Here is a 256,500-nt window from a genome sequence, read left to right as displayed (position 1 = left end):
CAACAACAACAACATCTAAAAAGTTTAAAGCATGTGTGATTTTATGTCAGAAGAAAGCTACATAAGTTTAAAAACACAACTGAAACCAGAGGTATAATAACAAGCAGCTGGAGAGGCCTCAGGATGAGATTATGGTAAAAACAGCCAAAAAATGAATGGACCCTGGTGTAGCTTTGGAGCGTCCATGTGTAGAAGAAGAACTAGTTTCCATACATGTTATTAATAATGATACTGCAGCTCTGTTTCATCTGCTGTTCAGAACAACACGAGTTTAGTGACGTAGTAAATTTTAGTTTCTGAGTCACTTTTAAATCTCAGAAGGGACACGGCGACATTTTACCGCGAGACAAGGGTCCGGCTGTCCGGGCGTGAAGATAAGAAGAGCTCAGGGTGTCTCAGTTTGGACTTGGACCAGTAATGAGGCGAAGAGCTGCAGGCAGAGGACGTCAGTATCCACGGCAACTCATTTTAATTCAGTTTAACTAAAATCTATTGAAAATATACTTGGACACAATGAAATATAGTCTGGTTTTTCCAAAATAAAAGTGTAATTTACTAAAAACAGAGCTAACAGCAGCTTTATTAATAATCCTCTTTTCCGTTGGTCTTTATTTTCTTTATCTATCTATCTTTTTTTAATTCATTTCATATATATAATTTTAGATGTTTGATTGTATTTTAATAATTTTTAATTTATTTAATTTTTAGTTTTTAAAAAAATATATTTTTGCTTATTTTTATTGCACTTTTTAATTTTACTTTTTTCATGAATTTATCTTTTGTTTACTTTTGATTAACTTAATTTTTACTTCACTGTTTATGTTTTTTTGGTTTTTCTTTCTAACATTATTTTTTATTAATTTTATTATTGTTTCTTTACATTTTTTAATTATTATTTACTATTGTTATAGTATATATATATTATTTTATATTATTATGTTATTTACTTTTAGACATTTTAGAAAAACAAATAACGACCTTCTGAATAAATGAACAGCAGGTCAAAGCTTTCGACGGACAATTTGTTTCCTCTGAATAAGGACCAAACCTACCAAAATAAGAGCCCGGTATTTGTCTACTAAAGTGAAATGGTCCTTTAACACATCTGAACACGTGGAGACGGCTGCTGTCTGAAACCGTCTGCTGCTGCCGTTGATCTTAATGTCATGTCAGTCATCTGGTCCACAGGCGGCTCCATTAACGAGTCGCCCCCTAAAGACACAACACCAATTAACTGCTGGTCTCTCTCTTCACCTGTCGCTCAGTCAGCTGCTGCACACACGGCGGCCATTTTAGACACAAGTGCAATTAACTGTGTGTCTGTACAACAACACTTCATTCAATGACAGATTTACTGCAGAGTTCAGATCTTTCACTTAAAGTAAAAGTACCACGTTATATCGCTCTCTGCACACACACCAGACTACATTCACAAAAACAGGGATTTTACCTCAGAGGACGCAGGAGTTTGTGCTCTACTGCTTCCTCAGTCAGTTAGTTTGTCTGTGTTACTGTGTGTTCAACCAATATTTAGTTAGATCTGAACTAACCCTTTAAAACACCAAAGTCGCAGAATAACACAAACAAGCTAACTGATCAAAACCAGCAACTCTCCTCTAAAATCCCCATTTTAGTGAATGTAGTCTGGTGTGTGTGCAGAGAGCGATATAACGGCTGTTTGTGGTTAAACCAAAAGGATCTACCAGGTCTCTCTCTGTAGGGATCCTTTCCATGATGCTGTCACACACTTAGAATAACACTCTGAGCCTGTCAGTGGATCAAACAAGCTCTTTTAGTGGACCTACTGTGATCAGGTGCAGTTGTCCCAAAGGATCACGTTGCAGCCCGTTTCACAGCTACAGAAAAATTAAAATAGGGCCCAGGTTTAAAAATACCGAAGCTCCCCGTTAATGTTGTTTTCATTCTTAAAATTCAGAGCTTTGAGGGGGTGGAGCAGTAAAGGCCCTCTGTGTGAAGCGTGACTCCCCTCCCTCCCTTATTATTTATATATAAAAAGGTCACCGAGCTCATGAGTGAGGCAGCGTAACATCCATCCTGGTATTCAACCCCCTCCTCTCTCTCCTATTAGACATTAAAGGATTTCTGAATGAAGCGTGACTTGTCTCTCTCTCTCTCTCTCTCTCTCTCTTTTTCCGTCTCTACGCATCATCTCTGTAGCCGTCGCCATGGCGACTGAGCGGCATCGATGACGCGCCGTCTCTCCCCTCTATATTTACTCTGTTGCTGTAGCGACGACCCAGACGTGCTCTAAAGAAGAGGAAGGTGAGAGGAGGAAGATGTCCCACACACTGACCGTACTGGAGGCTTTTATTTTGTTTCCCAGCTCAGGACCCGCCCATCGCCTCCGCTCAGTGCCTCTCATGTGGGGTATTCCCTGCACTACATGGCCCAAAGTTTGTCCTGCATCCATGAAAACAAAGACCATGAAATCCCACCCAAACAGTCTGGGTTGATCAGTGTTCAGATGCACAAACACTGCACAGCGCTTTAGAGTGCAAGATAAACAATCCAAACACGGCGTGAATGTGAGTAAGATGCTACCAAGAGACTGTGAGCCTGCACATATGTGGCCCATGCAGCTTCGTGCCAGATGCATTGTGGGAATATTTGAGCCAGTTTGAACCGTTATGTTGGTGCAGCTGCAGGGCGACATGGTGGCCTCAGTGAGGTTCAAGGTTTAAAACTGGGAATTCTTGGATGTCTTTTTGTCTGCTTGTCAGGAAAAACACGTGTGAGATGCTGTCGAAGATTTTAAACTGTCATCACAGAAATGTAACAAGATAATTTTAATCTGCAGCAGTTCCTTCCTCTTACTTTTCATGCTAAAGGGGCTGTTTACAGTTCAGGTGTTTGACAAAGCCAAACCCTGATTCAAAGCCGTGAGGTTGATTTTATGGTGCATTCAGGCTGAGTTGGAATAATCTGAAAAACGATGTATGTCAGAACAACAAGCTGCGTTTCTTCTTCTGCTGCTTTATATGTGTTTCTAACGGGATCAAACGGGCCGCGTTTCTTCTTCTGCTGCTTTAAATGCGTTTCTAACGGGATCAAACGGGCCGCGTTTCTTCTTCTGCTGCTTTAAATGTGTTTCTTGGATGTACTTCCTGCTTTGTTGTGCTGCAGCTACAGACAGCAGCTAAAGTCACAGTCAGAGTGTTTCTCCATCCAGGATGAATCTCTAGTCGTCATGGTGTTAAAACCCCTCTGAGCGGCTGACGTCTGGCCTGGTGCCCCCCCATTAGAGAATAATACTGATGTGCTGCTGGAATATACCACTGACAGTCTGCATGGGGGCTTTTATTTTGAAAATGAGCAGATTCTCTTTGCTGTTTCTCTGCCTGACTTCCTGCCGCCTCCTCTGCTCCAAAACGCAATTGGAAATTTCCTTTCATTGGACCCAAGAAGCCAAAAACCAAACCAGAAAAAACAAAGTGTCCACGTACTTTTGGCCATCACTGACCACACACACACACACACACACACACACACACACACACACACACACACTCGGTATCAGCTGTTTGTTAATGGTGCTTTAAGTCCTTCATTCACACACTGAGTGTCTTAATGGCGTGTCGTGTCTCACTTGGTCTATTTCTGCTCAGCTCATGACTTCAGGCAGCTGCGATACAAAAACAAATCAGACTAAAACTCTCCCGACAGATTCACCTGATTTTACCGGCCCCATCCTTCAGGGGCACCTGGTGTTTCCGCCCCAGTCCGACCAGTTCAACACCGTGTTTATCTGTCATGTATCTCAAGTTCAACAGCTGGACAATAAAACGGAATAAATAAATTCAGTTTTGGCTAAAATGTAATCGCCTCAGATTATTGTGAGTGATTCTGAGGAAACTAATATAATAATATATTTATATAATAATAATAATAATAATATATATAAATAAATATATTTAAGTACAGTTGGTTTCCAACACTGGAGTTGGCTAATATTAGCCACAGCAGCTAGCTTAGCGAACACTTCATCAGCTCAACACATCACTCAAACTAAACTGCTTCTAGTAACTGTGAGTGAGAATGTATAATAAAGTAGATATATTAGTATTTACAAGCTAAAAAGAGATTTAGCTTTAATGTTTGAGTAAAATCTCAATATGGAACTCAAGATGTTATTAAAGAGCCAGATTTTGCCAATTCCACACCAAAGTAGACCACAGATATGGTAATAAAAGGAGCTTTGCTGTACCTTTGGGTTGAGGACCAGCTGCTGCTCATCAAAGTGCAGCAGGGCCACAGAGTTTGACTCCGAGTTGTTGACGAAGATCTGCAGACAGGGATAGAGCGACGTCCCTTTACAGTCCGTCCCGCAGGTGAACACGCACTCGAACATCTCCTCCGGACGCAACACCGACACCACCTGGAGGGAGGACAAATACGTCTTTAGCTACACATGATTCAGTTTTATCTTCAATAGATAAACACACGATTCAATCAGTTATGTACATATTTTTTAGGGAATTGATTAATAACTGAACCACTTTCCCGAAAAGCAACTATTCGGTATTAGCTTAGCAAGTGTTAGCGACGCACAGCAAGTGTAATGCTATTACAAAAACACAAGAGCAAACGTGTGAGGAAAAGGATTAAACTCTACTGTGTGCTGCTAACGTTAGCATGTCTGGCTAACTAGCTGACTACTCACACAGGTAACTGCAGCTGAGGCCTCTGAGCATTTCACTAGTTTGTGGGGTTACAGGTTAAGTTCAAAAGAGCAAAAACAGTTAGGAAAGTGTTAGCAGATCTGTCTTGTTCTTACACTCGAGCACTTCATGCGAGTATAACTGAAATAGCCAAATACATCAGCTGAACTTCATCCTAAAAGACTTTTCTGACGTTACAAATTAAGACTAAGATTGAGGAAAATGCAAACAAGCCTGTAAGATAAGCTAAGCAGCTAAATAGAGTCATTTTATTAGACCTATAATAAAACAACACCACTACTATTTCCATTGTTTTCTGGGGATGCTAACTGTTCACCTGGGACCTGTTAGCTTTAGCATCTATCTTTTATCTTGATATCATGTATGTAGCCATTGCAATAAGTAAAATAAGTTGGTTTAAAACAAACAGCTCATGTAGCTATCATTAGCTTAACTAGCTAGCTATAGAAAGCTGTCATAAGAAGCTGCTTTAGTCTCCTGAATACCAGATTATCATTGTTTACATTTAATACGAAGGGTTTTATAGATTAGCAACAGTAACTAGCAAGTTGATCATACATGTGACTGTATTTGTTCAAACATGTGACATTGTCAGATAAAAATAAAGAGCGATGGCTGCTTTTATTCCCCATGTTCATTACACAACAGCTGCAGGCATGAAAGTAAATATCAATAAATACACACTCAATCTATGAGGATTTAATAAAAGTCTGACTTTTCTCCGTCGCTCAAAGAGGTCAGCGAGCCGCAATAAAATCCAAGTATTGAGATTGATGATATATTAAGCCTTGGATTAGTGAATCACAGGGTGGACTCTCTCACTGGCACGTGAGTTTGTATTGTGCGATTTAAAAGCAAAAAGACAAAAGGCCTCCACTCTCTAAACATTATTCCAATAAGCTAACAGCCACATAAATCAAGCCGGCATGAATTCATCATCCACGGTAAACAGCTCGGAGTGCAGTCTGTGGCTGCCTGTAATTTATGTCATGAAAACTACCAAGAGATTCAAAGCGCTGCTCAATCAGCTTTAATAAACCCCAACATGAAGGAACCAAAGGACCTGACGCTGGACAGACCGCCTCTGCAATGACAACAGGAAATATTAAGATAAACGATGTGATGAAGGAAGAAAAAAAAAAAACGGCCTGTGGTTTTTAATGTTTTGCCAAAACTAAAAGGTTTATTTTTGGCCACGCAGGGAGAGGAAATGGCGGCTATGATCCAAAAAGATGGCATAACGTTGTGATATATTTCAAACGTACAAAATGCATTTAATTTAATTTAATTTAATTTAATTTAATCATGTGTTGTTAAGTAAGCTGTAAGTCATCGTACAACATGTGCACCTGCATCGATCTCATCCACACTTGCTGTAATTTCTCTGTTGGTATTTTTCTGGCTCGGGCTCAGGAGAATACTAATTGGCTTGGTTGTTTTCCAGCAGGGGAAAAAACCATAGATGCAAGGCAACAATTCAGAGGCTTATAGGAAACGTTCTGCAAATGAAGAATCCCCCATTTGGGACTCAACGCCCTCCAAAAGTAGCAGAGAAACCTGAGAGGTGATGGTGAGGCTGCACTTTTACACCAATTAGATGTAAATACCCTGCACACACGTCCCTGTCCTTCACAACATTACTACAACAAGAACATCAGTGGCTGCAGAAACAGTCTGCAGCAGCAGTCTGATATATCACCACTTAAGAGGAAACTTTAACCTGCTGCTGCTGCTAGTAGAAAGATCAGGAGACCATGTGGCGCCATTTGGTGTCTGAAGGTCCCATTGAAAAGCTCAGTGCTGCTCTTTGGACATTCATTCTGTGGTCTGAAGCAGCTGAGGACACATTTACTCACATTTGGTGTGTTTCTAGATCTGTTTGTGGTGCCTGTGGTCGTTATTCTGACTATTTTCAAAACAGTTTTACTCCTGTGAAGCCCTTTGTGACTTTGCTCTGTGAAAAGACTTGTTTTTTAGGAAGTTGGGGAGGATATTTAAACTAATTACTCTCTTTTAAAATAGAGAAACCGACTTGAAAAAACCTCCAGTAAAGCATAAATATCACCTTTGTGTTGCTTGGCTGTTTTGGAGCCAGGACTGGGGTGCGGCTGCAGGGGATAAAGCACCGGATGTTCTCGCCAACTATCAAGAACCAGACGCTGATTGTTGGCTTCAGGGGGCAGTAAAGAGGGGGCGGGGCTTTAGGGTGGGGCTAGCTGCTCGTTAACCAATCAGAGGAGGCCTTCGTGGAACGGGAAAAAAAACAAGATGGCGATGGCTGCGAAGCGAAACTCAAAACAACCAGTGTCCATGTAGGCAACCTCTAGTGGTGCAGTAATTGTGACGTTAGCAAAGAAGGAAGTCAGGTGATGTAGTATAAAGGGTGACGTAGGGAGGCGGGCCAGGGCCAAACACATGACTTTTACCCAGGAGGCCGCTGTTTGTGTCCTGTGTGACACCAAAAGTCAACGTTGAGTCACTTTAACCTGACTTATTTTAAGTGACGTAAGATCCAGGTGACATTACACATAATGTAACGTGTGTTTCCAGTCGCTGCTGTCTGGTCCTTATTTTAACTCAAACCATCATTTTTCCTAAACCTAACCAACCTGCGACAGCTTAGAGCGTTAAATTTAATTCATAAAAGGATTTGCTTGCTTATGGTTGGGCTCATGTGGTCCTTTAGAGGGCGCTGAAACTGCTGATATATAGTATGTTTTCTCCTGAGTCATTGGAAATCAACCAAATCAGTTTGTTGTTTTGGTTATGAGGATTCGTAACACCAGCAGACGATGGCGATCTGTTAGTCTACGAACTTCTGCCTCGATTTGTTGACGTTAAGTCACGGTTGGACACATCTGGTGTTGACATGAAGGAGTCACAGACTGTATAAAGAAAGTGGACGTAGCAGCCGTGACTGTTGTTTTGAAGCCTCAAGTTTGGCTTCAGGGGTGTCGCCATCTTGGTTTTTGGAGCCAGAGGTGACCCGCCCTAAAGCCTCAAGCCCCTCCCCTCCTCTTCCTGGTGTATCTTCCACTAAATGAACGTCCTGCTGTGCTGAAGAAGACAGTAAACTAGAGACTGAGAGCAGTAAACGTTCACTGAGCTGATAAATCAGGACGATAACGATGAAGTTGAGCCCACAGATGTTAACTTTGGGAATATCTGTGTCTCCTGTGTTCCTCGGCTGAAAAGCCAAACTGAAGATCGACCTTTTGTGTTCGCATTTGCATATTCATCTTTTCCTCTCGGCCCTGGAAGCTCTCCCTAACTCCACCTCTCTCATTCGGTTCATGTGGCTGCAGGCCGAAGATCGTCCTCAACACCTTCCGGCTCCTCCCGGGGGGTCGGAGACGTTCCCACACCAGAGATATAATCTCTCCAAGCGTGCTCGTGGGTCTCTGCTGCCAGAGAAGGTGGATCCCGATCAGATGACGGCAAACGTCCACAGAGCAGCTTCTGGCTGGGGACCACCAGAGTTAATAAGCTTCATCCTCAGGGGACCACGAATGCCTCCGTGAAATTATTATGACGGTCCATTCGATATGTATCAGAATACTTCAGTAGTGACACCACAGAGGCTGAGGACAGCAGTGACGCACAGGTTCTCTGACAGGATCACTGATGATTGACGACTCGGGGATTGATCCTGTCAGACCGGATCTGATCACCTCCACCGTCCATCACTGATACGACTGATCCGTGTTCTTTTTTATCCTGATTTATCTTCGACCTAATTCATACAAATTATGTAGAACTGCACCAAAACCTCAATATCTACAGTAAAATATACTTAAATACACTCATTGATAAGGATATTTTCCAGTATTGATCAGTATAGCAAGTGTAGAGCTTCCTATAGAAGTGATTAATATGGAAATAACATGAGATCATATCGTCACAATACGACATGTTTGACGTCTTAAAATGTCCAAAACAACAAAATATTCAGTTTAAAACTAAATACAACTAGAAGCTCTTTACTGATTGTAAATCAACAAATCATCTAGATTATTTGTGATTATTGGTTATTAGCTGATTGTCTGTCCACAAACAATAATCCTACTCAATTTTAACATTCAGTAGTAATGTTCAGTTTAGAGGTACTTGTACTTCACTACATTTATTTTGAAGCCTTGGTTGTTTTGGATTATTTACAGAAAATGATAAATGATAAATGTAACACAGCAGATTAAAGTCAACTTTACCAGCTGTAGCATTAAAGCCATAAACAGTTATCACATATATTCTGCACTTCTGGTGCTTTAACTTCAGTAAACATCTGAACAGTACTTCACTATTTTTTAAGTATTAATGTAAAAAAATCTCCTATAATGCTGCTGCACGACCACCAACATCCACACTAATGTTCCAGGAGCTCTTATTGATACTAGCAGTGAATCTACTTCTGTCAGTGCTGCAAACACAAAGACTTCACTGTCACAGTCTGAAATAACAGTAAAAGTGGAGGATTTGTCTTCTGTCTTCTCCATCCAGCCTCCAACCTCCACTACTTCTACTACATCTACCACAAATACCGCCACTGCAACACCCACAAGTACAAGTACTACTACGAATACTACTTCAAATACTACTTTAAATACTACTTCAAGTACTACAACTACCGCCGGGGTGCAGGCTGGAGGCTCCGGCAGCGGTCGGCGGGGCTGCGCGGAGCTCGCAGCCGGGCTCACCGTGCAGTTGGCCGGCTTGCTCTGCAGGCTCTGCAGGGTCGGGCTGAGCCAGCAGAAGCCCAGGATGAAGAGGCTGAGGATCCCGCAGGCGATCAGGAACAGCCCCAGCCTGATGCTCTTGTCCTCGGCCTCGGAGTACTCGTACGACACCCGCATCTTCGCCATGGCAGCCCCGCGGAGACCTCCGCCGGCATGGAGAGGAGGAAGAGGAGGAAGAGGAGGAGGAGGAGGAGGATGGACGGAGGAAGAAGAGGAGGAGGAGGCTGTTTGCCTGCTGCTGAGAAACTGTTGAGTTGAAACACCGGCTGCTTTCTGTCTCTAAATCTGTTTCATCTCCCTCCGGCTTCATCTATCCTCCCTCCTCCTCCTCCTCCTCCTCTTCCTCCTCCTCTCTCTCTCTCTCCTCTTCTGCCTCTATTCATCATCTACTCTTCCTCCCTCCTGCCACACATTAGTGCTTCATCTCTCACTCTGCTTTCATTATCTGTTGACAGAGATGGAGGAAGTCAAAGTAGTGACACCACAGAATAATCAAGTGAAGGAACATGCTGCTTTCAAAGTCTGTCACGTGATGCCTTTACTTTAATTATTAGAAATACAATCAACACATTGAGTAAAATGTATTATCTGCAATGAAATTTGACTTTAACAAGCTACTTAAATGAGTAGGATTCAGCCTCTGGTGACCACGAACCTGTTACTGTTTAAAAGCTTTTTAAATGTCTTAAATGCCTTGAGGCTGGTTTCTGGTCCTCAGCTCAGTGTCCTGACCTCAGAGTAACTCTGCTCTTTTTAACCCTGGGTCCTCTCTGTGTCCACATCCTGGTGTCTGAGTGACTGGTAGGTAGTAAAAGTGTTGGAACTGGTCCAGTAGATCACCTCAGCCAGCAGACACCAAACGGGCTGCAATGGCTGCAACGTGATCCTTTGGGACAACTGCACCTGATCACAGTAGGTCCACTAAAAGAGCTTGTTTGATCCACTGACAGGCTCAGAGTGTTATTCTAAGTGTGTGACAGCATCATGGAAAGGATCCCTACAGAGAGAGACCTGGAAGATCCTTTTGGTTTAACCACAAACAGCACACACACCAGACTACATTCACTAAAACAGGGATTTTAGAGGACAGGACACAGGAGCTGCTGCTCTGCTGCTGAATGGATCAGTTTGTTTGTTTTGTGTGATTGGTGACTTTGCTTTTTTTTTAAGGAGTTAGTTTGGAGCCAATACAATATTCATGTAGCACACAATGAGACAAACTAACTAACTAATCGAGGTAGAACTAGACCAGCAACTCCTGTATTCTGTGAGGTAAAATGACCAGTTTTGTCAATGGAGTCTGGTGGCCCAGGTTTAACAATACCAGAGCTACACTTTAACACAGTCAACACTGTGTCCATATCTTAGTGTAGTCATATCCACCCCCCAGTGATTTATATCACCTGTATACAGACTGCATGCACCTCTGGCTGGATGCTCAACTGCATTTCGTTGTCTCACTTGTCTGTGCAACAGCAATAAGTCTAATCTTGAATCTAATCTAATCACCCGGCACCAGAGTTGGACCTCCATAGAAAAATGACAACATCAGTCGTTTAAATGCCAAAATATGACTTACCTGACAGTGACCTTTAATGGCCGTGCAAATAAAAGCTCTTTTCTGTCAGGAACAAAGGAGCAGGAGACACAAACCCTCTCACGACGAAACAAAGAGCCCAGAAACAAACAGACGTCGTCCTGCTGCAGGATCAGAACATTTTAGACACCAAAAGTATAATTCTGGTATTAACTTTTACTTTATGGACAATTATAAAGAAGATTGTGGAGCAGAAATACTTTTATTGTATATGGAAATCAATGTGACTGAAGATGAAATCAGAGGACTGTGGTTGAAGGACAAGGGAGCAAATAGGTTGTTTAAAAGTTGCACGATGATAAAAACACATCATTTTTCATGTAATCTGTCGTTCATGTTCACTGTGGCTGCAGTGTTCAGGTGTCCACATACTTTTGGCCAGGTAGTGCAGCTTGTGGCTATCTGGGATGTTTCTATGGTTTCATCTCTCTCTCTCTCTCTCTGTGCAGGTTGAGTGATGCTCGCTCGCCCCGGTGGCCTGATGATTCAGTCCAGATTTGTGTTTTATTTCGCCGCCGGCTGCTTGTTGTTCTCTCGCCGTTACACGCTGGATGAGATAAGCCTCTTAGCCGAGGAGGGACAGCACATCACTCTCTCTCTCTCTCTCTCTCTCTCTCTCTCTCAGGAACATCCTCTGTTTCTCAGGACAGAAATATTAGAGTTCATGGCGGTTTTAGAGCTCCGGTCCGACCACCTCAGCGATCAGCGATCAATCAGTCAAATACTAAAGGTCAAGAGATAAATATCTGGAAATGTGACGACTTTAGTGGTTTAATTTGTCAAACGTGGCCGGTTTGAGTCTGTACTAATCTCTTCTCTCATCAGATATTTGCCTTCACGCATTTATTAAAATAAGAATCTCTGGAGCTTTCTATCAGGTCACATGATCTTCATCAGCAGATGGAGTTTGGAGAAGAACTTTTAGATGTTTTTTTAAGGACTTCTCGTAGATATTTAGTGATAAATGTGGATTCTGTTGTCAGAAGAGCCACTGAATGGAGATTATGTGAACTGTGAAAAAGGAACTTAACAAAATAAACTTTCACTTGAGGGACTTTTACCGGAGTATTTTCACGACGTGCTACTTCGTACTTCTACTCTTCAGAGGGAAATACTGTAGTTTTTAGTTATTTGTTACTTTGCAGGTTTCTATACACAAAACCAGTGATGGACTAAATCTCCTCAACGTGCTGCTGTCTTTATGTATTCTTGTTTACTATTATTTACTGTTGTCTTTAATGTACTTCATTACTTGCTGCTCTGACACAGTTTCTCTAAATGGATCAATAGTTTCATTTAATCGTGTGTGTGTGTGTGTGTGTGTGTGTGTGTGTGTGTGTGTGTGATCGCTGTTAAAGATGCAACCAGCCGTTCAAAATGGCCTCCATGGACGACTAAATGATCAATGAGCTGACTGAAATGTATTGATTTCTCTGCCTCTTAACCTGCAGTGAAGTGAGAGCGAAAAAAAAGAAAAAGAAAAAGAAAAAGGTATCTGTTGACAAGCCAAAGACCATATCGAACACACACACACACACACACACACACACACACACACACACACACACACACACAGCCGTTCTATCGCTCTCTGCACACACACCAGACTACATTCACTAAAACAGGGATTTTAGAGAACAGGACACAGGAGCTGCTGCTCTGCTGCTGCCTCCATCAGTTAGTTTGTTTGTGTTACTGTGTGTTACACAAATATTGTGTTGGATCTGAAATAACCCTTTAAAACACTGAAGCTACACAATAACACAAACAAAGTAACTGATGGAGGCAGCAGCAGACCAGCAGCTCCTGTGCTCTGCGAGGTAAAATGACTGTTTTTGTCAATGGAGTCTGGTGATTTTGAAGCAGGCGCTCTGATTCTAAATACAGCGTACACTGACACTGCCTGCTTCTGGGGGGGCGTGCATGTAGGTAACACACTTTAAATCATCTGAACTATCCCTTTAATCCCCTATTCCCTCTGGGAAAAGGGCATTTTCCAATATTTTCTGACATTTTGAAAACCAAACAAGCAGTCCATTAATTTAAAAAATAATCTGCAAACTAATCAATGAAATAAATAATCTTTGCAGCCCCTCAGGCTACAATTTAGAGCGTCATTTAACTGACCTTTAAAAAGTCCTCAAAGTTTTTTTAGTTTCACCATTTAAAAGCCAGAGAAGAAGAAGTACTGGCAGGTATTTTGGAATTAAAATAATGATATTCAGAGACGCAGGATATCAGCAGTAACATCAGCTGCATGTTGAGATCCATGTCGCCCTTTAAACAACGACATCCTTCAACCTCGAGCACCGACCGGCGTCTCTCTCTCTCTGAGTAAAGCCTCAGCATTATGCATTGGTAATCAGGGAGGCATGTGGCAGGATTATTATCATCTCTGCAGATCAAAAGATTACAAATAATAACGGACATCAGCGCGGAGGAACACGGAGGCCACGTGTCTCTGCAGAGCAAACACCAGCTCTAACTTCAGCAGTGTGAAGGCACAGGAATATAGAAAAGAAAAAAAGAATATTTATCAACATTTGTTCGCCTGAGATGTGATTTTCCTTCTGAAGATGAACAGAAAATATGAAAAACAGGAGGAATTTGACAGGCAGACTGCAGGGACAGTTGGTATCCCCTGTGGACGGGATTCAGGCTTTCAGGAAGTAAAACAAATAAAAAAAAAAAGGACTCAAATCTACATTCAGATGATGCGATTAGGCTGCGCCATGTTTGCTCCGGCTGTCCTGAAAACACAGAAGCAGTGCCGCTGCAGTGAGCTGCTGCTGAGGCAACATTTGGCTGAAAATCCCAGCGTCTACAGTGAAACCTCCTCCTGGTGATGTCCCTCATTATGGGCATGATGGCCGCCTCGCTGAGAGCAGCGTGCAGCCGTCCTGCAGCCCTGCTCGGCTCCAGGTCTGGATTCCAGCCTGCAGATTTGAGGCGACGCATCATTTTGAACGCAGTGTTTTGTCTCCAAACAGCCAAACACTGAACGACAGGCTGCTCCCTTATTGTCCAAATCCTGCAGTTTAAATGTGACACATGCAGAGATTTGTGTCTTTTACACAGATTCTGACTTAAAGTTCGTCTTACGGTTTCTAAATTAAGTTTCTTTTAATCTTCTGAGTCGACTGTCAACTACAACTTTCATTGTTTATTCAGTTTTCCTTCTCTTCGTCTCCTCTATCATCCATCCAGACCACGTTTTGGAGCGCTGCAGTCAAGTCTGAACCAAAATCCTACAACTATTTTACTAAATTTACAAAAAAACATCCACTAAGTCGACAGAACAAACACAACTACTGTTAAATCTGTGTTTAAATCCTCTCCTTGTTATTGTTATTCCAGCATTGAACACTGAACAATCAACGTACTGATGGAGAAAATAGATCTAATGATAGAAAATATAACTTTCACTGCTGCTTTAACTACATTTTCCTCATTAAACTCACAGACTTTTGCAGCAGGAACATTTTAAAACACAGGATTTTAATTGTAATGAGGTATTTTCTGACCGTGTGGTTTTAGGACGTCGTTACGCTAAATCATCGTCGCCAACAGGCCGAATAATTCAATAAGTAAATGTCGTGTTTGTCACATGAGTCACGACGTTGTGCTGAAGACAGCAGCACGATGAGCTAATTAACAAATAAAGTGAGGTTTCAGTTTAGTTTCACACCTTCGCCCACTCGCTCTCACACACTTCACTACAGTTTTAGATTAGTTCAGTAAGTTACATAACTCTTCTTAAAACAACAGCATTAAAAGACAACGGCTCACTAAGTGAATAAAAGAAAAAAAAAAAAATTCATCAATTCTAAACCATTTTCTAATCTTCTATGTAAGTTAAAACATTTGAAACAAAATACAGTTTTTCTGTATTTCTACTGAAGTGCAGGACTTGTAAGAGTGCAGTTTTACGTAGTGGTAGAACCAAACCTGCATTAGTTCCTGATGTTTTAACAGAGGTAACTTAAAAAAAACAAAAACAGAAACAGTACAGCCGTTATATTGCTCTCTTCAAAAGCCACCAGACTCCATTGACAAAATCAGTAATTCTACCTCACAGGACTTCATGACCAAAAACACACAAGAACACAAACACACTGACTGATGGAGGCAGCAGCAGAGCAGCAGCTCCTGTGTCCTGTTCTCTAAAATCCCTGTTTTAGTGAATGTAGTCTGGTGTGTGTGCTGTTTGTGGTTAAACCAAAAGGATCTTCCAGGTCTCTCTCTGTAGGGATCCTTTCCATGATGCTGTCACACACTTAGAATAACACTCTGAGCCTGTCAGTGGATCAAACAAGCTCTTTTAGTGGACCTACTGTGATCTACTGGACCAGTTCCAACACTTTTACTACCTCCCAGTCATTCAGACACCAGGATGTGGACACAGAGGACTAAAAACACCACAGTTCTCCTTGAAAGTTTCAGAACCTTTAAAAGAAGAGGCATCACATTTAATTCATACATTTTCTTGTATTACTTCTACGTGATTAGTTATTGAGTTGTTTATGTACTTTACATTTTGCTAAATCTGTTTTATTTTGTATGTGTGTACTCAGAAGAGCCAAACATCCAACTTTTCTCTTCATGTTTGTCTGTTTTGGTGTCTGAGCATCTTCCTCTGGACCCTCCACATGTAAATTAAACGTCTGATTCAGATTTGATGTTGTTTTTGTCCTCATATCTCTGTTTTCTCTCTCTCTCTTTGTTTCCTCTCCTAAATTTAACAGCTTTATTCTCCTGCGGTGGTAAATTCTGCTCCGCTGCTGCTTTTATCACCACATTAAGTCGTCACCGCTCTGAGTGTGTGTGTGTGTGTGTTTACCTGCAGACTATAAAACACTCCTCATCCCGACTCCATCACACTTCATTTAATTGATCCTCTTCAGTCGTCACACACTCGGCTGCTGTGGCTGAAACATCAAAACACTGATTTGTTGATAACAAGAACACTTTAAAGGTTTTAACACTTTGTTTTCTGCACGAATCCGTTTAATAGATGTGATTATCATTATTATCGATAACTTATAAAGCATCCACTTGATTGATTAATGGTTAAATTCAAATACAGACACAATACAAAGTCAAAGTCAAGCATTTTCAAGCTGCTGGTAAATTAAATATACTCGACTCAATTAGCTGCTCTTAAATGTCTTTATCTAAAAAGCACAAACTATATTTATTATTCATTATTTATATTATTGTTGTTAGAATTAAAGCACTTTTCAAACTTTACAACACATTAAAATTCAAGCATTTTCAAGGATTTCCAGGACCTGCAGGAGGCCTGAGGATCTCAGTCGACCTGATCTTCTTTTAGCGCACAGCGCCCCCACGTGGACCAGCTGCTGAAACACAGCTGAGAACACCACCTCATCTCCAGGTCCATTTAGTAGCTGCTCTGGAGCTCTCGACCTCACCTCGGACCTCGAGATGAGATTTATCTGTCAGCTGCTTTTTTTTAAAAAGGTATTGAATCAACTTTAAATCTCGAACTCTAAGCCGGCATGGACGAGAAGATGCTTGAGAGCTCTGGAACAGGTATTAAACGGACCTCCAGTTATTTCTTACCTTTATCCGTCTGGCTGAACGAGACGCTGACCGCTGAATCACCTCCTCTTCGCGTAAACACACATTTCTGTCAAGAAGAACATAAAGAGATGTTATATTTTTACTCGCCGTGTGGGAAGACAGTAATCTAAAGGGTAGCCCTGGGTCCTCTGTGTCCACATCCTGGTGTCTGAGTGACTGGTAGGTACAAAAAGTGTTGGAACTGGTCCAGTAGATCACCTCAGCTGTGAAAGAGGCTGCAAAATAATCCTTCAGAGCAAACCAGACTCCACTGAAAAAAACAGAACTTTTACCTCGCAGGACACAACAGTTAACATGAGTTAAAGGATTAGTAGAACTGACCCTTTAACCCTCTTCAAAACCCACCAGACTACATTCACAAAAACAGGGATTTTAGCTCACAGAACACAGGAGCTGCTGCTTCAATCAGTTAGTTTGTTTGTGTTTTTTTTCTGACTTTGGTGTTTTAAAGGTTTCGTTTGGATCCAACACAGTATATGTCGAACACACAGTAACACAAACACACTGACTGATGGAGGCAGCAGCTCCTGTGTCCTGTTCTCTAAAATCCCTGTTTTAGTGAATGTAGTCTGGTGTGTGTGCTGTTTGTGGTTAAACCAAAAGGATCTTCCAGGTCTCTCTCTGTAGGGATCCTTTCCATGATGCTGTCACACACTTAGAATAACACTCTGAGCCTGTCAGTGGATCAAACAAGCTCTTTAAGTGGACCTACTGTGATCAGGTGCTCCAGTTGTTTACATTGCAGCCTGTTTCACTGCGATCCCAATTTTTGGTACCAAACAGTCCAAAATACCACAAAAATATGTACGAATAGGACCCAGCTTTAAAAATACTGGAATTACCCTTTAAACTTCCACAAAGATTGCAAAAGCTCTCTCAATATACACACATATTATACATTATTATAAATTCCAGATTTGACCATAAAATCTTAACTAACTCAACATATTAGTATAATCTGATTTTATATCCCATGATGCATTGCTGAAGATTAAGTAATTAAAATCAGCTCAAACTTAAATCTTCACAGGATCTTCGACGGCAGTTTGGGCCTGAAAAACAAAAAAACTTCATTTTGGACAACAGCAGAAAAAAACAAAACACTCAGGACTTCACGTTTAGTTTCATTACCAGAATATTTATTTTATTCTTTTTCCTATTAAAACACTAGCTGCCATATTTAATAAAACAGCCAACGGCCAAGTGCCTCAGTCCTCATCCTCCAATCAAATCTCGCCGAGCAGGTCACACGGGTCTGTGGGGGCGTGTCCTTGGCTTTGATGCTGCTGTGTGAACGAGCTGGGCCCTGTAGTCATGGCAACCCATGTTGTTGCTAAAAGGTGTGTGGGTGTCGGCGGCGTTGGGCGTGGTCCCCTGTAAAACCGTCTCCGCGGCGGTTTCCGTGGTAACGGGAGGTCTCGTATTGCATCGTTTTTTCACCGGCGGCCAGCAGAGGGAGCGTCTCCTCGTCTCAGACACGGTTTCTCCTTTTTGTTTTTTTTCCCCTTTTTCTTAAAAATACTGCCTCGTCTGCATGTATATATATTTAAATATATATATACACAAGTCAACATTGGTGCCTCCTGGAGGAAGTTTAAAAAATAACGCAGGGAAAAGCAAATATTTTATGACATTTAGCCTAAAAATGGCGACTTCTGGGGTTGATTTTGTCTTTTGGTGGAGGGTCAGTGACCTAAGAAGGAAATGTTTTGATATTTTGGGAAGCAGTCGTCTTCTCTTCCTCACTGAGTCTTCAGAATAATAACACTCTCGTGTCCGTGTGATGAATATGAAGCTGCAGCCAGCAGCTGGCTAACTTAGCTTAGCATAAAGACTGGAAACAGAGGGAAACAGTTAGCCTAGCTCTGTCCAAAGGCACCTCTAAAGCTGATCAGCTCGTTATTGTATATATTGTTTGTTAAGCTCAAGTAAAAATGAATCGTTTTCATGCTAAGCTAAAGCTAACGCCTCCCGACTGTGGCTTCATATTCAGTGAGCAGACTTGTGTCTCAGCGAGCAAAGAGCACGAAGGAGATTTCTCAAAATGTCGAACTTCTTCCTGAACGATCCAGAGAGAGGCCACTGCAGCAGTCTGATTGGTTTGACTGTTGCTAGGCGGAAAATAGAGACCTTCAGTAAAAGGTGAGAGGTGAAAGTAGAAGAATTAAAAAAAAAAAAAAAGGGGGGGTGTTAAATATTAAAAGTGAGGGTCAGGCAGAGGGAGCTGTAGAGCTGGAATAAAAAAAGAAAACAAAGATGATAAAGAAAATGGAGAAAACTGGGAAAGAGCTGCGTCAGTGTGAGAGGGATGTGCCGGCATTTCTAATCTCTAACTTTACTCCAACGTAACGTGGAGGAAAATAAAACCCGTTTGTCAGCGTGTTGTTGTGTTCTGCTGCGCTGCTCGATTTACTTTATGAAGAATAAACGTGAGGCTAATTTGATTCGGACTCACGGAGAATCAGGAAGTGACGACGAAGTTACTGTAAAAATAAAAGTTTAAATTAAATAACAATTGGAAACGGAAAGTTCTGGAAATATTATAGTTATGTTTATTTATATTTAAGCTATCTGTTGCACTTTACTGCAAACTGTTGGTCGGTGGCTGCCGAGTCATGTGACTTTCCAAATGGAGCGATCCCATTGGCCAGATTCAAACTGGCTTTGTCTCGTCTCCTTCTGTCTGATTGTTATTTAAACTGTTTTTAACTGAGACATTTTACTAACTTCATGTTTGGTATGAACACACAGACTTTTCCTTCTCGTCATTAAAGCCCATGTGCAGAATTTCAACGACTAACAGGTACCATGAACACACTGTGGTTTATTTAGTCACAAACTTCTTACTGAAGTCTTATTTTCTTAAAACAAGTGACTGAGAGCATTTCTTCAGCTTTTCCCTCAAATATAAATTAATTTTATCTTAATTCTGGAGCAGAAAACGTCTTATTTTTTGTTGCTTTAAAACAAAGACACTGATTTCTAGAAAGAAATCCTTGAAATCTTCTTTGGAAACTGATTTTTCTCGCTTGTTTTACGAGATGAAATCTTCACCTGGATTCACCTGGATTCATAATTTCAGGCTCCTGTTTTTCCAGCTAAAATGCCAGAACATTAATTTGTTCCTACTTCTCTAATATGAGGATTTCTTTTGCTGCTTTTCTGCATTTCATGTATTTATTCACAGTGAGCTGAATATCTTTTTTAAAGCCGTCAACTTGAGCTTTAGGAAACATTTTAACACTATTATCTCACAAATTATGGCTTTTTTAATGTTGACCTGCAGATTAATCGCCAAGGAACTGAACCGTTACTTGACGCTCTTGTAAGGTTTAATTGTAGAAAGAAGTGACTTGGTAAGATGGAGGTTTTTATCTGTGATGATCAATGATTTTCACCTCGTCAGGCCTCTAAAAACCCTTTAAATGGAGCGTTTTGTCTGAATTACTTGGACTGTGTTGAGAGATCTGCACATGGGATTTGTTGACTGAGATGAAAATATAGAACATTTCCAGAATAAACGAGAGAAAAACTCAAAAGTCAATTAAAAATGCCGAACACATCCCACTCAGAGAGACTTTTCTGAGTGTTTTTCTGTCTGATTAAAGAGCTGGCATGTTTCTAAACTTCACCTCATTAAGTTAAAAACCAAAAAAAAATAAAATAAAGAGGATAAAACACTTCAGATCTCTCCACATGACATCAACAAACCGAAAAAGTAAATATTTTTTCTTCTTTTATTATGAAATAGTGCTACAATGTACATTGCATTTCCTCTCCTGACTCTCGCTGTCTGCTGATGTGTGTTCTGTGATCTGTGATGCTTGAAAAAGCCGGTAAAAATAAAGAGAGGCCATAAATATTTTCAGTTCCTGCCAAAAGGTCGGAGGTGGGACACAGTTTGTGAAATAATTATCCATCCTGAACAGGTGATTTAATTTTGTGTTCTGTGTTAAAATCTGGTTCTTCTTAAAAGCTTCTCTAGACAAAAATAGTCAATTCTTAAGACTGGATAGAAACATGAATCACTCGCTCAGATGGACAGTTATTTACAGTGTGTGTGTGTGTTGTACTGTGCTGTCTGTTGACATTAAGTCTGTGCTCCACATAACAGACCAACCAAACCAAACTCATGGAGGAGGGGTGGGAACGAAAATTTAAAAAAAAAAGAAAAGAAAAGAAAAGAAACGAAAAAACAGAGGAAAATGAGGTAAAGAACAAACAAAAAAAATCAGAAAAAGTTAAAATTATAAAGTCTATTCAGTAAAGTGGAGCCAGGACGTCCTCTCCCGTCCCGAGTCCTTATTGGCCAGATTCACTTTGAGTGTGTGGAGGTGGAAAAACCTAGAGGGGGGGTGACTGACGAGCCAGGAGGGCCAATGGCAGGCAGGCAGGAGGAGGTAGAGCCAATCAGAAGGCCTGCTGGGCAGGATTGTAGTTGAATGTGGAGGGAACGTGAGGTCGCTCTTCTAGCTTGTCATACTCCAGATGAAACTCCTGCAAACAGACAGACAGACGGACTTAAGATAAAAAACCCCCAAAAAGTCGGCACAGTGACGACCTGAAGCTTCAACTCGTCCTGCATTAGAAACAAACCTGGTTTAAAAAAAGCCCAAAAAAAAGGTAACTTAAAAACACGTGGTTTGGATTCGGCTCCCTTTATGATGTCATAACAGGATTCAAGGAACTTTATCGTCACACATTCACACTGAGATGGTACTAAATTTTACTCTCAGGTCCGAGTTTAAGCCACAATAAATAAATAAATAAATAAAATAAAAAAGAAGTACTTAAAAGAAGAGCAGTGTGAACATCTAGGGAAACTAACTATATCATTTAACTTAGCTAAATAAATGTGTGTGCAAGATGCAGAGTGAGGTAGTTCAGTGGGCCAGGAGGCCTCTGCTGCACCTAAATAAATGAATAGAAGATGAATAAATTCAACATTTGACAGTTCCACCTCCTCCAGTGTGACAATCTGCTGCTTCCTCTTCTCTTTACATGATAGTAAAGAGAAGTTCTGGGCTGTTGGTCGGCTCTTCGCTGTCTTTTGATGGTTTTTAGACCAAAATATTGAGAAGATGATCTGCAGAGTAACTGATTACTTGTATACGAAGCAGCTCTGTGTGTGTGTGTGTGTGTGTGTGTGTGTGTGTGTTTACCTTGGCCACCTTCCTCCAGTTGAGGCAGTCGAAGAAGTAGTAGGTCCCTCTCTCGTAGGCGTTGGTCTTCAGCGTGGGCTCCATACCCGGAGCCCGAGTGATCCACACCCGCTCCTCTTTGTGGTACCTCCAGTCCCTGTTGAACCTGGACACACGGTCAGTGTCGGTCTTAGTCGTGTCCTCATACCTCTGAATGCAGCGCAGGTACGAGCAGGTTATGTGTTGTGTTCACTGCCTCTGAGGAGGAGCGAGTCTTGTGCTAATGCTAATGCTAATGCTAATGTCCAGCCTTAGTTTTGAAGTTCTAATAATTTGCTTTCATGTAATTCTGTACATTTTATGTTATTTATCTACTTCCTGTTTATTAAATCTTGACATTTTACTGTTTTACTGTTTAATTGTGGAGCACTTTGGGCTGCGTGTTTGCCTGAAAGGTGATGAATAAATAAAGTTTTGTTACGGTTTCGGCTTGACAGGTGTGTTACTAGCAGGCTACCCTCACTAGTGAGGGTGAGATAGATATAAAAAACAAACAGCTACAGTAGAAGAGTACACGTGGGGGAGATTACAAGGTATTACACATTGTGAGTTGAGCTAAAGAGATGAATAAATATACTTTATTCTAGTCAGTTAAGCTGCAGCCTGACACTGTTTCTGTCCTTCTGACTAGTTGACTCAACTTTTAAATTCTCCTTTAATCCACCAGGACGTTAGTTGCTATGAAGATGGAAAAATTCCCTGTATTATCATCACATGCCAGTAAGAAGGTATGTGATTAACTCATTTAGTGTGGAGCTCCTCAGATTAAGTGATTTTAATTAAGTAAGAAAAGAGGAATTCATTTTTTTCCCCACTTCAAATCAATCAAATTTGAGTGTGTGTGTGTTTTCTTACAGTTCTACTGCAGCCAGGAGTTGTAGTAGATCCCCTCCGTTCATATAGTAGAGATAAAACAGTAGATCTTCACCATACCGAGACAACTTGATAGCTGCTAACTGGAGACGAGACAGAGACACAAACTTTTAGTTTTATTGAACTTAAGATGCCTGAAACTCAGAGTATGACATCATTTACATGCTGAATTATTTTCCACTATGAAACATATCTTTTTTTGAGGTACCTACCTTGTCCCTTATGTGGATGTTGGTTAAATACTCTGAGGGGACGTGGAAGTCTGCAGGAAAAGGAGGCAAAAAGCTTGAAAACACTGTAAAATCTGTGCTCTTCTTCTACCAAACTACTAAACAAGGTTGGTAAAAATGATCAAAAAGTTAAATTAGATCCTTCGAACGCCTGAAGCTGCACTGAACGGACGCTCTGATGTTTGTGTTCACTTGATGACTTTAAATCCAACATTTCCTCCATTAATGACCAGAATAAATCCTAAAAAAATAATCCCGTGTGGTGCAAAGAGTCTGAACTCACCGATGTCCTGCGGTCGACACGGAGCCGACGCCCAGGGAGACGCAAACTTAGGATACAGATTCCTGACGGACAGAAGAGACACATTCAGACTCAGACTGTCACTCAGAGACGAACCATTAAACCAGAATCGTGTCCTGACATGATTATGTGAGGAGACAATAACATGATTGAACTGAATCACGCTGCACTAAGTCAGCGTTCCTGATTCGTGATTCAGGCGGCAGCGACAGTAAGGGGTTACCATGGTAACCAGGGTAACCAGGGTACCTTTAGCTGTGCCGACGGAGCAGTTTGGTTATTAAACTGTTCTGACAGTAATTGTTTGGGTCACATTCTGTAAAATCACAGGATGAATACCGACTGCTACACCTCTGGGGAACAGATTACAAACTGGACTGATCTAATCAACTCCACCTTTAAAGAGAAGAAACAAAACTGTGTGTGTGTGTGTGTGTCGTACTCGGGTGAGTTGAGGTTGAGGCCGAGTGTGGTGAGGTCTGAGCCCAGCGCCAGGTGGACCATGCCGGGGTCCGTCTCCGCTGCCCGGATGAACGTCAGCAAGCCGATCATCCCAAACTGGTCCGTTACCATGCCGATCGGGATGTTGGTCACACGCCCTGACACACAGAAGAGACGACACACGAGGGCGGTTTAGACTGAGATCTGTGTGTATCTGAGTGTGTGTGTGTGTGTGTGTGTGTGTGTGTGTGTCTCACCATCAGGAAGCACCTGAATCCCTTTCTTCTGCTGGTTGTTGTTGCTCGGTGCAGAGCTCTTATCGCCGGGGAACTTTGGACCATCTGAGTTGGAGGTGGACTTTCCTGATGAGTTTAGATTCTGATTGGACAGAAAATGCGGGAAAGACAGGAGCCACGAAAGCCCGGCATAAAGAAAGGATGCCGTGATGCAAAAAGTAAATGAGGATTTAGACAGAGAGAAGTAAATAATAAAAAAGGAAAAGGACAGAGTGAGAAAGGAGAGTAGAGGACAGGCTTGACTGAAAAAAAGGGATCTCACCGTTTTGCTGTCTTCGTTGGTGCTGGTGGGGTCTTTTGTTTGGTAGTTTGGACCAGGGAGAGCTGGGAAGTCTTCGTTATGGATGGAGAAGTCCTGCGACTGCTCACTGGACGGCTTGGTTACCATGCCAACTGGAGAAACGCAGGGGAGAGACATTAGTGATCCTAAATAAACACCTTCAAATCAAAAATATAAGACCTTCAGGGCTGCAAAATAATGTTCATTCAATCATCTGACAGTTATTCTGTGTGGTTTTAAAGTGTCAGGAAAGGGTGAACATGGCAAGTCGATTATTTCAAACGTGAAGATAATCAATACAGTTAGACACAGGACTAAAACTAATTGAACTACAGCCAATCGGAACCAGAAACAACTTGAAGAAGTAGATTAATAGTGTTAGAAACAGAATAAATTTACATTAAATGCCCCTCACATCGCTCACTCCCTCTAATCAGTTATCAAGATTGTTGCAGACTCATTTTCTGTTGATCGACTGATGGACTAACTAACAAACTGAGTCTCCTTCTTCTCTTTACACCCTCAAAGTGCTCAGAAAAAAACTTTGAACATCTGCATTTACCCTGGAAAAACCCATCTGCTGAGGAGGATCACACTGTGTGACTGAAAGCTCCGGAACAACTACTGAGTGGACGAAGATGAGAGACTGTTCTGGCTTAAATAAAGAGGATCATTTATATATATATCTATATATATAATCAAACAGTGTCACATGAGTGCACCATTCCAGCTGGAGCTAAACATCTTGTTTCATCCTACCGTAGGGAGCCCGACCGGCCAGCGGGTTGAGCAGTGGGGTGGGATTTGACCCTCCATCCCTCCGACTCCTGTCCGCTAACGCCGGGAAATCTGACAGATCCAACCCCGTCACATTCTCGCTGCCGTCTGGACGAACACACACGCGGGAAAATTTATAAAACAACAGCCGACAAAACACTGCGACTACAAACGCTTTTAAAAAAGCATCTAAAGTTGAAATACGACATTTGAGTGAAAAACTATTACTGACAAGAACAGTAAGAACATTTGTTTGTACCTGTGCCGTTGAAGATGTTGTTGGATAGTGAGTTGTTCATGTTGAAGCCTGGATTCCTGTTCACCCCAAACCCTGACATACTGACACACAAACAGAGAAACAGCTGTGTTTTTAAAACCTGAGGGTTTTTTCTCTATTGCAGCAAAACTTAACTGTTTCAGTGATACTGACGGCTACTGCATGTTTACGTTCCTCCAAAATAAAAGACTAAAATGTTACTTTCTGTCTCTTGTTTTCCCTGAATACCAAAAACCCAATGAACCGTGACTCCAAATCTGAGGAACATCCCGAACTGTGACCTTTGAGTCCTGATAATACGGCGGCATCAAGACATTTTGCTAAATGGGATACTTGTGAGTATTAAACTGAGTATTAAAGAGAGGAACAAGCTTTAACTCCTGACTGACTAACCATCAAAACTTAGACTTAAACTTTTCTTTATTTGATCCCCCATAGGGGGAAATTTTCATGTTACAGCAGCAACAATTGAACAGGGAGAGTGAAAAGAAGCAATAGTAGAAGAAAAAATAGCAATAGCAAAATAAATATAAAACAAAACTAAAACAAAACTAACTACAGCTGATGAGATGCAGAGCACAGTTTAATGAGGGTGCCATGCAGACACGTGTGTGTGTGTGTGTGTGTGTGTGTGTGTGTGTGTGTGTGTGTTACCTGTTGATAGTGAAAGGCTGCCGTGCCTGCTGCTGTTTGGGCATGCCGATGATGCTGGGCGACGACCGGCTGGGACTCCCCATGCTGCTGCTCCTCCCTGCTCCTACGCCGCCGCCTCCCCTCTCTACTCCTACCCCTCCCACCATCCCGGCCGACTGCCCCGTCGGACCCCCCACCTGCTGGCTGTGGTTCAGCACGCTCCGGCTGCTCATTGGTAAAATACCCCTACGGAGAGGAGGAGGAGGAGGAGGAGGAGGAGGAGTACCATCATCTATTCAGACTTTCAACATACATGAATGAGTGTACGAATGTGTGTGTGTGTGTGTGTGTGTGTGTGTGTGTGTGCTGTACCTGCTCGGTGAGGGAGGCGTGTGCATGGTGCCAGTGTTGGCCGTACTGGCATGACTGGGGAGCTGGCTGGCAGACTGGTTCAGTCCACTCCGACTTAACTGAGGTGCTGCGCTGCTGTTCATCCCACGCATGGGGAACCCCAGGGCACCTGCAGCCGGAGAGAAACCGACGAGTTTATTCTTCAGTCGTCTTCTTTGTGTTCGAGCAACTGAAGTGTCTCTTTTACTACATTTGTATGTGCTTAGCAACAAATAAAAATACAATTACAAAAGCTCTTTTCAGACCCCGGAGAAGGCCGTGTGGTGGAAATCCGAACTATCGTTGAACTGAACAGTGCTCGTCAATACTAACACGAGCGTGAGCCGTGTAGTGATCAGAGACAGTAGAAAAGAGTGTCTTACTCTGCGGGCCATATAAACTGGCTCCCAGCTGTGACAGTTGACCCGTTGAGGAAGCAGAGGAAGACGCCAGCATCTGAAGACAGAGGACACACAAGCACATCCTTACATTTTACGGACATGACCTTTAATTAAACATAAATAAAAGACTCCATCTTCATAAAAAAAGTCTGACCCTACGGAGCGTTTTACCCCCCATTCAACAAAAGTTACATCTTGTCTAAACTATCAGGACACAAAGTGAAAAAAAATAAAGAAAAAAGCTCATAGAAACATGAGAAATGATTTTTTTAAATGTTAAAACTAAATGGCCAGAGGGTGACGCAGCGAGCAGTACAAGCTGCAAGCTTTATTTCAGTCCATATGATCACTGTAGATCATACAGCCGCACTGCGAAAGTCTGAGACAGAAATGTTTTATTGATCGCCAAAGGGGGGGATCGGATCACATTCCTGTTGCTCCTATTCTAGAGTAGAAATACATATAGAATAGAGGAATAACCAGGGAAAATATATGCATAGCTAATAATAATAATAATAATAAAACAGTAGTGTAATGAAAATATAGTGACAATAACAGGTGCAATGTGTTGAATTAAGTATCACATGGATCTATAACTGCTCTACACCTGAAATCAGACAACTTTAAGCCCTGCGCACTATATTACAATATAAAACAATACGTATGTAGCACAAATAGAAAAGAACGGTATAAAAGAAAGAAATATGTAGAATTTAGAAAAGAAAGAAACGCAAAAATATGTGCGTCACACTAACACATGTAATACTAAAGCTTATTCATGGATGCAGTCACATTTAAATAAACTATGTGAACACAATCTGCCGCTCGGTCTCGGTTTTGTTGCTGGATTTCAGTGTCGCAGGATTTGTCGGACATGAATTTAAAAGTCTTTCATTGTTATACGAGGTTTCCTGAGACACACAGAAAATCCCGATAAAGAAGAAATATGTAAACATAATGGGATCTATAAATGTGTAGTAATGCTAGAACAGCATCAAGTGTACTCTAAGAGTGAGCGGACAGTATAAATGCAGTAGTTTTAGCACAAAATCAATGTCATGTTAATAAGTGCACAGTTTCACTTTGCGACAAACAAACTAACTTGTTCTTTTCTTTAAATTCATGAAATCCCACTAGTTACTAGAATATTAACTAGTTCTAGTCCCATAAAAGAGAAAACTTGAAGCACGACCTCGAGTCGTGACTTTTCTCCTCACTGTAAAGGACTTAAACAGAGATCTTACGTCTTTGTCAGGGCGGTGTGGAGGGAACATGGACTGCTGGCTGTAGTAGAGACTGGAGTCGTCCGCGTAGTCGCTCTCTACCCCTCCCTCCATAAACTTCTTCCGGTTAGCACCAAACATGCCGCGTGTCACCTGGAAAAGCACAGGACGAAGCGCTCAGGTCGGCTGACGGACTGAACACTGCAGTGAGGTGAATCGGTTCCTTCCTCGAAAACCTGCAGCTGTGATTCACGACACGGCGTCTCCGGATCCATTTCAGATGCTGTGAATACAACTTTAATTAGGAGCAACGGCTAAACGCTGCCTGCACGTAACCTAATAAAGACTTTCACGTTTTGACGGCTCACACTCTGGACATATTTGGTCAACCATGAACATGAAACATCTGCAAACAAAAGCAGCCATTATGCTTAGAGTCTCACAAACAAAGCAAACAGGTTGAATTAAACAAACCAGAAGAAACAATCTCATAAAGTATGTCAGTGTTTCCTTCCTCCTTTTCTTTGATGTAAAGTATTTTATCAGTGTCTTTACTCACTTTCATCAGCTACAACTCTGTAGTTCCTTTTGCCAACAGACTCAGACACTCAGTCACACAGCAGTGACCACAGATTAACCTGCACCCCGGCTCATATGAGCAAGGAGGAAACGGGACAGATGCAGCCAGAACACGGATGTTTTTGATTGAACCCGTAAAGTGGATATTCTATGACTTGAGGTTTGACTACACAACTAAAGTGAAAGTCTGAGAACTTCTGATGAACAGTCACTTCCTTTTGTAGTTTTTTTTTTAAAACTGTGAGTCTAAATAATGATATCCAGCCTAACTTAAAATGAAAATAACCGTTAAAAGCAGCCGAACTTTGTCTTTATACTTATTCAGACCTGATCTTTACTAGGAGATTGTTCTTTTTAAATTGGTAAGGTGTGAAAGAGTGATTTAAAGGTGGGCTCCAACTCTCCAGACTGCTGTGGAGTATCTGAGAGGACTGAGCACCAGTCAGTCTGCACATTAGAAGACCTGGACGAAAACACCAGACTATCACACAGAGCCATTTCATAGAGGAGCTACCTCACTTTAATCATGCTTAAAACCTCCTGTTAACACCCACAGCTGTGATCTCTCAGGATTACTTTTGTTTACTACAGTGTGTTAGTCAGACAGCCACGATCCTTTATAGTAGCAGCTTTAGCCAATGAACAGCAGCTAATTCAGCGCTATGTTGTATGAAACGTCTATAATCGCTTGCAAACTGCTCCGTTTGGGGCCAGAAAAGCCACCTGGACCGTGTGTCACCTGTAAACACCCGCCAAGCAGCTTGAAAGCTTAACTGTTCTTGTTTAGAGGCATCGTTAAATGTGCAGCAGGGTTAGCTTGTGTTAGCTGTGCATGCTAAAGCTAACTCCGGTAATCTGTCTGACTAATGTTAATTCTAACAAAACACAACCTGCCGGTTTCTTCACCGCACAAATTAACCGACCTGTTCCGTTGTTTGTTCTAATTGTGAACCCCCGTGCAGATAATAGCTATTTGCTGGCATTAGCTTGTTAGCTTAGCTGCACAGTGTGCTAGGAGCTAGACGCTGTTAGCCGACTAGCGTGCGTGCGCTACTAGCCAGTTCCATAGGAATACATGGGGAAGTTAGCGTGAGAGCTAACGGCCACCACCAAACGAGCTAATCGGCTAACGGCAACGTAAGCACGGCACCGCAGGGACAGCTGTAGCTGTAAGAACACCGTCTAACAAGCAGATACCGCCGGTTTGAAGGCAGTGATGCAGACCGGCCACCGAGCAGCGGGGACCGGCGGGCAGGTGTGTTTTTGTTCGGGTTTGGGCCTGCTGCGCCTCCGTCGGTTAGTTCCCCAAAACAACAACAAAAAGAAACGAAAGCGGACTGCTGGGTCCGGTAGTCCCGTTTCTCAGCCTCCATTACCAGCCCGGTTCCGTGATGAACACCACACGACCGGAGTTTTATTTAAAGAAGGGTTCAGTGGGGAACTGTTGAGAAAAGAAATTAAACGAATTGAAAAAGGAGCTTACCGCATCAATCTTTCTTCCCCGCTACAATCCAAGATGGCCGACATCTCTTCGCCAGTCAGCGAGGATGCTGGGATGCCTTTCGCCCCTGACCCCTGGGCCTCCATCACTCTACTCTACTCTACTCTACTCTACTATAATATACTTTACTGTAATATACTTTACTCTACTGTAATATACTCTACTATAATATACTTTACTGTAATATACTCTACTCTACTGTAATATACTCTACTCTACTGTAATATACTCTACTATAATATACTTTACTGTAATATACTCTACTCTACTCTACTCTACTCTACTCTACTATACTATAATATACTATAATATACTTTACTGTAATATACTCTACTGTAATATACTGTAATATACTTTACTGTAATATACTTTACTGTAATATACTTTACTGTGATATACTTTACTGTAATATACTCTACTGTAATATACTTTACTGTGATATACTTTACTGTGATATACTTTACTGTAATATACTCTACTGTAATATACTTTACTGTAATATACTTTACTGTGATATACTTTACTGTAATATACTCTACTGTAATATACTTTACTGTGATATACTTTACTGTAATATACTTTACTGTAATATACTTTACTGTGATATACTTTACTCTACTCTACTCTATTCTACTCTACTATAATATACTATAATATACTTTACTGTAATATACTTTACTGTGATATACTCTACTCTACTCTACTCTACTGTAATATACTTTACTGTAATATACTCTACTCTACTGTAATATACTTTACTCTACTGTAATATACTCTACTCTACTGTAATATACTTTACTCTACTATAATATACTTTACTGTAATATACTGTTATATACTCTACTCTACTGTAATATACTTTACTGTAATATACTCTACTCTACTGTAATATACTTTACTCTACTGTAATATACTCTACTCTACTGTAATATACTCTACTCTACTGTAATATACTTTACTCTACTGTAATATACTCTACTCTACTGTAATATACTTTACTCTACTATAATATACTTTACTGTAATATACTCTACTCTACTGTAATATACTCTACTGTGATATACTTTACTCTACTATAATATACTCTACTGTAATATACTTTACTCTACTATAATATACTCTACTGTAATATACTTTACTGTAATATACTTTACTCTACTATAATATACTCTACTGTAATATACTTTACTGTAATATACTCTACTCTACTGTAATATACTCTACTGTGATATACTTTACTCTACTATAATATACTCTACTGTAATATACTTTACTCTACTATAATATACTCTACTATAATATACTCTACTGTAATATACTTTACTCTACTATAATATACTCTACTGTAATATACTTTACTCTACTATAATATACTCTACTGTTATATACTCTACTGTAATATACTCTACTCTACTGTAATATACTTTACTCTACTATAATATACTTTACTGTAATATACTCTAACCTGTGGTCTACTGTCCACTGTCTGCTACTCTGCTGTACTTTGCTTTGTACTGTAATGTACTATGATCTACTCTACTCTACTTCTCTATATCTGCACTCTACTCAACCTTTGATGACTTTATGTGTCTTTGGTGCTGTTATTCACATATTTAACCCTTAAACCAACACTCACTACTGAAAACTTTATTTATTAATACTTATTCAATGATTCAATAATACTTGATAGTCGATTTAACTCAGTTGAGCGTTTTCTTCTTGTTCCCAGTGGACTTCATGTGAAGTGATAGCAGGTAACGTTCCTGTTTGGCCTCATGGTGGCGCTGCTGCCTCACTGTTTCGAGGAATAAAGAAAGATGATGAAAACAGGCTGTTCAAAAGCAAACACAGACAGAAGAGGAAGACGTCACTTCACCTGTAGATGTTTCTCTTCATTTCAAACTGCAAACACGTGTCGAAAAGAAGAAAATCACATAAACAGATGAGACAAGAAGCAGCATCGACCAGAAAAGAGACCACAAAGATCCAACGAATCCAACTTCTAATAAATCAGTCAAATAGAAATAAAGATATTAAAGTGTGTTGTTTTATTTCCTTCATAAAGGCTTCGCCCTTCAAGAGCCGACCCTCCTGGGTTCATCTCCTCACGCGTGTGAAGTCCTGAAGGTTTTCTTTCGCGCCCTTGAGCCGAGCACCGGCCCCAACCAGGTCCACATGTGAGGTATATAACACCTGGTACACCGTGACCTTTGACCTCTGTGAGAGGAGAGAGATGAAGGCAGCGGGCGGGCTGAACCAGTTCACTTCAGGCAGACCTCAAGTACACAAGCCCCCCCACGATCTTCTGGCACCTGCTGCACACCTGCCCACCGGAGCTCTCTTCCACGACCTCCTGGGAACCATCAAGATGGCGGTGGATAGGAAGACAGGAGCAGGAACCAAAGCCCTCTTTTCCCAGAGCTTCAGCCCTTTTAGTCCAAAGCATCCAAAGAGCCTCCACCCAGGTGGAAGACCTCATGGGGCCCAGTCTGGTCTCCATCCTGCTGCCCAAAGGCTCCTGTTTTGGTGGTAGAAGACCGACTCCTGCCGCTTCACGAGACCAGGTCGTCACCCACCTCACAGGCTGCGCCCACCAGAGCAGCGCTCAGACAGCAGCGGCCACCCTGACCCTGAGTTCTGGCCCGGATGATAATGGGTTCAGATGTCCCAGCTGCCGAAGTCGATCCGCAAAGGCCCGATAGACGACCCGGCTGTTCACCTGCAGGACGCTCACAGCATCGACCCCAGGCTACCAGTCTACGTCTGGGGCCGCTGAGCCTCCTCGCTGCTTTGCCTCTAAGGGCTGGTGGATAGATAGATAGAAAATCAATCAATAGATAAATAGATAAATAAATAAATATATCTTTTTGCGAGTGACTTAAATTACTGAAGAAATTCTCAATAATGTCAATAATTGTGCCACATCCTAAATGTTGAGCCTTTGCTTTGTGAAATCACAAAGAAATATAATGTAATGAGATATTTCAATAGATATTGATGAAAAGTCACCTGAATCTCCATGGTTACCGTCCTACAGTTTCCTATTAATTTTCTTTTTTGTTTTTAATAATTCTGTGGTCTTTTATTTTGTAACTCTCACAAACTCCGGGGGGAAGCTGTGTAATCTCTGCGCGTGCTTTATATCTCGTTTCTGATTGGACGATAACTTTGACGCTCCAGCTGGCCAATGAACGATCAGCTGGGGGGGTCCCAGCAGCTATATAAACAAAGATTTGAACCGAGTGAAGCACTTCTGTTTGTGAAGACAACTAAAACTCGAATTTGAAGATGTCTGGAAGAGGAAAAGGAGGCGCCGGAAAGGTCAGAGCCAAGGCCAAGACCCGCTCATCCCGTGCCGGGCTCCAGTTCCCGGTGGGCCGTGTCCACAGGCTGCTGAGGAAGGGCAACTACGCCGAGCGTGTGGGAGCCGGAGCTCCGGTCTACCTGGCCGCCGTGCTGGAGTACCTGACCGCTGAGATCCTGGAGTTGGCCGGAAACGCCGCCCGCGACAACAAGAAGACTCGTATCATCCCCCGTCACCTGCAGCTGGCCGTCCGCAACGACGAGGAGCTCAACAAGCTGCTGGGCGGAGTCACCATCGCTCAGGGCGGCGTGCTGCCCAACATCCAGGCGGTCCTGCTGCCCAAGAAGACCGACAAGGCCGCCAAGTCCAAGTAAACACCCGGGACCAGCTCACACCAACACAAAGGCTCTTTTAAGAGCCACCCACTCCTACATCAAGAGCTCGTTCTATCTTACTTTATTAGAACTTATGCTTGACTCCTGCAGCCAGAGGACCTCCATCAGTAAAACAGCCTCCACTGATCCTTTAACTCTCTCACATCTACAACAACTTCCCACAAAGTGTCTCCATCCAAAACAATTCAGCAGCAAACTAGTAAACAATGGTTCAACTATTACACTTCACTTTTTACTACATTCATGTCAGCAGCATCTCACAGTCTTAGATGGAGGAATTGGGGACAATTAAAGCTCCTTTAATACATTTCTGCTGCTTTAATTGGGTACAATCTGTCAGACAAATGCAGTCAAGTAAAAGACTTCCTTCTCTTCACTGGTGGAGCTCAGCTAGAGAGCTGCATACATTTCTGGGCCTGTTGTACAAACCTCAGTGTGGTGGTCTTTTTTTTAGAAATAAAATAAAAACCCTTTAATGACACATTTAAATCAGCTGATCAGCTCCTGAGGAACAAACATTTGATGTTACAAACCATGAAAAGTGTTTTAGTGACTTTCACAAACACTTTTCACTGGTTTTACTGGAGACTTTAAGACTTGAACTGTAGCTTGATCAGAAAACTATTGATAGAAGCCAAATCTTTGAAAACACTTTAGTCTCAATAAACTGAGGACACTGAACACCAGAGTCACGTCCTTCTGAGGAATCAGCTCATGTTTTATATCTTATTATTCAAATATTAATCATTCACTGTTGACCAGAACTTCACTCCTGTTGTTTTACACATAGAATTCAGTTTAAACTTCTTTTAAACCTCAATTCACATCCATGAATCCTAATTAAGTCAATGTGTTTTAAACTGTGTTAGTAATTCATCATTCAGTTTTCTGGGTGAAACTCAAACTAAATGAATTAAAACACAAAGTACAGCTGTGAATTGTAGTAATGAGGGTTGGCGATGTGTTTGCTCTTATTTTGAAGGAATTTTTTGTCTTAACCGGAAGTTAGTCACTATTCATAGCTTGAAGGGAGGGGGGGGGGGGGGGGGCAGAGCGCTGTTCTTCAAACACGTCCGCAACCACGCTTTAAGTACTGACGCCTGTCTCTCGACCTCCATCATCTTTCACTGTAGAATCAGGCATCATGAGCGGAAGAGGCAAAGGAGGAAAGGGACTCGGTAAAGGAGGCGCCAAGCGCCACCGGAAAGTCCTCCGTGATAACATCCAGGGAATCACCAAGCCCGCCATCCGCCGTCTGGCTCGCCGCGGCGGAGTCAAGCGTATCTCGGGTCTGATCTACGAGGAGACCCGCGGTGTGCTCAAGGTCTTCCTGGAGAACGTCATCCGGGACGCCGTCACCTACACCGAGCACGCCAAGAGGAAGACGGTCACCGCCATGGACGTGGTGTATGCCCTCAAGAGGCAGGGCCGAACCCTGTACGGCTTCGGAGGTTAAACCAGACCCTCATCCAGTCCACACTCACTCTAACGGCTCTTTTAAGGGCCTCCAAACCACCTAAAGACTCTTTATTCCTCTTAGTTTGATCAAGTTCATATATTCTATAGCTCAGTTATAAACTCTTCAGGCAGCACCTGCTCTGGGACTGATCAACTGTTACAGCTGCAAAGTCTTCTTCCTCTGATTTAGTAGTTCATCTTATAGCTTCTATACAAGCTGCAGGATGAGACATCAAGCTGTTTGCTTTACAACAATAAGAGTCCTGTACAACCTGCTCTCCAGGTCAGCTGGGAAAGAGGCCTCAGGAGGGAGTGAAGGTGGAGGAGCTGCTCTTTAGAAGGTGGAGCACCAGGTGAGGCCCAGCAGCTCCGTCCAGCCTGTCACACTACCACATCTTCTGTCTCTTCAAAAACACACACGTTTAATCCTCATTTTTCATTCCTTTAAGATCTGACGGCTAAACTCACCTCAGAGATAAAAACCACTGCAGCTTTTTCAAACTTCAAGATGATCAATGTTTCTGTTTCACCTGGACATTCATGTTATTTTATGCTTAAATCAAATTCTGTGGATCAGCTGTATTTATTTTCTTTCTATTTATCAATTAAAATGGATCTAACACAAAGCACTCTTCTAAAAATAAGTGCTCATATTATCTTCAGCTCCTTCTGGTCCTGGACATCAGTATAGAAGATGATCTTTTAGACTTACTGCCTCATTTAAAGATCAGAGTTTTACCTGAACTGAACACCTGCAATAATCTAAAATAAAAACCTGATGGTGCTCATTTAGATAATCATTTAGTTAATTTGATGCTACAGGTGTTTTCACTTATATGTTCAGGAGCTGTTTGAGAAAACAATCCTACATCACATCACTAGTTCCCCTCATGTTAACACAGTGAAGAGGGCAGAGGAAGCAGCTCTTGAGCAGAGGGAGGTGGCTCTGAAAAGAGCCGTTGTGTTGTCAGAGTCAGAGGGAGTCAGTCTAAGCTCTCTCTCCGCGGATGCGGCGGGCCAGCTGGATGTCTTTGGGCATGATGGTGACCCTCTTGGCGTGGATGGCGCACAGGTTGGTGTCCTCGAAGAGACCGACCAGGTAAGCCTCGCTGGCCTCCTGCAGAGCCATGACGGCCGAGCTCTGGAAGCGCAGGTCGGTCTTAAAGTCCTGAGCGATCTCGCGGACCAGGCGCTGGAAGGGCAGCTTGCGGATGAGCAGCTCGGTGGACTTCTGGTAGCGGCGGATCTCCCTGAGGGCCACCGTGCCGGGCCTGTAGCGGTGAGGCTTCTTCACTCCGCCGGTGGCCGGGGCGCTCTTGCGGGCGGCCTTGGTGGCCAGCTGCTTCCTGGGAGCTTTTCCTCCGGTGGACTTACGGGCGGTCTGCTTGGTTCGGGCCATCGTTTGCGTTTATTTTCCTGTTAAACAAGAAATATAATGACGGTTCCGCTGCAGACGTCTCTTTTATAGGCAGCGCTGGAGCGCTGGCAACACTGATTGGTCCAACGTAAGCATGTGACCTAGCTGTGCTCCTATTGGACAAAACAAATTTTGAAATTCCCGCTTTCAGAGCAGCCGTTCAGCTCAATATAATATAATATAATATAATATAATATAATATAATAAGGATATGTGTAATATATAAAACTAAGTAATGATTTAAAAAACAAATTTGAATATTTAGTCTGTAAAAAGTAAAGGTGCATGCTGTGCTGTATTGTCACCTTAATGCTTCCAAAACAACAGCGCAGGTGTGTTTTGTCCAAAAAGTGTTTGTTCAGCAATATGATCAGGATCAAGATATCAATAAGATAAGTTTAAATTGATCCTGCAGAGGGGAAATTCACTGATCACAGCAGCTCAATAGTAAAAAGACAAATGTGAAAAGAGAATACAAAACAGACATGGAAACAGAAAAGACACAAATACACTATAAACACCCTCCATATATACAGATGTACCCATGGGTTGTTACATTGCACTAGATCAATGAATTCCACAGGATAGGAATGTGGATAACTGACGTGTGCATTAATTACACTGAGAACTGCCATAAATATGTAAATAAATATGTAAATAAATTGTCCCTAAATATACTTTGACATTGTAGATTATGTGGACTAAAGTGATTCTAGCCTCTTTACCTGTTTATTGTCCCTCTGTGAGCGTCCTGTGTTATAAAACGTCTTCCTGTTCCTGCACACTGCAAAGTCTCCTCAGCAGGTGAAGACGACTCTTGTTCTTCTTCTACAGGACGTCTGTGTTTTCTGTATATGATGTATAGATGTTATAAATATTATAGATGTTATAGGTGTTATAAATGTTATAGATGTTAAATGTTATAAATGTTATAAATGTTATAGATGTTAGATGTTTGGATGTTATAGATGTTATAGATGTTAGATGTTTGGATGTTATAGATGTTATAGATAGTTAAGATGTAAAGAGAAAGGCAGAGAGCATGGTCTCCACTGTTGCCTGAAACTAGAGGAGTTGGTCTTTTCATTGATAACAAACAGCTGGAGCCAAACGTGGAGCTGATCAGCAAAGAGCAAATTTGTACATACACTACTCACTAAAAGTTAGGGATATTCAACTTTCAGGTGAAATATATGGAAAATGTAAAAAGTGAATGCTACAGTGATTTTATATCATGAAAGTAGGGCATTTAAGTAGAAGCATGCACTGGTGATTTTATTCATCTTAAACAATTTATTGAAAGAAAATCTACCAACAGTGGTAGGTAAACCACAACAAAACATGTTCAGTGTCTCAATAAATTGGGACGTGGCCAAAGGACGTCCACTCCTCTCCTTCCTGTGACTCTTCCAGTCTCTGTATCACTGTTCCAACCTCCTGATGACACTCTGTGACCCTCTAAGCTCAGTGAACACCTCCGTCTGAGGACTTCCTGTTTGAAGCCTCCAGTGTTGAGGTGCTGCTGATCAACTGTTAGGTGTCGTCTTGGTCTCATGATGTCAGAATGTGAACAGCAGGATGAGGAGGACTGTTTAAATACCAATTCTAACTGAAGCAGGAAATGTATTGGTGGATTCAGGGATCAAACCTGTTGTGAATGTTGCTGTTAAGCTTCTTGTTAGAGAACAGCAGCTGGTGCAGAAAGTACTGAGACACTGAACAGTTGGACATGTGCATTCAAAGGTTTAGAGAAGGTCACATTAAGTTCACCTGGAAAGGTTAGAATGCATTTTAGGTTCATTCTGAGATTTCACCTGAAAGCCGAATATCCCTAACTTTTAGTGAGGAGTGTATGTGTTAATATTCCATCAAAACTGTCATGAAAAACATTAAAACAAACATAATTGTGTCCTTGACCACAGACTTAATTTCATACTTTCACACATGATGTTTTTCTGCCATCAACTGGACGTTTGTTGGTATTAAAGGCTACGTCTCCATTCAGAGATGTTTCTTTTATTGGGCTATACAAATTGAATTGAATTGAAATTGAATTGAATGTATTGATTTAATACTGTGAACACTGTGGTGGTGAGCAGGGTAAACGTGATGTCAGATGGTCAGCCTCCCTTTGAAGAGGTAAGAAAATCAATCTGGCAGACTTTAGAAAGTCTCTTCTAATTAAAACCTTTGCTGTATTGATGTGCTTTGCCTTTTTTTTTTTTTTTTAAATCTACAGTTGCAGCTAGTGAGTTACTGCGTGAATCCAGTCACATCTCTGTGCAGTCGATCATTGTTATCGTGGTTTAATCTAGAATTGACTTTAGGTGAGGATTAAATGTACATTTCTCTTATCACAGTTCAGGCTCAGTAAGTCACAATGTTACCGACCACTGAGCTCCAATTAATCACCAGGATCATGAATATTGACCTGATCTTTGCACGTCTGTCTGGAATTTGCAGTGAATCTGCACTGCAGAGAAAAGTGTCCTTTAACTTGAGTTAATTAGGTGCTATTAAAATTTTGATTGTATAGGAAGCCAGAAGTAGATGTTTAAGAAAAAAAAGATTTAGCAGTTTATTTATTTGCATTCCAGTATTTAGTCCAGTGGTTCCTCCAAACCCTCACAGGACAGAAAGCAGCCACAACTGTGTTTCAGACACAAATAGTGATGCTGCTGTGCTTTTATTTTCTCACCCCAGATTCTACTGTGATCAGTAAAAATTACCAATTAATAGAAGATTCAGCCCAGAAACACATCGTGGTGAAATAGTGGCACTGAGCCTTTATGTCAAGATGCCACTTAGTCTTCTAATCATTCACCCATGATACAGTAGATTGACAGATACATGGATCACTGCTCTCACAGGTGGAGTGTGTGGCTCTTAAAAGAGCCTTTGTTTTTAGATGTGGGGTCAGTTTACTTGGAGCTGGTGTACTTGGTGACCGCCTTGGTGCCCTCAGACACGGCGTGCTTGGCCAGCTCACCGGGCAGCAGCAGGCGGACGGCGGTCTGGATCTCCCTGGAGGTGATGGTGGAGCGCTTGTTGTAGTGAGCCAGACGGGAGGCCTCACCGGCGATGCGCTCGAAGATGTCGTTAACAAAGGAGTTCATGATGCCCATGGCCTTGGAGGAGATACCGGTGTCCGGGTGCACCTGCTTCATCACTTTGTAGACATAGATGGCGTAGCTCTCCTTCCTGGTCCTCCTCTTCTTCCGGTCTTTCTTGCCGGCCGTCTTGCTGGCCGCCTTCTTGGAGCCCTTCCTGGGCGCTGCCTTCTGCTGAGGTTCCGGCATTGTCACGACTTCGGTGCTTCCTGTGAATTACAAAACCCCAAACAACCACACTAGCTCTATTTAAATAAATGAGATGTAAATACCGCTGTGCTGCTCCCGCTCTGCCATTGGTCAGTTTTCAGTGCGTCAGCGAGTAACCATGCGGAAGTGTCACAACGCTGCAGGAGTGTGGCGTTTGTGTGTGTGTGTGTGTGTGTGTGTGTGTGTGTGTGTGTGTGTGTGTGTGTGTGTGTGTGTGTGTGTGTAGCTGCTCCTTTATTTCACTGTTTTGTGAAAGAAAACGCAGATGAAAATGTTAATGAGGCTCCAGTTAGTCTGTAAAACACGTTAGTGAAACATTAGGGGTTCCAAATAAACATCCACATGTTTGTTGTAAGATAAATGTTTTATTCTGGTCTTCTGATGAAGTAAAATGTGTTTGCATGTGCAGCTAATTGATATTAATTAATACAACTGATTGATTTAGTGGGAAAAGACCATTTAAGATACTGTGATATTTCACATGCTTTTCATGCATGTTTTTCTCCTTCAGTCTGTTTTCAGTGTGTTTTACATTTACATCTTTTATCGGCACAAGATGGACTTCAATCTGAGGTCAGATTTTATTATTTATTTTTTTTACAATATCTGTGTGTTTTTAAATGCACTGCAATATAAATAAAGCTAATTTCCTCTCATTTATTCTCTCATTAAATATCACCACACAAAATTAAAGAAACAGACATTCAGAAATTAATTTTATTTCTAATGCAGAAAGTAGCAGACAGCCACATTTTAAACAGCATAGAAAATAAACACGCTCTGATCTTATGTTCAGGCCACTGAGGGAAACACAGTGAAGATAAACTGAACGACCTGCAAACATCATTTGGATTAGCTTCTTCTTCTTTTATTCTATGACCTTTAAATTAAACCATAATGAGACACTGAGAGTTTTAGATTCGGTACATTAGTGTTTTTGTTGCTGCTCTATATGATCAGTGGTGTTAATGAGACCCAATCATCACTGCAGGGGATAACAATCAGTATACTTTAGCAACAATTGAAGAAAATGGTGTATTTCTAGTAGGATTTCAATAATATTACATTATAGTTTTTGTAAGATTTCATTCATGTGTTAGTCATGTGCACTTTTAGTTATGGCTTCATGCTTTAAGTCGCCCTCCAACACAATTTTATTTTAATTTCTGAGCTCTTTAGTGAACATTAACCTAATTAAAACAGCACAAACACCAACGGATAGAGCAGATTTTGTGTGTTTAATTACAGGCTGCATTATAGATGGGTGTACGTTTAACAATATTTATCCTCATCTCATAGTTTCTCAGACTTAGATCCCATATATGGCCGTCCATCCCTGCATCCAAGGCTGTTGGTTCATTCAAAAGAGATCAATATTGTACGGAAATGTGTTACTGTCAACACATACAGATCAAGATCACATACAGTTAGTGGTTTAATCCTTACTTATATGTTGGTTACCTGTTTGGTCATTAAGACATTTGAATCAAACAGGGAGGAAAAAGCTCTTGAAGAGATCAGCAGTGGTGCATATTTTATTTAGATACCTCAAGTTTTAATAACATGTCGATTACAGCCAGAACACAAATGTGTGGAGGATTAAAAAAGTCCACAATGACGATGTTTAAGTGAAATAAAATAAGATGAGATAATCCTTTATTGACCCCCATGTGGGGAATTCAGGTGTTGCACCAGCCAATGTACAGGTATACAACATTAAAAATACAAAATTAAAAGCGCAATAGAAAAAAGTAAGACATGTTAAAAAGATCTATTTATGACAGTGACTTCATTTATAAGTGGCAGCAGCAAGAGAAGAAAGAGCAACACAAATCAGAATTAGAGGATGAAGAGGAATCCAGATGTTACATGATAAACAATAAACACATCCAGTGAAAGGACAACTGGATTCTGACCGCTGAGTACAGTGTGAACAAGAAGTCTGAGCCTATTAAATTTAAAAACTTCACGTTTTAATAACATTTCTATAATTACATTGGTCAGTTAAAGCATCTTTTAGTTAAGACACAAGCGCTGTATGTTCTTTCACTTCATTATTATTATTATTGGTGGTAGTAGTATTATTAGTATTATATAATACATCTCACTCTGAATGTACATGTTGTTATATATTATTATTAGTAGTGGTATTGTTTGTATCATTATTATTATTATCATTATTATTACTTTCGTGTTTGAAGTTTATTCTTATTCTTTTGGAGCTGTGTGTAACAAAAAGCAATTTCCCCCTGAGGATTATTAAAGTAATTCTGATTCTGATTAACTTCATTATCTGGTCGTTTTGGGTCAAAAAACTGAAGAAATATGATCTTTAAATGAGGCAGTAAGTCTAAAAGATCATCTTCTATACTGATGTCCAGGACCAGAAGGAGCTGAAGATAATATGAGCACTTGTTTTTAGAAGAGTGCTTTGTGTTAGATCCATTTTAATTGATAAATAGAAAGAAAAGAAATACAGCTGATCCACAGAATTTGATTTAAGCATAAAATAACATGAATGTCCAGGTGAAACAGAAACATTGATCATCTTGAAGTTTGAAAAAGCTGCAGTGGTTTTTATCTCTGAGGTGAGTTTAGCCGTCAGATCTTAAAGGAATGAAAAATGAGGATTAAATGTGTGTGTTTTTGAAGAGACAGAAGATGTGGTAGTGTGACAGGCTGGACGGAGCTGCTGGGCCTCACCTGGTGCTCCACCTTCTAAAGAGCAGCTCCTCCACCTTCACTCCCTCCTGAGGCCTCTTTCCCAGCTGACCTGGAGAGCAGGTTGTACAGGACTGTTATTGTTGTAAAGCAAACAGCTTGATGTCTCATCCTGCAGCTTGTATAGAAGCTATAAGATGAACTACTAAATCAGAGGAAGAAGACTTTGCAGCTGTAACAGTTGATCAGTCCCAGAGCAGGTGCTGCCTGAAGAGTTTATAACTGAGCTATAGAATATATGAACTTGATCAAACTAAGAGGAATAAAGAGTCTTTAGGTGGTTTGGAGGCTCTGAAAAGAGCCGTTAGAGTGAGTGTGGACTGGATGAGGGTCTGGTTTAACCTCCGAAGCCGTACAGGGTTCGGCCCTGCCTCTTGAGGGCATACACCACGTCCATGGCGGTGACCGTCTTCCTCTTGGCGTGCTCGGTGTAGGTGACGGCGTCCCGGATGACGTTCTCCAGGAAGACCTTGAGCACACCGCGGGTCTCCTCGTAGATCAGACCCGAGATACGTTTGACTCCGCCGCGGCGAGCCAGACGGCGGATGGCGGGCTTGGTGATTCCCTGGATGTTATCACGGAGGACTTTCCGGTGGCGCTTGGCGCCTCCTTTACCGAGTCCCTTTCCTCCTTTGCCTCTTCCGCTCATGATGCCTGATTCTACAGTGAAAGATGATGGAGGTCGAGAGACAGGCGTCAGTACTTAAAGCGTGGTTGCGGACGTGTTTGAAGAACAGCGCTCTGCCCCCCCCCCCCCCCCCCCCCTCCCTTCAAGCTATGAATAGTGACTAACTTCCGGTTAAGACAAAAAATTCCTTCAAAATAAGAGCAAACACATCGCCAACCCCCATTACTACAATTCACAGCTGTACTTTGTGTTTTAATTCATTTAGTTTGAGTTTCACCCAGAAAACTGAATGATGAATTACTAACACAGTTTAAAGCACATTGACTTAATTAGGATTCATGGATGTGAATTGAGGTTTAAAAGAAGTTTAAACTGAATTCTATGTGTAAAACAACAGGAGTGAAGTTCTGGTCAACAGTGAATGATTAATATTTGAATAATAAGATATAAAACATGAGCTGATTCCTCAGAAGGACGTGACTCTGGTGTTCAGTGTCCTCAGTTTATTGAGACTAAAGTGTTTTCAAAGATTTGGCTTCTGTCAATAGTTTTCTGATCAAGCTACAGTTCAAGTCTTAAAGTCTCCAGTAAAACCAGTGAAAAGTGTTTGTGAAAGTCACTAAAACACTTTTCATGGTTTGTAACATGAAATGTTTGTTCCTCAGCAGCTGATCAGCTGATTTAAATGTGTCATTAAAGGGGTTTTTAATTTTATTTCTAAAAAAAGACCACCACACTGAGGTTTGTACAACAGGCCCAGAAATGTATGCAGCTCTCTATCTGAGCTCCACCAGTGAAGAGAAGGAAGTCTTTTACTTGACTGCATTTGTCTGACAGATTGTACCCAATTAAAGCAGCAGAAATGTATTAAAGGAGCTTTAATTGTCCCCAATTCCTCCATCTAAGACTGTGAGATGCTGCTGACATGAATGTAGTAAAAAGTGAAGTGTAATAGTTGAACCATTGTTTAATAGTTTGCTGCTGAATTGTTTTGGATGGAGACACTTTGTGGGAAGTTGTTGTAGATGTGAGAGAGTTAAAGGATCAGTGGAGGCTGTTTTACTGATGGAGGTCCTCTGGCTGCAGGAGACAAGCATAAGTTCTAATAAAGTAAGATAGAATGAGCTCTTGATGTAGGAGTGGGTGGCTCTTAAAAGAGCCTTTGTGTCGGTGTGATGTGGTCCCGGGTGTTTACTTGGACTTGGCGGCCTTGTCGGTCTTCTTGGGCAGCAGGACCGCCTGGATGTTGGGCAGCACGCCGCCCTGAGCGATGGTGACTCCGCCCAGCAGCTTGTTGAGCTCCTCGTCGTTGCGGACGGCCAGCTGCAGGTGACGGGGGATGATACGAGTCTTCTTGTTGTCGCGGGCGGCGTTTCCGGCCAGCTCCAGGATCTCAGCGGTCAGGTACTCCAGCACGGCCGCCAGGTAGACCGGAGCTCCGGCTCCCACACGCTGAGCGTAGTTGCCCTTCCTCAGCAGCCTGTGGACACGGCCCACCGGGAACTGGAGCCCGGCGCGGGATGAGCGGGTCTTGGCCTTGGCTCTGACTTTACCGGCTCCTTTACCGCCACGTCCAGACATCTTCAAATGGTTCTCTGGTGATTTCTCTAAGCAGAATACTGTAAAACCTGGAGGGTCCAGGAAATATATTTCAAACCATCCGGTCGTTCATTGGACAGAAACAGCTGCAAAATGATCGCCCAATCAGAAAAGCAGACGTCACTTTACTTCCGCAAACATGACACTTGCGTAGTAGGGTATCAGGACTTACCAAAATAAGACGCTCAACATCCCAAAAAAATCCAAATACACTTTATATAATTAATTTATGTACAAAATGTGGTGTAGTGAGATAAATAAAGTAATGAAATAAAGTGGAATTTGACAGATGGAAGTTGAAAGCACATAATAAAATAATTGTTTTATTGTCTTAATTGTGTCTACTTCCTATGGGCTTTTATCATTTGATTTTACTCTCATTTTAACTGTCTTTTAGTAAATAAATGTATATAAATACAGTATAATTCTAATTATTCTAAAATAATGATCTAATATTACTTTTTGATGAAGACGAAGGGCTGATCTCCTTCAGTAGGTCATTACTGTCTTCTGTCTTTTTACTTTCATACATGTTTTTGTCCTGATTAAATATTGTTGTCATTGCTAATGACTTTTAAACCTTAACTGACATTTAAGATGAAATAAGAAAACTCAACTTCTAATGTAATATTCTACAGTGAAGTGAATAAAAGGACCTCTTAATATCTATACACATCCATAACAGTCAAATAATGGTGAGCAGGTTTTTGTTATAAGTTGGAGGATATTGATCAGATCAGATACGTCTTATCTAGTGGTGTTTAGTTTAATTTAATCAACATTGGAATTTCTCCAAGTTTACTTAAGAGTGAACTTCCATTAGTCACACAGTGGCAGCACCTTTTCAACTGGTTCTTTACTTTGATTTCTGGCTCTTTGTGGCCTTTTTTTTGTCTCCCCAGCAGATTAGAAAGTAGAAACTACTATTATTACTACCACTAGCTTCACTTTCATTTGGCATTTCAGCATCTTGACTTCATTCAGCAGCAGCATTCACACACAACTTCTCCAGAAAGTGTAAATGTTCTAGTATAATAATGATCTGAAAACTGTATGTTAACTGTCAGTTATGGTCGGTTGTCTTGTAAACTGGATTTTGTGAAAATATTCCATTAAACCAAGACATCATATATTCAGTTAAGTTGAATGCGTATAAATATTTCTGTAGTGTTCACTTTACTGTCTTCAGAGGAGAATAGATTAGTTTAAAATACTAAATCTATGGTAGAAGGTCATTAAATGTATTTACTCAAGTACACAGTACTTACTGATTAATTCATATTTCCCACTTGATAAACATCAGACACCACAAAAGCAGGTAAACTGACTTAAAAACAAAGTAACATAAGAAAAACACATCTTAATATTTCAAACTTAATGAAACGAGCTCTTTTTCTGGGTGTGTGGCTCTGAAAAGAGCCGTTGTGGATTGAAAAGAGGAGGTCTGTTCATTTCTTGGCTGCCGCCTTCTTCACTTTGGGTTTAGCGGCCCTCTTGGCTGCTTTCTTCGGGGTGGCGGCCTTCTTAGGGGCCGCTGCTTTCTTGGGGGCCGCTGCCTTCTTCACAGCCTTCTTCGGGCTCTTGGTGGTCTTCTTGGTAGATTTCTTGGCGGCAACAGCGGGTTTCTTCGCCTTCTTGGGTGAAGCTTTGGCTGATTTGGGCTTCTTAGCAGCGGCTGGCTTCTTGGCTGCCGACTTCTTGGCTATCGGCTTCTTGGCTGCCGGCTTCTTGACCTCCTTCTTGGGCTTCTCGTCGGTCTTTCCCGCCTTGAAGGACCCGGAAGCTCCGGTCCCTTTGGTCTGCTGAAGGACTCCTTTGGCCAGCAGGTTCTTCACGGAGCGTTTCAGCGCGGAGCTGTTGCGCTCCACGTCGTATCCTCCAGCGGCCACCGCCTTCTTTATGGCGGCGTAGGACAGACCCTTCCGGTCCTTGGAGGCGGCCACGGCCTTCAGGACGAGCTCCTTGGCGCTGGGACCGGCCTTCGTAGCCGGTTTGGCTGCCTTCTTCTTCGGGGCTTTGGCCGGGGCCGGGGCCGGGGCGGCGGCGGGTGTTGGGGCGACTTCTGCCATGTCAGGTGCTGTGAGGTGCTGCTGAGTCCGCAGTGACGGATGAGGAACTCCCAGCTGAGGGAGGCCCTTAAACACAGCATGAGAACCGTGGAGACTCAGCCCAGCCTGCAGCTGTACAGAGCAGCAAGAACTCGGAGCCTCCTGTGTTTTCTCCTCACCGGGAAACGGAGCAAACTCCCTCCTGGAGGAGGCTCGGAGGTGCAGAAGGACTCCAGCTCACAGCGGAGCAGCGTCTCTCCACGCGTGGCTCACACGAAGCTTTCAACTGTTTGGTTTTTTGATGGAGGAGCCTTCAAACCCGCCTTCACTGCCGCCGTGTGAGGCACCGTTCCCGGACTTTTCCCTCTAATTTCAGCTCTAAAAGCTTAAAAACCCTCCAGAAGTCCAGTGAAAGCAGCCGGACGGTGACAGCAGGTGTTTGTTTAAAGGCTCAAAGTAAAAACAGCCACCTGATGAACTGAATTCTGCCTCAAACACTGTTCAGTTTGACGGCTGCAAACACAGTCCCAGGTCAGCAGGCTGACAGTCACTGTGTTCATCATGTGGTTTATTCTGAGTCTCTGAACACACTGGAGGTGTTTTATTGATCATCTGCTGTAATTACCAATAAATAAACACTTTACTGCAGCAGATTAGAGCTTCACAAAGATCTGCCAGAGCCTTAAGCTGCTCATGTGGCCTGTGTTCAGCAGGAGGGAAGTACTGAAGTTTGAAATTAATCTGATAGTGAAGGAGATTAACAGGTTTATGCTTTTGTTTGTTCATCTTTTAAATCTCTCCCATCTGCCGCTGTGTGTCTTCACTGTGATTTCTCTCTTTAATCCTCTAAAGTCCACTGGAAAGAGTCTGACAGTGAGATGTGACGATCATTCAGAGATCCAGTGTAAAATCATCAGTCATCTGCTGTTTCATTAAAAAAGGCTGAGATACTTTCTGAAACAATGTGAGTCCTTTATTTAACGTTTTTTTCTTCTAAATGTATGATACAACACTTAGATCAGTTATTACGATGTGAAATAAAGCATCTATCACACTTCCACAGGTGACCGATGTTTGGAGACCATTGTGGGGAATTTTAATACTACTTTTAATCACTACTTATAAAAAGGCCAATTATACAATACTGTGTGCCTTAAATTTGTACTAACAGCACTAAATGTAAAACTAATTACAGAACACAGGACTTGAATTAGCACTAATAACTGTATGACTAAACATTATAATAATAATAATAAACTGTATAACCTATATTTGAACTAACTAAGTGACCTGTGAGTGAACTAATAATAGTAAAACAAATGGCTCTAATGGTTGGTTATTTAATAACACTGGAAGCTCAGTTCACTGACAATGTATGTACTGTTTTAAATCAGCAGGGAGAGACTTATTAATGCAATGCACCGCCTCAGGGAAGAGCCATACCCCATAGCTGCTAAAGAGGGGAACCAGCACTGGCCCCAGGTTCTGAAGGACCAGACACATGATGGTCAGGTGGGACGTTTATGGCAAGAAAGCACAAGCACGCTTACATGCACTACAATACACCCCATAAACTACATCTCACACCATACTGGGAGCTCCAAGGACAGGGCTGGTGGAAGGCTGTCATTGTAACAGGAGGATGAGATAGCAGCAGGGGAGGATGTTCTCAGAAAGACTCCATTGTAAGAAGCTCCCACATGATAGGAAAAGGTCACCAGGGAGGATACTTTGTTTACAGGTGCAGCTGCTGGATGAAGGTGGTGATGCCCAGAGGCTGGGACCAGCCTGGGCACCAACGAAGGGAGGGCCAAGTCTAAACCACGGTTACTCCCCACCTAGACGACCAATCAGAAATAATTGTATTCTTGCTGGAATGTATATACTGTTACTACATAGTGTTTCAGGGTTCACTCTGGGACCTGTTGGCTGCAGACTAACAGCTTGCTGACTGTGGTTTTCAGAGCTCAGACTGAGTCCTTGATCAAGATCAATACTTATTCACACAGAAAATAAAACACCTTGAATGAGAGAAGTTGCCTGTCCTTCATCGAAAAAAACCAACACGCTGACACCATCAAAGGAAGAAAGAATCTACTAATGTTTTCTGTACTACAGAGGCGTCCTGACAGTACTGAGCTTTAGTTTGCCATATTTAAATGTAACACATACAACTATACAGCTGCAGTGGCTCCTATCTGAAGAACTTGTAGATTTAACTGTAAATACATTTTGTTCAGTTTGAAATTTGACTATTTACAACACAACAAAATAAGAATAAGAATAAGACCGACTTTATTTATCCCGGAGGAAATTGTTGTGCCAGAGTGCGGTACAGAGGTCGTCACAACAATACAAAATATTAAAATACAAAATTGAACAGAAACTTAGACACAATAAAATACAATTAAATTAAATAGCCTGTCCCTTTTTAAAACAAAAAGTACAGATTGAAAAGTACAAATCTGTGAGAAGTGTCACAGTGTGTGAGGTGAAGTGTGCAAAGTAAGTGAAACTATACAGAATAGACTTTAACAATTAAATAAGATATGTGCAAAGTGCAAACTGCAAAACGGGAGACAAAGTGAAAGGGAATGACCTTTACGGTTATTACACATGATTCTGCTGAATGAGTCCGTTAGGTGTCCCTCCTGCTGGTGGAGGAGGTGTTATACAGTCTAATAGCCACAGGTAGGAAAGACCTCCTGTGGCGTTCTGTGGTGCACCTTGGTGGTCTGAGTCGACGACTGAAGGTGCTCTGACAGGACGTCAGTGTGGCGTGCAGGGGGTGGGAGGTGTCGTCCATGATGCTGAGCAGCTTCTTCAGCATCCTCCTCTCTGACACCTCCACCACAGACTCCAACAAGACTCCCAGGACAGAACCAGCTCTCCTGATGAGCTTGTTGAGTCTGTTGGCGTCAGCTGTTTTCAGCCTGCTGCTCCAGCACACTACAGCGTAGAAGATGACGCCGGCTACCACAGAATGATAGAACATCTGCAGCATGGTCCTGCAGACGTTGAAAGATCTGAGCCTCCTGAGGAAGTACAGTCAGCTCTGACCTTTCTTGTAGACGGCGTGGGTGTTTCTAGACCAGTCCAGTTTATTGTCTATGTGGACACTGAGGTACTTGTAGTCCTCCACGATGTCCACCTCTGATCCGTTGATGAAAATTTCAGTCCTGCAGTTACAGTTAGGATACAAATACAATATTCAGCTGATCTGTCGACGCCTGACTCACCTGATCAGGTGCTTGATGATATTTGATAAGGTTTCTATCTCTTTCAAATTCACTCGTGTGTAAAAATCAATATTTCCTATGTTAAAGCATTAAAAGCCCCCAAAATGACTGGTGTTGTTCATAAGATGAGATATTTCTTTATTAGTCCCACGTTTGGGGAAATTCACAGTTACAGCAGCTCCAGTAAAACAATCAATCATAAAGTATAAAGTAGTGGACAGAGATTCAAAAGTTTTTATAATTTAAACAAGATGAAGTGTAAAATTAGGGACAATGTGCACATTAAGCGATACAGGCTTCGCCCTTTAAGAGCTGTCGCTGTTGGCTTTATCCCCTCGAAATGTAGGACTATTTTCTGCAACAGCTCCTGAGTGCATGAAATAACTGTGGAACACCTGTAGTGGTGAAAATGGTTCAGGTTAAATAACTCCAATAACTCCTCACGTGACCTGACTTTACTCTGTGAAACGACTCTAGGACATAATATCTAACCGTGTTTTTGTTAAACCTGATCACAGATTCACTCTCTGTTAGACAGAACATGTCATTAAGTGTATAAATATGTGCAGGAAACACTGAGAGTAAATATAAAACATAGAGATACAGATACAGATAGTATGTGTATACAACTATTTCATACCTGTAATAAATGAGTTCCAGGTGTTGCTGCAATATTGAGATTAATAACATCAGTTTATCATTATAAATTAAAACTAAAAAGGTCATAAGTCATACATGGAAATCTGACTACCAGCTTTCTCTGGCATTTCATCATTTATTATAGATTTTAAATGTGTTTGTTTATTCTTATAACATCACCGTCCATGTTGCTCTTCATGTCTTCACAGCCCGGCTCAGAAGCAGCAACAAGACAACAGGACGAGCAGCAGAGGCAATAAAGTTGTTTTATTTAGAATAAAAAGCGTCATGTGCAAGAACTTAAAAAAACATGCAGAAAACATGCAGTCACCAGATCAGCAGGGGAAGAGAGGCCTGAAGTAGGGAGTGAATCAGACAGCATGTAGTTAGGAAGTGCTTTTTAAAAAGGGAGATCAGGTCCAGCTCAGTACAGAGGAAGAAAAGACAGGGTCACTTTAGACAGTCTGACCAACATCTGAGAAGAGGTTTTATTCCTTATTGATGTTAAAGGATAGAAAGGACTGTGGTGTGGGAGGGGGAAAAAAAATATTTAATAAAAATTAATAATTCTTAAACTAAAGGTCTTAATTATTTTCAGTAGGTTTTACAGTAATAGTGTAGCTATAATAATAAGCTAAGACAATCTTTTGAGCACTTGACCTCAGTGGGTTAAGTCTATTATAGTATGGAGCATTAAAGGAAACAGCCTCTCCAGGTCGAGTGTGTGGCCCTTAAAAGGGCCGTTGGGTGTCAGATTGAGGGGATGAGGGTCTGGTTTAACCTCCGAAGCCGTACAGGGTTCGGCCCTGCCTCTTGAGGGCGTACACCACGTCCATGGCGGTGACCGTCTTCCTCTTGGCGTGCTCGGTGTAGGTGACGGCGTCCCGGATGACGTTCTCCAGGAAGACCTTGAGCACACCGCGGGTCTCCTCGTAGATCAGACCCGAGATACGCTTGACTCCGCCGCGACGAGCCAGACGGCGGATGGCGGGCTTGGTGATTCCCTGGATGTTATCACGGAGGACTTTCCGGTGGCGCTTGGCGCCTCCTTTACCGAGTCCCTTTCCTCCTTTGCCTCTTCCGCTCATCTTGTCTCAGTCTAGTTTGTCCTGTAGAAAAACTGATGACTGACGAGCGACCAGCGGGCTGATTTACACTCTGTCTGCGGACGTGTTTGAGGACCACCAGCTGGCTCTGCTGGGCGGAGACACGTTCTAACAATAGTGGTGTGACGTCACCTCCTCATGTATGTAAACTGAAAAGGGTTCAATAACATGAAATAACTTAAATTATATCAAACAGTAGTTGTATCAAACCACAGTATATGATATACTGTGGTTTAAATACTCATAATATATATAATTGATTGTCAACCAGCTCAATAACGGCACTATACACTAATACTTTTTAATATCTCCCCTTTATAGCTCACTTATGTATATAATATTTATTCTATTTTCATACTTCCTCTGTCTTAACTGTACATATACTATCTTCTCCTGTCTGCTGTAATGTTGTAAATGTCCCCATCATGAGATAATGAAGGGAAATCTTAAACAAATAGCACTACTTGTGTTAGGTTCTTATATTGGCAGCTCAAGAACTCAACGGAGGTTTTCAGTCTGGTCTCACAAGCAGTTTATTCTGGTCACAGGTAAAGTACTCGCAGCGCTGGACTCATGACGGACCCCGAGGGGCCGGTCAGAGGAGCCCCCTCTCGTGTGTGTGTCCCTCTGGTGTGTCCTGTCCTGTTTCTGTCCCGTCTCTGTTTCCAAACATCTCATGTTTAAATACTTGTTGGATATCATAAAGTACGTAACCATTTCTGGTGAACTGTTTAGGTTGGTGCGTCACAGACAGCAGCTTCCTGTAGTGATGTTATGGTAATCTAACAGTTGGATGTTGGTTGCAAGGCGTGTATCTATAATCAAACTTCAGAATATGTTTTGCACAACAAAAGCACTACAATCAAGGTGTGTCTGGTCCATTCTGTCTGTCTGCTTCACTAAACAACACAGGAGGAGCCACGTCTGTGGAGGTCAGACTGACATATTCTGTTCACTCTCATGAGGAGAGAGTAACTTTATTTGAGAAGGCCTGAAACCTTCTATGGTCATATTAGATTCTAATTCAACACTTGTATCAATCTAATCCTTGTGAGTTCAGATGTCAATACTTCAAATCTTTCAGCCCCCATTTCTAAGAGCTGTCTTATCCATCTTCCATGTTATGGGTCATAATGAGAACAGAACATCGTTTATTAAACAATCAACAGGACAATAATACAGAAATCCCACCTCAGCTGTCAAAGAGCAAACTTAGTCAGATATTTATCATAAACTCAAGGGCGCTAATTAAAAGAACAGCACAAATATCTAACCACCAAGAGGCTCCATCCTCAAATTACCCAGAGAAAAGATCAGCAGAACTTTAAAAGTTTGTTAGAAGAGCCTGATGGCACAAAATCTGTAGAAATCTACTATATTTGTATATTTTGTGCCATTTGAGTTGTTTTTTTTCTTCCTCTCTTCAATTACAATGAGGGATTTTCTCCCTGAGTGAGTGAGTGAGAGCTGGCTGCTGTTGTTTTTGCCCGTTTCACACATATTTACATCTAGAATTAGTTTTTAACTCTTATATTGTGCTTGATCTGGTCATAAAAACATTTGAGCATGAAATCACTGATGCCCCACTTCCATTGTTTTGTATAGTTTTATTCCAATTTAACCCACATTTCTAACAAATTAAGATTGAAAATGTGACCTCTGTGATATGTCCTCTACCTAATTAATCTCTGGGCTGCAGCAACAGCAGGTTTGCTGCACATCTGCACAGCAAAGGAGACAGAACACACTCCATCTAGTGTGAAATCCTCCTTTACTTTAGGATCAGTGACACTAAATCTACAGTCTGGCCTGTTCATCAAGACAAGTAAACATTTATACAGATTTTTAACTGGTACTTTATTTCAGCATTTTTTAATTTCATTATAGTTAACTGATGAATTGTTTATGTTTTACTGTCTTCTTGTACAGCGACTTACGTTTTACTTACAGCGAGTACCAGAAAGGCACCTCTAAATAAAAATTATTATAACTCAGTTACATTCCACTGAGAGCATACAAGCCATTAAAATATTAACAGTCCATACAACATATCAGCATTTATAGCGAAGGTGACAGTGAAAGATCATCTTGTGGACAGATGGCACCACATCAGTGCTTGTGCTTTACTCTTAAAATTGTTAACTTCTCAAAATGCATCTCAAACAATATCTGACCAAGCAAGTCCGTTTAAAAAGTGGATGATGCAGTAAGTTAGAGCTGATGCAGCTTAAGTCATTGATGTTTGTTATACAGTTACAGCCATGATGCCATTAGTTTGATGGGAAGCTGCTCATTAGGAGGAAGTGTGTGGCTCTTAGAAGAGCCGTTGGGTTTGTGTTGATCAGGATCAGGTCGGTTTACTTGGAGCTGGTGTACTTGGTGACAGCCTTGGTGCCCTCAGACACGGCGTGCTTGGCCAGCTCACCGGGCAGCAGCAGGCGGACGGCGGTCTGGATCTCCCTGGAGGTGATGGTGGAGCGCTTGTTGTAGTGAGCCAGACGGGAGGCCTCACCGGCGATGCGCTCAAAGATGTCGCTGACGAACGAGTTCATGATCAGCATGGCCTTGGAGGAAATACCGGTGTCGGGGTGGACCTGCTTCAGCACCTTGTACACGTAGATGGCGTAGCTCTCCTTCCTGGTCCTCCTCTTCTTCTTGCCGGTCTTAGTGGCCTTAGACACGGCCTTCTTGGAGCCTTTCTTCGGAGCTTTCACGGTCTCAGGCATGTTGATCACAGCTGATATTACCAGATACGAATGCCCTCCCATTGGACGGGACCCTTAATTTGTATGTGCTCTATGCAAATGAGTCTGTGCTGTTGCTCGCACAGGATTGGCTGAAGCACGGGTGTGGAGAGGATGAGCAGCACTGAGGTTTAGGTGGCGGAGAGTTAACGTGTGTTAACTACATTCATCCTAATTAACTTAAGAGCAATTACAATATGTGTCATTTTAACAAATTAACATGTTAATTTCTGCACTGTGGTGTAATAAAACAGAAACGTATAGATGGTCACATTAACAAAGATTTTATAAATGACTTACACATGTTTTTATGTATAAGATGACCACAGATCTGAAGGTTTATGTTAAAGTAAATGTAGCAACGCCACAGTGTAGAAATGCAATGTTATGGTCGTCTGTCTCTATTGACTGGCGACCATAACATTTCTAACAATTAGCCAAGTCACCATTAACCGGCATGTAGCTGGACTGTGGGAGGAAGCCAGTGGATTTAAATGGGAATTGTTAAGGACTTAAAAATAAATAGACTTAGACTTCTTTTATTGATCCCCCATGTTACAGCAGCAACAATAGACAAGAAAGAGTGAATAAAAGCAACATTGGAAAATTAAGCAATAGCAAAATAAATATGTGTTGTGATGATAAATAAATATTTACACTATGGAATATTTACATTACGGAATATTTACATTATGTATCATAAAATCAAATGTGAAATGTACAAGTATGGACAGGAATATCAAGGAGTGGAATGATATGAATGAAAAACAGTGTGTTAACATCAGCCAGTGATGCTGCTGTTGATGAGTCTGATGGCTGATGGGAGAAATGACCTGCGGTAGCGTTCCTTCTTGCAGGGTGGGTGCCTCAGCCTGCTGCTGAAGGAGCTGCTGAGGGCCCCCACAGTCCCGTGCAGGGGGTGAGAGGGGTCGTCCACGATGGACTTGAGTTTTGTTAATGTCCTCCTCTCACACACCTCCTCTATGGAGTCCAGGGAGCAGTCCAGGACAGAAGCGGCCCTCCTGACCAGCCTGTTCAGTCTCTTTCTGTCCCTCTCCGTGCTCCCTCCTCCCCAGCAGACCACTGCATAGAGGACTGCAGACGCCACCACAGAGTCATAAAAAGTCCGGAGCAGAGTCCTGCACACTCCAAAGGACCTCAGTCTGCTCAGCAGGTATGTAGATGGAAACAGCGTTCGCACTTAAACAAACCAGTTTAAATTAATAACAGTGTGGTGAAGAGATGCTGTATAGTTTGTTGCACTGGGATTAAATCCCACATCACTGATCTCTGATTTGTTCCCCCACCAGGTGCTGAAAAAGATCCTGATAGAAAAGTTTTATGGCCCCAAGCTACATGCTAACGCAACATGCTTGTGTGTTAGCTGCTGCTCATTCGCCAGTGAGTGAAATGAGTCACCTGTGTGTCTTGACCTTGCATTAGTTTATCTTATTTTAGGGGCTACACACCAAACCTAATCCTATCTATATATAATCTATATATATATATATATAATCCATGAATATCCCTATTCATGGATTTTATATCCATGTTATTTATGTTATTAGCAATTTATGTTAATAGAAAAGACGCTTGTCAGTGAGAGCATATACAGGGCAGGACAATGAGCCTGTGAGCGCTAATCCTCTTTGTAGAGTCTAACAAGCTAATATTATATAAAAGTTCATAGCCTCATGAAGGATATGTTGTAGTGGGTCTGGGTTCTTCAGAGGCTACTAAGTTACTGCAGACGACACTGACCAGGCTAACATAACATTAATTTATGGGCTATAATTAACTTGAGCTAGTCAGCTGTCAGAGCACAGTGCTGATGCTAGCTAGCATAGTGTTAGCAGAGGACTGTGGTAAAGTATTTCACTGGTAACCTGCTAACATGGAGACTAAAAAAAAGGTACAAACAAGGTTAGACCTCTGGCCACTGACATAAATAATATAAAAGTAATGTGTGAAAAAGATTGTAGAAATGACACAAACTAGAAATACTTACATAATCATCTATAATACTGTTTACATATATAATGAATGCAAAATTTCCCTGTTGTGTGACTAATAAAGGAATGTTATTACTAACTGCTTTAATGTGTTTCATGTAGTTCTGCCTAAAATAGATTGACAGGATTATCAATCCAATACTAGAATTCAGGCTCATGTCGCCTTAGCAAAGGACACATTATAAACAAAAACACTGTAAACTTGTAATAAATTATGGATTTAAAGCGGAGTGTTGTGAAGATGAATCCCACATTATAAAGACATTAAGGAGGATTTGCTCTGTAGAGGCTGTGGAGGCTCTTAAAAGAGCCGTTGTTGCAGCAGGTGGTGGATGAAGGAGCTGCTTTACTTCTTGGCCTTCTTGGCTGCAGGTTTCTTAGCCGGAGCTTTCTTGGCTGGCACCTTCTTGACGGGCTTCTTGGGGCTCTTCTTGGGAGCAGCAGCCTTCTTGGGGCTCTTCTTGGCTGCTGCCGGCTTCTTAGCGGCCGCTGCTTTCTTGGCCGGTGCCTTCTTCGGGGACTTCTTGGGGGCAGCTGCTTTCTTGGCTGCGGGCTTCTTTGCTGCCGGTTTCTTGGCCGCTACTTTCTTAGCCGCGGGCTTCTTGACCTTAGCCGGAGCTTTCTTAGCCGCCGCTTTCTTGACAGGCTTGGCGGCCTTGGGCTCCTTGGCCAGCTTGAAGGAGCCGGACGCCCCGGTCCCTTTGGTCTGGGTCAGGGTCCCTTTCCCCACCAGCTTGATGACGGCGCTGTTGATGCGCTTATTGCTTTTGGCCACATCCACTCCTTTGGCGGCCAGAGCCTTCTTCAGCGCCGCCACCGAGAGCCCCTTCCGCTCCTTGGACGCGGCCACGGCGGTGACGATCAGCTTTGGGAGGGTGGGTCCGTCCTTCTTGGGCCGGGGAGCGGCCTTCTTCTTGGCGGCCTTAGCCGGAGCCTTAGCCGGGGCTTTGGCCGGAGCGGCCGCTGCTGCTGGAGCTTCTTCTGCCATGTTTGTGTGTGTTCGCTCTGCTGTGTTTGTCTCAGCGTGTCCGAGCTCAGAGCAGGAGGCGGGACTTATAAAGGACGTGAGAACCGTGGAGACTCAACGCCCAAAGCCGCTCCGCTGCTCGCCTCAAATGTGGCGACACTTGTGTTTTCTCTTCCTCATTTTAGGGATAAAATACACTCAGGATCAACGTTTTGGACCCCAATTCTTACCGCTTTGCTTAGAAAACGCTCTTCGCTTCAGACTCCGCTCATGTTGGGCCACATGGACTCATGTGTTAAACTCCACGGGGCTTCAAACCTCCGGAATACACCGTCACTTTGGACAACTCGCGGAGAGTTTTCTTCACATTTCTCCTGTAAAAGTGCTCAAAAGTTACTTGTATTCAATGTGACAGCGCTGCTGCTGTTAGCAAACACATGTGGCGATGGAATAAAGGTGAAATCTCCGCAGTAATGTGCTTTATTTAGTCTGAACCAGACGGGTTTTCGCTGCAGGTAAACACAGGGACGCTGCCGGTGACTCCGGCCGTCAGACGGACTCCTGTCTCTGGTGGATCCGCTGGAAAACACTCGGATTCTTCGCTAAATGTCGGATTTGACATGAAGTGGATTTAAAACACAAGTTCACATGTCAGTAATTCTCTTATTTCCGGTCTAATTAAAGTACCATCTGTGTGCTGTGCTGCACAGAGACGTGGTTTGATCAGTCAGTCTGAGAGGAGATCTGCAGGGATCCTGTGATCCAGTTACTGTTGGCTGGGGATCATTTCTGTCTGCAGGTTTCCTGTGTTTAATGCAGCTTCTTCTAATAAAGATGTAATGATCCACTGTGTTTCTCAGCATCAGACTGAACTCAAATCAGAATTGATCCCCTAAAGACGTTCAGCTGTGATCCAGGAGGATCCCTCACTTTCCTCAGTGCTGCTTTCTCTCTGTTTTAAATCCAGAGAGAAACTGTGAGGTTAAACAGTTTGATCTGGGGAAAACTCTCTGTGACAGGAAGTGTTCAGAAACACTGAAGCTCACAATTACAGTGAAATAACGACTTGATCCTAAATCTACTGAATCCACAAAGTGACTCCAGAGGTGGGAAGTAACTGAGTACATTTACTGAAGTACTTCAGGGACTTTTACTTTACTGCAGTTTCTTTTTTTTTATTACTTAAACCTCCAGATGTGTAGTTTTCTCATCTGTTGTTCATTTGATCACAATAGATCTCTTTAGTTTCCTTCCACTGTCCCATGTGTGTCCAGCCTGAAGGATCCAGGTAATGACCTTAATCACCTTTAATCACTTTACAGATTATCACTGTCGTCCCTTCACGTCCACTCAAACGTTGGTAATGTGTCGTGACGACAGATTAAAGAGCGTCAACGGTCTGTTTGTCGGCAAAAAGCTTGATGTGGAAAGAAAAAGTAGATTCAGGCTGAGCTGAAGTCAGCCCACCTTAACTTTAACCTTAACTTTAACCTTAACCTTAACTTTAACCTTAACTTTAACTTTAACTTTAACCTTAACTTTAAGTTTCACCTTAACTTTAACTTCACTGAAAACATCTCCTCAGTTCTTCTCTTGGCTCTTAAATCGTTTCTCCTCTTGTGAGTTTCCACATCCATGGACAAGCTGTGGAAAGTGTGGAGAGTCTCAGGTTTCTTGGAGTCAGTGTCTCCACTCAGATGTCTCGGACTACCAACACCTCAAACCTGGTGAGGAAGAAGCTCAGCTCAGCAAAGACTCTTCTCCCTCAGAAAGCTGAGAAAGGCCAAACTCCCCCAAGGAGCTGAAGCTCAACTTCTACCGCAGCACCGTGGAGAGCGTCCTCACAAAGAGGGTGAAGCCCCGCAGAGAGGTGAAGGCAGCTCAGAGGATCATCGGCCGGAGCTCCCTCACCTCCACACGCTCTGTGCCAGCAGACGGAGGAAGAAGAAGGCCGGGAGCATCACACTGGACACCACACACCCTGGAAACTCACCACGAACAGGCTGAGGACCAGCTTCTACCCAGAGCTGTGGCCTCCATCACAGCCTCCCCCCTGTTTTCCTAAACTCCTCAGCAGGACGACCTCAGCAGCCTCTAAGCACAGAGTCTTTGTACAAACACTGGTACTCACTCTTTCATGCTGCACTGCTCTGTACATAGTGTTTATTTTTATTTTGTAACTGTTATTCTTGATAATTGTGTGTGTGTATTTATATATTTATATATATATATTTCCTTTTTGCCTATTTTTATATCTTTATTTATTGTCTTTATTGTCTTGTTTATAAATGTCATATGGGAGGTCAGATGGAATTTCATTATACTTTGCCGTATAATGACAATAAACCTGATTCTGATTCTTTGAATGTTTGTGATGAATCGCAGGTTGAAAAGCAGAAAACTCTTCTTTAGATAGACAGAAAGACTTTATTGATCCCCAGGAGGAAATTCTGCTGTTACAGCAGCAGAGAAAGTTAAAGTGAGCTCCACCATGAATACAAACACATGAATAGAAAATGTGACACACACTATTATATTCACTCTAATCCATAATACAAACATCAGCTCACTAATTTAAAAACCTATCTGTGACTCCACGGGGAGCAGAGTTACCACAAAACAATAAGAAAAGATTTATGATATAAAAAGGCTGAATTTACAAAAGGAAAGAAAAATCTAAGAAAAAGAACAAAGAAGGTTAGAAAGAGTTTTTGTTTGTAATCAGTCAAAGTCCTTCTGCTCCGATAGAGAAACACACATGGACAAGTGGACGTTTGGGCCAATAACAGATAATAAAGAGAATCTGGTCTAAAGTTTAGTGTCACAGACTGTGTGGAAGAAGTCTGAATGATATTAGTCATTAATATGAACATCAGGATATTGTTAGGATGAACCTGTTGTTAATGTACTGACTAATAGAAAGTGATGAATGTGAAACAAGATGACAGGTAAAGTTACTTTGGATGTAAACCAAATACGGTAGAAATAAAGTTCAGCGCTGCAGGACGCCGTCAGAGGCCCCCGACTCTTTTCACAGCATCAGAAATAAGTGAACGAGTCAGGAGTTCTTCCTGATGGAGGCTTCTTGTGATTTTAGACTGTTGATAAAAACTGAATGAATAAATTTGCTATTAACTTTAACACACATGACGTCATTATTGGTCTGATCAGATGAGTGAAATAATCTGTTTCTAAACTGATTTCTCTCAGTCTAGACGAGAAGAGGAACAAACATGTCGATCTAATATTTATTATATCACATCTATTTTCTCCCTCGTGTGGTTTTTAAATAAAAATAGATTCATCTTGTCACGTGAAGAACTTTATTATTTATTCGTGTGGAGATAAAAAGGTAAAGTTTCCCTCAGGACACCGAACAGTCACGTGGTTTTATCAGCATCGATTTCTGGCTGGACGGTTTGAGTTTAACAGGTTTAATAAGAGCTGAAACAGTCAGTTCCTCTGGATAACGATTCAACATCCAGATCAAACCGTCCAGAATCAGATGAAGTTATCAGCTCGGACTTTGTTCGACTCACTGATCAATCATTTATCCCCGTTTGATCAAAGGTTATCAAATCAAATCATTGCTAACAGTCCTGTTTAGTCTTCAGCTGAACTCAAAGCCTTTAATTCTTTTATTATATAACAAGAAACCTGTTTGAGCTGAAACAGAATCAGAGCTGTAGTTTATAATTGTCGTCATTCAGATTTTGCTGTAAATGAGCAGCTGAGCAGAAGAAGGTCTGTAGTTTCATTCCAGTTTGATTCCTCAGGTTTGTAGAAACATAAACACATGTGAATATATTGATTATAGATTATATATATTAGACGTTTGTTGGATTGTTAACTGAAGTGATGGAGCACTGAGAGCAAACTAGACTGAACATGTGTAAACTGAACGCTTTGGTTTTACAGCTTCAGTATTTTCAGGAATTAGACACTAACGCTGTCTGTATCAATAGGAAGTGATCAGACTCCAATAATATTGATTATCAGTAAAACACTGTGTCATTGGTCTGAACCCCTCATGAGCCTCATATAAACATCCTGTTTACAAAACTAAATATTATATTTTACTAAATTAACTGATTGATCAGAGATCTGTTGTCAATACTTTTACACTTCTCCCCTTCACTGCAGCTTTGTTTCTATCAGCAGGTTTTATACTGCTGCTTTATGTTTCATCTTTTATTGATCCCTGAACAGGAAGAGTTTCTCTAACAGTAACATCTGGTGAAGTTAAAAGCATCAGTCGATTGGAATTTATAACAATAACTTCCGGTTGACTCTGTCAGCTATTATTTTGAAATTCAAAATAACAGGAAGTGGAAACTTAGTCTTTAATAACGGAACTTGACAGCTGCTCTCTTCTGATTGGCCGATTGTAGATACGTAAATTTTGACCAATGAGCGAGCAGCTGCTTTTCTATATAAACTCGGTTTCACCGCTCAGCTGTATTTCTCAACGTTAACTCGTCGAAAACAATAATCCAAGATGTCTGGACGTGGCGGTAAAGGAGCAGGAAAGGCCAGAGCCAAGGCTAAGAGCCGCTCATCCCGTGCCGGGCTCCAGTTCCCGGTGGGCCGTGTCCACAGGCTGCTGAGGAAGGGAAACTACGCTCAGCGTGTGGGAGCCGGAGCTCCGGTCTACCTGGCGGCCGTGCTGGAGTACCTGACCGCTGAGATCCTGGAGTTGGCCGGAAACGCCGCCCGCGACAACAAGAAGACCCGGATCATCCCCCGTCACCTGCAGCTGGCCGTCCGCAACGACGAGGAGCTCAACAAGCTGCTGGGCGGAGTCACCATCGCTCAGGGCGGCGTGCTGCCCAACATCCAGGCGGTCCTGCTGCCCAAGAAGACCGACAAGGCCGCCAAGTCCAAGTAAACACCCGGGACCAGCTCACACCAACACAAAGGCTCTTTTAAGAGCCACCCACTCCTACATCAAGAGCTCATTCTATTAAAACACCGAGTCATTTTAATCCAGTTTATCATATCTGACTTGCTCACAATGAGATTTCAAAAATCAAGTCAAAGACATAAAATTATACCGAGACAAAGGAGTCCTTTAACAACTGAAGTATAAATAAACCATATATTGCAGGTTTGGGGTTTGAAGTCAGTGACCTCCAGGAGTGTAAATAAGAAACTAAATACATGTGAGCAGTAAAAGTGCTGCATTAAATTAGTTTCTAGTTATTTTACTCTGAATCCTCTCCAGAATCTTTGCTACCTCAGTTTGTGCTCCACTTAAAATGCTTTCACTCAATCTTGATAAATAAACAAACAATATTCAGTTCAAACAGATCACTTCTGTTTCTGCAGACAGAAATGATGATCTATAGTTTAAGCAGTTAAATAATTATTGAACTAATGTCAGATTATTGTCCTTCAGTGTGAAACTGATGTTCAGATTAATGTACAGTGAGCCATCGTCAGTGTTTAAAACACCTGATGGTGATTCTGGATCCTCTCTTGGTCCATGGACGTCATCTTACCCTCTTTTATAGCATCACATAAATAATTAAAACCAACAAAGAGCAACAAAACCTGCCTAAAATAATTTATCTTGTGAAGATTTAGGCCACAATATCATCATCCTGTTAATGTTTGTCTCCACAGATGCACTTTAAAAAATGTTCTGCAGAATCATTTCCTGAGGAGAAACGAGTGAATGTAGATAAACTACAGACATTAGATTTAGATTAGTTGTTTCCTGTCTGTTCTTCTCTGAATCAAATGATCTGTTTTAACAGTTTATTGTGTTTGTATCATGACGGGATTAAACCTTCAGCTTCACTGTGGAAAGATGACAAATGAACCTTGAACCCTTAAAGTCTGATCACAGATAAAAATACGAGTTACTTTAATCAGAAAGTTTGACTTTAGTTTGTTCCTTATTTAAGAAAAGTCTTTTTAAACCATAATAACTGAATGTAAAGTGACATTTGGCTCTATTTTCTTTTGCTACATGCCTATAAAGTTATCTTTCTTATTATTGATGTTACTTATTGGCAGTAAATAAAACACATTACAGGATGAATCGATCTGGTCTCTTGTGAATTCTTGTCATTAAAATGTTTATAAATCAAAATGTATCTTAAGACATTTGGAAATAAAAACAAAATATAATTTTCTCTGTAACTGTAGGAAGCTGAGTTTGGCTCCTCCCACTGAAACCAGCGTCATCTGTCTTCTAACACGTCCGCAGTCAAGCTTCAATAAGCGAAGCTCTGCTGACAAACCGAACATTGACTGAACAGTTCAGAGAACATCAGCATCATGAGCGGAAGAGGCAAAGGAGGAAAGGGACTCGGTAAAGGAGGCGCCAAGCGCCACCGGAAAGTCCTCCGTGATAACATCCAGGGAATCACCAAGCCCGCCATCCGCCGTCTGGCTCGCCGCGGCGGAGTCAAACGTATCTCGGGTCTGATCTACGAGGAGACCCGCGGTGTGCTCAAGGTCTTCCTGGAGAACGTCATCCGGGACGCCGTCACCTACACCGAGCACGCCAAGAGGAAGACGGTCACCGCCATGGACGTGGTGTACGCCCTCAAGAGGCAGGGCCGAACCCTGTACGGCTTCGGAGGTTAAACCAGACCCTCATCCCCTCAATCTGACACCCAAAGGCCCTTTTAAGGGCCACACACTCAACCTGGAGAGGCTGTTTCCTTATATGTGCCTTATTTTATTTTTGAATGTTGCTTTAATACACTTCATACTGATATATTGCGTATTTTATTTTTATTAAAATTGAATTATCATTACAATAATATGACTAACATATCATAATAATATCCTATACTACCGTTATTGATAGTAAAGAAAGTAAATAAAACTTTTACATGTGTTGACATTAACACCTTTCACTATAAATATATTTATATATAGTAAAGAATAAAACATCTTTCCCGATGTTGCTGTCTGTACTACTAACCGTTCTAGGAGGTTCATAGTCAAACCTGAGTTAATTTAAAGAGCAGCTGTCTCATTACAACAGAGAGATGATTTAAGGATGAAATGAGAATAAATCAACGTGTTTTAAATCTAAAGTCTATAATCAAAACAATGAAATGCCAGAAACGTTTGGTTTGGTAGTGATATTTCACTCTTGTTATTTATTACAGTTATTATTTACTCAATTATTTTGAGATTTGCTAATGTAAAGTGTAAAGTGCACCAATAAAATGCATTATTATTATTATTCAGTTTTAAAAACAAAATTGTATTAGTCTCAGTATTGCGCATGCTCAGTCTCCCTCAAAAGCCAACCAATCGGATGCGAGCAACAGTACAGTCTTATTTGCATCACGTTGATATAAATGTAGTGCTCGGTCACTTTTTCCACTCTATCCTAGTCGGTACAACAACGAAAGGGAAACATGCCTGAGACCGTGAAAGCCCCGAAGAAAGGCTCCAAGAAGGCCGTGTCCAAAGTGACCAAGACCGGCAAGAAGAAGAGGAGGACCAGGAAGGAGAGCTACGCCATCTACGTGTACAAGGTGCTGAAGCAGGTGCACCCGGACACCGGTATCTCCTCCAAGGCCATGCTGATCATGAACTCGTTCGTCAGCGACATCTTTGAGCGCATCGCCGGTGAGGCCTCCCGTCTGGCTCACTACAACAAGCGCTCCACCATCACCTCCAGGGAGATCCAGACCGCCGTCCGCCTGCTGCTGCCCGGTGAGCTGGCCAAGCACGCCGTGTCCGAGGGCACCAAGGCGGTCACCAAGTACACCAGCTCCAAGTAAAGCTGCTGACATCCAGCAACACAAAGGCCCTTTTCAGGGCCGCCCACTGCTGCAGGAAAGAGCTGCTGTCCTGTTTAATGTCCTGACTCCTGGTTTGATAATTGTCCTGTAACTAGACTGAACTGTTCTCAGTGTAGCTGGATTTAATTAGCTAAGGTGATATAAAACTAGTTTCACGTCAGTGAAGTACTAACTGATCCTGACATGCAGTGAACTGGAAGTCTGGATGCTGGCTTTTATTTTGGAGGATGAGCAGACTGTTATGACCTTATAAGGGAGTGAGCTGCTGCAAAAGTGACTACAGGTCCATTATTACTGATCCTTTCTACTCTACTTCAGTGTAGGAGGGATCAATGCTTCATAACTTATAAAGTGAATGCATCAGAAATATGCAAATTTGAATGAAATGGTCTTTATATTCTGCCATATTCATAGTTCAGGTTTGATCTATATATATTTAGATTTACTTCAATGACTTTTCTATGTCTGAATAGTCTATATTTGAATGCTGAAAGGGCGTACACCACGTCTTCCTCTTGGTGTGCTCGGTGTAGGTGAAGACCTCCTCGTGGATCAGACCCAAGATCTGCCTTGGTCACCCAGGTGATCTGTAAAGATCTGATTCAGGACGACTTTTAGGACAAATACAGAGCATTATTACAGCAGCAGTAAGAGCAGCTCTGCAGCCACATTTATACAGATCCATCTAGAAGTCTTTGTCAGCTTGTAGGTGTGGGGAATTTAATACTACTTTTAATCACTACTTATAAAGGGCTCAAACACATTACACTGTGTGCCTTAAATTTGTACTAACAATATTACATGTATAACTAACATTGTAAAACACTGGATTTGAATTAACATTAGCCATTGTATAACTACACCATATAAAATAACTACACTATATTAAACTGAATAACCTTTATTTGAACTAAGTGACCTGTGAGTGAACTAATAGTACTACATAATCAACCATTAGAGCCACCTTCTATGATACACTGGATGCTCAGTTCTTACTAACAATGTATGTGCTGTATTATATTTGCAGGGAGAGACATTAATGCAATGTATCGCTACAGGGAAGAGCCATACCCCATAGTTGTTATTGAGGGGAACCAGCACTGGCCCCAGGTTCTGAAGGGTCAGACACATGATGGTCAGGTGGGACGTTTATGGCTGGTAGACGACCTTATTGTAATGAAAGGATGAGATAGCTGCAGGAGAGGGACGCTCTCAGAATGTCTCTACTGTATGGAGCACTCACATGATAGGGAAAGGCCATCAGGGGGATACTTTCTTTGCAGGTGGATACTGACTGGAAGGTTGTGATGCCAAGAGGCTGGGACCAGCAAGGGAGGGCCAAGTCTAAACCACGGTTACTCCCCAACTAGACGACCAATCAGAAATAATTGTATTCATGCTGGAATGTATATACTGTTACTACATATGTGTTTCAGGGTTCACTCTGGGACCTGTTGGCTGCAGACTAACAGCTTGCTGACTGTGGTTTTCAGAGCTCAGACTGAGTCCTTGATCAAGATCAATACTTATTCACACAGAAAATAAAACACCTTAAATGAGAGAAGTTGCCTGTCCTTCATCGAAAAAAACCAACACGACGACATAGGCTAATAGCAAACAGGAGCTAACGTCAGCTTACAGTACATCACTGCAGACAGTAGCTAGCTAGCTATATTGATTAACATTACAGCACTCTGTGAGGTTTCTGTCCACTTTTTTCCATCATTGTAACAAAAGGACAACACGCCACCAGTTTCTCCTCCTCTTCCTCAGTCTGAGATGACTAAGACTTCTTCACATCCTTCATGTTTACTATCTACCTGGTTTGCTTCCTGTTGGCTGCTGACAACGTTCACGCTCATTATTCAGGATAAACGTATGTTAAAATATGTTATTCATGACCTAACACAAAACCATGGAGGTGATGGGAGCTCTATCAAAACTCTCATGGTTTTATTTTGACTTTGTCAGTGACAGCGAAGTCACTTGAAAGAATTAGTTTGGTGTCAGCGTAACAGACAAGAGGCACAACTCCTGCGGCCACTAGAGGGCGCTGTCACTTCAGTGTAAACCTAATTTCCATTTAGCGTTTATGAAATACATTAAAGGTGGCAAATTCATCAAGAGTCTAGTGGAGCAAGTAACAGAGACTGTTGCAGCCCAGTCGAACAGCTTCTATTGCCCGTTATCTTAACGTAAAGAACACATATCGAATATATATTATTTGTATTGCGGCTTTAACAGAAAAAATATGAGAAAAACCAATTAGTTCGCGACGACACCACTACCAGTTGCATTTTGGAACCTCGTCCCTGTTTGTGTTGTCTCTCTCTTTGTTTGGAAAGCGTCTTGATAACGCTGTTATGAATTGGTGCTATATAGATAAAGTTTTTTGATTTTTTTTTTTTTTCCGCAACTCTCCACCAGGTGGATTTGGCCTGTAGTGTGTCCTCTGCTGATTGGCTCCTCTCTCCCGCTCTTTCTCCTCTCTCTCTCAGTCTGACCAATCAGGGCTCAGCCCGCTCACTGCAGCTCATCCGAAAGAAACAGGAAGAACTGTGGCATCTTTGAACGATATTTTCACTGTTTTATTTCCCTTTTGGACATCTGGAAGTCATCTCTGTTCATCAAAGTGTAAGTCAAAGTTCTTCCTTTGTTGTTACGGGTTCTGATTTAGTTTCCACAGATGAAAAGAGAGATTAGAGTTGTAACCAACTTCCTGGAAAATAAACCACAGTCTACCTGTGATCAGCGAATCTGTTGAACACAGCGACAGTTGTTACAACCAGCATGTCTTGTTAACGTGTATAATTTATAGGGAAATTATGTCTCACTGTTGATTTCTCATCCCGTCAGTTTGAGCAGGACTTTGTTTGATTCATATTTATGTGTCCTATAACACCAGTGATGCAGTAGTAGATAGTAGATTGTGTTCACTGCATTTTCTGGAGTCTTGTAGATGATGTTATTTGCATTTAGTTTTAAAAATGAAAATATTGTTAGAACCTGTCAGACCTGTGCAACTAGTTGTACTGTAGTTTTAAAGAGCAGGTACAAGGACAGCAGAGCTAATCAGAGCGGCTGAGTCACTCTGTGAGGAGACTTTAATGTGTGATGAGCTGGTTTGAACTCAGCAACTATTTCCAGAGCTAAAACCTGCTCTGGTGTCGATCAGAGCTTCTGTTGCTGCTCTGATAGTTTGGTGTCACATTTTTCCTTCTGGTTTCAGCAGGGAGCCACGATGGGGCCAATGGTGCTTTTCAGTATTCTGCAGGATTTAACAGACAAGGAATTCAAGGCTTTCCTGTGGCATCTGAAGGAGCCTGAGGTCCTGGGCGGCTACAAGCCCATCAAACAGTGCCAGTTGGAGAAGGCAGAGAGGGGGGAAACGGTGGATCTGATGGTGAAGGCCTACACACTTGATGGAGCTCTGAAGGTGACCAAGAAGGTTTTAGAGAAGATAAACAGGAACGATCTGGTGCAGACGCTGCCAGGCACCAGTTCAGGACCAGCAGGTCAGTCACACAACTGATTTTATTTGTATTTTCAGTCAGAATTGAAAATATAACCATTGTAATATGTGATCTGTCTCAACAAACACAGCGGACAGCACTGAGGTGGAGATGAGAGACGAAGCTCCAGCAGCCACAACGTCCAGCAACCTTCAGGCTCCACTTTCCAGACAGGAAGCTCCCACCCTTGAGGAGCAGATCATCGCTGCTGTGGCTGAGTCCAGGGAGCGTAAGGGGCTCTCACAGCCGGCGCTCAAAAAGATTTTGGCCGCCAAAGGAGTGGATGTGGTCAAAAGCAACAAGGACATCAACAGGGTCACCTTAAACTTGGTGCGTGAAGGGACTCTGACCCAGACCAACAACAATGGCATCATCTTCTTCAAGCTGAAGGCGGGAGCAGCCAAGAGGGCAACTGCGGCGGCAAAAACAGCAGCCAAGAAGGCGGAAACTGCCAAGAAGGCGGCTGAAAAGGCGGCCGCAGTGAATAAACAAGCCACCAAGGAGGCAGAAACTGCCAAGGAGGCAGCTGCGGAAGCGAAAACAGCAGCCAAGAAGGCAGCTGCGGCACTGAAAACAGCAACCAAGGAGTCCACACTGAAGAAAGAAGACGCCAAGAAGGCGGCTGATAAGGCGGCAGCGGCTGAAAAGAATGCTGCAATGAAGAAAGTAGATGCAGAGGAAGCGGCTGTGGCTGAGATTTTGGCCATGGAAGAGAAGGAAGCAGCTGCCAGGAAGGTGGAAGTGATCAAGATGGCGGCAGCAGCGGCCAAGAAGCCGCAGTAGCCGCAGGGAGACGGCTCTCTCTACCTTTTTAACCCTTGAAAATTGATTTATTGTAAATTACTTCTTGCAGCCCACCTGCTGTACTTACACGACCCACCAGGGGGCCACAACCCACACTTTGGTAACCATTGTGTGGGGGCAACTTTTCCATGTGGGTTGCTGAAGGTTAGGTAGAGATTAGACGCACAGTACAACTATAAAGCACTTGCAGAGATCCTTTGAATCCGTTCCCCGTTGTATGTTTATTGAAAATTTTCTCTGTGGTTGACTTTTCCATCAAAATCAAATTGTCATGTTAAATACTCAAAAGAACAACTTATATTCTACGACCTGTGGTCATAAATCTGTTTGTCTTTCCTCTCACACAAAACAATCCCCCTGCTGTCTTCTATCACCAGATTATAATGCAGGAGGAGATGATATTGTATAATTGAATTGAATATGATATTGAATAATTGTAGCGACGTAATATTTCTCTAAATATATGTGTATATATAACTATATTTTGAACTGTTTTTTGGATCATTCATTGTTAAATACAAAATTTTCTTGGTTCATGCTTTTTGGCAACATCCAGCAACCTTCAGGCTCCACATCCCAGACAGGAAGCTCCCACCCTCCAGGAGCAGATCATCACTGCTGTGGCTGAGTCCAGGGAGCATAAGGGGCTCTCACAGCCGGCGCTCAAAAAGGTTTTGGCCGCCAAAGGAGTGGATGTGGCTAAAAGCTACAACCACAGCAACATCGTCACCTTAAACCTGGTGCGTGATGGGACCCTGACCCAGACCAAAGGTTTCGGGGCCACCGGCTCTTTCAAGCTGCCCAAGAGGCCAAAGCCGCCAAGCATGTCAAGAAAATGGCTAAAAACACACTAGCTGAAGTCAAAAAGCCCGTCGCTAAGAAAGCAGCGGCCAAGAAACTGCCAGCAAAGAAGCCAGCGGTGGCCAAGAAAGTAGCTGCCCCCAAGAAGTCCCAGAAGAAGGCACTGGTCAAGAAACCAGCAGCAAAGAAGTTCGCACAGTTCGCGAGAGAAGAACCGACTATTTTTTGGTTCCAGTTGAGAACCAACTTTTCAGGTTCCAAACCATTTTTTTCCCGTTTTGAACACGCCGGCTGGTTCAAAATCAGGTTTGGGAGCCCTGCCGGTGTGAAAGCCCTAATCTGAAGAGCAGCTCCTGAATCATGTGTTTGTAATGTTGGATTGATCAATCAGGATTTATTACAAGCTTGTAGTACTTTTAGTACTTGTAGTCCATGTTTTACTTTTGTGGCAACCATTCAGGCGGTTCTGCTCCTCCGGGTCTGATTTCTGCTTATTTTGGATTTGGAGGACAAGAAGAAAGATTCTGTAATTTTGTAAAGTGAACATCATATAAGTAAATGAAATGAAGGAGGCATTTGTCCACCATAGAATCTAAATTGGCCTCAAATTGGGCATAAAGTTAAATACACATTAGGCACCAAACAGATAAATGAACACGAACAATTTAATTTAAATAATTGAAGTAAATTGTACTGAGCAATGTCACAAACTGGCCTGAAGTCGGTGGTAAAAGAACGAATCACACATGAAGAAACATGTAAAAGAAAATGAAACGTGTTGTAAACTTAGGGTTAAAATAAAGCTGTCAATCAGGAAGGTGAGGATGAAACAAAAAACAATAAAAAAAAAAATCAGCTGTTTCTTAATCTTCACTGTGCCTGATGGGACAGAAGACTTCCTGTGATTTCTAGGAAAATAAAAGCTGTTTTGTTTCTTTGCAGATGCTTAAAAACACTGAATTACTGACCCTGGATGTCCAGACCAGATTCATGTGGTATCAAATGTTGAGACATCACTTGGTGTGAATATTACATAATGTATTGATTAAAATGTCCAACCTAATAATCTCGTTAACCTAAAATGTATTGATTAAGATATGACACTCAGCGACTAACACAATGTTTTTTACACTTTGTTTTAAAAGAGAAGAAACCACAATCTATTGGTGTAGACTGGAGTGACTACTGTTTTTATTTATAATTAAAAACCTAGTGCTGTCAGCAGGGTGTGCTGCAGGATAGAAAAGTTAGAAAAACAGTGACCCTGCATTTTGTGTTCAGGAAACTGGAACAGAACCTGAATCCTTTTTTCTTTTTTGAAAAACCAAGAAAGAAGAAGACAAACACTTCTCTGGAAAACTCACAGAGTTCATAGAAGAAAACTAAATGTTGTTTTTAATGCACATATTCACACATGATAGAACCAGTTTAAATCTAAAAGTGGGGGTGCAGCTCCAGCCATCCTGTGTGTTTGCTGCTGCCACAATAATGTGACTTTATAACAAACTGATCATCAGCAGGTGAGAGAGAAACGGTTCCGGTTCAGGCTCAGCACCGCCGCCATGTTTAGGCGGGCTTCAGTCTCCACGGCTCTCATGGGGAGTTTAAAAGCAGCCGTTGTTCCGGTCTCGCCGTCAGTCTCGCTGTGAGTCTCTCCGCCAGAAGAAGCTGCCATGGCAGAAGAAGCTCCCACCTCAGCAGCCGCCGCCGCTTCTCCAGGCCCGGCGACGGCGGCCCAGACTCAGGTGGTACAGCGGAAGCGAAAGGAACGCCCCCTCCTGAGTGAACTCATCATCAGGGCCGTGGAGGCAGCTAACGAGCGGGGCGGGGTGTCGGCCTACGCCATCAAGAAGGCTCTGATCGCCTTCGGGTGCGACATGGAGAAGAGGAACACCCGCTTCAACTCCTGCATCAAGCTGCTGGTGGAGAAGAGGATCCTGATCCGGACCAGAGGGACGGGAGCCGGCGGCTCCTACAAGGTGAACAAGAACAGGCCTGTGCCCAAACGCAAGAAGTCCGAAGCCGCGAAAAAGGAAGCCGCGAAGAAGAAAGCTGCCAGGAAGAAGAAATTAGCAGCAAGGAAAGCCGCGAGAAACAAGAAGTTAGCGGCAAAGAGAGCCGAGAAAAAGAAGGAATTAGCGGCCATGAAGGCAGAGGAAGCCGAGGAGGCCTGCTCCGGGAGTAAAGATGAAAAGATGACATTTAAGACTGAGATTAAGACTGAGATTAAGGAGGAGGCCATCTCATGAGAGAAGTCTGTAAACACCCACACCAAAGGCTCTTTACAGAGCCGCCCACACGCCCCTGAAAGAGCCTCTTCCCACTCTGCAATATTATTGTTGTTGTTTTCCAAACCGGAAACACTTGTTTATATTCAGACTGAATGAGGAGACTGTACTTCCGGGTCTGAACGGAGAGACATTGAGGCGATTTCTCTCCTGATTTATCAGCTCAGTGAACATTTTCTGCTCTCAGTCGCTAGTTTACGGTCTTCTTCAGCACCGCAGGAGGTTCATTTAGTAAGTTATGGTGTTACTTAGAGGGAGATGGACTGTAAAGCTGGATGTGCCTTAGGGCGGGACTAGGATGGGACTGACCAATCAGAGGTGGCCTATGTTGCACGCACGTCACTTCTGGTGGCAACGATCAAAGATGGCGGCGCCCATGAAGTGAAACTCAAAACCATGTGAGACCATGTGGTGTTTTGGCTCTTTTGTGTGATTGTTGCCGGAAGTAAGCCTCGACTTTGTTATCGGTCGGTAACCATCACATAAACATCACATTGTCTCTCATGCAGAATTCAAAACTGATTCAAATATTGTATGAAAGTCAAAATGAATGTGACTGCAATGCAGAAGTACATTCAAATCAGATTGATTATCAGCATTTCTAATTCTATTGTCAATTGTAACTTTGTAAATTTCAAATAAAGGAATATCTTTTTATTATGGCATCTAGTTTAAAAGTTTTATTCATCCGTGTGTGTGTGTGTGTGTGTGTAAATATAATGTCTGCATATAAAAGCAGTGATGCTTCAGGCTGGAAACTGGATGAAAGATAGAAATAAACCAGTAAAGCGCCACAGAGGCATTAAGTTTAGATACTTTGCATGAGTGTTTCCCACATTTTATTGAAGAGATCCATAAAATGTCCCTAAAATAACAGTGTCAATGTGCCTTTTTTCTTCCTGAAGTCGATCGTCGTGTCCTTGGTCTTGCCAGCGTTGATGTGAAGCTGGTTGAGTTCAGACCTGCCAGTTCGTCCACGTCCACTCACGGCTGCATCATCACTGAACTTGTGGATGTGACCGTCTACAGCTTTGTGTCTGAAGTGTGAGGTGAGGAGAGAACCGGCCCCTGTGCTGCACTCTGAAGTTTTCATTAGCAGGAAACAAGGATGACGTGGACCCGAAGAACAAGTTAATAATCTATTTTCATACATGTAACAAGCCGTAAAGCTGCAAATGTAAGAAATTAAGTGCAAAAAGTGGATCTTTAAGACTATTTAACTTTAAAAACAATGCAGCTTGCAGTATGTTTGTCTGCAGCTGTAAATTAAGTCTTAAGTCTTTTTTAGGACAAACACAGAGCATTATTACAACAGCAGTAAGAGAGGAGACACATTTAAACTCATCTCAAAATCTTTTGTAGCTTCTGGGCGAAAGTAAGAATTAGTTTGGCGTAACAGAGACAAGAGAATTTCATTCATCAAGAGTCCAGTGGAGCATTTAAAGTAACAGAGACTGTTGCAGCCCAGTCAAAGAGCTCCTACTGGCCCTGTGTTTTTTTCTGTGCACAGTTTTTTAGAGAAACTTTGTTTTTTCTGCAGCTTCCTGTGGGTTTGGAGGGATCCACTGCTGATTGGCTCCTCTCTCTCTCTCTCTTCTCCCTTGCTCTCTCTTTGTCTACTCAGTCGCTCACTGCAGTTCATTTTAAAGAAACAGGAAGAACCTTTGAACCACATTTTCTGTATGTGTGAATCAGAACTGCTGATGACTCGAAATTTCCCCATTGTGGGATAAATAAAGGAATATCTATCTATCTATCTATCTATCTATCCTTCATAAACAGGAAGAACCTTTGAAGGACTGTTTTATTTCCCTGTTTTCGGACTTCTGGAAGTCGTCTCTGTTGACCGAAGTGTAAGTCAAACTTCCTCCTTTGCTGTTTCGGCTTCTGATTTAGTTTCCACAGATGAAAAGAGAGATTAGAGTTGTAACCAACTTCCTGGAAAATAAACCACAGTCTACCTGTGATCAGCAAATCTGTTGAACACAGCCACAGTTGTTACAACCAGCATGCCTTGTTAATATGTGTATAATTTATGGGGAAATTGTGTAATTATGATGATGATCCACTGCTGATTGGCTCCTCTCTCTCTCAGTCTGACCAATCAGGGCTCAGCCCGCTCACTGCAGCTCATTTTAAAGAAACAGGAAGAACCTTTGAACCACATTTTCACTGTTTTATTTCCCTTTTTGTGGACTTCTGGCAGTCGTCTCTGTCGATCGAAGTGTAAGTGAAAGTTCTTCCTTTGCTGTTACGGCTTCTGATTTAGTTTCTACAGAAAAGAGAGATTAGAGTTGTAACCAACTTCCTGGAAAAGAAACCACAGTTTACCTGTTCAGACCTGTAAACTATGTGTGATCAGAATATCTGCACAGTTGTTACAACCAGCATGTCTTTTTAATACGTGTATAATTTATGGGGAAATTATGTCTCACAGCTGATTTCATATTTGATTCATCATGATTCATATTTATGTGGCCCATAAGAGGTTAACACCAGTGGTGCAGTAGTAGATAGTAGATTGTGTTCACTGTATTTTCTGGAGTCTTGTAGATGATGTTATTGGCATTTAGTTTTAAAAATGAAAATATTGTTAGAATACAGCCAAGTCAGACCTGAAAACAGCAGGTACAAGGACAGCAGAGCTAATCAGAGCGGCTGAGTCACTCTGTGAGGAGACTTTAATGTGTGATGAGCTGGTTTGAACTCAGCAACTATTTCCAGAGCTAAAACCTGCTCTGGTGTCGATCAGAGCTTCTGTTGCTGCTCTGATAGTTTGGTGTCACATTTTTCCTTCTGGTTTCAGCAGGGAGCCACGATGGGGCCAATGGTGCTTTTCAGTATTCTGCAGGATTTAACAGACAAGGAATTCAAGGATTTCCTGTGGCATCTGAAGGAGCCTGAGGTCCTGGGCGGCTACAAGCCCATCAAACAGTGCCAGTTGGAGAAGGCAGAGAGGGGGGAAACGGTGGATCTGATGGTGAAGGCCTACACACTTGATGGAGCTCTGAAGGTGACCAAGAAGGTTTTAGAGAAGATGAACAGGAACGATCTGGTGCAGAGGCTGCCAGGCACCAGTTCAGGACCAGAAGGTCAGTCACACTTCTGATTTTATTTGTATTTTCAGTCAGAATTGAAATTTCCCCATTGTGGGATAAATAAAGGAATATCTTATCTTAGAATTGAAAATATAATAAATGTAATATGTGATCTCTCTTGACAAACACAGCAGAATGCATTAAGGTGGAGATGACAGATGAAGCTCCAGTAGCCAAGCGGCCCAAGAAAGAGCCCGCTATAGTGAAGAAGCCTGCAGCCATGGAGGCAGCGAAGATAGCAACGGCTGAGATGATGCTAGCGGCCAAGATGGCTACAGAGGCAGTGAAGGCAGCTGCTACAGCGAAGAAAGCAGCGGCTGAGAAGGCGTCAGTGGCCAAGGTGGCGGTAGCAGTCGGGAAGGTGGCAGCGGCCGAGAAGGCGGCCGAAAAAGCAGCTGAAGCGAAGGAAGCAGCCGCCAAGAAGGCAGCAGTGGCCAAGACGGCGGCCATGGCAGCAAATAAAGCAATTGCTGAGATGGCAGCAGTGGCCAAGAAGGCGGAAGCAGCTGAGAAGGTGGCCGCAACGAAGAAAGCAGCGGCTGAGAAGGCGGCTGAGAAGGCAGCAGCGGCCGAGAGGGTGGCGGCAACAAAGAAAGCAGCAGCCGAGAAGGCAGCAGCAGCCGCAGGGAGACGGCTCTCTCTGCCTTCTACACCCTCCATGTCTTTGTTTGCTGATGAGAAACTTGATTTGTTGTAAATTACTTCTTGCAGCCCACCTGCATACTGCTGTTCCTGAATGAAGATTTTATACTGATGAATGAAGTTTTTTTGTTTTTCTTTCATTTACACAACAATTACAATTCTCAGGCTCTTCCAGCAGCAAACAGTACAGCATCACAAATGTGGTAAATGTATACACATATAAATGAACTGAGATGTAAACTGGCTGTAAAGAGTAAACATCACTATCTACAAAAAAAAAGAGATTTGAATTTACAGAAAAAAACATCAAAATTAATATCTTCATCAGATCAAATCACTGAATCACTTCACAAGACGTAAGTGGAAAAGAATAATTTCAAACATGAAGTAAACCCTGTTGTGTGTATATATATATATGTATACATTTAATATAAAAACTGTGCCGAGGCATCGGAGTGTGTCAAGAAGTCCAGGAAGTCTGTTATCTTGCTTCATTGGCCCGAAGCTTCGCTGGTAGGAAGTGGTTTGGGTGTTGGTGTGATTTAGAACACATACACTACTCACTAAAAGTTAGGGATATTCAACTTTCAGGTGAAATTTATGGAAAATATAAAAAGTGAATGCTACAGTGATATTATATCATGAAAGTAGGACATTTAAGTAGAAGCATGCACTGGTAGTTTCTTCATTTTAAACAATTTACTGAAAGAAACGCTGACTTCTCACCGTTCAAGGCCTTCTCGAACTCTTCTTTATCTCAAGAATGCAAGCACAGTCTGATACATCCTACGCCAACACACGTCTCTTTGGTCTGTGTAAAGGTCACAGCAACCATCACACAGTCCAGCATCAGGCTAAAACTTCATGATAATAAAGCATAAATGTACTAACATAAAAATGTATTAGCATAAGCGTGTCTGCACATTTTCTATTTCCTAACAGAGGGTAAACGTAAAATTGGGACGTGGCCAAAGGACGTCCACTCCTCTCCTTTCTGTGACTCTTCCAGTCTCTGTATCACTGTTCCAACCTCCTGATGACACTCTGTGACCCTCTAAGCTCAGTGAACACCTCCGTCTGAGGACTTCCTGTTTGAAGCCTCCAGTGTTGAGGTGCTGCTGATCAACTGTTAGGTGTCGTCTTGGTCTCATGATGTCAGAATGTGAACAGCAGGATGAGGAGGACTGTTTAAATACCAATTCTAACTGAAGCAGGAAATGTATTGGTGGTGGTTCATCCTGAAATTTCACCTGAAAGCCGAATATCCCAAACTTTTTGTGAGTAGTGCATGAAGCACATGTGCAAAATGTGCATGTTAGTGTTTGTGTTGGAGCTTTGCTAATTTCATGGAGTCCACTAAAAGGAGGAGGGTTTCCCCTGTATGCAGAGACGGCGCTGCTGCAAGCCTTAAGAAAAAACAATTAAAACAATAAATGAAATAAAATAAATAATAGTAATAATGTCTTGAAAATAAAAAATGAATAAATATTCCCCTCGTCAAGGGAACTCATATTTGTCATATTGATGAAGAGGTTGAAATGAAGCAAAGGTGCCCAATAATGCTGCTGTAGATACTGCAGCTACTGTGCAACTATATAATTCTAGTGCAGCCTCTTTTGTTTCAGCAGTGCAGAACCACTACTAGACAACTGATGTTATTGATGTTATGCTGAACACATCAGTCGCCGTCTTTCTGCTGCAGCTACATGTTCTGCTTGTTCTGTTCATTCTAGTTTGATGTTGTCTTGTTTGTTCATTCTGTTTCTATAAGGCTCATTGTTACCAAGGGTTCACTGACCATAGCACCATCTCCATTTGTTAGTGGGAAGAAAAAGGAAAAAAATACTATATATATGTAACAGGTGTGTTCAAACAATGTTTATTTCACCAAATATCCATCCCCTTGATCAAGTGATCATTTTGTTTTTATTGTTAGTGTGTACATAATTCCATGTATTTTTGTAATTTATTCTGGAAGACTTTTATTTTCTTAAATGACTTTTGGTCTTCCACTGACGTCACTACCTGTCAATTCGCCCCGCCTTCTCAGTCGGCTGGAGCCCCGCTGAGCACAGGTGAGTGTTGTTTCCGTCACTACAGGTTAAAATATGCTAAAAGCGTTAAATAGCGGGTTCTGTTAGACTCACAGACTGTTTAACGGCCTCAGGTCAGTTGGTACAGGAGTGTACAGTTGTTTTTGTAAAGTACAGCACTTTTATGTGCTAATATATGCTAATTTATGTGCTAATATGCAAATTTACGATGCTAAGCTAGGTTGCTGGAGCATTCATGCGGTTTCTCATGCGGTTCGCGCTTTTTGGACCTTTGTCTTTAAGGGTGTGAATGGAGGAGCCAGGTTAAGAAAAGCTGCTGTGAACAGGTATGTGAGGTTCCCCATTTGTATTGTGTATAATGATTTTCAGCACTATGGAGACAATTGTTTGTTAATGTTCATAAGGTAAAATATAAAATTTGCTACTGGTGGGAGGGAGAGTAATTCCTCTAGGCATTATATATGGTTTTCTTTAATATGAAATTGTAACTATACGATCACAATATGCTGTTTTCTTTTAATAATCCTATGATGAATGTTACTCAGTCGGCTGGAGGCCCCGCTGAGGAGGAGGTGTGCACGGAGGAGCCAGTTTATGAAAAGCTGCTGTACTGTCTTTTATTTTTGAACAGAACAGTGTTGCTAAAAAGTCTGCTAAAATTACACATGACCACCAGTTACACTTTGAAAAATAACTTAACTAATGCTGGAAATGACTAAATCTCTCTTTCACTTCTATAAATCAGCTACCTGGATATTCTTAATGATGCTGAAAGGCCTCTGTTTCAGTGCCAGATCCTCCTCCCTCTGTTTAGTTTGCTGCTCTGACTCCTCGTCCTCTCCGCCATCTTGCAGCCTGCTGTGTTTCCACATGAACCACTAATGATCTAACAGGAGTTAAGTTTCAGTTTCATTTCTCCACATTCACGACTTTACTATCAAGCTCATCACACAAGTATTGATCAATACCGATACCAATGATGGTATCGATCAATCGATATTTTTCATAGATCGGCTCACCACTAGTAACAAAACCATAACTTGTATATAATCTGTCCGGATCACTGGGATAAAGGAGTGTTTAGGATTTGGCCTGGAGGGATCCACTGCTGATTGGCTCCTCTCTCCCGCTCTTTCTCTCTCTTTGTTTACTCCGTCGTTCACTGCAGCTCATCCGAAAGAAACAGGAAGAACTGTGGCATCTTTGAACGATATTTTCACTGTTTTATTTCCCTTTTGGACATCTGGAAGTCGTCTCTGTTCATCGAAATGTAAGTCAAAGTTCTTCCTTTGTTGTTACGGGTTCTGATTTAGTTTCCACAGATGAAAAGAGAGATCAGAGTTGTAACCAACTTCCCAGAAAATAAACCACAGTCTACCTGTGATCAGCGAATCTGTTGAACACATTAGTCTTTAATAGTGTTTTTACAGTGACTGTTGACTGTCTTCTGCTTCCTTTTTAGTTTAATTTGAAGGATGTGTTGTAGTTAGTCCGCTCGGCCTGGCAGGCTCGTGGATGTAAAGACCTGAGGCTAATGTACCTGTTAGTGTTCGTGTGGAGTTTTGCCAGTTTGCCTGTGACACAGAGGAGCCACAGATGAAAAGAGAGATCAGAGTTGTAGCAAACTTCCTGGAGAACAAACCGTTTACCTGTTCAGACCTGTAAACTACCTGTGATCTGCACAGTTGTTACAACCAACATGTCTTGTTAACGTGTATAATTTATAGGGAAATTATGTCTCACTGTTGATTTCTCATCCCGTCAGTTTGAGCAGGACTTTGTTTGATTCATATTTATGTGGCCTATAACACCAGTGGTGCAGTAGTAGATAGTGTTCACTGTATTTTCTGGAGTCTTGTAGATGATGTTGTTTGCATTTAGTTGAAAAATGAAAATATTGTTAGAATACAGCCAAGTCAGACTTGAAAACAGCAGGTACAAGGACAGCAGAGCTAATCAGAGCGGCTGAGTCACTCTGTGAGGAGACTTTAATGTGTGATGAGCTGGTTTGAACTCAGCAACTATTTCCAGAGCTAAAACCTGCTCTGGTGTCGATCAGAGCTTCTGTTGCTGCTCTGATAGTTTGGTGTCACATTTTTCCTTCTGGTTTCAGCAGGGAGCCACGATGGGGCCAGAGGTGCTTTTGAGAGTTCTGCAGGGTTTAACAGACGATGAATTCAAGGTATTCCTGTGGCGTCTGAAGATGCCTGACGTCCTGTGCGGCTACCAGCCCATAAATGAGTGCCAGTTGGAGAAGGCACAGAGGTGGGACACAGTGGATCTGATGGTGAAGGCCTACACACCTGATGGAGCTCTGAAGGTGACCAAAAATATTTTAGGGAAGATGAACAGGAACGATCTGGTGCAGACGCTGCCTGGCACCAGTTCAGGACCAGCAGGTCAGTCACACAACTGATTTTATTTGTATTTTCAGATGAAAAAGTTAGAATTGAAAATATAACAAATATAATATGTGACCTCTCTTGACAAACACAGTGAACAGCACTGAGGTGCAGATGAGAGACGAAGCTCCAGCAGCCACAACGTCCAGAAACCTTCAGGCTCCACATCCCAGACAGGAAGCTCCCACCCTTGAGGAGCAGATCATCACTGCTGTGGCTGAGTCCAGTGAGCGTAAGGGGCTCTCACGGCCGGAGCTCAGAAAGGTTTTGGCTGCCAAAGGAGTGGATGTGGCTAAAAGCAACAAGGACATCAACAGGGTCACCTTAAACCTGGTGCGTGATGGGACTCTGACCCAGAACAATGGCATCTTCAAGCTGGCCAAGGAGCCCAAAACTGCCAAGAAAGGTCCCACTACAGTGAAGAAGCCTGCAGCTGCAGCGAAAGCTGCAGCCAATGAAGCGGCTGTGGCCGGGAAGGCGGCAGCAAAGAAGAGAGCAGCTGCCGACAAGGCGGCTGAAAAGGCGGCTGCAGTGAAAAAAAGTGCCACAGAGAAGGCCGAAGCAGCCAAGGAGGCCGAGGCGGCAGCGAAAATAGCAGCCAAGAAAGCAGCTGTGACAGAGAAGGCAGCTGCAGCGAAGAGAAAAGCCGCCAAGGAGGAGGCTGAGAAGGCAGCAGCGGCTGACGAGGACGCTGCAATGAAGGAAGCAGATGCCAAGAAAGCGGCTAAGGCTGCGAGGTTGGCCATAGTAGCGAAGGAAGCAGCCGCCAACGAGGCGGAAGCAGCCAAGAGAGCGGCAGCAACCAAGAAGGCTGACGCGGCCGAGAAGGTGTTAGCTACGAAGAAAGCAGCAGCCAAGAAAGCAGAAGCAGTGGCTGAGAAGGCGGCAATAGCTGCAGGGAGACGGCTCTCTGACTTCTTCACCCTTGAAAATTGAAAATTTGTAAATTACTTCTTGCAGCCCACCTGCTGTACCTACATGACCCATCAGGGGGCCACAACCCACACTTTGGGAACCACTGTTTTAAGACACCAGGTAGAAAACTTGAGTTCTCCTTTTTTGTTTTGGTTTGATTGTGGCAAAACCTTTTAACTTGGAAAAATACTGCAGTTTCTGAATGAAAATTGTACAGATTAAATTTGTATTTTTTAAAAGTTCTCTGTTTTCCTTTCATTTACACAAAAATTACAGTGCTCAGGCTCTTCAGGTGTTACTTAGAACATATATACAGCACATCTGCAGTGGAGACGTGTGGGTGAGGTGATATCAGCAGGATGGCTAGGGACATGTGACTCCTTGACACTTCCATCATTACTAAAATATGTGGCAGACATGTTGCTTTGTAACAGTCGTGGAAGGTTTCCACCATATTACCGCTCACTACATCCATACTGTAGATGTGCATGTTTCTCAAATCAACCTTATCAATATGCAGCACATTGTTTCCACAAAGAATGAAAGGTGTTTTATTTAAATCTAGTTTGCTACTATGACATTGACTGTCATCTAAGTAATAGATCTATCTAGATAGCTACCTATCTGCTCTATATCTATACACACCATTTTATTCTCCCATTAAAATAGAAAACCCTCTTCTACATGTGTTTTCTAGAGTTTAAATGAACTCAGCTCTTTAAAAGGATGTTTGTGGCTCTTAAAAGAGCCTTTGTTGTTGTGGTTGTGGTTCCTGTTGTGTTTCCGGGAGTCAGTCTAAGCTCTCTCTCCGCGGATGCGGCGGGCCAGCTGGATGTCTTTGGGCATGATGGTGACCCTCTTGGCGTGGATGGCGCACAGGTTGGTGTCCTCGAAGAGACCGACCAGGTAAGCCTCGCTGGCCTCCTGCAGAGCCATGACGGCCGAGCTCTGGAAGCGCAGGTCGGTCTTGAAGTCCTGAGCGATCTCGCGGACCAGGCGCTGGAAGGGTAGCTTGCGGATGAGCAGCTCGGTGGACTTCTGGTAGCGGCGGATCTCCCTGAGGGCCACCGTGCCGGGCCTGTAGCGGTGAGGCTTCTTCACTCCGCCGGTGGCCGGGGCGCTCTTGCGGGCGGCCTTGGTGGCCAGCTGCTTCCTGGGAGCTTTTCCTCCGGTGGACTTACGGGCGGTCTGCTTGGTTCGGGCCATTTTCCTGCTTCCTCTGTCTCCTCTCACTTCACAGATAAACGATGAATGAAGCTCCGCTCGCTGCTGCCGCTTTATAAAGGAGCCGCCGGAGCCACGGCAGCGCTGATTGGTCCAGACGGAGGAGCGCGCGCCCCAAAGCTGCCTGACTATTGGACGAGAAGGATTCAAACTGACGGAAGTTTAATGGTCAGAAACAAAGAAAGAAAGAAAGAAAGGTATTTAATCACTTTAATCACACAACAAATAATTTAGTTGTTTTTCCTGTTCTGATCCAGCGTGTGTCTAAATATGGTGGAGAGGATAAATTGGAAGTAAACTGTGGATTAAAACTGAGTTTCTTAAAATGTTGTTTCACTTTTCCTGCTGATCAGTGTTCCTGCTGGTTTGGTCATTAAACTGATGTTGAAGCTTCTAACAGGATCAAACAGGCCGCGTTTCTTCTTCTGCTGCTTTAAATGTGTCTAACGGGATCAAACAGGCAGCGTTTCTTCTTCTGCTGCTTTAAATGTGTCTAACGGGATCAAACAGGCAGCGTTTCTTCTTCTGCTGCTTTAAATGTGTCTCTAACGGGATCAAACAGGCAGCGTTTCTTCTTCTTCTGCTGCTTTAAATGTGTTTCTTGGATGTACTTCCTGCTTTATTGTGCTGCAGCTACAGACAGCAGCTAAAGTCACAGTCAGAGTGTTTCTCCATCCAGGATGAATCTCTGGTCGTCATGGTGTTAAAACCCCTCTGAGCGGCTGACATCTGGCCTGGTGCCCCCCCATTAGAGAACAATACTCATGTGCTGCTACACTTGAAAGCTTTTATTTTGAAACTCTGCTCTTCTTTTTTGTAAAGCCTCCTGTGTGGACTCTGCTGGTCACATCCTCTGAGGCCATCAGCTCCACGGTGAAGCTCCTGCCAAGTTTTAGCCATAAAACATCATGGAGCTGTTAAATAATCGGTGTGTTGAGGTGATTGCAGTTACCGTTTACTCTCAGTAAAATAAAACTTTATTGAAAGTATAGTAACTCATATTTAGTGGTGGGCAAGTGAAGCCTCATGAAGCACTGAGGCTTTCCTGACAATTGTGCCGATAAAGCTTCAAAGCTTCAAGACTTCAGTGACGGTGACATCTGGGGGACAACTGAAGTCATAGTAACCTCTGAAGAGCACGACTGAAGCACTGTTTCAATCCCATGACAGCAATAAAAGTTCAGAAAAGTCTGTGTGGTCATTCATACCAAATAATGATTATATCGTCATTACAATGAAATATACAGATGCTCTCCCCCATACTCTAAAACACAGTCCAGATTAACCCAAAGAATAAATTATATTTAATTATATTAAGGGTTAAATGTTTAAGGGTTTATTTAAAGCTTTGAGCTTTATTTAAAAACTGTACTAAAAGTCCCTAACAGGATTAGAGATCCTTCCTACTATCATGGTGTTTTTAAGGAAAACCTTTAAAGATAATGGTTTGTCATTTGGGGACTTGTATGGTTGACATGGAATGATTATTCACAGAAGCAGACAAGTTATTTGTCTTCACAGGTTTTTATTGAGAAATATAACTTTTTCTACTGTCGCAGGCTTCAGTCGGCAAAATATCCTTTCACAGGGAACAGATGGTGCTGGGATGCACAGATACTTGCATGCAGGTTTACTTCAGGGGATCCTCTGCTCTTGTCAGAATTTGTTCTTTCAAATATCTATGACACAGACAGTAAGACAATGAATGACTGAATAAAACAACGGAAACATTTTGAAGCAATGAAGCTCGAAGTGAAACACTGACACAGCGTTTCGGATCACTCCGCTTCAGGAAGAGTGACACAAGCTCCAAAGCCTCGGTATCATTTGCCCATCACTACTCACATTGTGACCTCCTGAAATGCTGACACACATTATTGATCTGTTATCATTCAGACACAAGAATCAAGAGTCCCAGAACATGAAAATAGTTGTTGAACTTGTGTCTCTTATTCTCTCCATTTGACCAGTTTGGTCACCAAAGATGTGGCTGGACTTCCCCACAGGCTCAAACCACCTCGTTCTCCCCAAATGGAAAGTAACCAAATTATGTTTCATTAATTATTAATATAAGTACGTACTTTATTTCAATAATCATGTTTCTGGGGAAAAGAGTTTGTTATTCTGAATAAATGTAATTGTCGTTGTCATCCAGGCCCCAAATCCACCTGCACAGGAAAAGAAAATAAGGATTTTAAGATCTGATGCTTTTGATTTAGACTAAATCCAACATCATGTTCATGTTGTTATAGAACATCTAAATATTTGATGCCAGGAAACAATGACATCAGGCTGAAAAGAGACAGAGGAAGGAAAACAGTGTTTTTCTAAATGAGGTCTGACAGGATTCAATCTTATAAAATAGATTGACAGGAATTCTTTATTGATCCCCAGGGGGGAAATTCTGATAAATAAATGAATAAATAAGACCAAAATAAACAGACTCTCAATCTAATAAACAGACTTTAAGCACGTGTCACTTTAAATATAAAAACTAGTATAAAGTTGTAATATCATTATAAAGACATTAAGGAGGATTTGCTCTGTAGAGGCTGTGGAGGCTCTTAAAAGAGCCGTTGTTGCAGCAGGTGGTGGATGAAGGAGCTGCTTTACTTCTTGGCCTTCTTGGCTGCAGGTTTCTTAGCCGGAGCTTTCTTGGCTGGTACCTTCTTGACGGGCTTCTTGGGGCTCTTCTTGGGAGCAGCAGCCTTCTTGGGGCTCTTCTTGGCTGCTGCCGGCTTCTTAGCGGCCGCTGCTTTCTTGGCCGGTGCCTTCTTCGGGGACTTCTTGGGGGCAGCTGCTTTCTTGGCTGCGGGCTTCTTTGCTGCCGGTTTCTTGGCCGCTACTTTCTTGGCCGCGGGCTTCTTGACCTTAGCCGGAGCTTTCTTGGCCGCCGCCGCTTTCTTGACGGGCTTGACGGCCTTGGGCTCCTTGGCCAGCTTGAAGGAGCCGGACGCCCCGGTCCCTTTGGTCTGGGTCAGGGTCCCTTTCCCCACCAGCTTGATGACGGCGCTGTTGATGCGCTTGTTGCTCTTGGCCACATCCACTCCTTTGGCGGCCAGAGCCTTCTTCAGCGCCGCCACCGAGAGCCCCTTCCGCTCCTTGGACGCGGCCACGGCGGTGACGATCAGTTTTGGGAGGGTGGGTCCGTCCTTCTTGGGCCGGGGAGCGGCCTTCTTCTTGGCGGCCTTAGCCGGAGCCTTAGCCGGGGCTTTGGCCGGAGCGGCCGCTGCTGCTGGAGCTTCTTCTGCCATGTTTGTGTGTGTTCGCTCTGCTGTGTTTGTCTCAGCGTGAGGCGGGACTTATAAAGGACGTGAGAACCGTGGAGACTCAACGCTCAAAGCCGCTCCGCTGCTCGCCTCAAATGTGGCGACACTTGTGTTTTCTCTTCCTCATTTTAGGGATAAAATACACTCAGGATCAACGTTTTGGACCCCAATTCTTACCGCTTTGCTTAGAAAACGCTCTTCGCTTCAGACTCCGCTCATGTTGGGCCACATGGACTCATGTGTTTAACTCCACGGGGCTTCAAACCTCCGGAATACACCGTCACTTTGGACAACTCGCGGAGAGTTTTCTTCACATTTCTCCTGTAAAAGTGCTCAAAAGTTACTTGTATTCAATGTGACAGCGCTGCTGCTGTTAGCAAACACATGTGGCGATGGAATAAAGGTGAAATCTCCGCACTAATGTGTTTTATTTAGTCTCAACCAGACGGGTTTTCGCTGCAGGTAAACACAGGGACTCCTGTCTCTGACGGAGCCGCTGGAAAACACTTCCCTTCTCCACTAAAAGTTGCTTCAACACCGCAAAACATTTGACTGACTGTGATTTCTGCCGAAAAGACTCCAGGATGTTTCCATCTTTGGCCCAAACTGCTGCACATGTTGACACAGCAGCTTTAAAACATCATCAGAGGCTCTGAGACCAAAAACATGGAGGAACCAAACAACAAGTGTTTTCAGTGGAATCCAAGATGGAGGAAACAAGAACATCTCAGTTCTTCTCTGGTGGATCAATGATGGAAACAACATCTTTATGGTTCAAACTTCAGCTCTGATCTTTGTTATGTGTTTCATGCAACGTCAAGTCGACTCAGATCAATTATCGTATTGATCTGCAGAAGTTTCCTTCAGTTTTGTTTTTGGAGAAAGATAAAATATTTCATCTGTTTGGTAACAGATCATTTTTCTGTACCACTTATATTTGAGTGTAAGTAAACAGATCCTGTGGATGTTTTGATCTGCATTATAATAGAAATCCTGTTCTGTTCATCAGGTTATAATATGACATATTATATATGACACTTAAAGGCCAAACAATATTATTAATAGTGCAAAAAACAATTGATATAAAGAAAATATCAATTATTAATTACTTTATTTCTCCTTCTATATAATAACCTGCTGCACGCTGTCTTACTGTATCTAACTTTAATGATTAGTTCAAGTTCAACCTGTAATGTTCACCTTTGATCCAGAATCAGAAAAAGGTTGTTTTTTTTTACATTTCTTTACTTTCTTTGCTTTGCTTTGGTCTAATTGTTGTGTAAAAAACATGGTGAAAAATAAAGAACCAGAGAAACAGAAATATATTTACAGTCTTTTCTGTCTTTGTGTCACTGTAATATCCACATTTCTTACTTGTAGGATCAATAAAAGAGAATAATATTAGAAAAACTACAGAACTAGTGAGACGAATGTTATAATTCAGCTCCTTCACTCTGAGCTCAAACTGCTAATTTACTGAAAGAAGTGAGTGTTAAGGTGCAAAAAGTTATGTTTAACAGTTTTATATTGTAATAGTTTAGAAAAAGATGTTATTGTTAAACTGAGTGAAGTCATCAAAGACGCTGGTCGTGAGATTTTTATCTGCAGTGGACGACAAAGTGCTGAGATCCTGAAGTAAAAGTACCAGAAGCTCAACATGTAAATACTGAATCTGAAACTGTGTGTAAATCAGAACAAACTGGAAAACAGGGATCATCAGTGACTTTGTCAGCTGGTCTGAGCTCAACCAGCTTCACATCAGTGTCAGCAAGAGTCGTCATCATGAACATCCAGGTCTGGACACTGAGGTGATGGAGAACCACAAAAACCAGGACGTTCACCTGAACAAGACGAGGCCAGAGCTTCGTCACTGCTGAGGAGGCTGATCAGGACTTTTTAACAGGCGCCACTGTCTGATCAGGACTTTTTAACAGGCGCCACTGTCTGATCAGGACTTTTTAACAGGCTCCACAGTCCGATCAGGACTTTTTAACAGGCTCCACAGTCCGATCAGGACTTTTTAAGAGGCTCCACTGTCCGATCAGGACTTTTTAACAGGATCCACTGTCTGATCAGGACTTTTTAACAGGATCCACTGTCCGATCAGGACTTTTTAACAGGATCCACTGTCTGATCAGGACTTTTTAAGAGGCTCCACTGTCCGATCAGGACTTTTTAACAGGATCCACTGTCCGATCAGGACTTTTTAACAGGATCCACTGTCCGATCAGGACTTTTTAACAGGCTCCACAGTCCGATCAGGACTTTTTAACAGGATCCACTGTCTGATCAGGACTTTTTAACAGGCTCCACAGTCTGATCAGGACTTTTTGACAGGAACCACTGTCCGATCAGGACTTTTTAACAGGCTCCACTGTCTGATCAGGACTTTTTGACAGGATCCACTGTCCGATCAGGACTTTTTAACAGGATCCACTGTCCGATCAGGACTTTTTAACAGGCTCCACAGTCTGATCAGGACTTTTTAACAGGATCCACAGTCTGATCAGGACTTTTTAACAGGCTCCACTGTCCGATCAGGACTTTTTGACAGGATCCACTGTCCGATCAGGACTTTTTAACAGGATCCACTGTCCGATCAGGACTTTTTAACAGGATCCACTGTCTGGTCAGGACTTTTTAACAGGATCCACTGTCTGATCAGGACTTTTTAACAGGCTCCACAGTCTGGTCAGGACTTTTTAACAGGCTCCACGGTCTGGTCAGGACTTTTTAACAGGCTCCACTGTCTGGTCAGGAGGGTCTCCTCCATCCTGGACTCTCCACTGTTTGCCGAGCTGAGATCCATCATGGACGCCACCTCCTCCAGCAGCAGACTGATCTTATCTTATTGTAGTGTAGTTTAGCTTAGTTTAGTTTAGTTTAGTTTAGCGTCACCATCTTGGTTTTTTGGAACCAGAAGAAGAAGGCCTCCTCTGATTGGTCTCTTCCTGGTGTATTTTCCTCTAAATGGACCATAATGTACTAAATGAACGTCCTGCTGTGCTGAAGAAGACTGTAAACTAGAGACTGAGAGCAGAAACTGTTCACTGAGCTGATAAATCAGGAGAGAAGTCGCCTCATTTCCTCATTGACTTCCATCCAATCAGACTTCTGTTTGGAGCCAGTGGAGTCGCCCCCTGCTGGACACTAGAGAGGAAGCAGCTTTAAGGCTTCACTGTTCAGACCTTGAAGTAAAGTTCACTTTCTACAGTCTGTGTGCAGAAGCTATGGAGGGATATTTAGAATGTAATATTCTGCCAAGTGTCCCATTGTTGAATTAGAATCTAATATGACCATAGAAGGTTTCAGGCCTTCTCAAATAAAGTTACTCTCTCCTCATGAGAGTGAACAGAATATGTCAGTCTGACCTCCACAGACGTGGCTCCTCCTGTGTTGTTTAGTGAAGCAGATAGACAGAATGTACAGACACACCTTGATTGTAGTGCTTTTGTTGTGCAAAACATATTCTGAAGTTAGATTATAGATACACGCCTTGCAACCAACATCCAACTGTTAGATTACCATAACATCACTACAGGAACGTGCTGTCTGTGACGCACCGACCTAAACAGTTAATCAGAAATGGTTACGTACTTTATGATATCCAACAAGCATTTAAACATGAGATGTTTGGAAACAGAGACGGGACAGAAACAGGACAGGACACACCAGAGGGGGCTCCTCTGACCGGCCCCTCGGTAGATTTTAAAGTAGATTTTGATGCAATACTTGTGTACTTTTACCTGAGTGAAGGATTGAAAGCAGGACTTTTACTTTTCCGTCAGTGTCGGATGTTATGATGACTTTTTATCTTTAAGGAAATTTTCTAATAAAACAGAACCATCTCACATTTTCCTTTGTTTTGACTGATACCTCATTAATTTTCTTGACTTCAGTGATATTGTGAGCATCTAAACGCCTTTTTATTCTTGTATCTTTATTTCAACTGTCACCACAAAACTCAGCTTCCATTCAGTCTCCTGATCAGTGTAATAAGATAAGATATTTATTTATTTATTGATCCCTCAGTGGGGAAACTTTGCTGTTACAGCAGCTCAAAGGGACAGATAGAAAAATAAAAGCACACAGTTAAGAATTAGAAAAATTGAATAGCAGAATATAATATAATATATACAGTGGTAAAAACCTATGTAGACAAAAAAATGTAATTACAGAGACAAACAACAACAACAACAACAACAGGGTGAAGTGAAGTGGGGTGAGAATTATTGTACAGTTTATGTTATAGTAAAGTGCACAGGTGGTGGTGGTGGTTGGTGCAGCAGACTATAATGCAGCATTGTACAGTCTGACTGCAGTCGGGATGAAGGACCTGCGGAAGCGCTCCTTCTTACACCTGGGGTGTATCAGTCTGTGACTGAAGGAGCTGCTTAAGGCCCCCACAGTCTGATGCAGAGGGTGGGAGGTGTTGTCCAAGATGGAGGACAGTTTGGACAAGGTCCTCCTCTCTCCCACCACCTCTATGGGGTCCAGGGGGCAGCCACAGACCGAGCCGGCTCTCTTAATTAGTCTGTTGAGCCTGTTCTTGTCCCGCTCAGAGCACCCCCCTCCCCAACACACCACTGCATAAAGGACCACAGATGCCACCACAGTCTCGAAGAAGGTCCTCAGGAGTGGTCTGCTCACTCCAAAGGATCCTAGCCTCCTCAGCAGGTATAGACGACTCTGACCCCTCTTGTAGAGAGAGTCAGTGTTGTCTGTCCAGTCCAGTTTATTATTAAGGTGAACACCCAGGTACTTGTATGTCCTCACTCTCTCGATGCCAAGTCCCTGGATGCTCACTGGTGCAGTGATGGAGGGTTTCTTGTGGAAGTCGACCACCATCTCTTTCGTCTTGCTGGCGTTGACTAGGAGGTTGTTTCGTCCACACCAGTCGACAAAGTCCGTGATGACCGTCCTGTATTCACAGTCGTTCCCCTCTGACACACACCCCACGATGGCAGTGTCATCAGAGAACTTCTGGAGGTGACAACTGTCTGTAGCGTACCTGAAGTCTGATGTGTACAGGGTGAAGAGGAAAGGAGACAGTACCGTTCCCTGGGAGGCCCCTGTGCTGCAAACCACCACATCAGACACACTGTCCTGCAGTCTCACATACTGGGGTCTGTCCGTGAGGTAGTCAGTGACCCATGCAGCCAGCTGGTCACTGACTCCCACTCTCTCCATCTTCACCCTGAGCAGTGGAGGTAGGATTGTGTTGAAGGCACTGGAGAAATCAAAGAAAGTGATCCTCACAGTGCTTCCACTGCCCTCCAGGTGAGACAGGGATCTCTGCAGCAGGTAGATGACAGCGTCATCCACCCCAATTCCAGGCTGATATGCAAACTGCAGGGGATCCATGTGTGGGCTCACCAGGGGGCGGAGATGGGTTAGGACGATCCTCTCAAGTGCCTTCATCAGGTGAGAGGTTAAGGCCACGGGTTTCCTGGCTTTAATCTTCTTCAGTTGACTTCTCACCTGATCAACAGTTGGTGTGAAGAGAGGAGGGGGGGTGGAGGTGAGAGGACCAGAGGTGGTTGTGGAAGTGAGGGGGAGGGTGAGAGCCCCGGAGATGGTGGTGGAGAGGAGCTGGGGGTAGGCTGGTCTGTGCTCAGGCTGGGGAGGGGGAGGGAGGGGGAGGGGGTGGGCCCATTATCAAATCTGTTGAAAAACAGATTTAGCTTGTTGGCCCAGTCTCTGTCTCCAGGTTCAGGGTCTCTCCTACTGCTTATCTCCTGCCTAATGTTTAAATAACTGTCAATGAAACGGTGCACAATCAATAATGAATAATAGATAATGATCACATGGTGATCAGCTCATACTTAATGTGTTTCACTTGATTTGATTATGAAACATCAGAAACATCTACACAGCAAATGATCAACTATTATTATTGATTACCTCCAAATTATTTAGTCTTATTTATCTTTGTGTAATTGTTTGAGTTCATAAATATTCCTATAATCTCCACATGAAAAGCAAAAGAGTGTGAAGTGTGTTTGTTCATAAATTCCGGAGCTGACAGGAGATCACTGTATTTACACTAAGTCATATAAGTGAGTGGAACTTTATTTACAGTGGACGGATGTGACGATTCACGTTTTATTTTGAAATCTCAAAGCAGCAAAAAGCGGAAATGTCGTTTACTATTTCCGGAACTAGATGAAAACTCTTCTGATTGGTCGATTGTAGATACGTGGAATTTGACCAATGAGCGAGCAGCTGCTTTTCTATATAAACTCGGTTTCACCGAAAAAAGATATTTCCCAACGTTGACTCCAAGAAAACAAAAAGAAATCCAAGATGTCTGGACGTGGCGGTAAAGGAGCCGGTAAAGTCAGAGCCAAGGCCAAGACCCGCTCATCCCGTGCCGGGCTCCAGTTCCCGGTGGGCCGTGTCCACAGGCTGCTGAGGAAGGGCAACTACGCTCAGCGTGTGGGAGCCGGAGCTCCGGTCTACCTGGCGGCCGTGCTGGAGTACCTGACCGCTGAGATCCTGGAGCTGGCCGGAAACGCCGCCCGCGACAACAAGAAGACCCGTATCATCCCCCGTCACCTGCAGCTGGCCGTCCGCAACGACGAGGAGCTCAACAAGCTGCTGGGCGGAGTCACCATCGCTCAGGGCGGCGTGCTGCCCAACATCCAGGCGGTCCTGCTGCCCAAGAAGACCGACAAGGCCGCCAAGTCCAAGTAAACACCCGGGACCAGATCACACCGACACAAAGGCTCTTTTAAGAGCCACCCACTCCTACATCAAGAGCTTGTTCTATAAAAACACATTTGAGGTTTATTATATTACACTAAATTCATGATTAATGTTAATAACCATGTTTCTACACTCCTAATACCAACAGTTACATCAACATTTAATAATTATAAAACTAAAAAGTGACAACTCAAATTCTTAAGTGTCCAGAAGTGACATGAAGCTGACGGTTTGATCCAACCTCAGTAGCTCAGTGACATCTAGAGGTTTAGAAAAGAAACAGCAGCTCTGAAACAATGAGCAGTGAAAGTGCTGCATTAAATTAGTTATGTATTGTTTTCTTTAACCAAACCAAACTGAAGGAGGATCCACATCTTACTGACTTCTGCTCACGAGGTGATAAATTATAGATTCAGATCTTCTCCAGTTCCTACATGGACCGAATATACTGAAGCTCCGGGACAGACAATAAAATAAGTTTGTGTTCAGTTCATGTTTCGACACCTGTTTTTAAATGACCACCAATCAATGGCTGTATGTCAGAGTCAGAAATATAATAACTTTATACTCCATGTCAATACATTTACCTGATGTGTGGGAAATATATGAAATATAAGATAATCTAAGAAAGATAGAGACTTACAGCAGCAGAGTCCAGAGGCAGAAAAAGTGCCGAAACAAAGTAAAGGAAGTGCAAAAGAAACACAAGGGATATAAAGAATATAAATATTATTACAAATATAAGAAAAATATACAATAAATAAAGTTGTGTGTTGCACAGGAGACTCCAACCTTTGATGGTTTTCTCTGGTATTCTGTGGGAGAGGAAAGTACCATTGTTTGTTTTCAACATCTTTCTGTGTTCTGCTCAGTTTCTGTAGGAGCTCACATCACAGTCTTTTACTCCCTTTTCTCAGGAACAAAGTAGATCACCTCCAGACATCCTGATCTGGGATCCAAAACACAACAGACATCACCGATAACATGATCACTTGCTGTTAACAGGTTTATCAAACAGGCTCTGATCTCCTTTTACACAACGATCAAACTGTAAAACAGAATCAGAATAATCCTCTGGATCTATTTTCTTCTATAAATCCAGATGAACTAAATGCTCCAAACTCTGTTATTACATCCAGCTGCATGAATGTGGGTGAATACTGAAATAAGAAAATCTACTTTATGTCAATCTGGTGCGATAATCTGAAATTATTACAACTGTGATGTTGAATGTTTGAGAATTAGACGATTCCAGTCCATGTTTCTGCTTTTATTTTGAAATCGGTATAACCGGAAACGCAGCTGCTTGCAGTCTGAATAGAGGAACCGGAAGAGCTCAAGCTGTCTTCAAACACGTCCGCAAAGGGGCTTTATAAAGGGCCGCTCGCTGCTGTTTCCTCATCAGTTTTTCTTCAGGACAAACTAGACTGAGACAAGATGAGCGGAAGAGGCAAAGGAGGAAAGGGACTCGGTAAAGGAGGCGCCAAGCGCCACCGGAAAGTCCTCCGTGATAACATCCAGGGAATCACCAAGCCCGCCATCCGCCGTCTGGCTCGCCGCGGCGGAGTCAAACGTATCTCGGGTCTGATCTACGAGGAGACCCGCGGTGTGCTCAAGGTCTTCCTGGAGAACGTCATCCGGGACGCCGTCACCTACACCGAGCACGCCAAGAGGAAGACGGTCACCGCCATGGACGTGGTGTACGCCCTCAAGAGGCAGGGCCGAACCCTGTACGGCTTCGGAGGTTAAACCAGACCCTCATTCCCTCAATCTGACACCCAAAGGCCCTTTTAAGGGCCACACACTCAACCTGGAGAGGCTGTTTCCTTTAGTACTGAATTATATCTGCTTATAGAAAAGATCCTTATGAGTCAGGTCAGCCCTGAACCTCATTAATTTAATTAGTAATGTCACTAACATACACTTTTTTTTTTTTTTTTTTTTTTTTTTTTTAAACTACTTTCATATTAAAAACATACCCTCAAGAACAATAGTACTTAAACTACTATTTTACCTGATCAGCTCAAAATTAGTTTAAAGGTCCAATGGCTCTTGTGAACTGTGACTCTTGTTTTGACTAAACTAGACTCAGTGGTTTCAGATATTAATGCACCAACTGCCTAAATCTTCATTCTACAAATACTGTAAAATGAGGAGCTGATTAAATGTGTTTAGCAACATTAAATATCTGTAAATGATGAAAATAGTAAAACTTTTCATGTCTGTGACAATTCTGTCTATCTCCTTTTTCTGCTGTTGTTCATGGTAGGAACAGTATCTATAGTGTAGAAAGATTATTGGAAATAAGCAGGTAAATGTACTAATGACTCACGACATTACATTATTAATTATTGACATTATTAATGTCATGTTTCAAACACATTTCCCCTCACTGTAACTAACTGTGTGCTGTGAATGACCAACTGATCTACTTCTAAATGTTTGTCACATCACTTATAATCCATACATGGGTGTAAATATGTATGACACAATGATGCTGAGCTATTTCTGTCAATTAAAATTCTAAATTTGGGTTTTCAGGGACTAATGACTAAAATAAAATCCACCTGATTAAATATCAACTGTCTGGAGCTTCCTTTATGCAACATATGTTCTGTTGATTGTAATACTTAAAAAAAAGATGCTGGTTAAAGCCTGTACATGCACAGTGTAACACAGTTTATAATTAAAACAATAAAATGCCAGTTTTTTACTTTTTTTTTTTTCTTATTTTCTAAACATGTTCCCTTTCTATATATTTCTGCTTGTGTTTTTTTTTTTTTTCCTAATTACATCATATCCTTTGGAGTGGGAGGTTTGCAAGCCACTAAAAACGTGCACTTTACTGTAAAAGCTTTATTATAATAAATGTCATTTAAATTGATGACATATTCACCATCATTCACAAAACGCACAGATGTTTTCATAATTAGTATTAGAGCCTCTTTCACTTCCTGTTTCCTGTACCGGCGGCTTGTGTGGCGCATGCTCAGTATCCCTCAGTAGACAACCATGACTTTATCTTTTTTTACTGATAATTTATAATCGTGTTTCCTTTTAAAAAACGATCAGATGTTGTTAATCTCAGTATCTCACCTTATAAATAATACATACGGTAATAAATACGGTTTAACACTTAACACTTAATTCACAACGTCCTCTTCCACTTCCTGTTTAATGGCTACTTATCAAGCGCATGCGCAGTCTCGTTTAAGAGACAAGACCAATCATGTGCGAGCAACAGCACAGTCTCATTTACATCACTTAGATATGAATTGAGGGCTCGGTTCAGTCAGTCTTTATTCCACTCGCTTCATCAACGAAAGGGAAACATGCCTGAGACCGTGAAAGCCCCGAAGAAAGGCTCCAAGAAGGCCGTGTCCAAGGTGACCAAGACCGGCAAGAAGAAGAGGAGGACCAGGAAGGAGAGCTACGCCATCTACGTGTACAAGGTGCTGAAGCAGGTGCACCCGGACACCGGTATCTCCTCCAAGGCCATGCTGATCATGAACTCGTTCGTTAGCGACATCTTCGAGCGCATCGCCGGTGAGGCCTCCCGTCTGGCTCACTACAACAAGCGCTCCACCATCACCTCCAGGGAGATCCAGACCGCCGTCCGCCTGCTGCTGCCCGGTGAGCTGGCCAAGCACGCTGTGTCTGAGGGCACCAAGGCTGTCACCAAGTACACCAGCTCCAAGTAAAGCTGCTGACATCCAGCAACACAAAGGCCCTTTTCAGGGCCGCCCACTGCTGCAGGAAAGAGCTGCTGTCCTGTTACATGTTCTGACTCCTGGTTTGATAATTATCTTGTAACTAGACTGAACTGTTCTCAGTGTAGCTGGATTTAAATTAGTTAAATTGATAACTACCTAAACATCTTAGTGAAGTACTAACTGATCCTGACATGCAGTGAACTGGATGCTGGGCTTTTATTTTGAAGGCTGAGCAGATGGCTACGACCTTATAAGGGAGTGAGCTGCTGCCAAAGTGACTACAGGTCCATTATTACTGATACTTTCTACTCTACTTCAGTGTAGGAGGGATCAATGCTTCATAATTTAAAGTGAATGCATCACCAATATGTACATTTGAATGAAATGCAAAAGATTATATTCAGCCACACACAGGTTTGAGGTTTGTATTGGTGGGGTTTTTGTTTTTTTTTCCCTGGACTCCAGAGAGGAGGTGGGAGAGAGGAGAGACAGTGGCAAGAAACTCTTTAACAGCAGCATCACTGGCTGATAACTAGTGGTGGGCTATTTTTAAGTCATGTGTTTTTAAAATCATTCCTTTGATTTTTTTTTTTTTTTTTTTTTTATCTGTGAAGCACTGTGGTCACCCTTTGGGCTGTTGGAAAGGGCTATATAAATACATTTTGATTAAATCAGCTCTTTTTAGAGAGCCGGCTCTTTCGGCTCCCAAGTGGCTCCTCAGATTTATTTATTTTTTTTGTTGCTTCAATAAACTTGTTGCCAAATTATGTGTAAAATGAATTACTAATGTATAAAACACATTATATAGAATATGTATTATTCATATTGCTTTATTAATTTTAAATTATTTAGTTTTACTGGGGTCATAGAGCTCTGGGCTGCAGGTCTTGGTGTCTGTGGTGTTGTCCTGGATGATGCTGTAGACACACTGGCTCCTTCATTAACAGCAGCTTCCCTTGCTTGACTTTCCTCCTCTAACTGAATTGATGGTGAACAGTACACACGTGTCTGTGCAGGTTGTTTGTGGAGCCTGTCTGATGTGAAATTTTAATTTTGCAAAGTCTGAACTCAAACTATCAATTATATTAAAATATGTCCAAATTGTTCCTGCTCAGTGTGGACACACAGACGCCACCACACATCTTGACCGTGCAGCTTTAACAGAAAGAAGACGAGAAAAACAAACAAATCGGCTCGTTCATGACCAACCACCAGTTACACTTTGAAAAATAACTTAACTAATGCTGGAAATCTAACTAAATCTCTCTTTCACTTCTATAAATCAGCTACCTGGATATTCTTAATGATGCTGAAAGGCCTCTGTTTAGTTTGCTGCTCTGACTCCTCGTCCTCTCCGCCATCTTGCAGCCTGCTGTGTTTCCACATGAACCACTATGATGTAACAGGAGTTAAGTTTCAGTTTCATTTCTCCACATTCACGACTTTACTATCAAGCTCATCACACAAGTATTGATCAATACTGATACCAATGATGGTATCAATCGATTGATATTTTTCATAGATCGGCTCACCACAAGTAATAAAACTATAACTTGTATATAATCTGTCCGGATCACTGGGATAAAGGAGTGTTTAGGGTTTGGCCTGGATGGATCCACTGCTGATTGGCTCCTCTCTCTCTCTCTCTTTGTTTGCTCAGTCACTCACTGCAGCTCAAAGAACCTTTGAACGACATTTTCACTGTTTTATTTCCCTTTTTGTGGACTTCTGGAAGTCGTCTCTGTCGATCGAAGTGTAAGTCAACGTTCTTCTGTTCCTGTTAGTTGTAGTTGTAGACTGTCTGTGATCGGCAGATCTGCACAGTTGTTACAACCAGCATGTCTTGTTAACGTGTATAATTTATGGGGAAATTATGCCTCACCGTTGATTTCTCATCCCGTCAGTGGGAGCAGGACTTTGATTCATATTTCTGTGGTGCAGTAGTAGATAGTAGATTGTGTTCACTGTATTTTCTGGAGTATTGTAGATGATGTTATTTGCATTTAGTTTTAAAAATGAGAGTATTGTTAGAATCCAGTGTTGAGATTTAAAAGTTATAATGATTATGAAGTGCCTTTTTATATTATGTAAATGTATTATTAATCAATAAGCAGTAAAGCTATGCTGAGATAAATTCACACACTCACACACACATACTCACAGTTAGGGTGTAGACTCTCAGGAATCTGCTCTGAGGTAGAAATAAGATAATTGTAACATATGATGAAATAAATTAAATTAATTGTGTATTTTACTTATAAACGTAAATATATATATATATATAAATATATATATATATATATATATATATATATATCTATATATATATATATATACACACACACACACACACATAAATAAATCATCAACAAAAGAACATAGTCATGGTACGGCTATGGAGCTGGAGGAAAACCAATGAAACAAACACAAATTCTGTATTGAAACAGAAAGCACAGCAAAAATAATAAATTGAACGAGAAAATGTACAAAACACAAAACCTTGCAAGGAATTAAATTACACAAATCAATAAGTTCCAACAGTTCAAATATAGAAATAACAAAATTCACACAGAAGAAAAAACAACAATGTCCCTTTAAAGTCTTTCTCAATCTCAATGAGAGGAAAAAAATGAAGAAGGGGGAAAAAGAAGTTTGTCGGCACAGTATGTTACCATTGCAGCAGTCTTAACACCACCAGGCTTGAGGCCTGCACCAGACCAGGGAGGTTTGTTCAGTGGTTCCTTTGTAGCTCGCCATCATGTCGATCTGTTCCACCAAAAAACCTGACCTGTTTAGGTAAACAGGTAAAGACATTAAACTTGGGTTTAATGTGTGTATCTGGCATTCAGATTTCCATCAGCAGTGTTTTTACTCATGTCTCACCATCCATTCAGCTGGAGAAGCCTTATCCTGAGCAGCACAGCGTATCACGCATCCTGAGCGGAAAGCTGCTCACTGTTGGATTGAATGAATGGGTTTTTTTTTTATAAAGTGAAATAAATCCGCAGGGTTTGGTTGGTGTATGAGATGACATGATTCACTCACCACTTTGGTTGGTATTTGTATATGGATCCAAGTTCAATGTGCCAAGTGTCAAGGTGCAATTGTTTGCTGAGGATGATAGTGTGTGTTCTTCCAGGGCTTTCATGACTGAGTGCATGCATGCTTGAATTCACCTGCTGCACAGGTGTAGGGCGGGTCCAAGGGGCGCCTCCATTGGCCCATGAATTCAGACTGACAGCCCAACTATCCAATCCAACACAAACTAGGCCTTCTGATGTATGGCCAACAAAAATCTTTACAAAGTGGCCTATTTTATCTGGGTTACATAATAATTTGCTGACACATGCTCACATTCAGATCACACAGAGAAACAACTCAAGGTTAAATACTGAATAAGGGAACAGAGGTAATTAGAGAGACGCCCTGAAGTTGAACCAAAGCATGTATAAAGACTCAAAGATGAGGGAGTGTAGGTTTTCCTCCCCTTTAGGACGCTGTCTCTGCTGACTGGATGATCTATGTGCCTGTGCACCAAACCAGGAGAGCTCAGTCTAAACCACTGCTCTCCTCCTTCTTTGACGAACCAATCAGATAGTTGCACATTTTGAGTATTTGACATTGTGTAATGCTAAGCTAAGCTAGCTCACTAATGGTTTACCAGCTGTGGTTTTCTGAACAGAAGAGATCCTTGTACGAGCCATTTTGATTCTCCAATATTTGCAGGTACCCTGTGAGGAGACTTTAATGTGTGATGTGATGGTTTGAACTCAGCAACTATTTCCAGAGCTAAAACCTGCTCTGGTGTCGATCAGAGCTTCTGTTGCTGCTCTGATAGTTTGGTGTCACATTTTTCCTCCTGGTTTCAGCAGGGAGCCACGATGGGGTCAGAGGTGCTTTTAACTTTTCTGCAGGATTTAAGAGACGATGAACTCAGGAAATTCCTGTGGTTTCTGACGATGTCTGATGCCCTGGATGAGTATGAGACCATCAACGAGCGCCAACTGTTGAGGGAAAATATGTGGGAAACGGTGGATCTGATGGTGAAGGCCTACACACCTGATGGAGCTCTGAAGGTGACCAAGAATATTTTAGAGAAGATGAACAGGAAGGATCTGGTGCAGAAGCTGCCAGGCACCAGTTCAGGACCAGCAGGTCAGTCACACAACTGATTTTATTTGTATTTTCAGTCAGAATTGAAAATATAACAATTGTAATATGTGATCTCTCGACAAACACAGTGGACAGCACTGAGGTGGAGATAATAGATGAAGCTCCAGCAGCCACAACGTCCAGCAACCTTCGGGCTCCACATCCCAGACAAGAAGCTCCCACCCTCCAGGAGCAGATCATCACTGCTGTGGCTGAGTCCAGGGAGCGTTGGGGGCTCTCACAGCCAGCGCTTGAACAGGTTTTGGCCGCCAAAGGAGTGGATGTGGCTAACATCAACATGGTCACCTCCAACCTGGTGCATGAAGGGACTCTGACTCAGACCAATGGCAACGGCATCGTCTTCTTCAAGCTGAATGCGGAAGCAGTTAAGAAGGCGACTGCGGCAGCAAAAACAGCGGCAAGGAAAGCGGCTGCAGCTGAGAAGGCGGCTGCGGCGAAGAGAGAAGCCGCCAAGGAGGCGGCTGAGAAGGTGGCAGAGGCTGAGGAGGATGCTGCAATGAAGAAAGCAGATGCAGAGGAAGCGGCTGAGGCTGAGACTGTGGCCATGGCAGCCAAGGAAGCAGCCGACAAGAAGGCGGAAGTGATCAAGAAGGCGGCAGCGATCAAGAGGGCGACAGCAGCGGTTGAGAAGGCGGAGACGGCGTTCAAGAGGGCGGCAGTAGCAACCCAGAAGGTGGGAGCAGCCGGAGGGCAATGGTTCTCTCCACCTTTTAACCCTTGAAAAGTGATTTGTTGTGAATTACTTCTTGCAGCCCACCTGCCGTACCTGTTTCAGTTAGTCCGCTCGACCTTGCAGGGCTCGTAAAGACCTATTGGTGCATCTTATGAGAGCGGACTAACTTCCTTTAATTTTGTTATAATCATCTGTGAAATGTGCAGTGGCATTTTCACTCCTAGTCTATCAGGTTCGTCTGCAATAGGTATTAATGGTAAATATAATTTGACTCTGTTTGGAAGAATAGGATTGTGATTTTATCATCTGCACTGTGGATAATAAATATTAACATTTATGCACCTTCATTCCTTGTACTCCAGTTTATTTAGTGCTTGGCCTGTGGGGTCAAGTCCAACAGAATCACTGAATCACTTGTGATAAGACTGAAGTGAGAAAGATTGATTTCAAACAGGTTATAAACTGTGTTTGGTGGTTCTAAATATATCAGGAAGGAAGTCTTTTATTGAGGTTTGCTTCTTTCTTTCCCTCTGCCAGCGAGGCTAACCTGTCCAGATCACTAGGATAAAGTAGTGATCGATGGTGTTTTCAGGTCGTCAGAGACACACCTGTTCCTCCTGATGACGGGGAATCACCTGAGCAGGTGATCTGTGAAGATCTGATTCAGGACTTTTTTAGGACAAACAGCATTATTACAACAGCAGTAAGAGAGGAGACACATTTAGACTGATCTAGAAATCTTTCTCAGCTTGAAGGAGGTGAATTCATCAAGAGTCCAGTGGAGAATTTAAAGTGCCAGAGTGTTTAGAGAAGATGAACAGGAAGGATCTGGTGCAGAAGCTTCCAGGCACCAGTTCAGGACCAGCAGGTCAGTCACACTAACTTTCAGTCAAAATTAAAACTATAACAAATGTAATATGTGATCTGTCTCGACAAACAGTGAACAGCACTGAGGTGGAGATGACAGGCTCATATGTAAAATGTGCCTGTTAGTGTTTGGCCAATTTGCCTGTGAGCTTGTTTTACCCTGAATGGTATGTTTCCCAGTGAGGTATCAAGATCTGACTGCCTCCTCAGTACCATGTGAAAGGGCTTTTGTATTTCTAAACAGAGAAACCAACAGAGTCCAAGCACTTGCTTCATGTGGGTGAGAAGCTTTCTTTTTGGTGCACACCTCACAGAAGACAAGCATGTTGTTATGGCACCATCTTGTGGAATGATTCCACTATTGCTTTTATGTTTGGTTTGAATTATTCTGAACCAAATCTTATTTTTGTAACTGCTACCAGTGATTGTTACCCCTGGTTGACTTTGAATAGATAAATAAAAAAAAAAACAAGGGGTGAGTGTTTTGAAAGGCTCCTCAAGATCCAGCTCCCTTCAAAGAGCCTTAAATCCCATCTGTATAAAATATGTGTCAGACATGTTGCTTTGTAGCAGCTGTGGTTGGTTTCCACCAGATTACTGCTCACTAAATGTCTCCATACTTCAGTGTGCTGCACATTGTTTCCTCAAAGAATCAAAATGTGTACATAATATAAGTATTATTTCAATCTAGCAATTTATTCCTACTTGCTGAAACAATTAATATTTGTAATCCATTTAAATGCTCCTTGTATCCCTATATTTTATACTCCCAAAGAATTGGGAGAAAATAGTTATCTACATGTTTTCTATGAGTTTAAATGAACTCAGCTCTTTAAAAGGATGTTTGTGGCTCTTAAAAGAGCCTTTGTTGTTGTGGTTGTGGTTCCTGTTGTGTTTCCGGGAGTCAGTCTAAGCTCTCTCTCCGCGGATGCGGCGGGCCAGCTGGATGTCTTTGGGCATGATGGTGACCCTCTTGGCGTGGATGGCGCACAGGTTGGTGTCCTCGAAGAGTCCGACCAGGTAAGCCTCGCTGGCCTCCTGCAGAGCCATGACGGCCGAGCTCTGGAAGCGCAGGTCGGTCTTGAAGTCCTGAGCGATCTCACGGACCAGGCGCTGGAAGGGCAGCTTGCGGATGAGCAGCTCGGTGGACTTCTGGTAGCGGCGGATCTCCCTGAGGGCCACCGTGCCGGGCCTGTAGCGGTGAGGCTTCTTCACTCCGCCGGTGGCCGGGGCGCTCTTGCGGGCGGCCTTGGTGGCCAGCTGCTTCCTGGGAGCTTTTCCTCCGGTGGACTTACGGGCGGTCTGCTTGGTTCGGGCCATTTTCCTGCTTCCTCTGTCTCCTCTCACTTCACAGATAAACGATGAATGAAGCTCCGCTCGCTGCTGCCGCTTTATAAAGGAGCCGCCGGAGCCACGGCAGCGCTGATTGGTCCAGACGGAGGAGCGCGCGCCCCAAAGCTGCCTGACTATTGGACGAGACGGATTCAAACTGACGGAAGTTTAACGGTCAGAGAGAAACAAAGAAAGAAAGATTAACGGCTCATATTACAATTAAAACATTGTTTACACTAAACATTTTCCTTAATGTGTTTTTCTCTGAACTGTGGCTTGAAGAACAATCACCTTACTTCCTTGTATTGATCAGCTACAAACCTTTCTGATGTGTGAACAAATATCAATGCTACAAACAAACATCCCATAGAGAACAGGAGGAAGCTGCTTGAACTACTTTAAGGCTCCAGTCTCCATCACAACCAGCCTCCTGTCATCAGAGGAGGGAGAGATGGACATACTTCAGTCCTTCAACATTAAACACAAAGCTGAATTATTATTTTATTGGTCCTCAACACTTATTCCAGGGGCGTCTCTCTGGGACAGGCTGAGCAGAATAGATGTTCAGTTTCCCCACAGGATCAAACCACCTGATCGATGGGCTCAGAAAGAGAAAACTATTTAAAGATCTGATGAGTCTGAGTTCTTCATTCACTCTCAATCTGTTCTATAGAAAACAGATGCTACTGATATGATCTACTGTCCAATAATCAGTTGATGAAAAGACCACCTGCTTTGTGCTTCTCATCACATTCTTTGCTGGGTTTATTGTCAGGGTCTCTAAATCCACTAGATCAAATTAATGAAACCAGTTCAAATAAAGATCACTTCAGATCATTTGTCTTACAGTGAAATGTTTGCAGCCGCAGTAGAAGAAGACACTTTAGCACAGATGTGTGTAAAAAAGTGTTTTTTTATACAAGTTTCATCCAAAGATCTGCTCTCAGTTGTCATAAATAAAGAGATTTAACAGTTGTAACGTACAATAAAAGATCAATTCAGCAGAGTAAAAGATACCAAAGATGTTCATACTCATAAAATACAAGCACCTTCAGATTATAGCAATTATTCCAAAAATGTAGAAAAACATTCCAGCTTTGACCATAAACTGGACCTTTGAAGGGAGAAATGTACCATTAAAGAACACAATTATTACTAAACACTCAACAGTATTTTACATCATGTCTTTTAGAGCTTCTACATTCATTTTGTCTTTGTTTTTATATGAATAAACAATAAACAAGACTTTAAGCACAGCTCACTTTAGCAAAAGTACTTTTATATAGTTGGAATAAGTCATGATGTAGTTGAGGCTGAGTGAATCCCACATCATCAATCTGAATAGAACAGATTGACAGGATCTTTATTGATCCCCAGGGGGGAAATTCTGATAAATAAGAACAAAATTAACAGATTATACACACATTTCACTTTAACCAAATACACTTGAAATATAAGAACTAGTATAAAGTTGTAATATCATTGTAGAGACATTGAGGAGGATTTGCTCTGAAGAGACTGTGGAGGCTCTTAAAAGAGCCGTTGTTGCAGCAGGTGGTGGATGAAGGAGCTGCTTTACTTCTTGGCCTTCTTGGCTGCAGGTTTCTTAGCCGGAGCTTTCTTGGCTGGTACCTTCTTGGCAGGCTTCTTGGGGCTCTTCTTGGGAGCAGCAGCCTTCTTGGGGCTCTTCTTGGCTGCTGCCGGCTTCTTAGCGGCCGCTGCTTTCTTGGCCGGTGCCTTCTTCGGGGACTTCTTGGGGGCAGCTGCTTTCTTGGCTGCGGGCTTCTTTGCTGCCGCTTTCTTGGCCGCTACTTTCTTGGCCGCGGGCTTCTTGACCTTAGCCGGAGCTTTCTTGGCCGCCGCCGCTTTCTTGACGGGCTTGGCGGCCTTGGGCTCCTTGGCCAGCTTGAAGGAGCCGGACGCCCCGGTCCCTTTGGTCTGGGTCAGGGTCCCTTTCCCCACCAGCTTGATGACGGCGCTGTTGATGCGCTTGTTGCTCTTGGCCACATCCACTCCTTTGGCGGCCAGAGCCTTCTTCAGCGCCGCCACCGAGAGCCCCTTCCGCTCCTTGGACGCGGCCACGGCGGTGACGATCAGCTTTGGGAGGGTGGGTCCGTCCTTCTTGGGCCGGGGAGCGGCCTTCTTCTTGGCGGCCTTAGCCGGAGCCTTAGCCGGGGCTTTGGCCGGAGCGGCCGCTGCTGCTGGAGCTTCTTCTGCCATGTTTGTGTGTGTTCGCTCTGCTGTGTTTGTCTCAGCGTGTCCGAGCTCAGAGCAGGAGGCGGGACTTATAAAGGACGTGAGAACCGTGGAGACTCAACGCCCAAAGCCGCTCCGCTGCTCGCCTCAAATGTGGCGACACTTGTGTTTTCTCTTCCTCATTTTAGGGATAAAATACACTCAGGATCAACGTTTTGGACCCCAATTCTTACCGCTTTGCTTAGAAAACGCTCTTCGCTTCAGACTCCGCTCACGTTGGGCCACATGGACTCATGTGTTTAACTCCACGGGGCTTCAAACCTCCGGAATACACCGTCACTTTGGACAACTCGCGGAGAGTTTTCTTCACATTTCTCCTGTAAAAGTGCTCAAAAGTTACTTGTATTCAATGTGACAGCGCTGCTGCTGTTAGCAAACACATGTGGCGATGGAATAAAGGTGAAATCTCCGCACTAATGTGCTTTATTTAGTCTCAACCAGACGGGTTTTCGCTGCAGGTAAACACAGGGACTCCTGTCTCTGACGGAGCCGCTGGAAAACACTTCCCTTCTCCACTAAAAGTTGCTTCAACACCGCAAAACATTTGACTGACTGTGATTTCTGCCGAAAAGACTCCAGGATGTTTCCATCTTTGGCCCAAACTGCTGCACATGTTGACACAGCAGCTTTAAAACATCATCAGAGGCTCTGAGACCAAAAACATGGAGGAACCAGACAACAAGTGTTTTCAGTGGAATCCAAGATGGAGGAAACAAGAACATCTCAGTTCTTCTCTGATGGATCAATGATGGTTCTGAAAATAACATTTCATGGTTTCAGTGTTGGTTTATGGTTCAAACTTGAGGTTTGATCTTTATTATGTGTTTCATGCAAGTCGACTTGGATCAATTATCTGATTGATCTGTAGAGATCTCACTGAACAAATTTCCTTCAGTTTTATTTTTGGAGAAAAAGAAAATCAGATTCAGTGAATCATCATATTAATGACCAAACTCAGACAGACTCATAATCAAATGTATTGATAATCCAAAACAATGAATCTGCTCCAGGTGGCTTTTTGTTCTCTGCAGCGAAACAACAGATTAAAGACAAACTAACTTCAACATGATCCAGTTTAAATGTCTTAAAATCTCAAACTATATGTATTAAAGGAGAATTTCAGTTTCATTTTGAAAACTGGTTGTTCATTTGCACTAAAGGAAAATAAAGAACTGTTATAGCCCTTATAGTTTAGGGCTGGATCAGGCCTTAGACCAGCCCCTAGTTATGCTGCTACAGGCTCAGACTGCCGGGGGACTCCCATGATGCACTGGGCTCCTCTATTCTCTATCCTCCTCTTCCTCTCCATCGTTATGTCTCATGTCAGTCAAATGTCTGCCTCTAACTTGCTATCTTCCCCGGAGCGTTTCTGTGCTTTCTCATCTCTCAGGTTCCTGTGGATCCTGGTCCTGGTCCTGCTGATGTGGTTCCCTGGTTCCTATGGATCCTGGTCCTGGTCCCGCTGATGTGGTTCTCCACCAGCCAATGGATGTGCGTCTGTCCAAGGCTACAGCCTGTCCGTCCTTGGGAGCTGGATCTCTCCTTCACTGTGGTGCTCCCGGAGGTTTCTCTTTTCCCACTGGGTTTTTTGAGTTTTTCCTTCCCGAAGAAGGAGGGTCATAAAGGGCAGGTGATGCCTCGGACTGATCCACCGGACTGAACCATTGGCCTCATCGACTGCTGGACTCTTTATTAGACTGTTTGTTCGCTTACACTTGTTTATTTCAGTGAATTCTGTAAAGCACTGTGAGACACTCTGTTGTGATATTGGGCTATACAAATAAAATTGAATTGAATTAATGCTGAATAAATGTCCAGTAAGCTAAGCAGCCGTTGTGGTGTTTTCATTCCTCTTCTCCTAGAAAAGATCCTAAAATGAGTGCTTCTGCACAAACATCACACACTTTGGTCTTTGTGCTGCTGTAATAACCACGTTTCTTGTTTGGGGGATCAGATTTATAAATACATAGATACTTTATTCATCACCTGGGGCAAACTCAGGTATCAAACAATGAAATGGAGACAGGAATAAATAGTTCAGGTCATAAAACAGTAAACTAGCCACCACTGGTAGAGCAGGAGTAACATTTCTCCACAAACACCAATAAGGATTATAACGTTAAAACAATACCTGGTTGACCTGTGACCTCTGCACAGATGTGAAGGTAGTTTTTTGGATATAAAATAAGTATTAATCTGAGTATTTTACCATTAAATTACCATCAAATGGTTAAACATTCTGCTAATTGTCAGAGTAGTGATGGTTTGGCAAATTATTTAGATTAAATACTTGTAGGACATGTTCACTGACATTCTGTAAAACTGAGTAACAGTGAAAACCCTTAACTAAACTATTACTTAAACCAGTAACACAAATAACAACAGCTGTTTCACCATTAAACAGTTTTGCTCCATCAGACTTCTTAATGAACAACAGGTCAGTGGCTGCTATCCCATATTAACTTATTCATAGTTATTGATTACTTGCTGCACTATTTTATAGCTGCTTCATTAGCTGGGTGGCTTTTAATTTAGAAGTATTACTATTTACTATCTTTTGAAGTGTAATGTGAAACAGTACCTACATAAAAATGACAAAAACAATTAGTGGATCTTGGCCTTGATCCTGATTGTATTTTATAATTACAGTTTTTAATGTATAACAGAAACTAGTCACAGGATAACTATCAAAGATGTTCAGGGTCCAAACACAACATGGTGTTGGTGCACAACAGTCAGCACAAGTTAGATATTCTCTAATAAGAGATAATAAAAACAGATTCACTTTATGAAGCAGCTTCGAGTAACAGATTCCAGGACTTTGTCCCATGCTCAGCAGGTACTGGCAGTGAAACTCTTGGGTCTCTGGTTCCCAGTAACATTGTTAACAAATAAACACCAGCAAGTAATATAAATGTGATATATAGAACTAAGAGATAAAATGTACAATTGTTGGATCTATTGTAGCTTTGTCATAATTGTACAAATCTTAAGAAAAAACATAATAAGTGTAATATTTAAGAGAGCAGCTCTGTAGTTAAAGTGGTGGCTCTGAAAAGAGCCGTTAGAGTGAGTGTGGACTGGATGAGGGTCTGGTTTAACCTCCGAAGCCGTACAGGGTTCGGCCCTGCCTCTTGAGGGCGTACACCACGTCCATGGCGGTGACCGTCTTCCTCTTGGCGTGCTCGGTGTAGGTGACGGCGTCCCGGATGACGTTCTCCAGGAAGACCTTGAGCACACCGCGGGTCTCCTCGTAGATCAGACCCGAGATACGTTTGACTCCGCCGCGGCGAGCCAGACGGCGGATGGCGGGCTTGGTGATTCCCTGGATGTTATCACGGAGGACTTTCCGGTGGCGCTTGGCGCCTCCTTTACCGAGTCCCTTTCCTCCTTTGCCTCTTCCGCTCATCTTGTCTCAGTCTAGTTTCTCCTGAAGAAAAACTGATGAGGAAACAGCAGCGAGCGGCCCTTTATAAAGCCCCTTTGCGGACGTGTTTGAAGACAGCTTGAGCTCTTCCGGTTCCTCTATTCAGACTGCAAGCAGCTGCGTTTCCGGTTATACCGATTTCAAAATAAAAGCAGAAACATGGACTGGAATCGTCTAATTCTCAAACATTCAACATCACAGTTGTAATAATTTCAGATTATCGCACCAGATTGACATAAAGTAGATTTTCTTATTTCAGTATTCACCCACATTCATGCAGCTGGATGTAATAACAGAGTTTGGAGCATTTAGTTCATCTGGATTTATAGAAGAAAATAGATCCAGAGGATTATTCTGATTCTGTTTTACAGTTTGATCGTTGTGTAAAAGGAGATCAGAGCCTGTTTGATAAACCTGTTAACAGCAAGTGATCATGTTATCGGTGATGTCTGCTGTGTTTTGGATCCCAGATCAGGATGTCTGGAGGTGATCTACTTTGTTCCTGAGAAAAGGGAGTAAAAATTAAAATCTCTGGTAAAAAATTGGTTTTAACGTGAGCTCCAACACAAACTTGTCATCACTCATTTGTTTTTCTCCCGTGCAACTTTATTTATTCATTAGTCTTAATTTCATTTTCTCTATATCCCTCTTTTACCGACACTCTGCTACTGTAAGAACTGAATTTCCTCAAAGTGGAATAAAAAAAATGCCTCTTATCTCAACAGTTTACATGGATTTATTTAAGCACTATATTGTTACTGTATTACTGACTGTCTCATAAAATCAGAATCAGTCAGAAAGTTTTATTGTGATTTATTGTGAACGAAATTTGTTGTGCTAAAAAACCTACAAATACATCAATAAAAAATAACAATAAAAAGGCATAAAAATAGTCAGATTAAAAACAGGTGACTAAACAAACTTCAGTCCACGTAGCAGCTGAAGAAAATCTTGTTTAAGAAGTTGATTTTAACCTTTTTCATAATTCATCACTTTCACCTGATGAGCAGAACTCGGTGTGATTTGTGGATACTCTTTATTTTTTGTTTGCACGATAATAATAATAATAATACATTTTATTTATAATGCACTTTACATTTGGAGGCACAAAAGTGCAAGACATTAATCTAATGCAGCACTTTCACTGCTCACATTGTTCCAGAGCTGCTGTTTCTTTTCTAAACCTCTGAGCCACAAACTAGAATCAGTAGAGTCACTGCTGGACACCTTAGGGACTCAGAACTGTGGTGCATTTATTCAAAACTTTTAAAGATAAAGAGCTTTGATATTAAATTGAGTTGATTTTATGCTGCTGTATCATAGTGCTTCGTGTTTTATAGTGCTGCTGAATATTATGTGGAATATAACAGATAACGTAAAGATCCCTCAGTGGGTAAAGTTTGTTACTGCAGCAAAAAGGGGACAGAAAGTGAATAGAAATTAAACAAAATATATACAGAAGAATTATGTAGATTATGGCAGTTGGTAGTAATAATAAAGTGCAAGTGATTGGTGCAGCAGCTATGAGGGGAAAAGTATAAAAATATAATAAACTTGTTTTTATAGAATGAGCTCTTGATGGTCCCGGGTGTTTACAACAGTCATTATGGGTCTTTAATATATCAAGATTGAGTGTGAAAGCATTTTAACATCAATTTGTAATTCGTCAAATAGACCTCATGTGCAGAACTCAGTAAGATCTGTGGATCCTCATTTTGGTTTGATTAAAGAAAACAGTAACTAAACTAATAGCACTGTTTTATTCAACCCCCTGGATATCACTGAGTTTAAGCCCCAAACCATCTTCACCCACCTGAAATAGGTTTACATTGAAATTATAAGACAAGTTCATCTTAACTCAGATGACTTAATGTAGTGAGTATGATCATTAACATTTCATGGAGGAGACTCATAAGGGAGTCGCTTCAAGATAAAATCTAAAATGACTTTATAGAAAAAGCTCTTTAAGTGTAGTTGGGTGGCTTCAGCGCTGCGAATACTTTACCTGTGACCAGAATGAAAACCTCCGTTGGGTTCTTGGGCTGCCAATATAAGAACTGGACGAAAAGTTTCTAACAACTGGAGGTCACTGACTCCAAACCCCAAACCACCATCACCACCTGCAATATATGGTTTATTTATACTTCAGTTATTAAAGGACTCCTTTGTCTCAGTATAATTTTATGTCTTTGACTTGATTTTTGAAATCTCATTGTGAGCAAGTCAGATATGATAAACTGGATTAAAGTGACTTTTTATTTTATAGAAAAAGCTCTTTAAGTGTAGTTGGGTGGCTCTTAAAAGAGCCTTTGTGTTGGTGTGATGTGGTCCCGGGTGTTTACTTGGACTTGGCAGCCTTGTCGGTCTTCTTGGGCAGCAGGACCGCCTGGATGTTGGGCAGCACGCCGCCCTGAGCGATGGTGACTCCGCCCAGCAGCTTGTTGAGCTCCTCGTCGTTGCGGACGGCCAGCTGCAGGTGACGGGGGATGATACGGGTCTTCTTGTTGTCGCGGGCGGCGTTTCCGGCCAGCTCCAGGATCTCAGCGGTCAGGTACTCCAGCACGGCCGCCAGGTAGACCGGAGCTCCGGCTCCCACACGCTGAGCGTAGTTGCCCTTCCTCAGCAGCCTGTGGACACGGCCCACCGGGAACTGGAGCCCGGCACGGGATGAGCGGCTCTTAGCCTTGGCTCTGGCCTTTCCTGCTCCTTTACCGCCACGTCCAGACATCTTGGATTATTGTTTTCGACGAGTCAACGTTGAGAAATACAGCTGAGCGGTGAAACCGAGTTTATATAGAAAAGCAGCTGCTCGCTCATTGGTCAAATTCCACGTATCTACAATCGGCCAATCAGAGGACTTTTCATCTAGTTCCGGTATTATTAAACGACATTTCCGCTTTTTGCTGCTTTGAGATTTCAAAATAAAACGTGAATCGTCACATCCGTCCACTGTAAATAAAGTTCCACTCACTTATATGACTTAGTGTAAATACAGTGATCTCCTGTCAGCTCCGGAATTTATGAACAAACACACTTCACACTCTTTTGCTTTTCATGTGGAGATTATAGGAATATTTATGAACTCAAACAATTACACAAAGATAAATAAGACTAAATAATTTGGAGGTAATCAATAATAATAGTTGATCATTTGCTGTGTAGATGTTTCTGATGTTTCATAATCAAATCAAGTGAAACACATTAAGTATGAGCTGATCACCATGTGATCATTATCTATTATTCATTATTGATTGTGCACCGTTTCATTGACAGTTATTTAAACATTACACTGATCAGGAGACTGAATGGCAGCTGAGTTTTGTGGTGACAGTTGAAATAAAGATATAAGAATAAAAAGGCGTTTAGATGCTCACAATATCACTGAAGTCAAGAAAATTAATGAGGTATCAGTCAAAACAAAGGAAAATGCGAGATGGTTCTGTTTTATTAGAAAATTTCATTAAAGATAAAAAGTCATCATAACATCCGACACTGACGGAAAAGTAAAAGTCCTGCTTTCAATCCTTCACTCAGGTAAAAATACACAAGTATTACATCAAAATCTACTTAAAAAAAGCACTTAATATGATTCTAAATGTTCTGTAATGGGACATTTGGCAGAATATTACATTATTTTATTTATTCTGCCTTATTTATGTATGTGCCTTGCCGGGAGTCTGCCAAATTTCGTTATGCCTGCATAATGACAATAAGGAAACTTGACTTGACTATAAATATCCCTCCATAGCTAATGCTAACAAGGCTTCCTCACACAGACTGTAGAAAGTGAACTTGTTTATCAGCTCAGTGAACATTTTCCTGCTGAGTTTCTGCTCTCAGTCTCTAGTTCACTGTCTTCTTCAGCACAGCAGGACATTCATTTAGTCAATTATGGTCCATTTAGAGGAAAATACACCAGGAAGAGACCAATCAGAGGAGGCCTTCTTCTTCTGGTTCCAAAAAACCAAGCTGAACTAAGCTAAACTAAACTAAGCTAAACTACACTACAATAAGATAAGATCAGTCTGCTGCTGGAGGAGCTGCTCAGGGCCTCCAGTCTCAGCAGGAGGAGGTGGCGTCCATCAGGGCCGGCTCTTTCAATAGGCAATATAGGCAAATGCTAAGGGCGCCGTGGCCTCCAGGGGGCGCCACAAAAGGGGGAAAAAATACCTTAAATATGATTATATTAAAACTAGTTATTACTATTAACTCTTAAGATGGAAAAGCTCACGTTGATTCAAATGTAAAGCCCCCCCCCCTCCGGCTGATCGTTACCTGCTCGCTCTCTGTGGGGGGAGGGGCGAATTTATTGATGTGACCCCAGAGAACATTGTAAACATGTCAAAAGAAGAAGAGGGAAAACGGGAGAAAGAAAGAGGTAAAGTAAAGATCCAGTCATGACATGAAGCAGCATCAGGTGTAGCAGTTATCACAGTGTAACATCAGGTGTAGCAGTTATCACAGTTATCACAGTTATCACAGTGTAACATCAGGTGTAGCAGTTATCACAGTTATCACAGTTATCACAGTTATCACAGGTGTAGCAGTTATCACAGTGAGCATCAGGTGTAGCAGTTATCACAGTGTAACAGCAGGTTGTTCACTTGCTTCTGAGCGATTAGCCTCAACATCGTATGCTAATCAGTAAATAAGCAGTGTTATATTTCTGTAGCTGAGCGGCATGGAGAGGTCTTTACTGTTAGGATCATCTGGATAGATTAAACCTACTCAGTAGGTGTCTACATTGGCCTAATCTGTGCTTGTTTTATTTCCATCTGGCTAGCTAACGGTTTTCCTGCTTTTAATAGTCAGTCAGAATGCTGTTCCATTTTCAACCCTTCATGGATCTGATTTTTAACGCTAGTTGTTGGTTGTGTTACAGTTCATATTATCTAAAGCATGTTCATTGTTTTAAACTTTACGTCAGTCTTAAAGTACACATCATTATTATTATTATTATTATTATTCTTTATTCACTTATTTACAGGCTTTTATTTTGTGGTAAGGGTATTTATATTGTATTTCAGATTTTGTGTTTTTGTATTAATTTGTGATTTGTTAAGTATGTAAATTTGGTGACATGTTACCTTACAAATTAAAGACAATGATAAAAGCAATGCTATTCGATTTCTTTTGTAAGTGCATGTAAATCGCCGATGGAGGGGGGCGCCATCTAAAATCTCACCTAGGGCGCCACATTGGGTAGAGCCGGCTCTGGCATCCATGATGGATCTCAGCTTGGCAAACATCCTCCTCCTCAGTGAAGAGTCCCGGATGGATGAGACCCTCCTGATCAGACAGTGGATCCTGTTAAAAAGTCCTGATCAGACAGTGGATCCTGTTAAAAAGTCCTGATCAGACAGTGGATCCTGTTAAAAAGTCCTGATCAGACTGTGGAGCCTGTTAAAAAGTCCTGATCAGACTGTGGAGCCTGTTAAAAAGTCCTGATCAGACTGTGGAGCCTGTTAAAAAGTCCTGATCAGACTGTGGAGCCTGTTAAAAAGTCCTGATCAGACTGTGGAGCCTGTTAAAAAGTCCTGATCAGACTGTGGAGCCTGTTAAAAAGTCCTGATCAGCCTCCTCAGCAGTGACGAAGCTCTGGCCTCGTCTTGTTCAGGTGAACATCCTGGTTTTTGTGGTTCTCCGTCACCTCAGTGTCCAGACCTGGATGTTCATGATGACGATGACTCCTTGGTCTTGCTGACACTGATGTGAAGCTGGTTGAGCTCAGACCAGCTGACAAAGTCACTGATGATCCCTGTTTTTGGACCTTAACACTTTGAGCTCAGAGTGAAGGAGCTGAATTATAACATTCATCTCACTAGTTCTGTAGTTTTTCTAATATTATTCTCTTTTATTGATCCTACAAGTAAGAAATGTGGATATTACAGTGACACAAAGACAGAAAAGACTGTAAATATATTTCTGTTTCTCTGGTTCTTTATTTTTCACCATGTTTTTTACACAACAATTAGACCAAAGCAAATTCCTGAAATGTAAAAAAAAACCCTTTTTCTGATTCTGGCTCAAAGGTGAAAATTACAGGTTGAACTTGAACTAATCATTAAAGTTAAATACAGTAAGACAGCGTGCAGCAGGTTATTATATAGAAGGAGAAATAAAGTAATTAATAATTGATATTTTCTTTATATCACTTGTTTTTTTGCACTATTAATAATATTGTTTGGCCTTTAAGTGTCATATATAATATGTCATATTATAACCTGATGAACAGAACAGGATTTCTATTATAATGCAGATCAAAACATCCACAGGATCTGTTTACTTACACTCAAATATAAGTGGTACAGAAAAATGATCTGTTACCAAACAGATGAAATATTTTATCTTTCTCCAAAAACAAAACTGAAGGAAACTTCTGCAGATCAATCAGATAATTGATCTGAGTCGACTTGATGTTGCATGAAACACATAACAAAGATCAGACCTGAAGTCTGAACCATAAAGATGTTGTTTCCATCATTGGTCCATCAGAGAAGAACTGAGATGTTCTTGTTTCCTCCATCTTGGATTCCACTGAAAACACTTGTTGTCTGGTTCCTCCATGTTTTTGGTCTCAGAGCCTCTGATGATGTTTTAAAGCTGCTGTGTCAACATGTGCAGCAGTTTGGGCCAAAGATGGAAACATCCTGGAGTCTTTTCGGCAGAAATCACAGTCAGTCAAATGTTTTGCGGTGTTGAAGCAACTTTTAGTGGAGAAGGGAAGTGTTTTCCAGCGGCTCCGTCACAGACAGGAGTCCCTGTGTTTACCTGCAGCGAAAACCCTCCTGGTTGAGACTAAATAAAGCACATTAGTGCGGAGATTTCACCTTTATTCCATCGCCACATGTGTTTGCTAACAGCAGCAGCGCTGTCACATTGAATACAAGTAACTTTTGAGCACTTTTACAGGAGAAATGTGAAGAAAACTCTCCGCGAGTTGTCCAAAGTGACGGTGTATTCCGGAGGTTTGAAGCCCCGTGGAGTTAAACACATGAGTCCATGTGGCCCAACATGAGCGGAGTCTGAAGCGAAGAGCGTTTTCTAAGCAAAGCGGTAAGAATTGGGGTCCAAAACGTTGATCCTGAGTGTATTTTATCCCTAAAATGAGGAAGAGAAAACACAAGTGTCGCCACATTTGAGGCGAGCAGCGGAGCGGCTTTGGGCGTTGAGTCTCCACGGTTCTCACGTCCTTTATAAGTCCCGCCTCCTGCTCTGAGCTCGGACACGCTGAGACAAACACAGCAGAGCGAACACACACAAACATGGCAGAAGAAGCTCCAGCAGCAGCGGCCGCTCCGGCCAAAGCCCCGGCTAAGGCTCCGGCTAAGGCCGCTAAGAAGAAGGCCGCTCCCCGGCCCAAGAAGGACGGACCCACTCTCCCAAAACTGATAGTCACCGCCGTGGCCGCGTCCAAGGAGCGGAAGGGGCTCTCGGTGGCGGCGCTGAAGAAGGCTCTGGCCGCCAAAGGAGTGGATGTGGCCAAGAGCAACAAGCGCATCAACAGCGCCGTCATCAAGCTCGTGGGGAAAGGGACCCTGACTCAGACCAAAGGGACCGGGGCGTCCGGCTCCTTCAAGCTGGCCAAGGAGCCCAAGGCCGTCAAGCCCGTCAAGAAAGCGGCGGCGGCCAAGAAAGCTCCGGCTAAGGTCAAGAAGCCCGCGGCCAAGAAAGTAGCGGCCAAGAAACCGGCAGCAAAGAAGCCCGCAGCCAAGAAAGCAGCTGCCCCCAAGAAGTCCCCGAAGAAGGCACCGGCCAAGAAAGCAGCGGCCGCTAAGAAGCCGGCAGCAGCCAAGAAGAGCCCCAAGAAGGCTGCTGCTCCCAAGAAGAGCCCCAAGAAGCCCGCCAAGAAGGTACCAGCCAAGAAAGCTCCGGCTAAGAAACCTGCAGCCAAGAAGGCCAAGAAGTAAAGCAGCTCCTTCATCCACCACCTGCTGCAACAACGGCTCTTTTAAGAGCCTCCACAGCCTCTACAGAGCAAATCCTCCTCAATGTCTTTACAATGATATTACAACTTTATACTAGTTTTTATATTTAAAGTGTATTTGGTTAAAGTGAAATGTGTGTATAGTCTGTTAATTTTGTTCTTATTTATCAGAATTTCCCCCCTGGGGATCAATAAAGATCCTGTCAATCTGTTCTATTCAGATTGATGATGTGGGATTCACTCAGCCTCAACTACATCATGACTTATTCCAACTATATAAAAGTACTTTTGCTAAAGTGAGCTGTGCTTAAAGTCTTGTTTATTGTTTATTCATATAAAAACAAAGACAAAATGAATGTAGAAGCTCTAAAAGACATGATGTAAAATACTGTTGAGTGTTTAGTAATAATTGTGTTCTTTAATGGTACATTTCTCCCTTCAAAGGTCCAGTTTATGGTCAAAGCTGGAATGTTTTTCTACATTTTTGGAATAATTGCTATAATCTGAAGGTGCTTGTATTTTATGAGTATGAACATCTTTGGTATCTTTTACTCTGCTGAATTGATCTTTTATTGTACGTTACAACTGTTAAATCTCTTTATTTATGACGACTGAGAGCAGATCTTTGGATGAAACTTGTATAAAAAAAACACTTTTTTACACACATCTGTGCTAAAGTGTCTTCTTCTACTGCGGCTGCAAACATTTCACTGTAAGACAAATGATCTGAAGTGATCTTTATTTGAACTGATTTCATTAATTTGATCTAGTGGATTTAGAGACCCTGACAATAAACCCAGCAAAGAATGTGATGAGAAGCACAAAGCAGGTGGTCTTTTCATCAACTGATTATTGGACAGTAGATCATATCAGTAGCATCTGTTTTCTATAGAACAGATTGAGAGTGAATGAAGAACTCAGACTCATCAGATCTTTAAATAGTTTTCTCTTTCTGAGCCCATCGATCAGGTGGTTTGATCCTGTGGGGAAACTGAACATCTATTCTGCTCAGCCTGTCCCAGAGAGACGCCCCTGGAATAAGTGTTGAGGACCAATAAAATAATAATTCAGCTTTGTGTTTAATGTTGAAGGACTGAAGTATGTCCATCTCTCCCCCCTCTGATGACAGGAGGCTGGTTGTGATGGAGACTGGAGCCTTAAAGTAGTTCAAGCAGCTTCCTCCTGTTCTCTATGGGATGTTTGTTTGTAGCATTGATATTTGTTCACACATCAGAAAGGTTTGTAGCTGATCAATACAAGGAAGTGAGGTGATTGTTCTTCAAGCCACAGTTCAGAGAAAAACACATTAAGGAAAATGTTTAGTGTAAACAATGTTTTAATTGTAATATGAGCCGTTAATCTTTCTTTCTTTCTTTCTCTCTGACCGTTAAACTTCTGTCAGTTTGAATCCGTCTCGTCCAATAGTCAGGCAGCTTTGGGGCGCGCGCTCCTCCGTCTGGACCAATCAGCGCTGCCGTGGCTCCGGCGGCTCCTTTATAAAGCGGCAGCAGCAAGCGGAGCTTCATTCATTGTTTATCTGTGAAGTGAGAGGAGACAGAGGAAGCAGGAAAATGGCCCGAACCAAGCAGACCGCCCGTAAGTCCACCGGAGGAAAAGCTCCCAGGAAGCAGCTGGCCACCAAGGCCGCCCGCAAGAGCGCCCCGGCCACCGGCGGAGTGAAGAAGCCTCACCGCTACAGGCCCGGCACGGTGGCCCTCAGGGAGATCCGCCGCTACCAGAAGTCCACCGAGCTGCTCATCCGCAAGCTGCCCTTCCAGCGCCTGGTCCGCGAGATCGCTCAGGACTTCAAGACCGACCTGCGCTTCCAGAGCTCGGCCGTCATGGCTCTGCAGGAGGCCAGCGAGGCTTACCTGGTCGGACTCTTCGAGGACACCAACCTGTGCGCCATCCACGCCAAGAGGGTCACCATCATGCCCAAAGACATCCAGCTGGCCCGCCGCATCCGCGGAGAGAGAGCTTAGACTGACTCCCGGAAACACAACAGGAACCACAACCACAACCACAAAGGCTCTTTTAAGAGCCACAAACATCCTTTTTAAAGAGCAGAGTTCATTTAAACTCATAGAAAACATGTAGATAACTATTTTCTCCCAATTCTTTGGGAGTATAAAATATAGGGATACAAGGAGCATTTAAATGGATTACAAATATTAAATGTTTCAGCAAGTAGGAATAAATTGCTAGATTGAAATAATACTTATACAATGTGCACCTTTTGATTCTTTGAGGAAACAATGTGCAGCACACTGAAGTATGGAGACATTTAGTGAGCAGTAATCTGGTGGAAACCAACCACAGCTGCTACAAAGCAACATGTCTGACACATATTTTATACAGATGGGATTTAAGGCTCTTTGAAGGGAGCTGGATCTTGAGGAGCCTTTCAAAACACTCACCCCCTTTTTTTTTATCTATTCAAAGTCAACCAGGGGTAACAATCACTGGTAGCAGTTACAAAAATAAGATTTGGTTCAGAATAATTCAAACCAAACATAAAAACAATAGTGGAATCATTCCACAAGATGGTGCCATAACAACATGCTTGTCTTCTGTGAGGTGTGCACCAAAAAGAAAGCTTCTCACCCACATGAAGCAAGTGCTTGGACTCTGTTGGTTTCTCTGTTTAGAAATACAAAAAGCCTTTCACATGATACTGAGGAGGCAGTCAGATCTTGATACCTCACTGGGAAACATACCATTCAGGGTAAAACAAGCTCACAGGCAAATTGGCCAAACACTAACAGTCACATTTTATATATGAGCCTGTCATCTCCACCTCAGTGCTGTTCACTGTTTGTCGAGACAGATCACATATTACATTTGTTATAGTTTTAATTTTGACTGAAAGTTAGTGTGACTGACCTGCTGGTCCTGAACTGGTGCCTGGAAGCTTCTGCACCAGATCCTTCCTGTTCATCTTCTCTAAACACTCTGGCACTTTAAATTCTCCACTGGACTCTTGATGAATTCACCTCCTTCAAGCTGAGAAAGATTTCTAGATCAGTCTAAATGTGTCTCCTCTCTTACTGCTGTTGTAATAATGCTGTTTGTCCTAAAAAAGTCCTGAATCAGATCTTCACAGATCACCTGCTCAGGTGATTCCCCGTCATCAGGAGGAACAGGTGTGTCTCTGACGACCTGAAAACACCATCGATCACTACTTTATCCTAGTGATCTGGACAGGTTAGCCTCGCTGGCAGAGGGAAAGAAAGAAGCAAACCTCAATAAAAGACTTCCTTCCTGATATATTTAGAACCACCAAACACAGTTTATAACCTGTTTGAAATCAATCTTTCTCACTTCAGTCTTATCACAAGTGATTCAGTGATTCTGTTGGACTTGATCCCACAGGCCAAGCACTAAATAAACTGGAGTACAAGGAATGAAGGTGCATAAATGTTAATATTTATTATCCACAGTGCAGATGATAAAATCACAATCCTATTCTTCCAAACAGAGTCAAATTATATTTACCATTAATACCTATTGCAGACGAACCTGATAGACTAGGAGTGAAAATGCCACTGCACATTTCACAGATGATTATAACAAAATGAAAGGAAGTTAGTCCGCTCTCATAAGATGCACCAATAGGTCTTTACGAGCCCTGCAAGGTCAAGCGGACTAACTGAAACAAATCCTACAAACCAAAAAGGAAGCAGGAGACAGTGAAGAGTCACTGTAAAAACACAATTAATGACTAAAAAACGGATTAAATACCCCCAAAGCAGAATAACGTAACATAATCTTTAATTCATGGAGTGTAAAACCTTCATTCAGAAACTGCAGTATTTTAAATGCATTGTCACAATCAAACCAAAACAAACAAGGAGAACTCAGAGGTTCCCAAAGTGTGGGCTGTTGCCCCCTGGTGGGCCGTGTAGGTACGGCAGGTGGGCTGCAAGAAGTAATTCACAACAAATCACTTTTCAAGGGTTAAAAGGTGGAGAGAACCATTGCCCTCCGGCTGCTCCCACCTTCTGGGTTGCTACTGCCGCCCTCTTGAACGCTGTCTCCGCCTTCTCAACCGCTGCTGTCGCCCTCTTGATCGCTGCCGCCTTCTTGATCACTTCCGCCTTCTTGTCGGCTGCTTCCTTGGCTGCCATGGCCACAGTCTCAGCCTCAGCCGCTTCTTCTGCATCTGCTTTCTTCATTGCAGCATCCTCCTCAGCCTCTGCCGCCTTCACAGCCGCCTCCTTGGCGGCTTCTCTCTTCGCGGCAGCCGCCTTCTCAGCTGCAGCCGCTTTCCTTGCCGCTGTTTTTGCTGCCGCAGTCGTCTTCTTAACTGCTTCCGCATTCAGCTTGAAGAAGACGATGCCGTTGCCACTGGTCTGAGTCAGAGTCCCTTCATGCACCAGGTTGGAGGTGACCGTGTTGATGTGGTTGTTGCTTGTAGCCACATCCACTCCTTTGGCGGCCAAAACCTGTTCAAGCGCTGGCTGTGAGAGCCCCCAACGCTCCCTGGACTCAGCCACAGCAGTGATGATCTGCTCCTGGAGGGTGGGAGCTTCTTGTCTGGGATGTGGAGCCCGAAGGTTGCTGGACGTTGTGGCTGCTGGAGCTTCATCTATTATCTCCACCTCAGTGCTGTCCACTGTGTTTGTCGAGACAGATCACATATTACAATTGTTATATTTTCAATTCTGACTGAAAATACAAATAAAATCAGTTGTGTGACTGACCTGCTGGTCCTGAACTGGTGCCTGGCAGCTTCTGCACCAGATCCTTCCTGTTCATCTTCTCTAAAATATTCTTGGTCACCTTCAGAGCTCCATCAGGTGTGTAGGCCTTCACCATCAGATCCACCGTTTCCCACATATTTTCCCTCAACAGTTGGCGCTCGTTGATGGTCTCATACTCATCCAGGGCATCAGACATCGTCAGAAACCACAGGAATTTCCTGAGTTCATCATCTCTTAAATCCTGCAGAAAACTGAAAAGCACCTCTGACCCCATCGTGGCTCCCTGCTGAAACCAGAAGGAAAAATGTGACACCAAACTATCAGAGAAAAGAACATCATCTACAAGACTCCAGAAAATACAGTGAACACAATCTACTATCTACTACTGCACCACTGGTGTTATAGGCCACATAAATATGAATCAAACAAAGTCCTGCTGCCACTGACGGGATGTGAAATCAACGGTGAGACATAATTTCCCCATAAATTATACACGTTAAAAAGACATGCTGGTTGTAACAACTGTGCAGATATTCTGATCACAGACAGTCTACAGGTCTGAACAGGTAAACTGTGGCTTCTTTTCCAGGAAGTTGGCTACAACTCTAATCTGTCTTTTCATCTGTGGAAACTAAATCAGAAGCCGTAACAACTTTGACTTACACTTCGGTCAACAGAGACGACTTCCAGAAGTCCACAAAAAGGGAAATAAAACAGTGAAAATGTCGTTCAAAGGTTCTTCCTGTTTATGAAGGACGAGCTGCAGTGAGCAACTGAGTAGAGAAAGAGAGGAGCCAATCAGCAGTGGATCCCTCCAGGCCAAACCCTAAACACTCCTTTATCCCAGTGATCTGGACAGATTATATAGAAGTTGGGCAGGCTGAATAGACAAAGAGAGATCAAGAGAGAGAGAGGAGCCAATCAGCAGTGGACACACCATCATCAGGAGGAACGGGTGTGGCTCTGACAACCTGAAATCACCACCGATTAGTCACTCCTTTATCCCAGTGATCTGGACAGGTTATATACAAGTTATGGTTTTGTTACTAGTGGTGAGCTGAAAAATATCGATCGATTGATACCATCATTGGTATCAGTATTGATCAATACTTGTGTGATGAGATTGATAGTGAAGTCGTGAATGTGGAGAAATGAAACTGAAACTTAACTCCTGTTAGATCATTAGTGGTTCATGTGGAAACACAGCAGGCTGCAAGATGGCGGAGAGGACGAGGAGTCAGAGCAGCAAACTAAACAGAGGGAGGAGGATCCGGCACTGAAACAGAGGCCTTTCAGCATCATTAAGAATATCCAGGTAGCTGATTTATAGAAGTGAAAGAGAGATTTAGTCATTTCCAGCATTAGTTAAGTTATTTTTCAAAGTGTAACTGGTGGTCATGTGTAATTTTAGCAGACTGATTAAATATAGACTATTCAGACATAGAAAAGTCATTGAAATAAGTCTAAATGAGTTTTACTGGAACTGAAAAAGATACCAAAATAAAGATGGGTCTGTTCGAGGACACCGACCTGTGATGGGTCACAGAACAGGAACCACAACAAACACAAAGGCTCTTTTAAGAGCCACAAACATCCTTTTAAAGAGCTGCGTTCATTTAAACTCCTGTACAAAACAGGGCCAGACTAAGAGTGGTTAAAAAAATCCTGTATGAAGCAGAACCCACAGAACAATGTTCCCTCGCCCGGGTTAGGGAATCCGGGGCCTCCTTCTGGAGCAAGACCTGGGAGGGGAGCCCACCGGCGAGCGTCTGGTGGCTGGGCCTGGATCCACAGGGCCCAGCGGGGCCAAGTCCGAAGGAATGACTTGGAACCGCAACCCTGTGCGCTCACCACCTGCAAGGGCCACTACAGGGGTTGGGTGCATGGAGAGCCGGGTGACAGGCCAAGGCGGGGTCCTGGGCATGTGGATCCCCGGCATCGTAGACTGGCTCTAGGAACATGGAACGTCACCTCTCTGGAGGGGAAGGAGCCGGAGCTGGTGCGGGAGGCTGAGCGCTACCAGCTAGATATAGTTGGGCTTTTCCTCCACGCACAGTGTCGGCTCTGGAACCAGACTCCCTCCTTTTCTGGAGATGCTCAGGGTGAGAGGCGGGTGTGGGGATACTCACAAGTCCCCGGCTGAGCACCGCTATGTTGGAGTTCTGCCCGGTGAACAAGAGGGTCGCCTTCATGCGACTACAGGTTGCTGGGGGGGAAGGCTCTGACTGTTGTATGCACTAAACGGCCATTCTGACAATCCGGCCTTCTTGGAGGATCTGGATGGGATCCTGGAAGGGGTTCCATCTTGGGACTCCATAGTTCTGCTGGGAGACTTCAGCACTCACGTGGGCAATGATGGAGAAACCTGGAGGGGAGTGATTGGGAGGAACGGCCTGCCTGATCTGAACCAGAGTGGTGCTTTGTTATTGGACTTCTATGCTAGGCATGGTTTGGCCACAACCAACACCATGTTCGAGCATAAGGTGGTTCACATAGTGTACATGGTACCAGACCACCTTAGGCCAAAGATCAATGATTGACCTTGTGGTCGTGTCACCAGATCTGTGGCCGTATGTCTTGGATACTTGGGTGAAGAGAGGTCAACTGATCACCACCTGGTGGTGAGTTGGATCAGATGGTGGGGGAGGCTGCTGGACATACCCGGTAGGCCCAAACGTGTCATGAGGATTTGCTGGGAACGTCTGGGGGAGGTCTTCAACTCCCACCTCTGGAAGAGCTTCTCGTACATCCTGGATGAAGTTGGGGACATGACATTCGAGTGGACCATGTTCAAAGCCTTCATTGCAGAGGTGACTGCTGAGAGCTGTGGCCAGAAGGTCGTCGGTGCAGCAACCCAAGAATGTCACAGGCAAATTAGCAAAACTCCAACACTAACAGGTACATTTTGGACATGTACTTCACATATGTTCTAAATCACTAATTCAGTGATTTTGTTGGACCTGACCCCACAGGCCAAGCATTAAATAAAATGGAGTCAAAGGAATGAAGGTGCATAAATGTTATTTATTATCCACAGTGTAGATCATAACATCACAATTCTATTCATCCAAACTGAGTCAAATTATATATACCATTAATACCTATTGCAGACGAACCTGATAGACTAGGAGTGAAAATGCCACTGCACATTTCACAGATGATTATAACAAAATGAAAGGAAGTTAGTCCGCTCTCATAAGATGCACCAACAGGTCTTTACGAGCCCTGCAAGGCCGAGCGGACTAACTGAAACAAATCCTACAAATTAAACCAAAAAGGAAGCAGGAGACAGTGAAGAGTCACTGTAAAAACACAATTAATGACTACATAACTGATTAAACACCCCCAAAGCAGAATGACATAATAAACATCCTTAAAAACCACATAGCTGCTACACTGGCACCTCCGCAGCAGGAAATCAATCCCCCCCATAAAAACTGTGAGGCCAAACACAAATCATAGCTGAGACCTCGTGTCTCTCTGGCCTCACACAATCATCGTCACCTGCCCACTTACCTGACTTGCTTTATTGCTTCCTGCCCCAATCAGAGGCAGCAGAGGACCAACAGGTGCTACTGGTTACAAGTAGATCTAATGAAGATATTAATATTCATGGATTTTTTCTGTAAATTCAAATCTTGTCTTTTTTGTGGATACTGATGTTTTAAAGATCTTTACTCTTTACAGCCAGTTTACATCTCAGTTCATTTATATATATTTACCACATTAATTATACTGCACTGCTTTGGATTCCCTCACCATGATTCTTCTTTGTATTTAATCTGCTGGAAGAGCCTGAGAATTTTACTTGTTGTGTAAAGGAAAGAAAAACAGAAAAACTTCAATCATCAGTATAAAATCCTTGTTCAGGAACAGCAGTATGCAGGTGGGGAAGTTTGAAATTATCAGCAAACAAAGACATGGAGGGTGTAGAAGGCAGAGAGAGCCGTCTCCCTGCGGCTGCTGCCGCCTTCTCGGCTGCTGCTTTCTTTGTTGCCGCCACCCTCTCGGCCGCTGCTGCCTTCTCAGCCGCCTTCTCAGCCGCTGCTTTCTTCGTTGCGGCCACCTTCTCAGCTGCTTCCGCCTTCTTGGCCACTGCTGCCATCTCAGCAATTGCTTTATTTGCTGCCATGGCCGCCGTCTTGGCCACTGCTGCCTTCTTGGCGGCTGCTTCCTTCGCTTCAGCTGCTTTTTCGGCCGCCTTCTCGGCCGCTGCCACCTTCCCGACTGCTACCGCCACCTTGGCCACTGACGCCTTCTCAGCCGCTGCTTTCTTCGCTGCAGCAGCTGCCTTCACTGCCTCTGCAGCCATCTTGGCCGCTAGCATCATCTCAGCCGTTGCTTTCTTCGCTGCCTCCATGGCTGCAGGCTTCTTCACTATAGCGGGATCTTTCTTGGCGGCTTTGGGCTCCTTCTTGGGCAGCTTGAAGGAGCCGGAGGCCCCGATACCTTTGGACTGAGTCAGAGTCCCATCACGCATGTGTTTTAAGATGACGATGTTGATGTGCTTGTTGCTTTTGGCCACATCCACTCCTTTGGTGGCCAAAACCTTTTTGAGCGCCGGCTGTGAGAGCCCCTTACGCTCCTTGGACTCAGCCACAGCAGCGATGATCTGCTCCTCAAGGGTGGGAGCTTCCTGTCTGGAAAGTGGAGCCTGAAGGTTTCTGGACGTTGTGGCTGCTGGAGCTTCATCTCTCATCTCCACCTCAGTGCTGTCCGCTGTGTTTGTTGAGACAGATTACATATTACAATTGTTATATTTTCAATTCTGACTGAAAATACAAATAAAATCAGAAGTGTGACTGACCTGCTGGTCCTGAACTGGTGCCTGGCAGCTTCTGCACCAGATCGTTCCTGTTTATCTTCTCTAAAACCTTCTTGGTCACCTTCAGAGCTCCATCAAGTGTGTAGGCCTTCACCATCAGATCCACCGTGTCCCACCTCTGTGCCCTCAACAGCTGGCACTCGTTGATGGGCTGGTAGTCATCCAGGGCATCAGGCATCTTCAGATACCACTGAAATTCCATGAGTTCATCGTCTCTTAAACCCTGGAGAACTCTTAAAAGCACCATTGGCCCCATCGTGGCTCCCTGCTGAAACCAGAAGGAAAAATGTGACACCAAACTATCAGAGCAGCAACAGAAGCTCTGATCGACACCAGAGCAGGTTTTAGCTCTGGAAATAGTTGCTGAGTTCAAACCAGCTCATCACACATTAAAGTCTCCTCACAGAGTGACTCAGCCGCTCTGATTAGCTCTGCTGTCCTTGTACCTGCTCTTTAAAACTACAGTACAACTAGTTGCACAGGTCTGACTTGGCTGTATTCTAACAATATTTTCATTTTTAAAACTCATCTAAAAATCATCTACAATACTCCAGAAAATACAGTGAACACAATCTACTATCTACTACTGCACCACTGGTGTTATAGGACACATAAATATGAATCAAACAAAGTCCTGCTGCCACTGACGGGATGAGAAATCAACAGTGAGACATAATTTCCCCATAAATTATACACGTTAACAAGACATGTTGGTTGTAACAACTGTGCAGATATTCTGATCACAGGTAGACTGTGGTTTCTTTTCCAGGAAGTTGGATACAACTCTAATCTCTCTTTTCATCTGTGGAAACTAAATCAGAAGCCGTAACAGGAACAGAAGAACTTTGACTTACACTTCGATCGACAGAGACAACTTCCAGAAGTCCGAAAGGGAAATAAAACAGTGAAAATATTAGGATGAGCTGCAGTGAGCGACTGGCTCCTCTCTCTCTCTCTCTCTCTTTCTACTCAATCAGCAGTGGATCCCTCCAGGTCAAACCCTAAACACTCCTGTATCCCAGTGATCTGGACAGATTATATAGCCGTAACAGGAACAGAAGAACTTTGACTTACACTTCGATCGACAGAGACAACTTCCAGAAGTCCAAAGGGGAAATAAAACAGTGAAAATGTCACGAAAGGTTCTTCCTGTTTATGAAGGATGAGCTGCAGTGAGCGACTGAGTAGAGAGAGAGAGAGAGAGAGCCAATCAGCAGTGGATCCCTCCAGGCCAAACCCTAAACACTCCTGTATCCCAGTGATCTGGACAGGTTATATACAAGTTATGGTTTTTTACTAGTGGTGAGCCGATCTATGAAAACTATCGATCCATTGATACCATCGCTGGTATCGGTATTGATGAATACTTGTGTGATGAGATTGATAGTTAAGTTGTGAATGTGGAGAAATGAAACTGAAACTTAACTCCTGTTGCATCATAGTGGTTCATGTGGAAACACAGCAGCTCCTCCTCCTCAGGGGAAATATGAATGTGGCTGAACATGACAACCTTTTAAATGTCATTCAAATTTACATATTGATGATGCATTCACTTTAAGTTATCAAGCATTGATCTCTCCTGCACTAAAGTAAACAGTATCAGTAATATTAGCATTTCATTTGTCAAATATCACTACTTTCCTTCAAAATAAAATGCTGACATTACAGACTGCATGGTTTTATACTGGACTGGCAGTGAGATTCAAAAATGTGGTTTTAATGGTTAAAAAAAAGAAAATATACTAATGCAGTCAAATCAATCTTTGACACATCCAAGACTCTGATCACCACCAAAGGCCCATCACCTACCATTTATTAGGTGGGAAATAGTTCTTTTTAAATAAATAATACAAATAATTAAACTGCCGTATAAAAGGGTAGTAGTAGTGGCCCTGCTGTGATCAGGTCACAGCCACTAGTCAAACCAGTTTATTGGACCAGATCCAAAACCTTGTGTACCTACCAGTTAATTCCAGGGTGAGCAGGTGAAGATCACAGGTGTGCTGCTCACTGGTACAGTCACAGGCTTCTGGAAACTATGAATAAAACAGCATGTTATATTCACACACACACACATTGATTCAATATACCATTAACAGGGTTTATCCAGGGACTGTTTCAGTAGAAGAGCAGCCATTTAAGATAAAATTCACAAATTCTCAATCATTAAATGATCAATAAAATTCACAAACTTTAACTCGACAATAAGTGCATTTTTAAAATTCCATTCCACTAAAAAACTAAGATTTTATGGTCAATACCATCTGCTCATCCTCCAAAATAAAAGCCCAGCCCAGCCCTGCAGTGGGAAGGCCGCTCATGATGCCATGAAACAGCAGGTGCTGCTCTTTACCAGCCGGAAGTTGGCTCTTAAAAGAGCCGTTGTTTCCGGAGCCCATGCACGCTGCTCCGCCCCGGGACCACCGAGGGTGTGATCCTCACTTTCTCTTTCTCCGCTTCCGCCTCGGCTGAGGCTGAAGCTGAGGCTGAAGCTGAGGCTCCCTGCTGAGCTGGGTGACGGCCTCCGGGAGGAGCGGTCCGAACAGTCCGTCGGGGCTGATGGGGCCGTTCATCAGGTGCTCCCGGACGGACTCGGGCAGCTGACTCGGGAGCCACATGTTGCGCTGGATCACCGTCGACCAGGCCATGATGCGGGACTGGGCAACCACCGCCGCCGTGGAGAGGGTCAAAATGGCCGACATGTCATTCCTGAACTCGCTGTCCACAGCGGGGGGAAGAGCTCCGGGCTGTGCGGCGGCAGCAGACCCGGAGGAAGCCAGCAGGGTGATGTTGTTCAGAGCCGCCACGGACTGAGCGGCGCACTGATGGATCCGGTCCGTCAGGCGGGCTGTGGTCTGGTCCCGCGGAGAGGGAGGAGTCGGCTTCCTGTTCCCGAAGAAACACGCCCTCGGCAGCAGGATGGAGGCCAGGCTCGGCTCCAGCGGCGGCGCGGAGGGGAAGCCGTGCTCCGTCAGGCCCTCCACCTTGGTGAAGGGGACGTAACGGGACACCGGTGCTTTCAGTTTCCCAGGCTCTTTAGTGGCTTCCTCCAGGAATGGCCGAAGCTCTGGGTAAAATGGCCACACCGGTGCCCGCCCGTTCCCCTGCGCCACCTGCTGGCAAATCCCCCCCATCACCGACAGGGGGATGGGGGCGGGAGGCTCCGCCGGCATGGGGATCCCCTTCCGCTCTGCCGCCCTCTCAATGATGGCCCGCAGGTCCCGAAGAGCTGCGGTGGTCTGGCGCTGAGGAGGCGGAGCCTGGAGATCGGCCTCACGCTTCAGGCCTCCCACTGGGGAGGAGGGAGCGCGAGTGAAGAAGTCCTGGATGGCGGGAGCGGAGTCAGGGGACACCTGCCCGGCACCACGGGTGTGTCCAGCGGCGGGGTACCCAGGAGCGGCCCGCCGCTGCCTCTCTCCTGCCGGCAGGAGGGCGCAGTGCAGGCAGGTGGCCTGGGGGGTGACGGCCAGCGCCGCGTGCTGGGGGCCGAGGCAGAGCTCACAGCGGGGGTGGCGGTCCGACGGCAGGATGTAGCTGGTCTGGCAGGACGGGCAGAGGCGGATCCCGCTGGACGGTTGAAGCGTGGAAGACATGTTGTTGCTCTTCAATACTGCTGAATACTGAAGAAACAGAGGGGCAGGTGTCAGCTCACACAGGTATTTATAGCTCTCATGCGGACCGGGAAGGGCACGTGCACGGTACAAGGGCGCGAAAGACATCTTCAAAACTGCGCATGCGCGAGGATTAAAGCCCAATTAAAGGGCAAAGCCTTAATGAAACAGGTGTGGTGTCACCTGAAGGTGCTGCTCTGATCTCCACCTCACTCTGACTGTTGCTCATCATTTATCCTCAGATGGAAAATGACTTTGTTTTAAAGATGATGGTGATTTATTCTTTTAACATGAGAAATAAAAAATTTACTGTCACATTATCATTAAATATTTTTAGCTTTTTATTAGGTGTAAAATGTAATCCAGAAACTATACAGAAAATTATATGAATTTATGGTCCAAAAACTAATCATTCTCCAGAATGATTTTACAGTTTCAGATTAAAAATGGTTTTATCATTAATGGTTTTATCCCAGCATCTACACGGATGGAGGAACGGTTCCCAGTGCGTCTCTCCAGAGGAACCACCACACTACTGGCTGACATCATGCCCAGCTGAGTGCCTCCAGCCTGGCCGGGGACAGCCAGACACTCTGTGAGGGGAGATCGGAGCTCTTTATGCCAGTTCATGGCGAAGCCCAGTAGAGACAGGTGCTCCTCGAGCTCCGCTGTGTGAAGCGCCACACTCTCTCTGGAGGACGTCACCACGATCAGGTCGTCCAGGTAAAACAGGACCCTGATAAGGCGGCTCCACAGCCGTTTCTACACACCTGGAAAACGTGTGTGCAGCCGGAGAGGCAACCGAATGTACTGAAACTGGGCGTTGCTCAGGGCACGTGAAACGGTCTCTTAATGATTTTGTTGAAGACCGTCTTCTTTGGTACCAGGAAGTAACAGGAGTAATACCCCTCGCTCTCTGGAGACGGCTCCCTTCTCCAGTAGTTCTGCCGTCAGAGCGGCTGTGACTGTCTCCAGCACCCCGTTGGATGTTGGAGGGCTGGTGAACTGCAGCGTGTAGCCGTTCCTTATTAACTTTGTCATCCACTCGTCCACTGATAACAAGGTTATCAAGGTAACAAGGCCCACAGCGGGCATGCACAGGCTCTGTGGACATCACAGACAGCCAGAGGAGAGCCGGTGGTCTGGCCGACAACCGTGGGAGGGTGGAGGCTGCATGTCAGTGAAACCCTCATCTCCTGACATGGAGTCGTGCCAGGGAGTGAAGCCCTCACTAACCTGCACCGCTGGGTGGGAAGAGGGGACGAGTGTGAGGGCGGCCAGGTGAGGTGAACTCTCATGAAGCCGCTCGTGACGCTATGAGACGGTGATTCTACCGCCAGCAGAGACACCCAGTATGGGGAACATGAGCCACATCAGCTGCAAACATCTCACTGGAGAAGGAGACAGACTGAGTGTGAGGGAGCTGCTCTCTATCAGCCGGTTGGTGGCTCAGCTTTTAAAAGCCACCAACCGGCTGAGTCCGGAGAAGAGCTCATGTTCCCTGCATCCCATCATTGGCCGACACGGCTGTTTGCGTGGGGGCTCTGAGGGCGGGTTGGCTGTGTGGCGTCTCTTCCGGTGTCAGGAGCGCCGAGGACGCTGAGACAGGCTCCAGGAGACCATCAGGCCCTCCTGGATGGACTCTGACAGCTGTGACATGTTGAGTCGGAGCGGCGCACTGGTGGGCTCGTTGGTGGTCATTCAGGCGGGCGGTGGCCTGGTCCTCTGCACCAGGAGGAGTGGGTTTCCTGCTGCCAAAGAAGGTGCTTTTGGGCAGCAAGATGGACACCAGACTGAGCTCCAGCAGCGAAGCCTCAACCTTAGTGAAGGGGACTTGGCGGGATACCGGGGCCTTTAATTTCCCAGGAAGAATGGCCACACCAGCACCCGTTTGGCTCCTGCTCCGGTTGGTCCATGTCTCGGTCCGGGAAGCTTTGCTGGCGCGGGGACTTTCTTTCCATCTGCCGCTGACCTGATGATAACTGGGAGGTTGCGGTGGAGAGCTCCGGTGGGCAGGTGCTCGGTGGTTACCAGAAGATCTGGAGGTGGAGCCCAGAACTCATCCTCGCACTCCGTGGCTCCCACTGGGGAGGAGGGATCAGGTCCCACAGGTCTTATAAACCTCTCATGTGGACCTGGTTGGGGCCCGTGCTCGGCACAAGGGCCGATACAACCAGTAGATACAACAGAAACACTAACAGAGCAACATGTCTGATAATGATTATGAAGTTTAAATAAACGTTTGTGTTTTTATATAAAGGTTTAAATATTTGTTTTCACTACATACAACAGCACAGTGTCTAGAGCGGACACATTCAAGTTTCTGGGCTCCACAGTCTCTCTGGACCTGAAGTGGACTCCCCACATAGACTCTGTCTGTGAAAAGGCCCAGCAGAGGTTGTACTTCCTGCTACAGCTCAGGAAGTTTAACCTGCCGCAGGAGCTGCTGATCACCTTCTACTCCGCCATCATCCAGTCTGTTCTCTGCACTTCTATCACGGTCTTCTATCCTCACACCCTGCACAGAAACTCTTTAAACTCCTCCCGTCCGGTAGGCGCTACAGAGCACCGTACACCAAAACCACCAGACACAGAGACAGTTTCTTCCTCCAGGTCGTCCCAAACTGCACATTTGCAATATATCTGCACCACACCTGCCTCCAATGTATAAACTGCTATTTATGTGTATTTACACTACTCACTAAAAGTTAGGGATGTTCGACTTTCAGGTGAAATATATGGAAAATGTAAAAAGTGAATGCTACAGTGATACACAACAAAACATGTTCAGTGTCTCAATAAATTGGGACGTGGCCAAAGGACGTCCACTCCTCTCCTTTCTGTGACTCTTCCAGTCTCTGTATCACTGTTCCAACCTCCTGATGACACTCTGTGACCCTCTAAGCTCAGTGAACACCTCCGTCTGAGGACTTCCTGTTTGAAGCCTCCAGTGTTGAGGTGCTGCTGATCAACTGTTAGGTGTCGTCTTGGTCTCATGATGTCAGAATGTGAACAGCAGGATGAGGAGGACTGTTTAAATACCAATTCTAACTGAAGCAGGAAATGTATTGGTGGATTCATGGATCAAACCTGTTGTGAATGTTGCTGTTAAGCTTCTTGTTAGAGAACAGCAGCTGGTGCAGAAAGTACTGAGACACTGAACAGTTGGACATGTGCATTCAAAGGTTTAGAGAAGGTCACATTAAGTTCACCTGGAAAGGTTAGAATGCATTTTAGGTTCATCCTGAAACTTCACCTGAAAGCTGAATATCCCTAACTTTTAGTGAGTAGTGTGTGTTTTTCATATTCTTATTCTACTTTGTTTCTTAAAGTTCAGTTCTTCACTTTCCTCCTCGTCACTCATCAGCTGACAGGAACAGTTTCATTTAAACCAATCAGAGCACTGCTTTCTCTCTGTTCACCTTTGATCCTGCAGTCGTGACACACACACACACACACACACACACACACCCTCTTCACCTCCACTCTTCATTCAGCTCATTCACTCTCATCCATTTAGTCTCATCATCATCATCTCACCCACATCTACTTTAAATGATCAGATATTGAAACCAAAATCTTCACTGATTGAAATTAGCTCATAACTAATTAAACATTAAACAGTTTAGTTCTAATCAAAGTTAATAAACAGGACAAAGGAGCTGAATGTGGACTTTTAAACATCCAAAGCTGTTTTAGTAAAATGATCTGGTATCAGACCATCATATAGATTTACTGTCTGACTGAACCCTGGCTGCTCCATGAAGGCCTCCATGTTGGCCTTAATGAAGCCCTGCAGCCATCTTTAACCATCTTGAGCCACAAACTTCATCACAATTAGCAAAATCATCAAAAACTCAGTTTTGTTTTATGCACAGCAGTCAGTTAGCAGGACCACCAGCAGCTCAAACACTAATCAATGTCAACACCCTAAAATAAGCACTGATGTCTGTATTCAGCCGCTCACACTAATAAATACAGAATGGAAATACTAGTTTAATGTGTCTACACACACTCATCTGAAGACTGCAGGTATTTAAATGGTCAATACCATCTGCTCATCCTCCAAAATAAAAGCCCAGCATCCCGTTCACTGCATGTCAGACACATATTGATCCACTAAACTGCCTGCAGCATCATCATATTTACAGTCCCAGCTTTTAACTGAGTAACTAAATTACAACTGACTCCGTTTAGTTCAGTTTCTACCACGGAACAAATAATTAGGACATTTAACAGGACAGCAGCTCTTTCCTGCAGCAGTGGGCGGCCCTGAAAAGGGCCTTTGTGTTGCTGGATGTCAGCAGCTTTACTTGGAGCTGGTGTACTTGGTGACAGCCTTGGTGCCCTCAGACACGGCGTGCTTGGCCAGCTCACCGGGCAGCAGCAGGCGGACGGCGGTCTGGATCTCCCTGGAGGTGATGGTGGAGCGCTTGTTGTAGTGAGCCAGACGGGAGGCCTCACCGGCGATGCGCTCGAAGATGTCGCTGACGAACGAGTTCATGATCAGCATGGCCTTGGAGGAGATACCGGTGTCCGGGTGCACCTGCTTCAGCACCTTGTACACGTAGATGGCGTAGCTCTCCTTCCTGGTCCTCCTCTTCTTCTTGCCGGTCTTGGTCACCTTGGACACGGCCTTCTTGGAGCCTTTCTTCGGGGCTTTCACGGTCTCAGGCATGTTTCCCTTTCGTTGTAGAAGCGAGTGGAATAAAGCGTAAATAAAATGAACCCTCAATATGTATCTACTCGATTTAAATGAGACTGTGCTGTTGCTCGCACAGGATTGGTTGTCTTCTAAACGAGACTGAGCATGCGCAACATATGCGGCCGTCAAACCGGAAGTGAAGGAGGCGCAAGTCCGGACTCTGGAGGACGCAGGGCGGCAGTGGACGTGATGACGTCACCACCTCAGTCCTTATTCTTATTCTGTATTGAAACATACATTTAATAATAATAATAAAACGAAATATAACAACTCTGCCTCTTTTGTTTCTATTTTAAAAACCACACTAATATTCAAAGATATTGATATGTGTGATAAAGATATTGCCAGAAGAAAAAAGAAAGATGAGGAGGAGGATGGAGAGGTTAGCGCGTCTCGCTAACTTTGTACGTTTGTCCAATTATTACACTGAACTGTTGGATCACATTGATCTGTTATGACAGGTGTTTCCATTATTTTGTCCAGCACATTCCCATCAATAAGAGGCCACATTACTGTACGTGGAAAATATTAATAATGCACGAATGAATCTGTCAGTTGCTTTTTCTTCCCATCAAGCAATGAAAGAAAGAAACACCTGATCATAATTTATACATCAAATACAGCAGAATAAATATGAACTAGTAGCTAGTAGATAAAGAATATATGTAAGACCTTATTGATTGTAAGATATATAAGGCATAAATAGAAAAAATAAGCAATAGTAGGAAAGCAGAACAAAAGTCTTATAAAATAAATAACATTAATAACAATTATTATTATTTACACTTTGTACTACAAAAAAGAAAAATACAGTAATATGACTATGGTGAACTGAAATTGAAATAAATAAATGATTATTACACATAATACAAATAATAATTAATGAACAATGTTCAGAAGCACAAACGTGTGTGTGGATCTGTTCAGATCTCTTTCTGCACCAGCAGGTCCTCCATCATCACCACCTGCTGTGTCTGCAGTGCTGACCAACCTTATTGATAAAGGCCCAATATTATGGGCTGTACTACTGAAATTAATAACATCTGATCATTGTTTAAAACAGGACACAATGATAAATGATCACTTAAGAGGTCACAGTGATTCTGACATACATGGAGGGCTCTGGTAATTCATTGTTTTCATTATAGGCTGATTTTAAATGATTTATTTCATCCTTAAATCATCACTAGGCTTTAAATTCACATGGATTTAATAATGAACCTCCAACAAACAATGTTTTGTCATCAACAGCTAAATTTGACTGAATGATCCTTTTCTAAGTATCATTTTATTCACTTTAACTGTGTAATCAGGTTAAGTACTGTTAATGCGAATCAATTGAAAATATCTATAGAATATAATTTATTATAGTTCGTTATGATGCTTTGATGACTGGATTGTTCAGAGTAGATTATTTTCTATAAACAGATATAATTCAGTACTAAAGGAAACAGCCTCTCCAGGTCGAGTGTGTGGCCCTTAAAAGGGCCGTTGGGTGTCAGATTGAGGGGATGAGGGTCTGGTTTAACCTCCGAAGCCGTACAGGGTTCGGCCCTGCCTCTTGAGGGCGTACACCACGTCCATGGCGGTGACCGTCTTCCTCTTGGCGTGCTCGGTGTAGGTGACGGCGTCCCGGATGACGTTCTCCAGGAAGACCTTGAGCACACCGCGGGTCTCCTCGTAGATCAGACCCGAGATACGTTTGACTCCGCCGCGGCGAGCCAGACGGCGGATGGCGGGCTTGGTGATTCCCTGGATGTTATCACGGAGGACTTTCCGGTGGCGCTTGGCGCCTCCTTTACCGAGTCCCTTTCCTCCTTTGCCTCTTCCGCTCATGATGCTGATGTTCTCTGAACTGTTCAGTCAATGTTCGGTTTGTCAGCAGAGCTTCGCTTATTGAAGCTTGACTGCGGACGTAGTAGAAGACAGATGACGCTGGTTTCAGTGGGAGGAGCCAAACTCAGCTTCCTACAGTTACAGAGAAAATTATATTTTGTTTTTATTTCCAAATGTCTTAAAATACATTTTGATTTATAAACATTTTAATGACAAGAATTCACAAGAGACCAGATCGATTCATCCTGTAATGTGTTTTATTTACTGCCAATAAGTAACATCAATAATAAGAAAGATAACTTTATAGGCATGTAGCAAAAGAAAATAGAGCCAAATGTCACTTTACATTCAGTTATTATGTTTAAAAAGACTTTTCTTAAATAAGAAACAAACTAAAGTCAAACTTTCTGATTAAAGTAACTCGTATTTTTATCTGTGATCAGACTTTAAGGGTTCAAGGTTCATTTGTCATCTTTCCACAGTGAAGCTGAAGGTTTAATCCCGTCATGATACAAACACAATAAACTGTTAAAACAGATCATTTGATTCAGAGAAGAACAGACAGGAAACAACTAATCTAAATCTAATGTCTGTAGTTTATCTACATTCACTCGTTTCTCCTCAGGAAATGTTTCTGCAGAACATTTTTTAAAGTGCATCTGTGGAGACAAACATTAACAGGATGATGATGTTGTGGCCTAAATCTTCACAAGATAAATTATTTTAGGCAGGTTTTGTTGCTCTTTGTTGGTTTTAATTATTTATGTGATGCTATAAAAGAGGGTAAGATGACGTCCATGGACCAAGAGAGGATCCAGAATCACCTCATCAGGTGTTTTAAACACTGACGATGGCTCACTGTACATTAATCTGAACATCAGTTTCACACTGAAGGACAATAATCTGACATTAATTCAATAATTATTTAACTGCTTAAACTATAGATCATCATTTCTGTCTGCAGAAACAGAAGTGATCTGTTTGAACTGAATATTGTTTATTTATCAAGATTGATTAGCATTTTAGAGTGAAAGCATTTTAAGTGGAGCACAAACTGAGGTAGCAAAGATTCCGGAGAGGATTCAGAGTAAAATAACTAGAAACTAATTTAATGCAGCACTTTTACTGCTCACATGTATTTAGTTTCTTATTTACACTCCTGGAGGTCACTGACTTCAAACCCCAAACCTGCAATATATAGTTTATTTATACTTCAGTTATTAAAGGACTCCTTTGTCTCAGTATAATTTTATGTCTTTGACTTGATTTTTGAAATCTCATTGTGAGCAAGTCAGATATGATAAAGTGGATTAAAGTGACTCAGTGTTTTTTATAGAACAGGCTCTTGATGTAGGAGTGGATGGCTCTTAAAAGAGCCTTTGTGTTGGTGTGAGCTGGTCCCGGGTGTTTACTTGGACTTGGCGGCCTTGTCGGTCTTCTTGGGCAGCAGGACCGCCTGGATGTTGGGCAGCACGCCGCCCTGAGCGATGGTCACTCCGCCCAGCAGCTTGTTGAGCTCCTCGTCGTTGCGGACGGCCAGCTGCAGGTGACGGGGGATGATACGAGTCTTCTTGTTGTCGCGGGCGGCGTTTCCGGCCAGCTCCAGGATCTCAGCGGTCAGGTACTCCAGCACGGCCGCCAGGTAGACCGGAGCTCCGGCTCCCACACGCTGAGCGTAGTTGCCCTTCCTCAGCAGCCTGTGGACACGGCCCACCGGGAACTGGAGCCCGGCACGGGATGAGCGGCTCTTAGCCTTGGCTCTGGCCTTTCCTGCTCCTTTACCGCCACGTCCAGACATCTTGGATTATTGTTTTCGACGAGTTAACGTTGAGAAATACAGCTGAGCGGTGAAACCGAGTTTATATAGAAAAGCAGCTGCTCGCTCATTGGTCAAAATTTACGTATCTACAATCGGCCAATCAGAAGAGAGCAGCTGTCAAGTTCCGTTATTAAAGACTAAGTTTCCACTTCCTGCTGTTTGTGGATTTCAAAATAAAAGCTGACCGAGTCAACCGGAAGTTATTGTCATAAATTCCAATCGACTGATGCTTTTAACTTCACCAGATGTTACTGTTAGAGAAACTCTTCCTGTTCAGGGATCAATAAAAGATGAAAACATAAAGCAGCAGTATAAAACCTGCTGATAGAAACAAAGCTGCAGTGAAGGGGAGAAGTGTAAAAGTATTGACAACAGATCTCTGATCAATCAGTTAATTTAGTAAAATATAATATTTAGTTTTGTAAACAGGATGTTTATATGAGGCTCATAAGGGGTTCAGACCAATGACACAGTGTTTTACTGATAATCAATATTATTGCAGTCTGATCACTTCCTATTGATACAGACAGCGTTAGTGTCTAATTCCTGAAAATACTGAAGCTGTAAAACCAAAGCGTTCAGTTTACACATGTTCAGTCTAGTTTGCTCTCAGTGCTCCATCACTTCAGTTAACAATCCAACAAACGTCTAATATATATAATCTATAATCAATATATTCACATGTGTTTATGTTTCTACAAACCTGAGGAATCAAACTGGAATGAAACTACAGACCTTCTTCTGCTCAGCTGCTCATTTACAGCAAAATCTGAATGACGACAATTATAAACTACAGCTCTGATTCTGTTTGAGCTCAAACAGGTTTCTTGTTATATAATAAAAGAATTAAAGGCTTTGAGTTCAGCTGAAGACTAAACAGGACTGTTAGCAATGATTTGATTTGATAACCTTTGATCAAACGGGGATAAATGATTGATCAGTGAGTCGAACAAAGTCCGAGCTGATAACTTCATCTGATTCTGGACGGTTTGATCTGGATGTTGAATCGTTATCCAGAGGAACTGACTGTTTCAGCTTCATCACTTATTAAACCTGTTAAACTCAAACCGTCCAGCCAGAAATCGATGCTGATAAAACCACGTGACTGTTCGGTGTCCTGAGGGAAACTTTACCTTTTTATCTCCACACGAATAAATAATAAAGTTCTTCACGTGACAAGATGAATCTATTTTTATTTAAAAACCACACGAGGGAGAAAATAGATGTGATATAATAAATATTAGATCGACATGTTTGTTCCTCTTCTCGTCTAGACTGAGAGAAATCAGTTTAGAAACAGATTATTTCACTCATCTGATCAGACCAATAATGACGTCATGTGACTCTGTGGTGGCGTCTGCAGTCCTCTATGCAGTGGTCTGCTGGGGAGGAGGGAGGAGGGAGCACAGAGAGGGACAGAAAGAGACTGAACAGGCTGGTCAGGAGGGCCGCTTCTGTCCTGGACTGCTCCCTGGACTCCATAGAGGAGGTGGGTGAGAGGAGGACACTAACAAAACTCAAGTCCATCATGGACAACCCCTCTCACCCCCTGCACGGGACTGTGGGGGCCCTCAGCAGCTCCTTCAGCAGCAGGCTGAGGCCCCCACCCTGCAAGAAGGAACGCTACCGCAGGTCATTTCTCCATCAGCCATCAGACTCATCAACAGCAGCATCACTGGCTGATGTTAACACACTGTTTTTCATTCATATCATTCCATTCCTGTCTAAAGTGTAAATATCCTATGGTGTAAATATTTATTTCATTTCATCACAATCCATATATTTATATTTATATTTATATTTATATTTATTTTTGCTATTTTTTGTCTTTTCTATTGCTTTGTTTCTTTCACTCTCCCTGTTTATATTGTTGCTGCTGTAACAAGAAAATTTCCCCCTATGGGGGATCAAATAAAGAAGTCTAAGTCTAATGTGTGTTAAAGTTAATAGCAAATTTTTTCATTCAGTTTTTATCAATAGTCTAAAATCACAAGAAGCCTCCATCAGGAAAAACTCCCCAAATAACCGTCATGAGGAGCAACAGAGGACAGACGGACAGGAAGTGACTGTCAGACATGAATATTATCATTATTAATAATAATAATAATTATTATTATTATTATTGTTGTTGTTGTTGTTATTATTATTATCATTATTATTATAAACAGTCTTGTGTGTCCACTGTGTTGATCAGTGTTGGATCTTCTCAGACCAGTAGGGGGCAGCAGCTGAGTGTTTGTAGCCCTCTGAGGCCTTTTGACCCCTTTAAGCAGCATTTTATTGTCTGGCTGTTTGTCCTGCAGCACAAAGGACAGACCTACAGACACTACAGGACCTACAGACACTACAGGACAGACCTACAGACACTACAGGACCTACAGACACTACAGGACAGACCTACAGACACTACAGGACCTACAGACACTACAGGACCTACAGACACTACAGGACCTACAGACACTACAGGACAGACCTACAGACACTACAGGACCTACAGACACTACAGGACCTACAGACACTACAGGACCTACAGACACTACAGGACAGACCTACAGACACTACAGGACCTACAGACACTACAGGACAGACAGATGATGATGATGATGATGATGATGACGATAATGATGATGATGATGATGATGATGGTGATGATGATGATGATGATGATGATGATGATGATGGTGATGATGATGATGATGATGATGATGATGATGATGATGATGATGATGATGATGATGGTCACACACATGTAGACTGAAGAAGAAGAAGAAGAAGTTGACGTGTCAGCAAACAGCTGCTGCTGCAGCAGAGCTCCGTCCTGATGGAGGAAGCTCTGCGGTGCGTTTATTGATTGCTGGTCAGTAACAGGATCAATAACCACATGATGGTCTTAAACGTCTCTAAATGTCGGTGGGCAGAGAAAATGTGGGTCACATGACTCGTTCACTTATTTCTGATGCTGTGAAAAGAGTCGGGGGCCTCTGACGGCGTCCTGCAGCGCTGAACTTTATTTCTACCGTATTTGGTTTACATCCAAAGTAACTTTACCTGTCATCTTGTTTCACATTCATCACTTTCTATTAGTCACTACATTAACAACAGGTTCATCCTAACAATATCCTGATGTTCATATTAATGACTAATATCATTCAGACTTCTTCCACACAGTCTGTGACACTAAACTTTAGACCAGATTCTCTTTATTATCTGTTATTGGCCCAAACGTCCACTTGTCCATGTGTGTTTCTCTATCGGAGCAGAAGGACTTTGACTGATTACAAACAAAAACTCTTTCTAACCTTCTTTGTTCTTTTTCTTAGATTTTTCTTTCCTTTTGTAAATTCAGCCTTTTTATATCATAAATCTTTTCTTATTGTTTTGTGGTAACTCTGCTCCCCGTGGAGTCACAGATAGGTTTTTAAATTAGTAAGATGATGTTTGTATTATGGATTAGAGTGAATATAATAGTGTGTGTCACATTTTCTATTCATGTGTTTGTATTCATGGTGGAGCTCACTTTAACTTTCTCTGCTGCTGTAACAGCAGAATTTCCTCCTGGGGATCAATAAAGTCTTTCTGTCTATCTAAAGAAGAATTTTCTGCTTTTCAACCTGCGATTCATCACAAACATTCAAAGAATCAGAATCAGGTTTATTGTCATTATACAGCAAAGTATAATGAAATTCCATCTGACATTTATAAACAAGACAATAAAGACAATAAATAAAGATATAAAAATAGGCAAAAAGGAAATATATATATATAAATATATAAATACACACACACAATTATCAAGAATAACAGTTACAAAATAAAAATAAACACTATGTACAGAGCAGTGCAGCATGAAAGAGTGAGTACCAGTGTTTGTACAAAGACTCTGTGCTTAGAGGCTGCTGAGGTCGTCCTGCTGAGGAGTTTAGGAAAACAGGGGGGAGGCTGTGATGGAGGCCACAGCTCTGGGTAGAAGCTGGTCCTCAGCCTGTTCGTGGTGAGTTTCCAGGGTGTGTGGTGTCCAGTGTGATGCTCCCGGCCTTCTTCTTCCTCCGTCTGCTGGCACAGAGCGTGTGGAGGTGAGGGAGCTCCGGCCGATGATCCTCTGAGCTGCCTTCACCTCTCTGCGGGGCTTCACCCTCTTTGTGAGGACGCTCTCCACGGTGCTGCGGTAGAAGTTGAGCTTCAACTCCTTGGGGGAGTTTGGCCTTTCTCAGCTTTCTGAGGAAGAAGAGTCTTTGCTGAGCTGAGCTTCTTCCTCACCAGGTTTGAGGTGTTGGTAGTCCGAGACATCTGAGTGGAGACACTGACTCCAAGAAACCTGAGACTCTCCACACTTTCCACAGCTTGTCCATGGATGTGGAAACTCACAAGAGGAGAAACGATTTAAGAGCCAAGAGAAGAACTGAGGAGATGTTTTCAGTGAAGTTAAAGTTAAAGTTAAGGTGAAACTTAAAGTTAAAGTTAAGGTTAAAGTTAAGGTTAAGGTTAAGGTTAAAGTTAAGGTTAAGGTTAAAGTTAAGGTTAAAGTTAAGGTGGGCTGACTTCAGCTCAGCCTGAATCTACTTTTTCTTTCCACATCAAGCTTTTTGCCGACAAACAGACCGTTGACGCTCTTTAATCTGTCGTCACGACACATTACCAACGTTTGAGTGGACGTGAAGGGACGACAGTGATAATCTGTAAAGTGATTAAAGGTGATTAAGGTCATTACCTGGATCCTTCAGGCTGGACACACATGGGACAGTGGAAGGAAACTAAAGAGATCTATTGTGATCAAATGAACAACAGATGAGAAAACTACACATCTGCAGGTTTAAGTAATAAAAAAAAGAAACTGCAGTAAAGTAAAAGTCCCTGAAGTACTTCAGTAAATGTACTCAGTTACTTCCCACCTCTGGAGTCACTTTGAGGATTCAGTAGATTTAGGATCAAGTCGTTATTTCACTGTAATTGTGAGCTTCAGTGTTTCTGAACACTTCCTGTCACAGAGAGTTTTCCCCAGATCAAACTGTTTAACCTCACAGTTTCTCTCTGGATTTAAAACAGAGAGAAAGCAGCACTGAGGAAAGTGAGGGATCCTCCTGGATCACAGCTGAACGTCTTTAGGGGATCAATTCTGATTTGAGTTCAGTCTGATGCTGAGAAACACAGTGGATCATTACATCTTTATTAGAAGAAGCTGCATTAAACACAGGAAACCTGCAGACAGAAATGATCCCCAGCCAACAGTAACTGGATCACAGGATCCCTGCAGATCTCCTCTCAGACTGACTGATCAAACCACGTCTCTGTGCAGCACAGCACACAGATGGTACTTTAATTACACCGGAAATAAGAGAATTACTGACATGTGAACTTGTGTTTTAAATCCACTTCATGTCAAATCCGACATTTAGCGAAGAATCCGAGTGTTTTCCAGCGGATCCACCAGAGACAGGAGTCCGTCTGACGGCCGGAGTCACCGGCAGCGTCCCTGTGTTTACCTGCAGCGAAAACCCGTCTGGTTCAGACTAAATAAAACACATTAGTGCGGAGATTTCACCTTTATTCCATCGCCACATGTGTTTGCTAACAGCAGCAGCGCTGTCACATTGAATACAAGTAACTTTTGAGCACTTTTACAGGAGAAATGTGAAGAAAACTCTCCGCGAGTTGTCCAAAGTGACGGTGTATTCCGGAGGTTTGAAGCCCCGTGGAGTTAAACACATGAGTCCATGTGGCCCAACATGAGCGGAGTCTGAAGCGAAGAGCGTTTTCTAAGCAACGCGGTAAGAATTGGGGTCCAAAACGTTGATCCTGAGTGTATTTTATCCCTAAAATGAGGAAGAGAAAACACAAGTGTCGCCACATTTGAGGCGAGCAGCGGAGCGGCTTTGAGCGTTGAGTCTCCACGGTTCTCACGTCCTTTATAAGTCCCGCCTCCTGCTCTGAGCTCGGACACGCTGAGACAAACACAGCAGAGCGAACACACACTAACATGGCAGAAGAAGCTCCAGCAGCAGCGGCCGCTCCGGCCAAAGCCCCGGCTAAGGCTCCGGCTAAGGCCGCCAAGAAGAAGGCCGCTCCCCGGCCCAAGAAGGACGGACCCACCCTCCCTAAGCTGATCGTCACCGCCGTGGCCGCGTCCAAGGAGCGGAAGGGGCTCTCGGTGGCGGCGCTGAAGAAGGCTCTGGCCGCCAAAGGAGTGGATGTGGCCAAGAGCAACAAGCGCATCAACAGCGCCGTCATCAAGCTGGTGGGGAAAGGGACCCTGACTCAGACCAAAGGGACCGGGGCGTCCGGCTCCTTCAAGCTGGCCAAGGAGCCCAAGGCCGCCAAGCCCGTCAAGAAAGCGGCGGCGGCCAAGAAAGCTCCGGCTAAGGTCAAGAAGCCCGCGGCCAAGAAAGTAGCGGCCAAGAAACCGGCAGCAAAGAAGCCCGCAGCCAAGAAAGCAGCTGCCCCCAAGAAGTCCCCGAAGAAGGCACCGGCCAAGAAAGCAGCGGCCGCTAAGAAGCCGGCAGCAGCCAAGAAGAGCCCCAAGAAGGCTGCTGCTCCCAAGAAGAGCCCCAAGAAGCCCGTCAAGAAGGTACCAGCCAAGAAAGCTCCGGCTAAGAAACCTGCAGCCAAGAAGGCCAAGAAGTAAAGTAGTTCCTTCATCCACCACCTGCTGCAACAACGGCTCTTTTAAGAGCCTCCACAGTCTCTACAGAGCAAATCCTCCTCTATGTCTTTATAATGTGGGATTCACCTTCACAACACTCAGCCTCAACTACATCACATTTATTACAACTTTATACTAGTTTTTATATATTTTTATGTTCTTTGATAAAGTGAAGTACATGTATATATTTTAAACATAGTAAAATGTTAAACTTATGACAAGTTTTTAAAATCCATCTATTAGACAGGAATTTCCTGTCAGTTTAATTATTCAGTGTCGCAATCAGTTCATTTCAGTCCCATGACAGGGATTACAGTGTAAATGTTTATTTTGCACATTATATTTATCCTTTTAAATTATATTATATCCATATATCCTTATTTTTGTATTTATAATTTATTTTTCTTTGTCTGGAGGGAAACGAGCAAAGTAAATTCAAAGAATTTCATTGCTCAGTGTTCTTATGGTGCACATGATAAACATCTTGAGTACATGTAACTTTTATTTCACTACTTATTGCTCTAAACATTTGAGTATGCATCAGTGTTGTGGTGGGACATGACAAAGGAAATAAAGATTCTTGATTCGTGAAACCAAGTTATTGTACAGTTACTACACTAGAACCCTTCTGATGACCTGACATACTATAATGTTGTAATGTGTACGAGCCTCAGTAACCACTGGTAATAGGATTTCTCTCTTTAAGTGTAGTTGGGTGGCTCTTAAAAGAGCCTTTGTGTTGGTGTGATCTGGTCCCGGGTGTTTACTTGGACTTGGCGGCCTTGTCGGTCTTCTTGGGCAGCAGGACCGCCTGGATGTTGGGCAGCACGCCGCCCTGAGCGATGGTCACTCCGCCCAGCAGCTTGTTGAGCTCCTCGTCGTTGCGGACGGCCAGCTGCAGGTGACGGGGGATGATACGGGTCTTCTTGTTGTCGCGGGCGGCGTTTCCGGCCAGCTCCAGGATCTCAGCGGTCAGGTACTCCAGCACGGCCGCCAGGTAGACCGGAGCTCCGGCTCCCACACGCTGAGCGTAGTTGCCCTTCCTCAGCAGCCTGTGGACACGGCCCACCGGGAACTGAAGCCCGGCACGGGATGAGCGGCTCTTAGCCTTGGCTCTGGCCTTTCCTGCTCCCTTTCCTCTTCCAGACATGTTGCTTTAGTTATTCTTGGTAAAGTCAAAGAATATGTTCTTCTAGCAGCAGAATCCGCGTTTATATGGAGCCCGGCTGCTCGTCATTGGACGGACTGATCGACCAATCAGAAAAGAGCTCGTTTCTGCTTCCTGAATTAATGAAGGCGCCTTTTTTTCTTTGTGTGGGATTTTCAAAATAAGACGACATTCAAATTGTATTGCAGCTACAGTGTGTTTAGACAGACTCCTCTTGGATGTCTGAGTTAAACAGAAAAAAAACCCCTCAGAAACACAAAATGTTAATTGTATAATATCTCCGCGGAGACAACAAATGGATGGATTAAATATGTTATTTACATTAAATTACATACATGAATTTAAAAAAGTGAAACAAAATGAAAAGCAGACATCATACACCTCTTCATCTGAAAAAGTCAAACAAGAACACAGAAAGAAAATCACATTATATATAAAGTAGTAAATGTTTACTACATTTAAGCACAAGTAATGTCACTTTGTACATAAAGATCAATAATGGACAAAATCAACGAATCGATTCTGATGTATTAATATAGATTAAATGAAGAAAGAGACTTTATTGAGTATTACTGTCCAGTGTGCACTGCTGATAAAAAACCTTTTAGAGAGACTAAATGACAACATAAGGCTGCTTCACATGGTAAAAGTTCAATATTTATCAAACATTGTTTAGCAAATTAGTCGATCTTTATTTATCAATCTTTATTTCTATAGCACCAATTCGTAACAGCATTATTTCAGGTCACTTTCCATAAAGAGCAGCTCAGAAGAAACGATGTAGGAATTCAGGATTATGGTTAATTAGTTAGTGGGTGTATCTGGATTAATACATAAGAGCATTGTAGCCTTTTTACTCTACTTTTATTTGTTCTATAAGCTAAAAGTCCCTTTTTCCATCATTCATTTATCCACTTCAAAGTTTTATCTGTGGTGTTAAAGCTGTTTTCTCTCCTGTATTTACACTACTCACTAAAAGTTAGGGATATTCAGCTTTCAGGTGAAGTTTCAGGATGAACCTAAAATGCATTCTAACCTTTCCAGGTGAACTTAATGTGACCTTCTCTAAACCTTTGAATGCACATGTCCAACTGTTCAGTGTCTCAGTACTTTCTGCACCAGCTGCTGTTCTCTAACAAGAAGCTTAACAGCAACATTCACAACAGGTTTGATCCATGAATCCACCAATACATTTCCTGCTTCAGTTAGAATTGGTATTTAAACAGTCCTCCTCATCCTGCTGTTCACATTCTGACATCATGAGACCAAGACGACACCTAACAGTTGATCAGCAGCACCTCAACACTGGAGGCTTCAAACAGGAAGTCCTCAGACGGAGGTGTTCACTGAGCTTAGAGGGTCACAGAGTGTCATCAGGAGGTTGGAACAGTGATACAGAGACTGGAAGAGTCACAGAAAGGAGAGGAGTGGACGTCCTTTGGCCACATCCCAATTTATTGAGACACTGAACATGTTTTGTTGTGGTTTACCTACCACTGTTGGTAGATTTTCTTTCAATAAATTGTTTAAGATGAATAAAATCACCATTGCATGCTTCTACTTAAATGCCCTACTTTCATGATATAATATCACTGTAGCATTCACTTTTTACATTTTCCATATATTTCACCTGAAAGTTGAATATCCCTAACTTTTAGTGAGTAGTGTAAATATATACACGTGTGTTATATAGATATTGAGGGCAGGGACGATAGTGACCTATCTCTAAGGTGGAGGCTGTGTGTGCGTAGCGTGTCCAGAGCTGACGGAGCTCTGCTGGTCATGAGTTAGAGAGGACTCAGACGTATTGCACTAATAAGATCAGATAAAAGGGCGCCGTGAGGCCCAGGATGCTGCTGTAGGTGTGTCCTCCACTGCCATGCCTCTGGACAGAGCTGTGGATGGTACAGTGGGCACAGGCTCTCCTCCTCCTCCTCCCCCTCCGCCTCCCCCTCCCGCAGCAACATAAGCCAGTGCACCTTCGTCCTCTGGGATATTATCCTCACCTGCACCACCGCATACTTCCCGAACTCGTCCACGGTCCCTGGAGAAAGTAAGTCAGGCTGAGCAGAGGCAGAGGACATGGAGGAGGCCAACAAGGAGATGGTGATGGCTGCTGCTGCTACCTGGTGCTGCACTGGATGCTGCACTCGGTCCATGAGGCAGGAGATGACCTGGTCTCGTGGGGCAGGAGGACTCAGTCTGATGGAGATGCTCCTGCTGGCCGGATGCAAACAGATTCCACTGACTGTACGTAGAGTAGAAGTCATCTTCGCTCTTTAGACTTAGACTGAAGAAAAAGATGGAGCAGATATCAGGCCACAAAACGTATTTTTTTTCCAGGTATCGCAGTCTATGAAATACAGAGATGAAGTCAGAAGCCTCAACCACCTCCTCGCTGTGATGTGTTTATGTCATTAACTCACACTGAAATAATCTGAGTACATAGATAAGATATTCCTAAAAAGTGTCTCTGTTACATGCGCTATTTTTTCTCCTCTGTGAAGTGTCTTCTCTCACCCATAATGCATTGCACTACCAGGTATCTAAGTTAGTACATTTAGATCAAAGACGAGGTCTAATTTTACACAGCTGGCCGCTGGTCTCAGTTTTGAAAATCATATCAGCATGTTCTCACTGAAATCACCTAATGGCTCCCAGTGCAGAATCACCTCCAAACTCCTGCTAAAAGTCTGTAAAACACCTGATGTTTGGGCTTTAACCCCGATCAGGCCCCTCAGGTCAGCTGGCCAGGTGACCTGATCCAGGTTACACCTGAGAACAAACTCTTTTCACTTTTCACAAACTTCTCAGTGATTACTGCTCGTGTGTGTGTGTGGTTGCCCTTTTTAATGTGTTTTGACGTTTATTAATGTTGGACGTATGCAGCATCTATATATCTATATCTGTATATATGCTGTATTTGTCTTTGTAGTCAAAATGAATGTGGTTAACAGCTGTTTCCACATTAAACTGTAACAGTATCAGTCCAGACTCTTTCTATCGGGGTCACGTGTTGTTTTATTAAAGAAAAGTGATGAAGCTCACATTAAAAGTTACAGATGTCTGACTATAATGAATACAGACTATGAAATATCTGCTCAGACACTTATTGTTGTGCCATTAAGAGGCGAGTTATGTGGGATAATCTCTGTATTTGGAGAGAAATGATCCACAAACCTGAAGAAACCAGGTGTGTTTTACTGTCTGATGTGAAAAAGGCTTCAGGACCCAAACTACACGGTGACAGAAGAGTTTAGAGTTTAGATCAGTTCAGAGAGTGAAAGAAGAAATTAAACTCCTCGGCTTCATAATCTGATGTGAAGTTAAAGAAGAAGTGAAGAAATAAGAAAGCACTGATATCAATTATCAATGATCAATTACTGTAACTTAATCATTTCTCACTTAGGAAACTGCTCTCACAGAAGGTAAATAAATTACACAACTTACACATACAATGTAGAATATAGTCTTTAAAATATATCAGCAATTACAAGTGCAGGTTTAATGTACTTTTTTGCATCTGATCTGATCTGGATGGAAACTGAAATGAAGAGTTAATGAGTCAAAATTAGCCTTTACATAAAGGATCAGAGGCCCAATCTATCTCTCTGATCAATGTCCCCTGTCTGTCTCTCCACCTGAATGTTGTCTGGTTTATTTTATTACACCACAGTGCAGAAATTAACATGTTAATGTGTTAAAATGACACATATTGTAATTGCTCTTAAATTAATTAGGATGAATGTAGTTAACACACGTTAACTCTCCGCCACCTAAACCTCAGTGCTGCTCATCCTCTCCACACCCGTGCTTCAGCCAATCCTGTGCGAGCAACAGCACAGACTCATTTGCATAGAGCACATACAAAATAAGGGTCCCGTCCGCAAGAGGGGTATTCGTATCTGATAACTTCAGTTGTGATCATCATGCCTGAGACCGTGAAAGCCCCGAAGAAAGGCTCCAAGAAGGCCGTGTCCAAGGTGACCAAGACCGGCAAGAAGAAGAGGAGGACCAGGAAGGAGAGTTACGCCATCTACGTGTACAAGGTGCTGAAGCAGGTGCACCCCGACACCGGTATCTCCTCCAAGGCCATGCTGATCATGAACTCGTTCGTCAGCGACATCTTCGAGCGCATCGCCGGTGAGGCCTCCCGTCTGGCTCACTACAACAAGCGCTCCACCATCACCTCCAGGGAGATCCAGACCGCCGTCCGCCTGCTGCTGCCCGGTGAGCTGGCCAAGCACGCCGTGTCTGAGGGCACCAAGGCTGTCACCAAGTACACCAGCTCCAAGTAAACTGACCTGATCCTGATCAACACAAACCCAACGGCTCTTCTAAGAGCCACACACTTCCTCCTAACGAGCAGCTTCCCAATATTATTTATTATTATAGTAATCAATCATTCAAATCATTAAAGCCAACATGTGGTTAACATTGAACCTATAGGGGCTATGAATCAGACTACTGAGCCCACAGGGAGCTCATGTCTGAACTGATTTTAGATCCTACACTGACTGTCCGACACCTGAAATACTAAACATCACATCAGTATTTCATATCAACTTTCCCTAAACTACAGCCAGGACAGGTGAATATAATCTGGGACTGGATTAGTAGTTTGAAACTCACCTTTAAATGACAAACACTTTAAAACCAGCCGGTTGTGTCTCAGGTGTTCATCAGACAAACCTCCATGTTGGAAAAGGTCACATGACTGCACCAGGAAGTTAAAGGATAAAAGCTGTAAAGGGACATTTCCAGAATAATTCAAAAGTGTGTGGGTTCTTCTGGGTTAAGGAGCAAACAGGTGGGAGGGAGCAGAGTCATTAATACTTTACAGGTTTATTATTTATTCTCACATTCACAACAATGGTGGGGAAGCAGCTGTGGGCAGTGCTGTACTTATTTTATACTGTGTAACGTCTTTGATTTGATTTATTTATTTAATCTGTTCAACAACTGCACTACAGTGTTTATATACATGTTTCTGTATGCATATATCATTTGTGTGTGTGTGTGTGTGTGTGTGTGTGTGTGTGTGTGTGTGTGTGTGTGTGTGTGTGTGTGTGTGATTGTAGTTATATTACTTCCTATATAATAATATATATTTTCATTTGTGGAGGATATATGTAAGGTCCTACAGTCATCAAATAATAAATAAAATATAATAATTACAATACAGGTAAGTAATGACATATATAAACTATATACATGTATATGGTTTATATTATTATTATATTTATATACCATAGTTTATATACATATAAACTAATATGGTATGCATAGATTTATATAATAGAAAAGTATACTGTGTAGAGACACACGTAGTAATACTCACATGTAAGTATATTATAATTATTTATACTGCAGTATATTATAATTAACAACATGTATTATATTATTATTAAAGTTTGATAGAATTTGAATTATTTAATGTTACATGAGGAAGTGACGTCACAGACACTATTGTTAGAACGTGTCTCCGCCCAGCAGAGCCAGCTGGTGGTCCTCAAACACGTCCGCAGACAGAGTATAAATCAGCCCGCCGGTCGCTCGTCAGTCATCAGTTTTTCTTCAGGACAAACTAGACTGAGACAAGATGAGCGGAAGAGGCAAAGGAGGAAAGGGACTCGGTAAAGGAGGCGCCAAGCGCCACCGGAAAGTCCTCCGTGATAACATCCAGGGAATCACCAAGCCCGCCATCCGCCGTCTGGCTCGCCGCGGCGGAGTCAAGCGTATCTCGGGTCTGATCTACGAGGAGACCCGCGGTGTGCTCAAGGTCTTCCTGGAGAACGTCATCCGGGACGCCGTCACCTACACCGAGCACGCCAAGAGGAAGACGGTCACCGCCATGGACGTGGTGTACGCCCTCAAGAGGCAGGGCCGAACCCTGTACGGCTTCGGAGGTTAAACCAGACCCTCATCCAGTCCACACTCACTCTAACGGCTCTTTTAAGGGCCACCAAACCACTTAAAGACTCTTTATTCCTCTTAGTTTATTGTATTAATGTTTATATAACTGAGCTTCATTAGAATCTCTGCACATATGGATGAAGTCCTCCTCTTTATTGATCCACTCATCACAGCCGTCCAGTCTAACTACGGACGACAAGGTGTTCTTTTTCTTACATTTATTCTAAATGACAGTGCTGTCAATGCCGTGAGAACTGAATAACTAAATATATATAAGTCAGAGCACAAATTCAAGAACTACATAATAAACACACACAGCACAAAGTAAAAGGCCCGTTTCACACCTCACTGGTCGGATAAAGGTGGAAACAGAAACATGGCTCCTCTTATGGACTCAGTATCAACAGGTGCGCTGCTCCACGTGCTTCTGCTTTAGTGCATCTAAAAAATATTACCTGACCCCAACAAGGTCACAACATTTGTTCCACATAAAGGTTCCTTTTTAAACAATATTCACCATTGTGTTTTAATCTTTTAAGCTTATTTCTATAAAACAACATAAAATGTGATTTTATTAACTAAATTATTTTTGTTTTTAGCTTAAAATAATTAAATGAAATGAACTTAACTACACACTTTATGCTGATATGATAGTTTTTCCTCTGTAGTGGACAAAAATGTGAATTAACTAGAAACAATGAGTGAATTTCTCACTTTAAAAAAAAAAGTATTAGTACTACTTAGTAGTATTTTCATGTAAAAAGAACATTTGTATAATTAATAATTAATTCATGTTAACTAGAATATTATAAATTCCTGTCTGTTCAAAGCCACAAGTTAATGTTAGTGTAATTATTTTATATTGTATTTCCATGTAAAAGGAACAGTGCTACATTCTGTAATTCATATAATTAATTCACGTTATTCCCACTTTAACTACCATAGAAACTGTCTGAGGTGAACTCAGTCTAACAGACTGTTGGAGCAGGAAGTTCACACTGGAATAAAATAATAATAAAAGTTATCACAGCTGTCCAGTGCTGCAGGTTTAAAATATTAGAATTCACATGTTTAGTTACATTATAGAAGAACCTACCTGGTAAACACAGTTTAATAAAAACATGGTGACATTAATAATCTAACAAGTGAGTTCACATCATGTTGTCCAGACACAGACCTGCTGTTACTAAGACTTTACCTGTAAGAATTCATTTAATAAAAATAAAACCTGATTAAAGTGCTCATTTATTAAGAGAGATCAGTGTGATGCTGCAGCTGTTCACACATCCTGAGTCATGTTGTCACATTAATAGAAGATTCTTGTGTTAAATTATAAAATATTTAGTATAAACAGCATGAAAACTGTATTAAGTGAACTCAGCTCTTTAAAAGGATGTTTGTGGCTCTTAAAAGAGCCTTTGTTGTTGTGGTTGTGGTTCCTGTTGTGTTTCCGGGAGTCAGTCTAAGCTCTCTCTCCGCGGATGCGGCGGGCCAGCTGGATGTCTTTGGGCATGATGGTGACCCTCTTGGCGTGGATGGCGCACAGGTTGGTGTCCTCGAAGAGTCCGACCAGGTAAGCCTCGCTGGCCTCCTGCAGAGCCATGACGGCCGAGCTCTGGAAGCGCAGGTCGGTCTTGAAGTCCTGAGCGATCTCGCGGACCAGGCGCTGGAAGGGCAGCTTGCGGATGAGCAGCTCGGTGGACTTCTGGTAGCGGCGGATCTCCCTGAGGGCCACCGTGCCGGGCCTGTAGCGGTGAGGCTTCTTCACTCCGCCGGTGGCCGGGGCGCTCTTGCGGGCGGCCTTGGTGGCCAGCTGCTTCCTGGGAGCTTTTCCTCCGGTGGACTTACGGGCGGTCTGCTTGGTTCGGGCCATCGTCTCTAACTTTCTGATGAGTCTCGACTCAACAACTTGTGTCTCCGCAGTCCGCCTCTGCTTTATATAGGCCGGGCGGAGCGGGGGCCGCTCTGATTGGTCCGATACAAACACGTGACACAGCAGCTCACCTTCCTGTCAACAGAATAATTAACCACAGAGGGGAATATTTCAGTATTAACAGCATCTAGCTGCTGACTATTTAACAGTAACTTTAGTTTTTAACTTAAAGATCTATCTAGTTATATTATATTATATTGTTTCTCCTCTGATCTCTAGTTTCTCCAGTTTAAAATTTATATGTTTACTTATTATATTATTTATATTGCAATACTTTTTAAAAACAAATCTATTTCTTACAAATAAAACAACACTTTATTTAGTTAAGATTGTTCCATGTGATTTATCTGTATCTATTATCATCATCATTAATTAATAAATACATTTGAAAATACTTATTTTATATCAAACTGTTTCAGGATATTTATGTTAAAACTAAACAACAAGCATAAAAGTTAAGAGCATTAATACATATAAGATAAAACGTGCAGGTCCTGATCCAGGTGTGCTGGAGCAGGTGAGCAGGCTGTGAAAGAAGAAGAAATGCATGTATTTATCTTTTTATCATATTTAAAGAAAGTTCCTGTGTTAATAGTTTTATTGAAAGACATTTTTACATTAACATTTATATACAAATGGATAAATTAGCTCATTATATTATATTATATTATATTATATTATATTATATTATATTTAATCTACACTCTTCCTCATAAAACTATATTTTCTTCCTCCTGCTCTCCATCCCCTGTAATCACTTTATGTCCTCCATTAACTCTCACTGTTTAAGGTGCTTCATCACTGACGGCCTCCAGAGCAGCTGAAATGTATTCAGGTGATTTTAGTTTGTTTAACGAGTCTCCACTGACTCCACCCTAATGCAGTGATGGAGGAATGTTGTTCTTGAGAGACCACTGTCCTTCAATAGGTGTCAATCTGCTACCTCGGCCAGGTCTCCCTTGTAAAACAGATTTCTGATCTCAGTGGGACTTCCTGGTTAAATAAAGGTAAAATATAAAATAAAACAGAGATAAACCGGAGCTGCAGCTAAAGGAAAAGTGACATAATTACAGTCCAAATGTTGGAGGCACCAGAGATAGTGTCTGTAATACTGTCATAATAATCTTAATGGAAACTTAACTGGTTTTAAAATGGACCCACACTCACATAACACTGAATCCAGAAAACAAGCTCTTGTTCTGGGAGTGTGGCTCTGAAAAGAGCCGTGGTGCATCAAGACCAGGTGGTCTGTTCACTTCTTGGGGCTCTTGGCGGTCTTCTGTCCTCATCGTGTGGTTTGTTCTGAGTCTCTTTTATTGGTCATTAAAGTGAAAATGAAGACTTTACTGGATCCCTTCAACTGATCTACTGCTGAAGCTGATCATGTATTCAGTGGGAGTCAATGACAACATGTGAAAAACCAAATGTGTAATATGAGAAGTTTAATTATTATTATTATTATTATTATTAGAGCAGCACTGAACATAAGAACGACGTCTGTCACACATGATTATTGAATAGATATATAAGATAAGATTAACTATTGATCCCACAGTTCACTGTTACAGCAGCTCAAGAGACATAAAGCAAACACTTAAAGAAAGAAAATAAATAAATAACATCTATATATCTGATCCTCACTGTCTGCCTCCTAAAGATCTTATCTTTGGACTCTTACCTTTGACATTTGGGACACTTTGTTTCCACCCCTGGAAAAAGAAAAGTACATTTATGTCTAAACAGTCTGGAGATTTATTCTGATTAAAGAAGAAAAGTCCTGATCAATACCATCATCATCATCATCACCTAGGATACGCACCTAGACTCCTGCACAATGAGATAAAGATAGAAGACTTTAAACCAGTTAAAGGTTTTATTCTGAGAGACTGAACACAACCAGATGTTAGTAATGTTTCTGAGCTCCATTATTATTATTATTATTATTATTATTATTAGTTATTATCTCCTCACTGTAGTGAAGCAGTTTGTAGAATATAAAGAGCTTCAGTTACTAAAGTGGTTTATACAGAATCTGAACTTCAGGACTGTGATGGAGTCTGTAAAGAGAAGGACTTGATCCATGTGTTCAGTTATATCAACGTTAATACAATAAACTAAGAGGAATAAAGAGTCTTTAGGTGGTTTGGTGGCTCTGAAAAGAGCCGTTAGAGTGAGTGTGGACTGGATGAGGGTCTGGTTTAACCTCCGAAGCCGTACAGGGTTCGGCCCTGCCTCTTGAGGGCGTACACCACGTCCATGGCGGTGACCGTCTTCCTCTTGGCGTGCTCGGTGTAGGTGACGGCGTCCCGGATGACGTTCTCCAGGAAGACCTTGAGCACACCGCGGGTCTCCTCGTAGATCAGACCCGAGATACGCTTGACTCCGCCGCGGCGAGCCAGACGGCGGATGGCGGGCTTGGTGATTCCCTGGATGTTATCACGGAGGACTTTCCGGTGGCGCTTGGCGCCTCCTTTACCGAGTCCCTTTCCTCCTTTGCCTCTTCCGCTCATCTTGTCTCAGTCTAGTTTGTCCTGAAGAAAAACTGATGACTGACGAGCGACCGGCGGGCTGATTTACACTCTGTCTGCGGACGTGTTTGAGGACCACCAGCTGGCTCTGCTGGGCGGAGACACGTTTTGTTTTTCCTCTCTCCGTGACGTCACTTCCTCATGTGTGACCATTCTGTAGTTAACTCTGCTTCTTTTGTAGTTTCCTGTAGTTTACTGTCCCACTAAAACAGCCTGATGGCACAAAACCTGTAAAAACACCTGAAAACAAACATTTAAACACAGAAACGTGTAGAAATATTAATTTATATAATTGATATAATATAATATATATATTTAGATTTACTGCCACTGTACTTCTCTATTCTGCTGCACTGCCTCAACCTGCTGATGTATTTAAATCTAATTTACCTAAATAATATTTATATATTTATATATATACAGTCCCTACATTAATGCACAGCCTGCTCACATCACTTTATATCTGTTATTATTACTTATCTATCTTATCCTACCTTTGTATTAGTTTATTGACTTTAAGTATTTATTAAATTTCTGTACTTGTTGCACATAAAGTGGATGTAACATATTGTGCACAGAACAGAAACAAACAGATTGTGTTCATACTGATGCTTCACATAATAGTTTTTCTAGTTTTAATCCTATTTTTTCTTTTACAGGCAAAACCTTTTTCTGTCCTAAAAATGGTCTTCATGTATTCAAACACATTCAAACATGTGAAATAAGTATTTAAGTTTCACTGAATTCAGTTTGTGATTAAATGATGTAGAAATTGTGATTTAATTGCACTGACAGTGAATTATTTTGCACCAACTCGATGAGCTTTATTCTCCTTCAGAAGAAGAAGAAGCTGTGGACGTGAAGATAAACATGTTTTTGAGCTTTGAGAGGAGCAAAGATGCACCAAGTCATCAACATCACAGTAATAATAATCATTTCTAGTGTCAATAAGCCACTGACTCCATCTAGTGGATCAAATCAGACACCAGCCATGAAGCAGCTGCTGTTCAGCTCTTTACTCCATTTAATGATCATCTTCATGTTAAAAAGACAGAAACTAGAATAATAATAACAGCCTGGACATGTACTTCATCATCATTATATTATATTTTATATTATATATTTATCTGTTGGCTCAGTGCTTCAAGATGCCTCCAGAAATTAAATGTAAAAGAATTTAAAATCTCTTTTTCTCCCTCGGCGTTGATTTAATCACCTCAATAGTGTAAATGTAATTTATCATTATTATTATTATTATTATTATTATTATTATTATTATTATTATCATTATAACAGTGTTTGCACATTTCCCTGACTGTGTCCAGCTTGATATGAACAATCTAATACATGTATGTAATAAATATGAGCCGGTTTAAAGGTCTGATTGATGAGGTTTTTATATTGATGCATATTTATTTTTTAAAAAATAAATCATCCAAAGAGCTGTTCCCTAAAAAAGAATCATTTTATTTGAATAAAACGTGTTTAGTTTTGTTGTAATCTGATCAAATTAGCCTCAGTCAGTAGATTAAACATGTTCTGCACACACTGACGTCACCAGGGACCAATAGATAATAAATAATAGGGATAGATCTCCTTTAAAGTGGATCTAGTTCTTGGTCTCATCACACAAAGACAAGCAGCCTTCAGCATCTGAGTTTGTTTCAGTTTATTTCATAACTCTTCTGCATATATTATTAACAATTTAACAAACAGGATTCTTTTTGTTAAAAACACAATGTAACATTAACGGGATGAGGTTTAACATGTGATACACTTAAACCACTTATACACAGAGAACGTCAGAAAAAAGTTTGGCTTCTTCAGACCAATTTGGCAGCGTTGTTTTGGGGGACGGAGTCGGTGAAGGTACTTGATGGACGGAGGCAGCTTCACGGGTGATTCACACTCACAGGCAGCAAAGTCCACACAGAAGGAAACTACCTCCACTACTGTTGGCAGGACACGACGTCCCCGCTGGGGGGACATGAGTGCGGGGCTGGGCTCGGTCAAAATCATGCATTTGGATTCAAAACAGAAATAAAAGTTCTGCACTTTGCAGGTTCGCCTACAAACGGTCACTCCTCGAGAAATGCTTAAAGACGTCAGAAAGGTGGAACAGAAACTACTTTGTGGACCTCGAGCTCCCGTTTGTGCCTCTGATGGGATCGTAGTTTTTCATTACGAGCGTGTTTTTCATCCGGAACAGTCAGAGTTTAAAAACCAGCAGGTTTCTGTGTCACCGGTTCACCGGTTCACCGGTTCACCGTGAGGTCCCATTATTCTGCACAATGCACTTTGGAACATGAACATGAATCCACCAAAATAAAGCTGCTCTGACACCTGAGCAGGAAGTGGGACTTTGGAAATACTCAACTAAAGTCTCTAACTTGTACTGGAGGACTTCCTTACATGTGCTTAATGCTGGTTTCTTTCCACAAAGCGGATCCAACAATAATAAATGTTAAGTATTAATAAAATATTCTGGACTGGTTTAGTTCCCATCTTTGTTTGGTTAAACTGATTCAGCCTCTTAAAAACAGGTCTTTTCTGGATGAAAACAGTCCCCAAATGCAAAAATTATGATTCCCTGAAAGGCACAAACTGTCTCAGCTGAGTTGGTGATGAAGTGTGTGTGTGTGTGTGTGTGTGTGTGTGTGTGTGTGGAGCTAATGGAGGATGTTTGGAGGACTTCAGGGATAAGGCTGGACATCTCCGGTCTACACAGTACAGGGATAGCAGCTTCAAGGATACACAGAACACATTTCACAACGGCAGAAAACAGGATTGAAACAATAAAACAGGAATTACTGTGAATTCTCAAATAGTGGCCTCGGTCTGCGCTCAAACAAATCCTCCCTTCACTTCCCTTAAAAAGACTTTTATTGTGAAACAGCTACAGAAATTTGAATGTCATAACTTGCAGCTTAGAGAAACACAACAGTTTTCCACTTTTAGATCAGATCAGAAGAATTAAAATCGCGTTTCTGTTGTTTTCTCACTAGTTTACTGATCAATAGCTACTAGCGAGCTAACATCAGCTAAAAAGGCACAAATTTGATAGAATTCATTAAAGGGACTGAAGATGAGAAGATTCCTGACCTGCAAACATCCACAGGTGATTTCAAATAAGTATAGAAGTATATATATAAGAGTTGGTGAGGTTTAAAGCAGTAAATCCAATAAATCTGGACTTGGTCACTCTAATCAATGTGGCTCAAAACATGGAGCAAATCAAGACTAAAATGGTTTAATGCTGCATTTTCATCTGAGTTTCCACCAAAAAACAAACAAATTAACACATTTTCTAGAAAATAATGAGAACATGAAGCATGAATATTAATTCTTGACCTTTGGAAAGAATCTCATGAGGTGTGGTTGAGAGCTCTTTTGTGGATTGATTTGTGAACAAATTAGTGGAAACTGAGAGACACTTTGGATGTTTGCAGCTCAAAAGTTTAAAAAAATATATCTATATATCTTATTTCTACTCGCTGTAGATCATGAAGTATGAAAACGACTTGCTGAAATCAGTTGAGAAACGTAAATGTTTTAGTTTCAGTTTATTTGTGTTTTTCCAGGTCGGTCCGTTCCAATATGCTCTTATTACTTTAACTCATTAGGTATCTTAAAAGGGTAATTCCACCATTTTTACACTTGGGCTCTATTTGTACACATCCTGGTGTCTAAATAACTGGTAGATAGAAAAAGTGTTGGAATTGGTCCAGTAGATCAGCTGGAGTTAGTTTGTTTGAGGTAAAATTACTGTGTTTGTGAATGGAGTCTGGTGTGTTTGAAGAGAGCAGTATGGGACTGAATAAAACATGATATAAGATAGGATAGAGCTGTGTGTTACATTTGGTATTTTAAAGGGTCTGTTTAGATCTGAACTAACCCTTTAAAACACCAAAGTCACACAATAACACAAACACACTGACTGATGGAGGCAGCAGCTCCTGTGTCCTGTTCTCTAAAATCACTGTTTTAGTGAATGTAGTCTGGTGTGTGTGCTGTTTGTGGTTAAACCAAAAGGATCTTCCAGGTCTCTCTCTGTAGGGATCCTTTCCATGATGCTGTCACACACTTAGAATAACACTCTGAGCCTGTCAGTGGCTGAAATACCACAAAAATATGTACGAATAGGGCCCAGTTTTAAGTTTGAACTTCCCCAAAAGTGCAAAAGCTTAGATTATATATACACTTTTAGCAGCTAGCAGTCATTCAGACCCCAGGATATGTAGAAACAGGGTTAAAAACAACAGAGTCACACTTTAAACTGCAGAATAAGATGATAAGATAAGATGCTTTGTACCACCGGACGCTGGTTTGGTGTTTCAGCTGCGACTTGTTCTCGTCAGACCTGGTTATCAGAGGTGAACTGGCCTTTCTCTGCTCGTATTTGAGACTTCACAGTATTCTCCCCCATTCTGGCAAACACACTCATTCATTGTTCTCAACGACACACGTACTCATGCCACTTATAGTTGCTTGATTGATATGTAGGAGGAAGTACAAAATAACAGCAAGAAGAACAGGCCACACAAAGGTAGAGAATACTAATTACTTCAGATTCAAGCCCCTGAACATACAGTAGAAACCAGAACACGGCTCCGAGAATCCAACAGCTAAGACGAGCTGACGAGAGGAGCCCGTGGTGTCGGCCTCAGACTGCGAGACCCTGAATGCATCGCGCTGTGAGGGACACCGGTGTGTTTAAAACGCCCGGTGCGCTGTTTTCTGAGATAGGCTATGGCTTCGGCCCTGCACGCTCAGAGCAGGACGGGATGCAGTTGAGGAAAACTAAACTCGGACAAATCTTCTTCAGCAACAACCGAAAAACGTCGTCTCTCCCTTAAAATGTGATTTTTTTGTTTTTTTTCCCCTCCCCTCATCCGTCTTTACAACATTATCAGTTTAGAAAAATAGAAATCAGGAAAACATCATTACAAAAATAAACCAAAAAGTTCATCCAAAGTCTACATCCACATGACAACTTCACATAAATATCGACTGATATTGCACAGCGAGGGATTTCTTCTGATACGAAGTAAATCACTGACACAATTTGTAGAAAAAAAGAACACAGTAGGACGTTGAACTGATCAAACTTTGCATGTCCTGGTGTTTTTTTTTTTATTTTTGTTTCTTTGTTTTTTTTCTCCAGAGAGACGAACGTGTGAGAGCAGCAGCAGCACGATCCCAGGCCCTCCTACATCAGGCGGGTAAATCCTCTGAGTCCTGCTCCAAAGACAGAAAAACAACAGAAAGCAAAACAAAAAAAGAAAAAGAAAAGCAATAGAAACGCTTTAGAAGTATCACTGGTGAAGTCTGGTTGAAGGCACAGAGTTCCAAAAAAGGGCGGCGGATGCTGTTTTTTAGTTTGTTTGTGCAGCAGCAGTTTTTTTTTGTGTTTGCGTCCTGATGGAGGAGATTCCTGCGGGCGGATCGACTCTCCTGATGATCGGAGGGCAGGGCTTCGACTCTCTGTGGAGACAGAAGACAAACAGTTTAGTGTTTATCGTCTCATTTCTGAGGCCAAAGTGCACAAATATGGAGGCACATGTATCCCACTGTGATCCTGGGAGCCAACAGAATGAGACACTTTCTCAGTTTCTCCAAATAATCAGAAAAATAATCACTTACAGCATCTTTTTTTTTATCACATTGGCAAAAATCTTGAAAAGCAACGTGCCAACCTTCTCAGTTGGACTGCAAGTAAAACCCCCAGTTTTAAAAGATAACTCTGGTATACACATTTTGGGTTTAAAAGTACTGGTAGGTAGTAAAAGTGTTGGAACCGGTCCAGTAGATCACAGTAGGTCCACTAAAAGAGCTTGTTTGATCCACTGACAGGCTCAGAGTGTTATTCTAAGTGTGTGACAGCATCATGGAAAGGATCCCTACAGAGAGAGACCTGGAAGATCCTTTTGGTTTAACCACAAACAGCACACACACCAGACTACATTCACTAAAACAAGGATTTTAGAGAACAAGACACAGGAGCTGCTGCCTCCATCAGTCAGTGTGTGTGTGTTGTTGTGTGTTACAGAAATATTGTTTTGGATCTGAAGTGACCCTTTAAAACACCACAGTCACATATCGACACAAACAAGCTACCTGACTGAGACAGCGGTAAACCAGCAACCCCCGTGTAAAATTATTGTTTTTGTCAATAGAGTCTGGTGGTTTGAAGAGAGAGTGAGCAGCTGGTTTTCATTAGCTGCCATCCTTTAAAAACCCTGAGTGGGATGTTTGGTGAAACGTTCCTTAGAGTCCGTGGTCGACAGCTCAGGGTCTGCACGTCCCTCCGCTCCTCCCACCCCCACCTTTCCCCATCTTCCTCGAAGTTAATCCCCCCCACAGCGGCAGATGGTGCCGGCAGCATCCACGGCTGTGCCCTCAGCAGCTCCTGTAGTTATGAATGATTGCATGGTCTTAGGCATTAAGTTGGATCAGTGTAATCCACCACAGCATATGCAGCATCCTGCACGGCCAAATCCAGCACACAGGAGAACTTTCCTCCTTCACTTTCCCTCGTCAAAAGCCCCTCCAAGGAGGCCGGGAGGTGTTAGCGTGGCCCCCAGCTTCCCCCCCGCCGCCGCCACACGGACACATTAACTCAAAACTACCAGCTTCTATTAGAATACAAACTAAACTGAGATATAAAAAGAGTTTAAGCTCATCTCGATAACCCGAAATTCACACGAGAGGCGACACATGGGCGCTGCAGGAGGAGCTTAACACTGAACACTGTGGTCACTGTAAGAGCATCACTTCCTGCCGTCATGTCATGGATCCACCGACAAACACGCTTCACCGTTTCTGGTTTCTGTTACATTCATTCGTTCATTAACTCCCGGCTGGTGAGTGTTTAGTGCCGCGGTAATCCCCGGCCTCGTCTCACCTCACTTAAAAAATAATTCACAAAAAGACAGAGAACAAAGGGAGCGCTGGTTTTGGGACAAAGTGTCTTCAGCGGGCTGATAGAGGACAGATGTGTGTGAGGAGGGAGGGGAAACAGAAACAGCAGCATTTCTACTCACACGTTCACTTATTTCAGCCTCCCAGACCACCAGAGGAACCAGAGGAACACGTCATTATCAGTCTGGAGTTTTTATTCTTACTTCCAGAGGGGGTTCATTTCATAGACTGTGTTTAAGTGTAGTGAACCGCCACTTTGAAGCCTCACGTTTGGCTTTTCGGTCGTCGCCATCTTGGTTTTTTGGAGCCACAAGTGATGGTAATGCCTCAACGCCCTCCTCTGATTGGTTAGTGAGCAGGAAGCCCCTCCCTAAAGCCCCTCCCTCCTCTTCCTGGTGTATCTTCCTTTAAATGGACCATAATTTACTACATGAACGTCCTGCTGTGCTGAAGAAGACAGTAAACTAGAGACTGAAAGCAGAAACTGTTCACTGAGCTGATAAATCAGGAGAGAAGTCGCCTCATTTCCTCACTGACTTCCATGCTCCACCTCAGAGTCACTTCCTGTACCTGTGTCAGGTGGTGTGTCCTCGGCCCCGCCCCCTTTAGGAGAGCCCCAAAGTGAATATTGCAGGCAGTTTAACAGGACACACTGACATGGACTTTAGAGACTGAAATACATCATTGATTTGTTGATGATCAATGTAGTAATAATCTGAATCTGCTACAAACCACCAGGTTCATTCCAGCATTTTCACACCAGACTCCATTGACAAAAACAGTCATTTTAGCTCGCTGTCTCAATAGTTAACTGATCGCTCCTATCTCACTGTACATTGTATAATGACAATAAAGGCGTTCTATTCTATTCTATTCTATAATGACCCTAATTACTGTGTGACACTGGTGTTTTAAAGGGCTAGTTCGCAAAAAGTCGCATGTCCCGTGAGGTAAAAATCACTGTTTTTGTCAATGGAGTCTGGGGGCTTTGAGGAGAGTTTCGTGGCTGCGTAGTTGAAGAAATCCCAAAACGTTTTGTACGAACTAATCAAATAAAATACTGGCTTTAAAACTTTAAGTGCAGTACTTAATCATTGATTATCGTCTGATCGCTGTGATGACGAACGTTTATACTGGACATATTACCTCCACTCATCACTTCAGTTCACAGGATCACTGTAGGAGGAGAATAGAGTTTATGAGCAAAAACAGAAAAAGGAAGCTACATACAAATATACAAATGAGAGTAAAATAAAATAAATTAGAAAACACTTCCTGTTTTGGTTTGGAGATAAAAAAAAAAAAACCTTTTCATTCTTCAATCCAATGACAAAAGAACCAAAACACTGATTTTGGTTTTTCAGTTTTGGTTTCGAAACAAATAACAGATGAATTATGGATTATTAATGATGCCCATAACCTTATATCCTGATTACAAGTCTTACAATGACTTCATTTTAAATGTTCAACTAACTATAACTAAATGATCTTAAATTCAGTCTCAGGTTTTTATGAATTAATACTTTTGTCCAGTTAATCTTTGCAGCGATCAAATCAAATAATATGATTATTATATGTCCCACTGAAGTGATAAATGTTGAATATGACGAGCTGAATGGACATTTTGCAAATAAAACGGGAGTAAAAATCAGTTTCAGTGTTTTATTTCAAGCTTGAGACGAAGAAAAGCTAAAAAAATCACTTAATATTTTGTCTCCACAGCTTTTAGGAGACCTGTTCCTTTATTAGTTTACATAGATTCACCTTGGGTCTGTTAAAATGGACAAACAAGGTGTCTTTGAGTAAATATAATAAGGATATATCATAATAATGCCCTTCGTCATGCTGTAGTTCAGGTATTCAGGGAGAAAACTGGCCTCGTGCTCCTGTCAGGTTTTAGTAAATCTACCCGGTGACAGGAGGCTTCGTCCAATCACAGCTCCCCTCAGAGAGAGCGAGCGTCCCTATTGGCTGCTCTACAAAACGTCTGATTCAGTGGAGGAAAGTCCTGCAGGAGAAGTTTGTGTTCCAGCGTCCAGTGTGTTCAGTGCAGAGCGACCTGACCAGAGGAGGAGGAGGAGGAGGAGGAACTCCTCAGACAGTCTGACAGAGAGGAGGCAGTGAGACAGAGTCAGAGTCCAGCAGGAGGCTCAGAGAGGAAGAGGAGTTCACCATGAAGCTGCTGCCTTCACCTTCCTGCAACACCTGGATGAGCCGACGGCTTCGTTGGCTTCTGTCATGGAGGGAACGTTATTATCAGGAGAGCAGGAGACAGGCGGCCATGTTGGATGGTGCTAATAGATGCTAAGTGCGGCTAAAGGCTGCAGCTAATTCAGCTTCATGTTAAAGTAACGTTACTGACTTCCTGTTCCTGTAACGTCAGGTCGAACTCCTTGTACGCACACATGGACGTACTACTGATAAATGAGATGAATGGTTTAGTTTTGGTAACTCATCTAGTTCACGTCTGTGTTCATTTAAACACAAAATCATCATTTTGTGTTTGATTTCTTTGTGTTTGGCCTTTAAAACACTATGAATTGCATCTTTAGTGGTGCGCTCAGCCGGCCTGTCAGGCTCCTGATCGTCCACTCGGTGGTGCTGCAGTATTTCAGACGGCCGTCCCGTCCCGTGTGGGAGGTTTAGGTCTTCTTCTGGCCTCGGAGCCTCGGAGACGATGCTCCGCTGCTCGCTGGTGTACGTTTAAGACTTCCTTTGTTTTTCTCTCCAGGAAGTTCATCATTTAAAGGCCGAGGACGAGACAGGAGGTCTGCAGGAAGCTTCAGATCGAGGGAGTGATGGTGGTGTTTTCTCCTCACACACACACACACACACACACACACACACACACACACACACACACACACACACACACACACACACACACACACACACACACACACACACAGCCTGACCTCTGCAGGAGAAATTTTACATGAAGATGAAAACAGTGACATTTGGACGCTCTCTCTCGCTCCAGCAGTCTTATTCCCCTCTGGACTGTTTCTGGGCACGACTGTGTCGGTCGATGCAAAGCAGATTAAATAGTCACTGTGTGTGTGTGTGTGTGTGTGTGTGTGTGCGTGTGTGTGTGTGTGTGTGTGTGTGTGTGTTTGCTGTGATGCTGATTCACTGCTGTGAAACATCACACTAACCTGGAGGACGCTTTTTTTTTTTTTTTTATTTTATTTTATTCTATTGTATTTTATTTTATTTTCCTGCTGTCAGTTTAGAAAGTGAGTTTTTTTTTTCCACCACTCATGGTTTGATTTATTTGTGGTTGCCATGGTTACCATTTGAGTTTGCAATAAGCTGTCCTGACCTTGAGGATATCTTTCAATCTGCACATGTATTGTCATAATAATGCTAATAATAATAATAATAATAATAATCATAATACTAATACTAATACTTATAATAATAATAATAATAATAATAAGTACGGTGTCCATGTGGTGACAAATGTCAGAGTAAACATATAAATTGATTTAAAAAGCACATGATGTGAGATAAAGTCTAGTAAATTATAAAATGATAACCAACCATGTCGTTTTCCTTTTTTTTTTTTTTGCAAATAAAATATTTTAAATTAATAACTCTCTTTCTTGTAAATTAAAATGTAAGATGTTTTCCTGTCATTAAATTTAAATTTGGGACTATTTAGATGGTGTGTGTCGCTTTCATGTTGAAAAAGAAAAAAAAAAAACATTCTTCAGTATTTTTAGAGCTTAAAACTGGTCTTTTCTTGCTAAAAGTGTAGAGATGTACTAAAATAGGACAAAAAGTAAAATTTAAAAGCCTAAGTGTCGTTATTATTTCATCATTTTTAACATTTTTAATGCAGTATTTTTAAACACTCAAACCTTTTTAATGCTCAAACCAATAAACTAGAAAATAAATAAAATAAATTATATTACATGTGAACTTCATATGGAGTACCAGAGGTGACTTAGAAAATATATATATATTATTATTATTATTATTATTACTGGACTCCTGGTTTAAAGGCAGTACTTTGTCTCAGGGCCATAAAGAACATTTAAGATAATGACTATTCTGCATCTACCAGCAGCTTTAGTACAAAGGTTTCAGCGTTGGCATTAAAAATACGTGTCCTAAAATAGACGGTGATGAGTGGAGAGGTGAGGCTGCTGGATCTGGTTTTCACCGCAGACCCTCCCTGACCTCCGGCTGTGAAGATGGCCGGCGGATCACGCAGCGCTCGGCATTATGTACTTAATAACAGACGCTGCAAATCCCGGCAGGACGGGTCCCAGCATCAGTCAGCGCGGCGCTGCTGCAGCCTGCACGACTTAACTCCAGCCAAAGTGTTTTTGCAACCATTACACAAACACGAGTGCAGTTTTAAAAGGATCTGCAAACATTTCAGACCTCAGCAGGGGAAAAACACACACACACACCGACACACACATCTCAAATCTGGACTCATAAATTGACCGTATCCAAATCTGTTTTCACACCCAACCCACATAATCCGGGGACGGCCTGGCTGTATCCTGCATGGACGGGAATTATGGGAAATCTGACAGTGACGGGCGCCCAAGAAGACGAAAATATTGTCCTCATATCGGCATAAAGAGGCTGCAGGGATGCACGTCGGCGGAGACGCTAAACTGGATTTAGAGCTAAAAAGGCTGAATTTGTCCCTTAAAATCATAGAAGTTAACTGAAAACATAATAATTCAACTTTACCTTTAACTACCAGCAGTACCAGCCTACCAGTACTACCAGTACCACCAGTACTACCAGTACTACCAGTAGTACCAGTACCACCAGTACCACCAGTACTACCAGTACTACCAGTACCACCAGTACCACCAGTACCACCAGTACCACCAGTACCACCAGTACCACCAGTACTATCAATACTATCAGTACTACTGCGGTGGATGTGGTAGATGTGGTGGATGTGGTGGATGTGTCGGTGGATGTGGTGGATGTGGTAGATGTGGTAGATGTGTCGGTGGATGTGGTGGATGTGGTGGATGTGGTAGATGTGGTGGATGTGGTGGATGTGGTGGATGTGGTGGATGTGTCGGTGGATGTGGTGGATGTGGTAGATGTGGTAGATGTGGTGGATGTGGTGGATGTGGTGGATGTGGTAGATGTGGTAGATGTGGTGGATGTGGTGGATGTGGTGGATGTGGTGGATGTGGTGGATGTGGTGGATGTGGTAGATGTGGTAGATGTGGTGGATGTGTCGGTGGATGTGGTGGATGTGTCGGTAGATGTGGTGGATGCGGTGGATGTGTCGGTGGATGTGGTGGATGTGGTGGATGTGTCGGTGGATGTGGTGGATGTGGTAGATGTGGTAGATGTGGTGGATGTGTCGGTGGATGTGGTGGATGTGGTGGATGTGGTGGATGTGGTAGATGTGGTAGATGTGGTGGATGTGTCGGTGGATGTGGTGGATGTGGTGGATGTGGTGGATGTGGTAGATGTGGTAGATGTGGTGGATGTGTCGGTGGATGTGGTGGATGTGGTGGATGTGGTAGATGTGGTGGATGTGGTGGATGTGGTGGATGTGGTGGATGTGTCGGTGGATGTGGTGGATGTGGTAGATGTGGTAGATGTGGTGGATGTGGTGGATGTGGTGGATGTGGTAGATGTGGTAGATGTGGTGGATGTGGTGGATGTGGTGGATGTGGTGGATGTGGTGGATGTGGTAGATGTGGTAGATGTGGTGGATGTGTCGGTGGATGTGGTGGATGTGTCGGTAGATGTGGTGGATGCGGTGGATGTGTCGGTGGATGTGGTGGATGTGGTGGATGTGTCGGTGGATGTGGTGGATGTGGTAGATGTGGTAGATGTGGTGGATGTGTCGGTGGATGTGGTGGATGTGGTGGATGTGGTGGATGTGGTAGATGTGGTAGATGTGGTGGATGTGTCGGTGGATGTGGTGGATGTGGTGGATGTGGTGGATGTGGTAGATGTGGTAGATGTGGTGGATGTGTCGGTGGATGTGGTGGATGTGGTGGATGTGGTGGATGTGGTAGATGTGGTAGATGTGGTGGATGTGTCGGTGGATGTGGTGGATGTGGTGGATGCGGTAGATGTGTCGGTAGATGTGGTGGATGTGGTGGATGTGTCGGTAGATGTGGTGGATGTGGTGGATGCGGTAGATGTGTCGGTAGATGTGGTGGATGTGGTGGATGTGGTGGATGTGTCGGTAGATGTGGTGGATGTGGTGGATGCGGTAGATGTGTCGGTAGATGTGGTGGATGTGTCGGTAGATATGGTGGATGTGTCGGTGGATGTGTCGGTAGATGTGGTGGATGTGGTGGAGGTTTGTAAAACATCCCTGCGATGGTTCACCAGTGAGCAGAATTCTTCTCCTCTCGCTCTCACAGGATTTTCTAACCCGTCTCAGATGAATGAAGGAACATTCGGCGCCGCTCGGCGTCGTCGGCTCGGCCCACGGCTTCACACCCTCGCCGCCGCCGAGCGGGAGGTGTGATGGAGAGGAGGTGCGGTGAGACTGTCTGCTGCTGCAGAGACGCTCAGCAGAGAGACATGACCGACATGACCGAGTCAGAGAGACGGCGCTTAGCAACAGACAGCATCCACACAAATCAATAACCAGGACTGAGATACTCCACTGAAGTAAAAGTACCACAGGATCATCAGCAAAATACACGTTAAGTGTCAGTAAAAGTGACGCAGTACTCTCAATAGTACTGCAGTATCAGTAGTATTAACGCTGTCTGTGCTGCAGTATAGTCTGTAGCTGGTCTCAGTCAGGTAGCTCGTTTGTGTCGATATGTGACTGTGGTGTTTTAAAGGGTCACTTCAGATCCAAAACAATATTTCTGTAACACACAACAACACAGACACACTGACTGATGGAGGCAGCAGCTCCTGTGTCCTGTTCTCTAAAATCCCTGTTTTAGTGAATGTAGTCTGGTGTGTGTGCTGTTTGTGGTTAAACCAAAAGGATCTTCCAGGTCTCTCTCTGTAGGGATCCTTTCCATGATGCTGTCACACACTTAGAATAACACTCTGAGCCTGTCAGTGGATCAAACAAGCTCTTTTAGTGGACCTACTGTGATCAGGTGCAGTTGTCACTAAGGATCACATTGCAGCCCGTTTGGTGTCTGCTGGCTGAGGTGATCTACTGGACCAGTTCCAACACTTTTACTACCTACCAGTCACTCACACACCAGGATGTGGACACAGAGGACTCAGGTTTCAGAAAACTTGAACCACCCTTTAACGGTCTCTGTCCCAGCTGCCTCCAGTGGTGCAGATACACCTCAGACTTGTGCTCCAGTACAGTACTGGTGTTGCTCCCCTATAAAAGGGGCCTCATGTCTGCATCAGAGCCGACACACATCTGCGACCAGCATCACAGCAGCATGCCGGAGGGTTTATTGGAGGCCGCGTCGTTAACGGTGGCCCAACGATGAAATTCAATCAAGCGAGGCCTCGCTATGATTGGCCGGCTGGAGGCACGTGACCCCCGCCCCCCACCCCCCACCCCCCACGCCTCCTGCGTCTGTTGTTGATGTGTGAGCTCGCTGTGCTGTGACACCAACAGCAGCTCCGCTCTGATTACTACAAACACACACACTCACATATTGTCTATTTATATCTGGGGTTAGGCATAGTGAATATTATTACTGAGCAATCAAATCTGTGTGTTCATGCATGACTGATGTGGCACATGGAGCCGAACGTGCCGCCGCAGCCAGTCAGCTGAAAAAACATTTTTAAAAAAAGTTACATGACGCAGTTGTGCCACCTCATCTGTGGATAATGAAACAGGATTTTCCCCCTTTAAGCTGCTAAAAATAGCTCCCAAATTCAGGGGAGGGGGGTCCAATGCCGTCCACCCTGTCAGCCGAACGGAGGCTTCAGACCCGCAGCTATCGAACCAGGACGTCACATCATCACATTATATCACAGACACAGATATATGTTCAGATATGAAAAATGGAATGACCTGATACTTAGACCTAATAAAGGTTGTGTGATATGATAATACAGATCGACTTAAGAGTGACTTCCTGTATCTGTGTCAGCAGACCAGCAGCTCCTGTGAGCTAAAATCCCTGTTTTTTTGAATGGAGTCTGGTGTGTGTGCAGAGAGCGATAGAACGGCTGTTTGTGGTTAAACCAAAAGGATCTTCCAGGTCTCTCTCTGTAGGGATCCTTTCCATGATGCTGTCACACACTTAGAATAACAAGGGGAGGATTGATGTAGATTAAGTAGACCTTATATAGAGTCTACTGTTTTCACAGATTGTGAGAAAGTGAATATTAGAGGCAGTTTAACAGGACTCAGATCTTCTGAACACTGAGACACTGACATGGATTTTAGAGATGGACACATGAGGAGAAGCTCTACACCTGCTCCACCAGCTTATTTTATCAACCCACTATGGTCCAAAGCTTGTTAGCATGGAAGCTAACAACAACAGGTTAACAGCTGTTTCTAGCATAGACTTGTGGACCACCATTTTGAAGCCTCAAGTTTGGCTTCATGGGCGTCGCCATCTTGGTTTTTTTGGAGCCAGAAGTGACGTTCATTCCACAAAGACCTCTGATTGGTTAGTCACAGCATAGTCCCGTTCTGAGATGTGGTGGAGTGGAAAATACTCAAGTAAAGTACAAGTACCTCAAATTTAGTAAATGTACTTCACAACTGCTGCTTTATAAAAATGGACCTTTTCCTTTGCAGACATTTAACATGTCGGAGCAGGAAGAGCACACGTGTAATCAATAACATGTAGGATGGCTGCATTCCATTTAGGTGAGCCTGTCCCAGGGTCTGGTATTGTACATGCTGGCCTCCTGGAGGAGCTTCATGGAACGCGGCCATGGTGGATGTCGGCAGTCACACCAGTGCTCTCCTGTGACGTCCTATCAGCTGTGAAAAAGGCCCAAATAGTTAAAATCAAATAAAAGGTCTCACTTCTGGGTGCTGGTGTTTCATCGAAGGAGCGCGGAGGAGCTGTGACTTGTAGAGCGGCAGCAGCTACTCTTCTATCAATTAACTCGGAGACGTGATGTTACACAAGACGACAAAGACGAGGCCCTTCGTGTCCGATCTGAGACGTTTGACGCTCATCGGGACGGACTGTGAGCTGGAAAAGATCCGCCTCAGTTTGACCTTTTGGTCAAAGTGAATTCATTACGCAGCCCTGCTGCTGAACGCTGCACGCCCAGTCCTCCAGAAACTACAAATTAGGGTGGACGGCGAGGCCTCCCGGGGGCCTCACACGGGCCTCCAGGCCAGCTCCATGTGTCCTGTCATCTCTGCAGCACATCTGAGAGAAGATCCAGCCTCACATCCCAGCCACTCCAGTGCTGCACTTAGAACTATTTGTACACATCCTGGTGTCTAAATGACTGGTAGGTAGTAAAAGTGTTGGAACTGGTCCAGTAGATCACAGTAGGTCCACTAAAAGAGCTTGTTTGATCCACTGACAGGCTCAGAGTGTTATTCTAAGTGTGTGACAGCATCATGGAAAGGATCCCTACAGAGAGAGACCTGGAAGATCCTTTTGGTTTAACCACAAACAGCACACACACCAGACTACATTCACTAAAACAGGGATTTTAGAGAACAGGACACAGGAGCTGCTGCCTCCATCAGTCAGTGTGTTTGTGTTATTGTGTGACTTTGGTGTTTTAAAGGGTTAGTTCAGATCTAAACAGACCCTTTAAAATACCAAATTTAACACACAGCCCTATCCTATCTTATATCATGTTTTATTAAGTCCCATACCGCTCTCTTCAAACACACCAGACTCCATTCACAAACACAGTCATTTTACCTCACGGCACATAGACTACAGGAGTTACTGGTTTAAAACACTAACATCACACAAAGTCCCGTGTTCCCGTGAGAAGTGAAATGATATTATATCACTCTCTTCAAACACACCAGACTCCATTCACAAAAACAGTGTTTTTACTACACAGAACACAGGAGCTGCTGGTCGACTGCAAAAAGCAAAGAAAGGTGCACACAGTGGGCAGGAAGAGCCTGGAAACCCAGTAAATCAGTGTAAAACAATATTAATATAAGGTCTATCTCTGTGGGGATCTAATTCCATAAAAATACACCACAGTTCTCCTTTGTGCTTTACTTTATTCACAGTTTTACTGCTCTCCCCTTCTCCTCCTCGGCTCCCAGCTGGCTGCTACACTTAAAAACACCTCATAAATATATATATTCATTATTCAAGAGGAAAGATGGTGCAGGTGGTTTAACACCGAAAAAGTTTTCAGGTTATTGCAGGAAAACAAATTAAATATGTTGGCATTTTGCAAATATGTTTAATATAAATGTTTCATGACTCATTACAGTTCTTACAAAACACATTTGCAAATATAAACTGTCTGTATGTGAACACATTTTGTAGGTGACGGTGTTACTGAAAGTCTGATGCATGTGGGCTGTTGGGCATGAAATAAGTGTCCCAGTGTAAAGTCAGTAATAATAAGAGTGAAGCAGCGAAGCAGCAACAGCCTATCACCCAAAGTGGTGCCAAAAAACACTCTCGTGGATTCTGACCTTAATAAACATGAAAGAAATGATTCCCTTATTAAAACATTTTGTTAGAATCACAATTATTTTACAACCTCGGATCCAATCAGTCATCTTTTCATATGATTAATCAGCTTTAAAATGATCATAACTGGGTTTACATATACAGTTTGACCTAATTTGCAATCAAGCAGACATTCCCATGTCTTATTTACAGTTCAAGTTGCTTTTTCTAATGTATAATTAGCTTATTTAGTTTAAAATGCACCCTTTTTTGACTGTTTATTTTGCACTCTTTCAGTTGAATTAGGATATACTACAGGCCAAACTGACCTCTGACCTGTCAGACAGACGTGTTTCTGCAGAGTGATGCTGACGGTCAATCAGGTCCTTAAAGACACCAGACTCCATTGACAAAAACAGTCATTTTACCTCTCAGAACACTTTGTGTGACGTTAGTCTTTTAAACCAGTAACTCCTGTGTCCTGTGTTGTTGTCAATCAATCTGATAAAACACTTTAATCCACCAAAGTCACACAGACAACACAAAGTAACACAAACAAAGTGATCAAGGCAACAATAGACAGCAGCTCCTGTATTCTCTGAGCTAAAATCCCTGTTTTAGTGAATGTAGTCTGGTGTGTGTGCTGTTTGTGGTTAAACCAAAAGGATCTTCCAGGTCTCTCTCTGTAGGGATCCTTTCCATGATGCTGTCACACACTTAGAATAACAAGGAGAGGATCCATATAGATTAAATAGACCTCACACCGCATCCATTGCTTCATATTACGCCAGTTTAGAAGAGAGGGAGTCACTTCCTGTACCTGTCAGGTGTTCTGACCACATAATTATTATAAAAATAGCACTATAGCACTTCAGAGCACGACCGTGGACAATCAAAGGTCTAAACCAAATCTAATCTTATTGTCTCTTCTTCAACAGACTTATTTCTCCTCAGTGATTTGACAGACATCACACGCAGCATTTTCTCCGGAGAGATCAGTTTGTATCACAGATAAATGTCCTTAAGATGTCACTGAGACCACAGAAGAAGAGTTCAGATCAGGTCTGTTATCATCAAAGACAAAGAGTTAAAGGAGCAGTCTGTAGGATTCACATTCAATAACTCTGATTTCTTCCTCGTCTTTCTGCTTCTTCGTCACTTCAACGTAAAGACAAGAGCCTGTTTGTCCCTTCTGGGCTACTGTAGAAACAGTACACACCACTTAAAACATACTTGTGAATTTTCTGTTTAATTTCTAACCCTCTAAACCTCACAGAATGCTCCTTTAAGCAGCCAGAAAACGTGAAACCTTCCATGAACACAGCTCACGCAGGTTGTAATTACACACATCGTTTGTGTGCTGTGCAGCTGGGACTGTAGCTGGCTGTACGCAGCAGCAGCAGCAGCACCCGGAGGTGTCAGCGCCCTCATCATCCTCCTCTTCCTCATCAGTGTAGGTGCTGTGGTGCCCTGTGGCAGACAGTTACGGTGCTGCACTTAGAGCAGATGATGCAGAAGTGATGGCAGCAGCAGCAGCAGCAGCAGCCGCTCATGTGGAAACGCTGCATTCAGTCAGTCTGGTTAGATAACGTTCGACTGAAGCCTTTCTGTTCGCCTGCTTTCTGCTTTTTTGATTTCTGCTTTCAGATGCAGCACAGTCAGCGGTGATCCTCGAATGTGACGCTGAAATAATCAATCGATAATCTGCACTGAAGACATTAAAGGTGCTTTTCCACGCTCTGTAATTCATCATCAACCTTTCCGTTCCCCGTTTCGATTCTTCTGGAAACACTGGGTCTAAAAAGAAACTGCTCTCTAACATTAAAAATAAAGATTATCATCGTTCTGTCTTTTTCCCCCAAACGAGAGGAAATGAAGCGAGTTGATTATTTAATGCTTTCATGTTTAAATGATGGCGCCCTTTAGTTTCACATGAAGATGGAGATCGTCTCTCAAATCGTCAGAGCAGCCACACGCTCTGAGCGACGCCCCAAAAAAAAGCCCCCCGGGGACGTAAAGCCCGGCCGACACACACTCCCCAATCTCTACAAACTAATCCAGGATCTGTGGACGAGGAGCAAGTAACGCTAATCCCTTTTTTTATTAATTGACCTGCATTAACGTGAGTTGAGACTTCACTCCAACGTTTCTATTTTAATTCATTTTATATGCAGCATCGTGCAGGCTGAAGGTACCTGCACGTGTCCTGTGTCTCTTCTATTACAGGAAGAATTACAGTCAAGTATTTGTTGCTTAAAGTTTGACATTTTCTGAATGAATGACAAAGGAGCTGCACAACATTCTCTCGCATCGTCTCCTGATTTTAATAAAGCCATTAAATCCTCTAAATCGTTATCTGCCGTTTTCCTTTTCTATTCCAGAAAACACAGCTGAACCCGTTCACTCTCTCCGTCGTCCTCGGAGCATAATTAGGAATCTGTTTATTAGCATTTCAAACATGCAGCGTTTATTAATCACAGAGGCGTTTTGCTCGTCAGGATGAGTCAGTGTGGCATCGGCGTGGAGGTGATGCTAACGTGAGGAGCACAATTAGAAGTCGACCCTCCCCTCTGGTCGATCACAGGAAACAGGACTCATCCAGGAAGGGCGGGAACACCGAGAGGGACTAATTAGCATCCTCAGCAGAGTTTACATATATTTGATTAATTCAGGCCCTCACAATGCTCTCCGCTTTAAAGATAACCGCTCTTCTCCGAGGCTAAACAATTAGGTTACATAAGCTGATCTGACTCTTACGTTCCCATGTCACAGACCTCGAGCCAGCTGAGCAGCTCGGCTGAAAACCCTTAATTATCACACGCCAATGAGGCAATCATTTCCTATTTACTCCACACGCTGCTCTCTGCACACGCAGCTCCAGCTAATGACCCGGTGCAGCCCTGCTTTAAAATAACCAACGTGAGGATATAATGAACTTCACGTTGCCGTTTTCATCTGTCTTCTGCTGATAATTGTGGGTGAGCTGTGTGTCGCAGAGCTCAGGAGCCAGTTTAGGAGCTGGTACCAGTTTAAAATGTTCAGCAGTGACGTACACTTTCACCTTTAGACATTTTCACCTGGAAATGTGAGCATTTGTTTGGATTATGCAATAATAAATAAAAGTCTGGTCACTACCGTCGCCTGTAAAGAGAAATAAGGTATAAATATCCTGATTTTAGGAATAAATTCACCATGTAAGTTGCAAACTGATGGAGCCGAGCAGGAAAAATGGAATAAACACAAACAGAAAAAATAACTTTGTTTAATGTCTCTTTAGTGGCAAATTTCTGAATTTATCTTCGTTTATTTATTTGTTTGTTTCATTTAAATTATACTGAGACGCCTTTCTGTTTATTTTAAGCCATAATCTGGTGATTTTCTAATGAAATCTGGTTCATAATCAGCAGTTTATTTGTCATTTTTGGCCATTTTTTCCCTTCACTTCCTTGGATGTGGAAAACAACCGTTAAACACGCTTCAACTTCCAGCGCTTAAACTGACAGTTCAGCTGCTTTCATGTTGGAGAGGGAAGAACCAGCAGAGCCATTTTCAAAGGGGTCCATAGACCTCTGACCTCCAGATCCTCAGTGTGTAGAGTAAAAAAGTTAGTGGAGGTCTATAGTGTGTGTGTGTGCTAGTTAGTCAGTGTGTTAGTGTGTAGTGGAGGTCTATAGTGTGTGTGTGCTAGTTAGTCAGTGTGTCAGTGTGTAGTGGAGGTCTATAGTGTGTGTGTGCTAGTTAGTCAGTGTGTTAGTGTGTAGTGGAGGTCTATAGTGTGTGTGTGCTAGTTAGTCAGTGTGTTAGTGTGTAGTGGAGGTCTATAGTGTGTGTGTGCTAGTTAGTCAGTGTGTCAGTGTGTAGTGGAGGTCTATAGTGTGTGTGTGTGCTAGTTAGTCAGTGTGTCAGTGTGTAGTGGAGGTCTATAGGGACGTGAAGAAGAAGAAGGTCCTCCAAGAAACGACGTCACCAGAAGAAGAAGCAGCAATGAGGACGCAGACGCAGCGTTTAGAGCTCACAGCTCAGTGCTTCTTCCTGAATCTCTGTGTTTGCCCGGTGGTTGATTTAACGTTTTCGTACCACGTGACGATTCTGATGGAGGAAAAAATTACCTCCAGTCAAAAACCCACTTTGCTGCTCATGAGTCACAGGAGATGAGGAGGGTTTCGGCGGCAGGTGGGTTCGATGACTACCTGAGCTCCTCGGCCTACGACCGCACCTCCACACAGAAGATTGGCTCTTATGCAACCGAGGGCTTAAATCCTGCCCATCGGCGGCACAGATTACAGTCAGCAAATGAGGGTGGGGGAGCACTGATGGACTGAAGAGCCCAGATGAGAGGGAGGGAGAAGAAGTGTGCTTCACTCACATTTCGGCTGCAGCGGCTCCACAACAACATACGTGAGCTCAGATACGTGAGGTTGTTTTTGCTCTCAGTTCTCCGGCGAAGCTTCATGACGACTCAGCTGTTGTTGATAAGAGCGATCGTGGCCCCCAGAGGATCACCTGAACGCAACCTTGAGTTCGCCTCAGGCCCGCTGATGGTTTCTGTGTTTGTTTCAACATGACAAACCAGATCAGACGTCCAATGAGGAGTCAGATAAAGAAGACGAACGAGTTAAAGGTCGTTTTTGCATTTTAAACTGCTGCCAGTGACGATTTAGTGTTGACGTGTGGGAGTTTGGAGGTGACTCTGATTTTTAAGCAGTAATATTACATAATTGGGTGTTTGGAGACAGAAAACCAACAATCGATCGGATCAATTGGGTGTCCACCTTGTTTTTAGAGCCAGGCGGAAGACCCAGGGCATGATGGGAAACGCCTGATACAACAGCTGATTGGCTCTTAGTTGTGACCACAAAGAAATCCTAATTTTCCGTGTTATTTATAAAACAGTTGTTATCAGTGACAAGCTGTGATTAATCTGACAGCATGTTGAGGTTTCTGTGACTTCTGAAGGTCATGTTATGTTCTGAAGGCTGCTGGAAAACTGTCCAACATGACTTTTGGTGCGTATCAAAACCTTTGCATGTGTTTTTAAAAAATCTACTGCAGGTAATAAAGTCCAAAAATGTCCTTTTATCCAACTAACCCCAAAAATCCGTACCGCACTTTGTTGTGCTGCAGCTACAGACAGCAGCTAAAGTCAAAGTCAGAGTGTTTCTCCATCCAGGATGAACCTCTGGTCGTCCACGGTGTTAAAACCCCTCCGACCAGTCTGGCCTGGTGCCCCCCCCCATTGGAAAATAATACTGATGTGCTGACTGACAGTCTGCACAGGGGCTTTTATTTTGAAAAATGAGTGGATTCTGTTTGCCTTCAACCAACTGAAGTAAAACTCATGATTTTATTCCAACACTGGACATTTTAATTTTTTAAAATGTTGCTTGGTGTGAGGCTGTTAACGTCAGCACCGACAGTCACTTCATTAGCAGCAGATTTGGGGATTTTTGGAGTGACGGATGCTTGTTTTCAGGATGATGCACATTTGACTGCTGAGGTTTCAGAATAACGGCCCAAAACAACCCTGCAGCACAAACAAAGTCCACGATTTGTGTCTCAAACTTTCCTCTGAACCCTGACCGGAGCAGGTCCCTGTTCCTGAGTGTGGGGAACCAGTCGGCTGCAGCACATGCAAAGTGAAGCCCACATTTGGGTGCGTGTTACGGTCCAGCCTGCTGCTTTAACCCTGTTAGCGCTCGCACGCTAATCTGCCAGTCGGCCCAGTTGCTCACCCCTGTCCTCAGAGGAATCTCATGAGGAAACGATCAGATGGGTCGTTTGTCTCTGAGCTCGGAGGACTCGCTGCCAGCCAAATTACAAGCCTCAGAAAGCACATGATGCTTTAGCTGTGAACACCATCTCTCTCTGATTAAGGTCAGAGAAAATCAACTTGATTTTTTCGGCTTCATTTTCATTTAAAATCTAGTTTTAAAAGTGTCTTCCCTCTGGAGCCGCCGCCTGTCGCTCACAGAGGAAGCCAGGACGGGCTCAGCCCCATCTTTGCTCTCTCAAAGCTTTCCCACTTTTTTTGAGCAGCAGTGGAGGTTACAGCTGAGGACTGCCACTCTGTGTGTGTGTGTGCGTGTGTGTTATATAACTTCCTCATTGCATTGTCTCTCCTGCTTCCAGCGCTTTCCCAGCCTGTGCAGAGCAGAGCAGAGCATGGGTTATAGGAGTCAGGGGGGCTGCAGAAACAAGCTCAGGCTAATCACCTCTCCCGCTGAAATCACAGAAAAACGCTGGGCGGCCTCGTCGATGGCCTGCTGCAGCCGGCATCGGTGCCAAAAGCTTCCGTCGTCTGTCTCCAGCTGAGCTACAGAGTCACATATTTACTTCTGACTGTCGTGTGCTAACAGCACTAATCACGGCTGATGGTCTGTGTGGTAACAGCGGCCTAATTAGCCACAGCGGCTCCTCCTAATATTTCTTGTGCTGCTCTCCTGTCACGCAAAGCATTCGTCACTGCCGGATTAAATGCATTTATGAGGGTAAAAATAGAAACATGATAATGCACCACATGTAAATACTGTACTTCTTATGAGTGTGTATTTATATGAATGGTGGCCTGAGATTACAGAGCAGCTGGGATTAGTCAGGGATCCATTTTTACCATCACTCAGCTCTCAGTGAAATGAGACGTCAATCAATCTGACAGCTAGGGCTGCACGTATTTGCTGGCATGCAAAGTTTTTTAATCTCTTCCAAGTTTTTGAGGACACGGTTTAAAGTTTCGGCTCAAACCCTGACGCCATGCCAACACGAGGCGTTCAGGGACGAACAAAAGATAGTGGAAAACACAGCTAAGGCAGTTACACTGGAGCCAGAACTCTGAATCTGCGTCTCAGATTTGTTTTAGTACCTCAAACAGCTCAGTTAGAGCTTTGTCGCTTTGTATTAAGTACGAGAACGTTGTCTTCCTGCACCACAGACAGAATATATTATATTAATATATAATATATGTTCTGTTTTAGCATTTTAGCAGCACAGGCACAATTTGCTGGTACCTTTGACATCTCATTACCAGAGCTAGCGTTAACAATGGCGACAGGAAGATGGACTCGACATGTCAGCAGCACTTAAACTGCTCCTAACAATGGGACATAACATGGCGATTAAATCTGATTATCAGGCTACAATCCTGCAACAAATTTGAGACAACAGATTAAACCAGATGATTTTTAATGGCGTGCATCAGATCTAAAACTATGTCGAGGTCTGACAGCTTGGAGCTGCACCTTTCTGAAACACTCTGAATCACTGATTCTGGTTTGATGCTAACTTTAAAACTGAGATATGATGCTGTGAAAATGCACAAATGAGCCCAAAGCTGCATCCCCACAGCCAAACTCACATCTGAAAACTGACACCAAACTAAATAAGACAACTTTGGAGCTGTTGGAAAGTGTGTTTTTATCTCTTTTGGTGGAGCTAAGCTAGCAGGTTCCCCCGGCTACTAGCCTTTGTGCTAAGCTAGCTAGGCTAAGCACATCCTGGTCTCGCCTCTGTACCGGACTGGATCTGTGGTGATTTTAAGGCCACTGCTATTGGCAGAAGTAAAAGTACTTAATAATACTCCACCACAAGGAGTTCAAACACTCACTGAAGTAGAAATATGTGAGTATTATCCAAAGTATCACAGTAAAAGTACTCATTGTAGCCCGTTCTTGGATTTCCACCTATTGAAATGTTTACTTTAGTTTGGCGTCCCAACATGAACTTTGATTACCACTCAATAATGTATTAATACAAACTATGAATCAAATATACTTTACCTTGGATTGCTGCTATAATAAACCTTTTGAAACGCACTGGTATTCACCTTTAAACCTCTTACACGCTTTAGTAAATGAATAATCACTCATATGACATGAATCAGTTTAGAAATAATGAATTTCCTTGGTTTACTTAGAAAACTTAGAAAAACAAACAATGAGAATTAATTCAAACCAGCCCAGGTACTACCTGGTACCAGGTACAACTCCGAGCGAGCTGAGTCAACTGAAAATGTGATGTCAACATACTGCAGGCCACTGATTGGCCAGGGAGTGACGTCACCGGATGAGTCATGAGTGCGACTCGTTCACGAAAAAAAAAAAAAATCAAGCCCGCCATTTTTAAAACCCTGGAAACAGACCGGGCGTTTTTATCATTAAGAGAAAAGTGAAAGGTGGAAAATGGCTGCAGGTAAACCAACATGGTGGCCCAACGAGTTCTTAGTTGTGTTGTGTGTTGTGTCGCATACAAATGACGTCAGAGGAGTTTCGGCCCGCGTTGCTATGACGACGTCGAGTCAAGCCGAGTAGGTACTAGTGGAAAAGCGCCAATACACACACTACCAGCCGGCAGATCTTCTTTTAAAGCCGCTGCAGGCCTGGTACGATGCTTGTGAGCGGAGTGACCCAAAACTAAAGGCACCTTATGGAATAGTTCTGAGTTAAATCCGTTTTCCGGTGCAGATGCAGATGGACGGTTCCCTGACCTGGAGTAGTCCCGCTCCATCACGCTTTCCCCGCGATAGAAGGTCCTAAGAAGCCTTTTTTTTTTGTTTTAAGAAAGCTGAATTCGCTATACTGTGGCTAAAAGTCCATTCACTTTGCTAATGAATGCTAACAATTTACAGCTAACATTACAGGCTACACACACACACACACACGGCGCTCACCCGAACACTTGAACAACTGTCCGACACATCACGTCGAAAAGTCTCCAGCTGCTCCCAGGAAACATGTAGGAAAAGTCCTCTCACAGTCCTTCTAGTCGCGACTTGTTCAATCAAGCGACATAAAAACCGTCAAGCCACTTCAGATCACCTGTACACTTCCTTCTTCCGGTACACAACCTGTCAATCATCCCACTCAACCAATTAAGAAGCAGTATTACTGTCGAGCTCAGATACCACTTCCTCTTAGTGCCATCAGTTCTTCAAAATAAAACACAATATATTTATAGAATAAACAGTATCTATAAGCAAACGTCTGTACTTTTTAGCACTTGTTTATTGCATTGAATGTTTTAAACCCTTTATGAAATGACTTTTTAACTAAAACACATACTATAGTTTTTAACCTGGCTGCATCATGTTGCAGTAAAATGTTCCCTGTTACATCAGGTGTTGCTGGGTTCAGACTGCTGCTGAATTTATGTGTTCATGTTACATTTCACTGCTGTAGATGATTAAGGTTGAGCTCATTTTCACTCCTTTATATCCTGTTGGGTAGTTTAATCCACAGCAATGCATCATGGGACACAAGATCACCATATGTTAGTGTTGCTGCTGCCCTCTGAGAACCGTGCATCTCTGAGGACTCTTAAAACTGTTCATGAGCTCAGGCAAACAGCTCGTTTTCAGCTTTTTGTCGCTGCACTTTCAGTTGTCAATCTTTAGAAGCAGAAGAACGGTCTCCGCTAACAAAGCGCTGCTGGTCCCGGCTGTCGTGATTCACCTGGTCGACTGTCACAAAGAGAGGCCAAACTGACAGTCAGTGCCAATTATTTTAGTTATTGTTGTGCCGTGGAGTCCCTCGGGTTAATCTGACGTTAATCACATCACGTCTTTTCATCCGAGTCTGGATGAGATGGTTAACTGGAGTTTCCCAAAACGTTGGATTGTTGCTTTACGACCTCTGTAACAGTGAGAGAGTCTCTCAAGATCATCTCAACAACAAAGTTTTTGCCTTCTGTCTTATTTATAGCTTAGAATATCGTTTTTTTTACCATTTCCCTTTTAAAAATCTACATTTTTATATGGATCGCCCCAATACATTTACAGAAACTCTTTATTTAAGATTTATATCTGCACCTTTAAGCCATGAGAGGGAGCCTGTTGGTATTTCTACTAGTCAGTGTCACATTCTGCAAACGAGCGCCTCTTAACTTCACCTAAACCTGCTTATTGTACTCATTTCTAAAGTCTTTAAAATGTGCATATTGATATTGATGGGAGGAGAAAAACTCCACCCAAACACATTTATTTGGTCTGTCTTCTAAAGTATTAAACTATGTGCTCATGTTGGACACGCGTCCCTTTAAAGTGTCTCTTCTACCTGTTCACAATAACTATATGAATAATTAAAGCTAACAGACATTGTTAAGAAACATGTAGATTCATATTTACATGAAACTGATAATCTTTCATCCCCAAGACAGTCACAGACTCTCACTGAAGGTAAATCAGTCACAGCAGACTTTCCAGGTCGTCGTAACGAATCCGTGGACGATCCTGAGTCGCCTCCTTGGCAGCAGCAGCGGCCGCCGCCAGCAGACGGCTTCCCCTAATTGGGATCGGCTGGAGCGGCCGCCAGTTCACCAGATTACACAGCAGCTGCGGCTCTGCCAGAATTTATGAGTGCTGGACGGCGTCCCGGGGCTCACGGAGAGTCCCGTTAGATCTGGCTAATTGATGCGTCCGGCAGATAACCGGGGCTGAAGAGCAGTTTAGTCTGATAACAGCAGGCAGCAGGGGGCAGGTGGGGGGGTGACAGTCACCACATGACCTGGACAGACATCACATACGCTGCTATAACCTACAACCACCTCCACAGCGAACTGGGAAACAGGAAATGGACAAAAACACTAGTACGCTGTGGCTTTAAGAAACAAACAGGTAGAAGAGCACAAACAGATGTGGACAGGGGTGTACTAAGTAAAGTCTGCAGAGGTTCAAACCTCCAGACCTCGAACAAAATACACCTGAGAAAAAAAGCATCAAACAGTAGTGGGTGTTCTGGAGCTTTTAGCCACCTCACATGAGCTTCATCGGGAGGAATTCTTGCCCACGATGGCGTAAAGCCTGTTTCTTGGAGACAGGTGCATAGGAGAAGAAGTCCAACAGCAAGAGAAGCGAAACTTTACTGGAAATATAAAAAGTAAAAAATAAAAATAACTTTTCCATTCATTTTTCTTTCTTTAAGCTAATAAATGGGGCTTGTTGTGACTCTTCTGCCTCCGGTGCCACCACAAGGTTGAAATTCAAGGTTTTCAGTGAAATATCTAAAAAATTATGGGATGGTGTCATGAAATTTGGTTCAGACATTCACGCCAAAAAACAATGTCGTTGTATCTTTGTTCTCTTTAGCGCCTCCTGTGGCCAAAAGCTGACAGTTTGTTTGACATCACGAAAATGTCGAATTTGTTTCCTTTTCTTCGGATTCACATTTGTTTTATCACCTGTAGTCATTGAAAACTGCGCCCAGCTTCCTCCGACCCTCGCTAACGGACCGACCAGTGCCCGGTGACGGTCACCGCCTGGTATTTGTGCCACAGCGCTCTGTTAACTCACTCTGCGATTGATCAAATTGATTTATTTGACTGAAAATTGACATTGTGACCATTCTAAGGATAAGATTTTATTAAGTGCATTTGTTCTTAAGGACGAGTCAAATGTCTCAGATTCAGTGTTTAAAAAGTAAATACTAAGAAACATATTCACCTCAGTGGCTGAGCGGTTTGCACCATTAGGAGAAGTTATTATGTCGTCCCAATGCACATGAGCCTTTCTTTCATTTCATATTCGTGGGTTGTAACTGTGAACATTTGGCTTTGTTGACTCTCATTTTGCCTTCAGCCACTATTAACATACATACACTTTCACATCTGCTACTCTTTCAGATTCTATTCAGGAATGAAAACCAGAAGAGAGAATGCACAAAAACCATCACTAGTGTTTACAGATATCACAGCCTCCACTCGGATCTCTGAGACTATGTGATTTTTTTCGGCAGGCGAACAAACAGAAGTCTGGCCTCGACAAACAACCAGGAGCACGCACGCACGCCGCTGCCACACAAACAGGACGAGATGTTGATGGAGGCTGTAATTACCGAGTGAAATCAGATGAGAGTAATAAAAGATGCAGGCTAACATGTACATTGGCGCTCGGTCGACTGCGTCCAGATGCTGCACTGCTGGCGGTGTGTCAGCGTAGGTGAGGCCACGTGGACGTGCAGGACAGATTTCAGATTTCCTGCAGCCCTCCGCCGGCTGACACAAGCTCAGCCCAGCAGAGGAGATGCTAAACGTCTGTTTCCTTCATGCAAAGAGCAACTGTTGTCATGGTTATAAAGTGCACATACTGTAGAGAGCAGAAAGAAGAAGAAGAGAAAAAGAGTAAACAAAAACGTTACGTAATCTAACTGGATTCGGGCAGCGAGGAGACCTGGATCGTACAACAGAGGAGGTCAGCTGATGGATGATGAGGTCAGCAAAAGCCAAGATGATTTAGCACAGAAGAAAAATAGATTTCTGCCTGAAATGTTGAACAGGAGAGCAGGGAAGTCACAGAATTGGCTGATTTCTCTCAGTCAGACTGAAAAACAGTGAAGAGGAGAAAATATCTCCATAGAAAAGGTCAACTGAGTCAGAGCGCTGCGTGGCCAAAAGTATATGGACGTCTACATACAGCGTACATCTGCAGGGGCTCTTTCAATGGTTCGGCCTCATGTGTTCTCAGCACGTGTGCCTGCTTGTATCTTTGCTGAACACTTTTCTTTCCCTCATGATCCTCTATAAAAAGTTTAACTGCACAGATTTAACTTGAGTCTCTGGAAAATATCCTCAATAACAAGATTTAATGAGATTTATTCCCACGTGCAGTTTAGAGGCTTTAAGGGACTCCTAATGTTTGGTGTCCAACAGGACTAAGAGTCTACAGCCATGCTAACATGCTAACAATGGTAGCGTTAATATTACCTGTGTTCAGCAGGTGAAATGTTTAGTTTCAGTCTAATAGTTGTCTTCCAAGGTCTTAATTTAAGATTCATATCTGCAATTTCAAGCCGAACAAGAGAGCTCGTTAGCATATCTGCTAATTAAGGTCACACAACTCTGCAGATGAGCTACAGGCACTTTGTTAACTCATTTATACATTCTTTAAAGTGTGCATGTTGTTATTGATTAGTGCCGTTAACTCTGCCTAAATGCATGTGTTGGTCTCATGTTCACCATGTCCGCCATCTTAGTTTAGCGTGTTCGCGCGCTAACAGTTGCTAATTAGCACAAAACACAAAGTGCAGCTGGGGCTGATGGGAATGTCATTAGTTCTGTATTAGGATTGGACACATTAAATGTTGACCTGATGATGGAGCTGGATTAAAGAAACTAGAAGCCAAATTTCATGATTATCCATTTAAGAGTTGTCGGGAAATGTCACTCAAAGCCAACCTCATGTCAACCTCATTGAGGAAAAGTCATTAGGATTCCTAATCTGGGGATCACGAATGTCTGCACAACATTTCATGCCAATCCATCTAATAGTTGTTGGGTTATTTCGGTCGGGGCCAAAGTGGCGGGCCGACGATCACCGACCATGCAGCTAGCGTGACTAAAGATATGGTTCAACTTGTGTTCACACAGAGCTGTTCTTTTGTCTGAACGCCGCTAAACGCTCTGGTGTCTGAACGGGATTAAATCCTGCCAGCATGTTCAACAGCTGGCAGAGAGACTTAAACCAGAGGAGAGGAGGCAGGTTAGCGAACACGTCACACCGTCACACACTATCAGTTCACATACAGTTCCTGCTTTTACACAGTTTTCACACAAAAAGTTGTCACTGAAGTTCGTTTCCGTCTGTGGGTTTTTGTCCCCCAGGTGCTCGTCTTCAGGCTCTGCCTTCAACTCTGCTGACGGGTCTTCAGTCAATTACAGACATGTCTACTGATGGACAAGTATTTATATCACAGTAGGTCCACTAAAAGAGCTTGTTAGATCCACTGACAGGCTCAGAGTGTTATTCTAAGTGTGTGACAGCATCATGGAAAGGATCCCTACAGAGAGAGACCTGGAAGATCCTTTTGGTTTAACCACAAACAGCACACACACCAGACTACATTCACTAAAACAGGGATTTTAGAGAACAGGACACAGGAGCTGCTGCTCTGCTTGTGCTTCTGCTTGTGTTCACATCCAACATAACATTTATCTAACTTTTGTACAATCCAGGGGGGAGAGAGAGCAGTGAACAGGTAACAGCAGCAGCTAACAGCAGCAGCTAAAGTCAACAGCTAACAGCAGCAGCTAAAGTCAACAGCTAACAGCAGCAGCTAACAGGAGCAGCTAACAGTAGCAGCTAAAGTCAACAGCTAACAGTAGCAGCTAACAGCAGCAGCTAAAGTCAACAGCTAACAGCAGCAGCTAACAGGAGCAGCTAACAGTAGCAGCTAATGTCAACAGCTAACAGTAGCAGCTAACAGCAGCAGCTAAAGTCAACAGGTAACAGCAGCAGCTAACAGCAGCAGCTAAAGTCAACAGGTAACAGCAGCAGCTAACAGCAGCAGCTAAAGTCAACAGGTAACAGCAGCAGCTAAAGTCAACAGCTAACAGTAGCAGCTAACAGCAGCAGCTAACAGCAGCAGCTAATGGGCCTTTTCAAATACCACATTTGGCTTTGCCACAGAAGGTAAAGCGCAGGTGTAGATAATCAAATGAATGATGGCTGAATTCCATTTAGCTGCTTTAGATTCAGGGTGCTGGCCTTGTGCAGGCTGGCTCACTGTCACAGCTGACTGGGACGGAGCCTTTGTCAGTGTTGTTAGCATTGTGCTTTTCTTTCTGGGACAAGCAGCTAACCTGCTAACCAGTGATCGTGTTCGTCACCAGCCTTTCTCCAGAACCGCGGACTGCACCTTTAAGACGCCCCGTCCCACCTCTGAGCTGTTCAGGGTCTCTCTGGACAAAAGTGCAGGAGGCCTCCAGCTGCTGCTGCAGGGGGGTGGGGGGGCAACACCCAGCCAAACAGCTGAGAGGCTCCACGCCTGCAGGCTCCATCTGTCGACTGCAGTTTTTAACCAAACTGGAAATAAAAATAAATTCTCACATTCACCTCCGTCAGTCTGAGGTGTGAGTCCTGAACAAACCCTCACATGTTCATATCCACTGAATTATTTACACCGACGATGAGGTTATGTATATTTCAAGTGGTGATTTACATGAGGACTCTGCTAAAGTTACATTTATGTTTGGTGGTTTTCCTCTCTTGTGCATTGACGCCCATCTTTATGATTCATGAGAGCGTACGGACGACGTGATGCTAGTTAAGTGTTTGGTGACGCGTCTGTAAACCTGATCTACATTTCAAATAAACCCTTGACAGGCTAATCACTGCTTATCTATTTATCTCCTTTCTCTTTCTATTTGTCTATTTATCTTCTTTTCCATTTTATCTGGATGTAACTCACTTCACGTCGTTTGGTGCCTAAACTTAACCAAACTGTGACATTTCACACATTTACTATTGTTGCCACGACAACGGACGCCTGTCAGTGGTACTCTTCATCCATCTCGCCCACTGGTGGACACGTCTGTCCGATAACGGATCAATCAATGGGCTGATATCAGTTAAAGTGGGTGTTGTTTTAGGAGCACAGGTGTGTTTCTGTCATCAGGACAATGTGGGGCTGATCAGATGCAGAAAAGAGATCAAACACTAAATAGTAATAATCAATTGGAAATTTGAGGAGGGCCCCCCCTCCCTGTCACTTCAACCAATAAATCAATCAATACATACACACCCCTTGTTAGCTAAACCTGCAGCTCTGTCCGTGGTGCTGAAGCAGCCTCGTCTCCGATCTATCATCAACTGTCCACTACACGGATCAATCAGGGGGGTTCGTAGCGACAGACTTTATAATATTATAGGAGGATGGTGGGGGGGGGGCTCCTATTGGTGCACCCCAGATATAATAATAATAATAATAATGTCATGTTTTCCTGCTTCCTGGATGTGTGAGATTTCAAAATAAAATACAAACTGAGGAGCTTTGCAGACTAAGTGGCTACAGGAGCATAAAACAGTCTTAAAGTCTTATAATTAACTGATTGAATCATTTCCTGTTTCATAGTTTTGCTTTGATTGCACATGACTGTTCATGACTGTTCTTGACTGTTCATGACTGTTCATGACTGTTCTTGACTGTTCATGACTGTTCGTGTATGTTTCTCTTTTCCTGGTGAAAGTTTCCTTTTCCAGCCAAAGCTGCTCTGACATGTTCTGTGTTTTCATTAAAAACATTATTGTAGCTCTGCTGTTTGGAGAAAAAACACCAGATTCAGTTTCCTCTATTCTCTGCACACACACACACACACACACACACACACACACACACTCATACACACACACACACACACACACACACACACACACACTCATACACACACACACACACACACACACACACACACACACACACACACACACTCATACACACACTCACACACACACACACTCATATCTCCGTAATGGTACGCATTAAAGCCCATTGTAATCTGCTTTGAAAGATTTCCAACTTGTCCTCCAGTCAAACAGGTCAAACACAAACTCAGCGTTCATTTTGTTCTGCTGCGGCGGCTGACGTGTGTGAGGGGGGACACGCTAAGGTCACGGGACGGCGTGTGCACCCGCCCAGAGGAGGGCGTGCGTGTCCTCCATCAGTCACCTCAGACTGTGGGCTGCAGGGAAACCCACGTGAATCACAAATCTCCCCCAGTGGGACGGCGTCCAGAAACAATCACACTAACCAGAAGATTTCACCGTACGTGACTTCATAACCTGCACTGTCTCTGTTTTAAGCACTTTTTATTCTTCTTCTGGGGTTTTGAATGCAGGACTTTTACTTGTTACTTTACAGTTGATTTCTGTCAACACTTAAAATCCACCTCAGCCAAAACCACCTTAACAAAGTGGTAAAAAGCCTGAACATGAGCGTTAATAAAACTTTAGTCGCTATATACTACGGAGGGATAATTGACAGCGAACATTTTTCAGACACATAACAAATAAAAGAAGTATTATTATTCCTTTGCTGTTGAAAATTAGTTGTATATGATTCTAACTTATTTATTTATTATGTATTTCTTCACAGTTCTGGTTTTAAAACTGATTTAAGGGATTTTTATCAATAAAAAGTGTTATTTATGTAGAGTACATGTGTGTACTCAGTATTGGTATTAATAATCCAATATCAATCAATGGAGGCGAAGTCCCGCCCCTTCCTGTGGACCAACAAGGTCAGAAATAATCTGTACCATCGTCAACGGTGAGAGACAAATAAAGTTCTGATAGTTTAAAAGATGACGACGTGGCGTCCAGCTAGCCAGCAGCGTTACATTAGCACGGGGAAGGTAGCGTAGTTAGCTAGCTAGCTAGCTATCAGGTGACATATGTCGTTAAGAAGAAGAAAGTCTCCGTTTGTGGTGAAGATGATAAAGAACCATTTAGTTTGGCGTGAAACCGCTCAGTGAGCTTCATCCTCTGATCTCCAACCACATACGTTACCTGCTAGCTAGCTAACACATGATCTTGTATCAGAATGTTTTTAATTTAGAGCGTGGAACACAGCGTAGCTAGCTAGCAGGTGATTAGACGATGAAGGTCACTTCAGCGGTTCGACACCAAACTAAATGGCTCTTTACCATCTTTACCACAAACTGAGACTTTGAACTTATCTTTTAAACTGACAAACACGATAACTTTACATTAGCATGAGCAATGTAGCGTGGTTAGCTAGCTAGCTAACAGGTGACTTATACTATAGATAATGAGTGTGACTGATGGAACAACAGGATCAAAACTTTATTTGTCTTTCACCACTGACGACCAGACAGAAGGGCTCGACTTCACCTTTTCATCCTCATCCTCATCTTCATCAGATCACCTCTCTCACGCCAGATTAGGGGCGGAGCTGTGAGTGACATCACACCCACTTCTTGCTGTGATTGGTCCCTTTTTTCAGTCTTTACTATCTCTGCCTCTCGTCCTGACCTCCACATTCAAACAGTCCTCTTCACCTCCAGTGTGGACGTTCACATCAGGTCACACAGCAGGTTGTCAGACCTCGTTAGAATAAAGACTGAGGGCTGAACTTTGGCCCTAACGTCCCTCCGTACATGAGGAGCTGTTCTTCACCACATGGAGGAACATTAGCGCCAAAACTCAGCTCTCACCTGCAGGAAGCAAACAAAAGGCACATTTTAAAGCCCAAAGGTGCCGACAGAGAAGCGACACTGACCTGGTGTCTGTGTTGCTTGGTCTCTCCAGATGGTCTCTGCGCTGTCCTCTTTTCCTGGGTGTCATTCCCTCACTTTACATACTTCCATATTCAAAGTCCTTCTTCTTCTTAAAAAGTGTTCTTTAGTTTGAAATAATCACAAACAAGGCTGTGGTTGAACGTGTGCAGCGCCAGGAGAGAGTGTCACTGCTGGGACAGAACCTGAGTGGAGGAGGACAGGTGTCTGCGGCTCAAAAATACACTGGTTTTATTTGACTTTTCTTCTCACCAAGTCTACAATAACACCGTGATCCAGATCAGACAGAGGCCTGTGGGACATATGTACACATCTGCTGCCACTTCTCAGCGTAAACATAATGACTAACTGTAGGGGAGGTACGAAAAATAAAATCTTCTCTTGTGTCACTACTGAATGTGGACTGTTCCTGCCTTATGTACAAGAGGGTGCTCGGTCCTGTTAATCCTCTGGCGATGTCAAGTAATTATTCCAAGTCCTGCTCGTCCTTGATGCTCTGCAGCAGCAGCAGAGGGTCCTACTGTCCTGTCTCTAATTCACCCATGAGTCTCATGTCATGTTGTGGAGGTGTTCCCACTGTAAAGGGGGTGAACTGTGTTGCATCACATGCACCGTGCTCCGTCCACGGCTCCTCGGTGTGTCCACTAACGGATGTGCTCACCAGATGAGGGGGATTAAAATGTGCTTTTTATAAATCAGCCCCGCCGCTCTTAAAACTTTTCAGGATTGCAGTGTGTTGATCCTCCGCCGCTGTGCGCAAAGACTTAAGAGCCCATTAACGGGGTTTATTCTACACAACTATGGGCTCTAATAGTTTTGGAGAGAGACTACAGGTCGGTCTCCCGCGTGTCCAAGCAGAAAGCGTAAAGGGACCTCTTGAAGTCCATGCTGCTGTTCGCCTTGATGTTCGCCTTCTCCACCGAAGCGGCCGCGTCGTTGTTCTCCACGTCCTGAGACTTGGTGGACGACTTGCTGCCCTTGCGCTTCAGCTCGGGGCTCGCGCGGCCGCTGTTGGGCTCGTCCTTCAGGGAGGACTGGTCCTGGTCCGTCTCCCGGTGGTAGAAGTAGTTGAAGTTGGACACGATGACCGGCACCGGCAGCGCGATGGTCAGCACTCCGGCGATGGCGCACAGCGAGCCCACGATCTTCCCTCCCACGGTCACCGGCCTCATGTCGCCGTAGCCCACGGTCGTCATGGTGACCACGGCCCACCAGAAGGCGTCCGGGATGCTGGAGAAGTGAGACTCGGGCTCGTCCGCCTCCGCGAAGTACACGGCGCTGGAGAAGAGGATGACTCCGATGAAGAGGAAGAAGATGAGGAGGCCCAGCTCCCGCATGCTGGCTTTCAGGGTCTGCCCCAGGATCTGGAGCCCCTTGGAGTGTCTGGAGAGCTTGAAGATGCGGAAGACCCGGACCAGGCGGATGACCCTGAGGATGGCCAGAGACATGGCCTGCTGCCCGTTCTGGTGCTCCTGGCCCTGCTGCTCCGCCAGCTCCGTGCCCACTGTGATGAAGTAAGGCATGATGGACATGATGTCGATGATGTTCATGATGGTCTTGGAGAACTCCGACTTGCTGGGGCACGCGAAGAAGCGCACGAACAGCTCGAAAGTGAACCAGATGACGCACGTGGTCTCTATGATGAAGAAGGGGTCCGTGAAGGTGAGGGAGGGCCGGGGCGCGGTGCTGTTGTCCATCCGGCTGGTGACCGGCAGCTCCCTCTCATCCCTGAACTCTGGCAGCGTCTCCAGGCAGAAGGTGATGATGGATATGGTGATGACAATCACAGACACGATGGCGATGCCCCGAGCCGGACTGGAGCTCTCCGGGTACTCAAAGATGAGCCAGACCTGCTTCTGGAACTCATTCTGAGGCAGCGGCTTCTCCTCCTCCTTTATAAAGCCCTCATCCTCACGGAACCTCTCCATGGCCTCCTCCCCCAGCTGATAAAACCTAATCTCATCCGCGAACACATCGATGGACACGTTGACAGGTCTCCGGATCTTCCCCCCCGACTGATAGAAATACAAAATCCCGTCAAAACTCGGCCTGTTGCGGTCGAAAAAGTACTCGTTCCGGAGCGGGTCGAAGTATTTTATCCTCTTGGCGGGGTCCCCCAGCAAAGTGTCGGGGAACTGGTTGAGGGTGCCCAGCTGGGTCTCGTACCTGAGCCCGGCTATGTTGATGAGCACCCTCTCGTTGCTCTCCGTGTCCATGTCCATGTCCAGCAGGTCCTCGTCGAACAGATGCGGGCTGTGGTCCGCGCGTAAAAGCGCATCCATGGCGTTCTCGCTGCAGCTGAAAGTGTTGTTCATGTCGTTGATTTTCCAGGGGCTCTGCTGCTGCTGCTGCTGATGATGATGATGATGAAGGTGCTGCTGCTGGTGGGGGCTGCCCCGGGTGTTCAGCTCCTTACCGTAGTCCTCCCCGAGTCCACTTTGAACGAAGCCAGGCTGAGGGACATCCAGCGCGTTCCGGCAGCTCTCCTCGGCATTGTTGCCCCCTCCTCCCCCACCTCCACCTCCACCTCCACCACCACCACCACCGCTCCCTTTGGCGCCGCCGTTCTCAAAACTCACCAAGGCTATCTCCATCCCGCAGCCATCCACGGTTAATGCGCGAAAACCAAAAGAGACTTGTTGATCTGGAACGCAAACATCCTCTCCGACGCTTCCAGGGAGGAGAAAGTTCAGGAATAATCCGCAGCAGATGGAGGCGACCGGAGCTCCTGCAGCCGCGGCTCCGCTTCACATGTGCGCATATGTGTCGGTGGGTGCTGTGGGTGCTGTGGGTGCTGTGGGTAAGGCTGAAAGCTGCTGCTGCTGCTGCTGCTGCTGCTGCTGAGGATGGAGTGAACACTGAAGCCAGCAGAGGAGGACCAGAGGACCCGGATGAGAGAGTAGGCTGTGATGATCGCTCCTGACGTCAAAAGTGCTGTTCAGACCGTTTAGCTGCCTCAGAAAATGTCTGTGGATGTGAGACAAGCTGTCATCCTCCCCCCTCCCATGCTCTCTCTCTCTCTCTCTCTGTCCCTCCCTCTGCCTCTCTCTCCTCCCCCTCCCTCCCCCCTCCCTCTCTGTTCTGGGTTTATAACAACAAAGTGGCTTCTGAATTTGACTTTTCATCTTTTTAGAAGAAGAACAGATGTGACTAAAGGGTTGTTTCTACTTTTTAAGGGTCATGTGAGCACAGTGTCTCCATCACCTGCTTTTCTGTTTCCTGTTGCTACGGTTACGACAGGATGTGGTTTTAACCTTACTGTCATCCTGAGAAAACACTTTGGATGAACTCATTTTAAACTGCTCCACTTGTTGTTGATGGTGTGTCCTGTCCTCTGATTGGTTACTGATGAGCAGGTGTTTTACCTGGTCAAGCTCTGGGGATTCTGCAGGTAAGAGGACGCACACATCACATCATGAGAAAAGGATTGAGTTAAAGGGCCACAGGTGCATCATGGGTATGTAGGCAACAGAAGTCCATTCAAAATGTCAGTGTTTTTATTTTATTTTTTTTTAAAAACACAAGCAAACTGGTCAGAAAAAACACACACAGGCCGACCCAGGTGCATGCTGGTCCCATACCTGCCTACCTACCTGTGTGACATCATGTGTGACCTCACACAGACAGGAAACAAAAACGCAACAACAACATAAAAAAAAAACCAAATATGCGAAACAAGAAAGCAATTCAAGTAGAGAAATAACTAGAAATGTGTCTCTAACACGACTTCTGGCAGAAATACACACAAAGATTTTCATGTTTTAGCTGCAAACTGAGTGTTAACAGAACAATAAGAGCGTGTTTGGATGTCTTCACGTCTGACTTCACCGTCAGCGCCACGTTTGCACTCTTTCACTTCACGTCTTGTGTAACACGGGACCGTCGGTGTGAGTCCAGGCGGCAGCACATGTGTGCACGCGGCCTTAATGCACACAAATCCATTTCCTTACAGCCGAGCACAAAGACCAGCTTCCGCTCGACCAGCTCCGCGGACGCCTCGCTTTCATTTTCTGACCCCGTTTTTTTGTGTTGCCTTTGTGTCCGAGGCGAGGCGAGGGCCCCGGGGCCACACTCTGCGCTCTCGCTGCTGTTTGTCCGGATGCTTCCTCGTCCTGCCGGCTTTGAAGGAGATGGACGGGGCCTTTCTTTACCTCCTCACACACACACACACACACACACTTTCATTCATGATGCTCAGAAAGACTCCAGTCATCCTCCTGTTCAACAACACTTTAACTCTCTGAAATCACTGATTTTTGTAGAGTTTATCCAACAAGAACACCTCAGTGCTGATTCTGATCCCAGAGGTGGAGCTGTTTATTATTAAGAGCTCCTTTAAGATAGATAGATAGATAAACCTTTATTGTCTGAAATTCATCTTTGACCATCTCCAAAAATGGATAAAAACGCACAAAACACAGTACAAAGACAGACAAACGGGCCTAAAACACACTAAAGATGGAGCCTGTCTGGACTCATAGCGTAGTAGAGCCCCCCTTAACGTGCAAAGTCCAAAAAACAAGAGACAAGACTGATGAGTCTGTCTTTCTAAATGGTAAATAAACTCGAGCGGTGAAACAGCAAGTGATCAAAACTGTCTTTACGGTATAAACTATGTCCAGTCCGTACGGTTACAGAATGTGACAAATACAGCGTGGTTAGCCTAGCTTAGCATAAAGACTGACAGCAGAGGGAAACTGCTAGCCTGGCTCTTCAAATCCTCATGCATTGTGGGTATGTAGGCAACAGAAGTCCATGTTTTTATTTTTTTTTAAAAAACAAGCAAACTGGTCAGAAAAACACACACAGGCCGACCCAGGTGCATGCTGGTCCCATACCTGCCTACCATTTTACGGATTATTCTCCGGGATTAAAGTCGTAAATTTATGAGAAAAGAAACCGTCAGATTATAAAGTTGTAAATTTGTGAGATTTAAGTCGGAGCTTAACGAGAAACAAACTTTTCTGCGATAAAGAATTACGTCACTTCAGTTTACGTCGTCGGATCGACTTCATCGTCGCCGACCTCGTCAGATTATACTTTAAGATATTTAGCGACGAGGAAACACTCAGAATATTATTATCTTACATATATTATCATAAACAGCTGAATTTTCAGAATTTCCGACTTTCTTTCTTCCCTTTAGTCTCTTTTCTCTGAATATTACCTGAATATCTTACTACTGCTGCGACAAAGACTGAAGACCACATGATCGTTTGTTAGCATGCTAGTTTTCACAAAGGTTATGATGCATTTTTATTCACCAGCTGAGATCAGACGTGACAAAAGTAGATCCCAAATTACAGTAATCACTAAAAATAACTGATTTGAATTTTATATTTTAGTTTTTTTTCTGTTATTTGAGCAAACTGACCCTTTAACTGAGGATCCGCTAAAACTGCAGTCGCTCTGAACATCCAAAACCCTAACTGGCTCATACAAAGGACAACACACACACACACTCAGAGCCAGTGGACACAGAGAGCCTGAGTGCGTTGGTTTCTAAAAGCAGAGAAGGTGACCTATTTAAAAGGTTAGTTTCTTAGCCCCGTGGGTGGATTAGGAAAACAAAGCACGAGCACTATATTTATCCTTTTCCTTATCTAATGCTCCCGCCTCATCATGATAAGAACTATGTGCATCTCCCCGCCCCTGGATTAGTGCTCTGTCCTCAGACCGCAGCCATGAATAATAACTCACCAACATCCATCTCACTGTGTGACTGGCCACTGGCAACGCTGCGATTTCACGCACTGGATACAGCCATTAGGGTGTTTTTACAATAAACTTTATAATATTTGTCATGCGGGCGACGACGACGGCTCTAGAAAATGAAACTGTAGCTTCCTGCCGAGGGAGGAGGAGACGGGAAGAGTGAACAACGGGGGAGATTACCGCTCTTGTACTATTATATGTAAATGCGTGTGCACATTATGTTTGTGTTTAAATCCCCTTTCTGCAGACATGTGAGAGGACGAGACCGAGGAGGCACTGGTGCAAATGTACGAGCTGATTTTATGGTGTGTTCACGTGCAGCTCTGCATCCTGTGAATTATACTTCCCTAAACGACAAAACATTGGGACGCTCCTAAACTAAAGCGTGATAAAACATTTCTATGATTGTGTTTGTTAAGAAAACACAATACACTGCCACAGCATTAGCATTAGCATTAGCATTAGCACGTGTGCAGCACGTTGTGGTGTCTTGGAAGCTAGTAAGGAAATAACACACCTGATTTGTGGTGAACAGGTGTCACAGGATTACAGTCAAGTGTTCTTCATTGTGATCCTCCTCATGTGTGTGTTTATGTGTATATTTCTGTCCATTAGTGTATTATTTATTTATTGTTTTACTGAAGGTTTATTTCTGCTGTTCTTTTATTTTTGCTAATTCACTGCTGTGACACTGTGAATTTCTTCTTATCTTATCTTAATCAAGAACTGTTATCAGCAGCTCCTGAGTCCTGTTCTCTAAAATCCCTGTTTTAGTGAATGTAGTCTGGTGTGTGTGCTGTTTGTGGTTAAACCAAAAGGATCTTCCAGGTCTCTCTCTGTAGGGATCCTTTCCATGATGCTGTCACACACTTAGAATAACACTCTGAGCCTGTCAGTGGATCAAACAAGCTCTTTTAGTGGACCTACTGTGATCAGGTGCAGTTGTCCCAAAGGATCACGTTGCAGCCATTGCAGCCCGTTTGGTGTCTGCTGGCTGAGGTGATCTACTGGACCAGTTCCAACACTTTTACTACCTACCAGTCACTCACACACCAGGATGTGGACAGTTTTGAAATGTCAGAATTACCCTTTAATTAACTGCACATAACGTCCTTCAGTCTAAACCATCCTAGTGTACCTGTGTGTGTGTGTGTGTGTGTGTGTGTGTGTGTGTGTGTGTGTGTGTGTGTGGGAGACCGGGAGCCGAGCTGAGTCCCTCTCTGTGGTACTTGAGGTCTTGTTGCCAGTTACAGAGGGAGACGGTAACCATAACAACAGGTAACCACTAACAACCGGCATCCATAACGACTGCAGCTCACAAATTAGCTCCTCTAATTACAGAGGCACCGTTCAGAGCTGCTGCTGCTGATAACAACAAGCTTTTCTGAAGTGTTTTCCAGCCTGAAAGAACAACAGACATAAATCAGTGGTGCGGTTCAGTCGGACTGAAGGTCGGATCACTCAGAGAGAAACAGTCCAACAGAAATTACATTTACAGCCGTCAAGTGGAAATCCTCTAATCTGTCTTGCTTTGTTTCTTCACTTCAGTGTCTGTAGAACTTGGTCTGTCCCACTAAATGTTTTCAGGAGAGTAAACAAACATTTAAACATAGTTAGTAATGTTGATAATGGTGCATGCAACAAAATAAGAAATAAGAACTGGTGTAAAGATCATTATGCAAAGCAGCAATACAATACATCAACACTAAAATACAATCAAAGCACCAAAAATACAGTTTTATCTTAACAACACATCTTCATTTATTTGTTGATCATATTTTTTATTATTAAGTTGAATCAGCAAAGTAACTCAGGTTTCATAATAAATGTAACACAGCCAAAAGTTTACTTGCCTGTGTACTTAAAGAAGGTTTCGGGTTCAGGTTTGGATTTCAAGCACGAGTGATTCAACCAGTTTTGCTCCAGGATATAGCCAGGTCCCAAAAAACAAGGAAAAATAAAATAAATAAAATGAAGAGAGAAAGAAAAAGTGGGCGTAGCCACAGTGAAGTCACCTGTTGGTTTGTGGACCAGCGTCTCGAAGCCTTGTGTGTAGCTTTATAGCCATCTTCGTTTTTTGGAGCCAGAGGTGACGGATGTGTTTTTTTGTGACCTGCCTCTGTTTGGTTAGGTTTAGGCAGCCTTTCTCCTGCTCTTCCTGGTGTATCTTCCTCTAATTTACTAACGGCGCTTTTCCATCACACAGTTTTAGCTCCACCCGCCTCGACTTGACTCCACTCAGTTTCGGTGGTTTTCCATTACAGCTGCGTACCACGTCAAAGTGGGGGGTCGTCGTAGCAAGGCGGCACGAAACTCCGGTGGCGTTCACCTCGTTCACAGAAATAACAAAAACTGTTTTAAAAATGGAGGATTTGATTCTTGTGAACGAGTCGCTTTCATGACTCATCCAGTGACGTCACTCCCTGATTGGCCAATCAGTGGCCTGCAGTCTGGTGACGTCACATTTTTGGCTCGACTCAGCTCGCTTGGAGTCGAGTCGGTACTAGTGGAAAAGCACCATAAATGAACGTCCTGCTGTGCTGAAGAAGACTGTAAACTAGAGACTGAGAGCAGAAACTGTTCACTGAGCTGATAAATCAGGAGAGAAGTCGCCTCATTGTCTCATTGACTTCCATCCAATCAGACTTCCTGTTTGGAGCCGGTGGAGTCGCCCCCTGCTGGACACTAGAGAGGAAGCAGCTTTAAGGTTTCACTGTTCAGACACCAGAGGACACGTCCACTTTCATACAGTAGCTAGCTGTTAGCTGTTAGCCGTGACCAGGTAGGAAAACAGAAGTGAGGTATAAAAGGTGAAGAAAACATTCATGTGGATGAGCGCTTCTCGAGAACGCCGCCAGCGATCGGCGCGTTTTGAACAAGCGCTGCACTCGTGCACCCAACGGAGGAGGCTGAGATCTGCTCCTGCTGTTATTTGTGTTGGTACAGTAGCAGTAAAACGTCAGATTTGGTGCATGTGAGGAGACGAGCGGCGCCGCGGGGCTGACAGTAGGCCTGAGTCAGACCCCCCAACACCTGAGGGAGCTTCACCAACCTCCCATCATCGTGTGTGTGTGTGTGTGTGTGTGTGTGTGTGCACGCTTCACACTGTGCGTCCTGCACTCGTCTGTGTGTTAAATATGTGTGTGTGTGTGTGTTCATGAGCTCAGGGCGGCGGCGTGGAGAGAATGGCGTGGAGGGGAGAGCGGGAGGAACGCTGCGATGAGTTTAAGAAGTCTTGACAGCAGATGCCTGCATAATAACACACAGAGAGGACATGTGCAAGCAGGAAAATCAAGGACACCACGTCATGCGTGCCAGTCATTTAAAGTAACAGTTTCCTCCCGCAGCTTAAAACATGCACTCAGATTATGAGCAGAAAAGGCTGCAGATGCTGCTAAATGGATTTGTAAATCAGCGCTGAGAAATGTGGCCGAGCGCGGATTTAAAACGCTATCTATGTATTTTGATGAGGAGTTGCTAGGGAGAGGACCTTCTTCCTTTAAAGCAGTAAAGTGTGATTGGTGATTGGTGGCTGCAGTGAGCTTCTGCCGATGTGTAGGAGGAGGAGGAGGAGGAGGAGGAGGAGGAGGAGGAGGCCAAGTTCAGCTTCAGCCCAAACAGGCGAAGCACCGACACAGACCGACGGTGCAGCTCGTTAAAGAGTCACACTCAGAGCCGCAAGTGGAAACGCAGACCTTTTGGCGCGTCGTGTCCTCGCCGTCCTGGCCGTCAGCGTCAAGATGGCGGCGGTTTAAAATGGGCTCCGATCCATCAGCCTCCTCCTCCACACCGTGTCTCTGTGTTTGGACTGTCCTCACCTATTTAAAGCACCGTCTGAGGGTTAAAGGGTCGATTCACCCAAACTACAAAGGGATGCATCGCAAAGTGGGACGTGGTGGTTGGCTGCCATAAGTGCGACACACATCAACCGTGTTGGCTTCTGGTTGTTTGCTGCACACTGAACACATCCGCTGCTTCTTTAAAGGTGCTGAATGCACTTTTTAATGTCTCTGTGTCTCTGGTGTTCCTGCAGAGCGCCTGACTACGACAGAGACCGTCCTCGCTCTGGTCCTGCTGCTCCATCTTTCAGTAAATCTGAGTGAAAACGCTCCGTTTAGGTTGGGCTCTCTTTATGACGTCACAAGGGGATCTGTTGATCACGTGACCTCCTCGGGCCCTTCAGCAGGCCGCCCACTGAAAACCACCTCGCTGTCCGCCAACCGTTGTTCTTTCCTCACCAACACCAGCTCCTCGTCAGTGTGAGAAAAATAATGTGTTTTATGAACGTTAAACCTGTAAACCTGAAAGGATCCCTACAGAGAGAGACCTGGAAGATCCTTTTGGTTTAACCACAAACAGCACACACACCAGACTACATTCACTAAAACAGGGATTTTAGAGAACAGGACTCAGGAGCTGCTGCTCTGCTGCTGCCTCCATCAGTCAGTGTGTCTGTGTTATTGTGTGTTTTTGGTGGTTTAAAGGGTCAGTTCGGATAAAAAACAATATTTGTTTAACACACAGGGCCCAGGTGAAGTCATTCAGACTCATACAGCCCAAATCACAGATTCTTCTTTACAGTCTGAACAGCAGCCTCATCTTTAGACCTTTAGCATTCTGCAACACAACTATCTGCATGAATGCACTGCAATTTATTTATTGTATGAGGACTGACTGACTGACTGACTGACTGACTGACTGACTGACTGACTGACTGATGGCAGGAAACATGAGTGAACCGACCCTTTAAGGTTTAGGTGAGAAAGAAGGACGTATTATGCAAATTAGGTTCCTCACAAGTGTAGCTGTGTGTGTGTGTGTGTGTGTGTGTGTGTGTGTGTGTGTGTGTGTGTGTGTGTGTGTGTGTGTGTGCAGTGAATGAGCACCGAACTGGAAAATAACTGCGAGTGGAGGAACTGTGGGCCAATCATCGGCCTCCACTGGTCACGAATCACACCTCCAGCTTCAACATGCAGCCTGGGTACCCCCCACCCCCCCACCCCGACACACACACACACACACACACACACACACACACACACACACTGAGGTGGGTAGGATGGAGGAGGGGAAGCCCTACCCAGGCCTCAGTGTGTGTGTGTGTGTGTGTGTGTTGAAACCCAGATCACCAGATACAAAAAGAAAATCTCCGCTTGTTCACAGCAGCCTACAGAGGATATTAACAACACACACACACACACACACACACACACAATAACTCAACAGAGACTGTGGGGAGGTGGGGGTGAGGAGGGGGGAGGAGGGGGGAGGAGGGGGAGGTGGATTACAGCCTGGGAGAAATAATAACAACAGCCTGGCCAGCCCGCTCTCAACACACACACACACACACACACACACACACACACACATGAACATAGAAACACACACATGCTCGTCAGATTCGGGAGGGAGGTGTAGGAGGGTGAGGAGGGTGAGGGGGGTGAGGGGGAAGCCATCAGCAGTGATGTATGAGTGTGCTGCAGGAGTGCCGCTGAGCAGAGGGATGTGACGGAGGGAGGAAGAGGAGGAGGAGGAGGAGGAGGAGGAGAGGTGGATTGTGTCGAGGGATTTTAATTGACAGCTGTCCAAATCCCCAGACAGATCCTCTCCCTCTCTCTCCCCCTCTCTCTCTCTCTCCCCCCTCTCTCTCTCTCTATCTCTCTCTCTGAGAGTGTATGTCGAACGCCCTCCTCTCTCTCTCTCTTAGACGATGGTATTAAGAGTGAAAAGCATTAGGAAGAGCGAGGTATTAAGAGTCTTCTGCTCTCTCTCTCTCTCTCTCTCTCTCTCTCTCTCTCTCTCTCTCTCTCTCTCTCTCTCTCTCTCACACACACACACACACACACACACACACACACACACTGTCTATATATGTCTCAATGTACATCTTGTACTCTAGCCTTTATATGTGAACCCACATATTCAGTCTAAATACAGATAAACTCTTTAAGGCAGATAACAACCTCATGTGGTCACTTTCAATCTAGTACATGACACAAAAAGGTGCACAAACCGACCAGCTGGTGGCGCTACATTAAAGGATTACTCTGTTTTTTTAAAATGTCTGTGCATGTTTGTACAATGACTGGTAGGTAGTGAAAGTGTTGGAACTGGTCCAGTAGATCACCTCAGCCAGCAGACACCAAACGGGCTGCAATGGCTGCAACGTGATCCTTTGGGACAACTGCACCTGATCACAGTAGGTCCACTAAAAGAGCTTGTTTGATCCACTGACAGGCTCAGAGTGTGATTCTAAGTGTGTGACAGCATCATGGAAAGGATCCCTACAGAGAGAGACCTGGAAGATCCTTTTGGTTTAACCACAAACAGCACACACACCAGACTACATTCACTAAAACAGGGATTTTAGAGAACAGGACACAGGAGCTGCTGCTCTGCTGCTGCCTCCATCAGTCAGTGTGTTGGTGTTACTGTGTGACTTTGGTGGTTTAAAGGGTCAGTTCAGATCAAAAACAATATTTGTTTAACACAAAAATATGTTAAAAAAGGGCCCAGGTTTAAAATGATCAGACTGAAAGTCATTCAGATTTATTATATCGCTCTCTGCACACACACCAGACTCCATTCACAAAAACAGGGATTTTAACTCACAGAACACAGGAGCTGCTGCCTTGATTGATTACAGGCCACATTTAAAAAATATATATTATCATAGTTAAATATATCTTTATATTAGTGGTCGTATGTTTTGTTGTTGTCTGTTAATTTATTTTTGAGATGTATGGTGGGCGTCATGCATTGTCATGCACTGCAATGCTAGAAGAGTGTGGATTTGTCAACACAAGCGACCTCTTTAACCTTCCACAAACCCATAAATATTAAGAGTTATTTGAGATGTAATGTATAGTGAGCGTCAGTGTCAAAGTGTTATTTGAAAAATCTAAATAAAATACAAAAAAAAAAAAAAAAAAAGACCACCAGGCTCCATTGAGAAAAACAGTCATTTTACAGTAAAGTTACCTTCTGATTGTGTTTTTTTAAAGACCAAAGTCGACTAAATCCTTTAGTCCTGCGAGGTAAAACTAAGCAGACGGGAAAAGAAATGAAACACAAGCGACCCCTTTAACCTTCTCGTTATTTCAGACGTGAGGTTCAGGAGAGACACGACGCTCCTGATGTGTGAATAATAAACACGTAAAGATCTGAAGACACGAACACGAGACGGCAGCGTCTGTTTAGACTGAAGCAGATGCCTTCAGAGCCCACAGAGAGCTGCAGCACACACACACACACACACACACACACACACACACACACACACACACACACACACGCACACACACACACACACACACACACACGTACACACACACACACACAAATGTGTAAACACACACACCCCAGGAGAGGAACAAGAAAAGGAAGGACAGATTTTTTCAGCATGAGGGAACATCGTCCTGCACACACACACACATTACACACACACACACACACACTCTCACACACACATTAAACACACTCTCACACACACATTACACACACACACACACACACACACACACTCTCACACACACACACACACATTAAACACACTCTCACACACACATTACACACACACACACACACACACACACACACACAGGTTTGCCCTACTATGCTTCTTACTGTGCCAGGAGCCTTCGGTCTGCATTCAGAGGTCATTATATAATTCCTGAGCCCTTTTCCACATCAGACAGCATCTGTGAGACCTCCAGGGACTCTGACCATCGCTTCCCTTTAAGCCGCCGCCATGTTGGCGCCGCTCTCTCCACCCATCATGCATCACTTCCACCCTCTGCTCTTATTTTCACCTGTTTGGTCACCTGCTCTCCGTCAGGTTTGTTTTCTTTCATCTGTAAAGTCCTCCACTCATACCTTCACCTCACACCCAGGTGGCAGCCGTCCAGCTGCATTGTGGGTAACGTAGGCGCCAGGAAGAAGAACGAGTGGAATTTAAAAAACAAGAGAGAGAGACAGAGAGGGAGAGACAGGGAGAGAGAGAGAGACAGACAGACAGAGAGAGAGAGAGACAGAGAGAGAGAGAGACAGGGAGAGAGAGACAGACACAGACAGACAGACAGACAGACAGACTGTTACAGGAGAGAACTGATTCATCAGTTTAGTTTTGATCCACCTTTTAATCTAGAAGAGGATCAAAGTGATCAGGTATTGATTCACTGTCAGTTTGAACTGAACCAGGTCTGAATAATACAGTCAGATCAAACTAAACCAGGCCAGACCAGACTAAACTAAACTAAACTAAACCAGACTAAACTAAACTAAACCAGACCAGACTAAACTAAACCAGACCAGACTAAACTAAACCAAACCAGACCAGACTAAACTAAACCAGACCAGACCAGACTAAACTAAACTAAACTAAACTAAGCTAAACCAGACTAAACTAAACTAAACCAGACCAGACTAAACTAAACCAGACCAGACTAAACTAAACCAAACCAGACCAGACTAAACTAAACCAGGCCAGACCAGACTAAACTAAACTAAACTAAACTAAGCTAAACCAGACTAAACTAAACTAAACCAGACCACACTAAACTAAACCAAACCAGACCAGACTAAACTAAACTAAACCAGACCAGACTAAACTAAAGCAGACCAGACTAAACCAGACTAAACTAAACTAAACCAGACTAAACTAAACCAGACCAGACTAAACCAGACTAAACTAAACTAAACCAGACTAAACTAAACCAGACCAAGCTCGTTTCCCTCCAGTCACCTGTCCTCCAGGTATCTAAACCTTCTCTCTCCTCTGAACTCTGAATCTCAAACCTGCTGCAGAGTTCAAAGATTTAAAAAGCTTGAATCACTGAATCAGACGTCAAGTCGTATTTAAGGTTGCAGCCTCTCGTCAGTCGGTCTGTCGGCCTGCTGCTCACCGGCCTGGTGGAGGAGGAGGTGGTGGAGGAGGTGGTGGAGGAGGTGGTGGTGGTGGAGGAGGTGGTGGTGGAGGTGGTTGTGGTGGTGGGGGGGTGTCGGAGAGGCCCCCGGCAGGAAGAGGCTGTCCTACTTTATCTCTCATTAAAGACTCAGTTTAAAAATACAGCCATTTAAGGGAAACAGTAGTAGCACCGGACGTGTCCTGGAGGCTCTCTTGGCCTTATTTCTGAAGACAGGCCGGCTCGGGTTCTTTTTTTTTTTTTTTTTTTTTTTTTGGGTGGGGGGGGGTTGTATTTTATTTCATCATCACATCATCATGTATCAATAAACAGAAATCCTGAGGGGGGGGTCCTCTCTCACATCATGTCATAATATCTAATTTGTTATTTAGCATCTCCTCTCCCTCCTGTTTCAACATTCATTCTCCTCCCTCGGCTTTATTTATTTATTTATTTAGATTTATTTTTTTATTTTTCTGTGTGTGTGTGTGTGTGTGTGACATCTCCTCCTCTCTTCCCTCTCACCAGTTCACAGGTTGCCATGGCGACACACAGTAGTATTTGCCTGTTGCCAGGGCTCGTCTCCATGCGAGCGCAGCATCCCTCCCACGGCGATGTGATGGATTGTGTATTGGATATGGGGAGGTGTATTCCATAACGTGTGTGTGTGTGTGTGTGTGTGTGTGTGTGTGTGTGTGTGTGTGTGTGTGTGTGTGTGTGTGTGAGCTGTAGTGCTGATGTGGAGCCACAAGGTGGAGCTAAAGGCCTTTTGGATGACACCAGGGTTGTTTTGGCAGAAGAAAGGTGTGTGTGTGTGTGTGTGTGTGTGTGTGTGTGTGTGTGTGTGTGTGTGTGTGTGTGTGTGTGTGTGTGTGTCATGTGCAGTGAAGGTATGTCTCATAAATGCCGATCATGTCCACGACAGCCACAGTGTGCCGTCATGAAGGAGGCTTGTTAGCGAAGGCTGGACCTGGTTCCTCTGCTGCAGCCTCCAGTTAACATGGAGTCGCTTCGGTCGCATAAATATAACCTTTATTTTTATTTTTTTTATATTAAAGGAGCAGTTCAACATTCTGGGGGATGTCCTGCTGTGTGTCATCTTCTCTTGAGTCATGCAAAAAAGAAGTTTTGTGCACTCAGATGTGGTTGAACGCTGCATTTACGAATTTAAATGAACACTTTAATACAAAAATGAATAGAACATGTACAATATAATGGTAGTGTAACGTTCATATAACATACATTTTTCCTTTATATCATAGTGTGTGTGTGTGTGTGTGTTCTTGTCTTGCTTACCTAAAGGGACCTGCACATTACCCTATGGCGTGGGGACCACAGTGTCTTATGGGGACGTTTTTGTTGGGCCCCACTAGGAGAACAAGATTTTTCTAAACTATGTTGTTGTTATTGATGAAAACAGAAACTGTCCAAACATTTTAGAGATGATGGTTAAAGTTTAGGTCAGAGTTAAGACCTAAAACCTCCCTAAAAACAAAAACATCTTTAAATCAATGCTAAGATTTGTATAGAATATTATAAATCTAAAATGTGAAATAGAATTAATATGTATAAGGAAGTATTTAATGTAAATATGTGACTATTTTGAGAGGTCAGAGAATAGAAAGGTGCCTTTTACTGGGTGTAAATAGCAGTAATGTGCTTTAACAAAGCTACTATACAGAAAAACTAATTTTCTATAAGAGGAGTTAGATGTTAGATTAAAGGAACAATCAACTAAAACGTCCCATATACTGTTCAGGAGCTTCCCTATCGGCGGATTCAGTCCCTCCTCTGGGCCTCTCCGTCCCGTCGCTCTGTAGTTAAAATCCTTCAGTCCCTGCTCAGGGGTTTGGTGAGTTTTAGGTTACGACCTGCCATTAGGGAGCTCCAGCCTGGGAGTTAGCGGCGACCCAGAAAAGTCGATCACAAAACTCCCACAAGCAGCGAAAGAAGCTTCTGGCAGCAGGAAGCACCGGGAGAGACTCAAGTTTGGAAAGAGACTCTGGAGAGGGAAGTGGGTTTGATTATGTTTGTCTACGAAGCTGCTACGTGCGTTAAAGAGGTCAAATCAGTTTAACGTGACATCCTGAAAACCTCACGCCTCCTTGTGTTCGATCTAACAGTCCAAAGCTAAAGATTTTCAGTTTGCTGTGATGTGAAACAGAGGAAAGTCCCTGTGACCACAGCAGCAGTTTCTGTTTGAAGCAATTAATCAGTTATCAAAGCTGCAGCTGGTCGATTCTCTGCTGTTTCAGCTCGACTCTGCACTGAGTGAACAGTTTCTCAGGCGTCCTGAGAACTTTAAAACCTTTAAACCCCTCGTGTTGCATGCAAGAAATTCAAAACATCGTCACTGCGTCCGTTCCTTGTGGCACACCTGTTTGCCAAACACACCGCAGGTCATGTAGGAATCAAGAATGAACAAATCACCCTCAGCTTTCTGTCTGAGGACGTCACAACACACGTCTGCATGCTGATTGAAAGTCGTGCAGGAGCTCAGCGACAGGTCAGGGTCTGACTAGAAACATCTGGAGAAACAGTTTTAATGGTAAACCTTTGTGTTCTAATCACAGACTGTATAAAGGAGGTGGACGAAGCCTCCAGTTTGGCTTCATGGGCGTCGCCATCTTGGTTTCAGAGCCTCAGCAGAACCAGTCCAGACAGAGCTGACTTATTATCAGGTGGTTCTCAGCTTCAGGGGGAGATCACTGCACAGAACATCCTGTGAAGAGCATCAACTAAATGATCCTTATAACTTACCTGCCGTACCTTACAAACACTCATCTACCTGTCTGCATTTACAGTCATCACAGCAGAGAGCAGCTCATCCTACGTCACCTCCAAAGACACCAGGTGGCACAGCAGGGTCCGAGAAGTAAATATCGGTGCCTCTGATACCAGATATTTATCTTCTAGAAGCAATTCTCATATTGAATTATCCATATTTTGGTAATTTGGAGTAAACGTGTGGTTCATCGTTAACAGGAACACGGTGGAAAGTAACTCTACTATCGGGACCTCGTATAAATGATCCAGCTGGTAGGAACTACTTTCTCTTCCGCCTGTCACAGTCATATGTGAAATACGGCTGTGGAGATCTGCTCAAAGGCTTAAAGGGAAAAACTGTAAATATGCTGATGTTCCTAAAGAGAAAACTGTGAAAGTTTGTGTTAAAATGTTCCGACAAGTGTTTTAAGATCTTCATGTTCAGATGCCGACAATTAACAGGCAACTTTTTCAGTATTTTGTTTTTCTTGTATCATAATTCTTCATAATCAAACAATCAGAACGAGCAGTGTGACGTCTTACATTCATTATGAAGCTTTGATTTGAAACACATTTTACTTTATACTTTGATTTTCCAAAGTATCGGATCAGTATCGTCGACACCAGCCTGACTTTTACTTGATATCAGATCAGAAAGGAGAGGAAAGTCTTCAGGGCTTCAGCCAATCAGCAGACCTTTATTTGTCACACACACAGTATAATGTGCAGTGAATGAGTTTTGAGTGCAATAAAATAAATATAAAATAACACAGTGAAACAATAAGAGTAGAAACACAAGATAAATAAATAAATCAAAGTCTGCAGTCAGAACAGAGCAAAAACACTTTATGACTTTATTTCTAACACCCCAGCAAGTAGTAACAGTAACACAATGACTGACTGTATGAATATTTCATAAATATTCTTTACTAAAACAGCAAAATCATCCAATCAGCTGTGGGACGCTGCAGCCAGATGATATCAAGTCAGAGGTCAGAGGTCTGCTGTGGGTCCGTTTAGGGTTCAGTCTGTTCTTCAGCTCATCGGTGCTCTTAGAGGACGGGGTGCCGCTCGCATGTGTCGACGTAAGCGACGCCAATAAAGGCCGCTGTGATTAAATAAAGTGAGCGAAGCACACGGTGACCTTCCTCCGCCGTCCTCCGGTCCCTCCTCGCTGACTGACGCCGATCTGACACCAGTCCGTTCGGCTCGTCCGTCCTCCAGAGACGATTCTCCAAACTGTCCCTTTGTCCTGAAGACTCTTGTTTTGACGTATTATTCACAGCTCCTATTTTTAGAGTCCTGTCTCCGGCCTTAAAAGGCAGCCCAATCCTTACAGTATGTGCACTTGCACAAGCAGAAAGCCAGTATCTGCTGTCAGTGCGTATTAGCGCCACGTCGCCCCGTCCCGTGGAAGGCCTCGCCGCGGGGCAGTGAGCCTGTGTGTGACGAAAGCAATGACAACAAACCAGAGACGGAGGAAAAAACACAGCAAAACAAAGGGCAAGGGGCAGGGTTATGTAAATGATGCGAAGGCAGGCAGCCCAGAGGAAGAGGAGGTGCACGCTCATGCATCTGAGCGCGGCCTCCATCATAACATGGTCTTTAGAAGAGAGCCACAGCTCCGGGCAGCATCACTCCGCTCCACAGTCACCGTCGCTTCACCTTTTATTCCTGCTGGTTTTGGCAGAAATAACGTGCATCAGCTGCACGTCGTGATCCGGAGCGACACCAGCAGCTTTTTAAAATCGGCCTCCGTGTTCAGGATTGACGTCCATCTGCATTTTTAATTTGTTGGAACTAGTTTTGAGTTTTTGGTGCTTGAGGGGAGAGTTCAGTTCATCTTGTGCACAAGTGGGAAATTTATCTAAATACTGGTGCCAATGGAGAGGTTAAAGGATTATTTAACTGTAAAGTTGAAGTTGTATCGGTCTCTTCAAAGGCACCAGACTCCATGGACAAAAGCCGTAGTTTTACCTTGCGCAGCACAGAAGTTGCAGGTCAGTTAGTTCTGAATCATCCTTTTAAAACAGTGGAGACACACAAAGGTCTGTGTTCTGTGAGGTAAAATTACTGTTTTTGTGAATGGAGTCTGGTGGTTTTGAAGAGAGCAGTATAACGGCTGGTTGTGGTTAAACCAATCTTAAATACCACACACTGACAATACGAAAATAAAAACCAGAACAAAAACTACTACTATAATAATAATACACTGTTATTATTGTTATTATTACTTTAAATTGTGGCTTAACAATTCAGAACAAAAGCAACAAAACAATACCAAATGAGCCAGAGGAGGCAGCAGCTCCTGTGTCCTGTTCTCTAAAATCCCTGTTTTAGTGAATGTAGTCTGGTGTGTGTGCTGTTTGTGGTTAAACCAAAAGGATCTTCCAGGTCTCTCTCTGTAGGGATCCTTTCCATGATGCTGTCACACACTTAGAATAACACTCTGAGCCTGTCAGTGGATCAAACAAGCTCTTTTAGTGGACCTACTGTGATCAGGTGCAGTTGTTCCAAAGGATCACGTTGCAGCCTCATTATTGTTTGCTGATATTCTTGCTGACGGTCCAGTTTTGTGTGCTGTGTTGTTGTCTCTCTCCTGCAGGAAGACTTCAGCATTGAGGGCCAAATAATCTTGTGCGGGGGCCAGTTTCCCGCCCCCAGTAAACACAGTGTAACCTGTACTTCTTGTTTGTAGTGAATGCAGCTACCAGAGCCTCCATCTGAGCCCGTCTGAACTGCTGCCCGGCCCGGTAAGTGGCTCTTGGGTTTGTTTTCCTGCTTGCTTTAACACACACAGACACACACACACCGTCTCCGATGACAAAATCAGCTGTCGGGTTTTGCACTTTGCACCTTGTAACTCAAGAGTTTGAGCGGCTGTGTGTCGACTGCAGCTCTGCATCATCCATCATTTACAGGCCTGCTTTAGAGAGCTTTGTTTGGTATCAATCATTTATTCCTGTTGTCCACATGCCAGCGGCCAGCGGGCGGCCGACAGAGTCGCTCCCCGCTGGGGTGTAAAACCGGACCGATGCACCGAGATGAGGCCGGTGGCTGCGGGACGCTGAGCTGCTGGGAAAACGGTTTTTATTTTATTTACACCAACAGCGTGCAGCCTTCAGTGGAGCTTACAGCATCAAGTACAACACTAGCTCCCCCCCCGCAGCTCTTATAGTTCTGATTTATTGTTCTTTATTTTTGACACAGCATCAGAGGCTCCATTCATTCCTATGAAAGTTACTCAGAAGCCAAAAGAAACTTCCCTGCGTATAAAAGTACCCTCATCTTTCTCCCTGTTGGGCCCATAGAGCCTGGAGGAGCTGGCTAACTTCCTGTTAGCCCCTCGCTAACCTGAATGGGGATGAAATGATTTAATCATGTGAGTTTAAAAATGTTATCGGACTGAATGGATCAAATCCTGACTCACTCCTGTGACTCTGATTAGCAGACGTCTCTTTCACACATTGACATCAAACCAGCAAGATTACAACTTCACAGCACCTTCACATCTGTAGATATGTGGAAAAAATAAACATATTTTTAAACAGAGCATCTCTGCAGACAGGATCCCTCCATTTAATGTTATTATTATCTCTTTATGTGACGTTTCTAATGAAGTGAGGAGAAATATCTGACTATTTATGACCGTTATCAGAGGTGAGCTCAGCGTGGACAGACCTGTGTGTTCCCAGCTGAATACCAGACAACAGTGGCGTCACATGATGGACGCCACTGTTGTACCTTCACGGTTTGGCCACAACACGCAGCCACCACCTTCACAGACAACAACAACAACAACCATCTCATTAAAGTTTCTGCAGAATAAAAAGCTCCTGGTCGTGAAAATCCCAAACATGAAGTCCGTGTTTGGACCCGTCTGGATGCAGAGGCTGACGGGACTACATATCCCAGCAGGCACTGGAGCTCCATCCATGTAGGTGGTGTGTCTGGACCTCAGCGGGTGGCCTCCCCCCCTCCTCTCACATCAGATTAGTGCAGCTGAGAGGGGATTTGGGAAGCTACATTTGGTGAAGGCGACCCATTGACAGCCCGTCAGGCTCACCAGCTCAAATGTGTCATTTACTAATTCTATTTTAAGACTGGGAGGAAAAACAGGAGCGAAGAGGGAGCAGCACGTTTTTTAACATGTAGCATGTAAGCTAACCTGAACATGCAGTGACCTCCAGTCGGCTCCAGTGACCTCCAGTGAGCTCCGGTGAGCTCCAGTGAGCTCTAGTGAGCTCCACTGACCTCCGGTGAGCTCCACTGACCTCCGGTGAGCTCCAGTGACCTCCAGTGACCTCCACTGACCTCCAGTGAGCTCCACTGACCTCCACTGACCTCCAGTGAGCTCCTGAGGCCCAGATCTGATCTGATGACGTGATGATGTCACTGTTTTCTGCAGCAGCTGAATGTTAAAGAGCTTTAAAGTTTAAACTGAAACATGAAGCAGCTTCTGTTTCCAGTCTGAGATCATCAACAACACTTTTACTGAAGCACAGTCAATGGAGGAGGAGGAGGAGGAGGAGGAGGAGGAGGAGGAGGAGGAGGAGGAGGGCCCGGTCCTCCCTAATGGCCGACAGGTGCAGGAGAGACGCTCATAAAGATCAGAGCAGTGGAAAAAGTGAGCAGGTCACATGATCACATGGTGATGACAAGCTGCTGGCTCTGACAGACAGACAGACAGAGAGAGAGAGAGACAGACAGACAGACAGACAGAGAGAGAGACAGACAGACAGAGAGAGAGAGAGACAGACAGAGAGACAGACAGACAGACAGAGAGAGAGAGAGACAGACAGACAGACAGACAGACAGACAGACAGAAAGAGAGACAGACAGAGAGACAGACAGACAGACAGAGAGAGAGAGAGACAGACAGACAGACAGACAGACAGAAAGAGAGACAGACAGAGAGACAGACAGACAGAGAGAGAGAGAGAGACAGACAGACAGACAGACAGACAGACACATGACCAACAATCCATGAATCTTGACTCTTGCATCACATTTGATTCCTCTGGTATTTATGCTGATTTATTATAATAATAATAATGATTGTTCTTTGGCTGTTGGATCGTTCCAGTGGAGGTCTGTTTCCTGTCGTAGTTTTATTGGTTCCTTTGTGATCAAACACGTTATAAGTTTGTTTCATTGGTTGTTATCTTGTTACTCAGTAAAACCAGCTAACATTTATCTTATTTGCTTATTATCTATATCGTTTATATCATTTATGTCTTGTTCACTTTACACCTCTCTAAGCTTCCACTCTTTAAAAAGACATTTAAATCTTCAATAAATTCATAATCCAGATTAACCATGAAATATAAAGATATATCATCTTATTGATCTGCTACTGAAACACACATTTTACCATAAAATAAAGTGAAATATTAAATAATTATAAGTTGCTTCAACACATTAAATATTAATAATCTCTGACAGAAGACGTGTTCGATGACACACAACAGGATGTTTCATAAAAGTATTGATCACTTTAATGACTTCTTGGTGTCAGAAAGACTAACGTGTCCTTAAATGAGGAACCTGTGCAGCACATTGATCAGTGATCAGCTGTTCTCAGGATGGTTTCAATCAGAAGAATCAGGTTTATTACCAATTAAGTTTACACATTAGACACAGTTCGTCTGGGTGTAAAGGTGCACGAGCAAAAACATGAATATAAAACATAAAAATACAAAATAGAGATGTTTACAACAGTAAATCTGATCTGACATCAGTCCAGGTTTGGAAATGTGCACCTCCCTGATCAATAACATTAATTCAACACATTAACACATCTGTCAAATGATTAGGAGCTCATAACTAACATGAAAAGCTTCCTACTTCCACAGGATCATCTCATTGTAGCTTGTGTCACCTGATGGATGTTTGGTTGGATATTCTCCCTCTTTTAGCTCTGTTTTTGGTCTCCACCACCTCCAGAGTGGAACACCTGCGTCTTTAGCTGCTCGACGCTCCACTAAAAGAGCTTTAGGAGGCCGAGAGGCTCTCTGGACGTCCCGATATGAGCACCAAACGCATTCAGAGGTGGATCTTTTGATACCGCGGCCCCTTCTCCTCTTACCGACGGCCCCTCGCGCTCAAGAAAGTGCAGATGTGAATATTTTATAACCTAATATGATACATGAAGGGAACAGGACACCGGGCTGAGAGGAGCTCCCTCTCCTCCTCCAAGGGTCCTCCTCGTTAAGTGCAGACATTCAAACTGGGTTTTGTTGCTGGATTCGGACAAACTCGGCTGCTTTTAATGTCTATTTGGAAGCTTTTAGCGACTCAAACGCACACTTGTCCTCCTGTAAATGATGAAAAAGCACAAACATAAATCAAATGATCGTTCGCCTTGTCGCTCTTGTTCCTAAAACGTTAGCTAGCTGCAATATGCCACATAAAAAATGGCACATTCATAAGACACGTGGAGAAATTTCCCCATTAATGAAAGTCTTATATTCCGAGCTGCCTTTGTTTAACCCCTTGTTGACTGTTGTCCCTCAAACCCTTCTATGTGTACATTATACATACACACATACGTAAATATATATATATATATTCTATGTGTACATACATATATATTATATCATACTGTTATTATATTGTACTATTCTATGCTGTGCTATATTCAAATTAACAATCTCTACTTAATGTAGCATCTGCTTGAATGCAAAAACACAAATCATATATTTTTTTTATATAACTGTAAATAAAGTCAGGCAGTGAGGGGTTAAGACTCAAACATTTGTATTAATGCATTTGAATAAACGCCTGATGCTTGTTGTTATTTTTCAGTCTGAGCGTGAGGAATGTATTGAGGAGATCAATAAAGTGATAGAGTGTGTACTGAGGCAGGTTGTGGTCTCTTCACACTGTCTGTGCTTCACGCTGTGAGCCCATATGGACGCTCAGAGCTCCGTGTCAGCAGACGGAGGAAGAGATGAAACCCAGTGAGCCAACTGTTTGTTCTCTGCTCGGCCCGGCCTAGCTCGGCTCGGCTCGGCCCGGCTCGGCTCGGCCCGGCTCGGCCCGGCTCTCCTCCTCTCTGCCTGAATAGACAGATGCCGGCTCAGGTAAGAGCTGGAACGCTCCAGTGGAAAATGAAACTCGAGGAGACAGCCGGGCTATTAGGTTAGCCATGTCTGTATGTCTGCATAAGAGAGAGAGAGAGAGAGAGACGAGGCATGTGGGAGGATGTGAGTGGGCGTCTGCAGCTTGTGCCAAAAGTGCACCCACATTATACATCAGCTCTCCAAGGTCAGTGATTTTCAGTGGACTCCACTGGGTGCTCGAGCTGTGATGACGCTCCACAGAGGAGTCGTCGTTTTCCGGTCCAAAGATCAGAACAGGATAAGTCTGGTGATGTTCTCTGGTTTTCTTCTTCCTGTCCGTGAATCTCATTTTCATACAACAATAAATGCATCCTCTGTGTGTCACAGCCTGATTCATCTCCTTCCTCTGAGCCTCAGAGCTCCAGAAACTATTAAAAACTGTCACTGCTGCTCTGGTTGGAAGTGTTCCTTCGTCACCATGAACACACACACTGTAGTTTATTTTCACACACACACACACACACACACCATCCTGCTGCCCCAAATACTCACCAGAGCACCAAATGTAGATTCATCCACCGCTGAAAGTAGTCCCAAACAAACACACTCTTATCTCCTGTTTATTTGATAAAGACGACAGCGAGCTGCTGTTTCAGGAAATGAGCCTTTTTAAAACATGAAGCTGTATATTTGGGAGAGGTTTTAAAAATACTCATGAGTATTAAAACACAATAACTGGATCACATATCTCTTGTGTAAAGTTTTAGTTTAGCTCCCAAATTTTCCAAAAATGGCTCATCTTTATGGCAGGAGGCCCAGCTGCAGTCGAGGCTGATAATGATCGGATAACTTCAGTATTTAAGGGTCCTATCTGAACTTATTCTGGTGTGTGAGTGACTGGTAGGTAGTAAAAGTGTTGGAACTGGTCCAGTAGATCACCTCAGCCAGCAGACACCAAACGGGCTGCAATGGCTGCAACGTGATCCTTTGGGACAACTGCACCTGATCACAGTAGGTCCACTAAAAGAGCTTGTTTGATCCACTGACAGGCTCAGAGTGTTATTCTCAGTGTGTGACAGCATCATGGAAAGGATCCCTACAGAGAGAGACCTGGAAGATCCTTTTGGTTTAACCACAAACAGCACACACACCAGACTACATTCACTAAAACAGGGATTTTAGCTCAGAGTAAGCAGGACTTTGTGTGACTCAGTGTCACAAACAAACTAACTGGTCAAGGCAGTGGTGGATCTGAAACTCATGTGTTCTGCAGTGACGCAATCTACTGGTTTTGTAGCTAAGAGTCATTTAGACACCAAAATATATAAAGATAAGGCCGAGGTTTGGAGCAGGAGCCTCTGTGGAATGAGAGCGTTTTGTTCATAATGACACAGCAGACCCACCTCTCTGCTGTTCACCCTAATTTGTGTACAAATCAATTTAAGAAACTGCAACGCAGAGACCATGAATCCACTGAGTGTTATCTGCCGGTGTTATATCGCTCTCTGCAAACACACCAGACTCCATTGACAAAAACAGTGATTTTACCTCAAAGAACACAGGAGCTGCTGTTCTACTGCTGCCTTGATTAGCAACTCTATTTGTGTTAAAGCTTTTTGTATTTGTTAGTTATTAAACCCCAAAATAACTATAAACGGGGCCCAAGTTTTGTCTGCCAGTGGAATAACTAAAGCAACCCAAACCTCTCGCAGGCTTGTCATTAGTCCTCTTCTCCTCTGATTGCTCCAAAATAAAAATGGATGATTCAGACGGTTCTTCCAGACTAAAACTGAAACACAACCAGGTTTTTCACTGGTTATATTAAAACACCCTGCTCTCCCACCTGACCAGGACACTTTGTCTTGTTCTTTAAATAACCGTTTTCCCAAATAGAGGCCGGAGTGGAGAAACTCTGCATATTTACAGCGGCTCAGGTTTCAGAGAGATCGGCCCGCTGGCAGATTTCCACTCCAACAATAGAGAGACTGAGCGCCTCTCAATAATTGAGCAGAGCTCGACCCTGAAGCTCAGCACTCTGCTCCGGTGGACGTTATACAACCAGAGTGGGACTGCATCCATCCACCCATCCATCTATTCATCCTTCTGTTCAATCAGCCAGTCGTCCATCCATCCATCTAGTGAACATTTCATGCAGCAGTGCTATACGCTAAATGTGTTCACACGGCCATGATCAGGCTTCCAGCGCATCCCAGTGAACATCACATCCCGACCTGAGCTTCAGTGCAGGCTAACCTCGCCTGCCGCTAACGCTAATGTCAGTTTAGCCTCGTTAGCTCACGACTTTCACACGAGAGGCCGCGGTTCATTTCTCGTGTCAAACCAAAAGTCAACGTTGAGTTATTTTAACTGACATTCACTATGTGCTACTAACGCACTTATTTTATCCCAAACCATCATCTTTTCCTCCACCTAACCGTGTAGTTTTGGGTGTCTAAACCTAACCAAACAGCAGCCACTTCACAACATGTTTGACACAGTTTTAGCATTAAAACGCTGCTTAATAATGCTATAAAAAATAACCCGCAAATAAATGCCACTTATTGTTCACAGAAACACAGAATAGATTTAAAAACACTATTTTCTTGGTGGAGTTTTACAGCGTATGAAGCTGCATTTCAACATTAATCACCAGAGAGCTGTAAAAACCGTCAGGGTCTATGGTTTATGTCTTTTTAACGTTACCATGACGACAAAAATCTGGTACGCCTGTCGCACGGTCACATCAGATATATCGCACATAACAGTTTCCACATAATGCGTTTTTTAATGGTGGTTTTTTTTTGTACTTTTCTGTAAAGCAGGTTAGCGTACTAGCGCACTAGCTCCAGTTAGCACAAGCAGCACGAGCGTTAGCTTCCTGCTTTCCTGTCGTTGTGTTTTACTTGTGCGAGTAATGCGAATAGATCAAAATAATCTGAGGCGAATATTTGGTGGAAAAAACACCTTTAGCCTTCAGCTGTTTCCTCTGTTGGTTTGTTCGCTAGTTAGCCACACATGCTAGTTAGCCACACATGCTAACGACTGCAGTATGCCAGAGCAGACCAATCATACTGAAGATTTGACTTTTTCCCATCCCTGCATCTCCATCTCTCCGTCTTCCTCAAATAGCAAGCTCTCCAGTATTTGGTAGTCTACCTCCTCCTCCTCCTCTCCCCTGTCTCCGTCTGTTTTTCTTTGTTTCTGTTGTCTTTCTCCCTCCTCTGGATCTCCCTCTGCGTCCACCCACACTAACCTAACATGCACTCTGCCCCAGGCTCCCTCTCTCCGTCTCCACGTATACAGAAGCAGCACACACACCAACATTTACTGTATGCCGCAGTGGTCTCCAGCCTCACTGTGATTCATGCAGCAACACAGAAAACAGCTTCTTATAAAAACAGTGGAGGGTTTAGTGTCAGGATTTACATCCAGTGGAGACGGCGAGCGGATGAGTAACTGTTGTCCCTCTGCAGAGAAACTAATGTGCCACGGCCTGTTAAAGGAGCAGGCCGGCATTTATGGGGAACGTTTGTTTGTGTCCGTGGGATGAGAAGATGTCAGTTTCATCACATCCAGTGCGCATTCAGCCTAGCTTAGCCTAGCCTAGCCTAGCTTAGCCTAGCTTAGCGCCCTTTAACATTATACGCTGGTGAAAACTGCATTCCGACAATTTAAACGCAGATTTTCTTAGCTTATTTTGACCAATTAGAGCATGAAAAGTGACGATGTTCGGCACTTTTCGCTTGCCAAACGAAAGCCGGACCACAGCTGCTCAATAAAGGACATGTCTCAGAGTGAGATGCACACTAATGCTGCATCCTGTGTTTTAATTAGCAGCTTTTTTTTTTTTTGCATTTTCATCCTCTGTTTGCTCAAAAACAAAAGATGCTGTTAAATGCAACATTCAATCTGCCATTTTATACCATAACACACCAAGTGATTGTTTCCACAAACTTCTGGCTGCACAAAACAGAAACAGAAAGGTCTCATCACTCTATAAAAACAGGTTTTTACAGCATCTATAGCAGCATTTTACCATAAATCACTAGAGGCCTCAGGTTTTACAGCTTTTTACGACGTCAAAAGCGACACTAAACACAACACGCTGTAGAAAACTGACAGTTTAAACACCAACTTTTGTTTGTCAAAAGGAAAAAGTGGGAAGCTGCAAATGTCGCACCTGATCTTTTTTTTTTTCTTTTGCATCTGCATCCTAAACTCGCAGGTATCTTTAGCCCTGAGAGCTGCACATGCAGAGCCTATAGGATCACTTCATTAGTCACAGTGTTACATCAGCGGCTGCACAGATGGCTGAGTACACACTAGCTCGTATGGAAGTGTTTTGGACGACACCTCTGAGGTTACAGTGCAGCTGCCGGTGCAGTTATAATCCAGAACGAGGGCTCTCTGCGTGCGGCACAGTGTCGGTGTCGGTGCTGTCGTGGCGGTGCAGCGGGACACAGTGTGTTACAGACGCTGCTGAGAGTCGTATTCTTAGCTGGGTAAGAATAGCTCCGCTCTGACTCAGACTGCTCACTGCAGCCCACAGAGCGGCTGCACATGAGCAGATATAGAGCCCGTACTGCAGCACAGGGCGGGCTGCGTTCAAAACACACGCCAAGACGCCCGCTGTGCTTCAGCTTTGAGGTCGCCAGAGCTGAACCAGGACGCACCGTGTCCTCAGTACCGAGCATATCACGCCTGTCCTCCTGCTTCATGTCCTGAACATTTATTTCCTCCCTGTCTCCATCTCATCATCATCTTATCTTCCTTTCTTTTTATTCATTTAGGTCATTTCCCTTGTTTTTCCATTTTTTCTCTTTCCCTTCCTCTCTTTCTTCCCCCCCTCATTTCCTTTCCTCTTCCTTTTTGTTTCTCCTTCTCTTTCTCTGCACTCCTCTCCCTTCCTGTCCTCTTGTTTTTATTCCCTTTACCTCCTTCTTGTCTTCCTACTTAAAGGAGAGCTCCAGTATCATAGCCACCAGACTCCATTGACAAAAACACTGATTTTACTTCACAGAACACAGGGGCTGCTGGTCTGCTGCTGCCTCCATCAGTTAGTGTGTTTGTGTTATTGTGTGACTTTGGTGTTTTAAAGGGTTAATTCAGATCCCAAACAATATATTGTGTAATACTCAATAACACAAAAAAAGCTAAGTGATCGACGCAGCGCTAAACCAGGAAGTCCCATGTTCTGTTCTCTAAAATCCCTGTTTTAGTGAATGTAGTCTGGTGTGTGTGCTGGTTAAACCAAAAGGATCTTCCAGGTCTCTCTCTGTAGGGATCCTTTCCATGATGCTGTCACACACTTAGAATAACACTCTGAGCCTGTCAGTGGATCCAACAAGCTCTTTTAGTGGACCTACTGTGATCAGGTGCAGTTTTGTATCTCAGCCCTTGTTTCTGTCAGTCAGGCTGGCGTGATGTTAATGTTGTCGCTGTCCTCTGACACTCTGAGCTGCCTCACATGCCGGACTATTTTAGAGAGGTCACATCTGAACGTGCTTCTGCGGTGGTTTGTTGTTCAGTTTGACTTTGCTGCTGTTGTTCTGGTCTTGTTTTTATCCTGAGCTGAAGAGCGAAGCAGAGAAACGAGGGAGAGCGATTCTCTAAATCTCTGATCCTCCGAAAAATAAATCACACACTCAAAACACATTGTAATATTTGATTATTAATTGTATTTTTACTTTTATTGTAATTTTCCCCCTCAGGGTTAAATTATTATTATTAAATAATCCCACTTATTAAACGTCTTTGTACTAAAAATAAATCAACTTTTGACACCAAACACTGACTTTAAAAACATTTTATTGATTTAAAAAATGATTTTATTACTTCTGCTGTCAGACTGGTGTCCATAGCGACGGTCCAGACCAATCAGAATCAAGTATTCAACAGAGCAGTGTGATAAATATCTTTATTTTATCCGTTCAGGAACAGCATCCTTTGTCCTTACTGACTGTACATCTTTTATTGCTTCTACTGTGTGAATCTTATTTTTATACTTTTATATTTATCTTCTATTTATATATATTTCATTTGACATGTTACCCCGTAGTCTTGTGCATATCTTTACAAGCATCTTTTTCTAAATCTGCAGTGTGATGTGATTTAATGATACTGACTAGAGGTCAGAGGTCGGCCAGCTTAAGTCATTAATAACACCATTAAGGACCAAACAGCACATTTGGTATCTTTCAAAATTTATTGAAACTGTTGTAATATGATGAAATCAGAATGGACGTAAGTTGTCGACTAACCTTGCATAGGTTACAGACTATGCCTCACCAACAAATGACAAACGTTGCATACTGCAGCAGGAACCCATGTGAGAAATAACCTAAAAACAAAAAAAAAACAGAAGTGACATCCTGCAGTCACGGCGACCGCAGGGTTCAGGGAGCGTCTCAGCAGCCCAGTGCCGGCTGAACATGACATTTAGCATCTTATTCTGTTTTTTAAACGTTAAAAATGTCTCCAGCACTGGGACCTTCAGCCGTCGTGGTCGGGACGAGACTTTGGCTTCTGACTGACAGTTCGGACGAGAGGGAACACGCGACCTACTGCTAAAGGACAGACTGGACCTGATGAGGAACCCGTCCTCCGGCTGGAAACAGAGCCTTTGAACGCCTCGTCGTGAGGACAGAAACAGTGGAGAAATAATACGAGTAAAAATATGTAACCAGCTTTCATCTATCTGGATGTTACGGTCATGAGCCTCTGCAGGTAGATTCATCTTCGTCAAAAATATTTTCACACATCAAACATCATCATCGTCATCATCTTCATCACTTGACTCATGGCTTTTTAAATCAGACATTCCTATGAACACTTGTGAAACATCAGCGACTGCAGAGCTTCTCAACCCGCCGCTTTATTTTTAGCTGCTTTTGAACACCAGCTTCCTTTTGGGGTCTTTGAAGAGTAAAAATAGTTTCAAGGCATCAAACTGGACTTTGGGAGCTGAAGACGTTCGGCTGTCTTCGTTTTTTATTTAAATGTTTAAAAGACAAACTGATTCCGTTTTGGAATAAATATCAAGTCTTGTTTTTCAGTCCTGCTCACATTTAGGATGAGAAAGTCATGATACCCTCATTCCTGATCTTCACTCAAGGTCCACTTACTGTCTTTTTTCTAGACTTTGCACAGTGAATGTTCTTTAAATGTCAAGAATGAAGCTCGATTGTTTATTTAGGCCCAAAATCTCAGTAAGAGGATCATTAACGAGACTTTTTATCACTGGTTGGACTCTGATCTTCTTTATTAACTCTTTGAATCTTCTTTTTATTCTTCATAAGGTTCAAATTTATGTAAAACACTTATGACGTGAGCATTACAAATCAATTTGGCTAAAAACTATATATATACTTATATTACAAAATGGATCAGTTAGCCTTTACATGATAAAAAATAAGGAAAATTATGTCGAAAAGCCCAATTTCATGTTTTGAAGCAGCTCAAATAATAAAAAACCAGAATTAGCATTTAGTTCGCTAAACCAGCAGAACGGCTGATGGAGCAGATCTCTGAAGTCAGATCATGCTTTGACTCTCCGGTGATCCGTTAAAGGACGCGGCGTCCGTTTAAAGCTGCAGGTGTGAATGAATGATGACAGAAATCACGCGACCCGTGCAGGAGAACCAGATCAGAGACGGGTTGCTATGGTAACGACGTAGCGTACGATGTGCGTACGTCATCGTCGAGATGCGAGTTTCGCAAAAGCCGACAAAAATCTGAATTTAGAGCGTCGAGAAATCAGACTTTAGCAAAAAAATCACATTTCATGCTTTTGTTTCCTTGTTGTCTTGTTGACTTTTCACCAACGCTGCAGCTTTAAGTTTCACAACAATCAGACGAGCGTTAAGACGTCACGTCCGGGCTGAGAAGCTCTGCGTGGAGGCTTCTGTCGGAGAATCAAGATCCTGCTTATGTGGAGCAAAGACAACAGAAACAGCTGAGTCGATGTGCAGCTGAAGATCGTTGACTGACTGTTTGTGGCAGTTGGAAGCTTGTAAACTGGAAATTAAACTGGAGTCACAAAAACTGGACTTTTAATTTGTAGGGAGGAGAGTTTGTCCTCGTCGCAAAGATCATAAATAACAAACGAACTGTCAGATTTGTCTTTTTCTGTTTCCCGTCCGTCTGTCGAGCTGCTCTGATGATGTGAAAAACTATAAAACTTGATTTGGTCCCTTCTTCGGTGGCGTCTGGTGCAGATATGTCTCAAACTTTGGCCTAAAACACTACGAGTATGAACAAAACAGAATTTAAAACCACAAGACTACCAACTACCCTGATGTTTAATCACTAACTTCAAATAGCTGTCAAGAAAATATACAACTTCTTTTTTTGTGTGTGATTTCTATTCTTTAAAAAACAAAAGTTGTGAACTTTGTAATTTTCGCTCCCTCGGACCGACTGCATGTTTAACACGTAGCACCTTCGTAGCATTTAGTAGTTGTTGTTGTTGTTGTTGTTGTTGTTGTTTTAACGTTAATTAAAGGGATTCGTTTTCATGCACGTTCAACTGCAGGTTTTAAACTAAGCGGTCGATGACACACAGCTGAGCACAGAAATAATAACCTTCCATGTACAAATTAGTGTCTTGATGGCAACTTGTGTTTTTCAGACAAGACATGAAGAGAAATTAAACAATTCAAGGCTTCATACAGCTCAGATTTAACCGTTAGTTCCAGTGTTTTTGGACATGAGCTCTGTTTGTGCAAATGACTGGTCGGTACAAAAAGTGTTGGAACTGGTCCAGTACATCTCCTCAGCCAGATGAGCAGCAACGTCTAAGTGTGTGACAGCGTCATGGAAAGGATCTTTGGTTTAACCACAAACAGCCGTTATGTCGCTCTCTGCACACACACCAGACTCCATTGGAAAAACGACTAATTTTAGCTGCTGCCTCGATCAGTTTGTTCGATCGAGGTCGTCTGCGGCTGCCGGCTGAAGCGACTAACCGGACCAATGCCAAACCAAAATATGTACAAGCAGGGATCACGTTTCAAGTAGCAGAGTTCCCCTTTAACCTGCTCACAACAACAGCTAAGAACCAGGATGTGCATCGTGGTGAGAGGCATTTCTGAGAATACATTTCTATCACTGCCCCGTGTTGACGATACACAATAAGACATGACAACTGAAGTAATAAAGACTTTGAGGTGAGATGAGAATTAATTAAGTTAAAGGCAGTGGAAACACTCTTCTGTGATTGGCTGGCAGGTGCAGGTGAAGCTACAGAGAATTGAAGCAACAGTACTGATGGTTATATGTTTTTAGAAACACATTCAGCTGACCTGCTGCACATTATAATTAGAGTATTCGATCAGATGAATACCGGCCGAACAACCTGGCGGCTGATTGGACGGCCGTTCGGGTCTCTACAGGCGAGTTTTACACCTACAGCAGCTGATTTTACTCGAGTCGCTGTCGTGTTTGGTTGGAATAAACAACCTGCAGACTCTTACGCAACACGAGCTACTGACTCAGAAGCTCTGCTGCTCGACAGGAGTTGTATTTTCTCTTTTTTTTTTTCTGGAAGGTTCCCCAAACTCTGATCTGTTAACACAAAAACAGGCTTTTACATGAAGGAAAGCGACAGCGCTGGTGATGACGAGGACTCGCTTCTTACCGCACCTGATTCAGGAAGTAAAACCCACTGTTAAAGCCGCTTCCTGAGGGTTTCTTTAAGGTGCCTGTGATCTCATGTTTGGCCTTTTCACAATAAGCTCATGTTAAAGGAGAACTGGTATTTAAAGAAACCTGGGCCCTGTTCTATCGCTCTCTTCAAACACACCAGACTCCATTCAAAAAAACAGTCATTTTACCTCACAGAGTCCATCGGTTGATCTACTGGACCACTTTGAAGACATTTTTACCATTTAAATACCAAAATATACCAAACAAAAGTAGGTCCCAGGTCTGAAAAGACTGAAGTTCTCCTAAGACAAACTAATCCAACAGTACTGGAGGATACTGTGTGACTGAATAAAGACGATGTAACAGGAGCTTTCTCTCACTCTCAAGTCTTTTTGGTGGATTAGGTGACGCCTGCATTAACGAGGTCACATAAAGTGAATTTGCGTTCAGTGACCATCAGCTCCTGAGCTCAGGTGATGCTCCTCAGCTGTGACTTACTGTCCCGACTAAATTACATCAAGAGAAATATGAAATTCTTTGTTACAGCAAAGCTTTACGTCTCTAGATGTTCGTATCTGTACTAAAACACGTCTCAGTTTAATGTTTTAGTGTATTTTCTTGCATAACACTTAAAAGATCGTTGTTTCTAAGTGTCGCCAGATTCCACAAATCTTGTCCCAGTTTCTCTTCACGGTCGAGTATTAATGTGTCATCAGTGAGAAATCTGGACATGAGTGGGCGACATCAAACATTTATCACTGAGGATTAACACTTTATGGTGCAGCTGTTACTGTGACCACATCCTGCAGAGTGAAATTTAAGCAAATAAGTGCATATTTTTGGGTCAGATCAGACTGAGTCAACGCTCCTTTTCTCTTTGGATGCTTTTAACACAACCCAGATTCAATTCATCAGCCCTCGTGTCATCCTTCAGCGCCACGTCCTCCAGAAAATACCACCGAAAAACACAGTGTTTTCCAGCAGCAGCAGCAGCAGCAGCAGCAGCAGGAGCGCCATTTTGCTGGCCTGCAGAGTGACTAATGCCTGTGGTAATGTTCAGACGAGTTGCTGGCTGCTCTGCAGAGGAAACACTGACTGCTTCCACTGTGGCCACACTCATCATTATCTCTCCACAGCAGAATCCACCACTCGGCCCTGCCAAGCGTCACAGAAACACTAATTCCTCGCTAATTTCTTCAGCCGATATCGATTGTTCCAACATGTGCGATAACGTGAGCCTCAATCAAGCAGAAGGAAACACACGCAGCAGGTCAGGAGGTTTTTTTAAAGCCTCATTGTTCTCACTCTTTCCAGGCTTCTCTGAGCAGATGTGATTATCAGCAGCTCTTTTTCTGTTCGTTTGGTCCCAGGAATCAGAGAGCGGCAGTGTTTTAGTGCAGCCAGAGGGCGCTGTTCAGCTGACTTTACCCTGACAGTGGCAGTTGATAAAAGGTCGTACAGAAAAGAGCTGCTGCAGATCTGCTCGAGGCCTCATGTTGGGATATTTGGTGCTGCAGACAGGACCGTAGCTTTAAACGCTGACGTCAGCAATTCAGTATTTTGGGGGCTTTTTTTTTCGTCAAACAAACAAAATTCTGTAGTTTTCTTCTTGTCAACAGACGACAGCCTTTCTCCTCCGTGCCATAGAGCTCCACCGCGCCAAATGTGGATTAATCCGCCGCTGAAAATAGTCCTCAACAAATGTGCTATTTCCTTCTGTTTGTTTGACAAAAACAAACGTACGGGGAGATGTTCAGAGGCGGACCAGCACACACACTGAACAAAACAACAGGACCTTCAGGAATGATATGAGGATTAAAGGCCCACTGATTTATCAAACATTTATAAAATCCTGGCTACGGTTCTGCCTGCGAGCACATTTTCATGATCCAATTAAATCCATATTTTTGTAAAAAACAGGAAATAATGAGCCTCATGACACACCATGATGATACCTACAGTATCCTGTAGATGCTTCTTATTGGTATCAGTTGTCTCTCTGGTTTGCTCCTAAAGGGACATTCTGGTATTTTTCAACCCCAGTCAGAAGACTAATTGGTCAGGCTAACTGTTGTAGAGATTTGGGAAACAACAGCAGCACAAGTCTTCTTAAACTTAAACTGTAGGCAAGTCATCGCTAAATGCTAAATGCTAAATGCTAATCTCCAAATCCAAAATATAGTCCCTGGATTAACTACTGTTCACACACGGTTGGTCTCTACATGCTTGCTGCAGCTGCCCTGATAAATCCTGTCCTGTTTCATGCAGTATGCCTTCAGTTTGGAAATGTTAGCATCCTGCCCTCCCTCCCTCCTGTGCTGTCTCCCTCAGAGGTTACTCCAGGTCACTCCGCCCACACACCTGCAACTCACACACACCTGACACTGATCTCCAATCAGGCCCCCCCCCTCCTTCCCTGCCTACATCAGCCCAGATCACCGCTCACTTCAGGCTCCGTTCTCCAAGACTACTTGTGTTTTTGCTCGTGTTTGCTCTCCGTCCCGGTCCTGCCTCCCACTAGCCCCTTTTCCCCGTCCTTGCTTCCATCCATTGGTGTTAATAAACCCATCAGTCTCCCAACCACCCAGTTGTTGTGTGTCTGCATTGTGGCTCCAGCCGGTCTAGTTGTGCACAACAGGAAAGACCACTTCATGTTGCTCACACGAGCTCTCAGCTCTCAGCTCAGCTGATGTGACGGCTGCACGCTATAAAATGCAACCAGACGCTGGAAAACATCAACTGTTATTTCTTCAGGCATACTGCATTTGAGATAAAACGGAGTGGGACACACTAAATCTGATGGTTTGGGTGCAGCAGTGCAGTCTTGTTGGTCATAGTAGCCTCATGAGTACAAACCCTTTGGAGTTAGCTGCCGTAGCTCATCCCAGTGCTAACATCTGTTTCCTTTCTTTGGATTTAGATGCTGCCTTCAAATGAGGTCGTGTTTCCCATGTTCACTTGAACGTCCCCCCTATTGTGGTATTATCTGAAAGCTTAGTGGGTGCTGAGTCAATAATTATTAATTCTGTCAGAGGATGTTGTCGTTAGCTAGCTAGATTATTAGCCACGGTCGTCTCGATAGCAAGAAATCTGTTGGCATCTATGTTGCCTGGCAGTGTTGCCATGAAGCCTATTGTGTGCAGGACCTCCCAAACCACAACCACAAGCACACGGGCTCCATTTGACGGCAGCAAGTTTACTGGTTGGCTAAACAAACAGCTACTGTGTTAGCCGACAGATTGACCCCTCAGTAGACTCCAGTGTAGTTAGCTAACAACAGCTAATCCAGGGGGATAATTTGTGTATTTATGTTTGTTAGCTAAGCAGACAGTTAGCTTGGTTAGCTGTCTAGTTGCAGATCCTCGTACACCCATGTTGAAAAATACTGGAATGTCCCTTTATGGATGCCAAACCCAACAACCTGTAGACAAACAGCACGCACAAGCGAAAACACTGTAGTTCAAGTTGTATTTCAACGCTAACAACCCATTTTTTAGCATGTGTGTGCTGCTAGCTGTGCACCGCAGCCGTGTGTCATCGACCAGGACAAATGTGAGTTAATCCAGGCCCAAACCTCTGGAATATATTCGTATCTTTATCGAAACGTGTTTGTCTAGAACCTCTTCTTTTCCAGATGTGGAGAGAGTAGTGCATCTTTATGGCAGGAGAAGATAAGCTGCACATAGTAAGCTCTTTGCTGTCTGTTGTAACGGGAGGCACTTTAGTCAATTCTATAATGAGACGGGGTTCAAGGCACTAGAAACTAATTTTAGATATATCTATGAAATTTGTTAAATATCACTGCTTTCCTTCTTGTAACTTGTTGAAAAGTCAAATGCAAGAAAAAAAAAAAAATGGGGTCACAAATCACATAAAATGATCCCATGCACTCCATCATCAAAGATCGAAGCTTTAAATAAATAAAAAAAAAAAAAAAGGAGGATGTAATTTCTGAAATGTCATTTTTTAAAGAGATCATCAGATATGTCTCTTCTGATATTTTTTTTTCTTGTTTTTTTTTGTTGGTTTTTTTTTTGTTTTTTTTCAGCAGATTTTGTCCCTTTCGGCAGTTTGCTCCGTCATGCATCGTATCCTGTCGTTAGCTTGACAATAATGAGGAGAATCATCATCATCATCATCATCATCATCATCCCCCAGCTCCCGAGGTCCCTCCACAACTGCAAGCAATTTAATACTGTAGTCATGCATTGAGTATACATAGCTATACCATAGCTAATTAGGCCATAATGCTTTAGTATTTTGACATGCCATGATCTTCGAAAAAGAAGTGTTCCTGTTCCCTTAATGCTTTAACATTCAACACTTAAATGCTCTGAAATAACTTAAACCATAATAAATAGCCAGTGCACTTTTGGTGAAAACAAATGAGAGAAAAAACTGCGATTCCAGGAGAAGATGAGGGTCAGAGAAGAAGAAGAAGAATGTAAAAATCAGAATGAGGTAACGTCTTGTGCATGCCGATATAAGAGAGAAGAGAGTCTCCACATGCTTTTATATAAAGGAGCGTTGCATGGCATCATACAGGGAACCTCCAGCCGACCTGTAGCAGCAGCAGCAGCAGCAGCAGCGGTGCAGATAATCCCCCACAAGGCTCGGCACACTTCCTCTTTTGTTTCTGATAAGGTGCCTGAAAATCGTCGATCAACATCTGGCGTCGAGTTTTCCAAAGTGTCCCTGGATGTGCTGCGGAAAAACACGCCTGAACTTCAACTGTAATCCACTTAAAATGTGTTTCTTCTGGGAGCGAGTCGCCCCCCCGACGTCTTCCTCAAATCTCAGTTGGGCTTCGTTGTTGTTGTTGTTGTTGTTTTTTTTTACTTTTTTCTTTTATCCTGGAAGTTGAGTCTATTGCACAAAGCCTGGTAGGTGTCGGGGAGATTTTTTTTTAATAATTCCTTGCGTTGAATTAGTAATTTTTTTGTCCTAAAATCAACATATCAAGTCTGTTATCTCACTTCCTGTTTGCCGCTCAATTTTATCAGAACCAATTTGGGATTATTTGATCATATCCTTCACTGCACTGTAGTTTTTATTCTCCTGTTTAATCAGATTTATTCACTTTTAGCTCCAGAACAAGACTTATGACTCTGATTATTATCTAAGTTCATCTAAAACAAGCTGTAATTCTATAAATTACATTTAAGAGACAAAGTCAAAGACAACAGCCTAAACCTGAAGTAGACCTAAAGATCTAAAGTCGACATCCAAGCAAAGTGAAGACGGTAACACTATTAAAGGGACACTCCATCAATTTAGTATTGCACTTCTAGAAAGTTTGACAAATTGCGAGAGATTCAAATAAAAAATTTATGCAACAGAGCCCAAAATATCCAGCCCGTAGTTTGGAGCATACTCCAACACCAGTGGCTCCTACATTTCCCATGATGCAACAACACCGTAATAACTTCCACAGCGCCTGTCGTTACACCCTGACTGTGTGGTGAACACCAGGACACTCTGGGGCGGTTTAAATGGAAGCAGCAGCTCACTGGTGTGTCTTCTTCTTATTAGGAGCCTCCAAACCTCCCGTTTGTGACTCAGACTCTTCTGTGGAATATAAAAGAAACGTGCCAAACTTTGATAACCCTGATGAAGTCACACTCGAGTTATTTATTTTTCAGACAGATCAGCATAAAACTTCACATATGAACGACCCAATTGGTGGAGTTCCCCTTCAATTTGAGAGAATAAGTTCAGTGATGCAGATTTCTAAAATTAGAGAATAATTTATCAAAAATGTTCCCACGACACCTGCTGATCTTTGAACTATTGCCGAGCGACTCCGTCACCGTGTCTTCATGAAAAAACCCTGCGCCTCAACCTCCTCCTAAAGTTGTGCCTTAAACTCGTTAATTCTTCACACACGTTTGGATGAATCAATGTTAAAGAAGAGAAGAATGCACCAATGGAGATAAAGCATCCAGATATTTCTACAATATGTACACTGGTGCGTCGGACGCCGCCTCACACGTCGGTGAGCAGCTTCCCCTTGTTCACACAGTTCTGGCTGGGGGCCGTGCAGTTGGCAGTCCTAAGGTTCGCCTCCCGAAAGTTGTCGATGCTGTTGTTCATGTCCTCGTCGATCTCCATGTACTCCGACTTGCTGACCACCGACGAGCTGCGGCGGCTGGAGTTGGTGTCCGACGCCAAGTTCTGGTTGCTGACGTTGAGCAGCTGGGCCTGCTCCTCGCCCTCCGTCTCCCGGTGGTAGAAGTAGTTGAAGTTGGACACGATGACCGGCACCGGCAGCGCGATGGTCAGCACTCCGGCGATGGCGCACAGCGAGCCCACGATCTTCCCTCCGATGGTCACGGGGTACATGTCCCCGTAGCCGACGGTCGTCATGGACACCACGGCCCACCAGAAAGCATCCGGGATGCTGGTGAAGAACGACTCCTTCTCCTCGGCCTCGGCGAAGTAGACGGCGCTGGAGAACAAAATCACACCGATGAAGAGGAAGAAAATGAGCAAGCCGAGCTCCCGCATGCTCGCCTTTAGAGTTTGCCCCAAAATCTGGAGCCCCTTCGAATGTCGGGACAGTTTAAAGATCCTGAACACCCTCACCAGGCGGATTACCCTGAGAATAGCCAGAGATGTGGCCTGCTCCCCTCCTCCTTTGCCCTCCTTGTTGTCTTGGTCGTCAGCCAGCTCTGTTCCGAGCGTGATGAAGTACGGGATTATAGCCACAATATCAATGGAGTTCATCATGTTTTTAAAGAAAGCCGCCTTGCTGGGACAAGCAAAAAACCGGACTATCAACTCAAAGGAAAACCAGATGATGCAGAGCGTCTCCACCACGAAGAAAGGGTCTGTGAGGACGTTGGGTTTGTAAAAGACCGTGATGTTCCCGATGATCTGCATCCGCTGGCTGGGATCCTCCTTCAGCTCTGGTAATGTCTCCAAACAAAATATGACTATCGAAATGAGAATAACCATCACTGAGACGATGGCGATCCCCCGGGCGGGCCCCGAGCTCTCCGGGTGCTCGAAGAGGAGCCAGATCTGCCGCTGGAACTCCTTCTCCGGCAGGGGCCGCTCCTCCTCCCGGATAAATCCCTCATCCTCCCGAAACTTCTCCATGGCCTCCACGCCGAGTTCGTAAAACTTTATCTCCTCTGAGAACATATCCAGCGGCACGTTGACCGGTCTTCTTAGCCGCCCCCCGGACTGGTAATAATACAAGATGGCGTCGAAACTCGGGCGATTCCGGTCAAAGAAGTACTCGTTTCGTAAGGGGTCGAAGTAGCGCATCCTCTTCTTGGGGTTCCCCAGGAGGGTCTCCGGGAACTGGGCCAGAGTCTTCAGCTGGGTCTCGAAGCGCAGCCCCGAGATGTTGATGACCACCCGCTCGCAGCAGTCGTGGTCGTCGTGGTCTTCGTCGGGCGGGTAGGGGTCCTGCGGGTGCCCCGGCAGGGTGGAGGTCTCGTCCATGTTCTCTGTGGACACCACGGTCATCCTTCCTGGCGGGTGGAGAACAGGAGGAGGAAGCGGTGTGAAGGTTGGGAAAAGCAGGTCGGAGTCGAAGGAGCCTCTACTGAGGCCGGGAGCCGTGCAGAGCCTCCCTCTCCATCATCTTCATCTTCATCGTCGTCGTCGTCGTCTCCGAGCTGAACATCTCTCTCGTGGCCGTCACCTGCAGGAGGGTCAAACAAACCACATCTGGTCTCACACATCTGCCGTCACACCAGCCGGCGGAGCATCGACCGCTACAGCAGCCTGTGCTGCATCTGCTGGATTTTTACCGCATACATCAGTATTCAAGTTTGCAGTCCCGCTGCGCTTCCTCTCTGCGCACATCAGCCCTCTCATCTCACACATCAGCTGCCGTCCGCTCACATCAGGACCCCACACGGCCACACAGACAAACACACGCTCCTGCAGATCTGAGATATTCTCCAAAAGATGGAAGTGATGAAGGAAAACGTACCTGTGCTGAGTGGGAGAGCAGCAGATGGAGGGAGACGTCCCCACAGTGCGCACCTTCCCCAACTTAGCTTTATCCTGATATCGTTTTACAGTATCTCTGAAAAATTAATAGACTATGTTGTCTTGGTTAACATCCGTATCCTCTTGGTGTTGGTTTTCAGCGACGATCGGAGCAGCCCGCAGGAGGAAGAGGAGGAGGAGGAGGAGGAGGAGGAGGAGGGAGGAGAGGAAAAGGAGGCTTCAGACGGCTTTGAACCGAGGCTCAGCAGCAAAAATCCTGACTGACAATTTGTTAAAATCATGCTGGACATGAAGGGAGGCGCGGGGGGGAGACTGGAGGAGGGGGGACGGTAGAAAAGAGGTCCCGGTCTGCTGCGGAGGACTGGGAGGACTGGACACTGCAGCATCAGCAGAAAGAGCCTCCTCTGTTTTTCTGCTGCAGTGAAGAAGAAGAAGAAGAAGGAGGGAAAAAAAAACCCAGAAAAGACAGAAGAGAAGAGGAAGAAAGCACCGCGGAGGGTTCGGGAGGAAAACCCGGGTTAAGATCCGCGCTAAGGGCGCACGAGGGTCCGGTAATTTGGAAGCATATTGCAGGATTTCATGTGGAGGAGAGAGAAGTGAGAGAAGGAGGGAGGGAGGGAGGGAGGGAGGGGTTAGGAGAGAGAGAGAGAGAGAGAGAGAGCGAGAGAGAGAGGAGTGAGAAAGAGGAGAGAAGAGGAGGAAGAGGAGGAGGAGAGGGGGGGGGGTTCGACGCAATGCAGACAGACTGTAAAACACAGTTGGCTCTACAGTACGTGTGTATGTGCAACACACACACACACACACACACACACACACACACACACACACACACACACACACGGAGCTGCACGATTTTTACCGGAGAAGTTATCCGGTTAAAACTAACAGCACGAGGACGCTGCACAGAATAACGGTGAGGGTGCAGCGCGTGGTGTTATGTAACACACACACACACACACACACACACACACACACACACACACACACACACACACACACACACACCGTGCTGGTTTCTCCATCAGCTCCCAGTTTGACCGGAGGAATCTGCAGGAAGTCGGGCCCGCGTGCTGGTGTAAATATCCCGGTGTTGCCATGGCAACAGGGAGAAACCAGCAGTGTGTTTGTTTTATTTATTTATATTTTATATTATATTTATATGTATTTTATTTATTATTCATCCTGCTGTGAGATATATATATATATATATATATATCCAGCCAGACTGTGTGTGACAGAAGCTGATCAATAGGTAATCGATCACCAGCAGATCCTGTATGGAAGACTATTAGTGCCAAACAGGTTAAATGAATGAATGAATAGAAATTTAAATAAATAAGGGCAAAGAACAGGGTTTGGGGCTGAAACTGTGCACAAAACTCAGTTTTCATCATAACTACAGCAGGAAAAACAAATAATCAATAAGACTTAATTATCATTTTACATGTAATATGCTTCTTTTATCCATTTCATTAATGGGAGTGTTTAATTATTTATTATTATCTGTTTTCAGTGGCAGGCTGGTTAGGTTTAGGAAGAGATGAAGTCAAATACAAAAATAAAAACCAGAGCTATTTACACCCCATGAGCAAATAGAATTATTCAATTTTAATTAATTTATGCTTTTATATAATCTTTATTGTTTATTAATATTAAGGCTGTTTACTTACTTGGTTTACCAGTAATGTAAATGAGGTTTTATTATCACTCTTATTTATTTATTTATGACGTACTTTATTTTTACTGACTGAGGGAGATTGAAGCTGTTTTTACACTCTGACATTCTGAAAATACATGAATTATATTATATTAATTGATATACAATTAATATAATATTCTTTCTACTCGTGTATTTTAATATTGTTTCTGTTCTTGTTTGTGCTTTTGTCTGTAAATTAGCATTCGTGCTAACTCCCACATGTTTACATCTGGTATTTTTATACTGATGTTCATTAACAAATCACATCAAATAGACAAACAAATAAAAGTCTGTTTGTTTTTTTTTAATTGGAAAGAAAGAAAATGGTAAAAATATTCAGTGTTCGTGTAAAAACAGCTTCAATCGATGTGGTTAAAGACGACTGATTTCTAAAAGAAGTTACCTCCTCAGTCATTAAGCTACGCGGCAGATGGCTCCGATAACAACGAGAGGATTTAGCTCATTTGGCATAAATCATAAAAACTCAAACCTCGAGTCTGGAATTACTTTGAGGCTTAATTTGACTTTATCGGAGCGTCGTCTTGAATTCCCCAGAGCCTGGAAGTTATCTCACCTCTGTTGTTCGGAGGGTCGGATGAGCGGGTCGAGGATAAGCCGGCCGATACGACGGCACATTTAGAGCCCGAGGAGGATGAAACTTAATTCAGTCAAACCTGAGATATGAGAGCGCACGAGAGAAATCTGCAGGTTTTACAGCAGGTTGGTTGTTCTTAAAGGAGAAGGCTGCTGTTTTATAGTTTTCTAATGGTCAACGAACCCCATCAGGACATAAACCTGCAAAACCACCTCACAAATATGAAGCTTCCTGTTTTAAAAAAGACTCAGAGATTCCTTAAGACAGCTGCTCACTGCAGTTTTTATCAAACAGACAAACAAACAGGAGGAAAAGTGCATTTGTTTGGGACTATTTTCAGCAGCGGATGAATCTGCATTCGGCGCTGGTGAGTCAGAATAAACCACAGTGTGTGTGTGTGTTTCAAGCTTTTATCTTAGTAAAAGTATTATTGTGATTATTTCATTTTATAATAAAGATAATAACAACTTCTCATCTTGTTGTTTTTTCATTTCAACACCTTATTTTATGTTTTTAGTCGTGTGTTATACCTCCTGTATGGTTTAATCTGGTACGTCAGATGTTTTCTAATCTATTTATTTTGAGTCTAATAATTAAACTTGACTTCACAATGAATAGAAGTTTTATTAGTTTTTGGTCAGAATCAGTTCATCTGTTAGCGTGAGGCGTTCAGGACCACGGACAGCTCCTCTTCTTCAAACTAACCCCAAGCGTTCTTCTTCTTTGGTTTGTTTGTCACTGATGTGACCGCCGTCGTGTGCAGTTTCTCCAGCAGATTGGCGGCGGTGGCGTCTGTTGGAGGCAGCAGGCGTGAGCGGCCGGCAGACGGGCTCAGCGGTGGGCAGGAAGGTGGAGGATCAGCTGGCTGCAGCGCTGGAAGGAGGCCAAGGTCCGCTGGAGAGACGGAGACAGAGAATCATTTCCTTTAGCAAATGATGGTCCCATTTAGAGGAAGATAGACCAGGAAGAGGGGGGGGGGCTTTAGGGCGAGGCTACCTGCTCACTAGCCAATCAGAGGAGGTCTTCATGGAACAAACGTCACTTCTGTCTCCAAAAAAACAAGATGGCGACGCCCATAACGCCGAACTCGAGGTTTCAAAATGGCGGTCCACAAACCAACGCTTGAAGTCACGATGTTCAAATCTAACAATGATTCTTTTTTTAGATTATTTCTGTGGAAAGTCCATATTTTAGTGATTTCCCAGCCAGGCGTGTTTGTACTCCTGGGGGGGGGCATACATGGACATATTGTCTGTTATATGGCGTTAGAGCCATTTAAACAACAGACACATGGTTGTAAATGTATGTGGTAATTTTCAAAATAAAAGTTCCAAAGTGCTTGGAAACAAAAGCATGTAGCACAGGATCTCTGCACCTGTGCAAAGTTTGAAGTGGAAGCGGGGAATGTGTGCCTTCGTATTTAAGACTCTGGTGTGGATGGAGGTTGCTGTGTGTGAGGGACTGAACTATATTTGTATTTGCAGCGTTAGTTGGTCTGACAGCTGGATGAGTTTCTGTAGCTACACGTCGCAGTGAATTCCTGAAAACTAAATTTAGCTTGAAAACATGCCAGAGGTACAAAAACCTTCTCTGGATGACGGTCATGCAGACTAGATTCATTCACAACCTCCCGTGTCTCTGGGGCTTTTAAAACATATGGGCTTAAAGTACACAACTGCTTCCCGAACAGTATATAATCCGCTGCCACACCTTCCCCGAGGTCGAAATTAGACACAAACTGCATTGAAACAAGAAAAAAAGGCTTTGTGTGCAGTCATGCATGTGAGGCCAATCTGCACACATGGCAAAGACTTACGATGAGCCTCAATCCATATGTTATCGTAACCTCTGACCTCAGAGATTTAATGGGCAGGATTATGAATATTGTCTTAAATCCAGAGCGCCTTCAGTCGATAGTGCGGACAGGATCTGGTTCAGGAACAAGTGAAGTGACGGGAGCGAAGAGTGTTTATAGTCTCAGTCGAGAGCGTTCCACCTGCACTCTGGTTCACTAGTCATGGTTAGTACAGTTAGCTGGTCAACATTCCTGTTACTTTAGCTGAACGTTTATTTATTTGATCTTATATGGTGAGCCTCTCACAACATTCCGGAACAAAATCTGCACAACCTTCCGGAATGTTCTTCACAAACAAAAGAAAGCATTTGCTCAGTGTTCCAGAATGTTGTAATGATCACATGAAGTACCGTGTTTGTAGCGTTCTGCTGAGGTTCTAAGAAGGTTTTTTATTTTACGGAACGTTCTCTACAAGCACATGATGGATTTTCCTGGAACATTCTGTTAACTTTCCGAGAAAGATCTGGAAATGTCAAAATAACAAAAACCTTTTTTGTAACATCAAGGTTTTGTTCAATGTAACTTTCCCTAAATGTTCTAATATTTCTGTCATGTTCTCCTGAGGTTCCCTGTTCCCGTTATATCGCTCTCAAAACCATCATTTTAACTCACATAACACAGGAGTTTGGTGTTTTAAAGGGTTATTTTGGATGCAAAGGAGCCTGGATACAAGCTAACAAGCTAACTAACTGTAGCAACGTTAGACCAGCAGCAACTAAAATGACTGTTTTTGTCAATGGAGCCTGGCTACCATTGTCTTTAGGTTAATCTTTATTGTCATGAAAATACATATATATATATATATACATATTATACACCATAAGGGATACTCACACTATGTCTGTGCATCGCTTTATATACATTCACCAACAACATATTTGATATTTTGGGCACATTTGGGTGTCGATTTTAAAATACAGCAGAGTTCATCAAAGCTCAGCACCACGACCAGAGACCAGGACGAATCTTTATAACGTAGTTTGGTTTGGTTGCAGCAAATGTACAAACATGACTTCAGAGTCCAGGGGGATTAATGGCGCTGGACGCCACATGGTCACAGACTGTACATATGGTAACATGTGTGTAAACTTGACGAAGAGGCAAAGGAGAACAACGGAGATGCCTTCATCCGTCCACGGAGAGCTGGAGCCGGAAAAGCCGAGACAGGAAAATAGTTCACATAGTGCTGAACGCACACATATTCACACATTGACACGAGTGCACAGATGCTCCCGCCTGATGACTTCATCCCCTCGGCGCTTTCTGAAGCACAGTGCTGTGTTTTATCTCGCGTTAGATGATACTTGCAGGCCGCTGCGGCACAAAGGCGAGGCTGCTGCTGCGGCTATAACCGGCCCGGCGTCGGGTTACAGCTGCTTCACCAACGCTGAAACTGAAGATGGAAGACAGAGCAGCGCGTTAAAATCCCTTCTCAAAGCAAGTGGAAAGTTTAATGTGCACTTGAACTTTTACCCCCCACCATCCACCACCGGCTGCTCGGCCAATCAGCAGCTGATGTTCGCAGTCGCTAAGCTCCTGTAGGCCCCGGTTTCCTCGACAGGGAAGCCGTGATTGGTACATATAGGCGAGGATTAGTTTCTCCATTTACACTGCAAACGCTCGAGTATTATTTTGAAAGCCGCCTTGTTAGTCGGCCGCTGACAGACCACAGGGGTGTAGTACGAGGCCGGATTAGTGGGTCAGCCAGGTATGTTGATCCTGAAGTTTTCAATGTCAAAAAGGTGGCTCTGCTTTTAACCTGGCTGCATTGCCACGGTAACTGATGCTGCAAACGTATCCTGCTCCGATTAGATTAGATATTCTCTCGATTTTTATCTGAAGGAACACGTTTTACTGTTTAATCACCAAGTCGTGATTGCTTCAGACACATGAAAAACGCCTCCAAACGAAGCCGTGCCGTCGCAGGAGCGCAAACTGTGGCGTGACGCCGCCATCGGATGCAGCTGGTGATCCAGAAAACACTTCACTTTGTCCTTCATTTGTGATTCTCGGTGACAGGCAGGAGACGCTGAGCGCTGACAGGCTTCAGCGACACAGCGGCAACTCGCACTGACGCATATTCACATTTCTTTGCGTGGCGCATGTTGAATTTGCGTCTCTTTACATCTTCTCATGCATGAAACCATTAAAAACTCACTGGTGTTTGGTGTGAACAGACTTTTGGGTGCCGTGGATGCAGATCTTCGGGCCTGTGAAGCCCTCGGTGGACTGTTAGGCCGAAGCCCTGCTGCTGCACTGCCGAGTGGAAGTGGCTGGGCTGTTGTGTGCTCTGGTCCTCATGCATTGAGCAGAGAGGAAGAGGAGGAGGAGGAGGAGGAGGAGGAGGAGGGATGCCTCTGCTTCATGCAGACCGACGCTGTATCCCCCATGGCAACACAGTCCTGTCATCTCCTGCCTCGCGCTCGTGCCCGAATCAGGGGCAACACACTCATTAAGCCTTCCTCTTTTCCACTCTCTTCATCGCTCTCTCCATCCTCCCCCTCTCCTTCACTCTCTCCACAGCCATCATCTCGTCCTACATCCCTCCTCTCTCTCTCTCTCTCTCGCTCTCTCGCTCTCGGCTCAGTGTACCTCGCCACGAAAACCTCAAGAGACACAGAGAGAGAGAAGGAGAGAGAGAGAGAGGAAGGTGAAGATGGTGGAAAATCAAATGTAACCACATGAAATACTCCTTTAATACACGCTGGTAATACATGCTACGACCAAGATGCTGAAGGTAGCTCAGGAGACTGCCAACAAGGTCATCAGGCAAATAAAGCAGCAGGTGAATAAAGCTCTGATAATGGATTCACAGAATATACTCACATATGATTAGTATAATCTGAAAGAAAGAAGTAGAAGAAGTAGAAGTTTGGCTTTACTGACAATAAAACTGCTGCTCAATTGGTAAAATGTTAGTTTAAGTTAGTATCTAATATTTTAACTAAAACAGCATGCTATCATTGTAAACATTCACGTGTTAGCGTGCTAAAATGTTAGCTTGTTGCCTGTTATTTCAACAAACATGGATCTCAATAATTAGCTTTTTGTAGCCGTTTATTGAGCCTCATATTAACAGCATGTATTTCTGAGGTTATTTTGATTTAAGTTGGAGGTTGTTGTTATTTTTCAGGACTCAGGATGATTGTGAACATGTTCAGGCCTGAAGAAAGTAGTTTGGGCTCCTGGAGTTCTTCATGCTTTATCTTTAAAATGACAGCTAACTCTATGCTAAGGTTAGCATACTGACAGCTAACCATTAGCATACTGACCACAAGCACCAGAGCCTCACAGCAGCCAACTGTTAGCATATTGACAGCTAACTGTTAGCGTAGCCTGGTGCATTGTTTGTGTTTTTATATTGGATTATGTAATAATGGGTGGACAGAACATGATAAATGTCTGAAAATGTCTAAAATAAGTGGTATGGTTGGTAATAAGTGTTAAAAACTGGGACGTTTTTAAAGGTTTTACACAGAACAAACATCTGATCACCATACATGAACTGGGAATAACATTAGCATCACATCAGAGAACTGCATGTACAGGTTTCATGCCTTTATCCAAGTGATACAATTTGGATTTTTGTGGTAATAGCATGCTACGATGCTAAACTTTAGCATCATATGTTAACATGCTATCATTAATGTAGCTGATACATACAAACGTTATAACAAATTAAAACAAAAGAAACGTTAATTTTAGACAAATACATTTGTATATTTCTAATATATTTAAAAAATGTTCTCTGCATGAGATCATTGAGACCAAATCTCCTTTTATTTCCATCAGTTATTGGACTTCTTGCCCAGATAACCACAGCTTGTCCAAACTGGATTCCCTGTGACCTTTTCAAGCAAAAGTAATGATCATCTACTGAACTGATGAAGGTCTCTCAGGATGTCAGATACTGTATATTCCAGCACAGCGTTGGGGGGTGGGGGGGGTGGAGCGAGCTTCAGTACGCTGGAGGTGATTAAATGAAAGAAAAAAACTGCATTGGCTTCTCGCTTATTCATGTAAAATTTCAATGTGTTCACACATGGGTGGGTGAGCGGTGGGAGGAGGGTGTTTACAGCAGCAGCTGCAGCAGGGACTTATGAATGTACCGACGAACCCCCCCCCTCATTCATAAACACACGGGATGCTTATATAATGCCTATGCAGATCCCCCCTCGTTCTCCAGAGCTATTTATAAGCCCGGTAGCATGCAGGGAGGAGAGCGTGGCCAATTCATGCCGTGCCCTTCAAGACCAACACATGGCCCTTGGGGGCTGCCGGGCCCCGACTTCAGGGAGCTATTATTAGAGTCACGTCATGGGAGCGCCGGCGAGGAGGGAGGGAGGTGAAGTGACGGATGGGGGGAGGGGGACGATAACTGTACCGCCGATGATGGAGGCAATGTAAAGGAAGCACCGATGTCATGAGGTTCAAGAGCAGAGAAAAGCAGGTTTCAGTCCAAAGGCTCAAGTCCGTCATTATGTTTTCTATAAAGTCGTTCAACATGTAAAAACTCAGAGAAACATTTTGGATTAATCAGTGAGCTCCTGTTTTAGCAAAAATAGTCTAATTTTCTGTCCAACGAGGGATGTGTTCAACCAGTCAGCCAGAAAGTTTCATTGTTAAAAAGCCTAAAACTCAGACATAAACCTGTCAACCTGTCATTCCATCCATTCTCAACTGTTAGCCTGCAAGCTAACACAACACAAAGTGGCTACACACCGGGTCACTCTTCACACTACTGCTTATTTTCATGCAAAACAACAACATCGGCAGTTGCACCGCACTCTCTTCAAATCCACCAGACTCTGTTGACAAAAACACCAATTTTACCTTGCAGAACACAGGAGTTATAACAGTATGTCACTGCCTGTTGTTGTGTCACTTGGGTGTTTTCAACAGTTGTTCAGATACAACACAGTGTTTGTGTGACGCACAATAACACAAACTAACCGATCGAGGCAGCAGTAGACCAGGAACTCCTCTGTTCGGTGAGGTAAAATGACGGTGTAAAGGCCAGCCAATTCTGTAAAGAATAAAAAAAACAGTTACCGGAGCTGTACGATTCAACATCTTACTGTACAGATGCTAAACAAAAAAGGAGAGGGATTCGAGAAATGTGGGCGAAACCACAGGACGACATGATCATTTCAAACCAACTGACCAGCTGAGGCAGTAGACCAGCAGCTCCTGTCTTATGCAGATAAAATTCATGTTTTTGTCAATGGAATCTGGTGAGTGATACAGTGCCTTATGGTGCACTAATATAATAAAATATTTTAATGAAAAGAATTAAAGAATAACTTTTTGACAAAGATAGCCAGACTCCATTCACAAAAACAGTCATTTTACCTCACAAAACACAGAAGCTGCTGGTCTACTGCTGCTTCAATCGGATAGTTTGTTTGTGTTATCGTGTGATTTTGGTGTTTTAAAGGGTTGGTTCAGATCTGGACTAGTTTAGATCCAACCTGTACCTTTAAAACACTAAGTCACACAAACTCCTGTATCCTGTTCTCTAAAATCCCTGTTTTAGTGAATGTAGTCTGGTGTGTGTGCTGTTTGTGGTTAAACCAAAAGGATCTTCCAGGTCTCTCTCTGTAGGGATCCTTTCCATGATGCTGTCACACACTTAGAATAACACTCTGAGCCTGTCAGTGGATCAAACAAGCTCTTTTAGCACTTGCATTTGCATTTGCAGCCCGTTCTACAGCTGCTTGTTGAGGTGATCTACTGGATCACTGTTTTATTCTGGAACACTTTCACTAAATCAGAGTAAAGGAGTGAATATAAGCCATTCAAACCTCGGCGTTGACCCCAGGGAGCAGTGAGCGTCTGGATGGGCTAATCTATTATCCGTCAGTGTCCGTCTTCAGTGTAAATAAACATCAGCTGACCACATCAATGTCCAAATGGCAGTTTCATCATCCTTACACTGACCGGAGTGGGACATGTTGTCAATGAGCTGATCAATACGAGCGCCCGAGGCGGCAGCACAGTGACACATTGATGCCAGGGGAGCTCGTGAGGGAGCCGAGGAGGATGAAGGAGAGTCGTGCTGGCAGGTTTGACAACTGATCAGTGTCCTCAAATAGCTGCGAACCCCCCAGAGGAAGAAGGGCAGCAAAAGGTACATCAGTGAAATACACAGATCCTGTTACGTAAACACGGTGTCTACGTTATCAATACGCTGTTTTAAAACAAGCTATTCCAGCAATCCCACGCCTAATGGCCTTTCAAACTCATTGTTGATCCTCTGGTGACCATGACTCTCCACAAACACCACCTGTAGGTCAGAATTCCTGTTGTACTTTATCCAAGAAATATCTAAATCTAATGGTTGTAGTTGTTACATTATGAGACCAAAGTGCTGCTCCTCAGAGGATGAACCCTTGTGATACTGGACACTTACTACACTTTAGTGGATGTTTTTAAACCCACCAGAAGCACCACGGGCAGGAAGTCAAGTGAAAGCAAACAATGAGAAATGCGACGTTCAGACGAAGACAAACGGTCAAAAGCTGCTAAAGTGACGCCGATAAACACTCCAAAACATGAACCACTGCACTCGTTTCTATGATAAACTTTTGTATTTATCATTGTTTTTAAATGTTTCTTGTGTTTCTGATGTTGGAGGAGCATCATTTGAGTGTCGCTAGCTGTATTTTCAGATAATGACTGTGAAGCTTTTCTGATTTCTGATTCTAAAAGATCTGAAAACATCAAAGTGCTAAAAAAAAAACACCAATTAGACGTCTTCAAGCACCACAAACAGCAGTGATTCTCAGCGAGTGTTGGGGAACATCTAGCATGTCGTCTCGGCAGGAAGAACTCGACAGTGACCGGACTGAGCAGCTTCGGAGCGAGTAAGAAGCTCTGCTGCATGAATAAATGATGTCTGCGAAACATCGAGTGCAAGTTGTGCAGCAGGAGGACGGACAGAGTTTCGCTCAGTCAGGTTGGAGGAAGAGCGTGAGGAAGAGTCGCTCTTTACTTAGTTTGTATTTGACAGATTAAAGGAAAGAAATATGAATTAAACAAGAGGCAGAAATCCGTGGACCCTGCAGTGCAACGAGATGCATTATTAAAACATTCACATGTGGAGAACATGATCGGGAAAACAGAGATGGAAGTTTCAGGAACATAAGAGACGTTTTCAGGACGGACGAATCTTTAGAAACGAAGCTTTAAACTGAGCTGCAGTGGTGCCTTCAATTACTGTCACATTCTGACGGTGGTGCATTCATGTGCTGTTCTGTTCTTAAGTGCATTTGAATGGTGATGCGTTCACTTACTGTTACATAATGAAGTGCATTTGAGCAGTGGTGCATTCACTTCCTCCCCTCTATTGCAGTGCTTTTGAAATGTTGGTGCTTTCACGTACTGTGACATACTGACATCTGTTTGAATGGTGCTGCGTTCACTTGCTGTTCTGTTAAGTGCATTTGAATGGTGATGTGTTCACTTACAGTTCTGTATTGAAGTGAGCTTGAACAGTGCTCCATTCACTTACTGTCAGTAAAAATGGTTTAAAACAGAAAAAAGTGACACGAAGTAATCAATCAAATAATTTTAAATGGAAATAGAAAATAATTCAGTGCCAGTAAAACTTTTAACAGTGCAATGTTTATTTTTTAATTCAGGGTTTATTTTCAGTATCAACATTTAAAGTCACTTTGAATATCTTCCACTGTACAGTTTGTTTTTTCATTTTAATGTTGTCATTAAACACTAAAATGAAAATACAAACTGGATTCTTGCTATAAGCTTTTACTAATAACGTATATAAAAAACATTAGGATGCTATTTATGGAATTGCATTTTCATTTTCAAGTTTGCATCATCATTTTAATGTAGTCCCCTATGGGCTTCCGTAGGGCAGCGAAGCGAGTGCACAGCAGCGTTTAATGAGGCCCTGCCAGCGACGCTCCTGAAGACGAGGCTGCTGTGCTGGCGGCTCTTTGGAGACATGTTTAAATGGGACGATGACCCCCCCACACAGCCGGAGGACGGGCAGCATTAACACCCTCATTAGGAGCCCCCCCCCCCGCAGAAGGAACATGCTACATGCTACATGCTAACAACCAGCACAACTGTTCAGGAACTGATCTCGTGCTCTTAAGTCCAGGATCTGTTTAGCCTAGCTTAGCACAAAGACTGGAAGCAGAGGGAAACTGCTAGCCTCTAATAAAAGCTGCCTTCCAACAACTCCAGCATTTAGTTTCAACGTTCATTCCCGATGAAATAATCTCACCCCAAAGTCTTTAGATCATTCGACAGCCGTCTGTTTTGTCCCCTTCATGTGTCACGAAGAAGGACTGTTAGGGTATTAGCCATGCTAGCTGGGTGGCATCAGTTAGTCGTCTCCACCACTTGGGAAATATGTCGGATTCTCGTTAAATCAAACACTCGTGGTCCCCTCAGGGTGAATAACTGTAATAACGCAGCACCATCATCAGGTGGTGGAGCGGCTCTGACACGCTGACCATCTCAACACTTTAATACCGAGTAAACACAATGAAATGAAAAGTGTTCTGCAACTATTATTCCTGTAATCATTACTATTATTATTATTATTCATATATTTATTAGCGAATGGAGCCAAAGTCACCAGTTTTCATTCCTTTAGTCCTTCGTGTGTTTGTTCATTTCATCCGACAATAAAAATGTAAATGTTAAAACCAAAAGCAGCCTTCAGGAAATCCCTGCGTGCAGCATGCTGCAGCCATGACTTCTGACTGTGTGTGTGTGTGTGTGTGTGTGTGTGTGTGTGTGAGCTATTTATAGAAAGCTAGTCTTTTCTTTGAGGGGATTCTGGAGTCTATTTTTGCTGAGGGTCCTGCTAGTCTGCACCATTTAACATCCAGAGGGGGTGCGTGAGGGGTTAGTGGTGCACGCTAAATGAGAAAATGCAGCAGTTTCACTCGTCAGTGCGTGACAGCTTATGCAATTAATCCAGTGCTGGATATTAGCTAATATTGCTGTCTGTGCGTGCACGCATGGACGCTCACCAAGCCGACATGTGCTATGGTGGAACGTCTTGCCTCCCCCCCTCGAGCTCTTTTCACTGATGGTACGACCCGAAAAAATTATAAAAATAATAAAAATCCCCACACTTTGTGTTAAGAGAGGAATCGACCTTGCTTTGCCCCCCAGGCTGCAGAAAACAGATCTGCTTTTGTGCTGGAACACTGACTTACTGCAGATATGCTGCTCTGACAAACATCAATAACATGTCAGATGTTAGAAATGGGAAGATGGGCTCATTATTTAGTTTATATTTGTATCATGTGTCTCAAATCTAGGACTATTTTCTCTTCACAAACTGATTAAAAATGTTTTTTAAAAAGAATTCTGATTGAAAATTAGAACAGAAAAAATAGCACTCTGAAAGGAACAATTTAAAGACCATGATCAATTAATGAATTACTAAAGCACACAATCCAACATACATGAGAATAATGTCTCCAGTAATCACTACCTGTCATTGAATTTATGAATAATAGCGTCATTTCAGCAGTAAATTAGTACCAAGTCACATTGTTGTGTCTGAGATAATCCTGGGAATGTTTAAGGAATGTTATACCTGGAATATAAAATGTTGCCCAAATGGTATTTTAATACTCTTTGCAAGACAAAAACCTTGTATAACTAACAGTTTGAGGCAGCAGCAGAGCAGCAGCTCCTGTGTCCTGTTCTCTAAAATCCTTGTTTTAGTGAATGTAGTCTGGTGTGTGTGCAGAGAGCGATAGAACGGCTGTATTATTGTTCTCGTCAGAGCCACCAGACTCCATTGATAAAAATAGCAATTTTAACTTACATAACACGGTGGTTGCTGGTCTATTGGTTAGTTTGTTTGTGTTAGTGTGTGTTGCAAAAATATTGTGTTGGATCTGAACTCATTCTTTAAAACACCAAATTCAAACAATAACACAAACAAACTAACCAGTTAAAGCAGCGGTAAACCAGCAATAACCTGTGTCCTGTTCTCTAAAATCCCTGTTTTAGTGAATGTAGTCTGGTGTGTGTGCTGTTTGTGGTTAAACCAAAAGGATCTTCCAGGTCTCTCTCTGTAGGGATCCTTTCCATGATGCTGTCACACACTTAGAATAACACTCTGAGCCTGTCAGTGGATCAAACAAGCTCTTTTAGTGGACCTACTGTGATCAGGTGCAGTTGTCCCAAAGGATCACGTTGCAGCCATTGCAGCCCGTTTGGTGTCTGCTGGCTGAGGTGATCTACTGGACCAGTTCCAACACTTTTACTACCTACCAGTCACTCAGACACCAGGATGAGGACAGAGAGGACCCAGGGTTAAAAACACCCAAGTAATCTTCCATATAATCTGGATCCTTGCCTGGGAAACGAGCAGGCATTTAACAAACAAAGAGCCTCCACTGTGATTGCTCATGGGTCAGTCATGGGTGACTGTGCACTGCGAGGATTTGCAGCTTCCCAAGTCAGCTAACAAAATGCTTCCTCTGAGGCAAAAGGGAGCAAACGAGCCCTGGTGAACAGGGTGATCGCGGGGTAATGTGACTGATGTGACTGATGACGCTGGCCGTGGCCTACATTAACGACTAGCGGCCACAAGCCATCTTCAAACGGACGGGAACGTCCTTGGATTACTGGCTAATCCCAGTTGAGATTTGAGAGACGAGGGAACTTTCTGGGCATGATGAAGCCCAGTGATGGCTGTGTGTGAAGCAAAGATTAGTCATGTGACAACCTCTCATACATCTCTGTGTCGTTATGGTACAGTACGTTCAGCATGAAGACAGAACCCAAAATATCAAATAATGATGATCAAATAAGCTGAACTGGTTTGAGTGTCGTGGTGAAGAGGCTCCGTCGTCCTGCTGCACTCTCATTCGTGGCTCTCATTATGTTTCTCTGAGGAGCAGCTGAGTCACAGGCGACACCTAGTGGTAAGATTCGGTATCACTCCTCCAGCCCGGTCCGTCCATCCATCTATTTTTTTCCGCTTATCCGAGGTCGGGTCACGGTGGCTCTCCAGAAGTCCTCCTCCTGGGGGATCCTGAGCTGTTCCCAGGCCAGAAGACCGAACCACCTCCACTGGCTCCTAAAACTCACCCAGCAGTGGTTCGACGCGTCACTCACTTGAGTTTGATCCCCAGATCATTTGTGGCTTGTCACAATGATAGGAGAGCTACGGCTAAGAGCTTATGCTGTTTGTGCTAACCTGAGCTAATGCTTGTGCAAACTGGGACCAAAGGTCATGCTAACTGAAGCTAATGCATGTGCTATCTGGGGCTAATGCTTCTGCTAACTGAGGCTAATGCCTGTGCTAACTGAGGCTAATGCTTCTGCTAACTGAGGCTAATGCTTCTGCTAACTGGGGCTAATGCTTGTGCTAACTGGGGCTAATGCTTGTGCTAACTGAGGCTAATGCTTCTGCTAACTGGGGCTAATGCTTCTGCTAACTGAGGCTAATGCTTCTGCTAACTGGAGCTAATGCCTGTGCTAACTGGGGCTAATGCTTCTGCTAACTGAGGCTAATGCCTGTGCTAACTGGGGCTAACACTTATGCTAACCTTCTTCACAGCCTAAAGCCGGAATCAGTAACAGACAGTAACATGTTCAGAGTGTAACCGGTCGTCCAGCGTCCTCTTTCCATTCATGTGTTTGCATTTCATTATAATTCGCCTCCAGCTTTGATGGAAACACTTTAAATCCAGACGCCCTGCAGAGGAAACTCATTTCGTCCTCTTGTATCAACGATCTTTCTTTCGGTCATTCATTCTGGTTTCAGGCTTCATATCAAAGCAGTCTGAAAGCCTAATTATCGCCCAAAAGGTGGATGAAAATGTGTTAGAAATAATGGAACAAAGCCGATATTCAACTTGGAGGTTTCAATGAACACCAACTTAAATATCTCAGCGGACACTTCCACCTTTAGGACCAACACCTCCCACGTCCACCTTAACAAAGCAGGCCTGCAGCACCTTCATGAGGCACGGCTCACTGATTCTGCCCTCAGCGCTGATTCATGCAGGTCATGAGGAGGACACGCTGCACACATGAACACACAGATTGCTCCTCTCCGGCCTCCCGCCTTCCTGCTTCCTGTTATGGCTCGCCTCATGGGAGAGGAGAAGTGAAACCGCCTCGGACCCGTCAATTATTCATGTGGAGCCCAGCCGCCTTTTCCGAAAGCACAACGGCAAAGTCATCTCGTCCCTCAGCCGCCCGTCCAGCCGCTCTGACGGCCACCGATCAAATGTTGCACCAGTCAAAAAGCTATGCTAATGAGGCTAGCGCGAACAGAGCATTCTGGGATATCTAAAAAACAAAACTGCAGTCATGCATGTTAAAAGAAAAGAGGGACTCCACGGGAAACCAAGAAGATCAATATGACGCTACAGCTAGCAGCGTGTTAGCAAGCGTAGCTTAGCTTAGCATAAAGACTGTAAACAGGTGGAAACAGCTAGCCTAGCATAGCCTCCCAGCACGTTAGGTCTCTGTTGTTTACTGCAGAATATCACCTGAGCAAAAGTACAAAAGCATTATGAGAAAAATGCATTTAAAGTATCAGAACTTTACTTGTTGTGCAAAATATGAATGTGGAATATTTTATTTTAGCATTTTAAAAGCTTTGTGATGCTGTCGTTCTTTACTGTGGACTTTACAACAGTACTGCATCACATCATGTCAGAATATCATGTTTGTTATGTAAAAAGTAAAGTCAGATAAATACAGGACTTCCTGGTAAACTCTACCACAGGTGTGTGATAGTAATAACTTTGGTTACCTGCTGTAACCTCACTAGTGGGAGTATAAAACACCTGCACGGGAGGAGATCTGCCTCATTTATCCACTTTTAAGTGCGAAGATTGGAGACGTGACAGGAAGCATTTGAAGAAATGACCAACGTGGACGTTCAGAGGGTTAAACCACGAGCAGTCAGAACGACAGTGAGGCTCCGGACAGCAGATCAGTTTTGCAGCTTGAAATAAAACTGTTGTTCATTTGAGTCAAAAAGGATCCAGTTTAGAAGAGCTAATGAGGTTCTGCAGGTTCTTGTGCACCTGGAAGGAACCCCTAACATAGATCAGAACGTGATGGAGGGGTTATATATCGGTTATTTACTGACCTGATGATGGAAAATGGATGGATGGATGGTACGTTTGTAAGACTGACTGCAGTCACAGTACTAATGGTCTGACTTCGGCTGTGGTTTTTCCATTTGCAGCCTCCGCTGAGCAGCTTCCTTACATAATGGATCCGTTTCCCTGCAGCTTAGAGTCATTACTTTTGAATGAGGCTCAGGACGGCCGGCGTGGCAGGAAAGCGGAGTGTGAGCTGGATCTACATGACTCTGCAAACAGGAGTCAAGAAGTTAGAATATGATACAATTTCTATGTTCCCGTGAGGAAACTTGTCTGGAGCTCACGGCACCACTGAGCCACAAAAACAATACTAAAGCCACTAAAACAGCAATCTTCTCCGGTGTCTTTGATAAAATACTCCAAAGGAGAAGTTTGGTGTTTTTTAAACCTATTTTTTACATGGTTTGGGGTTTACATGACAGAAAATGTCGCCGTGAAACAGACTGCAATGGCTGCAACTTTCACTCTCTTCAAAGCCACCAGACTCCATTGACAAAAACAATGATTTTAATTCGCAGATCACCGGAGTTGCTCGTCTGCTGTTTGTGTTATTGTGCAACTTTGGTGTTTTAAAGAGTTTGTTCAAATCTGAATTTGACTCTTTAAGACAACAAGTCACACATAATCCAGTGTTCTGCACGGTAAAATCACTGGTTTTTTGAATGGAGTCTGGTGTGTTTCAGTAATTTAACCTCCCAGAACACAGGAGTGGCTGGTTCATCAGTTATTTTGTTTGTGTTATTGTGCGATACACAAATATTGTATTGCAGCCAAACTGACCTTTTTAAAACACCAAAGTCACACAATAACACAAACAATCTAAATGGCCGAGACACTGTTAGACACGCAATCACCATGTACAATTACTGTTTTTATCAATGGAGTCTGGTTTGTTTGAAGAGAGTCAAAAATAGGACAAAATTCCCCTGTAAAACGACAGCCTGACCTGAGCAGTGGATAAAAAGGGGTCATGTTGTACAGTTGAGCACAGTTCATTTATTTATTAAACATAGGTGGTAGAAACATAAAGCCTCGTTAACTTTAATATATATTATATCATATTATACAAATCATTTACAACATTGCAGTACATTAAAGAGAAAGAAAAGGCCACATTAAACTTAGTCACAACTAGTATTCAGAATGACCCTTTTGTGCATATACAGTATGTACGATCCCAAGCCATACATATATTACATTATGAAAGACTTGTTTAACTTCATAGCTGTCAAACAGTGAAACACACGGACACTCAAGTTAACAAAAATAAACCAGTATTTGAGATTTTAAACACTGAGGACACAAGTTGAGGTTTTGCAGACAGAAAGTGTTTGTTTCTTGCTTCTTCTTTTTCTTTTTCTTTTTTTTTCTTTTGATATAGTTTTCTGTTTCGGCTGTGAGCAGGACTGAGTGCAGAAGCAGGAAAACACCGTGAGACAAACACACAGTTCAGTGGATGAACACAGGACCGACCTCAGCACACGGAGACTAATTGCATTTGTTACACTCATGCCGATATGATGGTTGTTTTTTCTTTCTTTTTTGCAAACTCTCTCTCTCGTTTCACTCGTTAAAAATTAAAATTAAAGAGATTCAACCTTAAAGTTTATATTGTTTGTTTCTGTATCTGATCAAATCTGATAAGACGTAATTTCTGGCATCTTCTGATGGGAATTTATTAATATATTCACTTTTTTTTATTTATTGCAAATCAGTAATATCAGTCTGGCCTTTCACACCTTCCATAAAATGTCGTAAAAATTAAAATAACTCAAACAGTGCTGACATTTTAATGCACAACATTTGAACTGCAGTGATTTTACATTGTAAAAAAAGATAAAATGACACACGTGGTCGTCTGTGAGTTCTGCCTGCATAAAAATAATAAACCTAAAACAAAATGTGATGACCGTGTTCTTTATGTTGATCTTATATTTTGTATTATTTCAATTATTATTACTTTTTTCCCATGAATTTTCAAATTTAACAACAATTTCTTCACATTTATTTTGTTTTATAAAACACCATCAACTCATTTTGACAAAAAAAAGACCACTGACCAGAAATGTGATCGAAAGTCGTGGAAAAAAGCCAGTAAGTGGACTTTGAGTTGAGATTAACGAACTTTAAAGTTAACGATCTGTTTAATTTCATGTTTGTAAAACACAAAATGTGAATAAAAGTCAGTGGGAATTTGCATGTGAGCATTATTTTGACTCATTTACTGTTTTTAATTCAGTTTCTTTTTGCAGTTGCAGATAAAATGTTTCACTTTTATATCTCAACTAACTTTCACTTAGTTTCAGTTATTGTTAACAATAATCATTGATCATTAATTAGCACCCGAATGAAAAACAAGTAAAAACACACTCATGTTTAAAAAAAAAAAACCGAAGTGAAGACATGATAAAGATCACAGTCGACAGTTTTACCCTCATGAGCTGCCGAAGAAAAATTAAAGTGAGACAGATAAGGAATGTCAGTACTCCAAAACGGAAAATTAACTATGGAAGCCCAGAGTGGACATTTTTTTAGGCCTAACATCACAACTTTTTTTCAGGATACCAAATCATGTTTTTGTAGGGCCAAAACATTCATTTATCTAAACATTACTGGTTCCGCAAAGACCTGAAAACTTGTTTTAATCTTGTGCGCACAACATATGAACCTTGTATGTGTAGAGTAATAACAGAATTTTTAATTTTCTTTTAAAGTGTTTTTTTACAAGATAACTGACCTACAAAAAAAAATATCAGTAGTCTTGTCCACTTTGAGCTTCCATAGGGACATATTTCTTTTCACTTTTTCATATTTGTTTCCTCTCAAAACACCAACCAGGAAGACAACTTACTCTACATTCAATACATTATTTTTTACAATACAGTATTTCTATATGCAACCACTCGATTGCATCCCTACAGTGCTAATATAAATACACACTTTCTTCTTCTATGGTACCTCAGATGCATTTCACAGGGTTATTAACAGAATCAAGTTATGATTAAGGCACTATTATCTCTTTATGCACAGATATGAACAACCTGACAACTCACCTTTGCTGATGATAATGTACTTTTCATGCATTATTGCTTATTGATAAATAACTGTGATTACCGCATGTTCCTAAATGACATCTGCTGGTTTTCCGTCAGCAGTTGATATGCAGCTTAACCTACGAAGTATTCCACATAACAGCTTAACATTTCAGTGCCAAAACTCTCCACCCCTGCACACATGAATGTTGTCATGGTTTGCACGTTAAAGAGCGGTTTAACAGAAATTAAAGGCTATAGGTTTCATTCCAAACATGACACAGTAAAGACCTACATATAATAAATAATTTCTTACCCTTGATTATCTTATTCTCTATTTCAGTTTTTATTTTAATGACTTTTTAAAAGCAACTCTTTTATGACATGATTTCTTTTTAGTAAGACATGGATATATAGTGGATACAGAATTAGGTTATTTTGGCCCAAACTGTTTCAAATAAATGTCCAGCTCTATAGATTGTTAAGGTTAGGGTTAAAATAATTTCCTAAATGTTATGTCAGACATCGGAGGAATCCTAAAAAAATAAAAAATAAAAATGCTATAATCCAGATAGCTGTTAAACTGGTTGCAATATAGTAGGAAAATATTACTTTCAGGATTTAACCTACGTGACATTTATTTTCGATAGTGCCTCCAAAAAACACTGGCTGCTAACTTCAGCATGTGGAAGCACACAAGACAAGAAGTAGATTTAAATGTTGAGACTGTGATTCCTTCTCTTTGACTGCTGTTGGTGCTCACTGATGAAGTGGCATCTCTTTCTTTCAGTTTAGGGTTTTGTCGTCATTTTTGTACAAACTGCAGGTCGGAGAGGTGACGAAAGAGCCGAAAGGCCAAAAGGCCACGTCTACGAAGTGTATGTAACCAAAACAGGAGAAATGTTTTATCACAATCTGACCAGGATACATGTCTCTGGGGGGATATAAACATTTTGTACCAACCGCCGAGATTTCTGGCAAATTGGTACGCTGACGACACACTGACTTTAACCTCCAACTAAAATCACATTTGGTCACTTTTCACGGGTCATCACTTTTTTATAGCACAAAACAGTATTGACATTTCTGAAAACATTAAAGGAAGAAAAAGTTCTCTTTGGCGAAATATCAGAAATGCTCATTTTCATCTCGGTCGGTGTTACAGTGTTACACTACAGGGAACTAGGGGGCGTCGGTGTTAAGGTGTGTTTCCACCAAACGCGAAGCTAATTTTTCTCACAGACAAACTACATGCAAAGGTGTGAACAGACACAAGAAGACCACCATAAGGAAGGAGAGAGTGTCTGTGTTACTCCTTAGGGAACTAGTCAGTGCTATTGTTAGATTGTAGGGAACTAGAGACAAAGTAAACAAACCTGTGCTGTAGCTGTCAGACAGTTTGTTGTTTGTGGTATCAAAGAGTGTCGGAACAAACCAATCTAACCAGACCAGAGTGACATTTGCAGATATGTTAGCATTCTGCAGCTAATTAGC

General features: G+C 43.3%; 41 protein-coding genes across 51 annotated transcripts in view; 17 read left to right on the top strand and 24 right to left on the bottom strand.

Annotated features, from left to right (window-relative positions):
- Positions 1-9,580, bottom strand: part of LOC139221673 (calcium-activated potassium channel subunit beta-4-like) — a 24,501-nt gene extending 14,921 nt beyond the window's left edge. The window contains exons 1-2 of the mRNA XM_070853591.1: positions 9,395-9,580; positions 4,226-4,396 (exon numbers count right to left, since the gene is read on the bottom strand). Coding sequence (XP_070709692.1) covers positions 4,226-4,396; positions 9,395-9,559 — 336 coding nt within the window. The 5' untranslated portion in view covers positions 9,560-9,580. The remainder of the gene's footprint in view (positions 1-4,225; positions 4,397-9,394) is intronic.
- A 10,751-nt stretch (positions 9,581-20,331) lies between these two features.
- On the bottom strand, positions 20,332-30,064 carry LOC139221667 (CCR4-NOT transcription complex subunit 2-like). The gene is made up of 15 exons (XM_070853586.1): positions 30,023-30,064; positions 27,982-28,113; positions 26,720-26,792; positions 26,319-26,466; positions 25,968-26,192; positions 25,296-25,375; positions 25,019-25,144; positions 24,242-24,372; positions 23,941-24,061; positions 23,685-23,841; positions 23,225-23,286; positions 22,924-22,973; positions 22,694-22,794; positions 21,800-21,944; positions 20,332-21,134 (listed from the first exon to the last, which is right to left on the bottom strand). The coding sequence occupies exons 2-15, from the start codon at positions 28,099-28,101 to the stop codon at positions 21,048-21,050; spliced, it is 1,626 nt and encodes a 541-aa protein (XP_070709687.1). The 5' UTR covers positions 28,102-28,113; positions 30,023-30,064; the 3' UTR covers positions 20,332-21,047.
- Positions 30,065-33,328: 3,264 nt separating this feature from the next.
- On the top strand, positions 33,329-33,730 carry LOC139221676 (histone H2A-like). The gene has a single exon (XM_070853594.1). It carries the CDS (start codon positions 33,329-33,331, stop codon positions 33,716-33,718), a length of 390 nt encoding a protein of 129 aa, XP_070709695.1. The 3' UTR covers positions 33,719-33,730.
- A 1,153-nt stretch (positions 33,731-34,883) lies between these two features.
- On the top strand, positions 34,884-64,294 carry LOC139221922 (histone H4-like). The gene is made up of 2 exons (XM_070853870.1): positions 34,884-35,141; positions 63,911-64,294. Exons 1-2 carry the CDS (start codon positions 34,884-34,886, stop codon positions 64,232-64,234), a joined length of 582 nt encoding a protein of 193 aa, XP_070709971.1. The 3' UTR covers positions 64,235-64,294.
- On the bottom strand, positions 36,186-36,596 carry LOC139221926 (histone H3). The gene has a single exon (XM_070853874.1). It carries the CDS (start codon positions 36,594-36,596, stop codon positions 36,186-36,188), a length of 411 nt encoding a protein of 136 aa, XP_070709975.1.
- LOC139221931 (histone H2B 1/2-like) lies at positions 39,491-39,926 on the bottom strand. The gene has a single exon (XM_070853878.1). It carries the CDS (start codon positions 39,911-39,913, stop codon positions 39,536-39,538), a length of 378 nt encoding a protein of 125 aa, XP_070709979.1. The 5' UTR covers positions 39,914-39,926; the 3' UTR covers positions 39,491-39,535.
- Positions 43,125-44,876, bottom strand: LOC139221923 (histone H2A-like). The gene is made up of 2 exons (XM_070853871.1): positions 44,479-44,876; positions 43,125-43,315 (listed from the first exon to the last, which is right to left on the bottom strand). Exons 1-2 carry the CDS (start codon positions 44,862-44,864, stop codon positions 43,267-43,269), a joined length of 435 nt encoding a protein of 144 aa, XP_070709972.1. The 5' UTR covers positions 44,865-44,876; the 3' UTR covers positions 43,125-43,266.
- On the bottom strand, positions 46,272-46,966 carry LOC139221920 (histone H1-like). The gene has a single exon (XM_070853869.1). The coding sequence runs from the start codon at positions 46,949-46,951 to the stop codon at positions 46,331-46,333; it is 621 nt and encodes a 206-aa protein (XP_070709970.1). The 5' UTR covers positions 46,952-46,966; the 3' UTR covers positions 46,272-46,330.
- LOC139221939 (histone H4) lies at positions 51,539-51,911 on the bottom strand. The gene has a single exon (XM_070853885.1). The coding sequence runs from the start codon at positions 51,894-51,896 to the stop codon at positions 51,585-51,587; it is 312 nt and encodes a 103-aa protein (XP_070709986.1). The 5' UTR covers positions 51,897-51,911; the 3' UTR covers positions 51,539-51,584.
- On the bottom strand, positions 54,129-54,651 carry LOC139221934 (histone H2B 1/2-like). The gene has a single exon (XM_070853881.1). The coding sequence runs from the start codon at positions 54,638-54,640 to the stop codon at positions 54,272-54,274; it is 369 nt and encodes a 122-aa protein (XP_070709982.1). The 5' UTR covers positions 54,641-54,651; the 3' UTR covers positions 54,129-54,271.
- LOC139221919 (histone H1-like) lies at positions 56,946-57,681 on the bottom strand. Its single transcript, XM_070853868.1, has one exon. It carries the CDS (start codon positions 57,656-57,658, stop codon positions 57,017-57,019), a length of 642 nt encoding a protein of 213 aa, XP_070709969.1. The 5' UTR covers positions 57,659-57,681; the 3' UTR covers positions 56,946-57,016.
- Positions 62,120-62,617, top strand: LOC139221930 (late histone H2A.L3). Its single transcript, XM_070853877.1, has one exon. The coding sequence runs from the start codon at positions 62,136-62,138 to the stop codon at positions 62,523-62,525; it is 390 nt and encodes a 129-aa protein (XP_070709978.1). The 5' UTR covers positions 62,120-62,135; the 3' UTR covers positions 62,526-62,617.
- A 728-nt stretch (positions 64,295-65,022) lies between the features above and the next one.
- Positions 65,023-65,536, top strand: LOC139221933 (histone H2B 1/2-like). The gene has a single exon (XM_070853880.1). It carries the CDS (start codon positions 65,023-65,025, stop codon positions 65,389-65,391), a length of 369 nt encoding a protein of 122 aa, XP_070709981.1. The 3' UTR covers positions 65,392-65,536.
- A 2,489-nt stretch (positions 65,537-68,025) lies between these two features.
- Positions 68,026-70,296, top strand: LOC139221917 (histone H1-like). Its single transcript, XM_070853866.1, has 3 exons — positions 68,026-68,046; positions 68,642-68,927; positions 69,016-70,296. Exons 2-3 carry the CDS (start codon positions 68,654-68,656, stop codon positions 69,705-69,707), a joined length of 966 nt encoding a protein of 321 aa, XP_070709967.1. The 5' UTR covers positions 68,026-68,046; positions 68,642-68,653; the 3' UTR covers positions 69,708-70,296.
- A 1,769-nt stretch (positions 70,297-72,065) lies between these two features.
- On the top strand, positions 72,066-73,455 carry LOC139222209 (histone H1-like). Its single transcript, XM_070854189.1, has one exon. The coding sequence runs from the start codon at positions 72,203-72,205 to the stop codon at positions 72,776-72,778; it is 576 nt and encodes a 191-aa protein (XP_070710290.1). The 5' UTR covers positions 72,066-72,202; the 3' UTR covers positions 72,779-73,455.
- A 1,082-nt stretch (positions 73,456-74,537) lies between these two features.
- LOC139222207 (DNA-binding protein HupB-like) lies at positions 74,538-76,673 on the top strand. Of its 6 annotated transcripts, none has more exons than XM_070854188.1 (4): positions 74,603-74,670; positions 74,913-75,043; positions 75,624-75,909; positions 76,050-76,673. In XM_070854188.1, exons 3-4 carry the CDS (start codon positions 75,636-75,638, stop codon positions 76,610-76,612), a joined length of 837 nt encoding a protein of 278 aa, XP_070710289.1. In that variant the 5' UTR covers positions 74,603-74,670; positions 74,913-75,043; positions 75,624-75,635; the 3' UTR covers positions 76,613-76,673. The 6 variants fall into 6 exon arrangements, with proteins under 6 accessions (XP_070710288.1, XP_070710287.1, XP_070710289.1 ...); XM_070854185.1 differs by having other exon boundaries at positions 74,611-74,670; positions 75,627-75,909; positions 76,047-76,673; XM_070854183.1 differs by having other exon boundaries at positions 74,611-74,670; positions 76,047-76,673.
- Positions 76,674-79,690: 3,017 nt separating this feature from the next.
- On the top strand, positions 79,691-82,136 carry LOC139222068 (histone H1-like). 2 transcript variants are annotated; one of them, XM_070854038.1, is made up of 3 exons: positions 79,691-79,881; positions 80,728-81,010; positions 81,108-82,136. In XM_070854038.1, exons 2-3 carry the CDS (start codon positions 80,737-80,739, stop codon positions 81,947-81,949), a joined length of 1,116 nt encoding a protein of 371 aa, XP_070710139.1. In that variant the 5' UTR covers positions 79,691-79,881; positions 80,728-80,736; the 3' UTR covers positions 81,950-82,136. The 2 variants fall into 2 exon arrangements, with proteins under 2 accessions (XP_070710139.1, XP_070710138.1); XM_070854037.1 differs by having other exon boundaries at positions 80,725-81,010.
- A 550-nt stretch (positions 82,137-82,686) lies between these two features.
- LOC139221925 (histone H3) lies at positions 82,687-83,161 on the bottom strand. The gene has a single exon (XM_070853873.1). The coding sequence runs from the start codon at positions 83,132-83,134 to the stop codon at positions 82,724-82,726; it is 411 nt and encodes a 136-aa protein (XP_070709974.1). The 5' UTR covers positions 83,135-83,161; the 3' UTR covers positions 82,687-82,723.
- A 2,472-nt stretch (positions 83,162-85,633) lies between these two features.
- On the bottom strand, positions 85,634-86,429 carry LOC139221918 (histone H1-like). Its single transcript, XM_070853867.1, has one exon. The coding sequence runs from the start codon at positions 86,404-86,406 to the stop codon at positions 85,762-85,764; it is 645 nt and encodes a 214-aa protein (XP_070709968.1). The 5' UTR covers positions 86,407-86,429; the 3' UTR covers positions 85,634-85,761.
- Positions 86,430-92,703: 6,274 nt separating this feature from the next.
- Positions 92,704-93,136, top strand: LOC139221928 (histone H2A-like). Its single transcript, XM_070853876.1, has one exon. It carries the CDS (start codon positions 92,728-92,730, stop codon positions 93,115-93,117), a length of 390 nt encoding a protein of 129 aa, XP_070709977.1. The 5' UTR covers positions 92,704-92,727; the 3' UTR covers positions 93,118-93,136.
- A 1,415-nt stretch (positions 93,137-94,551) lies between these two features.
- On the top strand, positions 94,552-94,938 carry LOC139221938 (histone H4). Its single transcript, XM_070853884.1, has one exon. The coding sequence runs from the start codon at positions 94,567-94,569 to the stop codon at positions 94,876-94,878; it is 312 nt and encodes a 103-aa protein (XP_070709985.1). The 5' UTR covers positions 94,552-94,566; the 3' UTR covers positions 94,879-94,938.
- A 1,509-nt stretch (positions 94,939-96,447) lies between these two features.
- Positions 96,448-96,851, top strand: LOC139221932 (histone H2B 1/2-like). The gene has a single exon (XM_070853879.1). The coding sequence runs from the start codon at positions 96,462-96,464 to the stop codon at positions 96,828-96,830; it is 369 nt and encodes a 122-aa protein (XP_070709980.1). The 5' UTR covers positions 96,448-96,461; the 3' UTR covers positions 96,831-96,851.
- Positions 96,852-98,531: 1,680 nt separating this feature from the next.
- Positions 98,532-101,736, top strand: LOC139222220 (histone H1-like). The gene is made up of 3 exons (XM_070854196.1): positions 98,532-98,597; positions 100,712-100,997; positions 101,084-101,736. The coding sequence occupies exons 2-3, from the start codon at positions 100,724-100,726 to the stop codon at positions 101,734-101,736; spliced, it is 927 nt and encodes a 308-aa protein (XP_070710297.1). The 5' UTR covers positions 98,532-98,597; positions 100,712-100,723.
- Positions 101,737-103,426: 1,690 nt separating this feature from the next.
- LOC139221924 (histone H3) lies at positions 103,427-103,902 on the bottom strand. Its single transcript, XM_070853872.1, has one exon. It carries the CDS (start codon positions 103,873-103,875, stop codon positions 103,465-103,467), a length of 411 nt encoding a protein of 136 aa, XP_070709973.1. The 5' UTR covers positions 103,876-103,902; the 3' UTR covers positions 103,427-103,464.
- A 1,426-nt stretch (positions 103,903-105,328) lies between these two features.
- LOC139221940 (histone H1-like) lies at positions 105,329-106,155 on the bottom strand. The gene has a single exon (XM_070853886.1). The coding sequence runs from the start codon at positions 106,105-106,107 to the stop codon at positions 105,463-105,465; it is 645 nt and encodes a 214-aa protein (XP_070709987.1). The 5' UTR covers positions 106,108-106,155; the 3' UTR covers positions 105,329-105,462.
- Positions 106,156-109,132: 2,977 nt separating this feature from the next.
- Positions 109,133-109,561, bottom strand: LOC139221936 (histone H4). The gene has a single exon (XM_070853883.1). The coding sequence runs from the start codon at positions 109,550-109,552 to the stop codon at positions 109,241-109,243; it is 312 nt and encodes a 103-aa protein (XP_070709984.1). The 5' UTR covers positions 109,553-109,561; the 3' UTR covers positions 109,133-109,240.
- A 2,323-nt stretch (positions 109,562-111,884) lies between these two features.
- On the bottom strand, positions 111,885-112,314 carry LOC139221927 (late histone H2A.L3). The gene has a single exon (XM_070853875.1). The coding sequence runs from the start codon at positions 112,296-112,298 to the stop codon at positions 111,909-111,911; it is 390 nt and encodes a 129-aa protein (XP_070709976.1). The 5' UTR covers positions 112,299-112,314; the 3' UTR covers positions 111,885-111,908.
- A 4,506-nt stretch (positions 112,315-116,820) lies between these two features.
- LOC139221727 (histone H1-like) lies at positions 116,821-118,111 on the top strand. Its single transcript, XM_070853650.1, has one exon. It carries the CDS (start codon positions 116,836-116,838, stop codon positions 117,478-117,480), a length of 645 nt encoding a protein of 214 aa, XP_070709751.1. The 5' UTR covers positions 116,821-116,835; the 3' UTR covers positions 117,481-118,111.
- A 935-nt stretch (positions 118,112-119,046) lies between these two features.
- On the top strand, positions 119,047-119,511 carry LOC139221902 (histone H3). Its single transcript, XM_070853853.1, has one exon. The coding sequence runs from the start codon at positions 119,069-119,071 to the stop codon at positions 119,477-119,479; it is 411 nt and encodes a 136-aa protein (XP_070709954.1). The 5' UTR covers positions 119,047-119,068; the 3' UTR covers positions 119,480-119,511.
- A 1,390-nt stretch (positions 119,512-120,901) lies between these two features.
- LOC139221901 (histone H1-like) lies at positions 120,902-122,990 on the bottom strand. 2 transcript variants are annotated; one of them, XM_070853851.1, is made up of 3 exons: positions 122,864-122,990; positions 122,201-122,486; positions 120,902-122,112 (listed from the first exon to the last, which is right to left on the bottom strand). In XM_070853851.1, the coding sequence occupies exons 2-3, from the start codon at positions 122,472-122,474 to the stop codon at positions 121,448-121,450; spliced, it is 939 nt and encodes a 312-aa protein (XP_070709952.1). In that variant the 5' UTR covers positions 122,475-122,486; positions 122,864-122,990; the 3' UTR covers positions 120,902-121,447. The 2 variants fall into 2 exon arrangements, with proteins under 2 accessions (XP_070709952.1, XP_070709953.1); XM_070853852.1 differs by having other exon boundaries at positions 122,201-122,483; positions 122,864-122,939.
- A 2,214-nt stretch (positions 122,991-125,204) lies between these two features.
- LOC139221899 (histone H1A-like) lies at positions 125,205-128,197 on the bottom strand. 4 transcript variants are annotated; one of them, XM_070853849.1, is made up of 3 exons: positions 128,100-128,197; positions 127,008-127,290; positions 125,205-126,919 (listed from the first exon to the last, which is right to left on the bottom strand). In XM_070853849.1, exons 2-3 carry the CDS (start codon positions 127,279-127,281, stop codon positions 126,042-126,044), a joined length of 1,152 nt encoding a protein of 383 aa, XP_070709950.1. In that variant the 5' UTR covers positions 127,282-127,290; positions 128,100-128,197; the 3' UTR covers positions 125,205-126,041. The 4 variants fall into 4 exon arrangements, with proteins under 4 accessions (XP_070709950.1, XP_070709948.1, XP_070709951.1 ...); XM_070853847.1 differs by lacking the exon at positions 128,100-128,197 and adding an exon at positions 127,880-127,938 and having other exon boundaries at positions 127,008-127,293; XM_070853850.1 differs by lacking the exon at positions 128,100-128,197 and adding an exon at positions 127,880-127,929.
- Positions 128,198-134,933: 6,736 nt separating this feature from the next.
- LOC139221763 (histone H2B 1/2-like) lies at positions 134,934-135,323 on the bottom strand. The gene has a single exon (XM_070853700.1). The coding sequence runs from the start codon at positions 135,312-135,314 to the stop codon at positions 134,946-134,948; it is 369 nt and encodes a 122-aa protein (XP_070709801.1). The 5' UTR covers positions 135,315-135,323; the 3' UTR covers positions 134,934-134,945.
- Positions 135,324-136,843: 1,520 nt separating this feature from the next.
- On the bottom strand, positions 136,844-137,191 carry LOC139222111 (histone H4). The gene has a single exon (XM_070854088.1). It carries the CDS (start codon positions 137,175-137,177, stop codon positions 136,866-136,868), a length of 312 nt encoding a protein of 103 aa, XP_070710189.1. The 5' UTR covers positions 137,178-137,191; the 3' UTR covers positions 136,844-136,865.
- A 1,383-nt stretch (positions 137,192-138,574) lies between these two features.
- LOC139221641 (histone H2AX-like) lies at positions 138,575-146,783 on the bottom strand. Its single transcript, XM_070853562.1, has 3 exons — positions 146,401-146,783; positions 143,111-143,129; positions 138,575-138,975 (listed from the first exon to the last, which is right to left on the bottom strand). Exons 1-3 carry the CDS (start codon positions 146,781-146,783, stop codon positions 138,586-138,588), a joined length of 792 nt encoding a protein of 263 aa, XP_070709663.1. The 3' UTR covers positions 138,575-138,585.
- LOC139221770 (histone H1-like) lies at positions 144,967-145,735 on the top strand. Its single transcript, XM_070853706.1, has one exon. It carries the CDS (start codon positions 144,971-144,973, stop codon positions 145,613-145,615), a length of 645 nt encoding a protein of 214 aa, XP_070709807.1. The 5' UTR covers positions 144,967-144,970; the 3' UTR covers positions 145,616-145,735.
- Positions 146,784-150,722: 3,939 nt separating the features above from the next.
- On the top strand, positions 150,723-151,164 carry LOC139221935 (histone H2B 1/2-like). Its single transcript, XM_070853882.1, has one exon. It carries the CDS (start codon positions 150,731-150,733, stop codon positions 151,097-151,099), a length of 369 nt encoding a protein of 122 aa, XP_070709983.1. The 5' UTR covers positions 150,723-150,730; the 3' UTR covers positions 151,100-151,164.
- A 1,224-nt stretch (positions 151,165-152,388) lies between these two features.
- On the top strand, positions 152,389-152,731 carry LOC139222109 (histone H4). Its single transcript, XM_070854086.1, has one exon. It carries the CDS (start codon positions 152,404-152,406, stop codon positions 152,713-152,715), a length of 312 nt encoding a protein of 103 aa, XP_070710187.1. The 5' UTR covers positions 152,389-152,403; the 3' UTR covers positions 152,716-152,731.
- A 1,410-nt stretch (positions 152,732-154,141) lies between these two features.
- LOC139221885 (histone H3) lies at positions 154,142-154,597 on the bottom strand. Its single transcript, XM_070853832.1, has one exon. It carries the CDS (start codon positions 154,588-154,590, stop codon positions 154,180-154,182), a length of 411 nt encoding a protein of 136 aa, XP_070709933.1. The 5' UTR covers positions 154,591-154,597; the 3' UTR covers positions 154,142-154,179.
- Positions 154,598-156,838: 2,241 nt separating this feature from the next.
- LOC139222108 (histone H4) lies at positions 156,839-157,175 on the bottom strand. Its single transcript, XM_070854085.1, has one exon. It carries the CDS (start codon positions 157,158-157,160, stop codon positions 156,849-156,851), a length of 312 nt encoding a protein of 103 aa, XP_070710186.1. The 5' UTR covers positions 157,161-157,175; the 3' UTR covers positions 156,839-156,848.
- Positions 157,176-193,461: 36,286 nt separating this feature from the next.
- Positions 193,462-195,228, bottom strand: LOC139221671 (potassium voltage-gated channel subfamily A member 1). Its single transcript, XM_070853589.1, has one exon. The coding sequence runs from the start codon at positions 195,226-195,228 to the stop codon at positions 193,462-193,464; it is 1,767 nt and encodes a 588-aa protein (XP_070709690.1).
- Positions 195,229-232,712: 37,484 nt separating this feature from the next.
- On the bottom strand, positions 232,713-234,203 carry kcna1b (potassium voltage-gated channel, shaker-related subfamily, member 1b). The gene has a single exon (XM_070853637.1). It carries the CDS (start codon positions 234,201-234,203, stop codon positions 232,713-232,715), a length of 1,491 nt encoding a protein of 496 aa, XP_070709738.1.
- Between the last annotated feature and the right edge of the window lie 22,297 nt (positions 234,204-256,500).

The sequence above is a fragment of the Pempheris klunzingeri genome, chromosome 22 (assembly GCF_042242105.1).
Source record: "Pempheris klunzingeri isolate RE-2024b chromosome 22, fPemKlu1.hap1, whole genome shotgun sequence".
Classification (NCBI taxonomy): domain Eukaryota; kingdom Metazoa; phylum Chordata; class Actinopteri; order Acropomatiformes; family Pempheridae; genus Pempheris; species Pempheris klunzingeri.
This window is presented reverse-complemented; position numbering and strand designations above follow the sequence as displayed.

Excerpts from the sequence above, each read along its gene's own strand:
- LOC139221667 (XM_070853586.1), bottom strand. The coding sequence starts at position 28,101 with ATGTTTGGTGCTAACCGGAAGAAGTTTATGGAGGGAGGGGTAGAGAGC. Across the intron at positions 26,793-27,981 it reads CACACCGCCCTGACAAAGAC|ATGCTGGCGTCTTCCTCTGC; the intron begins GTAAGATCTCTG and ends CTCTGTCTTCAG. Across the intron at positions 23,287-23,684 it reads CTCAACCTCAACTCACCCGA|GAATCTGTATCCTAAGTTTG; the intron begins GTACGACACACA and ends TCTGTCCGTCAG.
- LOC139221676 (XM_070853594.1), top strand. The coding sequence starts at position 33,329 with ATGTCTGGAAGAGGAAAAGGAGGCGCCGGAAAGGTCAGAGCCAAGGCC.
- LOC139221922 (XM_070853870.1), top strand. The coding sequence starts at position 34,884 with ATGAGCGGAAGAGGCAAAGGAGGAAAGGGACTCGGTAAAGGAGGCGCC. Across the intron at positions 35,142-63,910 it reads AGACGGTCACCGCCATGGAC|AACATCAGCATCATGAGCGG; the intron begins GTGGTGTATGCC and ends AACAGTTCAGAG.
- LOC139221926 (XM_070853874.1), bottom strand. The coding sequence starts at position 36,596 with ATGGCCCGAACCAAGCAGACCGCCCGTAAGTCCACCGGAGGAAAAGCT.
- LOC139221931 (XM_070853878.1), bottom strand. The coding sequence starts at position 39,913 with ATGCCGGAACCTCAGCAGAAGGCAGCGCCCAGGAAGGGCTCCAAGAAG.
- LOC139221923 (XM_070853871.1), bottom strand. The coding sequence starts at position 44,864 with ATGTCTGGACGTGGCGGTAAAGGAGCCGGTAAAGTCAGAGCCAAGGCC. Across the intron at positions 43,316-44,478 it reads GACAAGGCCGCCAAGTCCAA|AATCAGGCATCATGAGCGGA; the intron begins GTAAACACCCGG and ends CTTTCACTGTAG.
- LOC139221920 (XM_070853869.1), bottom strand. The coding sequence starts at position 46,951 with ATGGCAGAAGTCGCCCCAACACCCGCCGCCGCCCCGGCCCCGGCCCCG.
- LOC139221939 (XM_070853885.1), bottom strand. The coding sequence starts at position 51,896 with ATGAGCGGAAGAGGCAAAGGAGGAAAGGGACTCGGTAAAGGAGGCGCC.
- LOC139221934 (XM_070853881.1), bottom strand. The coding sequence starts at position 54,640 with ATGCCTGAGACCGTGAAAGCTCCGAAGAAAGGCTCCAAGAAGGCCGTG.
- LOC139221919 (XM_070853868.1), bottom strand. The coding sequence starts at position 57,658 with ATGGCAGAAGAAGCTCCAGCAGCAGCGGCCGCTCCGGCCAAAGCCCCG.
- LOC139221930 (XM_070853877.1), top strand. The coding sequence starts at position 62,136 with ATGTCTGGACGTGGCGGTAAAGGAGCAGGAAAGGCCAGAGCCAAGGCT.
- LOC139221933 (XM_070853880.1), top strand. The coding sequence starts at position 65,023 with ATGCCTGAGACCGTGAAAGCCCCGAAGAAAGGCTCCAAGAAGGCCGTG.
- LOC139221917 (XM_070853866.1), top strand. The coding sequence starts at position 68,654 with ATGGGGCCAATGGTGCTTTTCAGTATTCTGCAGGATTTAACAGACAAG. Across the intron at positions 68,928-69,015 it reads CACCAGTTCAGGACCAGCAG|CGGACAGCACTGAGGTGGAG; the intron begins GTCAGTCACACA and ends CAACAAACACAG.
- LOC139222209 (XM_070854189.1), top strand. The coding sequence starts at position 72,203 with ATGGCAGAAGAAGCTCCCACCTCAGCAGCCGCCGCCGCTTCTCCAGGC.
- LOC139222207 (XM_070854187.1), top strand. The coding sequence starts at position 75,636 with ATGGGGCCAATGGTGCTTTTCAGTATTCTGCAGGATTTAACAGACAAG. Across the intron at positions 75,910-76,046 it reads CACCAGTTCAGGACCAGAAG|CAGAATGCATTAAGGTGGAG; the intron begins GTCAGTCACACT and ends TGACAAACACAG.
- LOC139222068 (XM_070854038.1), top strand. The coding sequence starts at position 80,737 with ATGGGGCCAGAGGTGCTTTTGAGAGTTCTGCAGGGTTTAACAGACGAT. Across the intron at positions 81,011-81,107 it reads CACCAGTTCAGGACCAGCAG|TGAACAGCACTGAGGTGCAG; the intron begins GTCAGTCACACA and ends TGACAAACACAG.
- LOC139221925 (XM_070853873.1), bottom strand. The coding sequence starts at position 83,134 with ATGGCCCGAACCAAGCAGACCGCCCGTAAGTCCACCGGAGGAAAAGCT.
- LOC139221918 (XM_070853867.1), bottom strand. The coding sequence starts at position 86,406 with ATGGCAGAAGAAGCTCCAGCAGCAGCGGCCGCTCCGGCCAAAGCCCCG.
- LOC139221928 (XM_070853876.1), top strand. The coding sequence starts at position 92,728 with ATGTCTGGACGTGGCGGTAAAGGAGCCGGTAAAGTCAGAGCCAAGGCC.
- LOC139221938 (XM_070853884.1), top strand. The coding sequence starts at position 94,567 with ATGAGCGGAAGAGGCAAAGGAGGAAAGGGACTCGGTAAAGGAGGCGCC.
- LOC139221932 (XM_070853879.1), top strand. The coding sequence starts at position 96,462 with ATGCCTGAGACCGTGAAAGCCCCGAAGAAAGGCTCCAAGAAGGCCGTG.
- LOC139222220 (XM_070854196.1), top strand. The coding sequence starts at position 100,724 with ATGGGGTCAGAGGTGCTTTTAACTTTTCTGCAGGATTTAAGAGACGAT. Across the intron at positions 100,998-101,083 it reads CACCAGTTCAGGACCAGCAG|TGGACAGCACTGAGGTGGAG; the intron begins GTCAGTCACACA and ends CGACAAACACAG.
- LOC139221924 (XM_070853872.1), bottom strand. The coding sequence starts at position 103,875 with ATGGCCCGAACCAAGCAGACCGCCCGTAAGTCCACCGGAGGAAAAGCT.
- LOC139221940 (XM_070853886.1), bottom strand. The coding sequence starts at position 106,107 with ATGGCAGAAGAAGCTCCAGCAGCAGCGGCCGCTCCGGCCAAAGCCCCG.
- LOC139221936 (XM_070853883.1), bottom strand. The coding sequence starts at position 109,552 with ATGAGCGGAAGAGGCAAAGGAGGAAAGGGACTCGGTAAAGGAGGCGCC.
- LOC139221927 (XM_070853875.1), bottom strand. The coding sequence starts at position 112,298 with ATGTCTGGACGTGGCGGTAAAGGAGCAGGAAAGGCCAGAGCCAAGGCT.
- LOC139221727 (XM_070853650.1), top strand. The coding sequence starts at position 116,836 with ATGGCAGAAGAAGCTCCAGCAGCAGCGGCCGCTCCGGCCAAAGCCCCG.
- LOC139221902 (XM_070853853.1), top strand. The coding sequence starts at position 119,069 with ATGGCCCGAACCAAGCAGACCGCCCGTAAGTCCACCGGAGGAAAAGCT.
- LOC139221901 (XM_070853851.1), bottom strand. The coding sequence starts at position 122,474 with ATGGGGTCAGAGGTGCTTTTCAGTTTTCTGCAGGATTTAAGAGATGAT. Across the intron at positions 122,113-122,200 it reads CACCAGTTCAGGACCAGCAG|TGGACAGCACTGAGGTGGAG; the intron begins GTCAGTCACACA and ends CGACAAACACAG.
- LOC139221899 (XM_070853849.1), bottom strand. The coding sequence starts at position 127,281 with ATGGGGCCAATGGTGCTTTTAAGAGTTCTCCAGGGTTTAAGAGACGAT. Across the intron at positions 126,920-127,007 it reads CACCAGTTCAGGACCAGCAG|CGGACAGCACTGAGGTGGAG; the intron begins GTCAGTCACACT and ends CAACAAACACAG.
- LOC139221763 (XM_070853700.1), bottom strand. The coding sequence starts at position 135,314 with ATGCCTGAGACCGTGAAAGCCCCGAAGAAAGGCTCCAAGAAGGCCGTG.
- LOC139222111 (XM_070854088.1), bottom strand. The coding sequence starts at position 137,177 with ATGAGCGGAAGAGGCAAAGGAGGAAAGGGACTCGGTAAAGGAGGCGCC.
- LOC139221770 (XM_070853706.1), top strand. The coding sequence starts at position 144,971 with ATGGCAGAAGAAGCTCCAGCAGCAGCGGCCGCTCCGGCCAAAGCCCCG.
- LOC139221641 (XM_070853562.1), bottom strand. The coding sequence starts at position 146,783 with ATGTCTGGAAGAGGAAAGGGAGCAGGAAAGGCCAGAGCCAAGGCTAAG.
- LOC139221935 (XM_070853882.1), top strand. The coding sequence starts at position 150,731 with ATGCCTGAGACCGTGAAAGCCCCGAAGAAAGGCTCCAAGAAGGCCGTG.
- LOC139222109 (XM_070854086.1), top strand. The coding sequence starts at position 152,404 with ATGAGCGGAAGAGGCAAAGGAGGAAAGGGACTCGGTAAAGGAGGCGCC.
- LOC139221885 (XM_070853832.1), bottom strand. The coding sequence starts at position 154,590 with ATGGCCCGAACCAAGCAGACCGCCCGTAAGTCCACCGGAGGAAAAGCT.
- LOC139222108 (XM_070854085.1), bottom strand. The coding sequence starts at position 157,160 with ATGAGCGGAAGAGGCAAAGGAGGAAAGGGACTCGGTAAAGGAGGCGCC.
- LOC139221671 (XM_070853589.1), bottom strand. The coding sequence starts at position 195,228 with ATGGAGATAGCCTTGGTGAGTTTTGAGAACGGCGGCGCCAAAGGGAGC.
- kcna1b (XM_070853637.1), bottom strand. The coding sequence starts at position 234,203 with ATGACCGTGGTGTCCACAGAGAACATGGACGAGACCTCCACCCTGCCG.